The 249597-nt window shown below is 44.4% G+C and overlaps 3 protein-coding genes and 1 pseudogene across 5 annotated transcripts; 3 read left to right on the plus strand and 1 right to left on the minus strand.

The window, feature by feature from the left end:
* The first annotated feature begins 59355 nt into the window (after positions 1–59355).
* Positions 59356–194754, plus strand: Flnb (filamin B). 3 transcript variants are annotated; one of them, XM_075988532.1, is made up of 46 exons: positions 59356–59806; positions 102260–102508; positions 104280–104377; positions 105539–105686; positions 119492–119610; positions 120274–120351; positions 121875–122037; positions 122616–122813; positions 126290–126427; positions 127960–128086; positions 129725–129861; positions 131119–131312; positions 131947–132060; positions 132770–132913; positions 133165–133288; positions 133599–133759; positions 134668–134758; positions 134968–135137; positions 142315–142432; positions 145117–145379; positions 146271–146868; positions 147665–147838; positions 149236–149398; positions 150119–150279; positions 154066–154233; positions 156198–156321; positions 156736–156892; positions 157788–157977; positions 159766–160013; positions 163321–163392; positions 164110–164212; positions 164867–165007; positions 168016–168144; positions 168922–169095; positions 171371–171529; positions 172501–172704; positions 173579–173731; positions 173834–173956; positions 177107–177373; positions 177931–178068; positions 179213–179328; positions 181996–182128; positions 185464–185640; positions 189656–189874; positions 192102–192305; positions 193533–194754. In XM_075988532.1, exons 1-46 carry the CDS (start codon positions 59515–59517, stop codon positions 193718–193720), a joined length of 7809 nt encoding a protein of 2602 aa, XP_075844647.1. In that variant the 5' UTR covers positions 59356–59514; the 3' UTR covers positions 193721–194754. The 3 variants fall into 3 exon arrangements, with proteins under 3 accessions (XP_075844647.1, XP_075844648.1, XP_075844649.1); XM_075988533.1 differs by having other exon boundaries at positions 163321–163359; XM_075988534.1 differs by lacking the exon at positions 163321–163392.
* On the plus strand, positions 194549–203055 carry LOC142858133 (protein SPMIP1). Its single transcript, XM_075987342.1, has 3 exons — positions 194549–194604; positions 200215–200723; positions 202873–203055. Exons 1-3 carry the CDS (start codon positions 194549–194551, stop codon positions 202989–202991), a joined length of 684 nt encoding a protein of 227 aa, XP_075843457.1. The 3' UTR covers positions 202992–203055.
* A 7378-nt stretch (positions 203056–210433) lies between these two features.
* On the minus strand, positions 210434–236199 carry Dnase1l3 (deoxyribonuclease 1L3). The gene is made up of 8 exons (XM_075988535.1): positions 235962–236199; positions 230232–230320; positions 228806–228895; positions 227905–228017; positions 223250–223362; positions 219730–219887; positions 212706–212802; positions 210434–212442 (listed from the first exon to the last, which is right to left on the minus strand). Exons 1-8 carry the CDS (start codon positions 236115–236117, stop codon positions 212326–212328), a joined length of 933 nt encoding a protein of 310 aa, XP_075844650.1. The 5' UTR covers positions 236118–236199; the 3' UTR covers positions 210434–212325.
* A 4429-nt stretch (positions 236200–240628) lies between these two features.
* Positions 240629–240737, plus strand: LOC142859271 (5S ribosomal RNA; annotated as a pseudogene).
* The last annotated feature ends 8860 nt before the right edge of the window (positions 240738–249597 follow it).

The raw sequence follows: 249597 nt of genomic DNA on the forward strand, positions 1-249597 counted from the left end.
AGGAAGGAAGGAAGGAAGGAAGGAAGGAAGAGAAAGAAAGGGAGGGAAGAAGGGAAAGGGAGGAAAAGGGGAGGAAGGAAGAGAGGAAGGAAGGGAAAAAAGAATCAAGAGTGCTTTTTGAGTAGAAAATAACACATTTAGTTAAGGCAAAGTACATCTGAAAACAAACTTAAGATTTCTCATCAGTATCCTCTCTAAGGCAATCTTTCTGAGTCCCCCCCCCCCAACAGCAAACACAGAAAAGACACATACTAAATGCTGCTTCCTTTCATTTCTTCCCTTCTAAAGAAGTGACAGCAGAGGCTAATTTTAAGGTACTAGATTCTCAGGTTCCACTTCTGTTCTCTTCTCTGAATTCTATTACTAGAATCAGCACACAGGAAGCACAACTCTAAAAGAACAGACTCCACAAGCAGCCAAAGAGGGCCTATGTTCCAGGGCACACAATCAAATGAATAACTGGAAGATTCAACAAACCTGCAGGAAGAAGAGGGTAGAGTTTGACAAAACTTCCTTGACCATGAAGGCTTTGAAGGTTGCTAACTATGTAAGTCTGGAGGCACTTATAACACACCTGCACAGGTAGAGTACAAAAGCTTTCTCCTGTGACAATAGAGGTGTGCTCAGGACTGACATGTTAAGTCACCTAATCCTGGATCAGTTCTGTGGTCTGGAGCATTCTGGTTCTTAGCTACCCTATATCCAACCCTCTGTCTTCCCACCTCACTATCTGCCCCTGCATTCCTCTGACATGATATGCTTTAACTCGCTGTGTTTAACATTTTAATGACACAGAAAGGCTGCCTTGCCCCTTTACTATCTTCAGGGCTACTGAGCAATCCCTAAAACAGCCCTCAAGTGTCCCTGAAAGTAAAACTGTTCTCTAATCCTGAGAACCTTGTATGGATAAACCCCCAGGGCAGTAGCTTTGGTCACAGGCTCAGTACTCATAGGCTCGCTTACAGATCACATTTCAAGTTGCTGAAGGATCTGCGTTGGTGGTATAGTGGTGAGCATAGCTGCCTTCCAAGTTGCTGAAGGTTGGCTCATTTCCTGCAAAATGAGTATCTTGGATTCCTTTCCACAGGATGTCTGCGGACTTCAGACCTTAGCCTAGACCTACACTGAAAAAAACATGTTACCTGTAAGGAAAATACTATTTCTAGGATCTTTATCCAGAGGACCTGGGTTTTACATTTATTTTGTTGATAATGAAACAAGATCTTGTTCTAATTGGTGGCAATCCTATTGCCTTGGTCTTCTGGGTGTTTGGATTACAAGTGTACATATCACTATGTGTTAAATACTCTAAGGAGGTAATAAATCACTGGGAAAAGAAGAGCTCGCTTAACTAGCTCATTGGTACCTTCCTGGAGCTCCTTTCTCTTCCTTCTCCCTTCCTTCTTCCCTTCATTCCCTTCATATTTCTTTCTGCTGTTAGCTTTCCCAAGTTAGCTGGCCAAGATGGTTAAGCCATAATTGGAGTCAGTGTCAAATTCACTTTGATAATTCCCTGTGTCTGCAGGTAGGAGTCAAAGGTTACAGTTATTTAGTTCAGCCTCTTCCTCCCAGGTCTCCTATTCAGACAGTGCAAACCACTGGGGCATGTGACGAACATGGAAAAGCCATGAGAGGCAAGGAAACATTTCCAAAATGGGCCTCAAAAACAAGTTCTCCCATTTTACTGTCATCTGAATTACTTGGATAACTTGTAAAAAAGGCAGATTCCCAGGACCCCATTTCGCAGTCCCTGAGTAGTGAAAAACAGTCATGTTGGGAAGGTGGGGGAAATGAATTGCTCCTAAGACAAAAACATAGAGGACAGGAATCATGAGAAGTAAAAACCGTGTAGGAAACATGGGTGCAATGAGCAGAAAGAGGAAAGAAAAGAACCACAAATTTACAAGCATGGCTCATTGAGGGGCTTGCAGATGATAGCAGAAAGAGAGCAGCGTGTGGAGAAAGTTTTCATAAGCCCTGCTTTTCCATGAACACCAAGTTAGTCAAACAACAGCCTCATCAAGGTCCAGAACACTAGGCTAGGCAAATAGGCCATATACAAGAAAGAATATCTGCCAGGGAGATAAAACAGATGTGGTTAAGCATCACCTTTGTTGGCCTGGCTACTTTCAGAGGAAAAGTAATTTCACTTATGTGACATAGATTGGTTCTGGTACTCTAGACTAGAGGTGAACTCACTGGGCATTATTATTGTTGTTGTTGTTGTTACTAATGAACCCTGCCTAACTGCCTTTAATCTAGTCAATGTATGCTCTGACTTTTCACAATCTAGATTAGATAAAAATCTGGATAAGTTATTTGAGGGCCTCTTGTAAAGGTAGACCCAGAGGTGTGCACTGACACCTTCTCACTCACCCAATACATTATACAATAGTTGATGTAACCTCTAAGGGCACTTCCATGCAAGCTTACAACCTCAGTGCAGTCTCAAAGTCCATATAAATGTGGAAAGAGAGAATTGACCCCACAAAGGTGTCGTCCAACCTCCACGGAGCATGCATGTATATACACACAAACACACACCATCTATATACACATTAATAATAATAAACAATATTTGATTTTCACATACTTAATGGACAAAGAACTTGGAGTCTTATGTTTCCCCAAGTTGAAACCTTTTAGGCCTTGAAAGTGATTTAAAATTACCTCATGTCTTAGCATTTCGAATGTTCTGCTTTGCATATCTTCATAGAAATGTAATTCTCTATTTTCACACTCATTTAACTTTTTTCTTATTACTTTTAAGACTTCCATAAATCTATAAGAACAAAGATTAGCATATGAAATTTTAACTGTAAGCACTTAAATAATATTTAAGCAGATAAAGAAAGCAATTTATAAAGTATCTGCCTGTCTTATTTGGACAGTCTAAAATTACTGGAAAATATTCTGATGAAAATCATATATACAGGAAACCTCAAAGCCTGCTCCAACAGTGACAAACTTCCTCCAACAAGACCATACCCACTCCAACAAGGCCACACCTCCTAATAGTGCCACTCCCTTTGGAGCCCATTTTCTTTCGAACCACTCCATATATATTCTTGGAGACTTTCATACACGGCATTTTATTTTTTTATTTTTATGGCATGCCTATGGGTGTTTCTGCTTGCATGTATATATATGTACCACATGTGTGTACCTGGTGCATACAGAGGCTATAAGAGAGTGTTAGATCTCCTGGGACTGGAATTACAGGTAGTTGTGAGCTGCCATGTGGCTGCTAGGAATCAAACCCTGGTCCTCTGGAAAAGTAACAAGTGCCCTTAACACTCAGACATCTCTCTAGCCCACATATAATGTATCTTAATCATGCCCCCCCATACTCTACCCCACAACTCCTCCCAGAGCCATCTCTCTCCCCCATGGTATATTCACTTTATGAATTTATTTTAGAAGGAACTATTTTACAGCATATTTCCTGGTCCTTTGTCTCTTACAATATTTTGACCCCTCTTCCACACTGTTCCCTGAGTGCAGGGGTCATGTTATAAATGCATTAATTGGGACAGGCACCCCCCAAGATTTCTTATCTCTGCATTTGGCCAGCTGTGGCTTATGAGAAAAAATTTTATGATTAGTTTGACAGATGAACGTGTAACTACACAGAGAATTGTTTGGGGAAAACAAGTTCATTTTTAGTACTGTATTGGTTACTTTTCTCACACCATGACAAAATATCTGACAAAAGCAATGTGTGAAGGGTCATTCTGGCTTACAGTTTTAAGGTAGCACCCGCCCTTCCTAATGGGGAAGTCATGGTGATCATCGCTGCTCTCACCATCGTGACAGGCAGGTCATTTTGTGTTGAGTCAGTAGGTGGGGAAGAGATGAATGCTGGTATTCAACTGAATCTCTTTTTCACTTTTTATTTAGTCCAGAATACTAGCCCATGAGGCGATGTCACCTATATTCAGGGTAGATCTTTCCTCTTCAGTTAGACATTTCTGGAACACCTTCACAGATGCCAGAAATGTGTCTCTTAGTTTGATTTTAAATCCAGTCAAATTGAAAATTAAGATTATTATAAGTCCATCCCTTGTCAACTTGGCACCCAAATACAACTTTTTTTGGTTTTTCAAGACAGGGTTTCTCTGTGTAACAGCCCTAGTTGTCCCGGAACTCTCTTTGGAGACCAGGCTGGCCTCAAACTCGCAGAGGTCTGCCTGCCTCTGTTTTCCAAGAGCTGAAATTAAAGGCATGTGCCATCACGCCTGGCTTCACCCTACTCTAAAATCACAGCACTCTGTATCTTGTTCATGGGCATCTTTTAATGCCAAACAAAGGTATTTCATCTGTAACAATTCTCCAAAATCTTAACAGCTCTAACACTGTTCAAAAGTCAAACGTTCAAAGTCTCTTTTGAGTCTCTAGGCAATCTCTTAACTGCAGCCTCTGTAAAATCAAAACCTAAGCTACATAATTCCAATATACAATTGTACTAAATAAACATTGCTATTCCAAAAGGAAGGAATGAAGACATAACAAGGAAAGGTCAGAGCAATGTCAGGCTTGAACAGAACAAGTAAAAACCAACACGTCAGCCACCTGCCTGGCTTCTGGGGCTCATGACATAATTGTCTGAGTTCCAAGAGCCTTGGATAGACACCATAGTCCTCATTCTCTTCTGCCTATAGGACATGTAGCCTCCCTCTTAAATGTGCTCCACCATGTCCCTGTAGTTTTCATTGCTGAACATCCCATGGTTCTGATATATCCAGCATCCTATGATCTCCACTACAGCTTAGGCTTCACCATCATAGCTTCATGCAGTTACTTCTCAAAATCTCCTGTGTGGAACTTGCCTCTGCCTCATCGCCTGACCTCAGAAGCTTCCGAGGCCCCTAGTGAAAACCTTTATGACCCTGTAATTCTTAAGTTTTGCGTGCATGAAAAACCAGCACCATGGGTATGGTGTTGTCCATCTGAGATGTATTCTGACCCTTTCTGCCACAGCTGCAGTGGCTGCTGCATGCCTTGGAAGCTAAACTGAGAAAATTCCCTAGGCAATTGCTTTTAAGCAGGGAAGCCCGTCAGAGGCATTATTGGTTTCAGTCTCTCTCATTTCAAATGAATTTGCAATTTTATGAGCTTGGGCCTTGAATGAGCAAAGTCTCATCCTCAAGATCCCTTTCCTATGATGCCAATACAAAGTGTGAGGTTCCTCATTAATTTCGTTAAACTGCTTTGCAGTGACAAATGCTTTTTCTATCCTGGCCTCATCTTCAAGTTAAACTTACACTACATTCCTCATTGAAATGTACTTTTTTTTTTTCACAATGTTCTGTTCTACTGGCTATCTCACTTCTATCTATCTGTCTGTCTGTCTATCTATCTATCTATCTATCTATCTATCTATCTATCTATCTATTTATCATTGTGAACCTAGATAAGAGCAGCAAGCAGGAACCATGGCACAGCCTGAGAATGCCATAGTGTCTTTAATTTTCTGCTGCCAAATAAATGAGTCCATTACTTTCAAACTATGCCTCACTCAAGGTTTTGGGAAATGGGCAGAAGGTAGGCAAATCCTTTGCCAGACGGCAAAATGAATGGCTTCTAGTCCAATCCCCAATAAAGTCCTTGTTTTCTCTTCCTAAACTTTTCTTTTAGAATCTTTGTTATCCAACTGCTCCCAGAACGGCCTGCCACATTCTGATTACAAGCATGCTAGCCTGCAGCTCCAAATTCTTCTACATTTTCCACACAAATTGGTTCTAAGGACTTGAAAACAACATAAGTTTATCACAACAGCCCTCTTCCTTGATTCCATTTTTCGGTATTACTTTTCTTATTGCTGTGATCAAGTACCCGATAAAAAAAATGACTTCAAGAAGCAATTTGGGGTTATGTTTTCAGAGGTGAAACAGTGCGGGAAAATATCTATATTTATTGGCATGCATATAGGTAACAAGCTAAGGTTTAAGGATATATGTATGTGTGTATATATATATATATATATATATACATATGTATATAGTGAAAATGGAAAATACTAGTTCAAATGAGTTTACTCAGTCTATATATTTTATAACTGAAAATGAGAAAGAGGTTGAAAAAGTAAATACGATCAATGTAATTGTGCTGGGAAAGAACAGGCAAGACAGAACTTTAGATGTGAGCAGGTTTGAAAATTGAGGTAAGGATATTCCCCCAAAAAGGTAAATATAACTCAAAAAATGCTTCCAATACATAAATTCAAGGTAGAAAAGAAATGGTGCAGTGACGGTTACACCAAAAGTATTGTTATTACTAATGTCAAAGCCATTAAAGAATGATAATGATACTTTGGCACTCAAAAAATATTCCACATTGCCCTGAGTTTCTGAAGTACATTTAAAACATAATAATTTTGCTGTGAAATGGTAGATACACTATTAAATTCTATTTAGATAGTCAGTAAGCTAAAGTTAAATCAACTGCTGAATGACTAAAATGATCTGAAATATTAAACTCTTACCCATGTAATTCCTTTTCTGATTCTTCCGTTTTCTCCTTCTCTTGTTCCAAAGCACATGCCAGAGATTGTGTCGACTGGATAAGTTTATTTTTGTCTTTTATTTGTTTCTTTTTGTCTCCAATCTTTGACAAAATATTTATAAGTAGATATTTTAAATACCTAAGGACTCATCCTTGTTTCTTAAAATAGTATTTCTCATGAGTTTATGAGCAATATACATTAGAAACAATTTATAAAATGTTATCTAGGACAGAATTCAAACAGTGACGTCTGCTAAAATAGAATACATTGATGTACACCTTTGTCATGGAAGTTAAACTAATGGATATATTTGCTAAAACAGAGGTTTTGAGTATTTGGAAGCTGACAGGAGAAAAGGCAGGACAACGAAGTAGAATTCTTTATGCATGAACACCAGTAAACCTGTAAGCAGCATGTACAGATACCAGACCTGACAGCCATAAACTCCTGTGCTAATCCTAAGTTTTCTCTTACCATCCTTGCTAGGCATTAGATGGGGCAATAACTGATGCAGAGCTTCAAGCTACTAAAGAGACTGTAGGTTCTAAGTTTGGGGGTTGGTTTTAGACAGGCTCAGTATAACTAAGGGTGTTTCGTTCGGTGGTTTGAATGGGATTGATTAGTCCTCATAGGCTCATAAAGGCATGCTTAGTCCCCGGCTGGTGAGCTATCAGGGATAGATTAGGAGGTGTGGCCTTAATGGCGGTGTGTCACTAGAGGTGGCCTTTGAGATTCTAGGTGCTCAAGCCTGGCCAGTGAGTCACTGTCTCTTCCTGCTGCTGCCTGGGGATCAAGACGTACAATTCTCAGCTACTTCTCCAGTACCGTGTCTGCCAGTGTGCCACCATGCTCTCTGCCATGATGGTAGTGAACTAACGCTCAGAAATTGTAAACAAGTCCTGAGTTAAATGCTTTCTTTAATAAGAAAAATAAATAAATGCCAATAAAATTCTATAAAGAGTATTTAGATGGTTGAGTGATTAAGATGTTGTATGGGGCAGGAGAGATACCTGGGAGGTTAAGAACACTGAGTACTCTTCCAGAAGACCCAGGCTTGATTTCCAGCACCCACATGGTGACTCACAAGCTTCTGTTAACTATGCATGTAGTGCACCAACATATAAATACATATATATGTGTATATATATACATATATATATAAGCTAAACACACACAAAATAAATAAAATTTTTGAAAGATGCTATAGAATGTTCATTAATAGTTCTAGATATTCTAAGCTGCTTAAAATCATACCTCATGAAGATAACTTTAGAATGTACTTATTTTATTTCTATTACATTTTTCATTATCACTTGACTTTGGGATGAATAAAATTCTCATTCTTGTATGCACTAGCCCAGGAGTTCCTATTTTCTCTATTCTTCTCTAAGTCTTCTCTATCTTATCTGTTGTGGTGGTTTGAATGAGAACGACCGCTGTAGACTAATATATTTGAATGTTTGGTCCCCTGTTGGTGGAACTGTTTGGGAAGAATTGGGAGGTGCAGCCTTATGGGAGGAGCAGTGTCACTCATGGTGGGCTTTGAGGTTCCAAGCCCAGTCTTTCTGTTCTCTGCCTGCTGCTTTTGTTTAAATGCCTCAGCATCATGCCTTCCTGCCTGTTACCTTCATCCCTGCCAGAATGGTTACTGAGTAACCCTCTGAAACTCTAAGCAACCCCCTCAAATTTTATCTTTTTATAAATGCCCTTAGTCATGGTGTATTTTCAAACAATTGAAAAGTAATTTAGACACTTGTTCTGCGCCTGTTTCCTTAGGATTGAAACATTCCTTCAAGGAGAGAGTAAGAAATTGATAAGATTCAGAAAGTTAACAAAATCTTCAAGATTCATAAAGCTCCAAAATTTACAAAAGTCACAGGACCTCTTCACAATGTTATCAAGGTGTAGACAATTGTTGGGGAGAGGAGACTCTGCAGTGGATCTGATTCTAATTTATGCAGTGAGCTCCAGGAATGAAGTTTGTAAGTTATCCCTGTGCTGGCATTGGCTTCTCAATGATGCCTCTAACTTTGAGTCACCAATATTCCTGTAAATTCAGTAAGTTCATTGTTTTACCAAGCTACACTTAGAATCATTTGACTGCTATTGGAGACTTATCAGAAGTCACACAATAGCTGAATTCACTTCATCATATTCTAGTTTTTATCAGCCTGTTCAAGAAAGTTCTCATGTACAAATCTGTTTTTAATCACTCACCACCGCTTTTACACTATTGAAAATCTGATTTTCAATCATATAACTCCAATAAAAAAATTGAAGGTCATCAAGACCTTTTAAAGGTCTTTATCCTGGGGCTGAAAAGATGGCTCAGCAGTGAAGGGCCCTTGACGCTCTTGCAGAAAACCTAGGTTAATTTCCTACCACCTACATCAACAGAACATGGGTACTGAGAACTAAACTTAAATCCTCAACAAGTGTCTGAACTGCTGAATTCGCTTTCCAGCCCATTGTTATAAGAATTTCTATAAATGAATATATGAGAATTCTATTCTGATTAATAAGCATAAATATTATTTTCATTATATATCATTAAATGGCATCCTGAATTATCTCTATCTTTTCTGAGATTGCAGTGTCATGTCATTGTAAGGATAATAAGCATAAATGAATGAAAAGATTAGATCTGCACCTTCAATACGAGTGGTACCATGTTTCTCTGTAAGGCCCAATTGCACCAAGCAGCCATTTCTACAAACATTTTGTATCACCTTTCTTTTAAGTCTAGAGAAAAATAAACTTTATTGGAGGAAGTGTTTGCTTAATGAACAAGTACGTTCTTAATGAAATACAAATTAGAAGCTATTTGTTTTTTAAAGCACTCCTGAAAGGCTAGACTACAAGGGAGATTCTTAACACTACATCAAATGACTACTTAGTATCCTAAGAAAAATAAAATACTAACAGAGCTGTATTTTGTAAAATAGTAACAGAGCCTCAAGCAAAGAACAGCATAGCCATGTCCCTCTAGAGTAGTGTTCCAACAGGCAAGAGGTAGAAACAGCTCCGATGTCCCTTGGTAGAAGGATGGATAGATAAACACAGAGAGATGTGTGCAAAATGTTGGGTTTCAGCTGTCAGAATCTTCTCTAGTCAGACTGTACTGTACAAATAATTAATTCTATGAATTCAATCAAGTTCTTCTGTTAAGTCAAGATGACTTGCATCATTACACATATTATCACCACGAACACATAAATAAATGTTATCAAGTAGCACTGGGGTAAGATATGTTTTCTTCATGGTGGCAGAAATAAAAAGTACACTAACTTACCAAATCTTCTCTTAATAGTTGATTCTCAATCTCTTCAATTTCTTCTGCTTGGTTCTTTACTGAGTCTTCTAACTTGAAACACTCAACTTCTAGCCTAAAGACATTTTACATAAGAACTAATTATTCTCAATTCTTAATAATGAAATTAAAAAAAACTGAAAAGCAGAAAGATGATAGCATACAGGTTCTTGCCCATGCAAATTATGCACCATAACACTGACTTATATCCCAGCCTTAATTTAGGCATTGCATTTAAGATAAAGTGAAAAGTCTCTCTGGCATAATGCATCTGTGTTTACTACCACAGCTGACATAATCTCCTTACTATACTGCTGATCAGATTTATAAACGCTTGAGGTATTATGCTTGTGGCTTTAAGTCATACTTCCATAGCTGATATTCCACTCTTGAAGAATTCAGGATGCCTTCTCGCTGTCCATCTTCCTGCAACTGTGCTTCCTGAAACAAAAACAAAACAAAGAAGCCTTTGGTAGTCATCCTGGACACATCTGCCCATCGCCTATTTTCATCTAAAATTCTAGCCAAAACAGCTGCAACCACTCCTCATTCATCCGTTGTTAGTGGGAGCATCCATGTTGTACACACCGAGAACAGAATTGTTGGAATAAAAACCCTGTGCCTGTGAAACCTACAATGATACAACCCACTTTCCTGCTGAAAAGTTAATGACCTCTGCTCTACAACAGAATCACATGACCCTTGTTTTTAAATTAATTTGTCAGATATTCAAATGGAGAAAAATAATAAAATGGGAGGAAACCCAGAAATTACCTCTGTGAGGAATTTGCTTATATTTCAATACTACCTCAAAAATAATCATTTGCAAAATTCATATAGAGGAGTAATCAAAGTAAACGAATGATGATAAAAAAATTAACATGATATTCTGTCTGGTGATTTGAAAAAAAATGGCACCCAAAGGGAGTGGTACCATTAGGAGATGTGGCCTTGTTGGAATAGGTGTGGTCTTGTTGGAGGAACTGGGTCACTTTGGAGGCAGGCTTTGAGGTCTCATCTGTGTTCAAGTGTTCAAATCCTGTTGCCTGCATAAGATGTAGCACACTCAGCTCCCTCTCCAAGACCATGACTTCCTGCAAGCCACCATATCCCACCATGATGATAATGGACAAAATGTAGGCCACCCTAACTGAAAGTTTTTCCTTTATAGAGTTGCTGTGGTCATGGTATTTCTTCACAGCAATAGAACCCCTAACTAAAACAGAAGTTGGTACAAGGGACTAGAGTGCTTCTGTGAAAGATCTGACCATGCTTTTGTTTAGAGGAATTTCAGAGAAGTTTGGACGTTAGGAGTTTGTGTTAGGGATGCTTTAAGTGGTGCTTAATGGATAATACCAGTAGGAGCACGGTGTAAGCAGAGTTTTTCTGTGTCCCAGCAGCTGCTCCTGAATAACCACTCAGAGATTTAATATTAATTATAAATGCTCAGCCAATAGCTGAGGCTTATTATAAATTAGCTCTTACAACTTAAATTAACCCATCTATATTAGTCTACATTATGCTATGTGGCATTACCCCTCCTTTCATCTTGTTAACTCCATTTTCCTCTCCATATCTCACTGGGGATACCTCTGACTTTGCCCTTCTTCTTCCCAGAATTCTCTTTGCCCTGAAAATCCGGCCTAACTACTAGCAAATTAGCTTTTTATTAACAATGAGAGCAACATCTTCTGTGTACAGAAGGATTCTTTCACACAGCATGGAGCAGTTTGAACTGTGGGAGGCTGTCTAAAGAGGTTTCAGAGGGGAAGAATTTTAGTATATCGCCTAGAAATTATTTTTGTGATATTTTGGTGAAGAATGTGGCTGCTTTTGGCCTTGACTGAAAAGTTTGCGAGAGGTTAAAGTGATGAGTTTTGGATTAATTCCCTTAGCAAAAGAAATCTCAAAACAGCCTTGTATAGACTCTATTGTATGGTTACTAGTGTTAGCTCTAATGAAGATATATAATAAAAAGGAGCAAACTGAGCAAGAAAAAATCTTTGAGGAGAAAAGAACACCATAAAATGGAATAGAGCTAAATCTTGTGTTCAAGGAGATTAACAGATTAAGAAATGAAATAAAGGGAGTAGTGACTTCAGGGCAAGAACCCACCCAGCTAAATTTCCAACCTGTGAAAAGGAATTAAAGAAAAGCTTATAGCAAAGCAGTGGTGGTGCATGTCTTTAATAACAGCATTTCAGAGGCAGAGGCTGGTTGATCTCTGTGACTTTGAAGCCAATCTGGTCTACAGAGCAAGTTCCAGAATAGCCAAAGTAAGGCAGTGAAGGGATATATCAAAAACAGAAAGCTGGTGAAGATGTAATTGAAAGATCTCTGAGCTCAAGGCCAGCCTGGTCTACAGAGAAAGTTTTAGAACATAAGCAGTAAAGATAACAGTCAAAAACAGAAAGTTGGTGAAGATATAATTTAAAAAGAGAGCCATGTTCCAGCCCCAGTAAGCAGACAACTTGGCACATTCAGCCATGTTGTTTTGGCTTCAAGGATAGAAGGAATTATGGAATCTCCCTCTGCAACTAAGAAAAGCTGCTGAGGCCAATCATATATCAGGGGTGTCTCTAAATGGATACCTAGAGAGGCCATTGCATGAAGCTGTGATGATGAAGCCAGAATGGCCTTGGAGACCACAAAATACCAGAGCAATGGAACACCTGCCAAGGAGAGCTGCTGACAGGAAGTGAAACAAGTCCAAGAGGAAGACAGAGATTAAAGGAATTGGAGATCTGATGAGCATTTTAACATCAGACAAGAATATGCAGAGTTTAGAGTCTGCCCAGCTGATTATTAGTCCTCCTTTGGTCCATTATCTCCTCACTATGGTCCCTTCCCTATGTTTTGGAATGGCAATGTATATCCTATGCCATTATATGTTAAAAGTATGTGACCTGCTTTTTTATATTTATTTTACAGTTAAAAGATGGTGTGACGGAACCACAATTCTTAGTTAAGGGACCCACTTTAGGGTGGGCAGGAGAATTGACCCTAGAGGGGCTCCCAGGTGCCCAAGCTGAGGTCCCCAGTTAGTTCCTTGGGCAGCTGAGGATAGGGAACCTGAATTGACCCTATCCTAGCGCAATACTGACGAATATCTTGCATATCATCCTAGAACTTTCATCTGGCGATGGATGGAGATAGAGACAGAGACCCACACTGGAGCATTGGACTGAGCTCCCAAGGTCCCAATGAGGAGCAGAAGGAGGGAGAACATGAGCAAAGAAGTCGGGACCACGAGGGGTGCACCCACCCACTGAGACAGTGGAGCTGATCTACTGGGAGCTCACCGAGGCCAGCTGGACTGTTACCAAAAAAGCATGGGATAAAACTGGACTCTCTGAACATGGCGAACAATGAGGGCTGATGAGACGCCAAGGACAATGGCACGCAGTTTTGATCCTACGCAATCTGCTGGCTTGGTGGGAGCCTAGCCAGTTTGGATGTTCACCTTCCTAGATATGGACGGAGGGGGGAGGACCTAGGACTTACCACAGGGCAGGGAACCCTGACTGCTCTTTGGACTGGAAGGGGGGGGGAGAGGAGTGGGGGGAAGGGGAGAGGGATGGGAGGAGGGGGAGAAGAGTGGGAGGAGAGGGAGAAGAGTGGGAGGAGGGGGAGGGAAATGGGAGGCTGGGAGAAGGTGAAAATTTGTTTTTTTTTTTCTTTATTCTAAAAATTATAAATTTTTAAAAAAAAGCCAAAAAAAAAGATGGTGTGAATCTCAGAAGAGACTTTGAACTTTAAACTTTTAAATTAATTTACGACTATAATAAACTATGGGGACATTTGAACTTGGACTGAATGCATTTTTGCATGATGATATGGCTACAAGCCTTTGGGAGCCAGGGAGTGGAATGTGGTGGTTTGAAAGAAACTGGCCCCAGAGAGTGTGGCACTGTTAGGAGGTGTGGCCTTGTTGAAGTAGGTGTGTGGTCTTGTTGGGTCACTGTGGAGGTGGACTTTGAAGTCTCATATATGCTCAAGCAACTCCCAGTGTCTCAGTTACATCTTCTTGCCTGTGTAAGATATAGCAATCTCAACTATCTCTCCACCACCATGCTACCATGTTCCACCGTGATGATAATGGACGAAACCTCTGAAAATGTAAACCACCTCAGTTATATGGTTTTCCTTTATAAGCGTTGCCATGGTCACGGTGTCTCTTTACAGTGATAAAAACCCTAACTAAGGCACTCTGGGTGACACGTAGGATGGGTCTGTATCCCAGCTCCACAAATATAAGACCTGTGTGAACTGGAATGAATTAGCTTTCTATACCTCGGTGACTCTGATTCTAAAATGAAGAGATTCATTTATTTACAACAGTGGACTCAGAAGAGTAATTGGTACGTAGGGAGCTGTATATAATATTTGCTTCCAGTGTTAGTGTTTTGTGGTTTAATCCAGGATAAGAGCTAAAATCATACGTACTTGGCATTCCCACAGAGGTATTCTGTGCAAAGGGCACTGTGAAGTTTTTATACTGCTGAAAGCAACAGTCAATAGAAAACGTGAAGCTTATAATTTGTCCCCAACAATTCACAAAACTTCTACAACTGCACTAGTAACCAATATTTCTTCCATTTATAATAATTCATAAGTAACTTTTTCTCAGTACATAACTTTCAGCGCTATGATCGTACAATAAAATGCAAAAAGAACCTTCAACACTAAGCAGCATGTAACTGATGCATGTAACTGATGCATGTAACTGATGCATGTAACTGATGCATGTAACTGATGCATGTAAACAGCATGTAACTGATGTAACCTATAAAGACAGCCATAATACTGGACTCGCTTTTGAAATCAAGGTTCTTGAATCAATGCATTCCTAGTAATTATCTATGCTTGACTGCTGTAATGGCTATTCTTTGTTGTCAGCTTAACTATATACGAAATGAACTACCATCCAGAGATGGAGAACAAACACATGATCTGGATTTTGAGGCAGGAAGATAACATGCCTGTGATCCAGATCTTGAGGCTGGAAGACGCGGCTTTTGATCCATATCTTGAGGTGAAATGACACTAACATTTAATCCAGATCTTGAGGTGGGAAGACATACACTTTTAATCTAGATTTTGTAGTGGGAAGACACACCCTTAGCCTGGGCCACACCTTCTACTGGAGGCCTTTATAAGGAAAATGGAAGTTTCCTTCTTTGCCTGCTTGCCCTCACCTTGCCAGCACATCCACTCCATCATTGTCATTAGAGCCTACTTTTTTGAGTTTCTAGCTTATACAGAAGACCCATCTGAGACAAGCAGTCTTGTGTGACTGAGAAACTAATATGTGTGGGTATGAGTATATGATGTGGGAGTCCCCTCTGTGTGCTGTAATTACCATTAATGAATAAAGAAACTGCCTTGGCTTGTTGATAGGGCAGAACTTAGGTAGGTGGGGAAGATGGAACTGAATGCTGGGAGCAAGAAAGGCAGAGTCAGAGATGCCAGGGACCTGCCACCAGAGATAGACATGCTGAAATTTTGCTGGTAGGCCATGACCTCATGACCTCATGGTGATACACAGATTAATGGAGATGGGTTAAATTAACATGTAAGAGTTAGCTAATAAGAAGTTAGACCTAATGAGCCAAGCAGTGATTTAATTAATACAGTTTCTGTGTGATTATTTTGGGTATAAGCTAGCCGGGCAGCTGGGAAGAACAAGTGGCCCCCCTTCCTTCAATAAGTATAAGTGGATATATGCATATGTACAGATTAGATAGATTATAGATAGATAAAAGATAGATAAAACATGATAGATAGATAGATAGATAGATAGATAGATAGATAGATAGATAATAGATAGATAGATAGATAGATAGATAGATAGATAGATAGATAGATAGATAGAGATATACATAGAAAGCGATACGAATAGATGAAAGATAGATGATAGATGAATATAAATAGATATTATATAGATACACAAAATACAAATTTATATTGATGAGATAAAATTTGTAGCAATGACTAATTTACCCGTGTCACACTGTTTTTTAAAGCCTTAGAGTTCACATTTAGATTCTCCAGGAACATTTCATGTTGACTGACTTCAAATTCTTCATTGTAACATTGATGGTATAGTGATGACCATAGCTGCCTTCCAAATTCTTCATGATACTGCCTTTCCCCACCTCTGAACTCAGTTTTCAATTTTCCATAAAAACAACCATCATTTACTCTCTTCTTACTTTGTTTTAAGGGAGACCTGAAATTAAATATGCTTGTATTAATATTCACTGCGATGTTTGAATGAGCGTGGCCCCCAGGGCTACACAAAGAAACCATGTCTCAAATAATTTCACAGTATTGCTAGTTCCTTGAGATGCTATCATACAGCAGCAGTCTGCACAAGAGCAGAATCTGACTAAGCAAGAGGTCTAAAGCCTGTTATCTCTGTTTTTATGGATTGTTAGTATTTCAACCTATCCTGATAAGTATATTACATCATCAATTTAAAAAAAACCATTAAAACAGTATAGCATCTAATTAATCCAATAATAAAAAGTAATATATTCATCCATCACAAAAATGTGAATCATCAATGTGTGAGAGAAACATGTTGAATAAGCTAACCACTAATTTATTTATACTGGCTTTTAATATTATGCATTGCATGGTATATGTTCATGTGTATGTGCATTTGTGCATATGTGTATGCACGCACGTGTAGGTCAGAAGTTAGTGTAAGATATCTTTCTCAATCATTCTTCATACTATTTTTTGAGTCAGGGTCTCTCTGCACCTAGAGCTCACTAATTCACCTAGACTGAGTGGCCAATGATCTCTAGGTATCCTCCCTTCTCTATCTCCCTAGTACTGGCATTACAGATGTACGGCACAACAGCGAATATTTCAGAAGAGTTCTAGGTAACAAACTTGAGCCCTCACGCTCTCATGACAAGCACTTTTCTAATCAAACTATCCACCTAATCTTATAGAAATTTTTATTTTATTCCTCTCAAGAACAAAAGAGTTGGTGAGGTCTGGGCTGTCTAGCATACATAAGACCCATAGTTGATCCCAAGCAATGAAAATTAACCAAAAACCACTGGTTAATGCCCGCTCATCGACCAGATGACCTTAAACTCCCCTCATTCTAATACTTAAAAAGGGCAGACTTGCCGGAAGCAAAGACCTACATTTTGAGATCTGTATTTTGTTTACAGCCATCTTAAACTCACAAGTTAAGTAAATTATTTATCTCCATCCACTCTGCAGGGTAAATTCCGGGCCTAGGAGATTAATCTGGCATCTTATCTCCAGGCTCCAGGCTTTAGAAGCAATTAGCACCTCCTTTGTTAGCTAATATCTCTTTCTCTCAGCCAGAGACCTTCCAGACCTCAGTTCCAGCAGACGGGACTTTCCTGACACCCTCCCCTCCCCCTTGCCCAGTTGCTATATAACAGCTTCTGAAGAATAATAAAATTTGCAACTTGATCAAAAAAAAAATTACTTTTCTATTCTTCTGATCTATTTGCCATAGGAAAAACCATCATAAATGCAGGCAGAAGAGTAAATAATGGTAACTACAATGTTTGAACTTTCTGTATATGTTAAAATTGCTAATGTGGTGACTATAAAAGATCACCAGAATTTTTTAATGATTATAATTAGTAAATAAAAATTCTGAGAATTAATCCACAACAAAAATTTTTTAAGTGACAAGTAGTCTAAAGTTTATTTATTTATTTATTTATTTATTTATTTATTTATTTATTTTTTATTGATTTTTCGAGACAGGGTTTCTCCGTAGCTTTTGGTTCCTGTCCCGGAACTAGCTCTTGTAGACCTGGCTGGCCTTGAACTCACAAGTCTAAAGTTTAAAGCAACAGTCATGGTAAATTTCTTTTGCTCATTCCAAAAAGACACTTTGAGTCGTCATCTGCTAATCCATTGCCTAATCAATGAGGCTGCAGTGGTAAGCGGACAAAAGCCTACTGATTACTGAAGTTCATAAATGAACAGTAAGACAGACACACAGAGAGACAACAAATGTTAGAGGAGGAAAATAAACTTGTCTGCACTGTATGGGTAAGATGGAAGGAACATTAACAAGTAGGACCAGGTGAGCACATGGCTTGTAAGCAAGAGGTAAGTGAATAGAAAACATGACAGGCAGCTGTCAGGGAAGCCTGCAAGCGCAGAAAGATGCTTGAGTGTTCATTGTGACTGGGGTGCCGTGGCAAGGATAAAAAAACTCAGTTCAAGTCAGAGATTAGATAAAAGCCTGATCTACTTGACGCCTGAGACCTGTGGCAGGCACTCTGAATGGAACTGCAGGCAAGTGGGTTCTAAGAAAGGAAGGGCACTCTGATTTCTGTGTCAACGAATTCATTTAACCATGGGGAAAGGCAGTGGGCTTCCCTCATGTTTGCTAGCTATGATGATTATGTTTATATAGCACTGTTTTCTATATAACTGGAAAATGAAATCAAACTATCTAAATGTTTCTGACAGTGGGTGATGTTTCACTATTGGTAGACCACGCACATGTGACCATCACGAACCTTAGTCAAAATGAGAATTTGTTTTGTAAGTCAAAATGATTATTTTAAGCTAAAAAACATGGTCTTACTTATTGTGTTCTTCTCTTCCTGTAAGAGCAAAATCCTTTCTGCTAGTAGTACCACTGTGCCTTTGCAGAGTTGGTTCAATGCCTTTGTGGTCAGTAGTAGCAGTAACAGCAGCGACCGCAGCATTAACAGGAGCGTTGGAGGAGTCCGCAACAGCTGCAGCAGCCACGGAAGCATTAGCAGTGGAAGCAGAAACGATATTCGAAGCAGCTGGAGTGGAAGTGGAACCTGAAGCAGCGTCACCATCAGCAGAAGCAACAGCACAAGCGGTTCTGTCATTAGAGCTCTCTAGTGTGGCTTCGGGTTCCTGGAGTCCGTCATTCCCCTCCTCTTCTGCCTTCAAGGAAAGTCCAAGTTATGTTATCTGTCACTAAAAGGGAGTTTTATAGTTTCATTCATTCTATTGTTTGTCAATGCCGTGATCTTGATTTTGGTCCACAAATAGATGTGTTTGTATGTTCTCCATACAGAACACTGACGTTTTGTAACCTCTGCTTCATTGGTGCTTGAGTAAAAGACCCAAAGTTTTCAGAAATGTCAAAAGGAGACATTATCCATCTGAGTTTTTCAAATCTACTCTTCGTTACATAACACATTCACCTTCTGCATGATAGGAAGAAATATCAAGAAAGTCTGTGTGACCTGGTTTTATGGAGCAGCAGGTGGAGAGAATGTGACAGTAAAGGGCTTCTGGAGGAAAAGGAACCCCTCTCTCTCCCTTCTGTACCCCATTAATACTTTCCCCATGGCCTTTGATAATTGCCCACTGGGATCCTAGGAAAACAGTGAAAGTGACCTTTGAGATGCATGAACAAAGTGTGCCATTACAGCAGAGGGGAGCTGCTGAGCTGCAAGTTTGGTTTCTGGAGATGCCTTCTGACTCCTTAGCCATGACTGTTACACCTGGGGGCTGTCAAGTAATGGTCTGCTTCAGCAGCAGCATCTACTTACAGTAGAAGTTATAGAGAAAAACCTGGAGGATCCATTAAAAAGCTCTGAAAGGGTGCTACCCATCCACTGGTTTATGTCAGGAAGCAGTTGATGAAATTCCCTAAGGCTCCTGGGCAGTGGTGGCACGTACCTGTAATCCTAGCGCTTGGACGGAAGAGGCAGATGGATCTCTTAAAGTCAGCCTGGACTACAGGGTGAATTCCAGGACAGCCAGGGCTACACAGAGAAACCCTGTCTCAAACAAAACAAACAAACAAAACAAAATAAAATTCCATAAAGTTGACTAAGATAGGTTACCCAGAACACCCACTGAATCAGGTAAATTTAAGAAGTGTGAGTTTGGGACTTGGAGAGATGACTCGGTAGCTAGGAGCACTGGAGTTTGGTTCAAGCATCCACACAGGTGCTCACATCCATCTGAGACTCCAGTTCTACAGAATCCAATGCCTTCTTGTGACCTCAGTGGGCAACAAGCATGCATATAGTGCACAGGCACACAAGCAGGCAAAACATTCATACACAAGCATACATTTTAAAAAAGTAAAAATAAAAGGGAGTTTTACAAGCTAGCTTAATGCTAACTGGCATATGAGAAGCCTTATCTGCTTTTACTTTCAAACAATATCTCTAGATTGTTGTCAGTCTTGATAACTCAATGTGTCTCAGAATTCAGCATCCTACTTTGCCATCAACCAAATCTGCTGATTTTATATGCTAATTTTTAAAAAGACATCCAAGATTTATCCAAATGGTATAATATAAATAGATGGCAAAACAAAACTATTAAGACAGATTAATAATCTATCTTAATAGAGGGGTGAGATGGGAGGGTGTGTGGAAGGAATGGGAGGCGATGGGAGTGAGAATTTGGATTAGTATTTTTTTTAAAAAAAATCTAATAAAAAATAATAATAATATCAGGAGACAGAAAAAGGTGAAAAAAAAAGATGTGGAAGTGTATATATTTGTCAAGAGTACTTAAAGTGGTAGTGTGGATGATCTCGATTGTTCTAATAAAGGAGATAAATCCGAGCCACAACGCACACATGAGTTTGATGAGAGTATTTGTCAGCCTTAGACACACTTTCACAGTTCTTCTCACTTATTTTTTTCCTCCCATTATGCAGTTTATCCTAAGACAATAAAAAGAAACCCCTATGTTTATAACACTTTTTATCATCATCCTCTATTTTTTTTAGGCAGGAGGTCACATGGTATAAGTCCAAGTTAATTTTATGCATACACCATGTGGAAAATAGAAACAATGAAGATGGGGCTGGAGAGATGGCTCAGAGGTTAAGAGCACTGACTGCTCTTCCAGAGGTCCTGAGTTCAATTCCCAGCAACCACATGATGGCTCACAACCATCTGTAATGAGATCTGGCGCCCTCTTCTGGTGTGTGGGAAGCAGAATGTTGTACACATAATAAATAAATAAATTTAAAAAAAAAAAAAAGAAACAATGAAGATGATTGAGGAAGAAAGACCTGAAAATATTCAACTCCTATTTAGACATCAAAAAGAATCCATATCAGAGCTATGGTGGTGCAGGCCTTTAATCCCAGGACTGGGGAGGCAGAAACGAGGGGTGATCTGAGAGTTCAAGGCCAGCCTGATCTACGTAGAAAGTTCCAGACTAGCTAGGGCAATACAACAAAATGTTATCTCACAAAAGTAATCTATATATAGATACAATTTCCTTAACAAATAACCCAGTGGTATATGCAGATTTTTGTAAGCAGAATAAAGTTGACAGAGAATATCCACGAGGTGATAAAAGTGAACTTTCTTTTTATCAAAGCTAGGAATCAATCCTCTAATATGCCTGTATCATTGTCAGCTTCACCTGTCTGGCTGGGACCCTTCAGGAAGACACATTTGATGGTTTGTTATGATGTAGTGGAGAAGAACTGATTGTATTTGCCCATGCTTTTACACTTAGCACACAGCCTTTATCAGGTAAAGTTATGTTTTAGATTAATTTAATTGAAGAGAGGCTGGAGAGATGGCTCAGTGGTTAAGAGCACTGACTGTTCTTCCAGAGGTCCTGAGTTCAATTCCCAGCAACCACATGGTGGCTCACAACCATCTGTAATGAGATCTGGCGCCCTCTTCTGGGGTGCAGGTATGCATGGAGGCAAAACGCTGTATACATAATAAATAAATACATAAATTTAATGAAAGAAATATGCATCCTTTATTTCAGTCTCATGATACATTATGAGGTGTGTAAACCACTGCCCTTTGGTTTACTAGAATTACACATATGTCTAATATCTACTTTTTAATTATTATATTTTGGTTTGTAGATTTGTAATTTGTATGTCAAACATGTTGATTCCTTCATTTCAATTATAAGTGCTCTAGGAATCATTATCATCATCATCATTTTCTGTATTGTTATAAAAATTGCCCTCATTTGTGTTAAAAATTATGTTCGGGTGACTTAAGACAGGGCTCTGCAGTTAAGAGCACTGGCTGCTCTCCCAGAGGCTCCTTCTCCGAGTCCCAGCACCCACATAGCACTGTTTGCCACACAATGGTGAGGACCAGCGTTTGGACCCTCAGAACCCACTTAAAAAGCTTAGTGGCCTGCCACCTCTAATCCCACAGAAGTTCAAATTGTGATGATCTGACTGACTATAAAGGTTGTATACAATATATTAGGTTAAAAATCTTTTTCTTGTTTATAAGAAAAAATCAGGCACCAAAACTAAACAAACCAACATTTTCAGACAATATTAATTTCATATTTCAAATATTTGGAAATAGTTCCTTAGGTAGTTCTGAATTTATATTAGAAAACACATTAATAACAATATAACTGTAATTTATATCTTAATTCCTTTTAGGACTAAAATTTTCATTCATTTTTATATATGGTAAGACCACCTTGTGTGTATCTCACCTGCAGGGTTCCCTGTGGACTGTTTTCACATTGAGTTTTTCTGTTTCTTGGGTATTGATCTGCTGTGACACACACAAAAGAAGTGACATTTATTTTAATATTTATATGAAAAACATTTACCAAGTACTAGATCCTTTATATTTTTAGTTTACAATGTACTTAACATCATAAATATATGAGCAACTTTTAATTTGTTCTTCAACAACAAGTAACTGATGCTGTCTCCTTACATTTTCTCGTGTACAAGAAGTGGGAAGAATTTGGCCATTTGTTAAGATAAGAAAACTACACATGCATAACACAGACACAGACACACGAAGGAGAGCAGTGGTTTCTCCTTGTATTTTGTTCTGAGGCTCCCAATAACTTCGTATTTATGTGCTCATGGAGTTAGTGCTCCTATTTCGTTCATCTGCCACGAACCTGGAACACCACAACCCTATCCCTGTCATGACACCTTGGAGGCATGACATGGAGTGTGACGCCCTCTACAAAGAAGGTGGTTCTACAGATCATGAACTTGACTCCTGCTTCTAACCATCCCTCTGCCAGCACTCACAGTATTTCTGCATGATACTGAGTGCTGAGAATTCACAACATGTAACAGAACTCGCAGGAGAGCATCACAGTCCTGCAGCTCTCTTGTTCCTGACCACAGTCAAGATTCAGGGGTTGCTGTGGTAAACTCTGACATAAGAATTTTATTTTCCTAGATTCCACATTGGTCTTCACCACTGTCGTGGAACTCTTTTTGAGAATGTGGCCATGCTCTACGGAACCAGGTCCAAAGGCCACTGCTGAAGGGACCTCAGGAAAGCCCGGAAAATCCTTGATTGTTGCATCATTTTTCTTAAAGTCTTCTTGGAAATTAAATCACCCAAAATATAATAGTCCTAAACCTTTTTTAAAAAAAAGTTAATGTGTGTATACCGCTGGACTGTCTATTAAAGAGATGAAGCCTAGCTGCTGGAAGCAGTCTACTGTGGGTGCACCTGTAAAAGGTATGTGCTGTCTTTTAACCATCCTCTGTCTTTTTCTGTTTCCGGGCTTCCATGAGCAGAACACTCTCCTCTACCACACGGTCTCACCAGGCAAGTAGTCCAGACTGCCTTGGACTGAAACCTTCAAAACCATGCGCCAAGATAAACCTGCCCTCTTTTCGGCTGTTCCAGGCATTTGGATGAACAGACACACAACTGACAAGGACAGCACCTGGTCACACCATATAATAACCATTAGGGCAACCTGCCATATTTGACATATGCCCTGGCAACCTGACATATTCAAAGAGCAAAGTTTACAGGTGTAGAGGAATGGTCCCATGGTTAAGAGCACTGACTGTTCTTGCAGAGGACCCAGGTTTGATTCCCAGCAACCACGTGGCAGCTCACAACTGTCTGGATATCCAGTTCCAGAAGACCCAACACCCTCTTCTGGCCTGCAAGGGCACTGCATGTATGTAGTTCATGTACATACACTCAGGTGCACATATGTACACATAAAATAAAATAAATTGATAAATGTATATTAAAAGCATTGAGTGATATAAGAGACTACCTCGTTTTCAAACTCTATGTTGATTGTAACCTTTTTAAGGAAAGTATATATGCCGCAGAATAAAAATACTTGGAAAATTCTTTAAATTTCATTGTTAATCAAAAATTAAAGTAGAAAATATACTTTTAAAAATAAAAAATATTTCTGGGTGCAGTGGTACATGCTTTTAATACCAGCACTTGGGAGGCAGGAGAATCTCTGTGAATTTGAGGCCAGCCTAGTGTATAAAGTAAGTTCCAGAACAATCAGAGCTACATAGTAATACCCTGACTCAATAAACACCAAAAACCAAAAATGCAATGTCATTATGTGTACTGGTTTGAATAAGAAGGTTCCCATAGACTTATGTGCTTGAATGCTTGACACATAGGAAATAACACTATTAGTGGCCTTGTTGGAGTAGGTGTGGCCTTGTTGGAGGAAGTGTGTCACTGTGGTGTAAAAGTAACAAAAACTAAACAAAAAAGAAAGTTAAAAACACTTGCTACGGTCATAGGATAAAACCCTGACTAAGACACTATGTAACAAGATACAGTATTTAAGCATTTTCATTAATATAAAACTACCTTAGTAAACTGAGCAGTAGTGACACATGTCTTTAATCTCAGCACTTGTGAGACACAGGTAGGCAGATTTCTGGGTTCAAGGCCAGCCTGGTCTACAGAGCTAGCTCCAGGACAGCCAAGGCTACACAAAGAAATCTTAAAACTGCCTTAGCTAATGGAAGATCACATGATTGATAAAAATCAGACTACGAATAATAAAAATAGTAAATATTAAAAGGAATATGGGACTCCACCAGGCAAAACAAATAGGCTGTGTACCTGCCTATGTTCCCAAAAACCTAATCCACTGCTAGCCCTTCCTGCCCCACCACCCACCTTGCTGCTGTGCCTCCATCCCAACCTTGGGGAGATACCCTCTGCTCAGGTGCAGGTCACACCAGTCTGAATAACAGCTTCGGCCATGCCAGCCCAAAAAACAGACCACAGCAGCCAGAAGAACAGAAAGATGAACTCAGGCAAAGACTCCCTGCTGGACCAGAGACTACACTGGTCACCGGAATTCAAAATAGGCTACCCACCCGCTGACCTCCTACACTCTCTCAGTGCCCCCCACATTGTCCCCAAATCCACTACCCTCCTCATTAACATATCCCACTCCCCAGCTCAGGCAGAGAGCTGATATCAAATTCCCCTCTTTATGCTCTGATTACCATTAATGAATAAAGAAACTGCTTTGGACCTATAGCAGGGCAGAACTTACGTAGGCAGGGAAAACTAAACTGAACACTGGGAGAAAGGAGGTGGAGTCAGGGAGAAGCCATGGAGCCACTGCTGGAGACAGAGATGTTGAAACTTTGCTGGTAGGCCACAACCTCGTGATGATACACAGATTAATAGAGATGGGTTAAATTAAGATATAAGTGTTAGCCAATAAGAAGCTAAAGCTAATGGGCCAAGAAGTGTTTTAAATAATATAGTTTCTGTGTGATTATTTTGGGGCTGAGCAGCCAGGAACCAACAAGTGGCCTCTTGCAACAAATTGACGCACCAACGTGGCCAACTAAAAATCCACATAAAACCTGAGAGGACTTGGAAAGGAATTCTAGACACTAAAAAACAAAATATTCCATGACAAAATCAAATTTAAACAAGCCCAGCCTTGCAGAAGTAATAGAAGGAAAACCCCAACCCAAAGAGTAATCTAGATCCGTGAAACAAAGGAAATAAATAATCTCACACCAGCAAAACCAAAAGAAGCATGCAAGCACATGCCCCCCCTCGCATGTGCATACACACACACACTATCAACAACAAAAAATAACAGGAATTAGCAATCATTGGTTATTAATATCTATCAATATCAATGGACTCAATTCCCCAATAAAAAGACACAAACTAACAAAATGGATGCAAACAGAGGATCTGTCCTTCTGTTCCACACAAAAAACACACATCAACATCAAAGATAAAACCTCAGCCTGGTCTACATAGTAGTACATTTACACAATGAAGTATTACTCAGCTGTTAAAAAAATAAAATCATGAAATTTGCAGGCAAATGAACGGAACTAGAAAAGATCATCCTGAATGAGGTGACCCACACCCAGAGAGACAAACATGCTATGTACTCACTGACAAGTGGATATAGCTGTAAAATAAAAGATAATAATGCTACAATCAATAGACCCAGAGAAGATAAGTAACAAGGGGGGGGGGCTCAAGAAGGGAAGCATGTATTTCCCTGGTAAGAGGAAACAGAATAGATCTTATGGGTGGAACCCATGGGTGAGCAGGGATGGGAACAGGAGGGATCAGGTAGGGGAGGGATGAAGTAAGGGAGTACTGGGAGAGATAACTCGTATTGGGGACATTTCCGGGGCAAGGTAGAAACCCAGTGCGATCAAAGACTCTAAGTACTGAGGGATACAGAGCCTGAACCAACCATCTTTTGTAACCAGATAAGTCTTCAAATGCTGGGACACCAACTCAGCCACAAAACCTTTGACCTACAGTTTGTCCTTTGGTTCCAAGTGATCCAATGACTTCTTACCTCCACAGACCCCATACATGCACGTGATGCCCAAACATACATGCAGGGAAAGTACTCATGCGCATAAAAGAAATAGATTTAAAAAAATAGTACTAATACTGAAGAGTAGTATGATTATAAGTTTGAGTATTATGATTATAAGTAGATTTAAGAGTAACACTAAAGCATACCTGTCCGGGGAAACATCTTATGTATGTTTGCACCCTTCTCTATTAAAAGTTCTGCAATCTGGTCTTTGTTTTGCTGTAGAGCAAGTAAAAGTGGTGTGAAGCCATCCTGATGGGAAAAAACAATTTACAGCATATGAAATGATGTATTTCTCAACTGAATCATTTAAGAATGTTACAAACAGCCGGGCGGTGGTGGCGCACGCCTTTAATCCCAGCACTCGGGAGGCAGAGGCAGGCGGATCTCTGTGAGTTCGAGACCAGCCTGTTCTACAAGAGCTAGTTCCAGGATAGGCTCCAAAACCACAGAGAAACCCTGTCTCGGAAAAAAAAAATGAATGTTACAAACATAAATAGTACAAATCTTTTTTTGAATGTTACGAACATAAATAGCATAGCGAGGAGATAAGCTGGTGACTCTTCCTCGGCTCCTAGCTGCACCCCACAGGTTGTTCCTCCCCTTTGAAACCTCTCTAAAATTTGTTCCAGTCACTAGTGCCAAGAATCTTCACTTTAGTGTGATTGTATGGTTTTTCTCAACTAAAACAAGAGCTTCTTGAGGGCAGGGACACTCTCGTTTATCTCCATCATCCCTATTCTAAAACATGGTTGTTGCAGACTATTAGTTTAAGATGCCTTACATTCATTTCTGCTGTGGAATATTTGTTTAATGGTGCAAAGGTGTGTTGAATTCTTTTATGTTGCATTTGTTTAACTCTGTAAACTGTGTTATTTTCTCTGCCTAAAACACCTGATTGGTCTAATAAAGAGCTGAACAGCCAATAGCTAGGCAGGAGAGAGAAATAGGTGGGGCTGGCAGGCAGAGAGACTAAGTAGGAGAAATCTAGGGAAGTGAGCAAGGAGGAGAAAAGAAGAAGAGGATGCAGGGGCCATCCACCCAGTCAGCCACAGAGTAAGAAGAAAAGAAAGATATATTGAATAAAGAAAGGTATAAAGCCCAGAGGCAAAATATAGTTAAAGAGAAATGGGATAACTTACATTAGAAAAGATGGCTAGAAACAAGCCAAGCTAAGGTTGGGCATTCATAAGTAAGAATAAGTCTGGTGTATTTATTTGGGAACTGGGTGGCAGGCCCCCAAAGATTAAAAAACCCAACTACACATGGTCGTAAAGATTTTACTTCTGTTGGATGAAATGAGCTAAAATGTCATTTCCAGAGCAGGGTTTCTCAATTGGCATTTCATAAAATATTTACTTTTCCAGAAACACCACAGAGACTTAAATATTGCATTATTATCAACTATGACTATAGGTTCAATATTAAATCTCTTTGATTTAAACTCATGCTTGATAGCACTTTTGTGAAGACCATTCACACTTGAGGAAGGGCCTCAGGGATATAGTGGTCACAGTTTTCCAGTGTGAATGTTTGAACCAGGTTACAGGTGAAGGTCATTGAGTCTCTTCCATAGGTAGCAGAAACAAGGTTCACTTGTCAGGTGCTCCTGCTCCAAATGGACCCTTAAGAAAAATGCTCTGGGGCTGAAGAGATGGCTCAGTGGTTAAGAACATTGGCTGCTCTTCCAGAGGTCCTGAGTTCAATTCCCAGCAGCCACATAGCAGCTCACATCCATCTATAATGAGGTCTGATATCCTCTTCTGGCATGCAAGCATACATTTTTTAAAAAAGAAAAAAATATTCTGAATTAAAAGACAATTCAATTAAGTTTCATGGTTTATTGCAATAAGAGGCAAGATTCGTATATTAGCAGTTAAAAAACTCACTACAAAATTTTATTCTTACATATAACAACAATACAATAGCAACATGAAAATTTACAATTTAGTAACAAAAGTTATTTTTTTATTTTAGGGAAAATATAAACCAGAAATCAATATATACCAGTTAATCGATAAGAACTCTGATAGTGATCTCTGAGTGTTCAGATTAGCTGGAAGAAAGTAGGAGGCCACATGAGAAGTTACTAAAGTCCCAGTTTCCCTTGAGTCCATGGAGGAAGGAGCTGGGTTTCTAGGGCTGCAAGAGTGAGTGGTTCTCTGTTTGGATTAATATGCTGTGTTATCTCTAGGCTCCTTTGTAAGTCAATAACATTTTACCAAACTAAGAGTTCTGTCTCCCGAACTAAAGATCATTTTCATCTGCTCATATAAACCTGGAATAATTAAACACATGTCTCTTTGTATTTCCCTCCCATATTTCCCAGCGTGCCTCCATTTACAACTCGATTCCCATTTCCCCTGTGTCAGTCTCATTTCTGAGAGACAAACATGTTTGTATAATATATTAACAGCAACACAACTTCCAGCTATAGAATCCTCTTTTGCAGTTGTAAAACCCAATTATAACAAATGCTTTACTTTCGTGTGTCGTTTTACATTAATTCAAAAAAAGTCTTTGGTGAGAAGAGATAAGAAAAAATATTTTTTACCTTTAACAAATTCGGTGTTCCTTCAACTATTTGCTATGCATAGAAAAACTCCGTAGCCTCTAAAAAGCCTTTGAAAATATCCATACCTTTAATACCTTTGATGATTAACTCCTGGCAGAGCATCCATTCAGTGAATGCCTGCACTTCTGCGCTGAAAAACAGAGCCATTCGTGTCGACATTTTATAAAACACTGTATTAGAGGTGGGTGGGGAATAAAAGTGAACATTTTACCTTTGTTTTAGCTTCAACGTTTGCACCATGTTCAAGGAGCCGGGAGGCTATGGCTGTGTTCTCATTGTGCACTGCATAGTGGAGAGCAGTGTTCCCACGAGCATCCACAGCGTTTGCTTCCGCACCCTGCTGTAGCAAGAGAGCCACGCATTCCTCATGCTGGTGCTGTGAGGCCTGTGGAGGTTGCATCAATAAATAAGCCAGCTAAAGCTAAGCATGCTTTTTATCAATTACTTGCCATGAAATGAGATGCATTCACTTTTTTTTTTCCTCAGGAAAAAAAATCTTACTTTATGAGACTGAGTCACTTAATGCAGCTCAGCCTTGCCTGAATTCAGAATCCTCCTGCCTGAGTCTCCCAATTTTTAGGATTACAGGTGTGTGTCAACACACCATATAATACAAGCATTTTTAAATATTTATTAATTCTTCGAGAATTTCATACAATATATATTGATCTTATTCACCCTGACTCCTCCCAGATCCAGTCCCACCTTCCTATACTTCCCAACTTAATGTCTTCTTTAAAAGACAAGAATAAATAACTCACTGATTCTAATTTGTCCTGCCCATATAGTCCTGATGTGGGACCATCTACTGGGATGTAGTCAATACCCTTAAAGAAAGCCGACTCTCCCTCCCCCAGAAGCCACCAACTACTGTTAGCTCCCTAAGTTAGAGAGGGAGATCATGAAGCCCTTCCTTCTCTATGCTAGAGAGGTTTGATCTTGTTCCAGTCTTATGCATGGAATCCCAGCAGCTGTGGGTGCCCCCTGGTCCTCTCTGACCTCTGGCTCTCTTTCAGTGTGGGAAGTCAGACCTACTCAAGACTTCCTCAGAGACCCTGATGAAAAGACAAAGGGAACTTCTTGTTCAGAAGCAGACTTGACAAGGCAATCAAGGGAAAGAATCAGTGCTTCAAAAGAATCAAAATCTCAGCTTTGGGGACCCGACTCTTACTCCTGGGCTGTGATTATCTGTGTCTGAGGTAGGCCATGTTCTCTTTGCCAACACTGGCTTACTTCTTGCTGACCTGGGCTGTTTTCCCTTGAAGAATAGCATGTATGAGACTGTACTTAATAAACTTGCCTGGCATAAGTCATCAGCTTATGCAAGACTTCCTGGTCTCAGTTATTGGTTTTGCCATATTTATCATCCCCACTCCTCCTACTCAATACCTCTCCCTTTGGAACCCTTATCCCCATTGGTTTGCCTCGTTTCAGTTTTCTGTCTTGTAATGGTCCCTGAGCCTTCTGGGAAATGATACAATACAGAAGTTCCATTTGTGAGTGAGCACTCCACAGACATGTATGTGTTTAGACAAGTCATGAGTTCCTGTGTTGACCATTACCCAGTGTACAAGTCCAAGAATTCAAGTGCAATCCCTCTCATACTAAAATTATCTGTATATCTACCTTAATTAGAGGTGTGCAGTTGTCATCATCACAGGCGTTAATGTTACAGTTCCTTTCTATTAGAAGAGTTACCACCCCCAGCTGGCCATATGCACACGCATAGTGCAGTGCAGTTCTGTGAAAATAAGAGAACCTTTCAGAAAATAGTGGAGACCTATGTCAGAGCTCATTTATCCATATAATATTTAAAATTAAATAATGTCTAATTGATTTTTTTCCTAAAGGAAAATGATTTCTTTCTTCATTCCTTTCAATTCTGGGGACATAAGACAAGGCCCGCCCCATTCAGGGCAAATGCTCTATCATGACAACACTCATGCATGGAGTAGCCTGTTTGAATAAAAGAAGAGCGCCCAGTAGATTTAATTCAGCTTGGATTTGGATCTTTCTCTAATCTGTTGCCTGCTATGGCTTTCTGTGAGCTCCATAACTCAATTTCATCATCCACAGGATGGGTATTAAACATAGTAGATATCTTCCCTGGCACTGCTATACTGCTTCAATTTTAATTCTGGACAAAGCATGTACGAGTGTTTCCAGCACCTGACAGCTCAGTGTTTGGTGGTTACAATAAAGACTAGTATTCCTACTGCTTACAATAAAGTGAAATAATAGAATTGTACCTACTATGCAGGCATATAAAGATTACGGTGGGGGGGGGGGCGTGCGCTAATTTTACCTAGTGTGTGGAAGTCAGAGGAAAACTCGTGGAATTCTCAGGCACTATGTAGGTTCCAGGAAAGGAGCTCAATTTGTCAGGGTTGGCAGCAATCACCTCCAGCTGCTGAATCAATCTCTTGTGCTCAAAGATTATATATTTAGATAAGTGTATTTTTAGCAGCAGAAGACTCCGATATGTTGTTCAGAATGGAATGATCTTGAAGGCTCCCTTAGAGTGGTCTTTAATTCACAATTTTGTTTCTATGACATCGGAATTGCATTTACAATGTGTGATATTTATAACTAACAGCATTTTTCAATTTTTCTTAGCATACAAAACAAAAATTGAACACACCCTCCCTCACCAAACCTTATTCATTGGTATAAGGCATCATGGATTGTATGCTGACACAAAAGAGAATAAATATTCCCAGGTCTTCCCCCAGTTCTACTCATGAACGGTGGACATGATGTAACCTGGGCTATTTTCTATACTATGTCCATACCAAGAGTGCTCAGATACCTCAACTTTAAAGCTACACTTAATACATAAGACAACCTTAAGGAGTATCCAAATTCTCAAGTCTTTCCCAAAACTCTCTTCCTGGAACTTATGGATACGATTTGACCTAGCTGTTTAGGTTTGGGAGAAATGTCAGGCCTAGGAGTTGAGGGCTTTTCATTGATCGGTTCTCTACAGTTGAAGCGAAAAGGCAGGACCTCACTAGCCTTTTCTTGGTGAGCACGTTGGACAGTAGATCTACACTACTTCCTGCCTCCCTCTCACAACTACACGTTGAAAGTTGATACTTGAACACTAATCCCTCCATTGCACAGCAAAACTCTCCCAAGTTGGCCCCACCTGTCACCAAGAATCCCTTCATCTTCTGCTATTATTCACTCCCAAGTTCTCTTACCTGTTCTTCTTGTCTGTGTCATTCACACCGTTTACCCCGTTTGTGAGGAAATGCTCCACAGTAGCTACAGCGCCGACACTCGCAGCCCGATGGATCTGTCCCACCGCACAGTATCCGCTGAGGTATCTCGGCACTGACCGGCTATCACCACTAGCACATCCAAAGCCCAGGCAGGCAGCCCACAGGCGAGTAGAGGAATGGCCAGGCGCCGGGCCCCTCTTCCTAGACCATATGTTCTTCCTCATAGCGAGGCCACTAGGTTGGTGGGTCAGTGTAGGTCAGCCACCCATTCTGTGGTCAGGCAACGCGGCTAAGCCACGTGCGTGTTCACGGGTGCACATTTCAGCAAGGTTTCCAACCAAAAAGGCTTGCAGTTCTGCTTCTGCCAACTGCGTACCTAGCCGCTGAGCTCAAGTTCACTCTTCAGTGTGCGCGTGCACACCTCAACGACTGTTCCAGCAAGGAAGGGTTCAGTTTCTGCAATGCCACTAAAGGCAACTTAGAGAGGACCTACCTCAGACAGGAGCCTAGCCAGCCTTGCACCCTGCCTTGTAACGCATCTCCCCAGCGGACCTGTGTGGCCTTTGGTGACGGCTAGGGTCCTTCACAACACTACAGTTCTCTCTCCTGCCCCAAACAAGTGATTCCAAGTTAACAGTGCAGCCCTGTGGTTCAAAATGATATTTGTTATTACTACTCCAGAATAAACCAACTCTTGGGAGATGGAAACAGAAAGATCAGGAGTTGTCCTTCATGACATAGGAGTTCGAGGCCAGCCTGGGACACATGAAAAACATCCTGACCCTGACTTGACTCCAGGTCCAAGGCTTGAAATCGCACCAATCCCTGAGTTGGCTACAGAATCAGGTTGCACAATCCCTCAGCACAGAATACTACCAATCCCTGAGGTTTCTGCGTTCAAAATGCCACCAATCCTTGAACAAAAGAGATGCCACCAATCCCTGGGCTTGCCACAGAATCAGACCACCAAAATCCACCAATCCCAAACCACCCTGGAAAACTCTGCCCCCCCTCCCCGCCCCAAGAAATCCTATATAAAGTCCGTACCCTATTTAGTTTGCTGCTGTTTCTCACTGGAGGAAGCCGCCATGAAGGATTCTTCTTTCTCAATAAATCTCTTGACTGAGGTTTGTTGCGCTGTTTGACATTTTCTCTAGAGCAGAGTCCAGCTATAACAACTTTCGCCTGAGTTGAGTGGAGCAGATCAGAACCGTAATATTTTCTCAGGGGAAAAATCCCCTGACACAGCAGAGTTGTTACATTAGGGAAACGTTTTCCTGGAGCAGAAATGTAAACTGCTATGCTTACAATGACTTGGTTGTATTCCTAGGCTACCAACTGCCAGGACGTTTTTCCATTTGAGCTGCAATGCTGACAAAAATTATGTTGGGAAAGGAAATACTGGTTGGCTGGAGTGAATTCTACCTCCCGCCCCACCCAAAAGCTGGAGAAGCAAAAGAGGTGTTTGTTAAGACAAAATTTCTATGTTGTGTAATTGGTATTTTATGAATTATTATATCATTATGACATATATCATTATCATATAATAAATTCAAACTGATTTTTTCTTTTTAGCATTTCATTTTTCTGTAGGGTTTACATGGGATGTTTTGCAGAAGTAAAATGACTTAAACCAACATGCTTATTTATTTCCCTCTATAATATAGACATTTTAAAAAATGGATGACCTTTTTCTGCCTTTTGTTATTGGTTTTCTTCTGTAGGAGGGTTTTTTTCTGTCTCTCCTGTCAGCTCCCAAATCACAACATGGAGACCTGAAAGCTCAGCCAATAGCTTAGACTTGTTTCTAACTAGCTCTTATAACTTAAGTCAACCCATTTCTATGAATTTACTTTCTGTCTAATGGCTTTATTGCCTTTACTCTGTATGCCCATGCTGCTTCCTCTGAGTCCTGCCGTCTCCTCTTGACTCTGCCCTTTTTCTTCCCAGCATTCTCTCTGCCCTGAAAATCCTAACTATCGGTCATTCAGCTTTTTATTAAACTAATCCTAGTGACAAAACTTTATATACAAAAAGATTATTCTGCAACAATTTTTTGTTGTTTTCCTTGAGGTTTTGGTTATGTTTTGTTTCATTTGTTTTTGTTTTTATTTTTGAGACAAGTTCTTGAATTCAATGCGTAGCCCACGCTGGTCTGAAACTTTTGGCAGTCCTCCAGCCTCAGCCTCCCATATGCTATGTGTATAAACGTACCCCCCTATGCATGCATTTTTACCCTCTGGTACTAGGGCTGTGCCTTATACACGGTGGACAAGTACTAAGCTACTAAACCACACTTTTAATAAGTACCCTTATGAAAATTTTGCAGTCATGCACTTAGGAGGCAGAAGCAGGCAACTCTTTGAGTTCAAATCCTGTCTGGTCTATAGAGTGAGTTCCAGGCCAGTCAGGGTTACACATAGAAATCCTGCTTGCTGTTGGGGGTTGGGCTGACAAAGATCTTTACTTTTTCAGATAACTTTGAGTAAATTATATTAAAATCTGTAATCTTAGCTCTGAAGAGGCAAAGGTGAGATCAATGTAAATCTAAAATCAGCCTGGTCTTCACAGCATCTTCCCAGTGTCTCACAGTACTGAAGACAGAAAAAGAATTCAAAATACCATTGTGCTTAGGAGTTTTTGTTTGCTTGCTTGCTTTGTTTCAAGACAGTGTTTCTCTGTGTAACCTTAGCTGTCTGGAACTTGCTCTGTAGACCAAGCTGGCCTCAAACTCAGAAATGCGCCAGCCTCTGTCTCCCAAGTAGCAATTTTTATTAATGAGCCTGTTGCTCTTAACTGTAGTCTCTCTTTACCTGTATTTGAATATGTCAGTGACAGAAACAGTAGTTATTCATTTTCATCTCAAATCTCAATAAATGTTTTGGGGTTGAGTGCCGGAAAGGCAAAGTTGTAACCCACCTAAAAATATTTATAGTTTGATATGAAATTAACTTTTCGACTATGATCTAAACCCATTTCATGTTGCCCTTAAATTTTTATTTTCTTCAATTTTTACTTCCATCCTTTTGATGTGTGTGCCTGATGGCATGTGGGTACAGCATGTACGTGTGTGTATATATGTGGGTGGAGAACAGAGGACCACTGTCTTAGTTAGGTTTTCTCTTGCTGTGATGAAACACCATGACCAAAAGGCAAGTTGGGGAAAAAAGGATTTATTTGGCTTATACTTCAGCATTGCTGTTCATCACTGAAGGAAATCAGGAAAGAAACTCAAACAGGGCAGGATCCTAGAGATAAGAACTGATGCAGAGGCCATGGAGGGGAACTGCTTACTGACTTGCTTCTCATAGCTTGTTCATCCCACCTTTTTTTTTCTTTTTTTTTTTTTTTTTTTGGTTTTTAGAGACAGGGTTTCTCTGTAGCTTTGGTGCCTGTCCCGGAACTAGCTCTTGTAGACCAGGCTGGCCTCAAACTCCCAGAGATCCGCTTGCCTCTGCCTCCCGAGTGCTGGTATTAAAGGCGTGCGCCACCACCGCCCGGCTCATCCCACCTTCTTATAGAACCCAAGACCTGCAGTCCTGGGATGGCACCACCCACCATGGACTGGGACCTCCCCCAGTGATCACCAACTAAGAAAATGTCTTCCAGTTGGAATTCAAGGAGACACCTCCTCAGCTAAGGCTTCTTCCTTTCTCGTGACTTTAGCTGTGTCAGGTTGACCCAAAATCACCCAATCAGCAACATTATGTGTCATCCTCAGGAATGTCACCTCCTTTGAGAAAGGATCTCTCACTGGTCTGGAACTCCTCAATTAGGCTGGACTGGCTAGCCAGTGAGTCTTACGTATCCTGTTTCCTCCTTCCCCCGTTCTGGGATTACAAATGCACATCAGCATATCTGGCATTTTTATATGAATTCTAGGGGTTGCATTTATGTCCTCTGTTTGCAAAGTATTGACTGAGTCACCCCCTCCATCCCTACTTCTATTGTTTGAGTTAAGGGTATTGACTACTGGGTATTTGTCTACAATTTAAATCCTCTTCTGCAATGTAAGTGGTTGTGTTTAGAATCATCAGCTCCTGTGTGTGTGTGTGTGTGTGTGTGTGTGTGTGTGTGTGTGTGTGTATGTGTGTGTGTGTGTGTGTGTGTATGTGTGTGTGTGTATGTGTGTGTGTGTGTATGTGTGTGTGTGTGTGTGTGTGTGTGTGTGTGTGTGTGTGTATGTGTGTGTGTGTCTTTCTCCATCAGCCTTTCTGTATTGTGTCATCCTAATTTGTCTGCATTGTCTGCGGTCTGATATGTCACCAGAGTAATTCTTACCATTTCTGGGGATAATTTCTAAATAAGTACTTAAATATTAAAAATATAAGAAACACAAAACATGTTGGTCAACCATCAAACATTCTTTTCAGAACTATCTCAGTCAAGTGGTTTTTCACTTCTTTAGTGCAACCAAGTAGCAAACAATCTCAGACCTTGTGAGCTCCAGTAATTTCCAGTCCAGCTAGACTATAGAACCCCCAGAAAATCTAAACAAAACCCTCCAGAGCTAGGTTGAGTAAACTCAAGCACCCATTAAGATATATATCAAAACTTACTCTAGATTCAGGATGAGTAAGACCCAAGAAAGCAGAAAAAAATGTACACAGGGCACCCATTTCTGTCTTTGAATCCTTATCCACCCAACTGTTGTGTGAGTTCCTCTATTATCTACCCTCTATAGAATAAAAGTAGAAAACGCAAACATCCTTTTGTTTTGAGATATATGATCAGATTATGAACCCCAAGTTTTTGTTTGTATTAATTAAATAAAGTCAACCTTGGGTCAGGATGCTGAACCAGCAACTAGTTGACAGGAAGTAATCACAGAGTCAGAGGGAGTCTGGGAAACTGATAGAGAGACACACAGGAAGTAGTAGGGAGGGATTTTGAGAATGGTGGTCCTTTTTGGTTTGAAGTGATGGAAGAGAAGCACTCTTTCTGAAACACTGGGCAAGAGGGAAGGTCAGCTAGCTGCTCCTCAACCTCTCTGAGCTAGCCAGTTTTCACCCCGGCCTCTGACTCCCAAGTCTTTATTGGTAAATAGGACAGTAGAGATTTAGTGAAAAACTACATTTGGTGCTGGGTACTTGTGGTGCACACCTTTAATATCAGCACTTGGGAGGCAGAGGCAAGAGTATCTCAGTGAGTTCGTGGCCAGCCTGATCTACGAAGCAAGTTCTAGGACAGCCAGAACTGTTACACAGAGGAACCAAGTCCCAGGAAAAAAAATATATTTGGGGGACTGGAGAGATGGCTCAGAGGTTAAGAGCACTGCCTGCTCTTCCAAAGGTCCTGAGTTCAATTCCCAGCATCCACATGGTGGCTCACAAGCACCCTGATGAGATCTGGTGCCCTCTTCTGGCCTGCAGAGACACATACAGGCAGAACTCTATACATGATAAATAAATAAATCATTTTAAAAAATGAAATATATATATATATTTATATATATATATATTTGGTACAGAAGCAGAAGGTGAATCCAGCAGGATGTAGAAGTAACTGAGTAGCTGCAGTTACTGACTGAAACAGCAGTAGATTCGGTTCAGCCTCTGTGCCAGCAGAAAAACAACATCCACTGGCCTCGAGTTCCAGCCAGAAAGCTACAACCACTTCATATGAATCAGAGATTGAACAATATAAGGCATAAGACCATAAACACATAGTAGTGTTTTATGGTATAAACTGTAATTACTAAGAACTGTAATGTAGGAGGTCACACAAAAATTGATGCTAAAAGGATAAAGGCTCAAATAGTCCATTTGTTCAAGTATTTTCTGAGTGACCACTAACTGCCAGATGGCTTTGCAGGTCCTGAGATTGAGCTGAGAGTGGCGGAGAGGGTCACTGCTTACAGGAAGTTTCTATCGCCGTGGCATGATTTAGCTTAACAAGTACATAAGAAGGTGATGAGAAAAATACCAGAAAATTAAGTGCAATGAACAATATACATGAGCACTCACATGAAGAAAATCTAGTATGGACAGTTTTGACCAGAATGGTCCAGGATGACTTCTGGGAAGTAACCTGCATTGAAGAACCAGCTCTGCGAGCAAGGAAATGCTTTCCAAACAAACAGTAGAAATGTCCTGAGGGGAAACTGGATCTGATGCTTCTGGTATGTTTTGGATTTATTTTCTATTTGTTTGTTTTAATTTGGTTGCCGTTTGTCTTGGTTAGTGTTTTTATTGCTGTGAAGAGACACCATGACCACAGCAACTCTTATAAAGAAACATTCAATGGGGGCGGGGTGGGGCTCACAGTTTTAGAGGTTCAGTCCATTATCATCATGGTGGGGAGCATGGTGGCAGGCAGGCAGGTGTGATGCTGGAGCTGATAGTCCTTACATGTTGATAGACAGGAAACAGGAAGTCGATTGACTATCACACTGAGAAAAAGACCTCAAAGCCTGCCCCCACAGTAACACACTTCCTCCAACAAGGCCACAGCTCCTATTAGTGCACTTCCTTTGGGGGTCATTTTCTTTCAAACCACCACACTGCTATTATTATTTTTCTAAGACAAGGGCTCAGGTAGTCCAGGATGATTTTGAACTCCTGATCCACTTACCTCTACAAACCTGATTTTGTTTTTTAAGAAATAGGGTATGAGAGCCCCAGTGGCTAGAGTATAGAAGCCAGGAAGAAATGTGGTGCTAGATTATAGAGTTGGAGGAAGACCTGGGACAATCTCACAGAGTCCTGTAACTCTGATATACAACAGTTATTTGACATCTGTGACACATTTCACACTGTCACTATTCACATCACAACAGTAATTACATGGCAAGTGCCACAGAAGGCACCTATAACAGGAAATGGTATTACGTATTTAAGGCACATTAAAATATGCAGAGCTCAGAGCACAAACACACAATGAAAGGAAATTTCCTGCTATTATTCACAGTCATGGTGTTAAAACTGTACAAAGCATGACTCTTCAGGAGACTGGAGTTGTTGTAATAGGGGCGTCCCCAGCACCCCGCCCGCACGGCTAGCTTTACCCGAAATAATTACACGGAAACTGTATTCTTTTAAACACTGCTTTGGCCCATTCCTATCTAGCCTCTTCTAGGCTAATTCTCACATATTAATTTAGCCCATTTCTAATCATCTGTGTAGCGCCCCTAGGTGCGCTTACCGGGAAGATTCTAGCCTAAGTCCATCCTGGGTCAGAGCTTCATAGCGTGCGTCTTCCCTGGAGCAGGTAGCATGGCGTCTCTCTCTGAGGTGTCTGCTCCGGAGAGGAGAGCTGTGGAGTCTGAGCTCACTTCCTCTTCCTCCCGGCATTCTGTTCTGTTTACTCCACCCACCTAAGGGTGGGCCTATCCAATGGGCCTAGCAGTTTCTTTATTGCTTAGCTAATGAAATCAACAGATTGATATATGACACTCCCACATCATGGAGTGATCTTCTTGCTCAAGTGTCAACTAGAAATCAGCAAGACAAGAAGATTCCATGTAGAAGGGGGCAGCAACATTCCAGCAAGTTTCTTAGGTGTCACTGTACCAGGAATGAATCCAGAGCAATGGACCAGTGAAGACACTTGTCTGACTATGGATTAGGAGGCAAGGGAAGGACAAGCTCAAAGGTGGGCCCTATAAGTCACAGAGGTCACCTGCAGCCCCTGACGAATGTTCCACAGAGGAAGTAGCTTCTCAGGCTGCAAGGCTCATGATAATTCTAACTTTCATTTATTCTTTGAAAATTTAATATAATATATATTGATGAATTAAATTAATGACCATATTGATGGATATGTTAATATAATATTTATTGATCTTATCCCTCTCCATTTCCCAGATCCTCCCCACCACTTACCCACCCAGCTTCCTATTCTCTCTGTCTCTGTGTGTGTGTCTCTTTCTATGTGTCTCTATGACTGCCTCTCCATCAAGTTCATTTTGTATTGTCCAATTGCTCCTGTGTATAGGGCCCTTCCTAGTGTATGGTCAATATACCCTAAGCAGCCAAATGCCAAGAGTTCTTCAGTTAGGGATGAAATTTTTGTCCTCTATCCTGGAATTTTGTCTGGTCAAACTAGTATAAGTCTTGTACATACTGCCACATCTCTGTGAGTTCATATGTGTATCTGCCCTATTGTTTCTGAAAAACATTGTTTCCTTGAAGTCATCTACTACCTTTGGCTCTTCCAACCCCTCTAACCCCCTTTTCACATGAATCCCTGAGCCTTGAGGGGAGAGATATGATATAGAAACTCCATTCGAGTTAGAGCATTCTGATGTCTCTTACTTTCTGCACATTGGTTAGATATGTTTTTATGTTAATTGCCGTTTACTGCAAAATGAAGCTTCTTTCATGGGGTTGATGATGCACTGGTCTTTGGGTATAACAAAAAGTCATTAGAAATTGCCGAGTCGTGGTGGTGGTACATGCCTTTAATCCGAGCAATCAGGAGGCAGGCAGCCTGATCTCTGAGTCTGAGGCCAGCCAGGATAGCCAGAACGACACAGAAAAACTCTGTCTCAAAAAAAAAAAAAAAAATAAGAGGAAGAGGAGGAAAAAGAAGAAGAAGAAAAGAAGGAGTTGCTACCACAAAGCCATTTAGCAGTTTAAGGGTTTGCTCATGCAAACAAAAAAGACTAGAGATACACAGTATAGCAGGTTCCAATGAACAAAACCTCAAAAGAGGTTACAGTGTGTTTAACAATGTTCATAGGCATAAATAGTAATAAAAATAAATAAATAATAGTTTAAAATATAAAGTCTTTAAAAAGAGTAAAGTAAGCCGGGCGGTGGTGGCGCACGCCTTTAATCCCAGCACTCGGGAGGCAGAGGCAGGCGGATCTCTGTGAGTTCGAGACCAGCCTGGTCTACAAGAGCTAGTTCCAGGACAGGCTCCAAAACCACAAAGAAACCCTGTCTTGAAAAACCAAAAAAAATAAAAAATAAAAAAAATAAAAAGAGTAAAGTAAAAAATATTAAGTCACATAGAGAAAGGAAATACACAGAGTCTGGATCCTACATATTATTGTGTTGTCTCTAAATTTTTTGATTGCTGATAAGCAAGCAACAGCTGTTGAAAGACATTTGATTGTAGAAACCAATAAATTAAACTTATATTTTAAAAATGTCTTAATGTCAAAATGTAAGTCAAAAAAATATGTTACACTGGGGGAGAAGTTATGCTTTTGTTTCCACCGAAAACAGAAGACTATGGGATCATTCAAGGTTGATAGAGATCTGATTTCAATCCTGGCTAGAGACATAAAGAAATAAACCTTAAACAACTACAAGACAGGTGACATATATTTTACCTGCTCAAACATAAAATAAAAAATCTTCTTTGACTGGCTTGTATATAACACAAAGTCCATATTGTGTTAATGCAAATATGTATGTTACCTTTGAAAGTTTATGTGTTTTAAGAGCAAGAAAACAAGATACCATTGAAAACATGTAGCCTTTCAGAGTACCTCTCTTACAGTTTCCTCAGAGTTGTGAATCCAGAACAGTTTCAAGGCTGTTGGCTGAGATGCTCTAGATTCAAAGACTATTCTAGGTGGGACTTGACTGTTTTCCTAATTTTCTCAGGGTTTCCCAAAAATTCCAGCACTCCCAGATAACAGGAAGCAGTCTAGAGAACACAATACCCACATTCCCAAGAGGTGGGTTGGGTGATCTTTTGGTCATTCGGTGAAATATAGATGTTTATTGTTATTCAGAGGGGTTGGTTATAAATTGTTATTGATTGTGGTAAGAAAAAAAAACTGAACAAAGGAGATTATATCAAGGATCTCTTTCTGAGGAGAAAAGGGGGGATATTGTATAAAAATGATGAGATAAGACCCATTCCCCCATGACCTCAGCAGCTCCCTGAAACATAGACTACACAGAGTGGACCAAGAGGTGAGTGACCCAGCTGGACCACCCAGTCGCTAAGCCCTATGTCGCAGAGTAAAACTCCAGGCCCATCTGCCACTAGCACTAGCCGGCTAGCGGGCAAACTTCCTGCAGACAGGCTGCTCCAACACCCCTATCAGACCCCATAATCTACAAGTCCCATGCCACCCCCAAACCCACTTATGCCTGGAGACCTCAGAAGCTCCCTGAGACACAGACAGTGACTACACGGAGCAGACCAAGAGTGACTCCCTGAGACACAGACCACCCATTACAAGGATTGGACCAAGGGGCAAAGACACTGCCTACGTCCACTGGAGGAAGAGATGGGTAGGAGCCAATACAAGAATATATTCAACAACCTAAGAAGCAATAATGGCAATACCAGAACCTAGTGGTCCTACAACAGGAAGACCTGAACATCCTAACCCAGAAGAAACAGAAGAAGACGACCTTAAATATAAACTTTATGAAGACGATAGACCCTTAAAGAGAAAATTAAATTTTCCCTTTTAAAAAAATGGATGCTCAATCATACTATAAGGACATTTGCTTGACTATGTTCATAGCAACATTACTCATAATAGCCAGAACCTAGAAACAACCTAGATGCCCCTCAACAAAAGAATAGACAAGAAAATGTGGTACATTTATACAATGGAGTACTACTCAGTGGCTTAGAAAAAAATGATTCTCCACAGGATCAGGTACACGGGAGTGACTGCTGAGGGAACAGGTCTGAGCCAGAGACCTCTGTGGAAGGGGGCCCAAGCCAGGGACCTCTGTGGGAGGGGGCCCAAGCCAGGGACCTCTGTGGGAGGGGGCCCAAGCCAGGGACCTCTGTGGGAGTAGGACCAAGTCAGAGACCTCTGTGGGAGGGGGCCCAAGTCAGAGACCTCTGTGGGAGTAGGACCAAGCCAGGGACCTCTGTGGGAGGGGGCCCAAGCCAGGGACCTCTGTGGGAGGGGGCCCAAGCCAGGGACATCTACAAGAACAGGCCTGAGCCGGTGATCTCTGCCAGAGTAGGCCTGAGTCAGCAACCTCTACTGAAACAGGCCCAAGGCAGCAACCCCCACAGGAGCAGGCCTGAGCCAGTGACTTTTACTGGAACAGGCCCAAGGCAGCACCCTCTATAGAAGCAGGCCTGACCCAGAGACAAGGGAACAACCGATGAGGGAGCAGGCCCAAGTCAGAGACCTCTGTGGGTCCAGGACCAAGCCAGGAACCTCTGTGGGAGTAGGACCAAGCCAGGGACATCTATTGGAACAGGCCTGAGCCAGTGACCTCTGCCAGAGCAGGCCCAAGACAGTGACGTTCACAGGAGCAGCGACCACCAAGGGATCAGGCCTGAGCCAGAGACCTCTGCAGAACCAGGCATGAATCAGCAACCTCTGCCAAAGCAGGCCTGAGCCAGCAACCTCTGTTGGAGTAGGCCCAAGGCAGTGACCTCAGCAGGAGCCGCTTCAAGCAAGCAAACTACATGGGAGCAGGCCCAAAGAATCTCCGAGATTACAGAGCAACCTCTAGGAACACCAAGTGACCTCCAGGGTAAATGGAATTGTGGCCCTGACTGTACCATGAGGAGCAACCATCTGAGCCTTAGATCCACTGGCCCCTGGAAGATTGGTCACCAGAGACACAGCCCAACGTACGCCAATCAGAGGAAAAGTAGATAAGGTAAGAACACACTCAACTCCACAAAGAGCAATGTGACACCAATAAAAACTAGTGGCTTCACAATAGCCAGACATGAACAACTAAATATAGATGAAGCAGAAATACAAAATAACTTTAGGAGAATGTTTGAGGCCCTTAAAGAGGAAATGAAAATTTTCCCCAAAGAAATGGAGGAAAAGACAAACGAAAAATTTGAGGAAATAAACAAATTCCTTTTTTAAAAAACAAGAAAAAGCAATCAAATAGATAAAAGAAATTGTTCGAGATTTGAAATTATTGAGACTTGAAAATTGTTGGTACCGTTTGGAGTCCTGGCCTCCAGCTGCTCTCCCCTGCTAGTGACCTTTACTTGGCCTTTTGATTTGAGCTACCGAAAGCTGTGTCCAGCTCTGCTTCCTGAGCACGTGTTGCCTTGGCCTTGACTGAGAATCAGGATGAGGTTTTCACCTGCTGGCCCACCTGCCTGTGTTGGGCATATAAGCCTCCATGGTACTATTCAATAAAGGGCTTCTTTACCAGTGACTAGAGGTGTGTGTCTTTCGATCTCCAGCTCCTTGCCCAAGGCTCACAAGTGGTCCTGTAGTTTAGGCGCCGAAATACAGGAGCAGTACCGTATTGTCATGTAGTGTAGGCGGGCACTACACAAAACGGAAATAATAAAGAAAACACAAACCGAGGGAATTATAGAAATGAAAATTATGAGAAAACGATCAGGAACCACAAATGCAAGCATAAACAGCAAAATACAGAGATAGAAGAAAGAAATCTCAAGCGCTGAAGATACAATAGAGCAAATAGACTCGTGGATCAAAGAAAACATTAAATCTAACAAAAGCTTAACACAAAATATTCAGGAAATATAGGACACCATGAAAAGACCAAACTTAAGAATATTAGGTATAGAAGAAGGAAAAGAAGTCCAACTCAAAATCACAGAAAATATATTCAACAAAATCATAGAAGAAAACTTTCCCAACCTAAAGAAAGACATGCATATGAAGTTACAAGAGCTTACAGAAAACCAAACAGACTGGATCAAAAAAGGTCCGCTCACCACATAATAATCAAAACACTAAACATACAGAATTAAAAAGAATATTAAGAGCTGCAAAGGAAAAAGTCTGAGTAACAAATAAAGGCAGACCTATAGAATTACACCTGACTTCTCAATGGAAACAATGAAAGCCAGAAAGTCCTTTATACAGACATTAAGAGACCATGGATGCCCAGACCTCTATATCCAGCAAAACTTTCAATCACCATAGAAGGACAAAACAAGATATTCCTTGACAGAAGCAGATTTAACCAGTACCTAGCCACAAACCCAACCCTACACAAACTACTAGAAGGAAAACGCCAAACCAAGGAAGTTGGCTTCATCCACAAAAACAGGCAAATCCTAAAGAAAGGAAAAACATACACAATAGTATCACTAACCAGAACAACAAAAAAAAAACCCTAAAATAACAGGAGATAGCAATCACTGGTCATTAATATCCCTTAATATAAATGGACTCAAATCACCTATAAAAAGACATAGGCTAACAGATTGAGTATGAAAACAGAATCCATCTTTCTGCTGCATACAAGAAACATACTTCAACCTCAAAGACAGACATCGCCTCAGAGTAAAGGATTGGGAAAAGGTTTTCCAATCAAATAGACCTAAGAAACAAGCTGGTGTAGCTATCCTAATATCTAACAAAATAGATTTCAAACTAAAACCAAACAAAAGCAACAAAGAAGGGCATTTTATATTACTCACAGGAAAAACTATCAAGAGGAAATCTCAATACTGAAGTCTATGCCCCAAATAAAAGGGTACCCTCATATGAAAAAAAAGCACTTCTAAAGCTTAAATCACACATTAGACCCCACACACTAATAGTGGGAGACTTTAGCACCCCACTCTCACCACTGGACAGGTCTGTCAGACAGAAAATTAACAGAGAAATAAAGGAACTAACAGATGTTATGACTCAAATTGACTTAACAGACATTGAGCATTCTATCCAAACATAAAAGAATATACCTTCTCAGCACCTCATGGAACCTTCTCAAAAATTGATGACATACTAAGTAAACCTCAACAGAAACAAAAATAATTGTAATAACCCCATGTATCTTATCGGCTCACCATGGCTTAAAATTAGAATTCAACAGCACCATTAATTCCATAAAGCCCACAAACACATGGAAATTAAACAATGCTCACCTGAATCACCAATGGGTAAAGGAAGAAATAAAGGAAGAAATTAAAGACTTCCTAAAATTCAATGAAAATGACCACACAATGTACCAAAATTATGGGACACTGTGAAAGCAGTGTTAAGAGGAAAGTACACAGCACTAAACACCTCCATAAAGAAGCTGGAAAAGTCCCCACACTAGTGAGTTAACAGAACACCTGAAAACTCTAGAATAGAACAAAAAGAAGAAAACTCACACAGGAGGATTAGATGGCAGGAAATGATCAAATTGAGAGCTGAAATCAACAAAGAAAACAATACGAAGAATCATTGAAACAAAGAATCAGCTCTTCGAGAAAATCAACAAAATAGACAAACTTTTATCCAAACTAACCAAAAGGAACAGAGAGAATAACCAAATTAACAAAATTAGAAATAAAAAGATGGATATAACAACAGACAAGGAGGAAATCCAGAGAATCATCAGATCATACTTCAAAAACCTATACTCCACAAAATTGGAAAACTTAAAGGAAATAGACAACTTTTTGGATAAATATCACTTACCAAAATTAAATCAAGACCAAAAAAAGCAAACTAAATAGACATATAATGCTAAAGAAATAGAAACAGTCATTAAAAGTCTCCCAACCAAAAAAAAGGTCAGGACCAGATGGTTTCAGCACAGAATTCTAGAAGATTTTCAAAGAACTAAAACCAATACTCCTCAAATTGTTCCACACAATAGAAACAGAAGGAACATTGCCAAACTCTTTTGATGAGGCTACAATTGCCCTGATACCCAAATCACACTAAGACATTACTTAGAAAGAGAATTACAGACCGATTTCACTCATGAACATTGATGAAAAAATACTCAATAAAATACTGGCAAACCGAATCCAAGAACACATTAGAAAAGTCATCCACCACGATCAAGTTGGCTTTATCCCAGAGATTCCGAGATGGTTCAACATATGAAAATCTGTCAATATAATCCACTATATAAACAAACTGAAAAAACACATAATCACCTCATTAGATGCTGAAAAAGCCTTCAACAAAATACAACATCCCTTTATGATTAAGGTCATGGAGAGAGCAGGGATACAAGGAACATATCTAAACATAATAAAGGCAATATACAGCAAGCCAACAACCAACATTAAGCTAAATAGAAAGAAACTCAAAGTTATTCCACTGAAATCAGGAACAAGACAGGTTGACCACTATCTCCATATCTATTCAATGTAGTTCTTGAGGTTCTAGCTAGAGCAATAAGACAACAAAAAGAGATCAAGGGGATGCAAATCAGAAAAGAAGTCAAACACACACACACTCTCTCTCCATATATGTGTGTGTGTGTGTGTGTGTGTGTGTGTATTAAAATAGAGAGAAAGAGAGAGATCTAAACCTCTCAAAAATCAAATAAGTGTGAAGAGATGGTTCGGTGACTAAAAACACTTCCTACTCTTGCAGAGGACCCCAGTTGGTTCCCATAACCCACACCATGTAGTTCACAACCTCCTGTAACTCCAACTTCAGGAGTTCAATTGCCTCTCCTGGAACCTGCATACATGGAACACACATTCACACATACATACATGCTTATAAATAAAAATAAATCTTCTAAAAATTATTTTATGTATATGAGTATTTTGCTTGCATGTATATCTGCATACCATATTCAGAGGACAAAGAAGGTATAGCATCCCCTGGAACTGGTTTGGGTTGTACTTCAGGTACTGGGAACTGATCCCGGGTCTTCTGCAAGAGCACCAAATACTGTGAACCACTGAACCTGGCCCCAAAATAAACCTTTAAACACAAAAACCAAATGTCATGGTGGACAGCTTTAACCCTAACACTCCAGAGGCAGAGGCAGGTGGATCTCTATAAATTTGAGGTCATCCAGAGCTGCATAGTGAGGCCCTGTCTAAAAGCAAAACAATAACAGCAATAAAATGAACCAATCAAAAACCTAAAATAAATAAAAATCAAACAAATAAAAGGGAGAAGGAATAGAGCTAAACTAAAAACTGCCATGAACTTTGTGCAAACCGGGAAGCTTTATAAACTTTCTGGGTCTCCTGTATTCTGACTGTGATATCCCCACCCTGTTTGTGCATAAAGGATGCTTATGTCAGAAGTGTGGTTTCTATGCCTTCAGAGGAATTCAAGTTCCAGAGTTGGGAGCTGTGCAGCCTAGTTTGGGACCAGTATTATCAGTGCTTGTTTAATGGATATCTCCAGATGAGACAAAGCCCACAGGGACAGTCTCACTCAGCAAAGGCCAGTGAGCTTTGGGACAGTGCAGAATACTGATAGGACCACGTGGCCTGAATGCTCTTCTCTTTCTTAATATTGATGTTTCTCAGATATTTCCTGTCCTGGTCACCTGTTTCCAAATACCCAGCAGCTGCTTCCGAAATTACCACACAGAGGCTTATTTTATAAGTTATAAATGCTTGGCCAATAGCTCAGGCTTATTACTAACTAACTCTTAGAACTTAAAGAAACCCATTTCTATTACTCTATATATTGTCACATGACTCATGATTTTACCTGTCTTCTACCATGTTTTGCTTCCTGGGCAGCTGGCTGGCATCTCTCTTGACTCCACTCTCTTTCTTCCCATCATTCTCAATTTGGTTTTCCCACCTAACTTCCTGCCAGTTACCGGCTTGTCAGCTTTTTATTAACCAAGGAGAGTAATACATATTCAGAGTGTAGAAAAGAATTGTTCCACAGTAATTCTCTTGACAGCTTTCACGTCATTTTGTGAATCTTGCATAGGAGAGATATCCTCATTCCTAGAAATCCCATTTTTTTTCCTCGAATATTTTCTTCTAAAATTCTTTGGAAGTTGATGCTTCTCGGGGTTCTTGAGTGGGGATGCCAGCTGTCACTTCAGACTAGGGAGCTGTTCAGATTCAGTGCTGATAGGATCAGAAGCAGATCACCCCTATTTCTGCAAATATGTTTTGAATAAGATTGTTTTATTTTTTTTTCAAAGTGTGTGCCACCCTTTAGTTTTGTAAAAAAGAGAATGTACCTGGATTGATATCTGGCCAAGCTAACAAAATGATAAGTGTTGTTTTGGGTTTAAAGATGTTTTGATGTAAAAGTTGAGAAAAACATATTTGGCATATTTTTTTTTGCTGGAGGTTAACATCTGAGAATGGGAAGAACTTGTTCATTAGTATGGAAAAACATTCTTGTTTTTGATGTGTAAATAAGACAGCTGGCTATTCAGATTCAGCCATTTGTGTAAAGCTCATGGGTGGTCAGGCAATTCATTTCTTCGCCAATGCCCCTTCCCTGCTTCAGGATCTGAACCCAGGTTCTGGTGGGACCGCAGCACCATGGAAGCTCTTCTTTTTCAGGTTAGTACAAGGAATTTTCACCCTTCTGCCCACCCCAAGAACTTTACACAGCCAGGGATAATCTGGAAAACCTGGGCCAGGTTGGCTTCACTCTTTCCCAGTCGTGGCCCCTTCCTTTAATCCACACCAGGGAAGTGGCTAACTAGGAGGCTGACTGGAGATAATTCCCACTAGAGAAGAGGTGGATCGTATACCACAAGGCATTTGTATGCCAATGGACTACTTGCCTTGCAGACTGACAGGCACCCTCAGCCCATTTTATAGAGGGCGAAGTGGAGATACACACACACAAAGAAAGGGAACCTGTCCACCGCAGCACAGCCAGCACCTGGCAAGTCTCCTAGGTGACTTAACAGGAAACACCTGGCTCCCTGCTTTGCTGGTCAGAACACATGGACAACTGAAATGCTTCCTGCTCTAGGAAGTCTCCTCTCAAGCCCAGTGATCTGCACCGGTCCTCCTAGCACTTGGGAAGTAAAGACAAAAGATTAGTAGCTCAAGGTCTTGACTACAGGTAAGTTTGAGAACAGCCTGGTTTACATAAGACCCTGACTCAAATAAAACAAGGAAGCCAGGAGGAAGAGACTCTGGGGCATAAGAAGCTCTGGTCCTTTCCAGGAGCTATGGGCAGCAGCACCTGGAGTTCAGGAGAAAGGACTTAGGACTTGGGAGTCAGAAGAAATACTCATACTACAAGTCTGAATCTTCCTGTCCCCATCAGATGCATGATTGGAAACCCTAATGCCCAAGATGACAGAGGGGAGAGCACCCTGGAAGTGATGAGGCCGTGGTCACCTAAGTGAGGTTTCTGCCTGTGTAGTTGATTTTGTTTCTTTGATACACGGTCTCTCTCTGTGTCCCAGGGTAGCCAGAACTCTCTAATGCTGAGAATATAGGTGTGTACCATCACAGTGGACCCCAAAGACCTAGCTGTGTCTCCTTCCCTTTCTTCTTTTTTAAAGTAAGCATATAGGGCTGGGGATGTGGCTCAGTTGGTAGAGTCTTGCTAGGCATGTGTGACAGTCTGGATTCAGCTCCCAGAATGACAAAATTAGGCGTGATAGGATATGCCTGGAATCACAGCACATGGGATGGTAAAGGCAGGAAGAGCAAGGGTTCAAAATCATTACCTATAACACAGAGTTCATGGAGACACTGTAGCGGAAGAAAGATAAGAAAGAAAGAAAGAAAGAAAGAAAGAAAGAAAGAAAGAAAGAAAGAAAGAAAGAAAGAAAGAAAGAAAGGAAGGAAGGAAGGAAGGAAGGAAGGAAGGAAGAAAGAAAGACAGGAAGAATATAAAAGATAAAAAAAAATAGCAAGATAGCTCAGTGAGTGAAGGTATCAACCAACAAACCTCGCTGCCTTTTGATCCCAGGGACTTACATGGTGAAAAGGAGAACCAACTCTGAAAGACTGTTTGCCTCTGACTTCAACACACCCACCCTGGCACCTGCCCACCCCAGTCCCAGCCCAGCAAAAAAACAAAAAAAAGTCAGTTATCTGGTATGGTAATAACAGCACTCTGGAAATGGGGACAGAAAGATCTCTGACTTTGAAGCCATCTGGTCTACACAGTAGTAAGATGGTACCTTTAAAAAGGGGAGGGGGGCTGGAGAGATGGCTCAGAGGTTAAGAGCACTGATAGTTCTTCCAGAGGTCCTGAGTTCAATTCCCAGCAACCACATGGTGGCTCACAACCATCTGTAATGAAATCTGGTGCCCTCTCCAGAGGGAACACACTGTATACAAAATAAATAAATAAATCTTTTTTTTAAAAAGGTGGGGGAGGGGGAGGGAAAGGGGTGGCTCCAGTTGCTAGTTGGCATGTGGACAGGAGAGTTGGGGCAGGCTAGACCATGCTGGTAGGCTGGTGGACCTCGAGGAGGGTGTAGGCCAAGTTTCTCCCAGAGCAGGAGGTGGGGTGCCAACTACCTTTCACCTTTTCCCTGCCTGTCTCCTCACAGTACTCAGGGCTGCTCCACTCCCTAGGCCAGCTTAGCTGATAAAGTCCTGGGAGAGGCCATTTCACTTCCTGGCTGAATGAAAAAATAATTAATTAATTAAAAAAAGGAAAAGCCTGCTCTTAGAGATGGTGGAGGAGAAAGTTTATTATAGATACAAGAGAGAGCATAGTTAGAGACAGAGACATCCGGGCAAGTCCGGAGTGGACACAACCCTGAGCAGGCCCACATAAGGAGAAGGAGGAAGGGAGAAGGGAGAGCCAGACCAGGAGACTGGTCAAGAGAGTAAAGGGTAGATAAAAAAAAAAAAAAAAAAGGCCAGGTAACCACAGTGTCTGGATTATATAGGGAAGGACAGCTGGGGGAAGGGCAGCCCAGCCCTTGGACTGCAGTTTAGGGCAGGGGGTGGGGTATGCCAGCCACACCCTGAAACGGGTAGGGACTGAGGGATCCAGAGAGAAACTGGAGGTCAGAGTCCTTTAACCATTTGTCCCTAACTCTGGCCTGGGCAACTCCCAAGGAGTTTGAACTGATTTCTCCATTAGGTGGCGCTGAAGGACTGAGCGGTGAGAATCCGGCCGCTTGACTCCAGGATAGCTGCGGAAGGGTAGAGTCTGGGCTGCAGCCCGTGCGCAGAGGTGAATCCTTAGGCAGCTACTCCCGGCTGACTCAGACCTTAACCACTCTTGTTATCAGGCTTGGGCAGCGAGGGAGAGTCGGTTCTGATCTGGAGATTCTAGGCCTTTCTTTGGAGATGCCAGGAAGTGAACTGTGGGCTTTGTTTTACTTGACTTTAAAGAATAGAGCTGACTCACAGGAATGAGGGGCTGGGGCGCCACCGCGCGCTTGTAGGGGGCGGGGGTGGGGGGGTGATCGTCCAGCACCAACAGGTCATTGGAGGAAGGCTTCTGGGGCTGTGTCCACGGCCTAACTGTGGGGTCACTGTCTGTTACCTTCTAGTTTAAAGGAAGGCCTGAAGAGTTCTTTACATTTCAAAAAAATGTTTTCAGGGGTTATAAAATGGCTCAGTGAGTATAATAAGCACTTGCTACCAAGCCTGATGAGTTAGACCACGTGGGGGAAGATTTGCTATCTCTCTCTCTCTCTCTCTCTCTCTCTCTCTCTCTCTCTCTCTCTCTCTCTCTCTCTCTCTCTCACACACACACACACACACACACACACACACACTATAATTTTAAAAATTAAAACGGAAATATTTTTAGTATAGTGCTATTTCCTAAATGTATTGGCTGTTTGCCAAGTTCTTCATCCTTGCTATTTCCTTTAGTGACCTCAGTAACAACCTCCCTTGGGGGGTCTGGTGTCACTATTGTCTAGAGATAACTCGTGGAGGAACCTGAGGCTTAGAAGGAGGAAATGGCTCAGATTCAGAACCTCAAGCACAATTGAAAATGCATAGGCAGCTCCCTGGAGTATCCAGACTAGAGCAGGACCAGGGCAGGGTGAGCTGGGCTTCTGGAATCCTGTAAACTGCTCCGGAGCCTTCAAGAGAAAAACTACTGTCCAGTCGCAAGCGTTCCTCCAAGCTTCAGGTCTTCATTTGAGTGGTGAGTGAGGAGACTAGACAAGGTGTCCTCTGCCAGCCAGGTACCCAGGAGTAACAGGAGTCCATAGCTGGGCAGTTACATCTGCCTGCCAGCTCCCACCCAGGATCTGGAAGGGGAAGAGGGTGTGGTGCTTAAAGATGAGATAAAAGACCAGGAAATTCCCAGTCCTGTGGGACAGACCAGGCCCTATTAGTCAAGACTGAGAAAGAATTCCAAAAAAGGGAAGGTTCTGACTCATCCCACTGAGTGCTGTCACCAGGACTCTGCCTGTTCCCTATATGGCAGCCAAAGTGTCCATTTGGATGCCCCAGGCCCTAGAATAAAAGGAGTCTGGCTGAGAATTCTCTGAGAAAAAAAAAAATCTGATCGGCTTGAATCACATTCCAACCCCAAACCAACCACCATGGACTGCAGAAGGGGCTTCCTTCTTTAGACCTTTTTTTTTTAATTAAAGAAAAAAGATTAATTTCATATATGTGTAACTGTATTTACCTCATCCCCTACCTCTCTTCCCTACAACCTCCATGTTGTTTCCCCTCAAATTCTTAGTCTCTTTTTAATCATTAGTGTGTGTGTGTGTGTACGTGCGTGTGTGTGTGTGTGCGTGTGTGTGCGCGCACATGCACACATGCGTACAGGTGCCACATTGGGCATGTAGATGTTAGAGTACATGTCGTAGGAGTCAGTTTTCTTCGATCATCTGAGTTCTGGCCATCAAACTCAGATTGTCAAGCTTTGTGGCAAGTGCCTTAGACTGCTGAGCTACTCATAGCACCTCTTTTGTTTTTTTTCATTTTGAGAGAAGGTCCTGTGTATTCCAGGCTAAACTATCTATAGAGCTAAAGCTGAACTGATCTTCCTGCCCCTACCTCCCAAGTGCTAGGACTATAGTCATATACCATTGTGTAGCATGCAGTGCTGGCATTTGAACCCGGGGCTTCGTGTAAACTACGTCCTCCAGCTCTCCTTCAGTTTCTCTGAAGCAGGGTCTTGTGTAGACCTTGTTGGTATTACTGTGAATTGTATTATTGTGAATTCCTTCTGCTCCTACCGCTGCCTCTCAAGTCTTGAAATTATATGCATGTGCCACCATGCCAACCAGCTGGAACCTTCTTGAACATTCTCTCCACTGGCCCATTGTTATAGTAGCAGTGGGTGTCACTTGCAAGGGACCTCTCTTAACCTCTGTATCCGTCTTTGTGCTGGTACAGAGGGATTGATCTATTACTATCAGCAAGATTACTAACATTCCAGTTATGAAGGCACGTGCTTAATTTGTGGGTGAATATTTTATTTCCTAACAATGTGACCTCATTCAAGAAAACCAAGAAATTTAACAGACTTCTTTTCATAGGCCCTTGATAAGCTTGTAATCTGCCCACATGTCCCACCAATATGTATGATGACCAGCAAAATTATGTCCTCCTTGATTTCTTCTGGCCTCCTACTAAATCCTTCCAGACCGAGATGTGTTTTGGTTCACCACGGAGCCCATTCTTCTTTCTAACCCTCCCCCAATATTGTTTTCTTTCTCTATTTGCCTCCTGCTAAACTGACAGGGCCAACTCGTATTTTATTTCTCATGTTGAAACAGCTCCACCCAAACCCAGATGAAGGCCAGGCTAACATCAGACCCATGTCAGCAGAATTGCTGTGGAAATATCCCTATCTGATGAGTCCTTCTCTGACTCATCAAACCCCAGGATAACCTTTCTGACGCTCAGAGTCCCATTATTAGAGATGTCTGCAGGATTCTTTCTTTAGGCGGGGGAAAGACTGCAGGGTCAGTAGGTCTGGAGACCAGAGTTTGGGCACTGCATCTCCTACTGGCCAGCCAGCTCAGGCACGAGTCTCTAAATCTCAATTTTCCCACCTGTGAAATAGGATAAGGTCTCCTTCATAAAGAATATTCAAAAACAAGGTCTGGGGATGTAAACTGGTTGGTGGAGTTGCTTAGTATATATGAAGCCTGTGTTCAATCCCCCAAAGACCTTGAGCCTCTTTGTCACATCATCCTGATTTAGGGGGTGCTAAGGAGGCCAATCCAGGTCTTTTGATATGCTAGGCTGGTACTTTTGACGACTGAGCTGCACCCCCGAACATGACTTTGAACTTCTGATCTCCCAGCCTTTATCCCCGGAGGGCAGAGATTGCAGGCATATTCAGTCTGTGCAGTGCTGGATATCAAACCCATGGCTCATGCATGCTAGACAAGCACTCTGCAAACTAAGCTGCTGCTCCTCATATATTCTTTTAAATTTGGTTGTTGTTGTTTTTTTGGACAGGGTTTCTCTGTGTAGTCCTAGATGTTCTTTAACTCACTCTGAAGACTAGGCTGGCCTTAAATTTGGAGATCTGCCTACCTCTGACTCCCAAGTGCTGGGATTAAAGGTACACATCACCACCACCAAGCTTTGTTTATTTAAATCTTAAGGAGGGGCATTTTTATACAAGGTCCAAAGCTGATTATGAAGGAGGGGTAGTGTGTTCTAAGTAACCACACTCCCAGCCTGCTAAAGTCTAAGGAGCTGCCAGACAACACTGGCTACCTTACCTTCCTCTTCCATTACTCATGCCTTCTGCAATCTTCACCTCAAAATCTGTTTCTGGGACAGCCTAAACCACACCAAATAGGGGTAGTTTTGTCTCCAGAGACACTGTCATCATGAAACAGATAAGATATTTCTCCCTATTACTGGTCAAGGATGTTGCCAAACATACAATGAATGAAACAGTTCCATCAGGACAAGAACTATCTAGCTCCTGGTGCCAATAATGCCTCAGCACTATTAAAAATCAGGCCCTAAGTTAGGACACAAAGTGAGCCCCGCTGCTTGTAAACGTCTTTCAATAGAATGTCCCAGCAAAGCCCGTCTGTGAAAAAGTAGAATGGACACGGGGTAGGTCCCAAGAGAGCAGGTTTCTTCTTGCTTTTCCTCTCACACCTTCCATTTAGTACAAGTATTTTCGCAGCTATCTCTACCTCACAATACATCCAGTACAAGGATTGGTACAAAGACTGGCTTGGCCAATTAGAAAACATGAATTTGAGAAGGAGCTGGAGGGAGGAGAGTAGCAAGGCAGTGAAAACCAAAAACCAAAACCAATGACTGGGTAGTGGTGGTACCCACCTTTAATTCCAGCACTTGGGAGGCAGAGGCAGGCAGATGTCTGAGTTAGAGGCCAGCCTGGTCTACAGAGTTCCAGACAACCAGAGATGTTACACAGAGAAACCCTGTCTTGAAAAACAAACATACAGATAAACAAACAGAAAGGAAGCAAGGAAGGAAGGAAGGAAGGAAGGAAGGAAGGAAGGAAGGAAGGAAACCCATGAGATCTGGCTATAGGACATCTTATTAATTAGTGATTGATGGGGGAGGGTCCAGTCCATTGTGGGTGCAGCCTTGTTTGGACTGGAGGTCCTGTTTCTTTTGTTTTTGTTTTGTTTTTTGTTTGCTTGTTTATTTGCTTTTTAGACAGGGTCTTTCTACATAGCTCTATCTGTCCTGGAACTCACTATGTAGACCAGACTGGCCCCGAACTCACATAGATCTGCCTGCCTCTGCCTCCTGAGGGCTGAGATTAAAGTTATTTTCCATGATGCCCGGCTAAGTCTTGGGTTCTATAAGAAAGCAAGTTGAGCAAGCCATGAAGAATGAGCGGGTAAGCAGCCTCTCTATCAGGTCCTGCCTTCAGATTCCTTCCCTGTTTTGAGTTCCTGTTCTGAAGTGCTATGGGCAGTTAATGACTGTTGAGAGAGGGAGAATTCATCTTCTAGAAAAATGAGGCTCCTAATTAGCTATGCAATACTAAATGGTCACCTCTAAAAACATATACAGATAATCAATCAACACTAAACAGACTCAACAAGTTGTATTCATATATTTGATCATATGTATATATATTTATACACATGTAAACATTATTCATATATAGACACATACACACAAACTTAAAACATACAACACTTCCCCCAAATCATAGCAAGCTATTTCTTTGAATTACTTCTCACTCAACCTGTGTGTGTGTGTGTGTGTGTGTGTGTGTGTGTGTGTGTGTGTGTGTGTGTCGTGTGTGTGTGTGTTGGTTGTTACTGTTTTTGAGACAGTCTTCCTATGTAGCTAAGGCTAGCCTGGAGTTCACTATGTGGCCAAGGGAGGATCTCAACCTCTCAATCCCTTGCCTCTGCCTCCTCTGAAATTATAGGCAGACAGAGGCCTACAGTAAGAGCTATGTGTTTTTTTAAAAAAAAAACAACCCAGAGATGAAGGGCCCCTCTCATCATGTCCTGTGGAGAGGGAGGTCTGTAACACAGTCTCCCCATCACAGGTGAGGCTTACTTTGATCACAGAGTCGGGGGATATTTGTCAGCTTTTTCCACTGATAAGCAACACTGTGCTTGTTACTGAGTTCAACCTCCAATCTGAAATCTGAATTTTACAAATATTCATTTAATTGCCCTTTAAAAAAATTCTAAGGCCAGTGTGGTAGTGTATGTTTGTAATCTCAGCACTTAGGAGGTGAAGGCAGGCGGATCAAGTGTGCAAGGCCATCTTTGCTTACGTGAAGAGTTTCAGGCTTACTTGAACTACATGAGACCCTGTTGGAGACAGAAGAGGAACACACATGAGTGAGTTCGCTATAACTTAAAACGTAGAAAGGAAATGCCTCTCCCAGTCTCCAACATTCCTATTTGCTTATGAGTCATCCAAGAGGTATGTTACACACTGACAGGTAAGATATACACATATATAGCCTTTCTTTATTTAGGGCCAGCAGCCTTGCCGTATTGCTCTGACCCAACCGTATGATTGCTTGGTCTGGTGACACCCTTTAGACAGTCAAATTTTTCCACAAGGAGGAATGGGTTACATGAGCTAAGTTTTGTATAGCAATGGCCTAGCCATACCCACTATTAGGAATTCAATATTGAGAAATAATTAGATCTGGTGTTATGGAAAAGTAAGACGAGAAGTGAAAGTGAAATCAAGGGTACAGGTTGACTTCCAGGGTGTTGAAGAGCTTACAGGAAACACAGTCAGTAAGATAAGAGAAGATAAGAGGAGAAGGTTTTCTCCTGGTAGTATCATTATTTCTTCTATACAACGGGAAATAAAAGCTGGAACTCTGAGCATACCCTAGGAGCCTGAAGCCAGAATATATGAATGGCAAGAGCTTGTTACTCTTTTCCGTGTAAGGCGGGGAAGGGCTGTTTAGCCTTCTAGTATCAATCTCCTTGGATTGACATGTTTGCAGTTAATTGCTTTGTAGAAATGAGTAGAGTAAATACCCCACCCAGTGTAGGGACCGGATGTAGATTCTTCAAGGCTGAAACGTCAGGCTTTAGGTCACACAGAGAGGGTGCCCCGTACCCCAGTGATAAAGCCTACAGGATGAAAGTTGCCCACCTCCGCCTGCAACTGCTCATCCGTTCATCCTTCCATCCACGCAACCGGTCGTCTACCCACCCGCCCATTTGTTCCCTGAATGTTTCCTATGGCAACCCTACACCAGGTACACAGATACAGCAGTGACTGAGATGGACCTGGTGCTGTTTGTGGGGTGTGGAGGGAAAGGAAGTCTTAGGCAAAGGGAAGAGAAAAGGGACACAGGTCAGTAGGGGGCCCACACCCATTAATCAAGCCCTTTCCCCAGGCTGTGCCTTCCTGGAGCCTCTTGGTCATCACAGGTAGAAAATGAAACATAACAAGATCATTCTGGACTAATCAGCTCTCCCAATACAATCAAAGTGGTCTTAAGAGAGTTCTAGGAAGATGTGACTATGGAGAACTAAGGAGACGAGAGGACGAGAAAGATTTTGTGCCTCAGTTTACAGGTGTTGAGAATAAGGAAGGCATCATAAGCCGACGTGTGCACACAGCTTCTATAACCTGGAAAGGCAAAAGAACATTTTTTTTTCCAGAAATTTCAGCAAGAAATACATTGATTGGGCTAGTGACCTCAGTTTTGGCCCACTAAAACTCAGACCGGACATCTAACTTACAGAGAGGCAAAATAAGAAATTGTAGAATTCTTGACATCAGGTTTTGGTAATTTGTTACACCAGTAAGAGCCAACTGATATCCATAGAAAACAGTGTTCGTTTTCACCACTGCTACTATGGTGTGTGCACGGTATTAGACTTAAAGTTCCTTGACATAAGGAAATCAAGGTGTCTAATTTACCATTGCCTTGCAGACTCGGAGAAAAGCACCTGCCTCTCACTAAACCTACAGATGAGTGACACATTCCCTTTCCATGTGACCATTCCATCTAGTCCCCTGATTCTTAGGGTGCTCTTCTTCTGGGCGTTTCCCAGGTTTCTTCCTTCTAGCTGGCCATCACATCAGGTTCGTGAAACTGAGGCGGCAACCCGGTGTAGTGCAGGCTTTGGGCAGTAGAGAGCGAGCTCAGTTTAGGAGTTCGCTTCTTTAGAGCCTGAACGGGGCGGAGCCTCGGGGGCTGGGCTGCTTAGCGCGCAGGCGCCAGGCCAGACTACTTGGGCTCTCGGGGGCGGACGAGGGCAGAGCAGCTCTTGTTGCGGCTTGGGTAGCAGCGAGTTCGGGCCGCCTTCCCACTTGCTTCGGTTCGGTCCTTGGGGATTTTCATATCAGCCCCTGCAGCTTGTTGCCTCCGTGCACTCTCTCCGCTTCCAGGATGCCGGTGACTGAGAAGGACCTGGCGGAGGACGCGCCATGGAAGAAGATTCAGCAGAACACGTTCACGCGCTGGTGCAACGAGCACCTCAAGTGCGTGAATAAACGCATCGGGAATCTGCAGACCGACCTTAGCGACGGGTTACGGCTTATCGCGCTGCTGGAGGTACTCAGCCAAAAGCGCATGCACCACAAGTACCACCAGCGGCCCACCTTCCGACAGATGAAGCTGGAGAACGTGTCGGTGGCGCTGGAGTTCCTGGACCACGAAAGCATCAAACTTGTGTCCATTGGTGAGTGTTGTGGCCCGACCCTGAGTTTGCAGAAATCGGGGTATCGGCAGAGCGTCCCACCGCGCATCGCTTCCCCGGGCCAGGTGTGGGCGCTGAGACGAGGGGGAGGTGGCCCTGGAATGAGAATCTAGGAACCTAGGCCTTTTCCACAGTGCCATCTGTGGGCTGGGACCTGGCGTGATTGCTAAGAACTTCCAGCCTCAGCTGCAGATTTGATTGTGGGACACCTTGGGATTGCTGGGGAAATCACCCTGATGGCTGAACCCTAGAGTCAAATACCAAACCCCAACTTCACGCTAGCCAGGTGCGCCCAGTGTGAACCGCCGCGGTCGAAAGGGCGTTGGCTTGGAGTCTGTGAGACCTAGGACGCGACAGTTTTCTGGCTTGGGATCTCTTCGCCTAGGTGGAGACCAGACCTGGGACCCTCCCCTCCCCTTCCAACGCCGGAATGGGTGTGGGCTCTGAGGGTGGGAGGGGGAATCAGGAGGGAATGTCCTCACTTCTCAGCTCTGTGTCAGCGTGGTGGGTCGCCTCAGGTTGAGATCATTTAGTGGTGATAGTAATTAGTGTCTGTAGAAGTTTAACTAAGGCTGACTGTGTGGCCACAACCTTCTAAGTTATCTCAGTACTTAATGTCCTGTGGACTGAGGTGTCATTAGGCCCATTTTACAGAAGAGGAGAGAAGTTTAGAGGGCTAGTTGGGTTCCCCAAGCTACCACACGCTCCCTCCCCCCCCCCCCCCCCCCGCAAGTATGGTCTAACTAAAAACTAAAGCAGGTGACAGCTAAGGTTTTTCTCTCCCCTGTCCCACCCCGTTCCCTGGGTCTTTCTGAGAAGGCGTTTGAGACTGCCTTCTTTTCTACTGTGTCAGGGTGAGAATTAAGGTCTGTACTAGTTGGAAGTTTCTAAAGAGGTTTGTGCGTGTGGGAACAAAGGGATTGTGTATGTGAGGACTCGTTCCTTGCCGGCTAGAGCGTGTGTGTGTGTGTGTGTGTGTGTAAGGTTTTCATGTATACGGGTGCAGAGATGTGTGCACTTCACACTGAGTACATGGAGGGATTACTTAGGCTGGGCTTGTTTCCTCAGGAAACAAGGCCATTATAGTGACTCCAGTGACAGAAAGGAAGGTGGGTGTGGCATGTGGGACTTTCTCCAGGGGAAAGGGGTTCCCTCTAGACTGAACCTCCGCCCAGCCTCATGCTCCACTTTCCCCACACCTGTGCTGGCAGGTAGATCAGCTTCCTACTTCCTGGGTCCAAGAAGCTACAACACTTAGCAGGAAGCTGCCTGGGGTACTTGTCTTCTGGGGGCCCACTTCCCATACTGAGGAGGGGGGACCTCAGAATTGCACGGGAAGTTCTCTTTCCTGTAAGGAATAACTCTCAAGGCCTGCCTGCCTGAGCTCAACTTGCAACCATTCTGTTTTAAAATTCGTGCTTATTTAATTAACTCAACAAAGAAACTTAAATTAAACCAGGAGTTAAACATGGCATAGAATCGCTAACGGAGAAACCATAGCACCAGAAAAAACAACATCAAGGACTGCCTAATTCACCGGCTGTTTACTCTTGGGCAGCTGCTTCCAGCATGGCTTCACAGCTGTGCTCCAAGATTGTGGGTCTCATTCTGGACTTGTTTGGTGGTCCCTTACAGTTTTCTAGTTGGTCCTCATGATTTCCAGTCCTGAGCCTGTTGAGGCTTGAGCTCCCCACCCCCTGTTGCTTAACATCCCACAGTTAGGGATCTCCCATTCATTTGATTCATCTGATATAGGTCTGTTACCCATGGCCAGCTTGTTTCGGTAGACCATCAAAAGTTGTGCTTTTTTTTTTTTGGTTGTTCTTCTTCTTCTTTTTTGCCCTGCTAAAATATTTCTTAGATCATATTCCCTAAAGTGGTATTCCTAGATTAGAGGGTGTGACCACATACACTCCTCTCTAGTTGCTTTCCAGAAAGATCTCTTAGCAAACAGGTTTCCTCTGAAGGCCTGCCCACCTTGCTAGAGGCCTATATTGCTGAGGGATGAGATGGAGCTAAAGGCATCTTTTGGCTGCCCCTAGGGATGTTGTAGGTAATGACTCGACCATAAAAAAAATCATCTAGCTTGGACTTCCGTTTTCTTATTCACTGTTCATTTTATGTAGTCTTATGCGCACCATAGCACTTTTTATTAGGGCCACCCACTAGGTGTTACATTCTGATGACCACTGCCATTGAATATCCGGGATAACCAATTGAGAGTAATTAATTCCTTCTGATAGTGATCTTCCCAGGAGTCCCTGGAGGGTCAGTACTGGGGGCTGGGGGCTGTACTAGGATGCCACATGGTTGCTGTTATTTTCATTGTTGTTAATGTCCCTACTTAAAGATTGGAAACAGTGCGCTGGGCCCAGAATGCAGCTTTGCCAAGCTGTTGAATTTGAATTTTGAGTGAATTTCTTTCTAGTGTCAGGGATGAAAACAATACAGCTTGGGGCTGGAGAGATAGCTCAGCAATTAAGAATACTGGTTGCTCTTCCAGAGGTCCTGAGTTCAATTCCCAGCAACCACATGGTGCCTCACAATCATCTATGATGGTATCTGATGCCCTCTTCTGTCATGCAGGCATACTTGCAAGTAGAACACTCATATACATACATATTTTTTTTAAAACAAAACAAAAAGACAACCCAGCCTCCCCTGTCTGGACTAAGGGCTATTGTAGCCTACACTTTTCAGGTTCAGAGTGTCGTCGGACAACTGAATACCCAAAGTTTGAACCGTAGCCTCAGATGCAATAGGGATCATGGGGCCCTTTATAAGTGACAGGATTACTCCTCTGGGCTATGATGAGGGCTCAGGAGTTAAATGTTGTGACTGTCAGGAGGTGAGTGGAGTCAGTTTGTGTTTTGTCTTAACGATTGAGTCTGTTGAAGAATATCTGCTTTCTCCATTGGTGGCTTTTATTGTGTTTTCCTGTGCTCCAGGGGCTCATGTTTTACTCCATAACCAGGGAAGATTATTGGATGAATTCAGGGCATCATTGTATGCCTTGGCTAATTCCCAACAGTTTATTTACATTGTGGGAACCTTTAGAATCATGCCTGTAAGCCCAGCTGGAGACATAAGATGCTCAGCCACTGCCAGAGGACAGTGGCATACCTGCCAACAACTTCTGAAAGACAACCCCGGCTATTTATTTACTCACATTTGTGGTTCATCAGAAGTTGGTCCCACCCTAGGCTCTATCCCAAAATTGAAGGTTTTGTTTAGTTTCTTCTTAGGTCTGAGCAGTTTGCAGCAAAGCACAGCATGCTTAGTTATAGTTTTTGTAAGGAGTTTGGCGGTTTTATTTACTCGTTTTCTCCATAAATCTTTCGGACTTTTGGACAGCCCAGCTAACTTTGGAAAGAAAAGAAGCCTCGAAGCCCAAGAATGACAATTGAGGCTGCTAGAAATTCGGGTAATATATTGTGGCTTGATCCTTTAGAAAAGGAATGCCTCCCTGCCTTTTTACAAGATGCAGCTGACCCTGATGATTATTTAACTTACCTGCGCAGGATCAGCCTAAGTATTAGTGAGTTCCCAGGACTTTGAATCCCTGAATGGTGGGTCACCTTGCCACCCAGCATCTTTTCCTTCTTCCCCTTTGTTCTGCCATCGTTAATCTGATGTTCTACAGATAGTTCCCACTTTGTAGTTCTTCCTGAACTAGCTAGCAAAAGCCAGTGTGTTCTCTTGGACTAAGCAGTGTAAAAACCCAGAGAATACATATGTATTAAAATGTAATGTTTTTTTAGAATTGACATTCAGGGCCATTTGTAACAAGACAGCCACACATTACTGTGAGACAGAGCTTTAAGCACAAGAAGTCTTGGTTTAATTCTTACTTGCCACAAAGTAGCTGTTAAGAATTTCTATGCCTCTGTTGTCTAATTGCTGAAATAGAAATAATAAATACCGCCTTAAATGTTGTTACAAAGATTAAACAAGGTAATATTTTTAAAAGTACCTGGAACAGGGGCTGCAGAGTTGGCTCCGTAATCAGAGCACTTAATGCTTTTGCAAAAGACCTGAGTTCAATTCCCAGCACCCACATGGTGGTGCATGACCTTCTGTAAATCCAGGTCCAGGGAATATTATGCCCTCTCCTGAACGCAGTAGGCACCAGGCGTGCACATTCATGCAGGCAAAACACTCATGCACATAACATAATTAGATAAAACATTTTAGGTGGCTGGAGCAGTTCAGGGCGCATAGTAAGTGCTGTTAGTGCCTGTTAACTAAACTAGGTACTGTTGGATGGTCTCAAGTCAGGCTGGAAGGGTTGCACACTGAAAAGAAGCTCAAAGTCAGCACCACTCTGGGAGGCCAGCTCGATTGGCCAGAGTTGCTCCTACTTGCTAAAATAGTGCGGAGCTGCCTGGAGGGTGTTTGCTCCTTGGAAGGGGATGACCCTGCTGTGTTCTGGCTGCCCCCAGAGTCCATTCACACTTGCTTTGTTTCTGAGCTGGACAGGAGCTCCAGGCGCCTGTCATTCCAACCTCCCACCCAGTTCAGGAATCTCTGGGCCAAATCACTTCCAGATGGTGGCTGGGTCTCTGCTGAGCTCGAGCAGTCGTGGAGCCAGCATGCCAGCCAGCCTTCGTTCTTGGTTCTTGGAGAGTCTGTGGAAAGGAGGGCTTTTATTTGGAGCCAAGTATGTCTTTCGGCATTCCCACCCACAAGTCCAGGTTCTGCCCTGTAAGTAGGCATCAGGAAGTAGACTGCTCTTTGATTGAGGGTGACGACCTTGCATTTGGGACAGCAAAGGTTCAGAACCCAAGCTTTTAGGCAGTGGTCAGGGATTTTAGACATCCTGTTTATTTGTTTGTTTGTTTGTGATAGGGTTGCTTTCTCTGTGTAGCCTCCTCTCTCCTGGAACTCTCTCTTGTAGACCAGGGCAGCTTTAACCTCAAGAGATCCACCTACTTCTGTCTCCTGAGTGCTGGGATTAAAGCACGCACCACCATGCCTTTTCATCTTGCTTTCTGGCTACATAGGACTAGCGTGCCCTAGGCCTGCTAATCCAGGCATGAACCTAAAACTTGGATTATGATGCTCACTCTGCCCCACAATACCGTGATGTGTGTTGCTTTAATTTTTCTAAGCCTTGGCTTCTCCATCTGCAAAATGAAAATAGGGTGGCAGAGAACAATATTTTTGATTAGGCTGGGACTTGAACCCAATTGGTAGAATTCTTGCCTAGGATGTGCCAAGCCCGGAGTTTGGACCCTAGAACTGAATGAACCTATAATGGTGGCGCACATCTGTGGGAAGTAGAAGCAAGAATATCAGAAATTTGAGGTCATCTTCAGCTGTGTAGCAAATTTCAGCTTACTCTGGGCTACACAGACCCTGGCACACACACACATAAGTTGTAGCACAATGATGTTGACATGTTCATTATTAATATTGTTCTTTTTTGTTTGTTTAAAGCAGAGTCTTAATGTGGTCTTAGAATTCCAAATATTCTTGCCTCTTCTTTCCAATATTGGAATCCATCCAGGGCCTTTTGCATGCTACAGACAAGTGCTCTACCATCAAGCTACAGCCTTAGGTTTTTTTTTTTCTTCATCTACCCAAGTCCCTGTCCTTATTATTCTATTTTTAACTTTACTCTTAATTCTAAGGAACTAGGTCTGTGTTAAACCCCACCTACCATAAATTTAACTGGTTAAGCCAGATAGAATGAGCCATTTCAACCTAAATGGTTACAGTTCCTACATTAATGATAATTGCAGTTGTCATCCATGCCATGCTAGTTGATGTCAGCCTCTGCATTGTTGCTGTGGCTAGTTACTTATTGAACGTGGCAGTGAGCCCCGAGTACACTCGGGTCTATCATGGAATGAACAATAACATGTCTTCAGAGGCTTTGAGGTGGCTGCCTTGCTTTTCAAGAGAAACTCAGCCCACGTCCTACGGAGAGCTTTTCCTGGGAAAGATGATTCAAAAACCAGGTTGTTCTCCGTAGGCTATAATACCAAAATGGTGTGGATTGCTGTACTGGAGATGATAAAGAAGGGACCTGCTGACTGTTTGAATTATATTCCTTGGTGTAACAATTGGAGCTGGGGGGATTTAAAAAAAAAACCCTCCCACCTATTCAATATGTTTTGTTTGATTGTTTTTGTTTGAGATAGATGGCCCAGGATGGCCTCAGCCTTCCTAAGTGCTGAAATTACAGAGGCACAGCCGTCAGAAGCCTTGTGCTAGGAGCCTTCTTTCATTTGCCTTCAGTGTGTTTCTTTGATCAATGATAGTTACTATTATCTCTTCTACAAACTTGTCATGAAGGAATTGGATGGGATTTTTACTTCAGCTATTGTCTTGTGGCGACAGTTACCACAGAACAGTTGCCGCGATTCATCCTCTTTCAGCCAGTCCCCATACTGTAGACTTGCCATGGCCGAATGCTTTTGTACTGTAAGCAAACACATAGAGCGGCTCTTGACCTCGTCAGTACTGGTGGTGACACAGAACTGTGCTGAGGGCTGCTGACTGCTGCTCCCCTCCCATCAGAGCCTGGTTTTTCTGAGTAGTTCAGGTTGGCGGGACATCAATATCGTACTGTTTCCTTGTCTATTCTTGGTACCAGCTCTGCCTCCCGATGTTGCTGTCTGTGTGCTCAATGTTGAGGTGTGTCCCACTCGGCCTCAACTCTAACATCACGTGTTTTCATGCCTTCTGTCTGCTATGCATTGGTCTGTCCAGTTCTTACTCTAATCACCATTGCAAGCTAGTGTCCAAAGATAGGGTCTCACTTTACAGTGCAGACCATCCTCAAGTCTGTGATCAGCTTGCCTCCACCTTCTGAGTGTTTTACCTTTGCATTTTATAGGTACAAAAACTAAGGCTGAGACCCACAGCCCTTTATTACTCAGGTATGATACAGGCTGTACCTGTCTGTCATTTATGTCTGACTGGAGGCCGGAGGGCCACTTGTTCCTCAGTATGGCTATGCATGTGGCCCAGTACAAAACTTACTTAAAATATTAGGTGCATATTTTTCTTTTCTTTTGTAACTCAATCCTTTGGTTCTGGAATATATATGCAATCCAGTTTTATGGTTCTGGAGTATGTCTTTAACTCAGTTCTGTGGTTCTGGAGTATTTAGATGACTGTGTCCTGTTCTTATCTCAGAAGGCTGGACTGACCTGTGAGAGTGAAGTATTCTCTTGTCAATCAGGCTGAGCATTTGGTCAAGTAAAATGGGTCTATTGTAGAAAGAGGTTGCGGAAGAGACTTTTCTTCTTGATTGGGTGGCGGTGGTGGTTGGTTTATTTCTTGTTTTGTTTTGCTTCAGATTTTACTCATTTGTAACATTAAATTTTCTTGCTACAACCTGGGCCTGATGACACAACCCTCACCTGTTCGGGAGCTGACAAAAGAGGTTCACAAATTTAAGGCCAGCTTTGGCGGCTTAGTGGGATTCTGTCTCAAAGTGAAAGTGGTAAAAATCAAAGGAGGGGTGGTGTCCATGGGGGTATAGTTGAGTGAGAGAATGTTTATCTGGAGTGTGTGAGGCCTGGGTTCAATCCTACTATTGGAAGGAGGGAGAGAGAGAAATAAATTTCCTAATGCGCTCCAGAACTCTTGGGCCCATTTCCTTTACCTGTTTCAACACCAGGAGCATTGATTGTGTGTGGAGGGGGCTTTCTGTAGTATCTTTAGACTTTTTCGTGATTGCTTTGCCTTTGGTTCCCAGTGGGGAACAACAAAAGCTTATTTGCTTTGCGGGGTCTGCTTGGGGTCCTGTGTTGTGAGGCCTGGAAGCCAGAGGGGAAGGAAATATCCCAGGAATTCCTCGTGGCTTCCATCCACCATAAAGCAGGTGTGGACTGGGGTGTGTGTGGGGTGGGGTGGGGCGTGGGGTTGGGATGTGAGAGCTGGCCTATCATGAGAGCATTGGTGACAGTGGACATTGGCCCAGCTGTGCTGTCGGAAACGACCTGTCCTACATCGTAGCCTTTTGCTACCTTTAAACATTAACCAGGCTGTTCTGAGGAGTGCAGGGTTCCTTTCTGCTCAGGTCTGGCAATGATCCTTTGTTTGGCTCTGGCATATCTTGCCTGCAGTTCCACCAAGTGACTTTCTGTTCGTTTTTCAGCTGGCCTCAGGCTGGCCACCAGCAGGAAGGAAGCTGTGTGCTTGAAGCTGAGCTTGTGTTGCCCACGGCCTTCACACGGCCTTCGTTCCTCAGAGAGGCTGGTCTGAGGGCCCATTCAGGGCTCAGCCTCCTGAGCACTTCAGGCCTGGCTTGTTGAAAGCCCTGGGTGTTTTAACACAGCACTCCTGTTCTCTGTATCTAAGGCCCTTTATGCTGGCATGAATTCCTTTCCTCATGGAGATTTGAAGCTCTTTTGACTAACTGGCTCGGTCACCTTACTGGGTATTTTCATAAGGATTTCGCCATGCCAGACAACTTTTCTGGAATTTCCTTTCCAATAGAAAGACAACCAGTGAGGCTGCAATTATTTGGAACTTAGCTTGGAATGTTGGCAACCTCACAATATAGGGAAAACGGGAGGGGATTTGTGGCAGGGACAATGTAAATTTGCTGTGACACATAAATTGAGATTTTAAGATGAAAAAAAGCGGTTGGCTTTCCTTCCCCGAAGAAGAAACGGTCCTTGTCTCCACCTTGTGCTGACTGCGACTGAAGGACCGGCAGGCCTCCCTTGCAAGCAGGGGTAGGAAAGGTTTCTAGTGGCTAAAATCGGGTCCCTTTCTGCCCCCGAGAAGCCATCTCTCGAGGAAACAGTTTGCCTTTTATCATGTTGGTACCATAATTCATATGTGACTCATTCTCACTTCCTTGCATGTTCCTGAAGGGACGTAACAGATTCAAAGAAAACAAGAATGATTCAGCATTCCACAGTCTGTCAGGCACTCTCTGGAGTCTAAGAATAAGTGACAGACTCATTGGTTATAAGGTGGCTAGAAATGGGGCCAGATGTTGTTCCTCTGGGTGGGTACCTTAGGGACCACAACTCTGAAACCTTTATTTTATTTTATTTTATTTTATTTTATTTTATTTGAGACAGGGTTACATATATCCCCAGGCTGGCCTTAAATTTGGTGTGTAACCAAGTATGACCTTGAACTTCTGATGTGCCGTCACACCTGTTTTATTCCACACCAGGGATCAAACACAAGACTTCTTGCTTGCTGGGCAAGCACTCTACCAACTGAACTGAATTCCTAGGTCTTTGTGACTTGCTAGTTCCCTTAACTGAGCAGAGCTCTCTCTGGGTTCTGTTCACACAACTCCTTAGAAAGAGGTGGAAACTTAGTGAAAGATCTGGGCTGTTCGGGTCCTCCAGAGGCAGAACCCAGAAAGTGTCATGAGTAGAGGGGCGAAGTGGATCCTGGTTTAGAAGCAACTGTAGGTGGCTTGTCACGTTCCTCAGCAGCTGAAGATGGCTAGCTGACACCCGGGACTGTTCTGGAAGGATCTAGGTGTTAGCCTTCCGTTTCCTGCAGTTGCCTCTCTCAACACAGTCCTTTCTGTATCTCTTTTATGTGCTCTCTTTTCTTGATATTCAAAGGCAGTCACTTAGCTGGAGGTCCTTGCCCTGGCCTTAGGACCCATATCCCACCCTCACATTTGACTTGGTCTCCTCTGCTGTGGATCATAATTGTTCTAAAAGCAAGGGCTGTGTCTTGTTTACTTGTGTCCCTGAGCTTGGCACTTAGTAGGGATTTAAGAGAGAACTTACTGAATAAACAGTCTCTAGCACAGTAAATTGAATAATAAGCCCAGTGCATTGACTTGCTTGCAATGTGCTTGTTTGGGACAGATTTCAGGATATTTTTTTTTTTTTTGCATCTTGTTAAAGTGGGGATGATGGGTGTCCCCGCAAAACAACTAGTTTTTGGATATGCGATGCAGAACTCAATTCAGCCCTTCATACTTACCCTTTCAACACTGACAGTTGGTCATCAGCTACTAGAAAGCAAGGTTTCCCAAGTTGCTATGTAAAGCTCCAACAATGAATTTAATAGTAAGCCACCAAGGATCAGATCCATGAGAAGTAAAGAACGCATATTGAGTGTTAAGTACCAGAACTTGTTATAAAGGCTTCTCAACCATAGCTAAAGAAACTAAATTGCAACTTTAAGAGGTAGTTATTGTTATAATGTCCTTATACAGAAAAGGGATCTGAGGCAAACCCAGCTTGGCTAGTGAGGGTGTGGCTGTTTAAGTTTTTTGATCTTTTTTAAATTATTTATTTTCATTTTATGTGCATTGGTATTTTGCCTGCATGTGTGTTTGTGTGAGGGTGTCAGATCCCTTGCACAATTGCTAACTGCTATATGGATGCTGGGAATTGAACCTGGATTCTCTGGAAGAGTAGCCAGTGCTGTTGACCACTGAGCCACAGATCCAACCTCAAGGTTTTAATCTTTTTTTTTATATTTGTTTATTTATTATGTATACAATATTCTGTCTGTGTATATGCCTGCATGCTAGAAGAGGGCACCAGACCTCATTACAGATGGTTGTGAGCCACCATGTGGTTGCTGGGAATTGAACTCAGGACCTTTGGAAGAGCAGGCAATGCTCTTAACCTCTGAGCCATCTCTCCAGCCCCCTCAAGGTTTTAATCTTGTAAACTATGTTTTGAAATCTACTTCTAATGTATTTTTTTCCTCTTATTAAAAAAGTTATATTTGTAGGCTGGTGAGATGGCTTAGGTTAAAGTGTTTGCCACCATGCATAAATACGTGAGTTCAGTTCCTGGGACCTACATTTTGGAAGGACAGGGAAAACCTGAAAATTGCCCTCTAACTTCTTCCACATATTTGGTGCATGTGCGCGCGCGCACACACACACCCACACCAATAGATATATAAATAAATGTCATTTTTAAATTTACATTTGTAATTATTTACTTTGCCAAAAAAAGAAAAAAAAACAAGAACATTGAAAAAGCATGGATCTCATCTTTAAAAAAGAACTTCAGTGAATTTTTTTATTTCCTTTCAGGGAATTTGGCTTACTGTTTCCTTTTAGTTGTAATGGGGGAAAGAGAGATGCATTTTTTCAGAAAAGACTGTAGTCTGGAACTTCTCATGCGGTCATTTGGTCACACTGATGTTTATACCAAGATTCACCTTTGAGTTTTAACTGTGCTTGGAGCAGCATTAAAATTGAAAGTCTTATTTGCCTCTTATTATGGTTTGGAAGTCTCCATTGGTTCAGAAATATGTTTTGGTCAGGGGTGTTCCAGCTACTTCCTGTGGCTTAAAAGCTTTAGGACCAACTTGTATGGGGAGTGCCAAAGGTCTGCTAATAACAGTTATTATGTTTGGTAACTGTTGCGAATTTTGGCTCATGTTTGGCTGCCTACTAGAGAAACTCAGTTTAGTTTTTAGTTGCTCGGCTACATCGACAGTTTAAAATGTGTTTCAGAAGTCCCCTGACAGGGGAGTTGGACAGCCTGGTTTCTTCTTGCCTTTCTAGGGCCTTGTAGAGGTTTGAAAAATCACTTCATGCTCTTAGGGAGGAACTGTCTTCCTGGTACTTCACAAGGACACCAGGCCAACAGAATATCCTTTCCATTTCCTGTGAGGCAAAGGAGATGGAAAGAAAGCCACTTCTAATACAAACACTCTCCAAGTGCTTAGAACTGTGGGTCAGAAAGACCCTGTTCATTCCTTGGAAGTTGCTTCTGGAGTGTTCTGATAGGAGGAGGTACTTTGACCTGTCACCGAACTCTGTCCTGGAGTCAAGTCTTCTTGTACCCCTCCCCCCACTGGTGAGAGTCACCTCAGGCTAGAGGAAGAAGTGATCTCTTTATCAAGAGTGGGTTGAGGTGGTTTGAACCTTGGCCAGGAATTGGTCAAATCTAAGACTGGGACTTCTTGCAAGAGAAGAGGTCACTAAGTTTTTGCTCAGCCATTGGGTGGGTCCATTTAGGTTAATGGTATTTTCTGGCCTTCTCGACCACCTGGTTAGAAAGATAGCAAGCATGATGATGCTCTTTGGTTTCTCTAGACAGGGTTTCTCTGTGTAGCCTTGGCTGTCTTGGAACTTGCTCTGTAGACCAACCTGGCCTCAAACTCAAGAGATCCCCAGACAGGTGCTGGAGCAGTAGATGGGAGCTCACATTTTTTTTTTCTGTAAGTAGGAGGTAGAGAGAGGTAACTGAGAATAGTTTAGCTTTTAAAATCTCAAAGCTCTATCCAGGTCTTCTAAGGTGAGAAAGTATGAGTGGATAAAATCAAAATATATATGATGCCACAATGGAATCCATTTTTGTACGTAAACTAAAAATATTCATAAAGTTCCATAAAAGAAGGCCACTTGACTTAAAAAAAAAAAATCTCAAAGCTCAAAAGAAAAAGCAAATAAAAAAGAAAAAACAAGTTTCACCCCCAGGTCACATCACCTAACCCTTCCCAAACAGTCCCACCAACTGAGAACTAAATATTGAAATGTATGTGCCTATGTGGGTCATTCTCATTCAAACCACCACAGTTTATTATTTTCTTTTTTAAATTTATTCTCCCTACTGACTTCTTTCTTCCATAAATGTATTCTTTTTGTCATTTGCAACGTTTTTCCCTCCCATTTTTCTTTTTTTATTTAAAACATTTTATTGAGCTGGGCTGTGGTGGCTCACGCCTTTAATCCCAGCACTTGGGAGGCAAAGATGGCGGATCTCTGTGAGTTTGAGGCTAGCCTGGTCTACAAGAGCTAGCTCCAGGACAGGCCCTAAAGCCCCGAGAAACCACATCTCGAAAAACCAAAACCAAAAACATCTGTGTGTGTGTGTGTGTGTGTGTGTGTGTGTGTGTGTGTGTGTGTGTGAGAGAGAGAGAGAGAGAGAGAGAGAGAGAGAGAGAGAGAGAGAGAGAGAGAGAGAGAGAGAGAGACCTCATGTGTACAGGTCTGAAAATTACTCTGGGGAGTGGTTTTCTTCTTTCCACCATGTGGGTTTCAGAGAAGAAACTTGGGTCAACATCAGGCTTGGCAGTAAACATCTTTGGTTGCTGAGACATCTTGCCAGCCCTCTTTGATTTGTTTTTTTTTTTTTTAAGTGTATTTTTTTGGTGTGTGTGTGTGTGTGTGTGTATGTGTAAGTGCATGGTGAGGGGGTCAGGTGTACATTGCTACATCCCATGTGTAGAAATCAGAGAACAGCTTATGGGTGTTGTTCTCTCCTTCTATAATGTAGGTCCTAGGGACTGAATTCAGTTGCCAGGTTTGCACAGGCAAGTTTACCTGCTAAACGATCTCACACCTTTTTTGTTGCTGTTTTTGGTTTTCGAGACAGGGTTTCTCTATAGACCAGATTGGCCTCAAACTCACAGAGATCCGCCTGCCTCTGTCTCACAAGTGCTGGGATTAAAGGCCTGAGCCACCATACTTGATGTGCGCTCTCTCTCTCTCTCTCTCTCTCTCTCTCTCTCTCTCTCTCTCTTTTATTCTGTGTGTATGTGTTCATGTTCACGTGTGGGTGTGCTTGCTTGTCATGTTGGGTGGGTAGGGCAGTTTTTTTTTTTTCATGGGTGCTGGGGATTGAATCTGATCTTCATTTCTGAGTGGCAAGCAGTTTACTGAGCCTTTTCACCAGCTCATCTCTTTCTTTTTTGGTTTTGCCTTCTCTGTGTAAGAGATGGCCTGTGAAAGAATTGTGATAGCCTGACGCTTTTTGTTTACTCTGGCCACAGGAAGCTGTTTCTCTCTGCTCTCCAGACAGGCATGGTGATTTGTAATCCCAGCTGCTGCTGAGGCTCAGGGTTGTTTGAACACAGGAGTTTGAAACCAGCCTGGGCCAAATAGATTCTACCCAAAAAGGGGGGGAGGGGGTTGCATTTGAGAGTCTGGAGTAGGTGAATTCACAGCCAGCCTGAGCTTCAAAGGGAACAACAAAACCTGCAAATATTCTCCCTCACAGTCCTCTTGCTATGTCTGGCTCCTAGCGTGTGCTCAGGAAATGACAACTGGTGCCGTCGCGTCCTTAGCACTGGCCCCACTCAACCCGGGAAAAATAAGTCTTTCTGCTAATGTCGCAGGTACAGCCCCTGCTTATCTTTTCAGTATTTAGTGGGAATGATGATGTGTAGGAAACTGGGAAGACAAGGCGTTTTCAGGGTTAATCCTTGCTGACACCGACTACCCTGCAAACTTTCAGAAATCTGGAGCAAAAGAGCAAAGCGTGCTGGCTGCTTCCACCCATCCCCTGAAGACTAGCGGTCCCCGCCTTGGCCCTGAGCATCTTTCTCTCCCCTCTAATCCAGGCCCTTGACATCTGGAACACTGTAGGGCTGCAACACCTGCAGCACTTTCACTGTCCTGGGTATGGCCTTAATCCCAGCATGATCCAACCCTGTGTGATGAGGCTTGTGATAGTATTTTTACAGTAGTTCTTGGGAACCACACTGGACATCAACGTTGCTGAGCCAGGATGGGTTTTAGGAAGCTGCTTTCTAATGCAAGAGTAGATCTGGGAAACCATTGCAGAGTTCTCAGTTCTCAGCGACTACACCAGCCTTCCCACTCCCAGGCTAAAGGGCTATGTGTGGATCCTCCACAGCCTACCTGCTTCCTCCATTTGCTGGCTGATCTCATGATCAGGTTAGACTTCTGTCTGATAGGGCAGCGTTAATAACTGTCATTTTCTTTCCCGTGGCCAGGGAACATCCAGCCCCTTTCCCAAAGGTAGAGTTGGTGAAGGCTCTTGAGTGATGAAGGCAGAACTCCAGTTTAACCACAGGAAGGCATGAGTCAACCCAGGTGCTTTTTCCATGGGATGGGGCAAAAATTCAAACCCTTGCACAATGGCTCTTGTTTCTCCAGCTCCGGCAGTTCAGTGTTATCAATATGATCTGCAGGTGTCTAGCCCAGACTTAGTCTAGCTCTTATTTCCAGGTCTGTCTCTCTGGTCATTAGGACCTCCTTCTCTAAACTCAACTTCTGCATCTGTAAAAATGGAAGAACCAAATGAGGCCTGCATCTCCTGGTTTTACATCCTATGGCTGTCTCTAGTTCATTTTTCACTCAATTTTATTTCTCCCTCCCCCTGCAGTTGACTCACTTTTACAACAGATGTAATTGAAAAGGAGACTTTGTGTCACTATCATAATGGAAAAGCAGCATCACTAAGTAAACGGAAGGTAACCATAAATAAATCCAAAACACTGCTATAAAGTCCCTGCCGGCAGGCAGCTCGCCTGTGCTCAGCGTGAGGGGAAATGAGCGGGAGATGAGCAGCGTGGAAAGTAACCAGCACCACACTCAGGCTAAGCCTTTCTCCCGACCAGCTGATGGAGGGCAGGAACTGTGGAGAGAACCACATCCCTGTGATGCACAGGGGCTGGTAGACACCGGCTCTGATTAGTAATGTCCAGTGGGTCCCTCCTTATCTGTGGTTTGCCTTTCTGTGATTTGTGACCCGCAGAAATAAACAATGAGTAAGTTTTAAATTATACCCTGTTCTGAGTATAGTGGGAGATTCTCACACCACCCCACTTTTTCCTCCCTCAACAGACCTCCTTCAGCTGTCCGGAGGGTCTACGTCCCACGTGTTTCCCCTAAGTCAGTTTTACAAATGTAATGTGGACCCAAGAAAGCAAATTGAGGGATATTTTTACTGTGATAGTTGATTAACTTTTACTTACGTGTTGTCTTAGTTTGGGGTTTTATTGCTGTAAAGATGACCATGGCAACTGCAACTCTCCTCCTCCTCCTCCTCCTCCTCCTCCTCCTCCTCTTCCTCCTCCTCCTCCTCCTCCTCCTCCTCTTCTTTCTTCTTTCTTCTTTCTTTTCTTTTTCTTCTTTCTTCTTCTTGTTTTTCAACACAAGATTTCTCTGTGCAGCAGCCTTAGCTGTCCTGGAACTAGCTGTGTAGATCAGGCTAGCCTTGAACTCACTCACAGAGATCCACCTGCCTCTGCCTCCCAAGTGCTGGGATTAAAGGTGTGTGCCACCACCACCCAACTCTTATATGGCATGGATCATGGCAACTCTTATAAAGGAAAACATTTAATTGAGGTGGCTCACACTTTCAGAGGTTCAGTCCATTATTGTCATGGTGGGACATGGCGACATATAAGCAGACATGGTGCTGGAGGAATAGCTGAGAGTCCTACATCTTGAAGGCAACAGGAAGTCAACTGAGACACTGGGTGGTATCCTGAGCATAGGGAACCTCAAAGCCCACCCGAACAGTGACACACTTCCTCCAACAAGGTCAAACCCATCCAGCAAAGCCATACCTCCTGATAGTGCCGCTCCTATGGGATTATGGGGGACAGTTACATTCATACTACCACTCATGTGTAATACAATACATATATGTTCATGGGAATGACCACCACCAAAACTTGTGGTTGCCAGGGGTGTATGGTGTGCTTTAACTGGTGCACATAGTCCCGGGTTTATACCCGGATATGGTAGTGCATGTGGTAAATCTTAACACTGGGGAGACAGGAGCAGGTGGATCTCTGAGAGTTTTGAGGGCAGCCTGGTCTACATAGCTAGTTCTGGACTAGCCAAGGCTACACAGTGAGCTCCTGTCTCCAAAACAAACCAAAAAGGGATGTGCAGAGACTTTTGATTCTCATGTATTCTTCAGTTGAGTGGTAATTGTGTTGTGCTGTTCCTTTCCTGCTCCTTGTGTCCGTGTGTTTGTCTGGACCATTTCTCTTTCAAAAAATGGGAGTGTAGCTCAGTGGTAGAGTAGCAGCCTAGCGTGTCTGAAGTCCTAGATTTGAGCTCCAACACTAAAACAGGTAAAAGCATAACTGGCTGACACAAAGCAGCAGTTCTAGCTCTGAGATTTGGGAAACTCACTTGAGCCCCCCCCAGAAGTTTGATCCAGACCAGGCAACGTAACAAGACTCTTAAAAAGGATTGCTATAGTGCATTTCTCTATTTAACCATGGAAAGGAGAAAAATACCGTGTGTTTATTATTCTGTTTGGTTGCCTTGCATACAGGTTTGAGCCCAGCTGTAATAAGAGGAATAGATCATCCTCAAGATGTTCAGATATGATATGAAGACAAAAGACATTGATGCTTAGTAGGAGCCTTCCTCATAGATGTGTTGAAAGACCTGAGCTAATTAATTTCAAGTGTAAGGCCTTCCCATTGCTTGTGAACAACAGCAGCTTGAGATTCCCAAAGACACAGAACTCCAGAAGCTTGTCTCCAGGAGCTTCCAGTCAATAGCTCTTTTGTCTGAGAGAAGGTGTTTCTCAAGGTCATTCCAAAGAGTTGCTGAAATATTTGTACTGTGTCTAAAAGTAGGTAAAAGTCCAGAGTAGGGGATGATTTGTCGGTGGAATGAATGTTAGGGAGAATTGCACTCTGGGAAAACCTTTGCACTGGCCAGACTCATTTTGTTAGTCCCCAACTATGGGACTGCGTACTGGTCTTTCTAAGTTAAAAAGTTAAAATGAACAAAAAACCCCAGTGTTATTGCGTATAATTCAGAAATATTAAGGGTACTTTTGCGGGCATCTACACTCCCACCCTCAGATACACACACCTTCACATAGGAGAGTATCATTATCATTATGAAGACAGAATATACCTGTGTACCTGTGCCTTCAAAGTTTCTTTGAACTTTGACCTGGATCTTGACATCTCCCCATCACAGGCTTCTAAGTGCTGGGATTACGGTGGGTGCCATCATGCCCAGTTTGGTTCTTGTTTTGTTTTTAAAGATAGATAGTATTTTTTTTAGATGGTTGGTGAAAGTGATTATCACTTTAGTTAACTTTTATCTGTCCTCCATCATAAAAGTTTTAAATTTTCATTGTAAATAGTTCTCGAATCTAAGTATTATGTTTCTTAGAATATGTTACTTAGCTATGAATAGGAAATAAAATCCGACTTAACGCAAAGTGTCATATTGTCTAGGCCTTCTAAAATACCAAGTAACTTCATAGACCTGCAGACACACAGAATTTTATCCCACCTGAAGAGAGTCCCAAGTTTGGGGTTGGTGAAAAGCGTCAGGCACCCACCCCCCATTTCTTGAGAAGGAAGAGCTCAAAGAACAAATGAATGTGTGAGGAATAGGGGGGTTGGTTGATGTCCAGAATTTGTTAAAGGAAGCAAAAGCCTATCATTTTGAATGTGATTCCAGGGAGGAAGAGTATTTCGATGGGGTGGGAGCTTTGAGCCGTTATGGCTCTTCATGACACACATACACCCCTGAGCTAAAGGATGCTCCTTGTTGATGAGGCAGGAGAGGTGGCTGCACACTCATCTGGGGTGGCAATTGGGCATGATTTTTATTAGGACCAGGTTTCTGCAGGGAGGCAGCTTCACATGAAATCATCCCGTGCTTGCTGGTGAGCTCATCAGGGCCAAAATCCACAAAGCTTGATTGTTTCAGACCCATGCATGTCAAAACTTCTTAATTAATAGGACAGATTTACTTTTCTTTATAAATAAATCCACGCTCTTAAATGCTTCTGACTCGGATGAAAGAAATTGCCGGAGCACAGAGTATGGACAGGGGAGCCAGAATCTCTGGTCCGTGGCTAACTGCTGATTATAAATTCTGTTTCTCTTTTGTAGACTTGGAGAACTAGACCAGAATCTGGCCAGGAAGGCACTAGCACCCACACAGTACTTAGTCCACAACGGACAGGCATTGCTGACCAAGCATGGTGTTCTCACTAAGCCCAGGCTTGGCATTAAAGTCCTTTTCACCACGTAGCCGGGCACACCTCCATGCCTAGTTTATGCAGAGGTGGGGATTGAACCCGGGACTTCATGTATTTGAGGAAAGCATTCTGCCAACCGAGCCACGTCCCTAGCCCCTCAAGAGTTCTTTTCAGTCTGCTGCTTTTTTTTTTTTTTAATTCTTCGAGACAGGGTTTCTCTGTAGCTTTGGTGCCTGTCCTGGAACTAGCTCTTGTAGACCAGGCTGGTCTCGAACTCTCAGAGATCCGCCTGCCTCTGCCTCCCGAGTGCTGGGATTAAAGGCGTGCACCGCCACCGCCCGGCAGTCTGCTGCTTTTTGAAGTGGTTTGATCCTAGTGATGAAATAAATCCTCTGCCTCCTAATGGAAGCTGAAGCTCATGCAGGTTTGTTTTCTGGTAACTGCTGGTGTGTTTGCTTTTGCTGTTCTGAGCTCAAACCCAGAGCAAGTGTTCTGCCACTGAACTGTGCCCCCAACTCTCACCTATGGCTACTTGAATTGTCTCTCATGAAGTACCTACAAGGCAAGTTGTGTTCCATGGCTGCTGCCCCTTGCAGTGGTCTATATATTGCACCCCTTATTTTTGGTGAGTGGGGTAGCTCCCCTCCATACAAGTTGCTTTTGCCTCTCTTTAAGCACTTACGTTTTCTTGTAGCTCAAGAAATAATGCAGGTGTCTCCCCTTCTTGTGAATCCTTCTCCCAGCCCCCAAGTAGAGCTAATCCTTTCTTCCTCACGTTCCCACAATATTGTAAATTCAAATTAGAATCATAAATTTGGCTCAATCCTGACTTTTTATACTAATACTATAGTCTCTCAGGGTACTTGTATTGCTTTTTGGTTTTTTTTTTAGATTTCCTTTTATTTTAAGGGTGTGGGTGTATGTGTTGTGATGTGTGTGGGAGAGTGGGTGGGTCTGCGAATGTGAGTGGGTGGGTGTGGTGTGCTGTGATGTGATGTGGAGGGGGGACTGTACACAGGTACCTGAGGAAGCTAGAGTTATCAGATCCCCTGGAATTGGAGTTCCAGGCAGTCATGAGCCACCTGAATGTCAGTGAGAGAAAACTGAAATTCTTAGCGCTCCAGAGGCTCAAGCGTGACTGAGGTCATTGCCAGTCTGCTGTACAGAGGGTTACCTCCCTGAGAGCTACCTTGTCTCAACACTTCCTCCTCCAATGAAAGAGTTTGTTAAACCCTGAGCCTGAAGTTTGTTCTTACTGTTACAGAGAAAGATGAGCATGTGAGCTACTAGTCTTTCAATTTTTATTTTGATGTATTTTAACCCTAATCTTTCACTTTTTATTTTAATGCCTTTTATTGGGAGAGGGACGCGTAGGAGCCGGTCGGGACGTGCATGTGGAGGTCAGAGGACAACATGGGGGGAGTCAGTGCATTATTTCTAGTATGTGGATTCTGGCGGATGAAACTCATCATCATCAGCCCTGGTGCCACGTGCCTCTCCCACTGAGCCATCTCTCTTGTCTGCCGCTGGCCGTTTTAGCACCAAATTAAGGTTGACTTTCTTGGCGGCGTTACTGGTTTGCCCTCCAGTGCTGGAGATTAAGTCTGGGGACTTATGTGTTCTGGGATGAACCTAGGCTCTTCACCTGATTCTCAGCTAGTGCACTGCCTACCAGATTTCACTCTATTTCAACTTACTGAAATATCAGCTTATTTTCAGCAGGAACTGTGACTAGACAGAAAAGAATGTAGCCTCCTGGGGGAACTACAAATGCAGTGTCTGCTGGTTCTTCTCTTCTTGGGGAATCCAGAAGTGCTCTGAAGTGCTCTGGAAAAGGATACCTGTTGCTTTGTTGCCTCCTCTCCTTTGTATTTGCCAAGGATGGTACTGTGATTTATCGGTGGGTGGGAAGTTGCAGACTTAAAGACTAGTAGCTGCTTCCAGTAAGGAGCTGTGTTCTCGAACTCTGAAGAGGTGCACAGAAGCAAGTCTGCGGTGGCAGTTGTGCCCCTGTCCAGCACCCCTGTTGCTCTTAGGCTCCTTTGTAAGGTTAGCATTTTGTGAAACATTAATACCCACTGGTTCAGGGAGTAAAGGCAAGCAGACAGAAACTGGTACTGCAGGGGGAGTTTGCATAAATTGTTGTCTTTCACTCCCCAGGAGCCTGCTGCTATCTGACAAAGGGTAGTTGTTTCCGGTTTCCTCTTGTAGAAACTCTGGGCCTTCTTATTAAGTGGGAGTCATCTTGACTATGCCTGTAAGTCCTAATAGGAGCCAGGACCTTTTCGGTACCTGATTGGTAGGGACTAGTAAGTTCTTTACCAAATACTACCTTTGTGGCTGGGGCACGCCTATGACCCCACCCCTTAGAAGGCTGAGGCAAAACCAATGTGAGGAATGGCATTAATGCTAACTTTACAAATGAGGAAACTGAGGGTCCTCAGTTTACATGGCTGGTAAACATGTAACTAAGCCTGGTACAGCAGCGGAAGTGGGGAAATGCCAGAGGCCTGGACCCAGAGCTTCACTTTCAGAATCATTTTGTGTGACTATAGTCAGCTCCATGTTTTCATGTGGAAGAGAATGCATGTGAACTGGATTTGCTGCAGACAGTCACCAGGTAAATGCAGCTGTTGGCACCCATCAAGCATCTGGCAACAGATTAGTCTGTATCCAAAGGCTATTGAGGCAGGGCCCTTGGGCTCTCTGACACCTGCTGGTCTTCTGGGGTAGCAGCTGGACCCAGGTGGCTCTTAATCTCTTGAAGGCCTTGATTTTCCTGAAAGATCTGACTTCACAGCCACCACCAGCCATGAGGTCTAAACCCAATTTTTCATTCAAAAATCAGTTTCCAAATGATAGGTAACGTATTCCGCTCCTGTCGCATTGGTGTCTTGGGCACTTCCCAGGGCAGGGGCAGTTCGCATACTTACCTTGAGCCAAATTGTCTTAGGATCTGTAGTAAACAGGCTAAAACAATTACACAGATGGCTCAGGGTCATCCTGGTTTTGCTTCACGTTTCTTCCCCGAGATCCTTCTTGGTTTTTCTTCATGGACTTCCCTCTTCCTGCCCTCACTGTCAGCATCTGGGTGGCCCAGCACATGGCAAATAGCCCCGTAAAGGTTGCCAGCCAGCTGACTTACTCAAATACTTCCATCTCTGTCTTTTTTTAAAAGAGTTCTGGGTCGAGAGATTTTAGCCATCTGAAATTTTCTTTCCGTGGATGATTTGTTAAACCATTTCATTTCTTCAGTTTTTCTGGTGACCCTACTCTGCCCCATGTTCCTCACAGGACTGTCTTGGATGGCTGACACTTTGGCTGTCTCACTCGGCTACACTGTCTGTGCTTGGTGTGTGTGAATTTATTTCCTGTGCTAAAGGCTGAAAAAGTTTTCTAGAAACCTAAACCCACCTAGTCCATCCCAGCCTGGGTTCCCAAACTACCCTGGAAACACTTTGGTGGGTTTGGCCTTCAGACTTCAGATCAGCATCAGCTCTGGCTGATTACAGGTTCTTCCTGGTGGATATTGTTACTTATTTACTTTTAGGGGGCTTAATGTTTATAAGTTCATACACTGTCTTTGTTTGTGTGTGCATGTAATTGAGGATTGAGGGGCCTCGTACATGCTCTGCAAGCCCTCTGCCACGAACTACATCCCAACTCTCAGCTTACTCCTCCTCCTCCTCCTCCTCCTCCTCCTCCTCCTCCTCTTCTTTTTTGACAGTTTCTGTATCATCCTGGGTATTCTTGGCTATTAGTAGACCAGACTGGCTTCAAACTCACAGAGGTCCACCTGCCTCAGTCTCCCGAGTGCTGGGCTTGCATCACCATGCCCAGCTTCATCTTTGTATTTTGAGATAAGGTCTCAAAGTTGTCCAGGCTGATCTTGAACTAATTTATTGCTCCATACCAAGCCTAGAGTATGTAACCCTGTTGCCTCAGCCTCCCAAACCACTTGGAATTCAGGCCTGCACCAACAGGCCTGGCCCATCCCTGTTAATGATTTTTATTCTTGGAAACCTGACACTTAACAGGTCGCTGCGAGGCCTAGAACAGGGTTGACAGTAGTCATTCACCTTTCTAGATTTCAATTCTTCTGATAGACTGGGAAGCAGTTGAAGAATTTCATGGACTTTTTAATGCACTGTTTGACAGTTTTAAGAAAACAATACCTGCCAGGTGGAGGGGGGACACACCTTCTATCCCAACACTCGGAGACAGAGGCAGGCGGATCTCTGAGTTTAAGACCAGTCTTGTCTACAGAGTGAGTAGCAGGACAACTAGGCTGTTACACAAAGAAACTCTATTTTGGGGGTGGAAGGAAGAAGAAGAGGAGGAGGAAAAAGCTATGTCCAGATCCAGTCTCCAAGCTAGGAACATGTTACCCACAGTTCCAACTTGCCTTCGTGGCTTGCTTCTTCCTGCCTCAAAGCAAGGCCCAGATTAGCACCTGGGGAACTCTTGGAGCTGGCCTCTGCTCCAGTGTGGGGACTCTTCCTTCCTTCACTGTCTGCAGCATCGTCTGAGAGACAGGATGGCTTCTTCTGGAAAAACTGAATCAATGCGTGTGTTTAAAGCCAAGGATCTCCCCAAATGCTAATCAGCGTTGATTACTTCCAGTGTGTAGCCTTTGGCTTCTGGTTTTGTCCGATGTGGCTCCAGTGTCTGGCTTCATCTGCTGCAGAAGAGAGGAAAAAGTTTGTATGGACCCCAGGAGAGGCCGACAGCCTCTGATTAACAAACTCACAGGTCAGTGGCTGGCCTGATTTCCACTTCCAGTGTTCACGAGTGGTGGCGGAATCATCAGAGCATAAAATGTGGTAGGGGAAAATGTCCCTAAAAATTACCACAGTTAGTGTTGAAAGTGACCGTCCTGTGGCATCCTTTGAACTGAGCTGCAAGACTGAGCAGAAGTGGAGATGCTGCTCACTTGGGGCCCAAGTCCCAAGACCAAAGGGGGAAAAAGTCCTGCGCTGTGGACTTGAAGCCTAGGCTTCAGTAAACCTAATGAAGGTCTGCTGTTCCTTCAGGTTCACAGACGTTTGGAAACTGCTGTTTAAAACAGACTTAATTTTAATAGAATGTCTTTGAGAACCTTAAGATGCCCTCTGATGCTGCCCCAGCTTTACAGATTTGCCCAGCAGGCCAGCTCTGTTGTGTGGTATGAGGTTCTAGACTCCAGGTCCTCTCAGTCACGGGAATTCAGCTTTCAACCGAGTTCTTCTTATAATATAGTACAACCTCCTACTAGGAAGACTAAGGCAGAGGAATACATAGGCTTTTCAAACCAAGTGCTTTATGGAAATCCAGTTCATAGATTGCATACCCTTTAAGTGTGTGATTTATAGTGTATTCACAGAACTGTGTAACTTCCACCACTGTACAATTTTTTTTAAACATTTTTAGCTCATCTCCACCCAGCCATCAGCATCCATTCTCCCTGGACTCAGGCCCTGGCAGCCCCTAATGTACTTCTGTTTCCGCGAATTTGCCTGTTCTGGCATTCCTTATGGTAGAGCCACACCGCATGTATTCCATTGTAGCTGGTGTCTTTCTTTCCCCCAGCAGAATGCTTTCAAGACTCACCCGTGTTATATCTGTGTTTCATTCCTTTTTTATGACCAAGTGATGGAGTGCGTAGGATTTGGATTTGAAATAAAGCTTCAGTGCAGAGGATGTCACTCAACAATGACATAAACAGCGTATTTACCTGGTTTACTCCCTCACACTGCAAAAACAAGTCTATAGAGTTTTTGGATTTCTTCTTCTTCTTCCTGGTGAATATTTTCTTTGAATGCCAAGTGCCTCTGTGTGGAGATGAAATGGGTATAGCTTCTTTGTACCTAAGGAGTTGTTGCTTTTGTTTTGACACCTGGGAGAGAAAAAAAAAACAATGGTTCTTCCTTGTAATGCAAAGAAAATTAATACATGTTAGTTAACACAGATAGTCAACAGTCAACTGTCATCATTTTTTTCCTTGTATTTATTTTCTACATTCTTGGCTTATTTTGAAAGGGTTTTTTGTTGTTGTGGGATTTATTCATTCATTTATTTATTTTTCATGGAAAAGCCCGTCTGTGACCTTCAGTCATTAATGTACCACCATGCTTGCTTGCTTGGCCACTGTCTCATGTTCCCTCCACTTTTTGGTATGGTGGTATTAGGAATCACACCCAAAAGCCTAGCATGTGCTCCGTTCCTGCACTCCTACATACTTCTCTGAGCTACGTGGAGGTACCAAGCGTCCATTACTGTTTCAGTGGGCGTTCAAGGAGATTTCATGAGAATCACAGTGCCCCTCCATACCCAGGAGGTTAGCTGTAACACAGTAATGGTTGTTGTTGTTGTTGCTATTATTATTATTATAGCATTTATTGTGGGGTGGCTGGAACTTTCGTGTGTGTGTGTGTGTGTGTGTGTGTGTGTGTGTGTGTGTGAAACTCCCTCTATAGCCATGTCTGGCTTCCAAATCCTGATCTTCCTGTTTTCCCTCTAGGGCTGGGTTACGGGTGTGTCCCACTATGTTCAACTCCCATTTCTAGTTTTCAGATGGATTTTGAACCTATTCTGACTTAAACTTATCATTATAATTATAAAGTATATCATTTGCCAGTTTTCTTCACCCACCCATGCCGCTGATATTAAAATGTCATGGTTTATTCACCAAGTAAATGCTTTCCCTTATCATCATTGATTCTGCATATTAAACTTTGGTTTTTGAGCTAAATTAAGAATTCAATTTCAAATCCTTTGCATGCAAATGATTATGTCCTTGATATCCTTTAGCCAAGGGGTAGTAAATTTTAAAAATTAACGTTAACCACTTCAGCAACAGTATTATTCTGGAAATAAAGTTAATTGTCAAGATTCATTCCCCGAGCATCAACTCAGTTTCTCTTCTGTACCCTAGCCATTCCAGTCTGGAGTGGACATCCTTGCTGTGCAGGATTTATGTCCCTGCTCATTTCCATGTGGGGTCAAGATGTTTTCTCTAACCACCAGTGCATTGGCTAGAGGTTGGGAGGTTTTCTTTGAATAAATCATATTGGTTTCCTGGCAACATAAGACCTTTTTGTTTCACAAGTCAGAGTGGAGTAAGGACACTTGTGGACGAGTGAGGAGAGTGTAGAATCCTGGATTTTCGTGCCATACTCCCTGCCTCTAAACAAGGTCTCTGTATGAGGCTCTGGCTGGTCTGCAGCTGGCCACAATCATGCCTCTGCCTCCCAAGGAAGGAAACTGCAGGTGTAGCCACCATGCTTGGCCCCTAATTTGCTTTCTAAAGGAGATTTAGTGTGTGTGTGTGTGTGTGTGTGTGTGTGTGTGTGTGTGTGTGTGTGTATATATGTATATATATATATATATATATATATAGAGAGAGAGAGAGAGAGAGAGAGAGAGAGAGAGAGAGACGGGGGGGGGGGGGGTAATTGGAAATCAGACTCAAGACCTCATGCACACTAAGAAGGTACTCTTACTTTTCCAGCTTCTGCCATCCCTCAGCCCCTCCCCCCTTCTTCCTTGCTCTTCCTCATTCCTTTTATTTTTTGGTTCCTACCTCCAGATCCCACATGGAAGGATTACAGATATGTGCTTCTTCTACCCGATTACATAGTGCTGGGGCTTCATCTCAGGCACACTACCAGCTGAGCACCGGCCCCAGCTGTCTGGCATCCTCTCTCCTCCCACCTCACAGTGTGTGTTGTAATGTGTAACTGGCATTTTAGGAAATCGTGTAAGCCAGATGAAGGAATAAAAACTCACATTTGCATTTCAGATAAACAGAACAGATCTTTCTAATGTGGCAGGCAGTTCTTGTGTGTTAGAAGCTGTTGTATTGGGCATACTTACTAAAGAGTAAGTTTTTCTCTTAAATTCATGTTTAACTTTACAGGTTTTGTCTGCTTAGGGGTTGCTCTTTGCAGCTTCGGAAGGTCCCTGGGGCAGGGGTTAACTGTATAGGCCTCTCCTAGCCATGGTGTTGGGCTCTGGGGTGGAGGCCAGATTAACAATTAGCTAGCATGACCTCACTCTGGAGGAATGTGCTCTTGCTAGGTATTAGCAAAGGTTTAAGCTCTGGGGAGCCATTGTCAGGAGTTTGTCAGTGACGTCATTAGCTGAAGGAGCCAGCTTCAGGCCTCGGGAGAAGCCCTGAAGCTAGGACTCCGGTTTTGGTAATAAATGGGCATGGAGTTTCACAGGTGGGATGTGGAGGAATTTATTAGGAGATGAAGCCTGACAGAGCCTTCTGCTTGCATGCAGCCTCAGAAAGATTTCTTGATTCTGATGAACAACCAGAAGCTTTTACACCATTGGCCTGAGTTCCTGGAAACATTGGCTCATTGTGTGAACACTCCAGGAGCTACAAATAGTGTCAGGACTGTTTTTGCAGCTCTGAGTGGGGCCCTTAAGCTGGGAAGGCAGAGAGGCTGTTTTAAGGTAGATGTATGAAACGCCTGGGTCCTTGCCATTTCATCCAGTTCCTGTCTGTGGGAGGGCTCCTTGTGTGGGGTAGGGGCGAGTCCTCTGAATTTAGTTGCTTACAGCACGCTCTTTACCTTGGGAGGTAGGTAAACTAGAACAAAGTTTAAATCGCCCACCCCGTCCCACCTTTCCCCTCTAACTCAGCTCTGTTTACCTTTTAAAGCAGAATGTGACTGGACACTTCCTTTCCATTCACAAGCTTTGCTTGCCCAGGGAAGCACATTTTGGTCTCAGTACTTTGGAAAACACATCACGAGGGAAATTACTCTCTTTCCGTCTGTTCTTGTTTGGAGACAGGGTCTCTGTGTAGCACTGGCTGCTGTCTTGGGATTTGCTATTTAGACCAAGCTGCTCTCAAACTCAGAGATGCACTTGCTCCTGCCTCCCAAATGCTAGGACTAAAGGTGTGTGCTTTGTAACTCTGGCTGGTGAGTAACTCAATGTGTGTACCGGCTTAGTTCTTAACTTGCGGTGGTTCTCCTCTGGAGTGCTAAGATTGCGGGTGTACCCTATCTCTTCCTCTGGGGTTTTGTTGGTTGGTTTTGTTTTCCTGTGTCTGTATGCATGCACCCACATGCACTTACACATTTATTCACATATATGTGGACATACCTTGTGTGTCACAGCCACAGACCAAAGGATGATTTGTGGACCCAGTTCTCTCCTGCTTTTTACATGGGTTCCAGGGCTTGAACTCAAGTCACCAGGCTTCTGCAACAAGTATGTTTACCTACTGAGTCATCCCGTTGGCCCCCTTCCCTGCTTCTTAGAGGACTTGCTGTGCAGGAGCGAACTGTCAAGAAAGGGAATCTTATGGAGATCAAATGCTGACTGTGATGACCACAGCCAATTAATTTTATTTGAAAAATTCTCCTAAAATATTACAAAAATGTATTGGCTACTCCTGGTGGTCAACTTGACTACACCTGGAATTAGCCAAAATTCAGACATGGAGAACACACCAGTGAGGGAATTTTTTTGCTTAATTAATTCCCCTACATGGAAGCACCTCCTTGATGGAGTTTTATAGTACCAGAACGAAGACAGTCATAAATCAAGGCAGTTTTAGAATTTATTGGTGAATACATCAGAAAGGTGGTCACGGCAAGATGGGCGGGACGGGTGGGGGGCCTAAGGCTCTGGACCTGCAGTATCCCAGCCTCTCCACATCACTTTAGCATGATCATCCAGCCAGTCTTTGAGGATCCGGCTTCTTTCAGGAATTCTCATTCTCAAGCTCCTCCTCCCAAATATTGTACAACCTCCGTAACAGGGGAACCAAGGGTGTGAGTATCTGAGCCTACAGGGGAACGTTCTCATTCAAACTCCACCACTGGGCAGTTATTTAATGTGGTAACTCCAGGAAGAGGACCGCAAACCAGCTCAGTGAGCCTCCACCCCACCCCCATAGGCAGAGGTCCTGGCCAGGGTCTGGCGTTCTCTCCCCAACCCCCCACTCCTAGCATTGCCCTATCACGGTTTCAGCCCCGGTCTCTGCTCGCAGGTGGTCTGACAAGTTCCCATTCTGGTTGACACCAGGCTTTAGCCTTTTCCTTCTCCCAGCGTGAGACTCCTGGGGAAATTCCAACTCCTTGGGGACCTTTCTTTCCGGAGACTGGTGGCCAAAGGGAGGAGCACAAATAACCCCTGTAGAATGCCTTCCTTCTTGCCTGGATGGTTCCAGGTGGAGGGTTTGAACTTTTCCCTTTCCACGTGGTTTGATAATCTAGTCCCCATCTGAGGGATTCCTCTTTGTACTGACTTCAGCAGTGGCCTAGATCCATGTGGCCCCTCCCTGCTTCCTTCTCCTTGGCAGATCCACGGGGACCCTCCCTACTTCCTCCTCCTTGGCCTGGCCTGGATCCACGGGGACCCTCCCTGCTTCCTCCTTCATGCCAATATGTTACCTACTTATTTTGACATCAGAATCTCTAAAGCAAGTCCAGGAAGGAGGAGGCTGGTTTGGGCCTGAATTTCAATCATTGCTTGTTTCTTAAGAATGACAGTTTGTAGCTCAGCATCGTGGTACATACCTTTAATCACAGCTCTCAGGAGATGAAGGCAGTAGCATAGCAACCAGAACAGCCAGAGTGGCATAGTGAGAACCTGGGGAAGGGGGGCACACAACACTGTGCACTGAACAGTAAGTTGCTTCAGGAGTTGGTAATCACCAGAACCTATAAACACTGGTGAGAGTGTGCAAAGGATGTGTTTTCCTCCAAGACTTCTAGATTGGCATAACCAAGTCGGCAGGGTTATGATGTCTTAATTATTATCACAGAAACATCATAGATTTGAGAAAGTTGCTGTTCCTTGTTGCCCGGGTTCCGTCTTTAATGTTTTTTCTGCCCCTCTCCCCACTGTGTATAAAATGTCCACTTCCCAGAATCCGAGGGTGTTTGGAAGACGTGCTTGAAGGACAGGAAGAGAGTTTAAAGCAGAATTCCCCCAAATGCAGAGCGTTAGTCCCTTCAACACAAACTGTTATAAAGTTCCCAGGCCAGCAGTGGCTCAGTTGGTCAAGAGCTTGGTGAATAATCGTGCAGCTCTGAGCTCAAAGCCCAGCACCCACATTTAAAGAGCTGAGTGCAGCTAAGTGCCTCTGTAACTCCAAATCTAGGGCAATGGGGTCTGGAGTAGACTTTGTGGTCCAACTGGGTTAGTTAAATCAGTGAATGCCAGGTTCAGTGATAAACTCCATCTCAAAACATAAGATTAGAGATAGAGAACAAATGAGGGAGACACACCCAATGTCTTGTGCCCTCCATATATAAGTGCAACACACACACAAATGGTTAGGTGCCCTCTACAATATGTGCAATACACACACACACACACACACAAACTCTTAAGTGCCCCATTTGCCATGGTAAAAATAAAACGGCTCCCCAAGTGGCCCACAGGCCATGAGGGGCTGCAGATCCCAGTCAGGGAGCCCTGCTGCGCGTGAGAGACCTCAGCGGGTCAGTCAGTCCCATGAGAAGCTGGTGAGAGACAGAGACCTATTAGGCAAGACATGCAGAGTGAAGTTGGATATTTATTTAGTGGGCTGTGGAGGGGAGGGACAGGGGAGAAGACCAGAAAGAGAGAAAGAGAGTAGGGGGAAGAGAAGAAGGGAGGGAGGGAGGGGGAAGGGGAGAAGTGGGGAGAAGGGAGAGAGGAAGAAGGAAGGAAGGAGCTCAGGCCAGAAGTTGAAGGAAGATCTGCTTGTCTCAGTGGAGAGGGGTGGGATTGGGCAGGGCTTGTCTCTTAAAGGGACAGGATAGACCATTGCACCACTGGCTTCAAAGTTAGTGTGAATTACCAGAATTAGTCCAGTCTGGACTAAGGCTAGACTGTCATCTTGAGACATATTCAGTGGCACTGCCTTTTGGGGTTTAGGACCTAACACACACATACATGCGCATGCATGCGCGCACACACACAAGCACAAGCACATACACATGCACATACACTTGCACACACACCCTAAATACGCCCTAGTCCAATAACATCTAGGAATTGAGTATGACATCCTAGTCATTTCTTGGAGATCGTCAGTATGAATTTGTATGTTGAAGTTCTGAGGAGCCCAGTAGCAGCGGAATTGTTTGGAGCTGGATATTTTAGTACCTGCCTCAGGGTTTGATTGAGTTTAGAAGTATGCAATGTAACAAGACTCAAAAAACAAAAAATTAGCCAAATATGGTTATGCATGCTTGTAATTCCAGCATTAGGAGAACTAAGGCAAGACGGTCATGAGTCTAAAACTAGCTTGAACTACAGAGGGTGGCAGTTATCAACCCCTGGTTCACAGTCCCCATGGGGTCACATCAGATACTTATAGTACAATTTATAACAGTAATAAAAATTACAGTTATAAAGTAGCAACAAAAACAATGTTTGGTTGAGGGACACTACAACATGATTCTATTAAAGAACCATCATTAAGAAGGTTGAAAAACCACTAACACAGGGGAATCTATCGGAAAACAAAGAAAAAAAAGTTGTTTAGTGTGTTACCAGTGCTACTTAGCCAAAAATACTCCATCTCCCCACTACCCCCACCCAGCCCCTTTTTTTGGTCTCGACAAACTGGTGGATGGATGTCTGATGTGATCTCTTCTAAGACATGGTACTCAAGATGATACGGTTAAGCGACTAACTTTTGACAGTTAGAGCTAGTATTTTCATGAGTGTTTTAAAAATGTGACTAGTGTTTTAAATCTGTAATTTCATGGGCATCATCACTTAAGGAATGTGAAGCAGGGATGAGCTGAATTAAAGAAAATGCTGATCAGTGATCCGGGTAGTGGAAGGCTGGGACCAGGTTTAAGTGTGGTCTGGAAACACTGGGCAGTGCTCCTGGAGCCAAGTGTAGGCTGGACAGTTCCAGCCATGCTTGCTGGGCTAGAGGCAGCTTCTGATCCACACAGGCCATAGAGGAAGAACTCGCAATGAAAAAAAGATTTGGCTCAGACCGACTCTTCCTGCAGTCCAGCAGCAGCTGGTGGCTGGGCTAACGCTGTGGAGATTAATTGTATGTCACTCGCTTGCTCTGAACTTTGGACAGCGTGCCTAAGGAATGTTAGATGGAGTTCCCCCGTTTAGCAGTGAGTCTGATCTGCTGTGTTTGGTCTGTTTATCTAGTTGCCAAGATCGTTTGTCAGGAGACGGAATTCAAGGGCACAATAATAAATCTCTTTTAAGAGGGTGATGTAACCCTTAACATTTTTTTTAATCCTTTTTTAGTCTTTGAGGCATTTGTGACAACTTTGTCATACATTAGTCTCTTCCTTTGTGTGCCTGTTCGGTTCTCCAGGGAAGGATGGTCAACAGCAGACTTTGGAGTCAGTGACCTAAGTTCAAACCCCTGCTTCACCTCTGGGAGCTATACTTTGGACTGAATTTGCTCCTATTAATCTTTAAATGGCGCTTACAGTGGTATCTTACAGTGGTATCTATCTCACAGCGGTTGTGAGGACTCAAGGAGGTAATTGCACTAAGTCAGGTTGGTTTCTGAATCTTGCAAGATTGCTTGCGATGTCAGGGAAAGAGTCACGAAGTTAAATTTTGTTGCTGTTGTCCTGAAAACTACGCCCAGAGGCAGCCAGATGACTGTCTTCCTGCTGTGTGATCTCAGGCAGAGTCCCTACTCCCTCAAGCTGTTTGGAAAGGACAGAGGCTACCTCAGAGGCTTGGGTGCCTGCGGGTCCAGGAGGGATGATGAGTGTATGCTGAGACATGAGGCATCTGCCTTTTCACTGTGGGAAAGGTGAGGGAGGGAACATCTCAGAAAAACTATTGAGCAAAACTGCAAAGTTTTCTTTTTGATCTTCCGTGAAAATCCTAGGAGAAACCTACGGCACAGGGCCTCTCTCTGCCTCTCCACCCAGACTGCTCAGTTCATAAGCAGCTCTGTCTCTTCAGGACTGCGCCTGTAAGCAAATGACCTGAGCTGTTGCTCACCCAAGTGCTCCCTTCCACTAGCATACAAGCCTACCAAACCCACTGCTCTTACCACTGGATAGAGCCCCTTGCCTGTTAATTTCTCCGCACTCCTGGAATCCTACAGAACCTGCTAGAAATTTTATTTAAAAGTTTCCTTTCATTTTTCAAGACAAGGTTTCCCAGTAACGGCTCTGGCTGACCTGGAACTCACTTTGTAGATCAGTCTGGCCTGGAACTCACAGAGATTCGCCTGCTTCTCTCTACCTCCTAAGTAGAAAGCGTGTGCCACCACCACCTGGTAAAAAGTTTCTTACTATATGTTTTGGTAGTATGTGTAAGAATTTACTCTAAAAGGAATGACTGTAATTTTAAAATTAAAAAGAAATACTAGCCAGGTGATGGCGGCAGCACACACACCTTTAATCCCAGCAGAGGCTGGTGGATCTCTGAATTCAAGAGCAGCCTGGTTTACCGAGTGAGTTCCAGGACAGCCAGAGTTACACAAAGAAACTCTGTCCCAAAACAAAACAAATAAATAAATGAAAATGAAAATTAAAAATACAAGCAGTGTGTGTGTGTGTGTGTGTGTGTGTGTTATGATTCTGTGGGAGAGGGACCTTGGTGGGAGGAAGCCAAATACGCCATGCAGGCAGAGCTTGAGTGGGCTTGAGTGGGGAGATTTTTTTGAGAAAAGGGAATGGGGAGGAAAGAGAAAGGGAGAGACAGAGACAGAGAAAGAGACCTGCTTGCCTCTTCAGAAGAAGGAGGGGAGGGGGAGCAGGAATGGGCGGGGCTTGTCTCTTAAAGGGATCTTTTGCTTTTGCACCAGCCTACACACTTGTAGTGTGACATAGCAGTCATAGGACCCTGGGCTGGCCAGGCTACTGCCTGAGTGCATTCTGCCAGATGACAGGGACCATCAGAATGCCTGAGTCCTAACAATATGAAAGCATGTATCAACAATAACACACAAAAGTTCTTCTTTGCCGTCATCTTTTTAGTCTTCTTGCTAGAGTCAGAGAGGACAGTTGAGTGCAGGTTCTTGTTTCCTTCCCTTTCTTAATCCACAATCAGTGCTTGCCCCTGTAGGAGGAACAAGCAGATATCCTGTATGCTTTTTACAGCAACCTGTTACTCTTCTGTTTGTACAATTTCTTTAACTGCTTGTTGACTGTGGGGTTTAAATTGTACTGATATATTAGGCTGATTTAATGATTTTTAATACCTCCTCATCCACCTCAAATTAGACCAGAAACCAAAACAAAACAAAAATCTTGCTCAGGAACTTTCTTCAACACTTTGTGCTTCGAATTGAATTTAGGGAACCTGAATTTAATTTTCTCTCATGCATGGGACCATTCTGCAATCTGCTGGTAGGGTCAGGGTGGCCTTCAGAATTTAGCAGACCAGCAGTTCACTCAGCAGCTCACCGAGCAAAGAGCATCTTGATTCTGTCAGCTTTCATCCAAGGTCCTGATGGGTCCCACTCTGTGGTTGTTAGCAGATGGAATGTTCTGTGTGGAAGGCGGAGTTCTGGAGCCGTCAGTGGTGAGCAGTCTTTACACACTAAGCCTTTCTCACGGAGCTAGCGGCACACTATCCGTTCCTATACTTGTGTGTGTTGACATTTTTACACTGGTCATGATAGTATTCACCATAGTCTGTGGATGTGATGAAACTGTCATGGAGAGTTTGCTGCCAGCTTTATTGGGTGTCACACCGACTAGATAGGGTGAGTCCAGGTGTGAGGAAGTGGCCCCCTCTTAGCCCCATAGCTAGCAGGTTTCTGCATTTAGGGATGACTCAGGCTTTCCTGACCCCCAAGGCAGGGCATGTCAGCTTTCAGCTGTCCAGTCCCTGACCAATCCTTTTTCAGCACTAGGTTACTGATTTCATTAAATGATCCATTCTTTTTTCTTTGAGTAGACACAGACAGACAGACAGATAGACAAATACACACATACACATACACACACCCCCACCACCCTATGCTTTTTTCCCCAAGAATGTTGGAAACAGGCATTCTACCTGCAATGAGGCAGCCAATCTTTTTGTGAGATGTGTTCAGAGGCCTTCTTGTATCACTAGGGATCAAAAAGACTTAAACTACAAGTACTAGCTGTCGATTAAGCTATATCATGACTTAGTATCCCATGCTGTCCCAAATGTGTCCATGTTGGGAAACAGGAAAAAATGCTGTCATCTCTCCTGTGAATTTCTTTCCTCCGACTTCATCCTCGCTCTGATGGTGATGTTGGGAGCCAGCTGGTATAAATTTTTTCGAATTTCCCTCAGCTTTATTCCTATTCTCCACTTTAAATTGGAAGTTTTGTTCCATTTATTATTTCATAATCTTTGGGCAGCCTGCCATCTCTAATAGGCTTCTATGACTTGTAACATGAGCTGGGTTATTGGAAGGAAATGCAAACCAAAGAAGCCACCTTGATCTGATTTTGTAACTAGGTTCAATGTTTACAAGTTTGTAATTGAATACCCATCCTGTTCACCATTTTTTCTAGCTTCTATTCTGATTTATGTGTGTGTGTGTGTGTGTGTGTGATATGTATGTATGTGTATTAATCATAGTGTAGTATGGGGTCTCAAAAGCCAAAAAATGACCATCTTTCTACCTTGACTGGTTCTTCACTGTATTATCCAGTACACGCCATTCTCTTCATGGACCATTTTAGAGCAAGGTTAATCTATATTGAAATAGACCCACCTGTAACAAAAAGGCTTAGGTGGACGTGTGGTGGTGGGGTGAACTGATGGACAGATGGACAATAACATCAGGAGCACCACTGGAAAAGAATGAAAATGTGCTTGTTGTTATCGATCTTTAGGGAGACAGGGCACCTGATTCTGTTTTGCTTTTTGTTTTTTTTCCAATGGTCAGGTCACAACAGGAGGTAGGTACAAGGCTCTGGCTGGCAGTCAGGGACATATCCACCCATTAGGCAGGACTAGAGTAGTGGCATCCTTTACTTTTTCTCACTGTCTGGTAGGGACAGCTACACTGTTAAAGTCCAGAGAAGCTGAGAGAACCATTTTTCTGGAAGTCACACGCCTAGGATCAAGAAGGGGAGGAAGGATTTTAATGCCCTTTGCCACAGATACTTTCCAGCATCAGAGCCATGGTTCTAAGTCTCTGCCTTGTCTAGTGTTTTGTTGGTTTGAGGCTCTAGGAAGATGCCAAAGTATAGATAGGAGTGAAGCCACCTGGCCCCTCTTAATCCTACCTGGGGAGCCCCTGGAACAGTTCCCCTGCAGTGTGAGGAGAAGAGCTGTATATAGTATATCAGAAATATGACCCTGGCCAAGATGGATCTTCTTTCACCGAGACTCCGTGTAGATAGGCTTCATCCTGCTAAATTTTCACCGAGGGACTGAAGCAAGTTGTCGGTTGCTCCCTTTGGATTCCAGGTGCCGTGTTTGAACATCTGAAGACTCCAACTGAGGAATGGTTTGTGGGGCTTCCATGTAAGTCAGCCTCACAATACCAGTGAGCCCCAGGTCCTGCTATCTCAGGCTCCTCAGCCCAGGAGAACTGTACAGTTCAGGATGATCTGGGAGCAGTCTTGTACAGGAAATGCAGGCTCACCAGCAACTGAGGCCAACAACAGGAAGACCTCTGCTCTGAGCAAGGCATAGTAACAGCAGCAGCGCTTCATGAAAACTGGCTGTGGAGTTGTTGAGAGGCACTGCTATTTATTACAGCAGGGGTCCCCCCCCCCCCCCCCCGCAGGGGCTGGGCTTGTATGTCAGCATCATCTCTTTTTCCAGGTGAGGGAACTGAAGTGTAGGGAGAAGAGGTGATGGAGCTGAGAATATCCCTAGAACCTGTCTTTTTCTGGGCTCTCCCTGACCTTCCCTCTAGGCTTAGCCGAGGAGATGGGGAGTTCCAGGCCAGGAAAGTTGGGGACCACCAACGAGGCACCTTAATTAAAATCAGGACAGCCAAACAGGGGTGAGCACCTGGCCCAGATGGTCTGCCCGGAGTACCAAGTTCCTTTTGCAAGATTCAGTTCCTTGCTAGTTTCTGGGACGTCTGTTGGGAAAGGAGGTTCTCAGGCCATGTGGGTCTTTCACTGCTCAGCCCACTGGTGTCTTGCTTAATGGAGATCTCAACTCTGTTTTCCCCAGATTGACAGTAATGTGGTAGTCAGGAGGAGAAGCCTTGGAGGTTCTGGCCCTCCTAATGAATGGCTTGGCTCAGAGAGGTGATAGTTGGACATTTTAACTGCATTTAAATCCACCAAGCCCTTTACTTTTTTTTTCTCTGCATAGAAATGACAATTGAAATATGTTTCTGTCTCTGAGAAAGAATGTTTGTCACGGTAGGGAAAGAGTAGGTAAATTAATGCAGGCGGAGAAGGAGGTAGACTTATTAAGCACCTGCTGTGTTCCAGACAACACACTCAACTCTTGGCGTTCTCTGGTCTCACACCTCACACCATACCCTATGGAGTTGTTGAATATAATGATTCCTGTTTGTCAGATGAGGAAAATAAAGTTCAGAGAAGTGCTGCCTTATCCAGAGAGAAGAATCTAGTTGGACTGATGGTTCCACAGCTGATTCTCTGCTGTTCGCTTTTTAGCCCATATATATTTATTGTAGTAAGCAGTGGATTTTGGTGTTTTTGTTCACATGTATCGGGTGCTCTGACCGTATTCACTCCTGGTTACCTTTTCTCACCCTTTTCTCTGCTAGTTCTCCTCATGTGCTTGTGTGTGTGTGTGTACTGCGTGTTTGTACATGCTCCCGAGTTTCCATATAGGAATATGGAAATATTTTTCTTTTTACTTAATATATTTGTTGAGTTTTATCTATTATTCTTTATAACTGTGTATATATTCTACATTGTATACATGTGCGTGCACACACACACACACACACACACACACACACGCATGCGCACACCACTTTTCCATCAGTGGAGATCTAAGATGGTTTTGTAACTCCGCCATACAGCAGCACACGTGGATGGGCAGGTATCTCTGGTATGGCTGTGTATCCAGGAATGAATGGTACAGCTTAGTCATATGGTAAGTTGACTTTTAACTTTCAGTTTTTTTGGGACAGGGTTTCATTATGTAACAGCCTTGCCTGTCCTAGAACTCATTCTGTAGAGTAAGCTAGCCTCAAACTCACAGAGATCCACCTGCCTCTGCCTCCCAAGTGTTAGGATTAAAGTCACGTGCCACCACCATCCATCTGGCACAAGGAAGGCACCTTCTATAGTGGCTGCTGTAGTGTATTTTCCTACCAACCTTTTGTAAGGTGCCTTCCTCCCCTCCTCCACCTTGCCTGCGTTTGTTGTTTTTATGTGGGTGTGTTTGCCTGCACCTATGCAAGTGTACCCTGTGCGTGCAATACCCTTGGAGGTTAGAAGAGGGCACCAGATCCCGGGAGCAAGTTGGAGACAGCCATGTGGATGCTGATAATCCAAGCCCCCTTCCTCTGCAAGAGCAGCAAGTGCCTTAACCACCTTAACCATTGAGCTGTCTCTCAGACCCTTGTTTGTTTTTTGTTTTGTTTTGTTTTGTTTTTAATGTTAGCCGTTCTGACAGAAGCAGCGAATTTCAGTGCAGCTTTGTCTTGCATTTTCCCAGTGGCTAAGCACATAGAGCATACTTTCATGTATTAACTGTCTGTACTTCAGTCTCTGAGCCGCACTGGCTCTTAGCAGGTAACAGTTGCTCAGTGGACAGAGAGCAGAGAATGTGGAACTTTCTGTTCCTGTGGCCCTGTGGCCCTGGTGACATTCTTCCCTTCTTAATTTCTGGTGTCACTTCTTGCCTGTTTATGGCCCTGTAGCCAGCCAATTTGTGGCCAAAGGATGGCCTATTGTTCTCATTCAGAAGAATAAAACTATGGGATGTTCTCCACCCACGTCTGTTCTCCAGGCTCACTAACTACCCCTGCTACCTTGGTTAATCATAAGCAGCCAGGAACTCCCAAGATGTGCCAGGATAGCACTAGATGCACAAAATATGGAACATAGTTGTACGGGTCTGAGCCTCATTGATGAGAGCTGAGAGAGGTGAAAGTTACCACAGCATTGACTCTTGGAGAACTGGCCCTTCAAGGAGGTTTTCAAAGTTGCTTCTGCAGGATGCTTAAAATTTCTGGTACTCACCTCATAATTGACCCCATTCCACATACAAATGCTTCTTAACAAGGACTAGAGAACTGATATAAAAATATTCCATCTTAGAATTTATAGTAGTTTAAATTGACTTTCTAGCTATTGAAAAAAGAAAAGGGCCAATGCTGTCATTTAAAAGTAACTAGACAATTGTAGGTAGTTTGAGAAAGTGTGTGGCTTGGGGGCAGTGTTGTCTATTGCCAGGGTAGTTATGTGGGAGCTATGATTGGTCAGATTTGGGGAGGAGAAATCCATGGCCAGGTTCCAGTCCAAGCAGAGTCTGGGAGATTGGGCAGACTTGCTGGGCGCCGGCTTGTTTTGTTGGTGAAAGCTAGTGGCCCTCCAGCCTCTTACTCTGGGGATGCTTTGGTCCACTCTGGTCTTTTCCTCCTCTTGTGTGTCAGAATGAGCACTACACAGCACACCAGGCCCATAGCAATAGCCAGACATGCACACTGGGATGCCCTGTAACATTTCCTTTTCAAGGCCTAGGAAGTCTCCTGTTTCCTGTGGATGGGAACTGGGGAGGTCTTTTGGGCAAGTCTCCATCTTTTTATTGTTCTAAGAGCTGGGCTAAACATTTGAGCCTTTACCTGTCAAAACTCACTTTTGGAATGAAGCCTGTCCTCCCTCCAGCTTCTTAGACTAGCAGAATGAAGGTATCATGTATCCCAGGAAGGCCATAAAGGGGGCTTTCCTGTTAGGACACCCACCTTGAACTCATTGGAAACAGAAGTTTTGGGCATTGTATATTTTATAAGTTTGGCTCAGACTTTGACTGGATCTGCTTGAAAAAGACTTTGCTTTTCTCCTTTAAAGCAACATATGTAACCTGTATAGAAATAGAGCTATCTGACTTCAAGTTATGAGATAAATGTGCCTGTGCAGTTAGGCATACATGTGTTTTGAGACAGTGTCTTGCTTGCTATGTAACCCAGGCTGAGCATGAACTCACTGACTTTGAATTCCTGAGGATCCTCCTGCCGTGGGCTCCCTAGTGCTGAGATTACAAATGTGTACTACCACATCCAGATGAGATTTGTCCTTTTTTCTTATGCTAAAGATTGAACCCAGGAGGGCCTTGTACTTAGGCACGCATGCAAGTCTCCTTCTGAAAAGCGTTTGTTTCACACATACCTCAGGGAAGTTTGAGTTTTACAGACTTATGCCTGTGGTGGGGTGAGGCTTCTTAACCCTCACAGTGCAAGAGGTTATTGATGTCTCCAATGTGTTAAGCTGCTTCCACATTGTGTGCAGTTTGGTTTGTCTTTACTGTTCAGGTGCCTCAAGGTGGGACAATCGGCAGCTGAAGAATGCTCAGTGTCCCACTGTGGTCCTGCTGTGGGAGTAGAAGGCAGTCCTGATGTTGAAGGGAAGGATCCCGGCACACATGCAGTTGTGCGTGTAGCACCACCAGCCTTGGCGTATGTGAGAGTGTACTCCACAGGAAGACAGGGTGAAGGTTCTCGGAGGCAAAGAAACCAGAACATAAAGTCAGTGGAAGAGGCCAGCTTTGAACCTGAGTATGCCATGTGTGGTTAGGTGACAAGCCTCAGGCCAACTGACTGGTACCTGTTTAGATTTATGAGCTTAAGGAATTTGATTGGACAGCAGGCACCATCAGTTAGTTGAGACAAACAGAGGTACCCAACTAGAACTACGATGTAGAGACTGTTTAAATAGCGGTTGACCTTCACGGCTCTCAGGGATACCAGGAGAGGGAGAAGCTGCACATCTATTGGAATGTTCAAATATTTGCCAAGAGATGACACGCTGTAGAAACTGTACCAGAGGCTTGAAGGGGATCCCAAAACAGTTACGACGTCTTCAACTTGGGTCTCAGTAGGATGACGGGTGATTCTTGATGATGTGGAAGGAGGGATAAAGATCAATTCTAAAGATAGTGTTTAAATTTTGATGGGTGCAGGGGGAAGGTGGGTGAACAGAGAGCCAGGCATGGTATTATATGCCCGTAATCTAGCACCTGGGAAGCAACAGGATAACCACCAATTTGAAGCCAGCTTAGACTACAGTACAAGAGTCAGCCTCAAAAAACAAATAAAAATGAGGACACAACTGGCCAGGGTATTGACAAACTCTCTGAATCAGGAATAGGATTGAGAAAGGAGCCCCGATTTAGGCTTGTCTACAGAGACTTTTCTGGTTGCATTAGCTTAATTATCTTCTGAATGACGTGTCTGAGCAGCAGAGATGAATGTGATTTTTAAGTCAACATTGGTAAGACTGAAGGGGAAGCCAGCCTCTTAAATGTATAGATAGGAATATAAACAGAAACAAGTTTTTATAGGGAAAAGAGGACTCTGATATAATTGCTAGTAAAAAGAAACATTTAAACATTTGTGCAGAAAGATATAAAATCAGAACAGCAAACAAGGGACAGTAGTACAGATTGCACGCCATTATTACTTCTGGGACACACACGCACCTTTTATTGTGTGTATTTCTGAAGTGATTTATTTATATTTGAAGCTATAAAGGAAACATCAATTTGGGATTCATTTTTATTGTTTTAAAATAATGTAGCTGTGTCTGCACGTGAGTACAGACACCCTTTTAGCTGAGGCATGAGGTTTTGTAGCTGGAGCTGCGGGTTGTTGTGAGCCACACATGGATGCTACGAGCCAAAGTCAGGTTGTTAAAAAAGCAGTGTGTGCTCTTAATGGCTGAACATTTCTGCAGCCTTGGAAACATCCACTTTAATTGAAAGAAAAACAGCCAGAAACTTAGGTACAAAACAGTGGGGTAGGCCAACTGGGGAGAAACGGCACCATAATAGTTACATTTACTGCAGGCTTGGAAGTGTTACGTTACTTGTGAATTAATTTGCTTCAATGTGGAAGACTCCTCAGGTCATTTCTTTTATTATTTTATAACATTTATTTTTGTATGAGAGAGAGAGAGACAGAGAGAGAATGTGTGTGTGTGTGTTTATGTGTTTATGTGTTTATGTGCTTAGAGAAGAGAGGAAAACCACTTTCATCATTGAAATCGTAGGCTTGGCAGCAAGCACCTTTACCCATTAAGCCCTCAGATCATTTCTTGGTGTCCACATGTGTGCAGCCCTCTCTTTGAATGTCTTCTACATTTGAAGAGGGAATTGTATCACAATCTTGAGTCTCCTGCCCAGGATCAGTTCTTCGTTTCAGCCGTCTTTCAGTGGAGAGGCAACCAGAACACCAACTCCTGGACGAAGAGCACTGGGGAATTCCATTTAGTTAATTTATGTCTCTTCATCAGTTTCTCTAGTAGTCAGAAGTTTCTCCTACATCTCCCATCATATTTAAATGTCAGTCCCAAGTATATCTTCTGCCTCCAAGCTTTTGACCACTTGCCATCTTGCCATCCATTTGTGGATGCTGAATCAGGGGCTCATCTGTGGCACGGGTAGTTTGTTGTTGATCTATCTCATCTGCCGCACTTCAAACATGGACTTCTCTAAAATTTAATATTTCTTTGTTTGGAGAATTTTAAGCATGCGGAAAAGTAGAGACAGTAATATAATGACCCAGGGCAATAGTTAGCAAACACGCTGGATTGCTGCTGGAGTCGTTTCATTTGAAGATGCTTTCAAGCAGATCCTAGTACTACATCCTTTCACACTGAGGTATCTCAGTACGGTTCCCTGTGGACGAGGGTCCCATTAACTTTGTACAAAGAGCTGGACACACTTTTGTGTAACTCAAAGTGACCAAGCTGTTGTCTTGTCTTCCCAGATAGCAAAGCCATTGTCGACGGAAACCTGAAGCTCATCTTGGGCCTGGTATGGACTTTGATCCTTCATTACTCCATCTCCATGCCTGTATGGGAAGATGAAGGGGATGATGATGCCAAGAAGCAGACGCCAAAGCAGAGGCTGCTGGGATGGATTCAGAACAAGATCCCATACTTGCCCATCACCAACTTTAATCAGAACTGGCAAGATGGCAAAGCTCTGGGAGCCCTAGTGGACAGCTGTGCTCCAGGTAAGTGCCTGTAATTGCCGAAACCATCTCTCTAGGGTGGAGCGTGTAGGTCCCAAACCTGGATTTCTATGAGAAAGGTTGTTTGTGGTAGCTGGTGTGGGTCTCCTGGTTTTGGTCCATTGTAAGACAGAGGATGAGCCACAAATGTTGTGTGTGCTCTTTCAAAGGTCTGTCCATACACATTTGGCAGTGTATCCAGTCAGCTATTCAGATCACCAAAGAAGCCCCAGAGCCTGAATTTTGAGCAGGCTTTGGGGTTATAATCCAGATTCCAGTCCTATGTCTTCCCACATTGGTGCCTCGTTTCCTGTTGGCTTAAAGAAAACATGTGGCTCACTTCAGTGGCTTGGCATGGGAATCTAAAGTCTTCTGCTGAATGGAAAGTGACTGTTTTTATTAACTACTAGTTTGACTATATATGGCTTTCTTTGCCCCTTTCTCTCGGTATTGCTGCAGAATACTACTTGGTGTGGATCCAGTTAGAGCCTTTTCCAACCTGGATAGGCTCTTTCCTGAGTGGTTGAGTGGACACCAAGATGTAATTATCCTCACTAGAGGCTTGGATTGATGGGTAGAGTTTACTGGCTCACACACAGTAGAAAAGCTAGAACCAGTGTTTATATGCCACCCCCAAATTATTTTTATTAAAAAAACATACTTTAATAATTATATCTTCCATTTACTGAGTATTCTACGTGAGCTGGGCACATGAATACTGAGCAAAGTGACAAATCTCAGTGCACTCAAAGCAGAACTCACTGGTGTCAGGGAGAAAAGGCTGCATCAAAGCCTCATTCCTCCTTGACCGCCCACAAGCTTGAATCTTCCAAGACTAATTCAAAGAGTAGCATTAGGCCATCAAGCTGGCTCAGTGGGCAAAGGCCCTTGCCATCAAGTCTCAATGACCCATGTTCAATCCCTGATACCCACATGGTAGAAGGAGAAAACTTATTTTTGGGCACTGTGGTATGTGCATGTGTCTATACACTACACATACATAACAAATAAATAAATGCCATTTTTTAAAAGTGTCGTATTAGCTCATTTCCTAGTGCCCTCTTCCTTACTTCTTCTGCCCAAAGGCACAATTTATGCTAGCTCTTCTGAGTTTAAATCAGAGAGCTTTACTTCTTGTACTTATTAGGGCCTTTTAAATGGCTCTAGGATTGTGCATCTGGGCAACTGGAGTTTTGAATCACATAGGATGCTAGTTTAATCTTTGTTAGATATATCTAGGCATAGTATTAAAAAAATACCTTTCGGGGCTGGAGAGATGGCTCAGCGGTTAAGAGCATTGCCTGCTCTTCCAAAGGTCCTGAGTTCAATTCCCGGCAACCACATGGTGGCTTACAACCATCTGTAATGAGGTCTGGTGCCCTCTTCTGGCCTGCAGGCATACACACAGACAGAACATTGTATACATAATAAATAAATAAATATTTTTTTTAAAAAAAAGAATACCTTTCCTGTAGAATGGCACCAAGCCCAAGCAGTTTTATAGGCCTTCTTTGTTTTAGTAGACCTTGAAGCAATGGGGAGCCCCGTTCTTGCTGTCAGAACAGGTGTCCTATAAGCGTGTCTTTGCTCAGGCTGAATAGTTTCCGTGCTGACATGCTCTTAACTATCGTACTTTTTGCGCCTCAGATGTACAGTTATTAAGTTGGTGGAAATTGCTGAGTAAAAAGACTAAGTGGTTGTGTTATCAGCACATGACTTCTTTTAATCTCTTTGTCAACTAATGCTAAAAGCACCCTTCCTGTGTCGCGAACAGGTCTGTGCCCAGACTGGGAATCCTGGGACCCACAGAGGCCAGTGGATAATGCGCGAGAAGCCATGCAGCAGGCTGACGACTGGCTGGGCGTCCCACAGGTACCTACATGCACGCCGCCGTGTCCCAGGAGACAGCTCCCACCCACTAAGTTGTTGCTGGTAGTCTGGATGCCTTTCTGGGTCAGACCACAGTCTGACCTTCTTGGCATTCAAGCCTTTAAAGAACCTCGCCTCCAGCACTCTCCCACCATCCCAGTTAGTTCATAATGATAGGTTCGTGTGGATTTAGTAGCTTATAGATCATTCAGAAATCTTCACGTCACAAGCTGGTAATTCCTCCCCCCACTTCCCTCTCTACTACTCTTCTTCTCACCTCCTGCCTGATGTCTTACTCTATAATCCGGGCTGACTTTGAACTCCTGATTTTGTCTCAGCCTCTGGAGTGCTGGGATTTCAGGTGTGTCTCACTGCAAATTTTCTGTTCTCTTGGTTCCAGATATTTTGAAGGTTATCTTTAAAACCAGCCAGCAAGCATGGTCCTTAACTATTAGGATGAGTCTTAAGGAGCTACCAGTATTTGACTGTTTTTTAAACCTATATAAAAGAAATATAATTTTAATTTGTATTTAGAACTTTCTTTTATTATAAATCAAGATAATACCCATTAGTGGAAATTGCAGCAGAATTTGCATTTTTCCATAATCTATCACAGTAATCACAAGGGGACTCAAGCTTTTGGTAATTCAAAGATAACCTCTAAATTGCTGCGTATCTTACTTGAAACCAATCTTTTCCTTGTAAAAATCTCCCTGAAAGAACCATGGCTCCCAGCATCAAAGCTATGATCAAAGAGAAGTTGTAGAAAAACCAGTCGTATGGGACAGAAGATCCTTCATTGTAGACTATGCTAATGTGCTTTAAAAACATTGCCATTGCTTTATGGGTATGTTCCTTTCCCTCATGTACCTTATCCGCTTTCTGAAACATTAGACCAGGGGAGTGAACAGGAAGTCTTTTGAAGGAGATGTGGGGGAGGGGCATGTCAGGAATCTCTGGGAATTACATGTAGAATTTTGGGAGAATATCTCCCACCTTACAAAGGAACCAGCAACACATGCGTATTCAGACGCTGATCTTGGTATGGTTTTAATGTGATTTCACTAGAAATTGAGTTTCTTATTTGCAGCATGTGGTTTAAGGGAGATTTCAGTGGCTGCAAAGTGGCATGGCCGAGCAGTCACCCTCATGTTGTCCTTCTAGGTCATCACTCCTGAGGAGATTATTCACCCGGATGTAGATGAGCACTCCGTGATGACCTACCTTTCTCAGTTCCCCAAAGCCAAGCTCAAGCCAGGCGCTCCTCTTAAACCCAAACTCAACCCAAAGAAAGCCAGGGCCTATGGGAGAGGTAAGTGCTGGTCTTGTTGGATCTGAGGCTTGTTCTCCGGCAATAGCTCTGGGAGCAATTCTCTCGGGATCAGGACGCTAAGGAGATGGTATAGTCAGCAAGGGCTTCTTGTGCAAGCACGGGGACCTGAGTTGGGATCCCCAGCACTCACCTAAAAACCAGGGATGGCGGCACACTTCTGTATTTCCAGGACTAGGGAGGCAGAGATAGGGCGTCTAGGTCTTTCTGACCTTCCAGTCTAGCCATACGCGGAGCTCCAGTTTCAGTCTGTCTCAAGACACAAGGATGTAAGGGTTCAATCTCTAAAGATACCCTGCACCTTTGGAGAGAGAGCGAGAGAGCGAGAGCGAGAGCGAGAGAGAGAGAGAGAGAGAGAGAATGTGTTTAGACCTAAAATTCTGTTTATGATTACCTTATTCTTTCTTGAGAATCTGTCTTTCCTGAAGTAGTGTATACTGAATTTGCTGCTTTGTGTGCTTCATGCAGTAGCCCTGGGAAGACTGATGCTCTCATTTAAGAGCCAGAGCCTGGTCCATGGTGGCTGGGATGGGTCTTGCCCCAGGTCAGGGATGGGGGTGGGGTAAGAGCCTCTGCCTTCTAGATGCTGATTGATTTCTCCTGTCAGACAGAATCTGCTTGAGGTTTCCTAATGAGGTGGGAACTCTTGTTAATTCCTGGTGGGCGCTTCCTTGCTGAAACATCCTGTTTATGACTCTCACTGTAAGATGCCCAGCACCTGGTGGCTGGTCAGAGCCATTCCAGGCATCTGGTCAGTTGTGGTCAGCAGCTGATTTGAAGCCTACTCGTTTTTAAAGGAGGTTAATTAACAGTTGGATATGGTGGTAGGTGTTGCCTTTAAATCTCAGTGCTCTGGAAGACTGAGGCTGAGGAATGTCAAGTTTAAGGATGACCAGAGTAACAGTATGACCCTGTTTTAAAACAAAGAAACAAGCCGGGTGTGGTGGGGCACACCTCTAGTCCCAGTACTCAGGAGCAGAGGCAGGAGGATCTCTGTGAGTTTGAGGACAGCCAGGGCTACCCACAGAGAAACCCTGTCTCAAAAAAAAAAAAAAACCCCACAAAAGCTAAACGAACAAAACAAGAAATAATAAAATGACAACTACATGGCTGTGAGTTTGGTTTCTGGTAATATTAGTGCAGCAGTTCCCCCTTTTTATAAAGAAGACAAGAAGTACATTTTATTTCTTAATTTTTGTAACTAAAATTTTCTTGGTTACACGGGGGTCGTACAAAGATGGGGACAGACCACCAAAATCTCCTAAACCAGGAGCAAACTTTATTCCAGGAAAAAGAAAAACTTTCCACGGGGGCACAAAAAGCTTATGAGCAATAGCTGTGACCTTAGCCAGAAACAGGCTGTTTTAGAACTCCCCTTTTTATAGCAAGAAGCAAGCATTAGGCATGAGCAAAAGAATTTTTACAACCTCAAGGTGCAACTCAGATACAAATTGCTTTTTCTTTTACAATTTCCATTAACAGGTGGTTGTTGTTGTTGTTGTTGTTGTTGTTGTTGTTGTTGTTAAACTAGTGTTTGTATTTTGCCCATTGTTTCTCTCTGGCACTTCCTGATTGTGTTTACCAAAGCTCTGTACTCCACTGATATTGCCAGTTTTGCATAGCAGGGAAGGGTATGGGAAAATGCACAAACAAAAAGTCAGGTTAAAAGTTAACTTAGCTTACATCAGTTGTTGGTCATGAGTGGCTGGGGTGTTACCTAAAAGCTGACCCTCAGTTTGCAGAGGGACTCTCCATTTGCAGAAGAACGCTTCAGCGTTGCAGACAGAGCTATGGGTTGTGAAGCAAAGTAAACCACTGTGAACAGTTAATCTAAGCCGCTGATGGTCTGCTCTCATTCTCCTGAGTTTACAGCTGTGTATCTCTTTATTTGCACGATCCTATTCCTAGAACCTGCATTTCTATGTTCTTATTCTTGAACTCCAACACTTAGATGCTTGTTTGCACAATTCGGTGCTTCCCCTCTCTTTGGTTAATAACTGGACAACTTTGGAGGCCCTCTTCCCTCTGCCCATCATCATCTCCAAGTAGCTTTCTCTGAGTCAACCAAGGAGGTAAATGCTATGAGGACTCTTACAGATAATGTTTCCTTAATGCAAAAAAGCTAGAGATGACTCTCATGTCAACATACTGGCCAAAGGGGCTTACTTTCATCAAGGCATGAAATGCTTGTTTGTAATAACCTTATCACTGGCTGTGCAGTTTCCTCATTGTTAGTGTGAGACGGTTTCCTTTCATGGTGCTGTCTTCCAGAAAATGACTGCTCACTAGTTCAGGAATGTGGCTGGTCATTGCCCATTTCCTTCTTTGTAGGTGTTGTGAATGCTAGGAAGAAAAACAAGCTGTTTTCATCTCATGTTTATTTGTGTGTAGGTTTGTTTTTACATTTTCTTTTCATCACGATAAATTTATTGCTCGGAATATAATGTTCTGGGACATTAAACACCCTCATCCGTCATAAGGGCTATCACCATTACTGTTGATCTGCAGAGCAATTTTAACTTTCAAAGCAAAACACTGTGTTCACTAAACAAGCTCTCCGTTCTCTTTTGCCCCTTTCTCTTGGCACCCTCCATTCTGTTTTCTGTTGGTACGTTTGTTTAGGTATCTGGAAATGGAGCAACATTGTGTGTGACTGTTGTCTCCAGCTTACCTCACTTAACATATTTTCAGAATTTTTTTTTTACATTATAGCATATATCACAATTTTCTTTTTTATGGGTGATGATATTCTGTCGTATGTCCTGTATTTGGTTTATTCATTCATTTACTTATATGCGTTTGTGTTGTTCCACCTTGTAGCCATTGTGAACAATGCTGCCAAGAACATTGGTACCAGGAACTTTTGGATTTATATCTAGGCATAAAATTGCTGGACCATGTTGTGAGTCTTTGCTTAACTTTTCTTCTTTTAAAATAGGAAGGCAACATGGTCACTTTGGGTAGTGGGGGCACCACACAAAGAGTCTGTGAGACATGTCCTTCTTCCTTGGTGAGATGGAAGTCAGGCCTCTTTTGCTTCATTATGATGTTTTATGTGTTAACTTTGTTTGCTACTCAGACTAGGAATGGAGACTACTCCATGTAGTTTAGTTTCTAAAAGGGTTCAGAGGTTTGTTTCCTACTGTGGATATTTGGGTAGATTCGCATTGACTCCAGTTAACAATTGCAAAGTCATCTGTTGAACTCTGAGTTGCCTGGGGCTTAGGATCTTTTGTATGGCTCCCTTGCAGGGTTAGCATTATTGAACACACCTGTTCCTGAGCTGAGCAAACCCTTTTCCAACCCTTATTCTGTATGAAGCACTTGTGTACCCCTCTGTCTGAATAACTAGAGGGTTCCACATAGTGAGCATGACTCTGCTGGAGTTTGATGGAGTATGGAGGATGTGGTTCAGCTTCCCAACCAAACCTGGTTAGCTGGGGGACATTACAACTAATTTAACTGAGTCATTGACAAGATAAGATGCAGAATAAGTTATTTCTCAGACTGCTAAAGTCAGATGGAATAAGTGCTTGTCAATGGCGTAGGTGTGTGTTCAAATCTTATTGTTAGTGATCTGATCATTTTATAAGCAAAAGGAAAACAGAAAATAAAATCCAAAAACCCACTTTCCAATTTATAATCCCTTTCTTTCCTTTCAAGTCTGAGGCATTTATTTTAAATGGGGTGTGGGTCATGGGGGGGGTGTTCATACTGAGATATCCTTATGAAAGCTAAAACAAATATTCTATCATTGAGCCATATCCCTACCGCCCAAAGGCAGAACGCTCTTTCGGCACAGTACGTGATCTATGTTCAGCCAAACACCTTAGGAAAAAACCCTGCCCTGTTCATTTATAAGCAAAGTAAAGGTGGAGCCAAGACTCTGACTAGAGTCTAGTTTTAAGGTAGTGATGATATCCACAGAGGCTGTGTAAGGTGTTCCTCTTCTGGCTGGTAGAGGGGGAGCTAAAACTCAACCCTAACTCATTGGAAATGGGGAGCCCCTCTCAATTAAAACCTCAAGTACAGTGGGAGTTGAGTGGACATCCTGGACTTCCTCCCCTGCTGGAGGGGTGTAATAAAAAACAAGCCAACAGAGAGGTGACCTAAGACCCAAGAGTCCCATGACATAGAACCTAGCTGTCCAAGTTTCACCTTGAAAAATCACTTGCTGCACCATGAACCAAGATCTCAAATCAAATGAAAAGGACCATTGATGTCAGTTGTGAGATGACAGACATATAAGAATTATCTTTTTAAAGTGTCTATGGTGTTAATATTTTTTTTACTTGACGGGATTTAGAATCACCTAGCAGATCAACTTTTGAGCAAGTCTGTGTAGGATTTTCTAGATTGGGTTAGTTGAGGTATGAAAACTATCCTAAACTATTCCATCATCTGGGATCGCTGGTGAATTGAATAAAAAGAAACTGAGGCGAAACCTGTATCCACTATGTGAACTGTGGATATGATGTCACCCGCTGACCAGGCAGCTCCAGCTCCTGCCACCATAAGTTCCTTCCATGGTGAATTCCTGCACTAAAAACCAATTAATGCTTCCTTCTTGTCAGGTATTTGGTCACAGTAATGAGAAAAATAACTAATAGAGTGGCCATTTTTAAAAAGACTAAGACTTCAACTACAATTAAACATACTCTTAAAATAAATGGGAAAAAAAAAGAAGTCTTAGGAAATAAATAGAATGCCCAGACAGAAACCCAAACGCCCAGAAGACCTTGAGCCAAACTGAAGATCTTAGAAGTAGGGAAAAAAAATACAAAAAAAAAAAAAAAAAAAAGCCCAAAGAAAGAAAGAAGAATAACTGAGATGACTTCTTGGATGTGTTCGGTAGCAGAGTAGAAAGACAGAGAATCGGTGAACTGAACATGGAACAGGAGAAATGGCCCAATAGTCTAAATGAAAGACAGGAAAAGGAAAAAAATGAACAGAGCCCCTGAGACCGGTGGGAACCAAAACAAAAGTGTGAATGATCATGGGAGACATGGGAGGGGGTGAAAAGAAGACAGGGCTAAAAACTACTCAGAGAAATATTTGGCTAGAAACTATAAATGAACATGATTAAAAAAAAACACCCAGCAGAAGGAATATGCATAGTAGTACTCCTGGGGACAAGGGCTATCTGGAAACACTTCAGAAAACTGAAGACCACGAGAGGTGTGACTTGTGTAAGGCCAGAACTGTCTTGAACCTTTTACCATCACCTCCAAATGCTGGAATCACAGCCTCTGCCACTACACCTGCCTGAACCATGGAAGTTTATGCTTGGTGTGAGACCTTGAAAGCGTGCCCAAAGGAAATACCAGAATGGCAGGTTTTTCATCAAAACCATGGAGGTCAGAAGGAAGTAACACTGCATTTTGCAAGTGTTTTGTTTGTTTGGTTTTTTTTTTTTTTTAAAGACATCAACTAGAATCCTTTTTATCCAAGGGAAATCCCTTTACTTTCAGACAAGGGAAAAGTAAAAGAATTTGTCACCGAAAGTCTGTCCTGAAGGGATGGCCTTTTCAAGGAAACGTGTGAAAGAAGAAATCTTGAAATAACAGGAAGAAAAAATATGGAAGCAAAATTCTGTGCTAACTACAGCAGACCACCTCAATCCAACCAGATAGCCTGAATGAGTCTAGAAACATTTAGGAAATTTAATTTATAAAATTGAAAGTCTCCTGAAAACCCCCAGATGCTGTGGATGATTCCACTGGAGAATTCTACCAAACATTTAGGGAAGGATTAAAACAGATTTTATGGTCTTAAAAATAAATAAGGGATGAGAACACTTATGTTCTAGTTTGGTCCCTGCTGCTGTGATAAAATACTGACCCAGAAGCAATGTGGGGAAGAAAGGATTTATTTCAGCTTGTACCTGCAGTCTTTGAGGAAAGCCTGAAGCTCCAGCTGGAACCTGGAGGCAAGAGCTGAAGTAGACCCTGGCAGGGTGCTGCTTACTGGCTTGCTTTCCAGGGCTTGTTCAGCTTGCTTTCTTAATACAACCCAGGATCACCTGCCCAGGGTTAGCACCACCATGGTAGGCTGGGTCTTCCCACATCAATCATTAATCAACATTTCCCACAGACATGCCAGAGAGAGGTCAGTCCGAAGGAGGCAATTCTTCAATTGAGGTTCTCTCTTCCCAGGTGACCTTAGCTTATGTCAGGTCACAAAACTAGGCAACAGATTTGGCCCACTTTATGAGACTAATAGTAAAACTGAAGCCAATACCAAAACAAAGCAAAAACACAGAGATCAATGGAATGTGGATGTAAAAAGCCCATCACAAAATATTATCATATACATTTGGGTAATAATATAAAATAGGTCACACATGGTGACTGGGTAGCAATATAAGTCTGGTCACTATTAGAAAACTTGCCAACACCATCAACCAGATTAAAGTAACAAGTTGGTGGGAAAAATGCAGGGTCATACTATGTTAAAAAAAATCAACTGACAAAATTCAGCAACCATCCATAGTAAGAACTCAGCAAAGGGGAAGGACAGACAAACTTCCTCAATTTAATGTAGAGTCCCTGCCACAGAAACTCGTGGCTGACATCTGATTAATGGTGAAAAGCTGAGTGTTTTAAGATCTGGAACACCGGAGAGGGTGGCTGCTCTTACCATTTCTTTGCAACATAATATGGGGCGGGGTGGTTTGAATGGTAAGGTTAGGTAGGAAGTAGGCTTTAAATGTGGACAACAGCAAAGTCAGAAACAAAATGTCCAGTTGCAAACGATGTGCTGGTCTGTACCGACCATCTCGAAAAATAAAAGAGAAAAGCCAGGTGTAATGACATGACATACTCCATTAATCCCGGGCAAAGGCAGACAGATTCCTGTGCTTTCAAGACGAAACCCTCTCAAAAGTCCCCAAAACAGAATTAAACTTTCCTCGAGTAAGTTAAGTTCAGCAAGATGACAGGGCACCAAGTGACATGCCAGGCTGTGTGCAAGTTTTATATTGTAGAATACACACGTGGATCCTGGAATTGAAAATGGCATGTCATTTTACAGTCACATAGGAGAGAAAATAGGTGTGCATGCAGTAAAACATGGGATTTATAATCTAGAAACCATAGTGAAGAGACCCGAGTACACAGAGACTGAAACAGAGATGTGGCTTCTTCCTAACTGGTCATGTTGACACAATTGCTATTGAAATCTTTGCAATGAATTCAGCAGTGGCAACTTGCCTAGCTAGCACCTGTGTGGTCAGTTCTTAGCACCATAAAACAACACACACATACACACACACACACACACACACACACACACACACACACACACACACACACAAATGAAATTTTCTTTTTCTGTAGGCAAGAAGCCAATGTTCTCAACATAAATCAGCAGGAAGAAAACCTAGCACTAAACATACGAAGCCTGTACAAGCCAGCCGTTGCCCCCATTGGCACTTGTCTGTCTCAGCACAAAGTGCTTTTCGGCCTCTACTCCCTATATTTAGTTTCTGCCCAGCAACCTGAGTGGATTTTCCTGCTGACTGCTTTTCTAGTTCTCTGTGAATAGCAGCTGAATGGCTCACAATCAGCTGTCTTCTTAGAACCTTCTGCCTGACATTGGTTCAGGTTGAAGCCCCAGTCTCTAACCAGCCTTAGACACTGGTTACAAGGAGTGGATCCTGGAGTTATTTACAGTTTTTATCTTACTTGACTCCAAATCAGAGGTTCCTGTGACCTGTGTGACCGGTCAAACAGAGCTCAGGGAATACCTGTGTATCCTGGTATATTCTAGAATGAAAAGAGGTCCGTATCGGGAAGTTCACAGGATCTCAGAGTTAGGATGGGCCACACTCCTGGCAAGCGAATATTTTTCCCAACCCAGATGCTTCTGGATTCTCAAGCCTGGCTTTCTTCTGGTGACCAGTCCTAACTGAGATTCCCACCAAAAGCTATCAACCCAGGAAATTCCAGGGAGCTTAGGAGTTCTGTGTCAGGAACTGGTGTAGAATGGTTATTCCCATTCCAGGATCACTTGGACATTACAGGGAGTTTGTGGGCTCTATATGAGGAACCAGGTTTAGAGGAAGGAGACAGGTCCAGATATAAAACCTTATACTTGCTTTACTCTTATACTCTTACAAAACTTTTATCTGGATGTTTATACTAGCTTTGAAAATGACAGACACCTGGAGATAACCCAGATATCCTTCAGTGGGAGGATGAGTAAATAGCTACATAGCACAGAACGTTACTCATCAGTGAAAAAGTAGCAGCAGCAGCCTGAGTGGATCGACAGAGGATTTCCAGTGAGAAGGACCATAAGGTTGCGTAATATATGATTCCATTTATGCAACATTTTTGAAATGGTAAAATTACAGAGATGGAGAACAGATTAGTGGTTGTCGAGGATAAGAAGAGGGTGGACTGGAAGGGAATTGGGTGGAACTCCTAAAAGGGCACCATGAGGGATCCTTGTGGTTATAGAATGCTCTCTATCTTGTCCATATCATTTGCAGTACTCTGGTTGGGATATCATATGATCACTTTGCACCAGTGTTACCATTGAGGGCCCACTTTCTCTTCTGTCAGGTTCAGGTTATCGAGATTTATGTTGAGGTCTTTGATCTACTTGGACTTGAGTTTTCTGCAGAGTGATAGGTATAGATCTATTTGCTTTTTTCTACATGCCAGCATCCAGTTAGGCCAGCACTATTTGTTGAAGATGCTTTCTTTTTTTCCATTGTATACTTTTGGCTTCTATATCAAAAAGCAAGTATCCATAAGTGTGTGGATTTGCTTCAGTTCAATTCCATTGATCCACCTGTCTGTTTTTATGTGGTTTTTATTATTAATGCCCTGTAATAGAACTTGAAATCTGGGATGGTGATACCTCTGGAAGTTCTTTTATTGTTTTATTTTTTGGAGGTTGGTATTGTTTTAGCTATTCTGGGTTTTTGTTTGTTTGCTTGTTTTTCCATACGAAGTTGAGTATTGTTCTTTCAGGATATGTAGAGAATTGCGTTGGGAATTTAATGGAGCTTGCATTGAATCTGTAGAGTATTTTTGGTAGGATGGCCATTTTTACTATGTTAATTCCTATTGATCCATGAGCATGGGAGATGTTTCCATCTTCTGATAGCTTCTCTAATTTCTTTATTCAAAGATCTGAAATTCTTATTAAATAGGTCTTTTACTTGCATGGTTAGAGTTACACTAAGATATTTTATGTTATTTGTGGCTATTGTGAAGGTTGTTGTTTCCCTGATTTTTTTCTCAGCCCACTTATTGTTTGTATATAGGAGGGCTACTGATTTTTCTTTTTCTTTTTTTCTCTTTCTTTTTTTTTTTTAAGTTAACCTTGTATCCAACCACTTCACTAAAGGTGTTTATCAGCTGTAGGAGTTCCTTGGTAGAATTTTTGGGATCGCCTCTGTATACTATTGTATCACCTACAAACTTTGACTTCTTCCTTCCTGATTTGTACCCCCTTGTTCTCCTTTAGTTTTCTTATTGCTCTGGCTAGATTTTCAAGTATTATATGGAATGGATATGGAGTGGACAGCTTGTTTTGTTACTGATTTTAATGGAATTGCTTTGAGTTTCTCCCCATTTAATTTGATATTGACTATATATATATATATATATATATATATACTTGCTGTATATTGCTTTTGTTTAGATATGTCCTTTGTATTCATGATCTCTCCAAGACTTTTAACATGAATGGGTGTTGGATTTTGTCAAAGGCTTTTTCAGCATCATGTGGTTTTGTCTTTCAATTTGTTTATGTGGTGGATTACATAGACAGATTTTTTTGTAGAACCATCCCTGCATCTGGGATGAAGTTGACTTGATCATGGTGGATGATCTTTTTGATGTGTTCTTGGATTCAGTTTCTGAGTACTTTATTGAGTATTTTTGTATCTATATGTTCATGAGGGAGATTGGTGTGTAATTTTCTCTGTCTCTTTGTTGTTGATGATGAGTCTTTATGTAGTTTGAGTATCAGGGTGACTGTGGACTCATAAAATGAATTTGGCAATGTTTCTTCTATTTATATTTTGTAGACTATTTTAAGGAATATTGGTATTAGCTCTTCTCTGATGATCTGGTAGAATTCTGCACTAAAACTGTCTGGCCCTAGGCTTTTTTTGGTTGGGAGACTTTTAATGACTGCTTCTATTTCCTTTGGGGAGTATAGGTTTATTTAAATTGTTTATCTGATCTTGATTTAACTTTGGTAAGTGATATATCTATTGAGAAAATTGTCCATTTCTTTTAGATTTTCCAATTTTGTGGAATACAAATTTTTGACCTAAGATTCTTTGAATTTCCTTGATGTCTATTGTTACATCCCCCTTTGCAATTCTCATTTTGGATTGTTTGTTTGTTTGTTTGTTTGTTTTGTTTGTTTTTTGGATATTTTCTCTCTGCCTTTTAGTTTGGAGAAGAATTTGTCTATCTTGTTTTTTTCTCAGAGCCAACTCTCTATTTCATTGATTCCTTGTATTGTTCTCTTTGTTTCTATTTTATTGATTTCAGCCCTCAGTTTGATTATTTCCTGCCTTCTATTCCTCTTTGGTGTATCTGCTTCTTTTTCTTCTAGATCTTTCAGGTGTGCTCTAAGTCTCTGGCATGAAAATTCTCTAATTTCTTTATTCAGGCATTTAGTCCTGTGCTCTTTCCCCTCAGCACCACTCTCATTGTGCCCAATAAGTTTAGGTAGGTTCATTTTCATTGAATTCTAGGAAGTCTTTATTTCTTCTTTGACCCAGTGGTAATTCAATAGAGAGTTGTTCAGTTTCCATGAGTTTGTAGGTTTTCTGTTGTTTCTGTTGTTGAAATCCAATGTTAATCCATGGCAGTCTGATAGGGATACAGAGGGTTATTTCAATTGTCATGTATCTTTTAAGACTTGTTACTGAGTATGTGGTCAGTTTTGGAGAAGGTTCCATGAGGTGCTGTAAACAAGATATATTCTTTTGTGTTTGGGTGAAATGTTCTATAGATATCTGGTAGGTCCATTTGAGTCATAATGTCTGTTAGTTCTATTATTTCTGTGTTTAGTTTCTGTCTGGATGACCTGTCCATTAATGAGAGTGGGGTGTTAAAGTCTCCCACTATTAATGTGTGGAGTCCGATGTGTGACTTGAGCTTTAGAAATGTTTCTTTTACAAATGTGGGTGCCCTTCCATTTATGGCATGGATGTACAGAATTGAGATGTCATCGCGGTGGATTTTTCCGTTAGTGAGTATGAAATGTCTTTCTCCATCTCATTTGATTAATTTTGGTTTGAAGTCTCTTTAGATAGCTACACTCACTTGCTTGTTAAGTCCATTTGCTTAGAAAATCTTTCTCAATTCAAGGCCAACTTGGTCTATAAGAGCTAGTTCCAGGACAGGCTCCAGGCTCCAAAGCTACAGAGAAACCCTGTCTCAAACCCCCCCCCCCCAAAAAAAAGAAATCTTTTTCGAACACTTTGCTCTGAGGTAATGACAATCTTTTATGTTGAGGTATGTTTCTTGTATGCAGCAGAAGAATGAATCCTGTTTTGGATCCATTCTGTTAGCCCATGTCTTTTTATTGGCAAATTGAGCCCATTGATGTTAGGAGATGTTAATGACCACTGACTGTCTGTTCCTGGTATGTTGTTGTTGTTGTTGGTAGTGGTGGTGTGTGTTTCCCTTCTTTGGATTTTACAGGCATGAAATTATCTATTGCCTTTGTTTACATGGGTGTAGTTTTTTTAATGGTTTATTTATTTTTATTTGATGTACATTGGTTGGTGTTTTTGCTTGCATGTATGTCTGTGCGAGGGTGTTGGATCCCCCGGAACTTGAGTTACAGACAGTTGTGAACTGCTATGTTAGTGCTGGGAACTTAACCCAGGTCCTCGAGAAGAACAACCAGTACATGGGTATATAGTTAACTTCTTTGGGTTGGGATTTTCATTCTGGTATCTTCTGTAGGGCTGGATTTGTGGATGGATATTGTTTAAATTTGACTTTGTTATGAAATACCTTATTTTCTCCAAGGTGATTAAAAGTTTTGCTGGGTATATTTGTCTGGGCTGGTCTCTTAGAGTCTGCAAGACATCTTCCAGACCCTTCTGGCTTTTATAGTCTCCATTAAGAAATCAAGTGTACTTCTTTTTTTTTTTTTTTTTACTTTTTCGAGACAGGGTTTCTCTGTAGCTTTTTGGTTCCTGTCCTGGAACTAGCTCTTCTAGACCAGGCTGGCCTCGAACTCACAGACATCCACCTGCCTCTGCCTCCCAAGTTCTGGGATTAAAGGCATGCGCCACCACCGCTCTGCTCAAGTGTACTTCTTATAAGTCTGCCTTTATATGTTACTTGACCTTTTTCCCTTGCAGCTTTTAATAATCCTTCTTTGTTCTGTTTATTTAGTGTTTTGATTCTTATATGACATGAGGGCTTTCTTTTCTGATCCAATCTATTTGGCATTGTGTAAGCTTCTTGTACCTTTATAGGCATGTCCTTCTTTAGGTTAGGGAAATTTTCTTCTATGATTTTGTTAAACATATTTTCTAGGATTTGAGCTTCGATTCTTCTCCTTCTCTTCCTATTACCCTTAAGTCTGGTCTTTTCATGGTGTCCCAGATTTTCTGGATGTTTTGTGTTAATTTTTTAGCTTTAACATTTTCTTTGACTTTCTTCCACTGTATCTTTAATGCCTGAGATTTTCTCTTCCACCTCTTGAATTCTGTTGGGGATGTTTGTATCTGTAGTTCCTGTTTGCTTACCCAGATTTTCCATTTCCTGAATTTTCTCTATTTGTGCTTTCTTTATTGCTCAATTATCTATTTTTTAAATTAATTAATTAATACAGAATATTAGCTTTTTTCCTTCCTTTTTTCTTTCTTCCTTCCTTCCTTCTTTCTTTCTTTTTTTCTTTCAGTAGGGTCTCTTGTAGCCCAGGCTGGGGGTTAGACTTGCTGTGTTGCCTGGTGGCACTGGGGATCGAGCCCAGGACTTTGTACAAGCAGTGTACCAACCAAGCTTTAGCTCCAGCCTCTCTTTGTGTCATTTTCATACATGTAAATAAATCATCATTCTTTGCTCATATTCTCCCTGCATTGCCCTTCCCTTTCTCCCCTCTCCCCACTGGTCCTCCTCCCCCAAATCCTGGTGCCCAAGAAAGTCAGAAGTGATCTTCAGATCTTTTTGGAACTGGAGTTATAAGTTGTTGTTAACCACTGTGTGGGTTCTGGGAATGGAACCCAAGTCCTTTGCAACAGTAGCAAGTACTCATAACAGCTAAGCCATCTCTCTAACCCCTCAAGTAACTTTTTAATAACTAGGTATTAAAGAAAATACACAGTATTTGTCTTTCTTTACCCCCATTACCCTTTTCTTTTCTTCCGAAGACTTTTTCTCCCACAGGGTCTTATGTCTATTTTTATACCATTTATGTCTGCACCTGAAATCCACATATGACAGAAGATACGTGATATTTGTCTTTGAATCAAGCTAATTTTGCTTAGCTATCTTAAAATTGAAAATTCTAATTACAAATAATAACCAGATACAATTTTTTAAAAGTATATACAGTGTTGTTTTAAAAAAAAAAGTGTACCTTTCCTTCTTCTGTATGACTTCTTAAAGGCAGGCCCTGCTGCTAGCTACCACCTATGTATGTTTTCATTGTTGCATGTGCCGCTACCTGAAACTAAATATTTTAGAATTGGATATTGTTTAGGTAACATGAAGAAAAGACAAGACATAGTGGGTGATGGTTTGTGTGAGAGAATGGGTCAACTCAATAATTACTGTCTAATTTCATGACAGGAATCGAACCCACTGGAAACATGGTGAAGCAGCCAGCCAAGTTCACTGTAGATACCATCAGTGCCGGGCAGGGAGATGTGATGGTGTTTGTTGAGGACCCAGAAGGAAACAAAGAAGAGGTATGATGCTGAAGGATATTGGACCTTATCAAGACCAGAGACTGTATCTTCATGTCCTCATAGCTCTCCACCAAAATGTTACCAGAAAGATCCTGAGGCTTGCCATAGATAAAGTAACTTGCCCAAGAACTCTTGCAATATACATTGATTTACAAGAACACAGTGTTTAATAAAGTAAAAAATACTTTGGATGAGTCACAAGGCTTGTTAATTGAGGTGTCCTGATTTTCCTCTACTAATCATCTTTAAGTTGTAAGCCAGGGCCTGAGTGTATTATATTTTCTTAGGTCTAGATCTCACTCCTGTCACAACACAATCTGAACTTGTAAATATACCAACACATTGTCTGGCTTCCCCTCTGGGGCAGGGTCTCTGCCCAACTTACTGTTTTATTTTTGGCTCATAAAACTGGTTCTTGTATCTCCTAAGCTAATAATAATCGCCAAACTAATAGGTGATCAAGGAAATCTACGTTGTGTTTTCTCGGCCCTTGATGGCCAGTCCCTCGAGAGTCCTAGCTTTTTCTAGGTAGTTTCATCCCACCCACCCCCCTTTTGTTGTTACCTCTTTGCTGATACCTCTTGGGGGACAGAAATGGCCTCACAACACATGACTTACTCATACCTCGCTTCTTCTCTAACTGATAATCATTTTCTCTTCTAGGCACGTGTGACCCCCGACAGTGACAAGAACAAGACATACTCTGTGGAGTATCTACCCAAGGTCACTGGGCTGCACAAAGTAAGATAAGGCACAGCCATAGCATGGTCTGGTCATTGGGCTTGTATTGTTATATATTAAAAATAGAGATCGTAGAAAGAGGAATGGTCTTGTTGGCAGGTGTTTTTAACAAGTCTGGGTGTGGAATGCAGGATCTCTCACATTCTAGGCAAAAGCTGTAGGAGTGACTTAGATTAACTACTAGTTACTAGATTGTTCATGCTCATTTGGGAAAAACGGTAGAGTCTCTATGAATCAGACTTCGTATTAACAAGTACATCTCTATTTAAATTCCCCAGAAGTTATTTGTAATATCCTGATTTTTTCCTCCCTAATTCCACATGGGTACCTAAAAATTGAAGCTGTATGTCTGGACTATAGATACTATAGTGACTACCTGTGGCTTCTGTTCTGAGTGCTTCCTTACTCATCCCCCTTTGAGATTGGCTAGAGAGTATCCTGATCTTAATTCCTGTCGACACACAGCTCAGCTCACTAGCAGCAGCAAAGAATTCACTTGGCATCTGAGAATGCCTGGGATCCAGCTCCCAGACCCTTCACCTCAGCATCATCTCAAGCTATGTTTGAGACTAATTCTGGGATGATTCCATAGGGCAAGAGCTCAGAGTCTGGGCTACAACAAGTGGGTAACCTAGGAATGTGTTTTCCACTGAAAGAAAGCCTTCTGTACACAAAGCCAATCCTCCTATATCATGCCCAGACTTTAAGACTGGTTCTGCTTTCTGCCTTGAGCTTTTGTGAATTCACCAGGACTCTTCTTACTCCAGGACATCGTGAATCTGGGGAAATTAAATCTTAAAAGGGAACATTTATGATCTAATTGGTTTATCCCAACCAAGTATAGGTTCATAGGAAACTCAGTCTAGGTCCCTTGAAATATCCCAGGATGCGACATTTTTCGCTAAGGTTGTAGACAGAAGTCATTATACTTTGCCTCAAACACTGAGATCTGAGAATGATCTTAGTCTGTGAAAAATCTGACTCAGTATCTGAAATCTTGGGTTGGTACACTTTGTTCTGAGAATGCAGTAGCTCTGTCTGCACTACTAAAGGAACCCCATGCCTAGATATTTAAGTATAAATGGTTGTGCAATCCCTGTTAGAAAGGCTGAGTGCCCTGTAAGATGTGCTGAGGTCATGTGCAACATAACTTGTGGGAACAACCAACCAATGACTGGTCTAACTCGAGGCCCACACCACAAGAGGAAACCCATGTCTGACACTGCCTGGATAGCCAGGAACCAGAGAGGCTGGACAGCACAGAGATCCAGGAGATTACCAAACACAATCAGAAAAAAATAAAATAAAAGACCAAGTGTATCTGATATCATGGGCATGGGCATAGCCATATGCTTGATGGGTCCAGGAGGTAAAATCTCTGATTTGAGGACTCCTGCTTCCAGCCATCTTTGGGTGTCCAATCGTGAGAAAGCTGAAAGAAGACTGGATGGAAGCGCGAGGTTGGGTGGTGCTCTTGATGGCCAGGGAGCAGCTGTCACGTCCATCTCTCTTGTTACTTGTAGGTCACAGTCCTCTTTGCAGGACAGCACATCTCTAAGAGCCCATTTGAAGTGAACGTTGACAAAGCCCAAGGAGATGCCAGCAAAGTCATTGCAAAAGGCCCAGGGCTGGAAACTACAGGGAACATTGCCAACAAGCCCACCTATTTTGACATCTATACAGCTGGTAATGTGCTTTGACCTTTGCGTCTTCTTGATGATCTCAAACAGAATCCTCAGGAAAGCTTGGGGCACCCAAACTGTGGTCTTTCAGACTGAACAAACAACTTTTTCTCATGAATTAGTTCTATTTGTATGTATCTTCACTACGGACCCTGACTGATGACTTCTCAATTTCTGTTCAAATTCCTGTCTGTACTAGATTTTACCAGTCATGCGGAGAACAAGTTTTATGAAAGACAAGGGGAATGGGCAGCACAAATGAGCAAAATGGTTGTTGATTTGTTAGCTTTGTTTTCTTTTAGTTTTTCTAGACAGGGTTTCTCTTGTGTAGCCCTGGCTGTCCTGTAACTCGCTCTCTAGACCAGGCTGGCCTAGAACTCACAGAGATCCACCTGCCTCTGCCTCCCGAGTGCTGGGATTAAAGGCGTGTGTCACTATCACCTGGCAGCTTTCTCTCAATTAAAAAAAGGAAACAAACGGTGTGGAAAAGAGGACCGGCGGTACAGCCTTGCAGTTTGCACTGGTTGGCAGCAAGCATTTGAAAGGGGAAAATGTGCTCATGGAATGGCGGTTCTTTCCCAGGAGCTGGCGTGGGCGACATTGGTGTTGAGGTGGAGGATCCTCAGGGCAAGAACACTGTGGAGCTGCTGGTGGAAGACAGAGGAAATCAGGTGTATAGATGTGTGTACAAGCCAGTGCAACCCGGCCCCCATGTGATCAAGGTCTCCTTTGCTGGAGATGCCATTCCCAAGAGTCCCTTTGGTGTGCAGGTTGGGGAAGGTAAGTACTGGCCAAATATACCTGGCATAGAGACTAACAAACCTGGACTCACTCAATCCTCTGCCAGAATCTCTTCAACAGGAAGTGGTAATTCAGGATCAGTGTTAATACGAGTTGTGTTCCTCAACTTTCCTCCCTGCGTCAAAATATCTAAATTGATCACATTAATAGATGATAAAGCTATTTGGTTTATGGCCATGATCTCTTGGCCCAGTTTCTCGTAGGCCTATGGTTTTGCTGCATAGCTGTGATAGGCACAAGAGGCAATAGAGCTGTTACCACATGGTAGCCAGGAAGCCAAGAAAGAGATAGGAAGGGGCTAGGCCCTCACCGATCCTTTACAGCAGTGGTTCTCAAACTTGTTAACACTGCGACCCTTACTCATGTGTGACACCCAACCATGAAATTATGTCTTTGTTACTTTAAAACTGTAATTTTGCTATCGTTCATAAATCGTAATGTAAATATCTAATATGCAAACTCCAAGGGGTCATGGCCCACAGGTTGAGAACCACTGTTTTACAGAGTAAATTTCCAGTGACCTGACTTCTTTCCATTAGGTCCCACCTACTCAACACTTAACGCCACTAAGGAACACTTCAAGTCTACTTTGTACCGCAGATTGAGTATCCCAATCTGAAAACTGTATTGTTTCAAGATCCATTTTTTTTTTTGGTGTGTGTGTATACACTGACATGATTGTCAAATAATTTTAGATTTTCAGATAAAAGAAGCTCAATTAACAAAATCTGCGTAATTTGTTGTTTGTTTTTTCAAAATGGGGTTCCTCTGCATGGATAGTTGTGGAACTCACTCTGTAAGTGGATCCACTTGCCTCTCTCTCCCAAGTTCTGGGATCAAAGGCGTGCACCACCACCTCCCGCCCCGTGCAAATAGTTTTTAAAAGTGTGTCTGAAACGGGTACTGGATTTAAAGCTCAGTAGTGACGAGCTCTTCCTGTACTTCCAGAGGATTTGCTTTCACTTCCCAGCACCTACACCAGTCGACTCTTACCTATCTTCAGCTCTAGGGGTTCTGATTCACTCTTCTTGCCTCCATGGGCTCCTGCACATGTGTGGCAGGCACTTACATAGACACACATAAACATCAAAAACACAAAATCTCACTATAGCAAAATCTTTTTGTTCCAGTCATTTTTGATAAGGGATACCAAATCTGTATGCAGAGACCTAAGTCTGTTAGATGTGGTATCTAAGACCAAGCTTGACAACAGCAGGTCCTATAGTCTGGCTGTTGGGCACTCAGCTCAACTGCATTAACCCACATGTATGTCTATGCATTTCAGGTGTGATTACCACTCCAGATTGTAGGTGGGGTGACTAAGGCTTGGATCTTAGTACTGTAAAACATATGTAGGACCGTAGTGTTCATTGACCAGGCCTGTAACCACGCTGCTAAATTCCTCTGCAGCCAGTAGCGTATCTTATCTCCTGGTGTTAGAGTTTCTCCCTCTCTCTGTTTCTTTGACTTTTTGTTGTTGTTTCGCAACTATGCTGCCTTTTCTAACCAATACTTGCCTCTCCCTATTCTGTTCTCCATCTCTGCACCTGCAGACCTGGCTGCTTCTTCTGAATCCTGCCTCTGGGCCAGCCTGGACCCTGAAGCTCCTGGCTTCCTATTTGCAAGCTCTGGGCCAGAGGCTCTTGCTTTGGTAAGGGCCGGTTGAGTGGGGGCGTCTTTACCAGTTCTTCGTGCTGATTGCACGTGTCAGGGGAGTCTGTCCTGTGTGTGACTTCAGGAAATTCCTGTACAGGTGGTAGTGATTACAGTTCGTCTAGCCAGATCCCAGCCTGAACGAGGTGCTGAGGGTGGCAGCAGATCTGGCGTGTTCCCTCAAATTCTTCAGCTGAGTGTTTATGGGAGCTGAGCTGTTAGCATTTTGGTGTTGACCATGTTGTATATGTTTAATATTTCCGAGAGAGAAAGAACACATTTAGTCCCCCCACACACAGAATTCCTGTCATCGTGTGGCTTATTCCCCATGTGACCAACTTTTGTCCCTTTGACAAAGAAAATGCAACCCTCTCCCTAGGTATTTATAATCAAAATTCCTTTGCCGTCAGGAAAGCGATGGTTTAAGACAGCTTTCCTCATTCTCGTGTTTCCTAATCTCTCATTCATTTCTGGGACAGTAAGTTTTTTGTTATTGTTTTTTCTCTTCTTATTTACTGCCTTCCTCTGTGATGATTTGATATTAAAAGATGCTTTAGCCAGGCCTGGTGCTACAGGCCTATAATCTTAGTCAGTTGGGAGGCCGAGACAGAAGAATCGCAAGTTCAAAGCCAACTTGGTCACAGGAAAACAACTTAGTGAGACCCTGTCTTGAAATAAAAAGTCAAAAAGGACTCAGTGGTAGAGCATGTGCGGGCCCCTTCAGTGCACACGTACATACTTCCTTATCTTTAACAGTGGAAAACCAATGTTACTGGCCATTAAGTACCACCACCATAAACTATGTTCATCCATAACCATCTAACATGACCTCTAACTGCAAGAATGTCTGTGTGCCTCTCCGGCAAGCAATGGCTTGCCATATAACCAAGAGGAAGGATGTGTCTAATAAAGAACTTCCTTCCTTCCACTTTTGGTGCCTGTGCATAAAGGGCTGTCCTGTGCAATGTGAGATTTGGAGAGGAAAAGCCAATTCATGGACAACAGGACATTGTGCCCGTCAATTTTCCATTTCCACTGAAGGAAGAAGTTGCGTATGCTGGGCAGAGGATCCTTAGGAAGTATATGTGTCTTTATAAACATCCTCGCTGATGACCCCACACAGAAGAGTAGTTTCATGGCTCCCCCAAATGAAGAATGTTAGTCACCACCATAGTCCTTAAGTTTAGTCCTAAAATGTGTGGTTTTTAAAGGAGACCAGAAATCAAGTCAAAAATGGCACTTCCGCTGAGGCTTGCCTTTGCAGATGCCCAGAGTTTTGTCATAGCCATCTTTGAGAGCACGATTTCAGCTTTTTGCCTGACTGTTCACATACAAGACAACAGTCATGTCCAGGTCTTCAGAGATGGCTGACCCAGGCTTTAGAACCCAGACATATTTCAAGCATTGCATTTTCAGAGTAGACTTGAAAAAATATAATCTTCCCAGTTAGTGGGCCCTTGAGTGTGGCAATGGGGTTTGGACAACGCTCAGTTCTCAGTCTTAATACCTTCCTGCTCATAAAAGACCAAAAGCCAGTACCAGGAGCACGGTACTTTCCTGTTGAATGTTGCCAAAATAACTTTTGCCCAGCCCTTGTTTGGTGAGACTGCACAAAGTCATGCTGTGTGTCCTTCTTTGCTAGCTGGTGCACTTCCTGAGTGGGACCCCTGGTCTTGGGCAACTACCGGATGCTCTTTGTGCAAAGCAAACATTTTCTTGGCAGGTGGCTCCAAGTAGCCTTACTTTTCTTGTCTTTTACCAAATATTAAAAGGTTGAACTGATGTTAAAACTCTGCTTGCAGCCTGCAATCCAAATGCCTGCCGGGCCAGTGGCCGAGGCCTGCAACCCAAAGGTGTCCGGATCCGGGAGACTGCAGACTTTAAGGTGGACACCAAAGCTGCTGGAAGCGGGGAGCTTGGTGTAACTGTGAAGGGCCCTAGTAAGTACTCCTTTCTTTCCCCATGCCAGATAAAATCTTAGCTAATTTTTCAGCCACGGTGTATGAATTACGTCCCACGGCGGTCCTGATTGATCTCCCAGAGAGCTATGACAAAGATCTGAGTCCTGTCTGTGCTCTTTGGAGGAGGGAGCAGTGATTGATTAGTAACATCTGTCCTGGATATGGGTAGATACAACCAGTGGGTGGTTTGACAGCCTTCCATTCTAAAAACCTCTGGGATAGAAAGTGATGCTGTAAGGGAATTGGAGAAATGTTGCTTTGGGGATAGTACTCTAGCGCTCCTTCCCGCCCTGCCTTTCTCTCTCTCTTCTCTCTCTCTCTCTCTCTCTCTCTCTCTCTCTCTCTCTCTCTCTCTCTCTCTCTCTGGAGAGATCTAGGTGTAAAGTCCTTGCACAGAGTGACATTCTGGAATCCAATCACAGTGTTCAAAGCCATGATTTCTCCAGCCCAGGTTATGTTTTATAGACTATGAATCTATGTTAGTTACTATGTTAGTATGATCAGTGTTTATGGGAGAATAAAACACCCTAGGATGGTTTTCTGTGTAGGTAAAAGCCTTTGGCAGAGGCCACGTTTCCCCAGTGCCCTATTCTTTCTCCTTTAGTGACAGAGAGAATAGACATGGGGTCAGCACTCTTCTGTCTGGTGTCTTCTCTAGGACAGAGGGGTAGCTCAGAAGTCCTAGTAACAAGCGAAACAGCACTTCGTGCTTTTCCTTCTAAGGCTTGTAGAGTCCTGCAAGCCCCGCATCACGGTTCCTTTTGTCCTCTGTATCAGTATTAGTCCTGAGTCCAAAAAGTTCCTATATGGTCTCAGCTCAAAGCTTTGGGGAAAGATATGCCCCAAGGGCAACCAGGGTTCTAGACTGCCTAGACCTAGAGCCAAGTAGCTCTGGGGCTGTCCCTCCACCCATTCCCAGCCCCCCCACCCACCCACTCAGCTTGTTGCCACAGGAACCAAAGAGGTATTCTTTTCTGACCTTGGAGACTTTCTTGACTGCTTGACTTTCCGGCCAAACCTCAACATAAAACAAGTTTCTACCTGATGGCTGGATCTGAAATGGTGTATAGAACCTAAAACCCATCTTCTCATAGATCACTTGTAAGGACTCTCTTCCTTTGTTGGCCAGGAAACAATACACAGGTGCTTAGTCCAAGACAAGTCATCATAAAGATGGCCTCCTTTTCCAGTGTTGAAGGGATGGGATGGTGACCGGAAGGCAGCTAGAACTCTTGAGAAATGCTGAGACACAGCAAACAATGCAGCTGGTTTAGGACCTCAGCCTCTACTGAGAGCTTTTGAAGCAAGTGAGCTGGGAAGTCATCCCATTTCTTCCCCCTTGGAAGCTGAGATGAGTCTGCTTTTAGTTTTGGAACCCTCTCCCAGGTTTGGTGGGGGAGGGGGAAACCTCACATTCAGAGTTGAAGTTTTGTAGGTCACCTAGGTTTTGTGGATGGCTTCCTTTAAGCCTAGAGGTTATACTGCAAAGGCTGTGTGTTTTCTTTCTACAGAGGGACTGGAGGAGCTCGTCAAGCAGAAGGGCTTTCTGGATGGGGTCTACTCATTTGAGTACTACCCTAGCACACCGGGGAAATACAGCATTGCAATTACTTGGGGGGGACACCACATTCCGAAGAGGTGAGTCTAGGTTGGAGATGTGCCTTGCTTAGAGGTATAATCGGCCTGTGACAGGCTCACAGGAGCCTGCTGCTCTTCCCAGGCTGCCAGAGGGAAGAGAGATCTGCTTTGTTAAAAAGCTTTCCACCCCCATCCTGCCCCTCCCCTTTTCAGAGCAGCACAGACACTTGGCTTATTCTCAAAAGCAGCACAAAGTCACTGTGGTTTCAGCTGCCCTGCTTTAAATCAAATGCTGGTGGTTTGCGCCTGGTGGGAGGCAGGGAAACCAGAAAGAGCTGTAATAGAGAGCAAATGGGCTGTGTGTCTATACAGCCTTGTATAAACCGAGGCTCTCCTTTTCAATGAATGCCTCTGTTCACGAGTGCCGCAGGGGCACAGTCTGCTATGGTTTACATTAAAACCATCTACATGAATGCCATCAGAGGCAAGGGACCCTGGCCAGAGCTTTGCCTGGGGCTATAGCAGTTTCCTTTCTGGACCCTTGGGCTTTGCTGCTCTCCCGAGGGCAATTTAGACTCTGAATGCATTTTGTCTTGAGAAATACTTGAACATTATAGTAGTTCTCTCTTAATCTACAAAGATTGCCTTCTAAAACCAGGAATGTATGCCTGAAACCCACCCCAGACCGTGTCATGTGCTGGTGGTTTTTGTTTTGTTTTGTTTTGTTTTGCCTCTACACATGCACACCCGTGAAAAGGTTTAATTTATAAAATAGACACAATGCGAGACTGATAATAGTGATGGTGAAATGAAATGAAAGGCACATGAATATTGTCTTAACATAAGCATGTCATTGCTAGGCAGTGGAGATGCATGCCTTTAATACTAGCACTCAGGAGACGGGGGCAGGTGGAGTTCTGTGAGTTTGAGGCCAATCTGATTTACAGAGCAAGTTCCAGGACAGCCAGCACTACATAAAGAAACCCTGTGTCAAAACAAAATTAAATAAATCAAAATAAAAACTACCATATTGTACTGGACTTACTCTTCTTGTGTTGTTAGATGACATCATGCCTATATGATGAGACAAAGTTAAAAAAAATAATGTAGGCATCATGGCAAAGCACTATCAATCTCAAAATGATACATATTGCAAACCGCATTGAAACTTAAGAAAATAAAACTAAGGATAAGGGGAACTCTTATAGGGTTTTCAGTGTCTGGACACGCTTATTGCAAACTTCCCTGCAAACTTCCCTTGCCAAAATTAAAGCATATTTGGTCATGTATGAATGAGTTAAAACCTATTCATACTAGTTTGGTTTTTTTGTTGTTGTTTTTTTGTTTTTGGTTTGGTTTGGTTTGGTTATAGCATATGTGGGAAAAGAGAAGTGTGAATAGTCTTAATCTTTGAGGCTTACACTCTAGAGGGCCCTGCATACCTAAGGTCACACACTGATGAGCAAACTAGAACAGATGTGTTGCTTGAGTGACAGCCCAGTGCCCCCCAGCTCCTGAAGCGTCCACATTGAATTATATTGTTGACGTAACAATGGCTGTGGGGGCAACCAGTGTGGAGGCAGGAACTTGCCTAGAGTTTCAGCCTCCCTGCAGAAGATAAGGCAAGTGGAAAGAATGGTGTTGAGCAATCCCCTTTTATGCTCTTTCTCAATGCTTCTTCTGTTCCCTCCCTTCTAGCCCCTTTGAAGTTCAAGTTGGCCCTGAAGCAGGCATGCAGAAAGTCCGTGCCTGGGGCCCTGGTCTTCATGGTGGCATTGTTGGCCGATCAGCTGACTTCGTGGTAGAGTCCATTGGCTCTGAGGTTGGGACTCTGGGTAAGTGGAGGCAACTACCCAACCATTTCTGTAAGGCTAAGGACAACACAGTACCTAGTGTTGGAGCTTCGTGTGATCTCCTGGCCTCCTGACTACACAAACCCTTCTGGATGCTGTGGAATTCTAGTTCTTATTTTCATTTTTGCTTTCAGTTGCCCAATGCCTGTGACAATAGTGATTGCTTTACTGATCAGTTCCCTAAGTGGGGGTAGGTGGTATGCTAAACAATACATAAAACATCGTAGGTAAGAATTGGTGATTGACCCTTAAATAAATGACTTGGTTAATTTTGCTGAAATTTGAAAAAGTAAATATATTATTTGGAGCATAACTGAATATATTTTAAGTGGTTGCCTGACAAAACACATGATCATTATGGATTAGAAGCCAATAAGCTTTTTCTAGAAAGCGCCACATGCCCAGTATTTTTACCTTACATGCTACATGATCTCTATCACAATTATCTGACTTTGCCATTGTGGTTTTAAAGCAGTCATCAAGAAAATACATATGTGAGGAAGTATGCCTATATTCCTGTAAAACTCTTTATATAGAAATTTGGACCAGTGAGCTATAGTTTACTGGCCCCTGTTTTCGGTATAACAATAAGCAAAAGAAGAAAAAATAAGAAATTACATATAATTTCCACTAGTAGATAGAGCAATCATTTTGGTATATACTTCTAGTCTAAGGTTAAACTTTTAATCTCTTCTTGGACTTTTTTCCTAAACACACAGATGTATCTTTATATCCTCATGCCCCACATGAGTGGATGTAATTCCTTCATTTCCCATGGCTTCTATGCAATTTTGTTGTATTTCAGTCTCTTCTTGGGCTCTCAAGTTACTTCCAAGATATTATTATATCAAAACAATGTTGAGTGCAAAACCTCACTTCATTCATTCATGTGAAAATTCAGAAATGAGTTTAGACAAACAAGTATTGGTTTAAGACTTTTGGCATATGTTGCTCTATGTTCAAACAAAGGGGTTTTCTGGTATGTACCCTTGCCCTAGGTATGTCTCTTTCCTACCCTTCCTCATGTTACCTGAAAACCAGAAATATATCCAGTCTAACCCTTCTACCCCTAGTCAAGACCCAGTGACCTTGGTTTTGTGGAAAAGGGACATACTTGATTTCCATTTTCTGCTCATTACTTGGTTTCCAGGAGGCAGAGAGAAGGAGATGGTAGTAGCACATAGAATAGATAATTCTCACCAGGTGTAACCAGGAAAGCCCTTTTATTTCATCCCTCAGGGTTTGCAATTGAAGGCCCCTCCCAGGCAAAGATAGAATATGATGATCAGAATGATGGATCGTGTGATGTCAAATACTGGCCCAAGGAGCCTGGTGAATATGCCGTTCACATCATGTGTGACGATGAGGACATCAAGGACAGCCCATACATGGCTTTCATCCACCCTGCTACTGGAGACTACAACCCAGATCTAGTAAACACCCTCACCCTTCTTTTGCCCCTTCTCCCCTATGGCAGAGAGCAATGGGTTAGATCTTAGGGCAGAAGTGGCCCTCTCAGAACTTCCAGGATGTTGGGAAAGTAATGGACCTCTCTGACTCTTGACATTGTTCTTCATAAACTAGGAATGGTAGTGTCTTCTCCCAGAGCTTCTGGGAAAATTCAACGATATGCCTGTTAAGTGGAAGAGGCTCCTCTTGCCACTTACAATGGCTATTGGCCAGCTATCCATAGAGTATCATCAATGAGCTAATTTGTTGCACTCTTGGGCCCATGGTTAGTTCTTTGCTTGTGGTGACTGCAACCCTCAGTGTTTCCTCAAAGTGGGAAACTTGAAGCCAGCCACAGCTAAAGATCTGCCCCAGATACAAAAGTTCTTTCTCTCATTTCAGAGTAAACGCAGAGAGTCTGGGTTAGTTCGGATTTTGTTTTAGAGTATTTTCTCCTTCGTGAACATCTACTAGTGGTATTTATTTTTAAGTTACAGCTTTCTTTGGCATTTTACATCCTATAGCAATGCTCAATTAAGCACCAGGCATTTTGTGTACTCCCCTCTCCATCCCATCCTTTGACCCAGGGGAAGAAACATTATTTGGTTTTTACCTCAGGTCCAAGCATATGGGCCTGGTTTGGAGAAGTCTGGTTGCATTGTCAACAACCCAGCCGAGTTCATTGTGGATCCTAAGGATGCTGGAAAAGCTCCCTTAAAGATAATGGCTCAGGTAAGTTTCTAGGGGGGGGGGGGCACATGCACTTGTCAGGTGGAAGGTGTAATGTCAAGGGCTCAGTGCATCTGGTCCTCGGCTTTCTTATCCACACACTGAGAGTAATAATAGTGTCCTGCAATGCGATACGAGGACTACGTGGGACTAACATAATGTGGGACATTTTTCATACTTGTGATTCATGCTCTATAAAAAGAAAGATTGTTTGTTTAAGATTTCTCTGTAATGTCTTTCAGTTTGTCTTAGTCTACTTGATTTCTAATAGGGTTGTGAACAAAATTCAGATTATGCTTATATCTGAGTTATTTAAAATTAGCCAAAGGACTTAAACTCAAGAATTGAAATTATATGCTAAATGGCACTGGCTTTAGGCTGGGAGATTATAGCATTTACTCTTAGTAATTACAAGTAAATAAATGGAATTAGGCACAGCAATATGTACTTGATTCCTAGTAATTGGGAGGTCCATGGTAGGACATGAAAATCATCCTGAGTAAGCTAGTGAGACCTGTTTTATTTGTGGGGATATTTGGTTTTGTTTGTTGTTACCTATAGCCTGTGTATAGGGAGTATATAGCATGCTGTGGTTGCTGTATGATTATAAGTTGATGGTATTTTGGCCACCCCTAGAAGCCACGGTGGTCGCTTTTTGGTGGAGACATTGTGGGGACCACCTTTGCGCAGGTTTTGACTGGCTCTTTTGCAGGACGGGGAAGGCCAGCCCATTGACATCCAGGTGAAGAATCAGATGGACGGCACATTTGCCTGCTCATACACCCCAGTTAAAGCCATCAAGCACACCATAGCTGTGATCTGGGGAGGTGTGAACATACCACACAGCCCCTACAGGGTAGGTTGTGAAGTCTATTCTAATTGTATGGGAAAAGCCTGGCTGTATATTGAGTCTGGGCCTTGTGTAGTAGATGGCTAAGGCAGATGTATAGAAAAAACCCATTCTGGATAGGACTTGAAAAGAGACTTGGGCTGACGGGGCAAAACACTCTAGATTGACAAAACGGCCATTTCTAGTCTTAATGCTTGAACCTAAGGGAAGTAATACTTTTTATATAGATTTATTTCCTAGGTTCACATCTTTTCCAGGTCAACATTGGGCAAGGGAGCCATCCCCAGAAGGTCAAAGTGTTTGGACCAGGTGTGGAGAGAAGTGGTCTGAAGGCTAATGAGCCTACGCACTTCACGGTGGATTGTACAGAGGCTGGGGAAGGTGAGATCAGACTTCGTCGTCCCCCCCCCCCTGTCATTATCACTCCATGAGAAGAACATCCTTACAACATTTGGAGGGCAGTGAACTTTGAACTAGGAAGTAACCCCTTTTAGTATGCAGTTGTTTACCCATGAGCTTTATTCGTTGCTTGGTAATTATCTTAGTGCATTCTTTTCCAAAAAAACGCTGATTTATCACCTTCCCTTTCTTGAGTTGGCTCTTGTGGGGTGTTAACCCGGGCTGGAGGAAGTGATTGTCTAAGGCATGCTGCTGCCTGTAAGCTGGCACTCACTGAGCATGTCTGTCTTAGGTGATGTCAGTGTTGGCATTAAGTGTGATGCCCGCGTGCTAAGTGAGGATGAGGAAGATGTGGATTTCGACATTATTCACAACGTCAATGACACATTTACAGTCAAATATGTGCCCCCTGCTGCTGGACGGTACACCATCAAGGTTCTCTTTGCATCTCAGGTATGTGTTAGGGCCTGAGAGGCCCAGAGAAGGGTGAGCCCTGCCCTTTTAGGCCACCTGTGTACGTATCCCCTGAGACCCTGAGATACCAGCTGAGAGAGATGTTTTGAGAGCTGTGTTCAATTTCTCTATTTTCTTAAAACCAGAAAGGGGGTAGGAGGAGGCTAAGCTAAATTCTCACTTTTTTCTCTCTCAGTGGTTAAAAGTAGGACTCTAAGCAGAAACTTGACTTGTTAAAAACATTCACCAACCTTTTGATTGAAGAGTTAAGCAACTTCTAGATGTGCCCCACCTTGACCTTTTCGCAGTAATAACTCTGGTCTCTGCCCTTATGCTTTTATAGCAAAAGCTTTTTGAAATGATCATGGTGGTCCTGTAAGGAGCACTCTGAAACTAGGCATTTTGAAATTCTACTGCTCAAACTTAAAACTGTCTAAAAATTCTGAAGCTCGGGAGAATAGCCTGTGCCTCAAGTTAATGATCTTAAGTCGACATGGTCTAATTAATTTATTCTTTTATTCTGACAGCCTGTAAATTCTTTTTGAAGAATTGTGCTCACTCTGTTTCTGATTACTTCCTTGAAGCCCTCACATCTCCACCCACAGCTCTCCCTGGAGGACATTTTCTACCTCCTAACCCTGTATTATGTTGGCTTTTACTTTATTTTGAGTAGTATTTTTTTTTTTATCCTTAGCCCCCAACATCTGGTGTTAAAGACCCAGGGGTGTTTTTGCTATTAGGGTTCCAGATGTGCACCTGTGTGTGCAGACTTCACCTACAATAATGGAAGTTTCTCATCACTTGTTAAAGTGGGCATTAGGGCAGCCTTTGTCCATTGTGTTTGGGCAGAAGGTTAAGCTCTGAAGATTCCCTAGGGGCCTCCTTTCTCAGACGTGTCTTTGCTTCAGGAAATCCCTGCCAGCCCTTTCAGAGTCAAAGTTGACCCTTCCCACGATGCCAGCAAAGTGAAGGCAGAAGGTCCGGGGTTGAGTCAAGCAGGTAAGACTGTGATAGGTAAGGCTGCCTTGATCTCTCTGCACTGTCTAGACCTCGAGGGACTTCTCTTCAGTGAAGGGCTCTGATGTGGCAGGAACAATGTGTCCCTGGCTGCTGCTGCTGCTGAGGAGCGGTGCTGTTGAGCCTGTCAGACTGGTTCTAAAAGTGAAACCTCTCCGGCCTCTGTCTCCCCCTTCCCTGTGTCCTTCCAGGTGTGGAAAATGGGAAGCCAACCCACTTCACCGTGTATACCAAGGGGGCTGGGAAAGCACCGCTCAATGTGCAGTTCAGCAGCCTCCTTCCTGGTGATGCAGTGAAGGACTTGGACATCATCGATAACTACGACTACTCACATACTGTTAAATACACCCCAACCCAGCAGGTACGCTTCCCTCTTGTCCCTTGCTTTTCTGGCCAGGCATTTCCCTCCCGGTGCTGTGCTGTGCACAGCATGGGAATGATCAATGCATGTGGTGGTACTGCACAGTGTGTGCTCTCGGGAGGAAAGAAACCCTCCGGGTGCTATGGGCTTCCCAGAGAAGTAGGAAGGCAGCTCCACATCTCTACCTCAGTGTGGGGTTTGATCAGAGAACCTATCCAGTCTACCTTCTTATGCTCAACCCCACCCCCACCCTATTTCACTGCTTCCCGACCTGATTAATTATAAAAAAAAAAAAAATGGTCCCTCACCTGCAGTTTCCCTTGTGGGCTGTTTCACGTCGTTTAGTTTTTTAATGAGGTGTTTTAGAGGGATCTTTTCTCAATGAGCCTATTCAGCTTTTAACCCCTAAGGCCCAAAGCCCACTATTTAGGGCCACAAATTGCTCCCTATTTCAAAGTGCAGGAATTCTGAGGAATCTTGCTGTCTAGGCAGATTTATTTGTTATTTTATACATAAGGGTCTAAAAGCTACCCTTCCATACAAGTTTGTGTCTGTTATTTTTAAATTCATTCTTTTCATAACAAAATTGCCTGCTACGCTTGAGAAGCATACGTCGCATTTATGGTGCTGTACAAGCCTCACCCACCCCCTTCCATCTTTCCCACACTCCTTTCTTGCAAAACTGGAATTCTGAACCCCTTGCATTTGCTTAGAATTAAGCTTTTGCTTCGTGTTCACACCTCCAGAGTCTGGATAGCAGATATTTTGCCAGGAAAGTCTGGATTTTAATACTCATGCTTAGTGTTATATAGATAGTCATTCTAAGCTCTGAGATGCCGTCATTCTGAGAAGGAGGGAGCCCCCTTTGTTAATAAGCCATTTGCGGGACAAGAGTGTACAGTCGTCAGAAACAGTGCTCAAGCCTTTCTCTGCCGGGGCCCTCTCAGCGTGGGGCTGCCAAGAGTCAAGTGGGGAAAAGTAGGGGTACAGTAAGAATGGGGTGTGTGTGGCTAGCCTTCTTGCTTTGGGGTTACACATCCTTAGAGATAATATCTTTTCTTTGGAACTTCCCTGACAATGGGGAAAATTCTCTGGGATAAGATCTGAGTACGACATTATAGGAATGTGGCCTCTTACCTCCAGATTTTCTTCTTCCCAAGTACTTTGAAGAAATCTCACTGAAAGGTTCTTTTTTGCTAATAGTAAAATGAACACATTTAATAGGTGATGTATTCTTTTCTCTTGTTGGAAGACTCGGTAATTATTAGCCCTCAGTTTCTTCTCACTGATGGTTCTGAGAACTGGTGGGACCTTAGACTGGGAGCTTGGCAAGATCTTTGCTGCAAGTTCTCTGCATTCCTGGGGAGAAAGTACCAAAAAGCATGGTCATGAACCCAAGGTGATCATAGGTCCTCTTCTGAACACTTTGTGACTTAGCTTCATTTTCCATCTATCTGTCATATTCTTTGTCTTATGGATGAGTCTTTTAAATTGCAGGTACCAGGATGAAAGTCAGGGTTTGACTTGAACCCACTAAAAACAAAGTAGATCCCTTGCCCTATGTGTGTACCCAGCTGCCAATCAAGATGCATGTCAAGAGCCCAAGTCAAGTCTTATCAGGTTTGAAGTGACGCTAGAGTAGGAAGCACTTTACTTCAGCATGCTTCTGAGGTCAAGTTCATATAGTTCTCTGGTGGGAGCAGCTTTAAGAGCTGTTAGTATGCTAAGAGGCCTCTCAGGGCTGTGTTATGTCCAAGGAACCTAGTGGAGTCTTGATTTTAATGTTACTGTGGTAGACATTTTGTGGAGTCCTTCTCATAGGCTGTGTAGAGCAACCCTCATAGTTCCATCATTTTTCCTATGGCAAAGGAAACATGTAGCATGTCTCCTCCAGAACTGTGAGCTACCCAAGTGCCTTATTGTTCTATTGTTGTGGAAAGAAACTATCACCTAGGCAACCCACAGAGGAAGTCTTAATTGGGGGCTTGCTTACAGTTTCAGAGTGTCAATCCATGATGTCATGGTTGGGAACAAGGCTCAGGCAGGCAGGCAGACATGGCACTGGAGTAGTAGCTGAGAGCTTACATTCTGATTCCCAGGCAACAGGCATAGAGAAGGTGAGACTGGCCTGGCATGGACTTCGGGAACTTCCAGGCCCACTCCCAATGACATACCTCCTCCAAACAGGGTCATATCTCCTAATCCTTCAAAATAATCCACCAACTAGGAACCAAGCATTCCAATACATGAACCTATGAAAACTATTCTCATGCAAACCTCCACACCAAGGTAGGATAGCATGTCCTGCTTGCATCTTCCCATCCCCAGGCCCAAGGACTAGACCTAGTGCTGTAGGTGTTCCCTTAGCTCGGGCTTCTTATTAACTCTTATAACTTATATTAGCCCATAGTACTTGTCTGTGTTAGCTGTGTGGCTTGGTACCTTTTTCAGCAAGACAGTCACATCTTGCTTGATCTGTGTCTGGCTTCCTGACAACTTCAGACTGAACCTTTCTTCTTCTCAGAATTCTCCTGTTCTCGTTGCCCCACCTCTGCTTCCTGCCTGGCTGCTGGCCAATCAGCATTTTATTAAACAAATACAAGAAACAAATCTTTACAGGGTAAAACCATTGTCCCACAGTGCACCCCCCCTTTTCTTTTTTCAAAACAAGAACTCTGAATTGAATCTTGCGTGTTTAGCTTTCTTCCTGATCATTATCCATACAACTTGTAACCAACCTTCTAAACAAAGAAAAACATCCATAATCCATTTTGGGGGGGAATGTGGGCATAGTTTTCCAGGATACTTCCTGCTGATTGGGGGTGCTGATAATCTTATGGGGACCTAAAGAAAACCTTATGGTCAAGTCCTAAATGGAATATTCTTTTTTTTTTTAAATATTTATTTATTATGTATACAGTATTCTGTCCATGTGTATGTCTGCAGACCAGAAGAGGGCACCAGACCTCATTAGAGATGGTTGTGAGGCACCATGTGGTTGCTGGGAATTGAACTCAGGACCTTTGGAAGAGCAGGCAATGCTCTTAACCACTGAGCCATCTCTCCAGCCCTAAATGGAATATTCTGTGAGGCTTCAGCGTCTCCGCCAACAGTTTTGAAACTGTTCTGGATGCAGAACTCAGAGGAAACTCCAACAGAGGTCCTCTGCAATGTTGGAACGTCTGGACTCTGCTCCTATTGGAAGAGATTCTTCAGGGGGTCTTCCTTGATCAAACCTAATTTTTCTTAGCCCACAATGAATCCACAGCCTCTCATTGCCTTTGGAAACAAAAGCAAAAACCTCTTCTCCAAATTAACATACCTTTTGACTTAAATTTTTAAGTCAAAGCATTTTCAAAATATACATATGCTGGATTAACCCAGCAGCATTTATAATCAAATATCTTTTAGCAGCTTTTGCTCCTTCCTCAGCCATCAATTTAAAGACAACACAAAAACATACAGTATCCAGACCCTCTGTGTATTTTTCATCTTTACGTGGCTTTATTTTAAACTCTATTTCTTTTGTTTTTATTTTTAATTTTTGCCTTTTTGAGACAGGGTTTCTTTGTGTATCTTTGCTGTCCTGGAACTCACTCTGTAGACCAGGTTGTCCTTGAACTCACAGAGATCTGCCTGCCTCTGCCTCCTAAGTGTTGAGATTAAAGGTATGTGCCACCACACCCAACTACTCTCTTCCTTTTTTATTTTAAGGACTTGATCCTTTTTCTTTTCTCTCCCAAGCCTGCATATATTTTTAAACACACTGTAAATCATTTAGAAGTTTTCTTTATTTGAGTCTTTATTGTACATCTCTCTTTTTCTGACCACATGAGTCTTTAATTTGCTAAGCAGTATGGCTAGAATTAAAGCCGTGCTTTGATGGCTGGATCCAGCCCATTCTTTAGCGTTCTGAGAGTCTAGCCTCATGTCAGAGGTACTGACTGGAGTCATGCTTATTGCCACAACTCTGTGGAGTTTCAAGGCCCCTGACACCACGAAGAAGCAAGTTGTCGGCAATTCATAAACACCATTTAAGTGTTTGGTGGCAGGGCCTCTTTAAAAAAGCTGCAAATTTTTGCAGCTAAAGCTGAGTCAGGAAGCCTCTCTTAAGTGAGATGTACTTGTCTCTAGCAAAGAGAGCAAACCGGAGAAATTGCTGCTACCAAGAAGCCATGCTTAACACTGTTATTTTGTGTCTAGAATTACTTCCCAGCTCTCTCGGGTTTTCTGTGGATGCAGTTGTCTACACGTTGGACACCATTTGTTGACTAGGAACTCAATGAAGGGGCAAATGATAGTGTGCCTGTATTCACAAGCATAACTGGCCTAGGAACATTATAATCTGGCAGAGGAGTTGAGATACACAGCCTGTATCTCATTCCTGGGAGGAACCCAAAGCACCCCAGAGTGGGTGAAGGAAAGCTGTACGCTTTGCTGTAGGCTAAAGTTAAGACTCCTAGGCCCTTCCTAGTGCTGTTCCCTGTGTGGAGAAAGGGGCATGCTTTGGGAGCTAATGGCCACAGGCATGCCTTCTTACGATGAATTTTTCGAGCTGCCAGGCAGCTGTTGATGTATGTAAAGAGGCGTGGGTACATCCAGGACTAGATTATGTAATTCCTCCTCAGAATGCAGGTCATACTTCTGAGGAGCTAAAGTCCTATATGCCTTGACTGCTATCTTCTGTTCCGTGTTAGTCTCTGGATGACAGTTTGTAGGGACTTGCCTGCAGTGGATGATTAACACGAATGGTTGGATATGTCCGTTGTGATACAGTGGTCAAAGCAGTTTTGTCTTCAAGGAGTGGGCATGATAGGTGGAACTGCAGGATTCTCCCAGAGGTCACAGAGAGCCCCAGTCTTGCCCAGTGGCATTGCTTGTCTGCAGTCTCATAGTCTCAAGTGGCTTAGACTTCTCACTCAGACCTCCTGCTGTGTTGTGTCAGGGTTAAGCGGCAGTGATGTAGTGATGGTTTCTCTCAGGAGACTCTGAAGTGGAGGAGCCTGCTGCTCTGTCTTGTAAGCTGTCACGTCTGTGTCTTACTACTTTTTTGTTTGCTTTTGTAGAATAAAGGTCAGGTCTCAGAAGCATGTAGGGAGGAACAGAAAACTGTTTTGTAGGCAGCTACACCTTGGTATAGCACACAGGTGGTCACTGCCTTAGACTTAGACAGTCCTGGGGGGCTGGGAAGGTACTGTTTGTCCTTAGCTTGGCCTCCGAAGAAACTGAAAATGCTTAGGAATTGGAAGTGTAAGTCTCCAAGACTACCCACACCCATCCCTTAAGATTGTTTAAGGCAAAGTTCATTTCCTATCTGAGTTGTGCTTTGCTTTTGCGAGTGGAAATGAAGCATACTTTGTTTTATGAGCCGGGCGGGCTTAGCAGGAAGGGGACTTTTCTCTTACTCCAGCACTTTAAGGACGTGACCAGAAAACATACTGGGGTGTCGAGAGCTCTATTACTAAGGTCCCTAGTTAGCCTTGAGGCCTCACCCCTAAAGGAGTTCAAGGCTAATGGGAAATGGAGGCTCAGGAGAACTGACATTGTTGGGAATATTGCAGCGACTGCAATAACAAATCCGTGTTTCTTTAGCCGTTAGAGGAGGCCTTTCTTCTCCCTTGGCTGGCTCCCAGCTCTGTTGAATTTGACCTATGCACATTTTAGCATGAAATGTTAGACCCTTAAGGTAGGCCGGTTGGTTTTGTGCACCGAATTAAGACTCCTGGAAAATCGGTTATTCCCCCGTCATTGATGCAGGCGTTCCCTCCTCCCCTTGGCTCTCTTTCCCTTCTTTAGTTACAGAAAGAATGTGAGAAAATATACATCCAGCCAAAAGCTACACCCTTTTAACACTTGACTGGTGACAGCTTTTAGTAGGGCCTGTGTGCCAGAGAGCCTGGATTGTCTGGGGACTCTTCTCACTCTCCTATATACTTGGTGATTCCTGGACGTAGAGGCGCGTGTGGTGAGAGGAAGCCAGCAGTGAGTTGGCTCAGGACCTGTGGACAGAGAACAAAAACTGCATGGTTGTGCTATGTGTGCCTCTGCAGCCACCAGGGCTTCCAGCAAGGGAACCTGCCAGTCTTCCAGTACTGTATGCCTTCACACAGCTTTCCTTTCCGTCATTCTAATTCTAGTGACTTAGTAGTTAGTGTCTATGTGCTGATCTAAGAATGCTCCTATGTGTGGCCCAGTGTCCCAAAACTGATTGCCAAGTATTAAAGGAACTGGTTCTCTTGGTTTAGAGGCTCCAGGTCCAATGCTGTACATGGCTGAGGTTGGCTTGTGTCATGGTGTGAGGTGCTGTGCCAAAGCCAAGAAGTAGAGGTTTGGGTTCCATGGTGTGAATCCAGCATGCACTTTACCAAGTGTGTGTGATAGGAGCATGTTCCATCACCTCTCTGAACAAGGAAGGTCTTCTTGAAAAGAAGATGGTAATAAGAACTACTCCTTAGGACTGTTTTATGATTTCTTCCTTTCTTCCTCCCTCTCTTCCTTCTTTCCTTCTTTCTTTTTGGTTTTTTGAGACAGGGTTTCTTTGTGTAACAGTTTTGGCTATCCTGGAACTCTCTTTGTAGACCAGGCTGGCCTCAAACTCACAGAGATCCACCTGCCTGTGCCTCCCAAATGCAGGAGTTAAAGGTGTGCACCACCACCACCTGACTCTGTTTTGTGATTTTTGAATTGAGGAAAAACATGAAAGTTCATAGCACAAGCCTGGCATTAATTCCCAGCTATTGTCTCTGTTCCTAGCTGCATTCATTCATTCATTCATTCATTCATTCATTCATTCATTCATTTATTGTTCTTGCCATGTGTTTCAAAGCTTAGAGAAGTATTTAAGATGTTTTCTGAAGCCACTAAGAGTCAAACTGTACCTTTAGCTCGGTTGGTAGCATACTTGCCTGGCATACATGAAGCCATAGGTTAGATCCCCAACATTGCATTAGCTGAGTGTTGTAGCATACACTTATAATCTTGGAGGATCGAAAGTTAGAGGATCCTCTGCTGTATAGCAAGTTCAGAGCCAGCCTGGCATATATGAGAAACAAGAAAAATTAATTAAACTTAGTTAATGAACTCAAGCTCACTATGGCCCCGGGAGGAATGAAGGTTCTGGAGGGCAGTTTAGTGCAAAGTGCACTAACGTGTAATCCTTTTCTCTCTTTCATTCCAGGGTAACATGCAGGTTTTGGTGACGTACGGTGGTGATCCCATTCCTAAGAGTCCTTTCACCGTGGGTGTTGCTGCTCCACTGGATCTGAGCAAGATAAAAATCAATGGACTAGAAAGCAGTAAGTGTCTAATAAGATCACTGGCAACCAGAAGCTGTGACTGCTATTATATGGAGTTTTCAGGAAAACTAATTCTGTCTTAAAGAGATGTTGCAATGGACAGACTTAGGTTTGCATGAGAGCTGTGCTGTGAACTAGTCCTGTGACATGTGTGCCACTTACGTGTGGCGTACCAGGCTTAGACTCATGGCAGTATTGTAAAAAGAATTAAATGAGGTAATAAAGGCAGAAAATGTAGTCAGCTCTCTGTAACTACTGATGTTACCACAGGAAGTTTTCATAAAGAGAGAAGCTAAAGAATGTTATTTTTGGATGAGAGTCACACTGTGCCAACCATCTTGGGCATGTGAATTACACTAAGGTCAATGGTCATGCATGGAAATCAACTTCTTGGCATTTAGAAACCATAACCTTCCCCTTCTGTTTTCCCCCCTTTAGCTTGGTGTGTATCTTACCTCATCTTATATTATTATAAAAACATTATAACATCATTTTATTTTTGTTAAAATTGAAAAAGTTGGGTTTTGTTTGTTTTTGTGGTACTGAAGCTAAAGAGAACCCAGGTAGAGCCTTGTACACGCTAGGCAAGCACCCTGTCGTTGAGCCAGATTTCCAGCCCTTTAATGTTTTTTATCATTATTGTTGTTCTTATTGGTGTGGAAAACTTCAAACATAAAGAGAATAGTACAGTATGAGCACCAACATGCTTACTTCTGCTCACTTGGCTTCCACACACACTCTTAAAGTAATTATAATTCAAGGAATATATAAGCCCATTTTTTCATCAGGCAGTTCTTACATACATAAGTGTCCCATCTTTTGACATTGCAAAATGTTACCATTTACAAAATTCACTTTCATGACCCATACAGTTGAAGTTTTGTTGTTGTTGTTGTTGTTTTTAGTCTCAATGTTTTTTAAGTGAGGTAATGATTTTGGTGTCTGTCCTAGGCAGAATGTGGCTGCATATAACCTGCAAGTCGATGGCTGGATATGCCTGATCCTGCTTGCTACAGTTAATCAAAGTTCTGAGAGTTAGCTGATGCATTTTAAAAACGTCTTTGGGTTTTAATAAGGTCTTACAACATATTACTTTCACACCCTCCTGCATCTATCCATATAGATGTATCCAGAGAAAACACTTGGTAGTATCTATCTTGCATTGAAGTTATCCTGTCCTGCCTATAGGCTATGTCCTGTGCTACCCGTAGAGATCAGTGCTACATTTTGGAAGTCATGATAGAATTCAGTCTTTTTCATTAGTATTAACTGCTTGGAGAGTCCCAAACTGGATGTCCCTCAGCGTTGTATGCTCACCTGATTTCAGGATACATAGTCAGTGGGACAAGTCTGCATACCTGGTGTGTGTACGCCAGACTAACCTCCTCCGACAGTCCCGTAAAGTCTCAGCTGGCCTTCAATGAGAACCTTCATTGGTTGTGTCCTGCGCACACTTTTGTACTAGGCTAGCTCACATTCTGGAAGCTGTTAAGTGAGTCTCTGCTGGCTTTTGTGGCTGGGGACAAAAGGCTGTGAGCATGTGACAGCCACTACTCAGATACTTCATGTGTTCCCTTCGTTCTTCTTTTCCTGGGACATCAAGTTTTGACTGCAAAAAAGGAAAAACATGGAAAGCCTCTGCCCTGTTGGGACATAGAACTTGTGGGCTGCTGTGCTGGCCTTGGCAGGCGCCTCCATGTCTCCAGAGTTAAGATTTGCCTGATTGTGGCAGGGTCCTATATTGCCAGTGCTTTTGTTTTGGTTGAAACCCTTTCCTTGTTTCTGTCAAAACAACACCTGGGGTTCCTACAGCCTTGCCTTACAAAGACTGTTTCAAGATTTATTTTCATTATTTTAAAATTTAATTATGTGTATGGGGGGCATTACGTGCACACGAGTGCAGGTGCCTGTGGGGTCTGGAAGACGTTGTCCATCTCCTGCAGCTGTAATTACAGGCAGCTGTGAACTGCCTTGTGCGGGGGCTGGGAACTCCATTTTCTGCAAGAGCAGTCTGTGCTTCTAACCATTGAGGTTACCCTCTTTAATGTGCAAGATTTTGCTTTGTGACCTAAAGACCTGACCAGCTATGTGACTTCTGCCTTCTTGTGGGTGGGGATGGTATTAGGGTTGGACTTTCTGTCAGGAGTTAAAAATATTGGCTTATTAAGGGTGCGTTTCCATGTAAGATTATTACCATAAGAAAGTGAAGAAGCGGGCAGTGCTGGATTGTACTGTAATTATAATCTATCATCAAAGCAGACCATGGGGTTAGATAAATTTGTTTGATTCCTAGCCTTGTGATCTGCTAGATATGTTATCCTAGAAAAGTTAATTAACCTCAGAGCCTCAGTTTCCCCATCTGTAAAGGCCACTCGTTCTTAATAAACAACCCATAGAACTAGTATGTTCATAGGAGACCATGTACAGTATTTGTGACTGGCCTAGAAATTGTGTTTAGTAAATGCCTGTTATTGTCAGTGTTAGTGACGCACTGTGTTGGGCTTATGCCAGTGGTTGAGGCTTAAATGTTGTTGTATTACTCTTTCTTCTCGGCCTTACCTCATTATTTCCTGTGGCAACTGAGGTAGAAGCCCATGTCCAGTGTGTTACCTTTACCTTGTTCTCGCTTTCTCTGCTGCTGACAGGGAGCAGCTCATCGCTTTACCTTGTCTCCCTTTCCACAGGAGTTGAGGTTGGGAAGGATCAGGAATTTGCCATTGACACTAAAGGGGCAGGAGGCCAGGGCAAGCTGGATGTGACCATCCTGAGCCCTTCTCGGAAGGTTGTGCCATGCCTGGTAGCACCAGTGGCCGGCAAGGAGAGCAGTACAGCCAAATTCATCCCTCGGGAGGAGGGGCTGTTTGCTGTAGACGTCACCTATGATGGACACCCAGTGCCTGGAAGCCCCTATACTGTGGAGGCCTCGCTACCACCAGACCCCACCAAGGTCAGTTTGGGGGTTGCCCTATTGTTGCCAGAGATGATTTGGAGTACTACCTGAGAAAGATATGGGAAAGTCTCTCTGATGTATGTGAGCTCTCAATGGCTGACAGATATTCTGCAATTCGGGGTGCCTGGTTCCCTTAACAGTTGAACCATCCTCTCATGTTTCCTCTGTTTGCAAAACTCTGGTGAGAGAGTCCTTTATGTGTTGGTTAGCGTAACCGTGTACATAAGCAGTAGTCAGCCCATAGGGATAGGCAAGAATGTAGCGGCCTCAGCCCAGTGTCCATTATACAGATGGAGTTCATCCTACAGAACCTATCCTAGCAGACATAATAGTATATTATCCTTAGTCCTAGTCTCCTCCATTCAAATGATTTGGGGATATTTCCAGTGGTCCGAATGGCATGAATTCTATAGTTATCTCTTCTAAAACAAAGTTTTATTATGTAAGATTTATTGATGGATCTGCAGCAACCCAAACTGCTGTACCTTCTTGAAGCCCCAACCAAGCAAACGTGTGTGTGTGTGTGTGTGTGTGTGTGTGTGTGTGTGTGTTAGTCAAGATGTTAGGGTCTCACATCCAGCCCTGTGGTTCAGAAGAGGCAGGGCAAAGAATGAAGCATTAGGGCAGACCTACCATCTTACCACTGGTCCTGTGCTAAGGGCTCCTTCTATCCTACATGTTCTTTTGAGCAGCTGGATTGCATTCTTGGACCCTGCCTGATGCATGTATTAACGTGTGCATGCGTATGACCACCAGCCCCAGGGCTATGGGATATTTGACTGATGTGTGCTTTTGTGTGATTTGCGGTCACAAGTGTTAGAAGCATGGCTGACTGGGTAGCTATAGCAGCTATAGATAGGATTTGACTTTTATTCTTTGTTCAAACAGGTGAAGGCCCATGGTCCTGGCCTGGAAGGAGGTCTTGTAGGCAAGCCTGCTGAGTTCACCATTGACACCAAAGGAGCTGGAACTGGAGGTTTGGGTCTAACCGTGGAAGGTCCATGTGAGGCCAAAATCGAATGCTCCGACAATGGTGATGGCACCTGCTCCGTCTCTTACCTTCCCACAAAACCTGGGGAATATTTTGTCAACATTCTCTTTGAGGAAGTCCACATTCCTGGCTCTCCCTTCAAAGCTGACATTGAAATGCCATTTGACCCCTCTAAGGTTGTGGCATCAGGACCAGGTCTAGAACATGGGAAGGCGGGTGAAGCCGGACTCCTTACTGTTGACTGTTCAGAAGCAGGGCCTGGGACTCTGGGCCTGGAAGCTGTCTCAGACTCAGGGGCGAAAGCTGAAGTTTCTATCCAGAACAACAAAGATGGTACCTACGCGGTGACCTATGTACCCCTGACAGCTGGCATGTACACTCTGACCATGAAGTATGGTGGTGAGCTTGTACCACATTTTCCCACCCGGGTCAAGGTGGAGCCCGCCATAGACACTAGTGGGATCAAAGCCTTTGGACCAGGCATAGAAGGAAAAGGTGAGTCTCCAGAACAAACTCCACTACCTGCCGGGGGTCAGGTTCTCACCTATAGCCTCATGTGGTTGACTAATGGGGGGAAGGGAACAATAAAGGAAAATGGGGCTCACATTGTTTCCAGAGGTTGCACTCCACCAAGTCCCCGTTTTTTTGTTTCTCCCTGGTAGATGGGGCTAGCATTTTCAGCTTATTTCCAGTTTGTGTGGAAAAGCCAAAAATCTTTGTTAATATTTTTGTCATGTCACTGGGACTTAGTTGGAGTTAAATGATGTAAAATGTGTTAATAATATACAGAGGGCGGAGCTAGTCTGTCTTTGCCCATGTCCTGGGTCACTACCTTTGTTTTTGTTTTGGGACAGGGTCTCATTATGTAGCCTAGGCTGGTCTTGAACTCACAACTCCCTTGTTTCATGTTTTTGAGTGGCTAAAATTCCAGGCATGCACCGCTACACCTGGCCTAATCCTCATCTTTGTGTGAGCAATTTTGTTTCGCTTGGCCAAATCAACCTTGAATTTCACAATCAGCGAAACCACTCTTAGGACACCAAAATTATACCTAATGTGTTCCAGAGTGTGAATCTTCATGGGGTGGGGTGGGGTGGGGGAGTCCTGTTTGGGCCCAAGGTTACACTTTTGTTTTTGGTTTTCAAGACATGGTTTCTCTATGTAGCTCTTGTTGTCTTGGAACTAGCTCTGTTGTAGACCAGGCTGGCCTCAAACTCAGAGATCCTCCTGCCTCTGCCTTGCATGTGCCACCACTGCCCAGCAACGTTCTTACTATGTGATTGTTCAACAGATGTGTTTCGGGAGGCCACAACAGACTTCATGATTGACTCAAGGTCCTTGACCCAGGTTGGAGGTGACCACATCAAAGCTCGCATTGCCAACCCCTCAGGGGCTTCCACTGAGTGCTTTGTCAAGGACAATGCTGATGGGACCTACCAGGTAGAATATACACCGTTTGAGAAAGGTGAGCCCTCCTCTCTGTGGTAGTGACTCTTGTTCCGTCAGAGCTATGTCGGCCATTTGTTTAGCCAAGTCTACCACCTACTCATGTACCTGACCCATTTTATTCAACCTGCCTCAGCAGAGAACAATGCACGTTACTCAGAAATGGAAAAGATACCCTCCCCAGAGGGGCCAGTGGCCATTCAATGCCTGCTTTATTGGCTATGGTGGTTTGAAAGAAAATGGCCCCCAAAGGGAGTGGCACTATTAGGAGGTATGACCTTGTTGGAATAGGTGTGTCCTTGTTAGAGGAAGTGTGTCACTGTGGAGACAGGCTTTGAGGTCTCATATATGTTCAAGCCACGCCCAGTGTCTCAAACCACTTCCGGTTGCCTGTGAGTCAAGATGTAAGAACTCTTAGCTCCCTCTCAACGTGCTACCTTGCTTCCTGCTATGACGGAAGATAATGGACTGAACCTCTGAACTGTAAGTGAGCCACCACAATTAAGTGTTTTCCTTTTTAAGAGTTGTGGTCATGGTGTCTCTTGGCAGCAATGGAAACCCTAATTAAACACTAGCCGTATGTTATATGTCGCTAAGCCCCAGCTCCGCCTGAGCAGATTGTTAGCATTTAACAATGTATGATTTGTGTACTTTTTTTTTTGCAGTTTTTTTGAATCAGGAAATCATAAAGAGGAAAGGAAAGCACTTCTATCCCCTTTCTTGAATATATGATCCCATAAATATTCTGTCCAACTTTCTTCAGATATTTGTAGATGCCTGGCTTTTCTGTTTCCTGAATTTCCTGTGGTCTTTTAATGCCTGGATGGTGTTTTCTCAAATCAGGATAATCTGTCTAGGTTAACTGCATTAAATACAAATCTAGTGCTCTTTTCAAGGAATACATAGGTAGTTTGTATATTTAATGTACAAACAATCTGTGGGGAGATAGAGGCAGGTGGATTTCTGTGAGCTTAAATAAGGCCAGCCTGGTCTACAGAATGATGAGTTCCAGGACAGCCAGGGCTGTTACACAGGGGACTTCGCTCAGGTCCACAGCAGGAACAATAATACATGCTTTTTGTTTGTTTGGTTTGGTTTTGGTTTTTGGTTTTTTGGGACATGGTTTCTCTGTGTAACAGTCCTGGCTGCCTTGGAACTCTCTCTGTAGGCCAGGGTGGCCTCGAATTCCCTGCTATCCGCCTATCAACTGCTGGGGTTAAAGGCGTGCACCACCACTGCCCGGTGCAATATGTGCTCTTAACCACTGAGCCACTGGTCTCCAGCCCTATGTTGCTATGTTCTTCATCTACTCTTTTCAAATAGTAGTTGGTGTGCTATCTATAAAATATTAGATAAAAGCTCAAAGTAGTGACATTGTCTACAAGTACCATTTGTTGTTTGCTTGTGTTTGGACAGGTTCCCATGTAGTGGAGGTGACATACGATGATGTGCCGATCCCAAACAGTCCCTTCAAAGTAGCTGTAACTGAAGGCTGCCAGCCATCCCGGGTCCATGCCCAAGGTCCTGGGCTGAAAGAAGCCTTTACCAACAAATCTAATGTCTTCACAGTGGTAACCAGGTAGGCAGTGATCTGGGATCAGAGTATTGATCCCTATGTAGTTAGCCCAGAAAGGAAACAACAACAAAAAAGAGGTTTGTAAGTCTGAGACGAGAGAATTGCTCTAAGTTTGAGACCAGTCTGAGCTACAGAATGAGACCCTGTCTGTCTCGGGGGAGAAAAAAGTTGTAGCTTTGCTCTACTTATGTGTCATGGTCTTTCAACTTCTGGTAAGATGCATTTTTAAAGACGTATTAAATGTTTTCTTGTGTCGAGATTGATGTTACAGAGAATGACCAAGTATACCTAAAAGTATACCAGAAATAATAATAATAATAATCAAGATGCCAAGCACCCTAAGACTAGACAGAAGCTCCTTAACTTAATACAGGAGTATATAGCTAACCCTATATAAATGAAATATTCGAGACATTCCATTATATTAACTCCAAAGGGATATGATTGTAGATCAGTGGTAAAAACATGGGCTCAGTACTCTAACGTGCATCCCTGTGTTGTACTGGTTATTGTACCCTGTGAAATAAACAGTAAATACCGTTGAAGGCTAAGCCTGGGAAGGAGGAGTCAAGACTGTATATAGACTCTATCTGAAACTTCTGAGAAACCCTGGCCTGGGAGGTATTGCCACATTGTTTGAGTCAGGTTAAGGAAATAGAATCACTGATAAAGGTTTTTTTGGAGTGAATTCCACACTTCACCCTTTGCCTCTTGTCTTTCCAGAGGGGCAGGAATTGGTGGGCTCGGCATAACTGTCGAGGGGCCGTCAGAGTCGAAGATAAACTGCAGGGACAACAAGGACGGCAGCTGCAGCGCCGAGTATGTCCCCTTCGCTCCGGGGGATTATGACGTTAATATCACGTATGGAGGTGTCCACATCCCCGGTAAGCCACTCCTTGGGCGATGGTTCAAAGAAAAAATGATGTCGGATGAAAGCTTGTGGAAAGACTTTTCAGAGAGAATCTTTCCAGTGACCCCAGGACCAAGAGATCACAACTTAGTGGAACCCAGTAACATGGTAGAAAGCATTGGCTTGGATCTTCACTAGGAATTGTGGTTCATATGACTTAGTTTGGGTGACTTGGTTTCTGATTTAAGGGAAAGTTCATTCTTTACAAAATTTGAAAAGTCTTTATTTTTTAAATGCTATTGTTGCTACATGCATGTGCTTATAGGAGCTTATCTTTGCCACATGTATACAGCTGCCCAAAGAAGACAGAGGATTTTCAGTCCTCAGGGAGCAGGTGTGAGCCACCCGCTGTGGGTGCCAGGAATTGAACCCAGGTTCTCTATAAGAGCAATAAATGCTCTTAGTCACGGAGCCATTTCTTCAGCCCCGAGACCTTTGGAGCTTGGCTTTTACTTGCTTTGTTTATGTGTCTTGATTTTCCTTTGCATTGTCAATCCTGGCAGCTGATAAAGACATATGAATATGTCTTTATAATAAATTCTTATTTATTAATTGGTTTGCTGTTTAATGATGTTTTATGCTTTTAGTGTAAAACAGGGCTTTTCATCTCTGTCTGTGCTGGCATTCTGTGTAAAAATGGTTAAGAAGAGCTTTCTGTGCATTGTAATGTCAGCATCTCTGGCCTCTGCCTACGAGATGCATACCTGCAGCAAGCAGCCTTCATCTGTGACAGCCAAAAATGTCTGGAAATTGTCCTTTGTCTTTGTAGACAAAAATCACCCTGATGAAAACTACTGTAGTAAAAATCAAAACCATGAAGATGTGATTAAGTATGAAGGGCCTCCATTTTATTTTTATGGAGTGGTGTATCTCTAGCAAGTTCTAGTTCTGGTTGCATAACAGAATGATGAAAAATCCCATTTCATGTGCACATCCATGCCTAAGAATGTTGGAGAATGTGGACTGTGTTGGGATGCAAGTCTGAGAACTCCAGGGCTGTTACGGAGCCAGGATGTGTCCCAGGGGAACGGAAAGAGGGCAGAGCCCAGAAACTGCAAGAGCCTTCCTGGCTTGTGGGTTTCCTCCCCAATGGGATACTATGTGTCAAAGGGATTGAGGGATCCTTAAACTGCTGGCTTTCGGGGGTCTGGGCTGTCTGCTGGCCTGTGCTTTTCTGATTCTGTCTCCTCTTTGCTTTCCCCTTGCCATCTATGCACACATAATCCCAGCACTGAGGAGGTAAAGGCAGGTAGAACTCTGAGTTTGAGGCCAGCCTAGTCTACAGAGCAAGTTCCGGGACAACCAGGACTGTTACACAGAGAAACCCTATCTTAAGAAAACAAAAATAAAGATTGTATCTTATGGGGTTTTTTGCTTGTTTGTTTTAATTTTAGTACTTCATCTAGAGAATTTCAGCTAGAAACAAGACAGACAAAGCTCCCACTCCTGGAGCAACTACTATCTAGCATTTATGCAGCTAAATTCTGTGCTAATAGGAAGCAGGTGAATGGGGAGAAGGGCCAGAGGAGGGCTGTAAGGTCCTCTTTGGTGCCTTGCCTCAGGGCAGTGCCTGTGAAAGAGCTGAGCCTGAGAATGAGCAGAAGGTGGTCTCCAGGGGAAGTGACGGTGTCTTTCACCAGGCAGCTGATTCTGCTGACTTCTGTGTGCTTCTGCTATAGGGGCAGTGGTGCTGCCTTGGCTTTGGGAAAGTACTGGTGGCATGAGCTTTGAAATTCCCCTGCATTAGGGAGTAAGAGTTTGGGTCCATCAGTGAGCACTAAGCAAATGATTCTAACAAAAAAAGATGCACCTGGGCCTCTCCCGTCGGGGAGATGGTGGCTCTTTATGTGTCTGGTTCTGTGTCTTCCCAGAGCTGAATCAGTTTCCCCTGAGCTCTAAAACTGTCCCAGACAGAGGCACTTAGTGTAAGACATTGCTTGTCTTAGTGTAGCCAAGATAACTTCTGAGACCTGAAATATCCAGTGACTTACCAGCTTCTTGTTTGCTTTCCTAGGTATTTGGATGATTAAATATGGGTTGTTTTTTCTGGACTCATACAAACCTCTGGCGGATTTTTATTTTTTTGTTTTGAGACAGAACCTCAGACTTGGAATCTTCCTTCCTCTTACATGCTAGGTGGTGATACTGTTTTAAATAGACTATCCTATCTTACCTATAATAACTTACTGGTTTCTTGTGGTGAGCCAACTGTGGTCTTTTGGTGGAAGCTGCCTGGACCACTTGATTAATTGGGATTCTTGAAGGGTTGTGGTCAATTGGTGATGTTAACCTGGAACAGAGAATAGGATGTTGGCAAAGCTAATATATCTGAACATGTTAGACCATCGCATACTGCTACAAAGCTGCTCTCAAGCTGAGTTCACACAGTTTCCAGCTGAGGTTCTGACTTACTGATTGGCCACAGAGATAGTCTCTTGTTGCTTGTTAACACTGGAGTTCCCAGTTATCACTCCCAAAACAACACTCTATTGTTGCCTAACCCCAGCATGGAAGGCGTTGCTCACCTTCGCTAGGGTCTCAGTTCTTCCTGTAAGTGTATTTATAACCTCTAATTTTGCAAAGTGGAAGCTTCCTGAGATCCCCAGCAGAAACAGTTATGTCCATGGCAGGCGTCTGGCAGTTGACTTACCTTTTGAAACGCGAAGGGCACATGTTTTGCATGTGGCAAATGATACTCGGAGCTCTTTGACCATGGCCTTGACAACCTAAGGTTGCTGGGGACAGTGGTACTCCTGCTGTGTGAGATGTCCTGTGAGCAATACTGGCTCTTCTGCACTTGTTTCTTTTTAATGCTTCACTAACAAATCTTAATTTCCCTGGATTCAGCGTGTTTTACCAGTCTTTACAACGGACATTATTAAAAAGTGGAAAATCCTCAGGTTTTCCTAAAGAGTCATTTCTGCAGCATACCATAGCTTAACCTTGGAAAAATAGGCTTTACCAGAGGAGCATGGAATGGAGCAACCATGCATGCTCAGAAGGCACTGGCTTGTGTAGGAGGGAAAGAGGTTGGGGGGGGTTGTGAGGCCTACCTGCTCTGCTCTTCTGTATACACTCCTGCCGCTAAGCTGCCTGCCTCCATTCTCCAAGAGCCTTGCTTCTCCTCCTCCTCTGTGCCTCTGCCCCACTCTTCACTCCTGTGATTCAGGTTCTGTCTCCTCCCAGAGCTGATTATCAATCTCCCCTGAACCCCAGGACTGCCCCCAGCCAGCAGCACTTAGTGTATAGGATGTTGCTTGTCTTAGTATCAGGCTGTTTAGTCAAGGTAACTCCCGAGAGTTGAAACATCCAGGAGCTGAGAGTATCGTGTTTGCTTTCCTGGGAATTCCCCCCTCCCCCAAGGATAGCTTCCCCTGTGTGGTAGCTGCTTCCTCTTACATCATAGCACCGATTTTACTGGAAAGCTTTTTCTGGTCTCCTGCAGACCAAATTCATCGTCTCCTACATGTTCTGCCTTGTATGCCTGCCAACTGATGCCACACAGGGTGTTAGAAGAACGTGCTCTCATTGCCCTACTTTGGCTCCCTGAAAGGCTCACTGAGGCCCCAGATCCCGTGTCCACATGTGCTTAGTGCTGCATGGCAGATATGGGAATCGCTGTGGTCGCATAGCTGCCCCCACTGTGAAGCAGGCTGAACTGACTGAGGCGCACACAGTCGCTGTCCAGGTAGAGCAACAGTAGGACTATACAGGGTGCTCTTTTGATTGCTTCATGCTCAGAATCCTGTGACTCTTACAGGCAGCCCCTTCAAAGTTCCTGCCAAAGATGTTGTGGATCCCAGCAAGGTCAAAGTTGCTGGCCCTGGTCTGGGCTCTGGTGTTCGAGCTCGCGTCCTGCAGTCCTTCACAGTGGACAGCAGCAAGGCTGGCCTAGCTCCATTGGAAGTGAGGGTCCTGGGCCCAAGAGGTGAGTCTGTATCCTGTCTGCCACCCACATTCACCCACCGTGGGTAGAGACAACTATGACCCAGAGGAGGTGATTTCTTGGGAGATTGCTCATGAATTTTATAGTTCGAGTCTCCCCGTTAATTCATCCTTCTGCATTCTAGCTAGCCCGCAGACGGGCCTGCTTAAAAGTTGGTGTATTCTCCTAAGTCCATTTCTCCTGTTAATAATGTAGTCCTATGTTTCTTTTTATAATTTAACGTCTTCACTTCCGATGCTGAAAGCAAAACCCTGGGCCTTACCCATGCCCCACAAGTGTCCTATCAGTGAGCTACATCCTAGGCTTTGGTTTTCCAAGATTGTGGTCTAACTAAGTAACCCAGACTGGCTTTGACCTTTGCTGTCCTCCTACCTCTGCCTGCTGAGTACTGGAACTTGGGGCATGTGCGTAATAAGTTCACTTTCCCAGGTAGCTTGTCGAAGGAAGAGCTGTGTGGACTTTAACATGCACTGTTCACAGGGCTGCACCATTACCTGCTCAGCATGTATAGGGGTGTCCAGGGGTTCGTCTGGGTGTGGACAGGAGACAGGGTTTGGAGATGATCCATCCCTGTGAGGTGCTCAGTGTTGTTGTGGAATATACCAGAAACTTGGTGAAGGATATAGCTTTGTCATTTTCTCAACTTCCCGGAGAGAGGATGTCTTGGGGAATGGGTTTTGTTAGCAGTTGGCCCACACTGCTGAAAATCTGTAATTAAGGTTTCTGGGGACAACCCTGAACTACTGAAGCCTGCTGCTGTATTTCATCCAATATTTAACACATACCTTGTTTTCCATATGAGTGTGCCTGATTTCTTAATTAATGTAGGTTTCTCTTCTGTGATGAGTTTGTGGCTTCCAGAGGCAGTGAGCTGAGGTTTCTTCTTTGAAGGGAAACCTCCTTAGTGGAGTTCATCGGGAGGTTCTGCCCTTTGAAGCTCAGAGCAGAAGCGGTCTGGGAAAATGAGGTCATGGTGTGGATTCTCCTTTAGTGAAGCTGCTGAACCAACGGGAGGGAGGGGGCTATATTTCCATAATAGCCTCGAATGGAGGATTTCTCAGGTCACAGCCTTGTAATTTTAGCTGCTGCAGTGGACTCCCAGTCAAAGTACAGCCCCTTGAAAGCCATTTCAGAGCTCTTTAAAGCTGACCCGAAGGTTGCCTTTATAGAGATGGGTTTGAGGTTTGTGTTTTCCCTTAGCAGCTGCTTCCAATTATGTAACCTGAAAGCCTCTAGCTGGCCCCACCTCTAAAACTGACTTGTCCTTACTTCACCTGACTTTACTTAATGAGCACACCCTACTTTAACCTTCCCGGCTACTGACGCCTCCTCGACGTATGTTCAAGGCTGGGGGTCTAGAATCTTATCACCGTAGTGCGTGCCTTAATCAGGCTTTAATATACTCTTATCACCTGTAGCATCCTGTTGATGTCCCTCTGGTTCTTTGAGATTGGCACCCCTACCTACTCTGTAACTTTGTACCCTAGCTTGTTGGTGCCATTGTGTTCTTTGCTGAAAGGAGGCGAGAAGTCTTGATTGGCCAGCTCATTGGTTACTTTTTGCTGTTGAGGTGTCTAGACATTTTGGAACTTTCTCGGCTATAGAATTAAAATTACCACACCCAAGCATGCCTGACCAGCTTGAAAGAATATGTAGCATGTCTGTAATGCGTATCTCCAGCAACAAGCATGGATGGGCTCCTAAGTTGTACTCCAGGGCAGTATGGCAGGCTGAGTATACATTAACCCACAGAAAGCTAGAGGTGTGTCTTGATGTTAACTCGGCTACTGTGACTTATAGATCCTGTGATTATGTTCTGCTTGCCTTTATGTTACCTCAGTGGAAAGCAATAGTTTTTGGGGATGACTGTGATCCTGTCCTAAATGCAGCTGGGGTGCAATGAAGGAGGCCAGGTTGTCAATCAGCCCTCTCATTTCTGTCCTCAGGCCTCGTGGAGCCAGTGAATGTGGTGGATAACGGGGATGGCACGCACACAGTGACCTACACCCCATCTCAGGAGGGGCCCTACATTGTTTCTGTCAAATATGCTGATGAAGAGATCCCTCGAAGGTGAATATCTCAGTCTTCAGGCTTGGGTACAGTCCACCCTCAGAAGTGTCCACCCGCAGGATTGGTAACCCCTGCTCTGGTGCCACCTTGTCCCCCCCTCATTTCTCCTTTAGCACTGTTAAAGAACCTGTATAAGTTCATGTAGTGTGGCACCGTCCAGTAGACACTAGTCCCTGGTCCAGGGTCTGTCCATTCATCTGTCTTCAGTTCAAAGGGAAGCCAAGGTGGGCTGTTGTATGGTGGCTTGCACCTCACAGCTCTGTATTTTCAATGACCTTCTGGTCCTTTGATTAAGCCTGCTCTTGTATCTCTTGCAGAAATCCCCCTCTCAGCCCCAACTCTTTGTAGAAGAGAGATCAGGTAGGGCAGGACTGACCTGTATCCTTACTGACCAGGCCTTCTGTGTTTATCAAGTCCCTTTAAGGTCAAGGTCCTTCCCACATATGATGCCAGCAAAGTGACTGCCTCTGGGCCTGGCCTCAGTTCCTATGGAGTGCCTGCCAGTCTACCTGTGGAGTTTGCGATTGATGCCAGAGACGCTGGTGAAGGCCTCCTTGCGGTCCAGATCACGGTAACTATGGTTGTTTGGTTGTTTATGATGGTGGAGAGGAGAACCAAACCTCATTAGTAAGACTTAATATCCTGGAAATGGGCTAAAAACGGGAGTTTAATGACTAATTTCTGCCCCAGGACACGTGTTTTGGGGATTTTATAGCCGGTGTCTCACCTGGGTGAGTGGGTGAGCATCGGAGGTGATGGCGGGGTCACACCAGACACTCTGTCTTCTTTGTTACTACATTGCTTCTTATGCTGATTTTAATTGTTTTTAATTGCCCCTTGGTTTGGTGGGAGCTAAAATTCTACATACCACAGAGCCTCTAACAAAGAATTGTTCTTTCTTGGGAATAATGCCCGAGGTAAGCTACCTAGGTGTTCCATGGCTCACCAAGGAAGCTGCATCTGTAATCTGTAATGTGGGTCTGTTACTCATGGACCATGAGCCTACTAGTGCTCTGGATGTCAGGGTTAGAAGGTGAACCAGAGGGTAAACAGAAACAAGGGAAATGGCTCTTGTAGGTGAGAAGACCTTCCCTACCCCCGGCTATAGTCACATGGTCGTATGGTGGCAAAGCTGAAAACGGGAAGACTTGTATTCAGTGGTGCACCTAACTAAGGAGGAATGTCCTGTTTTTAACAGAAAAGGAAGGGGGAAAAGGCAGACTATGAGCCAAGCTTTTGCTATAATGTCTCTATAGTTTATGTGATGCTCAAATACTAATTGACAGGCCATCATGATGTGATCTGCGACCCTTTCCTTTCCCTACCCAAATGCAACAGAACAAGATCATGTTAAGCTTCTCTCTGCTCCCACCCGTAGAGGTGCTGATTAAAGAGCATGGTTTGCTGCGATTGGTTTCTATATGTTGATAGCAGCATCCCAGATAGCATTGCTCTGTGATTCACAGGACCAAGAGGGAAAGCCTCAAAGAGCCACTATTCACGACAGTAAAGACGGCACATACGCCGTAACCTATATCCCTGATAAGACTGGACGCTATATGATTGGGGTCACCTACGGTGGAGACAACATTCCACTTTCTCCTTACCGCATCCGGGCCACGCAAACAGGCGATGCCAGCAAGTGTCTGGCCACAGGTGAGCATCAGGGTTAGGGGTGTGTGTGTGTGTGTGTGTGTGTGTGTGTGTGTGTGTGTGTGTGTGTGTGTTCTGGCCTCATGCCACTTAATAGACGTGTGATTGGGAAAGTTGCTTAGGCTCTCTGGAGCACCAGTCATCCTTTTGAGGTGAGAACATTAAGACTCCAGAAGCATTTCCAGGTGTCCAAGATGACATCACAGTTATTACAAAGATGAGATAAGGGTGGGTGGGAAAGATGCGGAGCATGATGTCGGGGCAGGGGAGCTCTTACATGCTTTTGAAGTGAAGGGACTAGCTGATATCTCTTATGGAGACTACCATGAGAAGCAGCCTATTTTTGCCTGTGTGAGTGGTGGGCTCACTTGTTCAGAATTCACTCAAGAGCATTTTACTTAGATTGGCAATAGGGGGAGAAAAAGGTGAAAGGATTTGGGATTTTTCTCTTGAGAATTCATGAATGTTTTACCGTCCCTTGCTTCAGCTTTTTAGACATGCCTGCTTGACCATATGGAGGGGGAAATCAAAGAGCTGCAGGTACTCTTACCCGCTGAACCATCATACCAGTCCAATATGGTATTATCCATTTAACAAACCAAAACAGGTCTCATGTATCCTGGCTAGCCTCACTCAGACTTGATGTGTAGCTGAGGATGCTGCCAAAAGCTAATCCTCCCACTTCTGCCTCCGAAGAGCTGGGATTCTATGCATATATCAGCACACCTGGTTTTGTGCCTGTTTCTAAAAGCAGCTCCTACAGCTTGATGCTGCTGCTTTAGCAGATTTTAACACATGAAGCCAGGGCTGGTGATGGCTCAGTGAGTAAGGGTGCTTTCCAAGAAACCTGACAACCTAAGTTCAGTTCCCAAAACCCAGATAGCGAGAGGAAAGAATTCTCTCAGAAATTGTCTCCATGCGCATGCGCACACATACGTACACACCTTGTGCTTGCGTATGCAAACACACATGCACACTATCAACTGGTTGATTGATGGAGAAAAATCAAGACTATACGAATCATTGACTGAACTAAATCATTTGCGCCTCATAATGAAAAGAAACTGAATGTAGGTCTACCCTAGATGCGGTCTGTTCTCTGATCTCAGATTGCTCACTTGGGCCCTTTTTGTCTCACCCATGGCTAAAAAACTGAAAAACATATACCACTCTGGTCTACAGCAACAACTGGTTGAGGGCATGTTTAGTGAGAGATGGGGAGCTCCTGGCTTTACAGACCTCTTTCCTCCCCTAGCTCAGGCAGGGATCTTTTTTTTTTTTTTGACCTAGTGGTACCTGTTGATCTCACCTCTTGTTCTGCTGAGTTTTGCACCACCAGCTCCACCCCTACGTCCTACTGTGTGAAAAGCTTTCTGTGCACGCCCCATCGCCCTTTGTCATTTTGCACATTTTGACCAGTGTGGGTTTTTTCCATACTTTGTTATATATATATATATATATATATATATATATATATATATATATATATATATATATATATATATATATATATATATATATATATTTTGCAAATCAGAGACAGTAAGACAGGTGACCGCTGTTGTTTGGGGAGAGGTTGCAAAGCTAAGGACAGGCACAATCAAGAGATTCCTTTGAGCAGTACTCTTCTCATTGATCTTTGGCATGCCCCTCTGCCTGGCAGCAGGTAAAGGTTTGACCTTCACGACATAGACAGCACAACATAGTTTTACCTGTTCTGAGGTCATATGACCTGGTCTGATGCAAGTATCCACAGCCTATGATTTGATTTTCTTCTGACCTTTCCTATAGGTCCTGGGATTGCCCCCGTTGTGAAAACTGGCGAGGAAGTGGGCTTTGTAGTAGACGCCAAGACTGCTGGGAAGGGGAAAGTGACCTGCACGATTCTGACCCCAGATGGCACCGAGGCTGAGGCTGATGTCATAGAAAATGAAGATGGGACCTATGACATTTTCTACACTGCTGCCAAGCCAGGCACCTATGTGATCTATGTGCGCTTTGGTGGCGTTGATATTCCCAATAGCCCCTTCACAGTCATGGTAAGCAAGGTTCCTTCTCCTGAGCCCACTGTTGCTAGCAGATACTGTAATGGCCATCAGTTCCGTCTTTCCTCATGGCTTTGACTCTAGGTATCTCTAGAAACACCAATTTGGGGGGAAATATCTTCAGTCATGGAGGCATCTGTCATGCCAAGGGTGTTAGGCAAAGTCTTTGTCTAAACTATCTCAGAGGGAGAGCTAGCTTAGCTTTATAGGAAAAAACAAAGGAAAACAGTAAAGTGCATGTGCCTCCTCCCCCATCTCCACAATAGAGGAGAAGGGTCCTCATTTTCTCTTGTCTACACACTTGCCTCTGAGATCTCAGGGTGCATAGTACTTGCAGTTGCATTTGGGCGAAGTTCAAAAAGGGAAGGGTCTTCCCTTTTTTTTTCTTTTTTGGTTTTTTGAGACAAGGTTTCTCTGTAGCTTTGGTGTCTCGGAACTAGCTCTTGTAGACTTGTAGGCAGGCCTCGAACTCACAGAGATCCGTCTGCCTCTGCTTCCTGACTGCTGGGATTAAATGTGTACGCCACCATCGCCCAGCGTGTCTTCCCTTTAAAAGCAAGGAAGATTGGGAATAGAAGGGCACCATTGTCCAAACATTCAGGTTACCAGAAAACTGCAAACTAAAGGCTTTCAGCTCTGGGTGCCTTTCAGATCTTCTCTGATTATTAAGGTTCTTTCACAAGAGCCTGGTAGAACTGTGGCAGAATTCCCACGTAAGCCTCAGAAGCAAGCTCTGTTTGCCCTGTTAAAATAAGGATTGCCCAGTCTGGACAGATACCAGGTGCCATGTGGGCTCCCTTGTTGTATCCTTTGATGCAAAAGAACAGCCACCCAACCACAGGTCCTATGCTGCCAGCCAGTGATACTACTCCATGTCATGAAGTGTTTTCTAATTCATTCACGTTGTACAGCAATGGAGAATGGTTCAAAGAGTGTGTTTCAAACAGAAGCCCAGGGATTCCATTCCCATCCGTAATCTGTTATAGCTTCTCTCTTTTCCCTCCATGTTTGTTTAGCTATAAACATCCTGCCAGAGGTCTGAAAGCTCTTTCATATCTCAAATATGTAAACACTTGTCAACTTTGGACACTGTCCATTTGGGAGTGTTTTTCTTCTCTAGGGGAGAAAACATTGCAACGAGAACGTTGGTGTTATTTTGAAAAGTGTCCCAATTGTAGTTTTAAGACGTTGTGTTTATCCCATGGTACATATGATCTTGTTAATTAGAATTGAATGAGGTAGAAAAGCAGAAATCGCTGGGCAGACATCATGATTCTGCTGCAATGGTCTAGGGAGGAGAGACCCCAGATGCTGGGGTCTAAGTGAGAATGATCAAGGTAAAAATTCAGAGACCACATTAACAGGTGGGTCATTCCAGAAGTGGAAGCTTTCAAACGCATTAGAAATGAATAGCCCTTCAGCCCTAAGTGCTCACAGCTTGAGGATGTCTAGTGGTCACTTGCTGCACCCCTTTCATAGGGTGGATTCTCTTCCTCCCTTTATAGGCTCAAGACAGGAAGAACATGGACGCCTGACACCACATTGATAGCAAATGTCTTAGTGTGACCACAGGCTTGGTCAGCTAAGTTCGTGGATGAGCAGCTTGTTTGTTCCCACTAAGAAGTTTTAAATCACAAGGCTACATCTGTAGCCTTGAAAGGCCTTTCTGTTGGTGACATGGTTTTGAGATGGCCTCCATCAGGACTGGCCCTAAAGACAAAGCTGAGTGTCAGTAACAGCCTTTCTGCAGGTGGCACAGGCCACAGCTTCTTTGTTTCTTGTTATCCTTTGTTCCTAGGAGGATGGTGATGAGGGACCCTTCCCTGTTGGGTCAGTTGGATCAAAGGCATAAAACTGACCATTTTTAAAAATGAATATACACTAAAATCTAAAGCATTAATATTGGGACTGGAGAGATGGCTCAGTGGTTAAGAGCACTGACTGTTCTTTCGAAGGACCTAGTTTCAATTCTCAGCACCCACATGGCAGCTCACAATTTTCTGTAACTCCAGTCCTAGGAGATTTGACACCCTCGCACAGAGAAACATGCAAGCAAAACACCAATGCACAGAAAATAAGTAAATCATTTTTTTAAAAAATCTACCCAGTAAGTTAAACCCTCCACGTCAAAAGAAAGAAGAAGAAGAAGAAAAACAGCATATTAATGATTAACGACATTTCTCAGGTTAGGGAAATGACGTTGGGTAAAGCAGGTGTTGTGCAAGCATAGCCTGAGATCGGATTCCCAGCACTCAGAAAAATCAGGGCATGACAGCACATGCCTGTAACCAGAAGGCAGAAACAGGAAAACCCTGGGTGCTTGATAAACAGCTAGTCTAGTCAATCAGTGGTCTTGAATTTTAGTTCAAATCCAGTGCCCAATCACAAAAACTAGGGACTAGAGGAATGGCTCAGTGGTTAGGAGCACTGGCTGCTCTTGTGGAGGTTCTGAATTCCTAGAACCAACTATAACCTCCTCACCTCTGCTGGCACCAGGCACACATATGGAATACATAGATAGATGGAGACAAAACACTCGTGCACATTAAATAAATAAATCTAAAACTAGCAAACAAGGTGGAAAGCAACAGGAGACACCAATGTGAAGAGCCCGTGCTCCTACGCCTTGCATTTATGTGTTCCCACGAGCACAGACATATACCACACATACACAAAGTAAAGCAAAACCAGACGCCAAGTAAAAGGAAAACAAAATCCACTTCTTTCCTGACTCCATGCCAGGATGACGGCTGTCAGCTTTCTCTCCTTACACATGGACGCTTGATTTTCCTGCAAGGGATCATGATGTATAGCTTTGATGCTTGCTTGCTTCCCTCACGCTGACATGGATTCCCTTCCTTAGGATTTTGTCAGACTTCACTGAGCAGTCCCCTCACCGGTCTGACCGATAGCTACAGGGTTTACTTCAGTCTCTTGTGACACCACTGTGGCTTCTGTGCACATCACTCACTCAGGAATTGTGGGTCCGAAGGACAAGAGCCTGAGACAGTTACAAAGAGGACAGCTTTCCCCCCGAAAAGGGCAGAAAGAATGTATCAGTCATCCTGAGTGTGATGGCACATGTGGAGGCCAGAAATCAGCAGTTGAAGGCTATCCTTGGGTACGTGGAGAGTTTGAGACCAGCCTGGGCCACATGAGACTCTGTCCAAAAAAAAAAAAAAACATCTCCATAATAACAGACACCTGCTGGGCATAGGGGGTAGAGTACAAACTGTAGGATCTTGGGTAACAATATCCCTCTGGTGTGATTCCCAATTAATCTTCATTTGCCACTGACTAGGCCACGGATGGGGAAGTCACAGCCCTGGAGAAGGCACCGGTAAATGCATGTCCCCCTGGATTCAGGCCCTGGGTACACTTTGGTTTTCGTTTTCCCTTTTTTTTTTTTGCATTTCGGGGTTCACTCAACCTTCGTTTTAGAAAAGCTGCTGCCTGCTTGTGGGAATCGCTTAAGTCCTCTGGTGTCCTGGCCGTTGGTGTGTCCCCACTGATCATCCCATCGTCACAATCCCACGCTCTCTAAGATCTACCTCCATGTCACCACCCGCTCCTCACGAATCACCAGCCATCCTGTCTGTGATCACGCTGGGTGCCGTTTTTCTTCCCCGTGTTTAAATAACAAGATGGATGGCTGTTGGCAGAGCTCCTACTGACTCCAAGCTACCCCTTGTGCATCTGGTTTCTGTCTAGGGGCAAAGTGACCTGCTGCCACTTTGTGCCACTTAAAACACACCTTCTTTTCCAGGCCACAAGCAACTAAACCTTTCCAGGTGGAGCCTCTTGGGACGCAGACATTGCTCTCTCCTTTTTCCATTTGCCTTTGGGCAATACTGGGAATTCTACAAGCACACTCTTAGAGCAAGCCATTTCTAGCAAATGATCAATCAGAACTTCTCCAATCTTTCCAACTTGACCCTGACCCAGTCAGACAGAGCCCATAAGAACAGGGTCACACACCCCAAATTTAGGTCTTGTTGCCTTGTAGAATTCCCATGGTTCTGCCCCCTGTAGCCCCACGAGTCCACACTGCTGTCTGTTTTACGAAGTGACCAGTCTCTCCTGTTTTTAGGTGACCGAAGAGGCCTATGTCCCAGTGAGTGACATGAATGGCCTAGGCTTTAAGCCCTTTGACCTGGTGATTCCATTTGCTGTCAGGAAAGGAGAAATCACAGGTAAACCCTTGCAAGACTTGCCTTCTTACCCTTTGTCTGCCGCACCTGCAGCTCAGAACCGTGCTGGGGGGGGTGGGGGTGATTCTGCCATACTTTTGTCCTGGCTCCTTCCCCAGTGCCCCTGAGACTGGACAACCCGTTTCTCTGAAGAGGGGGGTTCGTTTATAACTTGCATTACGTTCTTGAGACTTGTGTTTCTCCTCGGGGTAGGAACTTTGTTTAGATCTCATCACTGCCAGGTTTCTGTTCCCCCTTTTCCCTGCTTTCTCTTATCCACTCAGTTATCCAAATACAGCCTGAAACACTGAGGTCTGTCTTATCTAAGTCCTTTCTAGAAGCCCAGCCTCTTTCATCCCTGCTCCCCTTACTCGTTTGTGGTCTTCTCAGATCCTCTTTGCACTTTGAATTTGCCTGTTGGAGACGCCCTTCATTTATTTACACGATAGTTGCCTACTGCTTCTCGTGGAAACCAAGGGGGGAAGCTATAGAAAGCAGGTCTCAGTTTTCCCACTGTGGTGCTTGGATGTTACAGCGGCATGAGTGTTCTGGGGGGGTCTGAGAACCTGTGTAGTGAAGACATTTCTGTATTACATCTGCTTCGTGGGGCGAGGTCACCAATGACCCCAGTGCCCTGTGTGTCCCTGTATTCTCCAGGAGAGGTGCATATGCCTTCTGGGAAGAAAGCTACACCTGAGATCGTGGACAACAAAGACGGCACAGTCACTGTCAGATACGCGCCCACTGAAGTCGGGCTTCACGAAATGCACATTAAGTACATGGGGAGCCACATCCCTGGTAAGTGAGGTACAGCAGCTCGCTAGCCTCCTGGACATCTGGGAAGCTAAGGTGCTCTCCAGGGCAGGCCCGGAAATGTCGTGATGGCTTCCCTGTGCAAACAGCCTGAGAGTCTGCTTCCTGAAGAGAGAATACATCTCATCATCCTGGGTCAGAGGGCAGGGCCGTGCGGCTCTGATTGTTTGTCCTTGTAACTGTGTTAAGTGTGGCCAAAGATCAAATACAAGGCAGGCACAGGAAGTGAGGCTTTCTGGCCTGGCCTGGAAACCCTGTGGGGTGTGGGACTTAGAAACAGGGTCACGTCCTAAAACACAGGAGTTAGAAGACGACAGATAGCCCCCAGTAACTCCTGATTTGGGGCTAGCTTGTGTTTTCTGGCCGTCATCCAGCACAGTGTCATCATTTTCATTGGCTCTTTGTAATTGCTTAAGTATCTTCTAATTGAATATTTTGAGTAAGTAACATGATCGTACCTGTAACCTCCATCTGCCTTCTCCTTACAACTGATTGTTGGTAAAAATTTATGTTCAAGTTTAGAAAAATTTTAAGACCACATTCAAGTAAGAATACAGATTCTAGCCAGGTGGTGGTGGCGCACGCCTTTAATCCCAGCCCTCGGGAGGCAGAGGCAGATGGATCTCTTGAGGTCGAGGCCACTCTCCTTTACAGTTTGAGTTCCAGGAAAGCCAGGGGTGCACAGACGAACCCTATCTTGAGAACAAGAATACAGGTTTTAAAATCCAGCCCTCTTTTTCTGAAAGGTAGTTATCTTCCTATCGGCTGTCCTTGCCTTTTACCTCTGACAGCATGTCCAAGGGAGCTGTGCAGGTCTGTGCAGTGGTATATCTTCACACCTTATAGCTTTCCCTCACCAGAATGAGTCGTTGTGTGTGCTTCCAGGTCCCCACTGGGGAGCATTTCAGCCTTGCCACCATCGCTGTCGCCACTCTTGTTGGCACACTTGGTGTACCTGTGGGATTTAGTCCCCTGGGCAGAAGTGCTGTGGGGCCAGACACAGGCCTTTGTAATTTGAATAGATTGTACCATATTTTCCTTCCTGGAGCTGATACATTGGGACCCCAGCAGTTAAGCAAAGTGCCTGTCACTCCACAAGTTTGCCCAATAGAGTCTACTGTGCAGTTGTTTCTTTGCCAGTCTGATGATTTAAAAGTGCATGGTATCTTGTGTGAGTGGGACAAGGCCGAGTGGGCTTTTTGGTACCCAAAGGCCACGCCCCACCTGGTCCAGTCTCTCAAAGGCCATTGACTGAAGGAGGTTCCCCAGCACTCCCCCTTTTGTCTAAATAACAGAGTTCCAAACCCAATTAAAAAAAAAACTATATTACTATTTATAATAAGAACAGATATCAAGTATAAAAATTAGAATTACAACCAACATAAACAATATTAAACAAGAAACATATGCTAAATGTTTTAATAATTATTTTATCCTAACGAGTCTAAGTCTTATATTACAAATGGCTTGGATAAATCATAAGAAGAAAATAACTATGACTGTCTAATCTTCAACCCCACCAAAGGCCTGAAAAGGGAGGTAATATTACTTGAACAGGCAGGAAGTGCAATCAAGCAGCTTCCAAAAAGTAGATGACGGAGACAACCGGCTACCTGGGCAATCACCCAAAGTCTCATTTGCAGTGTTGAAGCAACCAACTTTGGCTAAGGCCTAGAGTAACTGGCAGGCCATTTTTAGAGGTGGGAAGATTTTCAAAACCATCTTACCCTGTCTTGGCAAGATTTGGCAGTCTTTTTTCTTGTATTCTACTTGTCCATCCAGACTCCGCACATTTTGCCAGTGGTCGAGGCATGGGCAGTTCCTTTCTTAAAGGCCAGTTTTGCCAAGAAGAAAATAAGCTCCAAGTGGAGTGTCTTCAGTTCTCTGTCAATCTTCATATTCTTTGTCTGTTTTCCCAGTGGAGAATTTATGCTTTTGAGGCAGGAGTTAAAAATACGTCTCTGAGTTTGCCATTCGCTTTATGTTCATAAGTCTGCACAGCACTTGGTTAAAGCAAAAATGTTTTTCCTGTTTTAATACACTAATGGGATAGATACAGAGCTTAGAGACGAGTCATCTCTCAAGCTTCAGGCAGACGTTAGGTGTCTGTAAACTCACTCAGGAGGCTGAGGCCCCTGGGCTAAACAATAAGACTATATAAAACAGCTGCACACTTTTCCTGGTTCTCACCCTTCCTCCATCGCCACTGTGACGACCTTTTCAGAGACTTCCTGTCTGCCTACTAGCATATTTACATTTGTCTGTTAAAAGAATGGCTTAATGGTTCTTTTCTGTTATTGCGTGTGTGCATGACATGGATATGTATGGGCATCCATGCCGAGGTTTGCACACGGAAGTCAGAGGAAAACTGGAGTTAATTCTCTATACCTTTACCTTAGTTCTAGGGATCACAGGCAGGTCACTAGGTTTGCATTAACCAGCGGAGCCCGCACAGCAGCAGCCCCTCTGGATTAATAGCAATGTTGTATATAAAGACATTGTTCGCTTTGTCTCTTTGTAATGTGACACACCATGGTTAATCTCTCAAGTAAATACACATGAATTCTGTAACGTTCTGTGGTTGGGTCAACTCCGTGTTGTTAGATGCTAAGGTCTTTGCTGGTTTGCACATGAATCCTAGGAATTAAAGAGCTTTAATAGGGATGAGAGTGCAGTGGGCAGAGAGGGCTGCTGTAGGGTCATTTTTGAAGATGCTCTTCCTAGATCAGGGGGTCTTACATCTTGAATGGCATGACAGACAGCCTTTGCTCAGGTAAGCAGCTCCTACCTTCGCATGATACAGCTGCCTCTTTATTTGCCATTCTGAGATGAAATCTCCTATGTCAGCTCCCACATACCCCTCTGGTCTGGAGCAGCCTCAAAGGGTGACAGACCTGCCTGCTAAGAGGTGAACATTGAGGTACTGCCTTCTATCTGAGGTGTCCATTTACCATTAATGTCTCCTGTTTTGTTTTTGTCTTTGGCAAATGCAGAGAGCCCGCTCCAGTTCTATGTGAACTACCCCAACAGTGGGAGTGTTTCTGCATACGGTCCTGGCCTTGTGTATGGAGTAGCCAACAAAACCGCCACATTCACCATCGTCACGGAGGATGCGGGAGAAGGTACTGCGTGGTTTACATGTTTGTGCATTTGTAGCCTTCCGTTCGGAGAGGTAATGACCATGATTGACACGTGCTGGGCGTGGTGGCGCACATGGAGTCCCAGATACTCAGTAGGCTGATGTGGGAGCTCAAGCCAGGGAGCACAAAACTGGCATGAACCATATATAGTGAGACCTCATCTCCAAAGAAGAAATTCACTATGATAGAGTAGGACTTGTCTCGTTTTCCCTCATATGAAAATCCATCGTCTACCCAAAATAGAAATGTTTAAATTCTTAGGATCTGAGTGAAATCAGATTTGTATGATGAACTATTTCATGTGACCCGCTGAGAATTCAAGTGGGCTTTGGGTTGAAAATGGTTTTATTTTTGTTCGTTTTACTCATTAGTCCTCTGGACCTCCCACAAGCTATTAAGCTGTGCATTCTTGCTGACGTGTGCTCGCCAACCACAATAGTCACGGATTCCTAAGCCTGTGGTCCTGATGTGGCACCCACCCTGACCACTGGGACAGTCTGTGCAAGTCTGATGTGTAGCTGTCTGTCTCTTCGTTCTTTCTCAGATCCTGGAGAGCTGGAATTCTCTAAGCAGGGGTGCAGGTGCCGTTCCCAGTGGCGTGTTTTCCCAGTAGGCTTTCCCCTGTAGATTGTTCTGCTTTGATGCTCACGTGGAGTGTGTCAGTCTTCTGTCCCTGGGGTCAGGATCCCCATGGCTGAATTGTCCCTATGGAAACAGAGACTCTCTCTGACTGCCCTCCTCCCACGCTCGCACTCACAGGCGGTCTGGATTTGGCTATCGAAGGCCCCTCCAAAGCAGAGATCAGCTGCATCGACAACAAAGACGGGACGTGTACAGTGACCTACCTGCCCACCCTGCCGGGCGACTACAGCATTCTGGTCAAGTACAATGACAAGCACATCCCTGGCAGCCCCTTCACTGCCAAGATCACAGGTAGGGGGACATTGTCTCGCTTGCAGGAACTTCTCATGGGAGGTCGAGCTGTGCCTCACCTATATCCCGATCTCATCCGCCTGGGATGGCAAGCTTGTCCCTTGGTTTCAGGAGAAGCCAAGTCCAGGGCTCAGGCTGCCTAAATTCCTCCTTCTTTCATAATGAAGAGAAAATACGAGTTACCATCTAGACAACAAGCCCTTAGCTACATGCATCAGGATAGTACTGACAGCCGAGTGCAGGAACTAAGTGCTGAGGCCGATTAGCATTGTACTACATAAGATATCTCCTCCTTCCTACTGACCAGAAAACTGAAGTTTGGGGATGTAGCCAGTTAGCCAAGCTCACTGGTATTCAGAGGCAAGTTATCCCCTTCCATACCCTCTGTTGAGCCTGCTGGTTTGGGAACATACAGTGGTTTCTCAGGAGATGTACAAATCAAGGTTTTTTAGGCCTGTTTGAAGTGAGTAGCAACACTGTGGGGAGTGGGGTTCATGCATACCTAGGAAATTTCCAAGGGCATGGCAGCAGGTGGGAACTCTCTTGACAAAGATTCCTTTCATTTTTTTTCTTTTAATTCACAACACAAAGCAATGACTTTTATTGTGGGATTTTCGAGCATATGTCGTTACACTTTGTTCCCCCATTGCTCTCCCACTGCCTGCCCCCCTGTTTTTGTTTTGCTTGTGTTCTATTGCTTCCACGTCCCCTACCTACCCTCTCTTAAGAAGCTTCCTTCAATCTCATGGTCCCTGATCTCTCTCTCTCTCTCTCTCTCTCTCTCTCTCTCTCGCTCGCTCGCTCGCTCTCGCTCTCATACACACACACACACAAACAGCATGTGTATACATACGTGGCATGATCTTTCTGAGTCGGCCTGACTTTATTTATTAAGATGACTTATAGTCATGTGTTTTCCTGCAGATATCCTGGCCTCATTTTTTAAATATTGCTCATTCTGTCTATGCAGCACATTTTCTTTATCCTTTTCACCTGTTGATGGGCATCTAGGCTGGTTCTGTCTCCTAACTATTGTGACTAGCGCAGCAGCGAGCTTGGATGGGCAGGTATCTCTGTGGTGGGTTAGCTTAGAGTCTCGCAGGAGTGGTATGAATGGGTCAGTTGGTGAATCTACTTCAATCTCTGAGAACCTTCCACACTGATTTCTGTAGATGTCTGTATCAGTTTACAGTCTCTCCAGTAGTGAGTATGAGTTCCGCTTGCCAACGTCACTTGTCCTTTGAGTTAATGGTGATCGCCCTTCTGGGTGGTATGAGGTAGAATCTCAAAACAGACCAGGTGGTGATGGCAAACACCTTTAATCCCAGCACTCAGGAGGCAGAGGCAGGTGGATCGCTGAGTTTGAGGCCAGCCTGGTCTCTACAGAGCAAGTTCAAAAACAGGCAGGGCAATACAGAAAAACTCTGTCTCCAAGAAAAAAAAAAAAAAAAGAAGGAAGGGAAGGAGAGAGGGAGGGAGGGAGGAAAAAAACAGGCAGTGGAGGGTGGATCTCAAAACAGGTTTAATTTGCATTCTCCTACTGTCTAAAGATATTGAGCACCTTTTAAAAATATTTAATAGCCACTTATATTTCTTTTGAGAACTGTTATTAACCAATATATTTTATTTTTGATTTTTACTATTTAATTTCTTATTGTATATCTTTATATATAGTTACATAAAATATATATAAATGGATGTTTCTATATTATGCATATTAATTTCTTACCCGATATGTATTTAGACAAAGTGGTTTTTATTAATTCTACAGATTCTGTTCACTCTGGCATTTTGTTTGCTGTGAAGAAGCTGTTTAACTATGTAATCCCATTGGTCGATTTGGAGATTATTCCCCATATTATGGAACCCTTTTTAAGTGTTTTCATATTTCCTCCTGCAGTTTCCAAGTTTCTAGTCTCACCTTGAGGTCTTTGATCCATTTCGAATTGTGTTTTGAGCAGAAGGAGAGATTAGACAGAGAGATAGATACTTAGTTCCATTCTTCTGCATGTTAGAGATTCCTTTAAAAGTCAGTTCATTACTATTGCAGCTCAGGTTCCTTCCAGCTTCTTCCTTTGAACCAGTCATAACCACCCATCATCCTCCAACATTGATTATTAAATATTAATACACATTGTCGGAGGCAGATGCTTATCCTTACCTGTGGTTAATAGATTCTCGACTGCTCATCTCTAAGTATCTCGTAGACTGTCTGCTCTGAATAGCTAGAACTAAGCTAGCTCATGTGATAGAAGCTCTCTTGGCTTTTTCCCAGACGATAGCAGACGCTGCTCACAAGTGAAGCTGGGATCAGCTGCCGACTTCCTTCTGGACATCAGTGAGACTGACCTCAGCACACTGACAGCCAATATCAAGGCCCCATCTGGACGTGATGAGCCCTGTCTACTGAAGAGGCTGCCCAACAACCACATTGGTGAGCTTTGGATTGCCTGCATGGTGGGGTGAGGCCAGGGACTCCTCACTCCTCCCTTAGGAAGTGGGTGGTGCCTTGCAGTCTGTTACGTTAAACCTGTGTCACGCATGTATGCTCTGCCTTTGTGTTAGTATCCCTGGATACCGGACTGTTGCAACGTAAGGGGTCCTGTTTCTAATTTTGAGAGTAACCATCTTAATAGCTAGTTTTCTCTCTGCTGTGGCAAAACACCCAACAAAGGCCGCTTAAGAAAGGAGAGGTTTCTTTTGACTCCGTTCTGTGATACAGTCTATCGTGGTGGGGTTATAAAAGGTGACAGAGCAAAACAGTTTGTCACATGATGTCTGTTAGGGTTTCTATAACTGTGAAGAGACACCATGACCACAACTCTTATAAAAGAAAACATTTGGTTGTGGTGGCTCGCTTACAGTCAGAGGTTTAGTCCATGATCATCATGGCAGAAAGCAAGACAGCATGCAGGCAGACTTGGTGCTGGAGAAGGAGCTAGGAGTTCTTACATCTTGATTCACTGGCATTAGGAAGTGATTAGGGTTAGGGCTAGGGTGTGGCTTGAGCACGTGTGAGACCTCAAAGCCCACCTCCACAGTGGCACACTTCCTCCAACAGGGCCACACCTCCGAATAGTGCCTCTCCCTTTGGGGACCAATTCTTTCAAACCTCCACACATGAGATCTACAGTCAGAAGCAGAGACAGATGAACGCTGGTGCTCATCTTGACTTTCCTTTATACAATCCAGAGCCCCAGCCCATAGAGTGCTGCTGCCAGCATTGAGGTTAGCTCTTCCCACCTCAGTTAACCTCATCTGTAAATGCCCTCAACAGACACACGCAGGGTCTTTCTCCTAGATTATTTTAGATCCCGTCAAGTTAACTATGAACACATTCTATATCATAGCCATTCTCCTCCCTGACTTCTCCTTTATCCTTTCTCCCCCTGCGTTCCGGTCCAGGCATTTCTTTCATTCCTCGAGAGGTGGGTGAACATCTAGTCAGCATCAAGAAGAATGGCAACCACGTGGCCAACAGCCCCGTATCCATTATGGTGGTCCAGTCTGAGATTGGCGATGCACGTCGTGCCAAAGTCTATGGTCGAGGCCTGTCAGAAGGCCGGACGTTTGAGATGTCTGACTTCATCGTGGACACAAGAGATGCAGGTCTGTGGGGTAGTTTTGTGGGAAATGGCTGGGGATTGTGACTGCCAATTCTTTGTCTCTAAACCTTCAGCCGCTGAGATGGGAGATTCTACCTGAACCACAAGAGTGGAAATTTGATTTATAGAGGAAAAAAAACTGAAGATACATAGGGACTGTTATAGCCCTGTTTATAATCTGTTTCTAAGGTCCAAAGGTCACAGTACATGACTGTTACAGGACATGTACTACATCATTGCACTCTGCTCCCAGGGCCTCCTGGTCACCTCCTAAGCAGAGCATATTGGGTTAGTTGAGCAGTGCTTTGGGCAAAATAAGGCATACCACTCCCCTCATCTCTCTTTGAGATACTTTGAGTTAGATTTGCCTCTCAAGCCCTTCCACATCCCAGTGCCTTCCTCTTCTGTCTTCTTGAGTGACAGTAACGGTGGCAGCCACATTAGTGAGCTCTAGACAAAGTTAGAATCCCAGAACAAAGATTGAAAAAAATTTCTGCACCACTCAGTGCTCATTGTTGAGATTTTGTGCCATTGAACTTTTGGGTCCGTTGATATGATCAGTGAAACTGTTTGCTCTTTGAAAATTCCAATAACCCCTCAAGACAGTCCAGGCATTTATTGAGGGACATATGGTTTCTCAAGACACATGTTCAGATGGGACATTGATAGATAAACCTTCACGGGAGGAGTTGTCTTAAAGCCATGGTCAGCAGGGTTAACCTGCTAAAGCCTTTAGCTTGTTCCTTTGCCATAGGCTCCCCAAGCTGGATACTTTCTGCTCTGTGGAAATTATTTCGATATCAGTGGCTGGGTTTCTCTTCCCCATTCATCACAGTCTTCTCTCGGGAGTTGTGCTAAAACAGGCTGCTGTGTTGCAGGATATGGTGGCATATCCTTGGCGGTAGAAGGACCCAGCAAAGTGGACATCCAGACAGAGGACCTGGAGGATGGTACCTGCAAGGTGTCCTACTTCCCCACAGTGCCTGGGGTCTATATCGTCTCCACCAAATTTGCTGATGAACATGTACCTGGTATGAGGCCCCTCTGCCCTCCCTCTGTGATGCTTAAGTTTTTAATAAATGACACCCATCTGCCTATCAGGGCTGCTCACAGGGGCCTTCTCGGTCTTGCAGGCAGTCCATTCACTGTGAAGATCAGTGGTGAGGGAAGAGTCAAAGAGAGCATCACCCGGACCAGCCGGGCTCCATCTGTGGCCACAGTTGGCAGTATCTGTGACCTGAACCTGAAGATCCCAGGTGCGTATGGGGAGCTAGTGGGACAGAGCAGCAGCCAGCACCTTGGGACCAAATGCCCGCGTGACCTAGAGCACACTGTCCTCCTTGACACTGGAGACATTGTCATTGCACAATTTTCTTAGGTTTTTTTGCTTTTTAATAGGGTCTCAGCTAGGCCGTGGTGGTGCATGCCATTATCCCAGCACTCTGTAGGCAGAGACAGGTGGATCACTATGAGTTCAAGGCCAGTCTGGTCTACAGAGCAAGTTTCCAGGACAGGCTCCAAAGTTACAGAGAAACCCAGTCTCTGTATGATTCTCCTACCTCGGCCTCCCCAGTGCTAGGGCTACAAGCTAAAGATACCACAACAAGTTTTTTGTTTTCACAGAGGTTCATTTAGGAGAAATGTGCTTACCTCTTACCTTTTTTCTTCCAAATAAAAATAGTTTTGTTGCATTGCCTGGGGGGGGGGACATTGATCTGCTTTTAGATTTACTCTTTGCCAATGAAAATAATGTCAGGGGGAAACATGGCCGGCTGGTGCCAATATCTGAAAGTATTGAGGAGGTGAAACCTAGCTGCAGTTCATCTTTTTTATCATTAACATGAGAACTAGACTTTGCTCCAAAACTAGGTGGGCCCCATTGAAGTGCTTTATGGTAAATTGAGACTCCATGCACTATAAGCAGGCCAGTGGCCTATCTGAAATGTGCCTAGGGTCTTTGTGTACAGAGAATCACTGTGTCGGTGAAAGCTTCAAGATTCCTCTGCCCACAAACCGGCAAGGTCTGTGGCGTTGCTCGAACGCTACGGAGAAGGGGAAAGTAGGGGCAATAACTACATTGGTAAAGTCATTGCTGCACAGGTATGAGGACTCTGAGTTCCATCTCCAGAATTTACATTTGAAAGAAAGGAAAACCAGGTATGATGGTGCCTGTGTATAATCCCAGTACTGGGATGCAGGGACGAGGGGTCCCTAGGACTCACTGTCCAGCCAGTCTAGCTAAATTGATCCACAAGCCAATGAGAGACGCTGTCTCAAAAAACAAAGTGAATGGCTCCTAAGGAGCAAGACCTGATGCTGTCCTCTGGCCTGTGTGTATGCACACAGGCACATATCATATACATACTCAAACATGAATGTGTGCATACATTCACATGCACCTGAAGACATACATGCTCATGCAAAAGATACACATAGCTGACCTTAGGAGTAAGGAGGCTCATTCCCAAGACTTCACATTCCTTTACCCTCCCTTCTTAGCTGTAGTCAGTGGTTTCTTACACATGTACAACATCATAGTCAAGTGTGAATGCAGTTAGCATCTTATTACTATAGGCAAGACCACTTTTTTAAAACTGTTAACTGAACATGGTGGCACACGGTTCATATGCATCAAGGTGGTGGAAGATGGGTGACCAGGACAGGGGTTGCTGGCCAGTGCATTTGGACATGGCCATACTTTGGTAAACTGTCCTCCAGGGATGTATCGGATCCTGTTTCTCCCTGTGATCCACTAGCAGGAGGCACCCTGTCATTCATTTTGCTGGGAAACTGTGGTATCTCCATGTTAGTCTTGTTTCTACGATTACTTGGGACGTGGACTTTGCTTTGCTTTCCACTTTCATTTTGCAAATCACCTGGTCTCCTCTCTTTGCGGACTCTCCCTTGAATATGGGTGTCTGTGGAGTGTTGACATCTGTCTTAAGTTTCTTTTGGCCCTTGGTCATTGTTTTCAGTTACTTGATAGCAGAGGAGTCTACAGGAGACACTATCTGTCCCTCATTACCTACTCGGCCCCCTCTCATCTGGTAGAGTGGGGGGAGCCCATTAGCTCCTGGGGACCCAGGATGCATTGGGTATCTCAGTCACAAAGTAGCGTATCTTGACAACTAATAGACATTCACTTCTCCCAGCCCTAGAGGCTGTGCATCAGATCGGACTAGCATGAGTAGATCCCTTCTTCCGGGTTGTAGATACCCAACTCGTATGCTCATGTGATGAAAGGAGAAAGAAGAGGTTGCTGGGGACCCTTCTAATGGCACTAAGTCATCATGAGGACTCCACTTAGCCCATTGAATCTGTTTTCTCCCCTGTACTTTTCTAGAGCTATTATTCTGGGGGGTAGCGTTTGCCAGAGGAATGTGGCAGAGGCACAGACGTTGGGTCCATACCATGATAAGGCCACTCCTCAACCTCTCTTCCTTTCTCTGTTCGTAGGATGAATCATGAGCTGCTGCACGGTGCAGTTTTATTTGGGCTCTAGGTGATGGCAACATCCAGTGCCACCCGCTTGTCTCCTCCATGCCAGTGCAGGCACAGTTGTGTGTGTGATGTGAGCAGCTTGTAACAGACATGATTTGCTTCCTAGTGCTTGTAACCCAAGGCATTGCCTTTCTGAGAGTGGGGCCCCTTGACCTCTTTGCTGACAGCTTTGCTGGCGCATGGTTTCTCGTTTGCCGTTGAGACTGGCATGCACTCACTTTGGTCTCTGAGCGCATTTGACCTTATTGCCTGGAAGAAGCACCAAAGCTTGACAGTAAGAGGTGAAGGCTCTGTGGGCCAGTGAGATGGCTCAGTGGCCAAGGATGCCTGCTGCTAAGTCTGATGACCTAAGTTTGATTCTCCGGGCCCACATATTGGAAGGAGAGAAACAACTACAGGTTGTCCTCTGACCTCTAGCAACATATTGTGGCACAGGTGCTCATATATGCATGTATATATATAATACATACATTAATTAAAGTGTAAGGGAGGGATTCAGGAAGGCTGTTGTGTTTTCTGCTTTCTGTAGAGAAGAACTTAACTATGCATGGCAGGTGGTCACATCATTTTTTTCATAGAAACGTGGGTTTTATTACACGCCGTGGTTTCCAGCTCAGGTCCTAGTTTGAAACTGCCATGTAGAGGTAACTGGGCTCCAGCCAGGAAAGCTGTAGACATATCTAAATGGGACAGGAAGATTTAGTGCCCCTAGAAGGCCGTCAGTGCTGGCAGGGCCTGCCCCCTTCACGCTGGCCACAGGAGAGCAGGCCTCTAGCCAGAAGGGGAGTCCAGGCACCTCACACCTCTGGGCTGTACCTGCCTCACCCTTCTCTGCTTGCCCTATGTGTCCTGCCTGGCCCTAGGCTGTTGCCCTAACTTTCTTCTCCCGACCTCTCTACTCTCAGAAATCAACAGCAGTGACATGTCTGCCCATGTCACCAGCCCCTCTGGCCATGTCACCGAGGCAGAGATTGTGCCTGTTGGGAAGAACTCTCACTGTGTCCGATTTGTGCCCCAGGAGATGGGCGTTCACACAGTCAGTGTAAAGTACCATGGACAGCATGTAACAGGAAGCCCCTTCCAGTTCACCGTGGGGCCCCTTGGTGAAGGTGGTGCCCACAAGGTCCGGGCAGGAGGCCCTGGCCTGGAGAGGGGAGAAGCAGGCATCCCAGGTAAGAATTTGGGGCAAGCCTTAACTTAGAGACAAGTAAGTTTACACTGTACCCATTGCTCTAATGAAACAATTTTCCAGTGGATGGCTACAAGGGACATTCCTTATTCAAAGCTTTTAAAGCTGAGATTGGAAATCACTCACCTTTACAAAGCCAAACAGGCTTAGACAGATTTTGCTGAGTCTAACATTAGTGTGTATTAAGTGTCTTAAGAGGAAAACAGAAACTATTTCAGTACATTCTTAAGAACTGGTGTTTTGTGCAACACAGTAGAACGTTGCAAAGCCAATTGAAGGGGGTCCCTTCTTGCCGTGGCTGCTGTGGGAAGAGGTGTGGGGGAATCTGAACACTTTCATCCTCTTCTGCTTTGGTTTGGGTGTATTCCACATGAACTTCATGAGCTTCAGAAACTGCAATGATAGCCTTTGCCTGGGACCTGCTTGGGGCTAGGGCAAAAGGAAAGTGCTGGCAAGAATCTGGACTTATACTGGCTTAAGCTAAAAGAGGGGCAGGGGCTCTCGGGCTCTCTTACTAACCAGGTGTTTCTTTGCTCTCAGCTGAGTTCAGCATCTGGACCCGGGAAGCAGGTGCTGGAGGCCTCTCCATTGCTGTTGAGGGCCCTAGCAAGGCCGAGATTACATTTGATGACCATAAAAATGGGTCATGTGGTGTGTCTTATATTGCCCAAGAGCCTGGTATGTACTCAAGGGTTGGCTTAGAATGCTTTCCTTGTTCGGAGATGGTTTAGTGGCCAGGATCAGAAACTTACCAAGTTAGGTCAAGCAAACAGGCTTTTTGCATGTGGGCATACATGGGAGAGCCTTCTAGAACCTTAGATGCAGAAAACAGGCCTCCAAGAGATAAGGAACCTTGTTCTCATCGTCTCTTGTCTTTTAATGGTGGTCTCTGCTTGCTTGCTTTCAACTGCTTCGTTCTGTCTACCAGTCAGCCAGATGTTCTGTCTACACGTGATGTGTAGCTGGTTTGGCTGCTTTGAGAGTGACCTCGACATCTGAGAACCTAGAGCAGGACTTTGTCACCTTTTATACGCCTGAGCCCTTTTGGACAACTGATAAAAATCTGTCCTCAGGATAGTTTTTTTGGTATACTCAACAGAGAGTACATCAAATCATAAAAGAAATAAGTTCTATTAAAATAACTGAGAGCCACCTGGGAGCTGAGGCAAAGCGATTGCCATGATTGCGAAGCCAGCCAGAATTTATATATAGTGAGCTCCAGGCTGACCTGGGCTGCAGAGTGAACCTTGTCTCAAATAAATAAAACTATATGAAAGTATAATTATCAAATACATAGTAGTAAAATATACATGAGGTAATATATTAAACTATAATAAAATTCAGTGAAGGTACATTGATCTTAATTTCAAAGTAGTGATGAGTGTAAGCGATGATGTCAAGATAGCTGTAATTCTTCAAATAGGATGAAAATACCTTGATATAGAATGTAAATATTGGCAATCAAAGGCACAGGTACTTCTCATGTCCTGTGTTTCCTAGTTGATATTTCTAATGACAAATTCTTGCAGTTAGAGATTAGTCAAAATATATGGACACAACTGCTTTTCCTACTCAAGCCCCTGGGTGTCTGGGATCCTGTATATAGACGACCCTATAGATCCAGGTCAAGAATCTCTGACCTTACCCAGTTCATACAATCCTGCTGCGTCAGTGTTAGCCAGGTGACCCTCTATCAGCTACTCAACTGTGGCCTGCAGGAGTGCTAGTCTCTGAAGACATCTGAGCCCAGCTTATGCCAGTGGCCACGACGGATAGACCTTTCTGAGATTTCTGAAATGGTGGGGCTTTCCTATCCCAACAGGTAACTACGAGGTGTCTATCAAGTTCAACGACGAGCACATCCCCGACAGCCCCTACCTGGTGCCGATCATCGCACCCTCAGACGACGCTCGCTGCCTCACTGTTATGAGCCTTCAGGTGAGACGCAAGGAAGCATCCATCTCCTTGGCCACGGGCCGACCAGTGAGGCTCCTGGACTCCAGAGACCACTTTGACTCTCTCTTAAGTTCTAAGCCCTTATGCACAGATGTTACCAGTCATGGGGCAACCATCCTGTGACAGGGTCACCTCCTTATGTAGCCTCAGGACAAAAGACACTTTGAGCAAGCACAAGCAGACTTGGTAAACGATACACCTTACCACAAGTTTGCTTATAAATATCTATTCAAGAGAAGCAAAGGAAGCCCTGTTAACTGTTAGTTAAAGGAGCAGGGGGGCTTTCAGAACAGATGGTGCTCAGTCTAGTGATCTGTAGCTGTAATGATTGTTGGCTTCCGTTCCCCAGAGTTAGCTGCAGTTCTTTTACATTAGGGTGCTGTCTTTATGGGATTGTGTGAGGAACTATGCCGAGAACTTTCTCGGTGTTACTTCTGTAAAGCCTCGCAACACCCTAATAGGCAGCTTCTCTTGACCTAATTTTAAAGATGATCCAGAGTGGTTCTGGTGAAGAGCCACCTTGTATGAGGCGGCAGACACACACACACACACACACACACACACACGTATGCGCATACACACATAGGGTTATATTAGAACCAGAGCCAAATTGAGAGTCATTGGAGCTGAAGATACTGAACATATTTTAATTAAGAGAAGCAAGTAGGTTGTAGAGAAACATCAGAATACCCAAATTTAGTTTCTAGTTAATGGGGTTTCTAAATAGCCTTTAGTTATCCCAGTTCTTAAAAAACAAGTATTTTCTGAACTGGTTAAAATCCAATCTGGCCTTTGGAATGGGTGATGGAGCAAACTAGCTGTACTTTTGGTTAACGATCGAGATTCCAGTCTTATGCTGAGAAACTGGCACTCGGGCTAGTTAGAGGTCCAGATGGGAGCCACCCTAGAATCGCAGTCTACAGATTGACAAGGTCTCAACTGGAGAGCCCCAGAGGTCCTGACTGGTCGCTGTGGTGTAGATGTTTTTCTTGTGTTTCATTTAAAGGCTTCTTAACAGGAGTTTCTTTTGTGGCCGACTTACCTAAAACCTATAGAGGGAGATAAACACAGCATTTGTTGAGGGCAGAGAGCTGCCTTCCTGCATCTCGAAGATCTCTTTTCAGATCTTCAGAGACATTTATCTCCCTCTTGAGGATTAAGCGGCAGCCACAGACTCAGGTAACAGCCTGCTCTCAAAAGCTGGTTCTGAGCCATCCTCTCCAGCAGACTTCTGCTGAGCCCACCTCCTGCCACAGTTTACTCATAAGTATTTCAGTAAGTATGTAGTCGCTCCATGCCGAGGGATATGTAAATTATTTATCAGGGCCGTAGCGGAGGCCTGAACAACATCTGGTGCTGGTTATATGTGAGAAGTATGTTTTGTTTTATCTGGCTTTTTTGACTTCATAGAAGAGTGGAGTTGGCTGGCACTTTGTGTGGGAGGAGAGAGAGTGGGGGTGATCTGGAAACTAAAGAATCCTTGCGTTGTATTATGCCCGCCCTCCCCAGGCTGGGACCTCCTGGCATCAGAGTGCATAGAACATTCTACATCTCCACAGTATAGTTTAATAGTCACATGTGGGTGACCCATTGAGGTGCAGCTAGAGAAACTGCATTTTTGTCATACAATTTGAAGTACTTTAAGTGATATGTTTCAGCCTGAAGCTAGGGACGAATCCAGGGGACACCGTGTTGTTAGGACCTACTGTATAATTGTCCTTGGACCATTGCTCAGCCTTCTTACAGTATGTCTAGAATCTGCACTTTGTGTTCCTGGATGCTCTTTTGCATACTAAGTGTGAGTCCTGCTGCATCTGAGGAATGGCTGTCCCAGCAAGTCCAAGTCAAAACTGGAACATGCAACCCTTCCCTGGAAAGTATGGGCAATCATAATAAAGAAGGTTGCTTTATTTTAAGCACCTAGTACCTAAGCCACTCCTCCAAGAATGTATACTTTTGAAGACAGGAAGAAAGTGAAGCTGACCCAGAAAAGAACTAAGACCACACCACATGTTTTGGAATTGCTTTTTTTGTGCTGACGGTTTTTGGAGCCTTCTTATGTATGGGCCAGGCCTTTGGCTGAGTCTTTATCATAATTTCATGTGCTCTTCATAACAGTTCCCTGAAATCGGGCCAGTTAGTTTGTCCATTTTACAAGTAAGGAAATTGAGACTCAGAGTTAACAACTTTGCTTAACTACTTTTTCCTAGTAATAAAACAAAGTGCAGCCTACTTTACATGTGTAGCCCTTTAGAATTGTTTTCAAAAGTGCTGCCCATTCCTGCGCTTGACATGAAAAATAGTAACAAAAAAAGGCAGACATAGCATCTGGCTCATGTCGTGAAACCTGTTCCTAAAAAGGATTCTGATGGTGGGTGATGATGATTTAGCGGGACAGACTTGGTGGTTTTGGACTGGAATCTCTCAAGTCTCCAGTCTCAGAACCTCTCCCCACCCTGAATGTTTCTGTGTAAGAGTGCAGTGTGTGTTTCTGTGTACTATTAGAAATGTGGACGTCTAAGCAGCCCAGTTTCCTTGCCAAGTGTTGCACAGAAGAGTATTCCCGCCTGGAGCCCTACCTTGGGTCAGTGTGTGCTTCTGAGCAGGAACACCAGCTACCATAACCTGTCTAATTTATTGAATTCTCAGGAATCAGGATTAAAAGTTAACCAGCCAGCATCCTTTGCAATAAGGTTGAATGGTGCAAAAGGAAAGATTGATGCAAAGGTGCATAGCCCCTCAGGAGCCGTGGAGGAATGCCATGTGTCTGAACTAGAGCCCGGTAAGTATCAGGGCCGGCATGGGGGTCTCCGCATCAGTGTTTCTGGCAGAGCTTCCTAGGGCAGGCCTCTCCAGCTACCATACTGTCTTCAAGTTCTTTCTGCTGCCGCTAGACGTCCTTTATAACATGGGGTAGACATGTTGCCAGGCACCCAGAGACTTTTCATGTGACATTAAACAAAGTCTCCTTGATTTTGTTACCTTTACCAGTTTCCTTTTACACGATAATCACAGCTTGCAATTGTAGTTTAACAAAACCATACAGTTTTATTATATTGTTGACTTTATAACATGGGTAAGGATATTTTACCTTACTCCAAGAGAATCTAGGTCTCCAGAGCCCGATACCTCAGATTTATAGGGCTCTCTGATGTCAGTCAACTTTAAAGAGGCCATTTTGTCAATGAATGTTTATCGTACGTTAGAGATTTGGCAGGAAGGTAGAGCTAGTAAATATACAACTCTGTTCTCAAAACACTGCTCATGGTAATGCGTACCTATAATCTTAATATCCGAGAAACTGAAGCAGGAGGACTTCAAGTTCAAGGCCAGCCTGGCCTACACAGTAAAGCTCCATCTCAAAATAAATAAAAAATAATAATAAAACTAAAATATATCAGCAACTAGTTCTGGCCAGAATTAGTCAGAATGATGCAAAAACCTGCAGATTGGAGACATCCCTAAGTGATACCATAGAAGAACCAAGAAGCAGATGGTAGGGCTGAGCTGGAGTGGGACACTTTGCTTTGGCAGGGTCAGGAGAGCTTCATTCAGCATGGTTTTTGATGTCACACTCTGCTGTTGGGCATTTGCTGTGTGTTCACCTGCATCCAATGAGGGTGGAAATTCAGAGCATGAGTGACCAGCTGAAGGAGCCACCCTTACCCCCACCCTTGCATAGCAGGGGCTTCCTCCTAGACGGGGATTATGCACAAACCACACCCAAATACCTTTTTTCCGCAGAGATCCTTTATTAAGCAGGGAAGAAAAGATAAAGTGGCTGCTTTCTGACCCAGGCAGAAAAACAGCAGCAAATGACCTTACTGGTGTAATTTTTAAGAAAAGAAAAAAAGGAAGATCCGCGTTAGAATGGCCTAAGATGTGGTGGTATATTTTGATTGGGCATTTTAATTAGGTGAACCAGAGCAGGCTTTTGATTGCTGGACTTTGATACTTATCCTCAGGAAATGAGTCTGACGTAAGAAATTATTACCAAATAGGTCATAGACATATTTACCAAATAAGGTAATAGACCTTGATGGCTAGTTTTAGGGATGTAATCTGTGGTTTACAAGGGAGGAGAAGGGGAAGGGTAAGGCCTACCAGCGCCATGTTTGCCAGGCTTGCTAGGGCCCTTCAACAGCTTTTTTTTCTCTCCTGAAACAAATATTGGGAGTGGGATGCCTTGCCCATATCGTGGCTAACATTCGGCTACATCATAAAGAATCTGTTAGGATGTGTAACTGGCAAAGTGGTGAGCTGCTGCCCTTGAGAAAGCAGAATGAAGCAGCAGCCAAAGGTGATTGGTGGCTACTTGGCTTTGAGAGTGAATTCTGAACATGTAAGGACTGGGGAGATGGTTTAGTCAGTAAAGTACAAGCATAAGGACCTGAATTTGATCCAACCAAACATGCAACTGTGATGGGGTGTGAGGGAGGCTGGTCCAGCCAGGCACACAGCTGTGCTGGGACTTTGGTACAAGAGGCTTCCTAGCCAGGCGGTCTGACTACATGAGTGAGCTCCAGGTTCAGTGAGAGAGCCTGAATCAAAAACATGAGGTGGAGAGTCACTGAAGAAGTCACCAGTGTCAAACTCTAGCCTCCAGGGCCCACACACAGATGGCGTGTTCTGGATGCACGGGTACAAAGGTGCCCATGTAGTTAGCAGTACTGAGGACAGCTGGCCAGAGGGTGTGCAAGGGTTAATCAGGGTCTCTCTCTTACTTGGAGTGTCAACCAGCTGGTGGTGTTTATTTCATGTCCAGGGCATTGAGCTCAGCAGCAAGTGAAGTTTGCCCTTGGCCCAGGCAGCCTCTGAGATGCAGTGGTGTCTAAGGTCATTTTGGGCATAACACAGTTGAGGTGTTACCAATTACAATTATAGGATACCCAACTCAAGCGAACACATGTAATAATGAGGCCCAGTTACTCTTCTAACTGCCAAGTTTGGAGTCTGTGGTAGGTTTTAACAATCATTAATGGGTGTTCTCTCCAAGGCCTCAAAGACTATTTGTTGTTTTGCTTTGCTTTATTTTTTGAGTCAGCCTCTCTGTGTACCTGAGGCTGGCCTGGAGCTCATATATCCCAGAGTAACTTTGTACCCAATACCTTCCTGCCTCGGGCTCCCCAGTGCATTCTATCGGGTGGCATCAGGCCCAATGTGCCCTTACTCTTCCTTGGCTTCAAGGCTTCTTTCCCTTTTTTGTGCTGTTTCATTTTAAACCATATCAGCCAAGAGACATCTTCTCGGGACTCATTTTCAGAAGTCCCAAGATGCAAGAACTCTATAAGTCTCTAGCAGGCCTCTCCAACTGTCTCAGTGAGCTGGGACACACGCCCATTCCTGAGTCACTTCCTATGGGTCAAGAAATGAATTGATTTACCTTGGGGAAAGAATTTTCCCCATCCTGTTAAAGACCACATCTGGACATCAGGGTGGGGTTCATTTCCCCTGAAACATTTTGGCTTTAGGGGAGGACGTGGGCACCCAGCTGGGAAATGCTTGGGGAAGTGCAATACTGAGAGATAGGGGTAGGTAGCTCAGTCTAGAACATTCCTTTGTGGAGAGTACTAGAGAAACAAAAGAGGGTTTGGGGTAAAGCTTTAATGGGCCACAGGTCCTAAAGGAGATAAAATGTTTAAGGAAGCGCAGGGACTAATGAGCAGAGAAACCACAGGGTATACCATGCAAGGCCAGCCTAGGTACTCACTCATCTGTTGACAGATGACCTTGATACACGTTGTCACCCAAATCAGAAAAGTCTGGCTGTTTCTATTGCTGACAGTTGCTTGCCTTGAACGTAATTAGAGAACCTTAATATCGATTGGAACTGTATTGAGAAGTGAGCAGATTCTTTTCATAGAGAGCAGATTGTGAAGCAGGGGCCAGAGTGTTCTAGTGAATGTTGAATTGGGGATTCAGAACATCTCCCAAAGGACTGACTAGAGAGACACAAATAAGTCTAGCTGACCTTAACCTGTGAGTTAGCTGCCAGGTCCCCAGAAGAACAATGTCTTTAAATGATTCAACACTGGCCGGCTCAGGTTGTCTTGCAGTGCTGTGTCCTCACTTTTAACTCCAGGCTGCTTACCACCTACCTTGTGTCTCTTCTCCTAGATAAATATGCCGTTCGCTTCATCCCCCATGAGAACGGCATCCACACAATTGATGTCAAGTTCAATGGCAGCCACGTGGTTGGGAGCCCTTTCAAAGTGCGTGTTGGAGAGCCTGGCCAAGCAGGGAATCCTGCTCTGGTGTCAGCCTATGGTGCTGGACTCGAGGGGGGCACCACAGGTAAGAAACCCTGCTCTCCTTGTTACTCGAGAAGCTGTAGAGCAAAGCTGGGGTAGACATCTTCAGCCCCTGGAGGCCTTCTGGGTTCAGTCCTTGGGAAAATGCAGGTACACATGCTTTGGTGGACTTTGGAGACCACTGTTTGAGCCAGGATGAACCCAGAGCAAGGCCGGTATCATCACAATCATTACTGTTTGTTGTAGAGCAGATGTCTTTCTTCCACAAGTTCCTCGGCCTTGGGGGCAGGATGGTGACAACCCAGTATCATTAATGTGGAGGATTTTTTTGTACAGATTTCATGGTGCAGCTCCTAGGCCTATAGACAGACAGACAGACACTGAAGCAGCCTAAGCTCTCCCATACCCTGTGTCCTTGTATCTACTCACTGCAAATGCAGTGGAAGGGCTGACAGGGTGCAGCAGGCCTCGCTTTATGGCCCTCTCGCAGCCGCTCCCTGGACCTGTCCTCCCTCCTCCTGCAGGTGTGAACATTGCTCACTAGTCACCAGGTCACAGAGGCTCTCTCACTTGCTGCCTGTCCCTGAACTGACATGGTGCTGAGTGGCCAGTTCGGCCAGATGGTTGATTCCTTGACAAGACTCATTCCCGGTTCAGCTTTAATGAAGTTACCTCACTGCAAGGATAACTCTCTTCTTCACTGAGCATCTGAAAGATCTCTCTGTGTGATCTTGCTGATTGGCTTTCATAGCTTGAACCAAAAGCCACTTACTTACGTGGTCAGCTTGAAGTAGACCTCAGCTCTGTCCATCACATCAGCATTAGAGATAATAAGGACTCTGTCCTTGTTAGCATCTGTGAAGGAGGGTCACAGTGTGGATTCAATAGGACACCGCTTATTTTTGCTGTCACTTGGGGCTTCTTGGGAAGATCCTGGTTTTTCAATGCCCCCTTGGTTTTCCCACCCCCTGACGTGCTGTGAGTTGGGACAGAACAGAATGTTTTCCCCTTGCACTGGGGGATGGTTTGCTATAGTAACAGCACACCAGTCCTGGAGTGAGTTTCTTCGTAAGTGGTAGAGGAGCCCTGCCCGAGTTAGGAGTGGCCGATAGACGGGCGTGCTTCCAGGAAGTCTGGCCAAAGCAGTGTCCTCCATAAAAGCCACCCCCTCAGTGGCGTTGCTCCTGCCAGACGCCCTTGGCACTCCCAGCCTGACTCCCGACTTCACTCTGAGCCAGTACCTTGCCCTTGGATGAGATCTGCGTTGCAGATTGGGAGGAGAAGAGGAAGTGATCCAGCACTCTCCAGAGCCACTCAGCTGGGAGCTCATAGCACCAGGGGGGTCAGCCCCAAGTCTGTGATCTTAAAGTCTCAGCCCTGAGCTCCTGACTGTAGAGGCACATACTGCACCCCAGCCAACTTTGTGGGGTGTCCTAAACCAGAACGCCTACCCTCTAGGTAGATGCCCGGCATGGTTTCCAGGCGGTCATACCTGTGGGCCCCTCCTGGCAGTAGAGCAGACAGCAAGCCTAGGCCTTGCCCACAGCAGCCTTGGAGCCTGCCATTGCAGCCGAGGGCCATCCAATCCCTTGTTGGCTGCTGCTGTCAGAGCCTTCCACTACTTCCTCTTGGTATTTCTCACCCTTCTGGAGCTCAGATGTCAGGCTGTCCCTAGCAGTGTGACTGCCAAAGAGCTGGTCTTGCAGAAAAGCTCCCAGCCGGCCCCATGCTGATCCTCATGGCTGCTCCAAAGAGTCCCAAACAGCCAGAGTAAAGGCCCAGAGGTTATCCGCTTTCCACCCTTCATCAGTGTTAGCTCTGTTCACAGAGTGGGCATCTTGTTTTCCTGTCCTGCCTGCCCCAAGCCTTCCCCAAATATCTATCCAGAGAGGATGCAGCATGAAGAGAACTTTCAAAAAAGGATCTGCGAGGCCAGGCCATGGTGGTGCACGCCTTTAATCCCAACGCTCAGGAAGGAGAGGCAGGGTGGTATCTGAGTTTGAGCCCAACCTGGGCCACAGAGAGAAATCTTATCAAAAAAAAAAATAGGATCTGTATGGCCAGCTTTTCTCATGTCCTGACTGGAGAAAAACAAGAAGTCCTATGTTTGTGGCCAGGCTTCAGACAGAGGCCTGGAGTTGGCCCACAGTGTTTGGGACTCTTTGGAGCAGCCATGAGGATCAGCATGGGGATGGATAGAACCACCACCATGTACAAAGATGGCTTGGGTATCACATCACATATTGGTCATAGCTGGAGTAGATGTTGACATAGATCTGCATGTGAGATTTTTCTCTCCTGTCATCTCTTGGGCCAGTCCCTTAGCAATAAAATGGTTAGATTTTTATATCTAAGATATCTAGATATCTAAGCCCCAGCAGTGGATGGGCAAAATGGTGGCAGGTGGGTCACAAAGCTGCCTCATAGGCTTGCCCCTTCTGTTAGAGGAAGTAAACACCTGGTAGTTCTTGACGTTTTCTTTTCGGTTTTTTGAGACCAGGTTTCTCTGTACAACTTTGGAGCCTGTCCTGGAAATTGCTCTGTAGACCAGGCTGGCCAGCCTGCCTTTGCCTCCCGAGTGCACCACAACTGCTCAGCTTAGTTCTTGACTTTAACTCCTAGGTTCCCCCTTCTCTGCTTCATCACTGCCTTTTTGGGCTCTTGATTGACTAAAAGGGCAATGCTTCTCTCCGGGACAGTCGAGTCTTTTCAACTTCCAATGCTTTTGTTCTCACCGTCTTACAGCCACTTCCTGGACACATGCCCCTTTGTGGCTCATGGCCCGCTTCTCCACAACACCCCCCAACCTCCACAGCAGCTGCTGGAGACTGGGGGAGGGGCTTCTCCAATGCACTTATTAACTCCGAGGCAGAGTCAAGGTGGGACAGTAGGGAGACTTTGGGACAGCAGCTTCAGGAAAGTTCCAGAAACAGCTGGCTCATGTTTGGGGGTCACACCATAGCAGCTCCTTTGTCTTATTGATAGCCAGAACAATAATTCTTTCTCTGGCCCAGGAACTGTAGTTAAACCAAAATATTTCCCAGCTGGGTTGACGTCTGAGTCTCTGGCAGGGGTACAATGCTGCCGGAGGATGTTGCACTAGAGCGCCCCCTAAAGGGCTTCTAGTGCACAGGAGCTGGTGTCTGGCACCCCTGCTGCTTCCACTGCCCCTCTGGACTGGAAGGAGGCTACAGGTACAGGGGATAAAGCGGGGACCCAAGCTGCGTCATTGGTTGACCTCTTTTGTCACAGGATATCTGAGAGGTCAGATGTCTCAAGGCTGCAAATAGGGTATATGTGGCAGTTGTTCCGTGTGTCAGTCTCCCGTCCATTCTCCCATCTGCCTCTCCCCCCAAGCATATAGTGACTTCTTGGGCCTAGATACATAGTTCTACACAGGAAGCTTGGATACAGCACATCACTTTCTGGTGACGCACCTTGAGTTCCACATGGCCTGAACACCATGTGGAGTAAGAAACACTATGATAGAGTGTTAGGCTTGCAGAGTGGCATATGGCCTGGGGTCTGGTGTGGTGCTCAGTCAGTAGAATTGCTGTTTATATTAGTTCCTTCTCTTACTGCTGATATTCATGGCAAAGAAAGTGAGCTGACAGCTCTAGGCACCAGCCCCAGGATTCAGCCCAGTGTCTAGGATGAACAGAAAGGGAAGAGAGACTGGGCTTCCTCAGCCCCATCTACCCAAAGGAAAATGGTTTCCCCTAGAAGCAAAGCTAGGCTCTGTTGCCTGGGACAGCACTTCAGCCTCACAGTGACAACTCGGGTTTCCCTCTCAGCCACATTCCCAGAGACAATAGTGTTGTCCAAGCAGTCGGTGCTAGAGGACAAAATGTCAGCCACACTTTTGACCTAGCCTGGGCAAGGGGGCTGTACCTCCACAGTCTGTGTTTCTTTGTGCCAGGAACTCAGAGCTCCAGGGCCACCTGTTTCCCATGATGCCACAGCAAGCAACTAGTGTGTGTGTGTGTGTGTGTCTCACCATTGTATTACTCCCCCTTCTCCCAACAAACCGTCCGTATGTCCCACTTCCTCTCTCCCAGGTATCCAATCAGAATTCTTCATCAACACCACTCAGGCAGGCCCAGGGACACTCTCTGTCACCATCGAAGGCCCATCCAAGGTCAAAATGGATTGCCAAGAAACTCCAGAAGGGTACAAAGTCATGTACACTCCCATGGCCCCTGGAAACTACCTGATTAGTGTCAAATATGGCGGGCCCAACCACATCTTACGCAGTCCATTCAAGGCCAAGGTGACAGGTAATGACGAGCCACTTTGGATTTTGTTCTTCTGTCCTGCAGAGCGGGTCTTGTCCAATCACCAGTAGTAACAGCTGCAGGTGATTTATGTTGAGTCCACAGCTAATCCTGAATGTAAAGAGATGGTACGAGGGCAGTGGATCTACTGCCCAGCTCTGTGAGCACTGGGGCAGAAGCATTTTCCTTCCAGGTATCAATATGAGCCTTGAAGAAAAAGGAATTGCTTCCTCTGAAGCCATAACATGGTAACTGACAGAGAACTACCACTGTGGGGGACAGTGTTCACGAGAGCTGTGAGTCTCAGAATCTCAGCAGACCCTGCTCTTCCAGTCCTCCTTTCGTTTGATAGAGCTATAAATTCAGCATTGCCTCAAAGGGTCAGGAACAGAGTTGATTTCGAGGGCTCTCAAAATACATATGAATTCTGTGATAATGTGTGGACTTTTGTATTGAATACTGTTGAATTTAGAGAGGGGACGGAACTTATAAAGCAGATAAATTGAAACTAGTAGCTTGTCGTGGTAAAAATAAGAGAGAGCGAGAATACCGGCCCCAGGACTGTGGAGCAAGTAGGGCCACGGTAGGGAAGCCTGCCATCTTTTGTTATTTTTGTCGCTTTTTGGAGAATTTTTTAAGTTTGTTCTCACAGTGCAGAAGTGACAGTCCTGTGCTCTATTACCCAGGGGTTCTGCAGAGAACAGCAAGGAACTCTGTTCTTTAGTATGCAGCATGGAAAAATGGAACCTTTTTTTTTTTTGTCTATGATAAATCAAAAGCGAGAGCCTTCCTAAGAACGCTCTTCAGTGAGCTTGTTTTAAAACTCAAGAAAGAAAGGAAGGAAGGAAAGGAAATGGTGTGTGGGCTGGAGAGGTGACTCAGCGATTACAAGCATAAATTGCCCCTGACGGGCCTAGGCTGGAATCCCGTCATCCACAGCAGCTGACAACACCTGTACCTCTAGTTCAGAAAATTCAACCCTGGCCTCTGACCTGCATAGGTACTTGCACACGCATGGGTGCACATAAGCTCACACAGTCACAAACGCATTAAATCAATAAGCCTTTTTTTAAAACTTAAAAAAATATTATATCTGAATCCAGTATGTTCCACCTTGGGAAAATGCCGTTTGAGAGTGAGAGAGAAGAAGTAAAGAAACAGTGCTAGGTGGTTTTCTGTCTCTAGCAGAAAAGAAGGCGTATTTACACATTTGAATGGCGGCGTGCACTTGGCTTAGTTGGAGCCTCGTTTCTAATCTTCACCTTCCGGAGGCAGTGGCGGAGAGGAGACAGAAATCTTAAATAAATAAATAAATAAATAAATAAATAAATAAATAAATAAATAAATAAATAAATAAATAAATAAATGGAAGACTTGATCTGAAAAAAAAAGAATTCTATAACGCCTACCTTCTCCAGAAACACTAAAATAAATACCAAACAGTAAAACTCAGGGTGCTTACCATGTGCGGCCCGATTCCCTGTTACACAAGTGGCGTGGGCTCATGGTAGGATTTTAAAAACCCAGAAAGGAAAGCCATCCTCTCATGCTCAGAATCAACCTCTGTTCTCCCAGCCGTTTATACTGCAATATATGAGTATTCCACAGCAACAGCAAGAGGTGAGTGCTACTGGGTCTTTATTCTATGGAGGAATTACTCAACCATGTCAGCCTTTGCTGAACCTGATCCATTTGCCCAGCAAACCAGATTCTAGTTGTCTGAGTAAGACCCCAAGGATCTAGAGGACATAGCTTGGTGATATATACCTGTGATCCACCACGGAAAGCTGAGGCAGGCAGATTGTAAGTTTGAGGCCAGCCTGTGCTATTTAGTAAGACCCTGTGTTTTAAAAAGTAATAGTGCAAGGGCTGGGGGCCAGGCATGGTAGCATACTCCTGGAATCTCAAACCAATGGAAGATCAGGCGTTTGAGAACAGCCTTGGCTAAGTGAGAGCCTGTCAAAAAGAAAAAAAGCAACAAAATCCAAAATTTATTAGGGGTATGGATGGTGGTAGATTGCTTACCTAACATGCATGAGGACCTAGATTTGAACCCTTGCCCCATAATATATACGGATGTGAGATGCTGATGGAGTTGTTTTGTATCGAGGTACGGGAGCTTTTTAGGGCTTTTGCAAGAGATATACTTGGCTGCTGGCTGACAGGACCACACCCCACATAGACACGCATTGGTCTGACCATTCATGCCTCCCTCTTTCCCATGCTCTAGGCCAGCGTCTTGTCGGCCCAGGCTCCGCCAACGAGACCTCATCCATCTTGGTAGAGTCAGTGACCAGGTCCTCAACGGAAACCTGCTATAGCGCCATCCCCAAGTCATCCTCAGATGCCAGCAAGGTGACCTCCAAAGGGGCAGGGCTCTCAAAGGCCTTCGTGGGCCAGAAGAGTTCTTTCCTGGTGGACTGCAGCAAAGCTGGTAGGCATTACGGGTCTGCTGGGAAGGGCTACCCTGGGGGTAGTATAGACGTCCTCACTCACCTCTTCAGTGTATCCACTAGGATCTTTTGTGATCTCCCGTACTTACAAATAACCATGTTTCTTCCTCTGCCCTTCTGTACTTAATATTCTTAGCTGATTTTCCTTTCTTTCGCTTCTTGATTCTTTCACCAAGACATAATGGAAGACAGTAATGTCCCCATTTCAGACAAATGGAAGATGGTGGTGTCCCCGTTTCAGATGAGCAAACTAAACTGGCCACCTAACCCCTTTCTCTGACTCCAGTTGCTTTAATCATGACTTAAAATTGATTTGGACTGGAGAGATGACTCAGTGATTAAGAGCACTGGCTGCTCTTCTGGAGGACCTGGGTTTAATTCCCGCCATCCACATGACAGCTCATGACTGTAACTCCAGTTCCAGGGGATCTCACACCCTCACACAGACATACAGGCAGGCAAAACACCAATGCACATAAAATAAGTAAATCTTTAAAACTGAACATTTCCTTGTGTTTTGATAGGCCTGGCTCTGGCACCCAGCATACCTGGGCTGGAAATCTAGCTGTCACTTTGTTCATTCATAAAGCTCTCTAGCCACTTGCCTTGGGTAGGCTAATGGAATCCCCTAGAGGTCAGCTTCTTTTCCCAAGTGAGAATCATAATTCTATCTTTAAGGTCTTTCAAAAACAAAAGAACCCAATAGCTGGCAGCGCTGTAGCCCTATGTGCTAAGGGTTCAACTCAGTCACTTCTGTGATATCCAGAAGCTTTAAGAAGCTGCTGGTGAAGCTGGGCATGGTGGCACACACAGGTGGACCTTAGACTTTGAGGCCAGCCTGGTCTACAGAGTGAATTCCAGGACAGTCAGGGCAACAGAGAGCAATCCTGTCTGGAACGCCCCACACACACACACACAAAGAGGTAGTTAGTGGCCTTCCTGATTTGTAACTTAGGTAGAGAAAAGTTTCATGTCTAAGGTCACCAAAGCCAGGGGCAGGGTAGAGGGTGTCAGAGCTGGTGTCGGAATCCAAGTCAGGCTGTGTCTACTGGTAATGGCGATGCTTTGCCACCTGTCAGAGGACTACGGTGTCATCACCCCAGCTCAGCCAGGAATCCTAGCCTCTCTACCTTTGTGAGTCACAACCCTCCCGTACTCTCTCTGATTTGCCTGACTCATTGGTCAATAACAACTTTCTCTTCCCCTAGGGTCCAACATGCTGTTGATCGGGGTCCATGGGCCCACCACCCCCTGTGAAGAGGTCTCCATGAAACATGTGGGCAACCAACAATACAATGTCACATACGTTGTCAAAGAGAGAGGAGACTACGTTCTGGCTGTGAAGTGGGGGGAAGAACACATCCCTGGTAGCCCCTTTCACGTCACTGTACCTTAAAAGAGCTTGCATCCAATCCTGGAGGAATCCTTCCAGTTGCTTTTGTTGCTAGTTTGCAGTTCATTTTTTTACAATGTCCTCAGCCTGCTGGTGGGCCTGAAACCCCACCCCCAAACCTTCCCCCTTCATTCCAAGTGCCTTTAGTGCCCTAGACTTGACTCTTGAGGACATGTGGGACATCATAAGAAACCAAACTGGGTACAAGAAAGTGCAGAGTACTCCAAATCAAGACTCTTGAGTTCACAGGTCTACGAACAGGGCAAGACTGACTGGCTCCCCTAAGCTCCTGGTCTACTCAAGCATTTGCCAAACAAGAATGTCATTGCAGAAGGGGACCCTTGCCAAAGACCCTTACAACCCAATTCCCTCAAGACTAGATGACAATAAGACGTCTAACCCAGATCACATTCCATCTCTGCGCTCCCTCACGGGCCCTGGTCACTTTGACTTCATCCCAAAGCCAACTCAGGTGCAAGAGGCATGCAGAACAACCCTATACCCCATTTTTGGAATTCTGCCCCTGCCTTCTGCTTTATAAACAGCCTTGATGACATGTAGTCATAGCCAGATGCAAGGCCACTGCCAGCTGCCCTCAGAGTCCATGACTTCTGCTAAATGGCAGAGGCCACTGATAAGCTACTGCCGGGCCCCTCTGCAAAAGCTGGAAAAGGTGGGTACCACTGTTATGACCCATGAGAAGCCTTAAGGACCAAGACACTAAGATGTGGCCTCACCTGAGGTCTCTTTAAAGGCTGTGGGAAGCATCACCAGGCTGCCAAATGGTGGGAGCAAATGTTAACAACAAAAACAGGTGTTGTGGATGTTGTCATGGATGTGGCCGGGGTGAAGCGAGTATCCTGCACCAAGACACGGCAGCTGGAGAGGTGTGGGTGGTAAAAGCCACCTGTCAGGAACTGGAGCAGCTGAAGCCGGATGTGAAAGGACACAGGCATAATAGACAGGGAGACCAAACTGGAATCAAATGCCAACTGGAAAGTGTATCTTATAACTTATTAAATAAAGTGTTTGCTGCATATGTAGCTCCCTGTCATTCTTAGAATCTTTGCAATCAGCCTCTCCCCTCTCCTGTCAGTGCGGGCAATGTGATTTGACAATGGGCATGGCTTTTCTTGCAAGCAAAGGGCTGTCTTTTCCTTAGAAGCCAGAGCCAGAATGAGAGTCAAGGGGACTCAAGAGGGTACATGGGCCATGTTACCAACTTGACTTCTTTGGAGTCCTAGATACAAAACCCAGGTAGAGCCGGGTGGTGGTGGCGCATACCTTTAATCCCAGTACTCAGTTGGCAGAGGCAGACAGATCTCTGTGAGTGTAAAGCCAACCTAGTCTACAAGAGCTAGTTCTAGGACAAGCTCAGGAGCTAGAAAAACCCTGTCTCGAAAAGTCAGGTAAAAACTATGGATTTTTTTTTGGAGGGGGGGGTTTCGAGACAGGGTTTCTCTGTGGTTTTGGAGCCTGTCCTGGAACTAGCTCTGTAGACCAGGCTGGTCTCGAACTCACAGAGATCTGCCTGCCTCTGCCTCCCGAGTGCTGGGATTAAAGGCGTGCGCCACCATCGCCATTTTAAGAAATCTTCTTACCTAATACCCATGAATCTGCGATCTCAGAAATGTTTTTCAACCCGTCACATACCTCCACTGCCTTAGACACAGTACTGAGTGGCACCATCTGCCCCTCCCTCGTCCCTGTCCGTGCCAGGAAAAGTGATTGCTGATGACTCATGATATGCTTAGCCTTCCATCTACTGCTCATTACAGCGGTCAGTTGACATTTTACAGATGACAAAACTAACAAGGGTTCAATTTACACCTCACAGTTACAGACCGAGCTCATATGCAAACAGATTTGGGCCTATTCCTTTTGACTCCAGAATGGGAGCGCTACCCTCAAGGCACTGCAGGGAAGCAGCCCAAAGGGAAAGAGTTGCAGGAGCCCTACAAAAGCCCTTGGCAGTACCCATGGTGACCCCAAAGCCATCAGTCTGGGAATAAGGGGAGTGGGGATTCAGGCAAGGGAATCTGGATCATTTTTACTGGTATGCATGTGTACAGGACAGGGTCTTGTGTGTTCCAGGCTAGCCTGGAACGCCTATGTAACCCACAAGGAATGTGAACATCTTTTTGTATGTATGCTGTGCCGGGAGCAAACCCTGAACTTTGTATGTGACAGACAAGTGCTCTGCCAACTAAACTACATCCCCTACTCTGCTTTCTGTGTTGTATTTTTGTTGTGGTTGTTTGTTTTTCCTGCTCTACCTGGCTGCCTAGTGGAATGATTTGTTTTCCTCTGAGATTAGAGGGGAGGGGAGGGGAGGCAGAGGCACCCTTTCTCCTCTGTGCCTTGAAGTCTGTCCTAGACTCCTAGCCTCTGTAAGGCTTTGGGCCACGAAGAGTCCACGCAGATACCTGTCTAGTGTGATACTGGCTTTGCCATAGAGGCACAAGGATGCCACCATTCCTTTATTCCCCTCTAGCCTGACTAGGTTTGCTGGGAGAAGCCGAATTTGTACAATAACCGCATTGACTTTGGTGTAAGGTGTCCCAGAATCTAAACACTGTCTTGTAACTGGCCATCTGAGCATGCCTCCTTTGGCTGGTTCCCATGATCTATAGATCCCACCGGGAATCTGTGGGAACACTTCTTTACTGGTTACTTTGTGTGAACAACCCCTCCTGGCAGTGATACGCCTCATACATGGTGTGTGTGAGTGAGCTGGTTGTAGGCACCTGGTGGGTGATGATAGTTTTACCTTAGGGGTACAACCCTGCCGTTGCTGCCTGTGACATCAGGGCCTACAGGGTGGAGACCTGTTGTTCTCAGTGCCTAGAACCAGAGGGCAGCTCTTATCTGCACCTGGGCGTGGTTACTATGGAAACAGGCTATTGTTTGTGTCAATACCCTGAAAACTTTGAAACTTGGTGGGCCTGGTGCCAGGTCCTTCCTGACTTGATGTTTGCCTGTTCCCCAGCTGAAGCTGATGAGTCTAGGAAGTTACACCAGTGGCCAATGGAATTGCAGCCAGTACCCACCCTGCCCTACCCATCCTGGGAGCCCACATTGTCCTCTGCAGCTCAGGGAAGTGCTTACCAAGATGATTTCAGGGGGCAAATGTTCATTAATAGCACACTTATACATATTAGTCCTTGGCCCCTTGTTTTCGGACTTCAGAAGGGGCCTTGAGAGCCACATTTTGATTCATTTGTTATACAATTCAGTACACAGGGATTTGATTTCCTTTGAAAATTGCTCGGCCTTAAGAATCAACAGAATCAAAAACATGGGTGTTCTAGCCCTGTACCTTCAGGTTGTTTCTTACAACTTGCAAAGCCAACACTGGGCAGGTGGATTTTTCTGGGTTTTGTTTTAGATTATCTTTGTTGTTGTTGTTAATTTGTGAGCAGATCTAATACAAGTGCTCTACCTCTGAGCCGTGCCCCCAGCTCAATCCCTGAAATCTGTATTTAAGTGGGAGAATAAGAGAGTTGGGAATATAACACAGCTCAGTGGTAGAACACGTGAGTTCCGTCCCAGCACCCACATGAGGAGGCTGGGCATAATAGCATCCACCAGATGTTCCCCATGCTGTTCCGGAAGGTGTGACAGCTGGGTCCCCAGGCTCCTTGACCAGCTGGCCTAACCTAACGTGGCTAGTTCCAAACCACCTCAAAAAACAAGGTGGGCATCGCCTAATAAAATTTAATAATTTTTTCTTACAAATGTCAAAAGTAGAGGCAGGGAAGGCTCTAAGCAAGCTGGATTCAGTTTTTCTCTTTGGCCTTTCCCTAAATATCTGGCCAAATGCATGGTGGGAAGGATCGTAGCAAACAAAAGCTCCTTCTCTGCTTTGTCTGGGCCCCCAAGCCCATGGGGACCAGCTCATGTACATGGAATTTAGGAGACCCACCCCTCACACCCATTTTCTCTTCCTCAGCATTCTCCAAGGCAGCCAGGAGCCTGGAATTTACAAGTCTGACTTGTGGCACGTATCCCAGGGTGCTCTGAGCTTTGGACTTGTTTATCTCTCCAGGACAAAGAATCTTCTGGTCCTTTATTGCCCATGTTTCCCCTGTCTGACCACCCGCCCTTCTACCGCACCAGGATGCCTTGCCTCGCCCAGTCACCACTGAGGTGGGGCACATTCTTTGGGTCCAGCTAAACCTGGGCAGGGTGTGCTCAGAGAGAATAGTGTGACAGAGGCTCCGGGCAACAGAATGACCCAGCATGTGAGGATTTGCAAGCAGCGTGTCCCATGTAACAATTTCAGGTCTGGATTTCAGTCCCAGCCCTGTGGCTTGCCAGCTGAGTCATCTCAGGCAGTGGCCTCTGTGTTCTCATCTGTAAAATGGGGAGAGAGTGGGACTTTATATTCTAAGCCAAGAGAAACACCTCTCCTCTCAGCCCATTTACCACCCCCTGCCCCCAACAGACCTAGGTAAGCCAGGACTTCCAGGGCGCCTAGAAGGATGTTGCAGTAACTTGGCTCCCCAAAGTGGAGAGGAATGGGTGTTCTTTTGAGAGAAAGCTGGCCTGTGGGGAAAGACAATATGATGGTTCTAAGCCCAGGCTAGAAGAGTCACATCCTGCTCTGTCCTGACTTCCCCCAAGCCACTCGCCCTAACATAACACTTGCCTCGTGTGGGGCTTAGGAGAAGCCATGGGGCTGTGGAGCCAGAGCCTGGCTGAGGGCTGGATCTGACATTATCAGTGGGAACTTGTGAAGTCTTCGGCAAAGGGTTCAAGTTAAACAGTCCCAGCCCTGCAGCCAACCAGCCAAGACACCCCAGGGAATGGCCTCTGAACCTCAGTGCCCACATCTGTAAAATGGGAAAATACGTTGGAGATGGACATCCATGCTCTGCCGGGCACAGCCAGGAAGGCATGGGACTTCTGTTCAGATGCAATTCCGGGCAGCTAGTAGAACAATCAGGGTTTGCAGCCTGACCTAAGAGCCAAGAAGTCACCCAAAGCCCTCAGAAGGAGGTAGAGTATCTGCCCAAGCACATGTGCTAAATGCCTGTAGACCAGACCAAACTGAGGCACAACAAATTGGTTTTTTTGCCTTCTAGGTTTTTCTTTTTTCTTTCTTTTCTTTTTCTTTTTTTAAGTTTTTCTTATATATCCTGGTCACAGCCCTGAAAGTCTGACAGGTATAGGATCCTGTCCCAGTGCAAGCATTTAATGTCACTGGACACCCCCCCCCCATTTTCCACATCTGATTGGACACCTGTAAGCAGTGTGCTAAAGAAGCAAAGGGCCCAGTCTGGGGCCTTTGTGAAATAGCAGTGGTCTGGTCCATGAATAAGGAGATGGCTGAAGGCCTCAGAGCACAGCATAGTGCCCGGTCAGGCAGGTACATAGTACATCCCAGATGGCATTAATGGAGATTGCCCCACAAACCAGAATCTGCCCAAGGCTTTATACACCGCGAGACACTCTTCTCATACTAAGGTCTGCTCCCACCGTCATCGTGTGCACAGATAGGCGGGCTACTAGCTAGCAGGTGGCAGGGCTGAGCCTCTGATGGGTGAGACTACAGAACTGCCATGACACTCCCCTTAACCACATACCCAAGCTTCAAGACGGTAGGGGATGGACCTTCTGTTAGTTCATCTGGGTGCCTGATATAGCAAGTCACTTCAGGGTCCATTGTGTGGAAGAAGGCATGACTCCTGTGTGTCCCCTGGGAATACTTGGCATATGATTCCCTGGTAAAGAATGGGACACCCCCACCTGCCACTTGTCACCCTGGAAGGGTCATGGGTCCAGTCTCTGCTCTCTTTTTTAAATTTATTATTAAAAACTAAGTGTGCGGGCTGGAGACATGGCTCAGTGGTTAAGAGCACTGGCTGCTCTTCCAGAGGGCGTGAGTTCAATTCCCAGCAACCCCATGGTGGTTCACAACCATCTGTAATGAGATCTGGCACCCTCTTCTGGTGTGTGGGCATACACGGAGGCAGAATGTTGTATACATAATAAACAAACAAATAAATCTGTATACATAATAAACAAACAAATAAATAAATTTTTTAAGAAACCTAAGTGTGCTTGTGTGTGTGCGTACATGCATGTGTGTGTATGTGTGTGTATGTATGTGTGCATGCATCCTGTGACGTGTGTGAGGAGACGCCTGAAGGAGTCAGAGGACAGCTTTTGGGAGCCAGTTCTCTCCCTCTGCCCTGAGTTCCAGGACGGAACTCAGGCCATTGATTGGGCTTACATGACAGAACCCTTACCCACGGAGCCATCTTACTGGACCGTGGTTCTGCTTTCTCTTTCAACTTGACCTGGCCTGGCTTAGCAGTAGGTGACGCTAGTCCCCTCAGGATCCTACCCTGTCCTATCTAGCAGGGCTGTCTAGCAGCCCTGGCAACTTGACTCTCATTGGCTACATGTTTCCTTGGAGACAGACACCATCCATCCAAACACAGACAAGCTTCAAGAAGAAGAATCTTCCTTCCCACCTCTGGGCTCCATAGCATAAGGGAGATGTTCAACTCCTTAAACCAGGGTGCTTGGGAAGAGCGAATAAAGAAGGAGATGGTTGCTCGGGCCACCTGGAATACCCGCTATGGTCACAAGTACCTGAAAGAGGGGTCCAGAACCAGGAAGCAGGCCTGGCAGGCACCCTGTGGGTCAGTCTTGAAAGCAGGCCCAGTGCCTGCCACTGGCTCCCCTGTCAGAAAAGAGGTACAGGTGAGATGGCCAGAGAGCAAGGGGGTCCAGGACCAGCTGTTCAAAACAGGAGGTGTCCAGGGAGACAGAGCGAGGCAGCCCAGGGGATTTCCTCGATACTCAGCAGCCCAAGGCAGGCCAGAGGACTTGGAAATGAGGCACCCCACCCCAGCCACCCTGAAGCTGCTCTTCCAAGGCATCTCCCATGATGGCCAGGGCCGGACCCTGTACCTCAAGGAGCGAAATCGCCTGATACCAGAGAAGAAGTACAAGTACCCAATGGTGTCTTCCTGGGAGTATGGCTGGCATGTGGGTAAGACCGTGCACTCTTCCTCCCCAACCTCACTCTTCATCATCTCGCTCCTGACACAAAGAACCAAATGAACTCACCACCCTACATGTGGACCAGGAGACCTCCTCCTATGCACATGCACATAGTTTCTGGCTTGTTCCCTAGAACACACCCTGCCTCCCTTTCTTCTTCTTCTTCTTCTTCTTCTTCTTCTTCTTCTTCTTCTTCTTCTTCTTCTTCTTCTTCTTCTTCTTCTTCTTCTTCTTCCTCCTCCTCCTCCTCCTTCTCCTCCTCCTCCTTTTATTTTTGTTTGTTTGTTTATTTTGTTTTTGTTTTTTGAGACAGGGTTTCTCTGTGGCTTTGGAGCCTGTCCTGGAACTAGCTCTTGTAGACCAGGCTGGACTCGAACACAGAGATCTGCCCGCCTCTGCCTCCCAAGTGCTTGGATTAAAGGCATGTGCCACCACCGCCCCGCCTCCCCTTCCTTTACCAGGCTTCACTACATGCTATCTCTGCTAGGAAACCTTCCCAGGGCTTTCTAGGCAGACTCACTGAGCCCACTTGGTGCTTCTGCAGCTTGGTGAGCCTACAGAAGCTGCTAAGGCAGAAGTCCCTAGGCATGAACCAGAGAGCAAAACAAACATGGTCTCTTACTCCATGAAAGGCAGACAAGAAGTAGATATAGACTGTGGGCACAGGCAGCAGCCATGTTGTGAGGTTTTGGTTTGGTTTTGTTTGTTCCTTATAGGGTGTAGGAGTCAGTTGTTGAAAGTTGGGGATGGGATACAGGCCATTGTACACATCCTAAGCAAGTGCTCCACACTGAACCTCGGCCTGTTTCTGCACATCTAACTAGCTCCCACAGATGCAGCCGATGCTGCCTGTCTGTGAACCACACTGACCATCAAAGCTGTGAGAATAAGAGATAACTCAGGATTGGGGGACTATTCTGGCAGACAGAAAACAGGAAGGCCCCCTACAGAGTCTTGTCCTGGGTAGTGACTTTGCATAGTGTTCTTCCAAAAAGAACCTGCTGGCCTGAACTCACAGAGAGCATCTCAGGGAAGTGGCCAGCACCTCCTCTCCTGCTCTGCCTCACAGGCCCACGCTCACTGCCTGCAAACAGGCTGTGTTGGTAGATTTTGCAAATACGCACACAGGATACAAAGGCTCATTTGAATTCTAGGTAACAAATAACTTTTTGTGTGAGCATACAGTAAATATGGTATGACCGTACTCTAAAGATTACTCATAACTATCTGCAATCCAAATGTGAATGGGTAGTCTATGCTCTATCTAGCAACCTAGGCTCGAGAATGTCAGTAGCCATGCTGGTAACCTGCTTCTGAATGTTCGCTGACTGTGAGGGTCATGTTGGATTGTAGCCAGAAGGCAGACCGTCATCTGCTTAAGCTCAAAGCTCCTCCCATAATCTCTAGAACATTTCATAAACCTCTGACATCACACCCTGAACCCAAACCCAATTCAGGAGTCACTTGGGGAACAGATAAAAGACCTTCTGCTGACTGATTCTGTCCCCTACCCTAATTATAAACAGAGAGATGCAGCTCATCCAAGAGGGTGCAAAGAAGGCACAGGAAAGAGTCGGGACATTATCTGGGTCCCAGCTGGGTCGGTCAGAAATTTCCTTATGTATATATAAAACAACTGACTAATACCTCACACATAGAAAGTGCACAATAAAGTGGTAACAAGCATTGTGTTTATTAGTGTTATTATTAAATTATGACTGTTACTACTGGTTCAACAGGCAGGATCTGCAGTGGTGGGCATCTGAGGATCTCGTTTGGCCTTAGGCAGCCCCTAGAGACTTTGCTGTTCAGTGGGCTAGTGGGACAGTCTGACTGTAGTAGCAGGAAGGTGAAGCATGGCGGATGAGCTTGGAGCTGGGTGAAGGGCCCAGCTGATTAGTGGCTGGAATGACTTAAGTGCTGGCAAACACAGATCCTGATGGGGCCAGAGCAAGGTCTTGACGTTCCACGCTGTGCACGCACTAGCTGTTGGGTCACAAGTTCTGAGCATCCTCAGGAAGGGGCCAGGGACAAGGAGAGGCAGTGGCTACTCCTGCATGACAGAAGAGTTGCCTCCTGAAGGTCTAGCAGGAGGATGGTGATGACTCCTTTTCATCCGGGCCCCTGCTGTGTTCTAGGGGATGTCATGAAAAACTACAGTACTCCAGCTCATGCCAGAACTCAACCCATCGCCAAGTCGTTTTACATCAAAAGTAGCATTTTCCATGTTCCGCGGCGGACAGATGACCTCATGTGAACTTGGCCTGGGAAAGGCCTTGGTGGCTCCTTTTCCCTAACTGGACCAGCCAGGTGGGTGATGCTCCATGTTCTGCTGAGCCCCGCTTCCTTGGCTGAGAGTGACGTGAAGAAGTGACCACAGACGTACACCTCTGGCGTGTACTGTTGGCCTATGTTGTGGCTCCTGTCTACACACAGAGAATTCCACTCCTTACAAAGCTGCCCCCACCCTGCCATCACTAGCAACGCTGCTCCTTTTCCTGGGGAAGACAAGGAGATGCAAAGTTGCATCAGCAGGACTGGACAGTGGAGAAATTGGCTTAGCCCACAAGGTGTTAAGGAAAGCAACGATCTCCTAGTGTTTATTACTCTACATTGGACTGATGGGATCTCTAGGAGAGTTGCTCTGTCCCAGTGTATCCTACAGTTCAGGGAAGAATTTGCCATCTTCTCTGGTGGCTTCCCTCACCCCTGCATCAGTCAGAGATGCCCTGCTTCATGGGCTGCAACAAGCAGCCCCTACGTCCCAACTATTTAAACAAATAAAGATACGTTTCTTTTTCCTTCATTTTCAAAGACTCGTTGAAGATGTATTTGTCCCACCAGAGTCCAGTCTAATGTGGAGTGAACAGCTTCCTAGGTACTCATCTAGAGAAGACACTGCCCTCATCTGGTGGCTCTGGCAATGACACACATCAGAATCATTTTAGAGTCCTCTGTGTCCAGGGAAAGGGAAGAAAGAGAGTGTAAAGACACTGGAAATATGTGGGGGTTTTGTTCACTTGATTTTTCTGAGGCAAGGGTTCATGTAGAACTCAGGCTGACCTGGAACTCTTGCGTGAACTTCCCACGGCTTCCAGAACCATGAGTGGCCAAGCCGGCCAGCATACCCACTCTTAACCCAGGAAGGAATGAAGAGAAAGAACCTCTAAACATCTAGCCCATCTCTTCCACAACCAGTGTGTGCTATCCTGGAGCCATGGCCATAACATAAAACTCCCTGTATCCTGTTGTAGTAGTTTTCCTAGGCTATGAAAATCTAGGAGGCCTCGAACAACAGAAATTCACTGTGTTGCCGCTCTCAAGGCTGGAGGTCCAATAACCAAGGGCTCCACGGAGCCATGCTCCCTTGGATCTGGAAGAGGAGCCCCTTCCTGCCTCCTTCATGCCTCTCATGCCTTGAGGGCAGACTTGTCCTCTTCGGCTTGCCACAGCGCTGCTCTAAATTGCCTTCAGTGTCACACGGGTTAGGGTGACCTGTCCTCACACCCCTGTTGTATAAGGATCTCAGACATGTTGGACTGGGGCCCACACCACTCTAGATGATGTCACCTACTGTTTCTAAATCAGGTGACAGCAAGAGACACTGTCGGTGAGGACTTCAACATACTCCTAATTCAGGGCATTACCCCTGCCCTCTGATAGCCAGTCCTTACAGGGTCCATTATCGGAGCCATCTTACTGGGTCTTCCTCTGTTCGCTTGGAAAGCACTCCCAGGCATAATCCCATGGAAATAGTGGTCCATGAAATCCCATCACATACTGTCATTGCAGTATCTTGTTGCTTAGGAGACATCCATCTGTAGGGATCCCAAACCCTCACATAGCTCTTTGCAAAAACCAAAATGTTCACGGGTTTTCCTTAACTCAGGGCATTGTGGAGCTCTCCATCCTAGTCAAAAGGGGGCAGCCCCTCCGTCTGAACAGAGAGTGAACTGGACAAACGAGTCTCTCAAGAGCCACCACTAGGGGAATTCTCCAGGCCTTCACTAGTTGCTCATTACCCTGCAATCTCACAGACAACCAGACCACATAAAATACTAAGTACAACTAATTTTCCCTCATCAATCTTGACAACAATCTTGAGAGAGAGGAAAAGACAGACAGTGTGACCAAGGCCCATGGCACTCACACAGCAGCCTGACATGACAGAGTCGCTGGACAAACACACCTGCTGAATTTATTCAAACACCAATAACTCACTGGATTCTCTGGGGCCCTTGGATTGAAAGCGCAGGGCTTTGGCTGGGCTCCTGGGACAGAAGAGGGCATATCTTGGAACTCACAGAGTGAGGAGGGCTGTGGTGAGGAAGGTGAATAGCTCCGGAGCACAGAGAAAGCTCCCTGCAGCAGGTCACTAAACAACATCACACTTTGTAACCCTTTGGCACAGTGCCTGACTCTATCCATGTGTGTGATGAATTGTGATTTTTCTCTAGCAACAAGTACACAGGTTGCTCTGGAGAGGACAGATGAACATTCTGTATATCCACTCTTCCCTACTAAATGACCATCTTGGGTGGGAAGTGTTTCCTCAGTTATCCCAGGGGCAGTACCATGTAACTAGCGCCAAGCTAAAGGTGTGGGCTGAAATGTAGATTCATTATAAACGGGTGCTATCCCTAATTTTTATGCCTAAAATATCCCTAGAAAACAAGCCAAAAAGGACCAAGGGGTGGACACTTAGCTTGGATAGTAGACTGATTGCCTGGCTTGCATAAGGTCCTGGGTTCAACCCTTAGGCCCCCAGCACCACATACAGGAGGCCTGATGAAACATTCCCATAACCACAGCGCTTGAATGTGGAAGCAGAAGGATCAGAAGTCCAAAGTCACCTCCTTGTTTGCACAGCAAACGCAAGGCCACCTACAATACCCGAGACTCTGTACCAAAATGGAAGAAGAAAGGTAGGGAAGGAGGAGGTCTGGAGAAATGTCTCAGCAGTCAAGAATGTTTGCTGTGTAATCCTGTGAACTAGAGTTTAGATTCCTGTGTTTCTGTAACATCCTGTAGCCCCGGCAGGGCAGCTGGGAAGATCACTGGGGTTAAGTTCACACAGAGCCTGCCTCAGAGAAACAGATGAGACGTGATAGAGGATGACGCTCTCACCTCTTTTGGCTTTAGGCGTGCAGATCCGTGCACACGTGCATGCCCACATTCATATGGAAACGCACGCAGAAAAGGGGATAGAAGAAGAGAGATGGGGGGCTGGAGAGATGGCTCAGTGGTTAAGAGCATTGCCTGTTCTTCCAAAGGTCCTGAGTTCAATTCCCAGCAACCACATGGTGGCTCACAACCATCTGTAAAGAGGTCTGGTGCCCTCTTCTGGCCTGCAGACATGCACACAGGCAGAATAAATAAATAAAAAAAAATAAAAAAAAAAGAAGAAGAGAGATGGGAAAGGCGGGCAGGCGGATAGGCCGTCTATGTACTTAGCAAACACCCATGTGGAATTTGCACGCATTTTTTCTAAGCCTGCATCTCCAATTTGGTATTCGTGAGTCACACGTGTGTCACTGAGCACATTAAATGCCTTATGCACACTGATATAGTCTCTGAGGATAAAAGGCACCTGGGTGTGTGTGTCTCTGTGTTTGCTTTTTGAAGATTGAGTACGGTAGGGAATATGAACAAGCCCATCAATAAGTCTAAGACTGATATGACGGACTGTTTGAGTCAGGTTTTCCTGTGAAGGCCTGGAGTGAACGTTGTCCGGCTGGCAGTCAGCTGGCCCCACCCACACAGATGTTCAACTGTACTGCTGTAAGGCAAACACAACCAGAGAGCACTCAAAAGCGCTGGGTGTGGCGGTGAGCCTATAAACCAGCAAAGACCCAAATCAGAGTCGGACCGGCTGGATTTGACCCCCACACACTGACCCTCGGGCTTAAATTTATAAAATACGTTAGTTTATTTTTCAAAACTATGGTCGCTGGATGATTTCAAATTGTCTATTGGCTCACAGTTTGCTTGCATTACCCAAGTCTACCCTGAACAATACTGATAGAACTCGGGGTTGTCAGTGATGAGGAGTGCGGGCGGGCGCATGTGCGCGAGAACGAGCAGGGCAAGATGTATGAACTTCCATGACAGCCTAACAGGGATCCCTAGCCAGCGCCCCGCTCTAGGAGAGAGTACGGATACAAAGAGCATTGGCTGCTTCCTGGGTCATCATCCTAAACTCCGTGACTAAGCCGAAGTTTCCAGAAAAGCCACCAGGTGGCGATAGAAGAGCGTACGCACTGGCTTTGGCCCAGCATTTTACTGTTCATCCCTACTTGGATTTCCTCGCCTGTGTTAGAGGACACTCAAGAGATTGTGACCTTTGGAGGCACATACACCTGGATTTGATTCTGGCTCTGCTAGCAAGGCAAGTCAAGAGTCCTGTTAGGACTCTCCTGGTTCCTGGTTCCATTCCTGGGTTCATTCCTCTATTAACGTTGAAAATTTTTATTTTTTTATCTATGTTTTTTACAAAAGAAAACATTAACAGTATGTATTAAATTTTTCTTCAACTAGAAACTTATCATTTCTGTGACCCTTAAAATTATTGTGTTCCTCAACCCACACCCCAGAAGCTGTGCCTACCCCTGCGCAATAAATGAGTAAACCCTGGGCTCTATATTCTCTAGCTGGATGACCTTGGGGAAGTTGCTTGACTTCTCAGCTATAGAATGTGTATAACATCAGGCATCACCTCCTCACCTTGTGCTTGGAATTCCATGAGATAGCAAAGGCTACAACTTTTTACACTGATGTTCTAATTTTTATTATGGGGGTATTATAATTATTATTTATTTATGGGGGTATGTTTACATGTGGAGGTCAGAGGACAACTTGAAGGAATTGATTCTTTCCTTCCATCAAGTCTGTTCTGGATCAGGTTCAAGTTGTTGGGTTTGGCAACAAAAGTCTTTACCTTCTGAGTCATTCCACCTGCCCAGGTAACATCTTTTGAGGGCACAGCCTAGGGGCTAAAGATGTAACTCAGTGAGTAGAGTGTTTGCCTAGTGTACATAAAGTGCTAAGATTGACCTCCAGCACTGCGTAAAACCTTGCAGTGTGGTCAGTATCTATAATACCAACATTCAGAAGGTGGAGCGGGAAGATCAGAAGTTCAAGGTCACCTTCTGCTACGTAGTCAAGTTTGAGACCAACCTGAGATAGAGGGGATCTTTTCTCAGAAGAGAGAGAGAGAGAGAGAGAGAGAGAGAGAGAGAGAGAGAGAGAGAGACAGAGAGACAGAGAGACACAGAGAGAGACAGGGAGAGAGAGAAAGGAAGAGAGAGGAAGGGAGAGAGAGGAAGGGAGAGAAAGGGAGGGAGAGAAAGGGAGGGAGGGAGGGAGAAAAAAAGGAAGGGAAGGAGACAGACTGGAGTGGCTTTGCAAATGCCAGCTATTATTTGTGGTTTTGTCTTGAAGTCTACTTCTAGCTTGTAAAAAGCAGATCTGAGATCGCAAGTAAATGACCGTACAATTCAAAATATTTTGGCAAGCAAAAAGTGTTTGCTGCAAAAGGTGCACAGTCAAATCAAGCAGACAAGCACACCCTGGGTTTTTATTCCTAATGCAAACAGGCCCTGTGCCTCACTCTGAACTTGGCCTCACATTCTTACATGATTGACTAATTTATTTTTTTTAAATATAATGCTTATTTATTTATTTATTTATTTATTTAAGATTTCTGTCTCTTCCCCACCTGATTGGCTAATTTAAAGTGGTACAATTGCTAAGCAGAATACAATTTTGAGCATCAAGGGCAACCTTGAACTCATGTTTTGATTTCAAGAAGTATTGTCCCTGGAGAATTTTACACACGCATGCACACACACACACACACACACACACACACCATTAATATGACATTAATAACACATTTATATGATGTCTTGTCTTAGTTAACTCCTCCATAGACTCAATATATCTCCCACACACAGCAACCTGTTGGGATCACAGGCTCATATCACTCAGCCAGAAGCCAAGCAAGATTGGTGAACATGTGCCAAGCAAGGAGTCCTTGGGATGCAGAGGTGTGTGTGTTTATGTGTGTGTTTGTGTGTGTGCATGTGTGCATGTGTGTGCTTGTGTGTGCATGTGTTTGCTTGTGTGTGCATGCATGTGTGTGCATGTGGGGGGGGGCACAGATTCAGACCCTTATGCCCTTGCTTTCTTAGAGTTCCTTAATTTTCATAGTTTCTCTGAATCTAACAGGTTGAAGCCACAGCTGCCAAAGTCCCATGAATGTGATCCACAGATAAGTGACTTAGAAATGCTGGCTTCTTCGTGATAATAAATAGGAGTCAACTCAGCAGCTGATTCAGATGTGAGCTTCTGTCAGTGGCTCCGCTTTCCGTCCATACACCTGCCCGAACCTGGTTCCCTTTCCTTGATTTGGGAGGAACGGAATACGGCCACCAATTTGGCCACTGTGTGTGTGTACTTATACATATCCACACATGTGTGTGAGGAGGCCAGAGATCTATGCTGGGTATGATTCTCTTTACTCCACCTTCTTTTTGAGACAGGGTCTCTCACTGAACTTGGAGCTCACCAATTCAACAAGACTGCCTAGCCAACAAACCCTAGAGATGTTTCCAGCACTAGTATCACTGGCACATGCCACCATGCCCAGCGTCTTTCCTGGGTGCTGGGGATTTGAACTCAGATCCTCATGCTTGCCCTGCTAGCTCTTTACCGTAGAGTCATCTCCCCCGCCCCGGCAACTGCCCTTTATACTTGCCTTCCTCAACTCAAGGAAGAGATCTGAGTGAGGGTCTCTGTGTGGGAGAAGCCCCCTCAGGCCCCACTTCCAGGGGAACACAGTGAAGGTCACTGTGTCAGAAATGGGAATTGGAAAAGGAAGGTGCTATTACAAGGACTAGATGTAATTGTATCCCCTTTTCTTGAAGCTCACTTGCCAAAATGCTTATGCTGTAGCAATGGCAAAGCAAGGGGTTCTTGACACCATTGGTTCTAAATAGCTAAAGGGAAATAACAGGTACTTTACCATTTGGACACTGGAAAGTTTCCGGGTCTGTGAATTCAAAAGAGTGCCGACTTCTCAACAGCCTCCAAAGCCTCAGAGATTAATTGGACAATAGAAATCTCCACAAAATCTCCGAGGTGAATCAGCATTTTGGGGAAGATGTCTTTCCCAAGTTAAGCAGGGCCCTTTTGATTTTATCCCCTTGGCAAGATGCTACATAATTCTAGTTCAAGGCTGACACTTGGAACTAGAGTGGCTCCCAAAGGCTCATGTAGAAAAGATTTGGTACCCAACCTATGATGCTGTCGGGAGATGGGACTCTTGTGAGAGTTGGAGCTTGGTTAGGGGTCATGGTGAGAGAGCACGCCCTGGAAGGGAAACTGAGACTATGCCTCCCACCCTGTCTGTCTATTTTTATGTGTATGGGTGCTTTTCTTGAATGCCTGTATACTTGTGGAGACCAGAGGAGCCCCCCCCCTCTCTCTCTCTGTGTGTGTGTGTGTGTGTGTATGTGTGTGTGTGTGAAATTTCTGGAGACACAAGTCACAACACAGACCCTCCTTTAAAGGTGATCTTAGGCTTCTGTCAGGATGATGGAGCTGACTAACACAAAACTCGTGGCCTTTTTTTCTTATATCAAAGTCATGCGGTCACCAGTATATTAAGGAAAAAAAGCAACTCATAAACCCATATGGACAGTGTGATACATTTTGTATTTCTTAAGATTACACATGGTACTCATTTATGCACGAACACCTTTAGAAGACCACAGAAGCTGTGTGAAAAGGTTGCCTCTGAGACAAGACACTAGGAGTAGAGTCAGAAGTGCCATTGCTTTTCACGGCTCCTGTTCATGTACAAGTAAAGAATAAAGAAAGAATATCCTGGAAAACAAAGCAAAAATACACAAAAATGGGCACCCTAAACATAAGCAAGATGGTGCCACATTGCTGGTTTCCAGAGTGGCAAAGAGAGAACAAAGACTCAAGTCCAAGTCAGTCAATGGAACTTGCCCTTCCCGGACTTTCAGTGAGCTTCAGTGCTGGCCCCAGCACAAAGACAATGTGGTAAGTATTGCAAGGGAGACATGGGATATGAGACAGGGGTCACTTGGGAGAGGACAGAATGCAAGGTAGAACCTCTTCAGGAAGTTGGGGGAAGGAAGAAGAGAAAAGGGAAAAGGGGGTAGGAAGGGAAGACCCTTTTGGAGCATCCAGTGCAAAGTGAGGCATAACAGAAGACTCTTTTTTCAACTTAGCTCCAGGTGGACTGAACGCAGATGGACAATGAAATCATCTGGGCCATTCTTAATTCCTGAGTGTGCAGATAGTTTTGACCTATGAGAGCCATTTTATTCAGAAGCAAGGAGTGACTTTAAAATAAATGGTACCATGGTACCTAGGAGCAATTGCTCTTTTTTTTCTCTTCTTTAGAAACCTTCATGGTGTCTGAAGACTGAGCTCAGGCCATGGCAATGACTTATGGACAGGGCTGTGGGTCGAGGTAGTCTACGGGTAGGAACGGGCTGTGAATAGGGATGGGCTGTGGGTAAGGGTGGGCTTTGGATACGGGTAGTCTTGAATAGGTGTGGTCTATAGGTAGGTGTGGTCTATGGTTAGGGATGGGCTGTGGGTAGGGGTAGTCTTGGGTAGGTGTGATCTATGGGTAGGGGTGGGCTTTAGTTAGGGGTGGGCTGTGGCTAGGGATGATTTATGGGTAGATGTGGTCTATGGGTAAGGGGTGGTCTGTGGGTAGGGAAAGGATTGTGTTCTTACTTGAAAATGAAAAGGGTGATTGTTGGGAGCAGTGAGACCCCAGATCCTGAATTTCTTGTAATCCCCTGATCTGAGTGCCTACAGCTGCTCTGAGCATGAGACCTTCAGGAGTTCCTGATGGCAGGAGAGTGGTTTCTGGTGGGTTTGGCTGGGGCGTGGCTATCTCTATACAATCTGCCCCTGAACACAATAAAGGGGGCATTCTTGGGGAATTCAAGGATGACCCATGTCGCTGTCTCTCTGTCTGTGTGTCTGTGTATTTTAACCTCAAGCCCCTTGCCTGAAGATTGGTAACTAGGTGCCAGCACACAGAGTGCAGACACGGGGGTGCGGTGCACGGCAGGTGACACTGGAGGTTACTAGGTTGATTGAGTTAGGACAATGGAGCCAGGAAAACACAGTAGGAATGGCCCTCATTCTTCATTCCTGATAGATGTTACAATTGCCCAACCCCAGCAGGATGAAGCAGAGTCTGATTGAGACATCATGAGGTATGATTTGAGTCTTGACATTTCTGCTCATTTCTGGGAAACTGGAGTCTCTTGTGAGCACTGACAGCTAGGGCTGACAGCTGACATTTGACCTGCTACCTAACTAGTGGTAGGTCCCAGTGATGGTGTGGGGTCAAAGAGGCATAACAGAAGACGCTTTCCCAACTTGGCTCCAGGTGGAATGGACTCAGATAGACAATAAAATTAGCCAGGTCATTCCTAATTCCTGAGTGTGCAGAGTGTGCAGATAGTTTAGACCTATGAGAGCCATTTTATTTAGAAGCAAGGAGTGACTTTAAAAAAAAAATGGCACCATGGTACCTAGGAGCGATTGCCTTTTTTCCTCTTTTTTAGAGCAACAGATTTTCTGTTGTTGGTGAAGGCCCTTGAAGACTGGAGTTTAAATTCAACTGGAAAGTGGTCACTGACATCCAGGGCCTAAAAGGGGAAAAGAGAAATAGATTTGGGGGTTAGGGGATGCCTGGGACATATCGTGGCCTTAGCAATGACCAAATTCAGGAGTAGAGAGGGAAGATGAAATGTCTGAGGTCATCAGGTAGAATTGAGGCGTGTTGCTCTTGGTCCTGCTCCTGGGAAATTTGGCAGGCCTTCAAATCATAGAATTCTAGGTCTTTAGACTCAAGAGCACCCCTCCCAAATTTCCAGGCTGGTGGACCAGAAAGACCAGGTGGTAATCTTACCTCCTCTTCAGACAACTGATAAGTTTTCTGGAAGTCAAAGACGCCATTTGAATTGGGCACCACGGAGTTGACTATCTCTTGTCCTCGAAGCACAATCCTAGAGAGAGGACAAGGAAATAGATACATTAATTAGTCAAAGCTGTCAACTTCTGAGATCAAAGGGAGGGCTGACTTAGACTCTGGAATTGATTGGGCAGCCTATCCCTTTCGTGCAGTGGGTGTTCTGTGTCCACAACTAAGTTTAGCTTGCCACCTTGACTGGTTAGTTTTGGTAAACTTGTCACCAAGCTAGAAATATCTGGGTAGAAGGAACCTCACTCGAGAAATTTTCTTCATCAGGATGGCCTGTGGGCATGTCTGTGGGGGTATTTTTATTGTTAATTGATACAGGAAGATCTAGCCCACTGTGGGTGGTACTAGACCTAGGCAGGTGGCTCTGGGCTGAAGTTCAGTTTTGTTTATCAAAATCATTGATAAAACACTCATGAATGAGTAAAGAACTGCGGGAAGTATCACTAGCCCCACTATCAAATTATGCTGCAGAGGTTTTTTGTTTGTTTGTTTTTTTGTTTTGTTTTTCGAGACAGAATTTCTCTGTAGCTTTGGTGCCCGTCCCGGAACTAGCTCTTGTAGACCAGGCTGGCCTCGAACTCCCAGAGATCCGCCTGCCTCTGCCTCCCGAGTGCTGGGATTAAAGGCGTGCGCCACCACCGCCCGGCCTGCAGAGTTATAATAATAATACCAGCATGGTATTGGCATAAAAACAGACATGCTGATCAATAAAATAGAGATAAAGAATCAGAAATAAGTCCACACACTCATGGATACCCAATTTTTGATAGAGAAGCCAGAAATATACACTAGAAAAAGTGGTAGTGTCTTCAACAACAGCATCAGGGAAATGTAAATCAACGCTACTTTGAGATTCCATCTTATACCTGTCAGAATGACTGAGAACCATAACACAAGTGAAAGCTCATCCTGGTAAAGATGTGGAGTAAAGAAAGCACTCTTCCATTGGTGGTGAAACTGCAAACTTGTTCGCCACTATGAAAATCAGTGTGGCAGTTTAATCATAAAGATGGGAATTGAAAGGAAAATCCATCCATCAGCTATGTTTATTTCTGCTCTATTCATAAAAGCAATAAATTGGAAACAATCTAGGTATTCATTAATGGTTGAATAGATAAAGAAAATGTAGTACATTCACAGAATGGATTATTACTCAGCTATCAAAAAATGAAAATTTCTGATGGGTGGTGGTGGTGTACACTTTTAGTCCCAGCATTTGGGAGGAAGAGGCAGACCAATCACTCTGAGTTAGGGGCCATCCTGGTCTACAGAGTGAGTTCCAGGATAGCCAAGTTTACACAGAGAAACCCTGTGAAAGAGAGAGAGAGAAGGAAGGAAGGAAGGAAGGAAGGAAGGAAGGAAGGAAGGAAGGAAAAAAGGAAGGAAGGAAGGAAGGAAGGAAGGAAAGAAACTTGTAGGTAAATGAATGGAACTAAGCAAAAATCATTCTAAGTGGGGTAACTTAGACCCAGAAAGACAAACAGTATTATTCACTTCTATGTCGATGTTAGCTGTTAAGTCCCTGATAAGCAAGCTACACTCTGTAGTACCACAGAGGTTAGGTAGAGAGTAAGGTATGAAGGGAGAGATGAATTCCCCCTAGGAAAGGGAAATAGAATAGATAGTTATGGATGGATGATGTGGGGGGGATTGAAATGAGAGGATCAGACAGGGAGGGGAAGGGAAAAAAGAAAGGAAAGAGGGAGAGAATGCAGGGATGGATAGTTAAAACTAGGGTCCATTTGATGGATCTTATGGAAACCTAATAGAGCAGAAGTTTCCTGTTATATATAATTCACACACACACACACACACACACACACACACACACACACACACACGAAGGTACTAAATGAAACTGACAAATAATGGGGGCAACGGTGACCCAACTGGACATTTCTCATCACCAAATTAAGTTTCAAGTACTGAGGATGGGTTACACCCAATCAAGTTGTTACCCAAAAGGGTCTCGTGGGAACTTCCAAACAAGCCAGGCTATTGTCAAGGCTCTCCACAAATCAGCAGTTAGACCCTATTACTGCAGACAACACCAATACAACTCATTGAACACAGAGAAGTAGAGCTGGTGCCTACTTAGAGCCTTTACCTCTGTGGATTAGTGTATATGGTACTGGAAGATACTCTGCATGCTACTAGGGGAGAAAAGGAAACACCAACCCAGCTAGAAACTTTCAGTCTGTAAGAGTGACCTGCCTGCAAAATACACTGGTGCAATAGTGTCACAAAGATTGTGGAAGTAACCAACCAATGTCATATTGGAATTAAGGCCCACACCATGAGATGGAACCCATGCTCAACACTGCCTTAGTGACCAAGAACCTGAAACTGAATAGGTCAGGGACCTAGGAAAGCAACAAATACTACTGTTCCGCTAAAGGAACATAGCAATAAAATGACTACTAATGACACTCTGCTATACCCACAGATCTGTGCCTTGCTCGGCCATCACCAGAGAAGCTTCCTCTTTAAAGCAGATGGGCACAAATACACAGACCCACAGTCAGAGACACAGAGAGTGAGAGACCTTGGGAAATCCCTAAAAGGGACGTCTCCATCAAATCCCTTCTCTCTAGGTTCAGGAAACTGTGCGAAGAGGCAGAAAGAGTGTAAGAGCCCAAGGGGACAAAGGACAACAAAGACTTAAGGCCTTCTGGATACAACAGGGCAGCAGGCATGGGGCTTGCATGGCTCTGCACCAGATGGGGTCCTAGAGCGATGTGTTAACACACCCCCATCCCTACCTAACCTAGAATCTGTTTTCAATTGAGAGTCAGGTGCAATTGAAAATTTAGTTTTTTCCAAGGAGTCTCACTGAGGAAACTAACTACTCTTAAAGGAAGGTCCCATGCCCAGCAGTGGATGACTAACACAAAGCAAACTCAGCGGCATCTTTGGAGGCTCTTTGTGCCATAATATTAAGCCAGGACTTTATTTTTCTTCTATCTTACAACTCCTTTGTAGATATATTATGGCTTCTGGTTTGGGGTTTTATGGAATTCCTATGTATTTGAACATATGTGTCTCTGCGTCTATGTATGTTTCTTGTGCTTTTTCTTTGGCTCTTTTCCTTGTTTTGTCTTTTTGTCCTATTCTGATTTGTTTTATTTTATTGTATTTTATTATTGTTCCTTAGAAACCTGTTTGCTTTTCTGGAAGGAGAGGAGGTGAGGAGGAACTGGGAGGAGTAGGTAGACAGGAAACCATAATCAGAATATATTATATGAAAAAAATCTATTTTCAATAAAAGAAAATTAATAAATGGAAAAGAATAAAAAAGTAGCTGAGTAGCTAGAGGGATCAGGGCAGTCAGCAGCATCCCTTCATGGTCTCTGCTTCTGTTTCTGCCTCAAGTTCTTGGCTTGGTTTCCCTTAACAACAGACTATAACCAGCAAGAAAAACCTATCTCAAGGCAATAAGACAGACATATTGTCTCATCTCCTGGTGCTTGAACCTACATACGCACATGCAACACACACATTCACCAACACACACACACACACACACACACACATACAATAAAACAAAGCAACAACAACAAACCCTTTCCTCCCCAGATTCCCTTTGGTCACACTGTCTATCACAGCAACAGAAAAGCAAGCCAGACACTCCCCTAGAGGATGGCACCTACAGTTTCAAAGCAGAACCGGTCCCCTGTTAGCCCTGTGATCACAGGGCTGTAGCCCCAGCACAACAAACACAGCTGGTATAAGAACACACTTCACATATGAGCCACCCAGTACAGCAATGGTTTGTAGTATGAGAATGTTGTTTTACTCTGTCCCTTTTCACTTAGAGCTGATTGTTTTTTTGGCAAAAATCTCAGATCGGTGCCAGCTTGTCTTGGAAACCTTCCTAACTCCTCATTTTAACAAGAGGAGAGCAAACTGCCACCTCCAAGTGTTCTCTAGAATGACCACTTTCTCCTGGGTGTCTGTTTTGTCACCTTTGACCAATGAATGGCAAGTGATACTATGGTCTTACTTTGTACAGTATCATGATATTTCCTTTAAAATGAGCTCATTTATTTTAATGAGAAACTGATGGATTGAAAGAAAAGTACAGAGGGGGGAAATGAATGTAAAGATAATTTGCAGCTATGACACCAAATGAAAATGTGGTATTCAAATTATCAACAGACTTTAAGGACTGGGGTGAAGGCTCAGTGGGTAAGAAGGGCTTGGTCTAAAGCAAGAAAACATAGATTTGATTCTCCAGCACCTACATCAGAAGCTAGGCATGTCTGTGCCCTTCTGTATCCCCAGCACTGGGGCAGAGTCAGTCAGATCCGCAGAGCTCACTGCCAGCTTAAACAAAAGAATTGAATTTCAATTCAATAGGAAGCCTTGTATCAAGGCAATGGTTCTCTGACCTCCAGGCACATGAACCTGTACTCACTTGCTTTCACCACCATCACCACACACACACACACACACACACACACACACACACACACACACACACAAATGTAATATACAAAAAGAGGAAGTGGACTCTAGCATATGACACGGGAAGCGAAACAGGTAGGTCTATGTGATCTTAGTGTCCTGCCTAATTAGTGAAAACTGCTCTTCCATGGCTCTGCCCTGAGCTTTCCCAATTCTGAGTGGTGGTTTGGTTTCTGGGTTTGACCTGCTGAAGATCCCACAGCTGACATGGTTGGGTAAGCCAGTGCCATCTGCCCAACTTGGCTGAAACATTTGAAAATGGGAAGAGAGGCCTGGGTGCTTGGGAGGCTATAACTTCTCGCCCTGGGCTTCCATTTTTGAGGGCTGGCACAATAAAAGCCAAAAATTAATCTGCAACCTCAGAAACCCCAGGAGAAACAAAGGCAGTGAAGAGACCTTGAGGCCTGAGAAGTGAGCGCACCGGGCCGATGACCTTCTCAGACTCCTTCCTCAGTCAGCTGAGGGATGAGAACGGAAGGCACCGTGGAACTGTGTTTCCCCCACTTGCTTGTGGTTTGTGCTGCAGATAGTCTCTGATAATTCACACACTTTGGGCACCCACACTTCCCTCCTGACTGAGGGAACAAAGCTGACAGTTCTTGAAAGAAGTGAGGGCTGGAGGATGGCTCAGCAGTTAAGAACACTGACTGCTCTTCCAAAGAACCCGGGTTTAATTCCCAGCACCCACATCATGGCAGCTCACAACTGTCTGTAACTCCCTCTGACGCCCTCTCACAGACATACATGGCAGGCAAAATGCCAATGCACATACAATAAAAATTAATTAATTGATTAAAAAAGAAAAAACCCAGGGTAAGTTTAAATTACAACAATAGTCATTATTTAAACACATGTAACTGCATTTATGTGTAGTAATAATTTAAAAAGTATTCAAGTCAGGTGTAGTGGCTCGTGCCTGTACTCCCAGGCCTCAGGAGACAAAGGCAGGTGGATCTCTGTGAATTCAAGCCAGCCTGGTCTACAGAGCAAGTTCCAGGACAGTCAGAGCTGCTTCACAGAGAAAGACTATCTTGAAAAACCAAAAGAAAAAAAAAATCAAATCAAAGTACAAATATTGTTGCATTAAATGCGCTCATTTTAAAATTTAAAGTTACTTATTTACTGGGGAGCATGCTACTACAAACGTGTGCGATCAAAGGATAGCTTTGCGAGGCTGAGTCTCTCCTTCCATTTGTTCTGGGAATCAAGCTCAATTCACCATGCTTGTGTAGTAAGTTCCTTTACATACCGAGCCACCTCCCCTGCTTTGATTTATCAAACACCTAAGGATCAGAAAGATTTGGTTAAGATATACATGGAGGCTGTCTCTCTCACCAGTGATGGTGGTGCAGTGACCAGCTGTGGTATACGTTTGGGATAGAATTGGTGATAGCACAGGAATTATCTGTGGCCATACCTACCTGGATGATCTTAGGTGCCATCTAAAAACATACAAATGTATTTAGCACTTGTCATGTGCCAGGCACTGTGTTAAAAGCTTTCTATGTGTTATTTCATTTAGTCCTCATTATATCTCAACAACTGAGGTACTATTTTTGGTTTTGTTTTGTTTGTTTGCTTGCTTGCTTGAGACATGGTTTGTCTGTGTAATAGTTCTGTCTGTCCTAGAACTAGCTCTGTAGACCAGGCTGGCCTCGAACTCACAGAGATCCACTTGCCTCTGCCTCCCCAGTGTTGGGATTAAAGGCGTGCGCCACCAGACCTGGTCTAAGGTCCTATTAATACCTCAGTCTGAAGCTTACAATACAATCGACACGACGAGTGTAAGTTTTGGTCACAACATATGAAATAGTAGAGTCAGGACTTGAATTCAGGCCCATCTGACGTCAAAGTCAGTGCCGGCCACTGCTAAGCTATAGTACCCCTTCTATGTAAGGCTATGTAGATCCATGCACTGCATAAGGAACCAGAGGATCCTTGTACAGGGATATCCTCCAAGCCAAACGACCACCGCCATGGGCAGTCAGCTGTGCCCTCTTGATCATCCAGCTGGGCTTATTGACTGTCTACATCCCCACGTAGAGGGGTGGGGTGAGTTAAAAGATCCTTTCCTGTGAATCCAGCCCCTCCCAACCACATGTTGCATGCAACTCATCCCCCACTGCCCACGGCTTCTGAGAGGAATAGAGTATACAAGCCTGGGAAGACTAGGGGATCCAGGCTTTATCTATGCAACTATAAAAAAGTCATTATCTCTCCTGGGTAAAGACCCTGGTGTGGCATTTTGGCAGGGGAAACACTCACACACCTATGATATTTAAGTTAGGCCAACAAACTCATGGGTTCCCTGGGGGTGAATTCTATCCAGGTTTATAACTGGGACTGGGATAGGGGCATTTCTTACAACTCCCCCAGGGAAGAAATTGTAGTAACAGTCCTGAAATGGAACTGATTTTTTCTCTAGCTGAAGGGGTCGGGCTGCCCTGGTACGAACGGATCAAGCAGCCTCTGTAGAGGCTCCTACCTGTCGTAGGCACAGTCGGTGCTCTTCTTGACTGTGGTGTCCACCTGGTCCCCAATCAGCCAAACGAAGTTGAGGTCAGTCCTCAAACGGATGTTCTTCCAGGCCTTCTTGGGGACATAACTGCAGTCAGCGTTGAAATCACCCATGAAGATGAAATTCTGAAAGACATGTTTTAGAACCATCACTTGGCAAGCACTGGAATACATGACTTCATTGTCAGCCACCGGCAAGGGCCCCACCTTTCATGTCCAGTGAACAAAGAGGTCTTTTGTTTTGTTTAGATTGGAGACAGGGATTCTCTGTGTAGGCCTAGTTGTCCCAGAACTTGCTGTGTAGACCAGATTGGCCTTGAACTCAGAAATCCACCTGTCTCTGCCTCCTGAGTGCTGGAATTAAAGGCATGTACCACTGCCACCCAGCTACAAAGGGGTCTTTTGGGACTTGGATTGGACCCCTCCCAATATATTTTGTTTCTTTTAAACTTATTATTGTGTGTATGTGTGTAGTGTGTGTGTGTATACATATATATGTATAAATATACATATATATATACATATAAACTTGTTGATTCTCTTCTGTCCTTCTACTGTGGATTTTAGGGATATAACTTTGGTTGTCAGATTTGCACAGCAAATTCTTTTACTCACTGAACCATGTCACTGACCCATCCATTCCAATTTTAACTCCTGGTCCTGATACACTAGAATGTGACTACATACAGAGTCTCATGCAATCTAGGCGTGCCTCAAATTAGCTCTGTAGCCCAGGATGATCTTGGACCCCTGATTCTCTTGTATCCACCTCTTGATCTCTGTGTACTTCCACACCCAGCTGGAGAATGGAACTTTTAAGATATAATTAAAGTTAAAAAATGAGGCCAGGTGGGTGGCCCCTTATATAGAAACAGGACTGGGTTTGCTCAGTGGTAGAGTACAGGCAAGTAGGAGGTCCTGGCTTTGATCCCCAGCATGACAAAAATAAATAAATAAATTTAAGTAAGAGAAATAGAGATTAGAACATAGAGAGATACAGAGGAAAGACAACACAGAGACAGCAGATGAAGATGAGTATCTATAGGCCAGGGACAGAGGTCCCAGAAGGAACCACCTGGCTCTTCCCCGCTGGCATTGGCTCTGCAGCCTCCTGAACAGCGAGAAACAGCCCAGAGTTACTTCATGCACCGGGTTCTGGGGCACTGCTATGTTATTAGCAAACTTACAGTTTCCATCTGTGTTCCCTTTTTAAGAGAAGAACAAACAGGTTCCAAGTGAGTCAGAGTTTGGACAAGGATCTGGCAGTGAGAACAAGGAGTGGGAGAGAGGATGCTTGCCCCACAATGCCATCCAGATCTTAGTCACAGTATCTCTGTAACCTGCTGCGTATAGGTAGGCAAGAAATACTGGAATCCAGCTAAGATATCCCCTCACATAAATACTGCAGCAAATGTAAACGAACAAACACCTCAGTTCCCAAGAAGCCAACTTAACTGGGGCAATGCGGTGATGGCTATTTTGACATCTCTCTGTGTCCTAGTGTATGGAGGACAGAAACTAATTCCTATCGAAACTCAATCCTTTGAGAGGCAGCCTTAGAGTGACCTGCTTTTCTCCACCCTATACCACCAAGATTTGGAAGCATCCCATCCCCCACAGGCCATGGGAAGAGAATTTTAACATTCTGCAGTTACAGAGGAAATATCTTATTTCCTTGTTTGTGCTATTGTTTGGGATGATTGCTGACTTGAGAGCTTTCCTTAAGAGCATTTCATTCTGACCTCTGCAATTAGGGTTTCCCTTGAGATTAGGTGCATAAAGACAGAATGCTATCCCTAACCTATGTGCCCCAGTCAGCAGGAAGTGATTTACCAAGCTCAACTGACATGTCTTGAACCACCATGAACCACAGCAGGGACAGGCAAGAGCAATTAAGCGGGCTGCTCTAGGCCACACAACCAGAGGGATTAAGCAACATAACCCAGGGCCAAACCTCAGTCTGCCTTCCTGAAGGTCCATCAGCCACAGTCTCTTCCCCAGAAACTCGATGTATTCTAGCTGAATGTGGGGACTCATCGTTTATTTGGGAACTTACAAATAAGCAACGAAATGCACCCCTGGCCCTCTTGATGGTCACTTCTGACCAGCTGTGTCCACACTTGACTCATTTTGCACCTCGAGTGGGGGAACTGAAGAAAAAGAGGGACTCTCGGCGTCACATTCCGAAAGGAAAAAAGAGGAATTTGGCAGGAGAGCCGTCTGAGCACTTCCTCAAACCCGCAGAGCCACAGATGACAGCGTCTCTATCTTCCGAATGACAGGTGATGGCTGTCTTGAGGAGCGAACACCATCATTGCTTCTCCTTTTCGTGATCTTGCCACTTGCCTCTGAAACACTCCTGACCTCCTAGGCCTCACTGTTCTTAGTTATAAATTGGGACTGATTAATGACCTTTTGTGGTTGTGTACACTGTGCAGGTACACATATGTGTGTGCTTGTGGGGTGACTTAGTGTGTGCGGTGGGTGTGCACAGTTCAGGTGCATGTGTGTGTGCTTGTGGGATGACTTAGTGTGTGTGGTGGGTGTGCACAGTAGAGGTACATGTGTGTGTGCTTGTGGGATGACTTAGTGTATGTGGTTGTGTACACAGTGCAGGCATATGTGTGCATGCGTGTAGGATGACTTAGTGTGTGTGGTGGGTGTGCACAGTTCAGGTACACATATGTGTGCATGCGTGTGGAATGACTTAGTGTGTGTGGTGGGTGTGCACAGTAGAGGTACATGTGTGTGTGCTTGTGGGATGATTTAGTGTGTGTGGTGGGTGTTCACAGTGCAGGTACACATATGTGTGTGCTTGTGGAATGACTTAGTGTGTGCAGTGGGTGTGCATAGTGCAGGTACACGTGTGTGTGCTTGTAGAGACCAGAGTACAACCTTGGGTGCTGTCCTTAGGTACCGCTGCTTTCTTTTTTCTGTGGTTGCATCTCTCACGGGCATGGAACTTGCCAAGCATGCTAAACTAACTAACTATTGAGTCCCAGAGATTTGTCTGCCTCTGTCCTCAACACGGGAAATGTAAACTTGCACCAGCATGTCCAGTAGTGTGTGTGTGTGTGTGTGTGTGTGTGTGTGTGTGTGTGTGTGTGTGTTGTTTTGTTTTATGGTTTCTGGGGACTGAACTCAGGTCCTAATGTTTGCAGGACAAGCACTTTATCAAGTGAACCATCTCCCCAGTTCCTTGTTGGATTATTGAGAGGATTAAGTCCACTTGTTCATATGTCGTCTCAGCACAGTGCGTAGGCCTTAGGACCAAACCGTTAATAATACTGGCATCCATTATACACACAGCAGAGCATGAATTCCCAGGACCCACAGGGACAGGCCAGAGAAGTCTTAGCAAGAAGGATGTTTAGGGTTGAGGAAAAACTGTACATCAGTTGCAGCTTGCATGTACTCCGCCCCCTCCCCCTCCTATTGAATGACTGGGTGCTGCCTGATGGGAACGGGACAAGCACAGAGGCCCTCACCTGTGCTTTCCACCGCCGTTTCACATCCGTGTAGACGTCAACCAACTCATCAATCTCTTTCACGGAAGTCTCAGGCGTCGTGTGCAAGGGGACGATCACGAAGTCCTTGACAGCTGAGGAATAACAAACAGGAGGTGGCACACTACCCGTTGAGGGCCCCCTAACACTGCCTGAAGAAGGCCCCTCTAAGAGACACCGCTGCATTGTGAGGGCATCGTGACAGAGCGCCGGAGACGGTGGCTGAGATTCCGGTGCTTTAGTGTCACCAGGCTGCTTGTTGTCAGGACATGAAAGACTCCGTTCTCCAACCTGTGCTCTCTCCAGCTAAGAGGAAGCTGGTGATCGTGGTCATGCCTGGCACTGTAGGCACTGTGGGTTTTTTCTCTCTTTCTAGCTCTCCTTCCTTTCCTTTCTTTTTTAACAGTCCGTGTGTGTGTGTGTGTGTGTGTGTGTGTGTGTGTGTGTGTGTGTGTGTGTGTTTTGTGATCTCACCTGCCCTTCCTTTTTCAAATCTTTACTTTTTTTCTCTTGGTTTGCTTGGAGTATTATTTATGTTTTATGGCTATGTCGTTCTTTCTAAGAGTAACAAATCCAGTTGGATAGGGTGGCACATATCTGTAGTCCCGAACTTAGGAAACTGAGACAGAAGGAGGAGGAGTTCGAGGCCAGCCTCAGCTACAGGAGAATGCCTCAAAAAAATGAAAAAATAACCTACAACAAATAAATAAAGGTTACTTATAACCAGGACTTAGTGATTGCTTTTGTTTAAAGCCGTCTTCTGGGGCTGTAGATGTCCAAGGCCTGGCTGAGGGAAGATGAACATCTGGAATCCGTGCATTTGCTTTGCATCTGTCTCCTCTGCTACCTTAAACTCTGGCTCAGACTCTGCTGACACATTCACCATTAAAGGAGACAACAGGATGGCCAGTCTCTCATCCCCCAAGGCTGAAGACAGAGAGATGTGTTCCAGAAACAGTGAACCTTGCAGGCAGATCGATCCCTGACAGAAACCTCGGTTCTAACCCCGGGAAGCTACAGTGTCCTCCAGGGGACCTGGACATCATACCAAGACTGTTGACCAACGTCTAACTCTACCCCTCCTGGCTTTTCTTCTTTCCTCTATAATCTCAAGGTCTTACCAAGATCCCCCAGGACAAGGCTAGGACACTTGTCTGCTTCCTGTTGTTGCCATACTGACAATCAAATTCCTTCCTTATTTTACCACTACTGTCTCAGTCTGCACTTTCAGGGTAGCAGGGGGCAAATCTGGAGCCAGGCCCCTGATCAAGGACTTTGGTAACATGTTTAGCTTTTGTATTATAAGGGGAAAAAAATGGAGGCTGGCAAGTTTATAGTCCTTTTGCAAACAAGAAGAAAATAATAATAATAATAATAATAATAATAAAATTTACCTAAAAAATTAGAAAGCAGGGGGCATGGGGGTACAGGGCTTTGATGCCAGCACTTGGGAGTTGAAGGCAACTCGTGTCTATAAGTTCAAAGCCAGCCTGGTCTATATAGTAGCACCCTGTTTCAAAAAAGAACAAGAAAGGATGGAGGTGTTGGAGAGGTGGCTCAGTGGTTAAGAGCATGTACTGTTCTGGCAAAGGATTGGAGTTTGTTTTCCACCTATGTTGGGTAGCTCACAGTCAACTAGAACTCCAGTTGTAGGGGGATCCAAGACTTCCAGCCTCCTTGGGCACCTGCATGTGCATAGACACACACAGCCCTGGGTTAGATCCAAAGCATCACATAAAACAAAGCAAGGTTGCCTAGGCCTGCAGTTTCATAACTCAAGGGGTGGGGGATGCTGAAGAGTCAGGAGTTCAAGGCCAGGCGGGAGTACGTGAGACCCTATCTCAAAAACAAAACAAACAAGGAGATGATAATAATCAGGGTGCGATGGTATATTTCCCTAATTCCAGCTCTGGAAAACAGGAAGCAGGAGGATTGTAAAAATCAGGGTTAGTCTGGGCTACATAGCAAAACCTTGTATCCAGACCACAAAACAACAGAGAGAAAGAGAGAGTGAGAACCAAAAGCTCCTAAGTGTGGTTCCCCAGGTGGGCCTAGTAGCCAGGCCTTGCCCTCCTGTCTGCAGGAGCTCTGATCTGAGGCAACCTCTCATTCTCTGCCTGGATCCCACTCCTGCCTCATGTGTAGAGGCTACAAGAGGACATTGCTGGAGACCCACAGAGGGGATGTGAGGGGAAAAATTTTTTTTTCTATCAAAGGCAGCTAACCTCTAATGGGCCAGTATTCCATAAACCTCTGCCATCTTGTGAACCTCTTGTGTATGTGCGCGCCTGTTTGCCCAAGACCTGGACATTCTCAAGCCCTTACTCTACCATACTCTCCTGTACACTGACTATGAGCTAGCCAATCACACGAGACTGTGCGGTCAACCTCTCACCAATGGCACGAGACGCAATCACCACCTGCATTAAAATAAAAACTAACTGAATGTCGCTCCTCAGGATGGTTGCTCACCTGGCTCGGGCTGTGGCACACCATTTTGCAAGAGGCCAGGTTACTCTTGCTTTGATGTGTGTTTCCCTACGCAACACTGAAGATACTGTTTTCCCACAGGAAGCTGGGCCTCAGACCTGCAGGCTGTCCCTGGAGGCGGGAGACCTACTCCTTAGCCGCACCTCCAGCTCATGGCTCTGCCTTTCTGGTAATTCCCTTACACACTTCACCACATTCCCACCTCTGAGATTTGACTCTCGGTGCCTTCCTGTCTCCAGCCATCTGCATGGTAACAGACCTTGTCTGCCTCTAATGGCCATGACTAGTCACCCCTCTAAGATCCCTCTGCGCTGTTTGATATGTCCTGCTTATCACTCCTTCATCCTCTGTAAGCTTCTCTTCTCTTCTATGCTTCACCCGCAAGAGACACCTCCATGACGCCAGGCTTCTATTTTCAATTCACCTTCTTGTCTGCACTACCTAGTACAACACCGGGCACCCCGAGGTGCTCAAAACTATTTCTCGATTGAATTCATGAATGAAAGTTAGATAAATGAATGAAATTGCTAACTCATTTGTTTCCAGTCCTGATACAACAGGGTAAACTCCTGACCCAAGGGAGAGATGAAGGGTAGGAAAGACTGGGCGTAGAGGCTCGGGAAAAGCAGATCTACTTAGTAATACACAGAGTCTTGCCTCTCTTTGAGGAAAAAATAAGTACTTGGAGGTGAAGCCTCTCCCTGCTCAGCCATAAGTAAATTGGATAATAAATAAAAGGATAATTGCACTCTTTGCCCTCAATAGTCCCTCTTCTCCACTACTGAGAATTCGCACACTTATAGTTATTTTCCCAAAGTTATTTTCCCCAAGTTAATTAACCCAGGGCAGAAATAGTTAATTCTGTAGTTCTGAGAGTTTCACCAGGGTGGGATAGAGACAGGCAGGCCTGCTTTAATTCTGCATATATCTGTTCATTCACACTCTGTATTCCTTCGACAATACGATGTCATGACGGCATGGACTTTGTCAGTCTTAGGCCCTCAGAAGGTTACATAGTAGGTAGTGAAAAGCATTTGACTTTACATGCTGAAACTTATACACCAATTTTAATTCTTGACTTTTTTATTTCTGTTCCTTCAGTGCAGAAGATTGACTCCAGAACCTTGTACACGCTAGGCACCAGCGCTTTCACCAAGCTGTAGTTTTGGCACTTAGTATTTTGAGAACAGGGTCTCACAATATAGTTCAGGCTGGCCCCAGTCTGCTGGTCCTTCTTTCTCTGCCTCCTGAATGCTGAAAGCACACGCATGCGCCACCACATCTGGTGAATTTTGACATTCTATTGAGTTCAGTGGAGATTGGGAATATGGGCTTCTGGGCCTGTGTCCTGACTTAAAATTCTGGCTTGTCTGCTCTAATAGTTCGACTTCAGCAAGTGATAATGCCTTTAAAACCCCAGTCTTCTCAAATCTGAATTGGGGATAGTCCTAGTCCCTACATTGCAGTCCATGGAAGAATAACAGGAAACTGGCCATTAGACGTGGGCCAGTAGCAAGGGGTCAAAGCACACATGGTTTAGTTTTACTCCCTTCTGGCAATCTGTGGAGGGTGGAGTTATCAATGATCCTGAGAAAAGTATCCAGGCTAGAAGGTCCTACATCTTGGGATTCTCAGGGCAGCTGCTTTTCCCAAGCGTTAACTCTCACCTCAGGGATCCCATAAGACAATGCAAGCACGTCACACATGCTCAGGGCTGGGCCCCTTCCTGGGCTGCTGGAGAGGTCACCAGGAGATGGGCTGTTATGGCTTAAATATGAAATGTCTCTCAGACGTCTGTGTGTTGAATGCCTGGTCCCCAGATGGCAGCATTATTTTGGGAGGTTGTAAAAACTTTAAGACCTGGGGTTTTGATGGAGGAAGCAGGTCACTGGGGAGTGACTTCCGAGGTTGTCCCTAGGGCCTAGTGCCTTTCTCACACCTCTCTACCATGAGGTGAAGAAGCCCTGTGACCTATGTTCTCACTGACAGGATATTCCGCCTTACCACAGTCTCCGAATCCACAAAGCTGCAGCTATGGATGAATCCTCTAAAGCATAAATAAATCTCCCCTGCTCCTCTGAGCTGTCTGTGTTGTGTATTTGGTCATAGAGACCTCAAGAGCAACTCATACAGGGTCATGGTCTCACCAGTGAAGGGTGACTGGAACCAAACCACAAAGGGCTCCCTGGAAAACACGTCGGCATCTCCATCCTGGTAGTCGTGGTAGAGGTATTTGTCTTTCACAGATACCAGCTTTTCCCTACAAGAGGAGGGAGAAAGAATTTCTTCTCACTGAGTTTTTTGGTCGTGACTTAAGTAGCATCCAGAGCAGGCTCAACTTTGGGAGGGTCTTTCCCCTAAGAACAGGTAGAATCAGCTCTTCTCCGTGAGCTGAGGATCTGAGTTATACATGCTGTCTGGGACACAGCAGGTGAATGTTCAGACATTAAACAGAAGAATGGGAGGAAACCAGAGAAAGTCCTTTGTCCTGTGCTCAGATGAGCTGAGCCAGGACTTCCCCACAAAGGACAAAGAACTCCTACCCTGGCCAGTCGGTGGTTGTCATAAAGCTGCTGTGCTTTCTAGCTAATGATTGAATGATTTTCTTGTGAAAGTTTCAGGTGATTTGTTTTGAAACAATATATGGAGACCCCCTCATATAGCTCAGGCTGATTCTGAACTTGCCGTGTTGCCTGAAGTCCGATCCCTTTACCTCTACCTTCCAAGTGGGGTGAAAGCCAGGCTCTGCATGGGCTGGGTGAGCAAGCCCTCCAGCAGCTGAGCTCCAGTCCCAGTGCATGGGTTTGACAGCCAAGATCCTGACTGCTATGATAACTGCTTTGAGACCAGAATCGAATGCTTTTGTTTTATTTGAGACGGGATCTCACTTTGTAACTCTCACAAGCTTGGAACTGTGTAGACCAAAACTAGCCAAAACTCACAGAAAACTGCCTACCTCTCCTTTTCTAGGACTGGGATTAAAGGGGCATTCTGCCACACCTGATCCAACATATACATTTGAGTTCAGGTCAGACAGATGAAACTCACTTATAGAGGAAGGCATACTGTTCTTTGTATGTGTTTCTTCCAAGTCGAGAACTAATCACATAGTTGTAGGTTGTGCTTCTCCGTGAATTTCTGGAAAACAAAATTTAGTGTGTTGTGAAAAATAAACAGACCTCTAAACACATTTCTGCTACATCTGCCCCCACCCTAACCCCCACCCCTGCCCCAGTAGTAGCATTTGGTACCACAGCTGCCCCTACCTCCATCGCTGCCTTCAAATCCCCAGCACTGAAACATATAGTAACCACAGATGTCCCTACCCACATTCCTGCCGCCACACCCCGAGTGCTGGCATATAGTACCACATATAGTCCTTCCTTCCTTTCCTTCTTTCTTCTTCCTTTTGGTTCTTTAAGACAGGCTTTCTTTTTAAAAAAACAAATGTGTGTTTTGCCATGAGTGTCAAGTCCCCTGGAGCTGGAGTTATAGACAATTGTCTAAGAAGTGAACCTGGGTCTTCTGGAAGAGCAGCTACCACTGAGCTGAGTTACCTCTCCAGACTCAAGACAGAGTTTCTCTGTAGCCCTGGCTGTCCTGGAACTGCCCAGGCTAGCCTCGAACTCATGGAGATATGCCTGCCTCTTCCTCTAGAGTGCTGGGATTAAAGGTATGTGCCACCATCACCCAGCCCCTACCTACTATGTGATTTAATAATACAAGGCTAGGATTTGAGGCCAGACCTTCTCATTTCAGACCCCACAAGCTTCATCCTGCTTCTGTGGGAATCACGGAGACAAGAGATGACCCAGGCAGAATCAGAAATCCTTGGTTTTAGTCTTCAATGCAGCCTAACAGGTAAAAATGCTCCCATCAGGCCTAACAGTGTGAGTTTGGTGTCCAGCACCCAAAGCAAAAAAGGAGAGATCCGACTCCTGCCAATTGTTCTTTGACCTCTACATGTGTTATGGGATACACACACAGTGGAATAAAAATAAGAAAGAAAGCAAAGAAAGAGATCCCTGCTTTGGCCCTGAACCATTGCACTCACTCATGCTTTCTAGTTGGAGTCAAGTTTCTCAGGTTCCGTCCAAGTGCCACTTCTGAGGTCCACCAGCTCACCAGGGAATCGCTCAAATGTTCTGGGGCTGATTTTAATTTTTATTTCATTTCATTTATTTATTTTGGTTTTTTTTTGAGACAGGGTTTCTCTGTAGTTTTAGAGCCTGTCCTGGAACTAGCTCTTGTAGACCAGGCTGGCCTCGAACTCACGGAGATCCGCCTGCCTCTGCCTTCCGAGTGCTGGGACATGTGCCGCCACCACCCGGCCTGGGGCTGATTTTAAACACCCACTATTTATTCCTGGGGTAGAGCTCACCATGCAGGGAGGAGGAGGGCAGCAGACCCAGTAGGGTGGGTGCCTTTGCACTTACTTTAAGCTCTCTGGGGGCCCGTCCCTCTCCCCATTTACCCGTTCAGCTTCTCCATCAACATGGGGCAGATGTTGTTGCTGCTGTCCTTGATTTCCATCAGGAGTATAAGGTCGCAGCGTTTGATGATCTGCAGAGAGAGAATTTCCAGGACTGTTTACTGTAAATCACCAAATCTTTCATCAGGCCCTTGCTGGGTTCCAAGTACCATAGTCAGGTGCTTACTAGCATAAGTAAATTTCTTCCTGAACTGAGAACAGCTTTTTGCTGTGTCCCTTTTGTGTTTTGTTGATGTTTGCTGTAGTTTTGAGATAGGGTCGCATTGCTTAGGTTGGTCCCAAACTTCAGGTCTGAAGTGATTCCCCTGCCTCAGTTCTGAGTAACTAGGATCACATGGGGTGCAATCATGTGCCCAGTGGTTTGGTTGTTGCTGTTTACGTTATTTTCTGCCCATTTTAATTTTTTTAATTAATTTCTTTGTTTGAGGCAGGGTCTCACTATATAGCCCTGGCTGGCCTGGAACTCAGAGATGTGCCTGTCTCTACCTCCAGGGTGCTGGAATTAAAGGTGGGCACTGCCACACTCAGCTGGCATGTCCATCTTAAGGATGAGGAGACTGAAGCTCAGACAAGGTCATGTTATCCAGCCACACAGCTCAAAAATAACCACACTGGCATCTAGATGTAAACAACCAACCAGAGACACTCCTGACTGTGATACTCCTACACATCCTACAGCTTGGGTTGAGTAGTTGTAGTGGTGATAACAATAAATACATATTAAACCTTAATGGGTAAAGGTACGAGGCTGGGTGCTACAGATCTCAGAAGGCGTAATTACAGTGGTAACAACATAAGAGCTAACATTTACTGTGAACCTACTTCACAGGAACACTGAAAAGGGGACATGATGGTTAGCCCATTAGATATAGATAGTAACTAAACTCAGAGAATTTTAGCAATTATTCTAAAGTCACAGCCAATACAGGTGGGGAAGCCAAGGTTCCAGCTCAGTTCTTTAGGCTCCTCTACATTCAGCTGTTAAAATACAGTCACTCAGAGACTCAGAGTCCGATGGAAGCTAGGCAGTATAATGGAAGAAAAGTAGAATTTGTGCTAAATGAAAGTCATAAGCCATGGACATGCTGGATATGTCCGTGAATAATTAATTGCTTTTGTCAGAAAATCAGGGAAGACTCCTGGAAAGAGATAGCCTTTGGTCCCTGAAAGGGTTAGAAATAATTCAGTGGGAGGAAAAATACAAGAGACACTTTGTCAGGGTGAGCTGACATCAGGGAGCAGAAAGAGCTCACACCCCTGGATGACCACGTGGCTCTGAGAAATGGAATGCTGGCGACTTAGCTCTACAGAATGTGGCTATCGAGGGCGAAGCAAGTCATGGAGAGCCACTGGGCCTCTATGTCCAGAGCATCTCCAGTTATATCTGCAGAAGAGTGGAGTCCACGTTCCCGGGACCAGGGATGCAGACTTTAGGAAGCCGGGACTAAGGACTGACTGATCAGGAAGCCTCGATTCTAGGTGAAACCCACATCACTGGCCGTGCAGTATTCATCAGGAGCCATGTGCCAGCCTCAAGCCAGCATGCTGGTCAGTCACTGGAAACTACCAGACCTTTCCAGAAGTGACTTTAAAATGCACACATTCAGTGGGTGTAAAGCACACACCTTTAATCCCAGCGTGAAGAGGCAGAAGCAGGCAGATCTGTGTGAGTTTGAGGCTAGCCTGGGCTGCATAGTGAGACAGTTTCTCAAAAACACAAAGACAAACACACGTTCACACTCTTTGATCCCCATTTTGACCCTTTACAATGGAAGTAGGATGAAGTAGGAATTTAGGGCAGTGCCAGCTAGGTAGGTGGTCTGTAGTTGATTATTATTTCTAAGGTGCTGTGGTTGAGTACCTTTTACAGGCAAGGATCTTCACATTTCTACTAATATTACTGTGCATGCACACACAGGCGTGCACGTGTGTGTGTGTGTGTGTGTGTGTGTGTGTGTGTGTGTGTGTGTGTGTAGGGAGGTGGGCGCCTGTGTTTATGGGTGTGAATATACCCTTGTATGTGAGAACATATGGAGACCAGAAGTCAACCTCAAGAGTCTTCCATCTTTCCTTTGAGAAAAGGTCTCTCACTGGGGCCTGGCTTGAAAATCAGGCTAGGCTAGCTGCACAAGGAGCCCCAGCAATCCCACCATCTCTGCTCCTCAGACTGAGATGACAAGTGTGTACCGTTACACCTGGACTTTTCACATGGGTTCTGGGGGATCAAAGTCAGCTCCTCACGCTCAGTCAGCAAGCATCTCACTTCAAGCATCTCCCTAGCCTTGTCCTACTTTATCACCGAGAAAGCCAATGCTCTGAGGGCTGAGGTAACTCCTCAGGTTTTCATAGCTAGTTGGGAAGAGCCAGGTTCAACCCATGATTTGTCTCTCCCACTTTTCTACACCTGACAGACTGCATCGGGGACAAGCTTGTCAACATTGTGTCGTCGCCCTTCGCTAGCATGGGTAGAGCATGAGGGACGTTGCCTGGTCATCTTGTGTTTTCCTTTCCAGTCACCGGTAGTTGTCTGACACTAAGCTGGGCCTTGGTGAGTCTCCTGTGTCCTTCAGTTTACACATCCATCAGGTAGAGAACCTGTGTCAGACTGTCCAAGGCACTGGGGTTGGATGGTAGATGGGGGTGGCTTGTCACCCTTCTCAGGCCTTAGAGTACATGATAATCATTCTTTTCTGCAGTGTTATGTGCTGGGTCCAAGTTCAACCTCACGATCCGATCATCTTTGTTATCCTGTCCATGCTACAGATGGGACAACTGGAGCCAGAGAGTAAGTCACCCGGTGTGGTGAGGCACATAAGTGGTAGAGAAGTGGATTGAACCCTAGGTCTTCCCCACCATGCTATGCTGTTTATTCTTTAAAGACATTAGGTAGGATTTTGTGAGTATGTCTCCACCCAAGATCTTTCTAGACCTTTCCAGACTGTCCCTTCCCTCACCCTCAGAGCAGCAATGGCACCACTTATCCGGATCCCATCCACACTAGCCATGCTCACCCCACCACAGACTGTTGCTTTCAGAGGATTTTGGCAGCATAGTGCAGAGCAGATCTGCCCTCCAGACCGTGACTCCATCCTGTGAGCATGCAGGAATCTGGCACCGAGGAAGGCTTGAAGGGAAGGGTCCACCCAGAGCTTGGCTCTGAAAGGACCACCAGGGAGTCGCTTCCCAAGAAGCAGGAACCAGAAGAAAATATGGCTTTTCCTCAACCTCTGCCATTTTGAGAATTTGGACAACAGAATCTTGCAGATTTTTCTCTGAGAAAACTTCCCAGAGACAGCAAGGAAACTGGAAACCAGTATCAGTTGGAGATTCAGGGCTCAGAAGTGCTTGGTAAGCAAGGAACAGGGATGTCAACAGGAAATCTGGCTGTGCTCTCAGGAAAGGGAATCTGAGCCCTGGCTTACTCTTGTGCTTTGCCAATGGGTCACACAAGAGAGGAACCTTGGCCTTTGGCATGCTAATCTCCTTGGCTATTCCGTGGCGAGGAAGGGAGTCTGTAATATAGACAGGCCATTGCTCACCTTCCCTTAGCATTCAGCTTACTAACACCCACTGAGTAACCAATTATAAAGAGGGCTGTGGAGCTGTGAAGGGACCACACCAGCCGATGAGGCATGACTCAGTTGGCAGAATTCTTGTCTAGCATGCACAAAGTCCTGGGCTCAGTCTCTAGCACTGCATAAACCATGTATGATAGCAAATGCTGTTAATCCCAGCACTCAGGAAGCAGAAGCAAGGGGCTTAGAAGTTCAAGGTCATCCTTGGTTACAGAGGGAGTTTGCCCAGCATAGACCTCGTGAGAAATGATGGTGATACTCTCTTAAAGCACAACTTCTAATGGTACATAATGCCCCCCTCGTGGTACATTTACATCACTAAAATGGATGTTTTCCTACTTGGATTGTTTGCATTCTTTTGGTGGCAAATGTGTCTTTACCTTTGAGCCATACAAGCCGTACTAGCTAATCGAGCACCAGGTATTTGCAGTCAACCGCCACTGCTCTCTGATGGCTCTGGTGGTTTCCAGGGGATTGGCTTCTGTTTGCACAATGGCTTTATGAGAATGGGATAAAGCCTTGACAAAGACTTTAGGCACACTTGGTGGGACTCACAGCTCAGAGGAGATGCTGTGTAGAGGAACGGAATCACCAGAGTACAAAAACACAGCCTCCAAGAGTGTGGCAACATTTCCAGGGATGAATAAGTTAGGGCTGTAGATAGTCACTTAAGTCCCCAGGCGCCACTAGGCTACATGTGAAGAAACTGGGAAATCGTTTTCTTGCACGTCAGATGTCTCCATTCAGCCATGGTGTTAGGATTCCCAGAGGCTTGGCACAGCTGTTCTGGTAAAACCACAATGTCTAGAGCTTCTTGCTTATCATCTAAAGGACAGAGTCACCTAAGACCCAGAACTATTTTGGTAAGAGCACAGCAGGCTTTCTGCTTGTGTCCTCTCTGTCCAACCGTAGCATAACACCAGCTTCATCTCAGCTCTGCTGGGCTTCAGTCACCAGCCTTACCAGCCTTACCAGCCACTCAGTGGGAGAACCCACTCTATGGGAAGCACCGGGAAGAGAAGGACTCTTGAGTTCCTCTGGGGATAGATGGGGTCTGAGCCTAGGGCTGCTGTCATTTTCGCCACACATGGGGGCCTCTTTTGTTGGTGTGTGTGTGTGTGTGTGTGTGTGTGTTGAGATAGGGTTTCATGTAGACCAGGCTGACCTTTAATTTGCTATATTGTCATAGATAACCTTGACCCTTTGACCTTCTTACTCTTTCTACCTCCCTAGTGCTGAAGGTGGGCAGCACCATGCCTGGTTCATGCAATGCCAAGGATGGACTTCACAAATGCTAAGCAAGCGTTCTACCAACTGAAGTACATCCCTAATCTCACTGTGTTTGTTTGTTTTTAAGTAATAATCATTCCACCAGAGTCCAAGTATCAAAAATAAATCAGCCCATGGGACAGAGAGACAAATGACTCCAGAAAAATGTAGGCAGTTTCTCTGGACATTGGTCATATTACCCAAGAACAGCAATATCCACAAGCAGAGAAAGCATAGAATTTTGATTTGGGGGAAGACCAATGGGGGAGAGATATGAAGGGATGATAGGAGAGAGATAGAGAGGAAAGGAGGAAGAGAAGGAGAGAGAGAATGCACGTTTTGCCAACGATTATAAAGATGAAACAGACAAGGCTGTACCAGTTTCCTCAACGCTCCTCCCTGGAACTACCCAGCATCGCCTCACTCTGCTGAGTTCATCTTCTCCACCGGGGAACAATAGTCCTTGCTCGTGAGGTTGACAAATGGGATCATGTATTTATAGTGCCTGACACACACACACACTCAGTATGCTCAGCTAAAACCATCAGAAGCTGGAACTATCTACTGGCCAGACTCTGGCAAAAGCATCATGTTTACCTGCTCAGCAACCTTGCAACACCCCTGTGGAAGGCACAACACCTTCCTAGAATACCTTTGGAATACACAAGAAGAAATATCATCAGATAACAGGGGAGGCCTGGAATACCACCTGGTCTGAAGATGTGACAGAAAGCACCAGGCCCTGAGGCAGTCATTGCAATGGTAGTTACCGCTGTCCTTAACTCTTCTTGAGAGCAAATTTCAGGGCCCTTGAGTCTGACGCTGCAGAAAAGGTGTAAGGGGTGGCCAGGACTCGAACACAACTCACCTTCACAATGACGTCCATGGCATTGTGGTTTTCCTTCTTCCGCTCTCCAAATGATCTCACATTGAAGGAGCAGAGCTTCAGGGCCAGGGCACTATGGAGGGCAAGAGAGAAGAGCAGCAAGGAAGCCAAGCGCAAGGAAGCCTGATGCAGGGACATCTTTGATCTCCTGGGATGTCGTCTGTCTGAATGAAGAGACAGCTCCTGGCTCACTGACTTATAAAGCCTGCTGATAACAGGAATTACTGGATCCCTCTGGGCCACTTTCACTTCTCTGAGGAACTCATGATCGTGGGTTTTAATCCCCAAGGAAATGAAGACAATGGGTTGGCCTTTAGGGAGGCCTCTGTCTTCTTTGCCCTTGTAAGGAAAGTGCATGCCTAATTTAGGCACCAATCCCCTTAAAGTCGGCCGTAATCTCAGCAGGCAGGGGTGGAGGTGGGGGATCAGTTTTGATCTCTGGACATGTCTTTTTCTGACAGTTTATATACTTAGAAGTGTCCACCCAGAGGCCACTGGGCCGAAGGAGCCATCCGCTGGGGAAATAAAGATTTGGAGACTACTTGCCAGTGGACACATCTGTGCGTTGGCTCTTTAACCATCTCCAGAGGTGTTATAAGGTGAGGATCCGTTTGAATGAAATGAGGCAGAGAATGCCTTGGAATCTGAGGAAGGCAAGATGGAGGTTCTATGAAGAACAAAAGTGTCACAGGCTGAGTCCCTCAGAGGCATCAGAAAGAAGCAAGGTACCTGCAGTAAAGTCCCCATGACGGGCGGGGATGGGCCGCACAAGCCAAACAGGTGTTTCCAGTGGCTGCCGCGTGCAGGAATGAGTGAGCCGCTTGGCATGATCCTGTAATGTGCACAGATGGCTTCGTCATCCCATTCACCAGCAGCCTTGGGGGTAGGGTGAAGCGGCAGTACCACTTAAGATTGTGTAATTCTAGCAAAATCCGCCTGTCTGAACTGAAGGGCTCAGAAGAAAAAAAAAGCCACACCCGTGTCACAGATTCTATAAAGCTGATTGACTAGTAGAACTGCCGAGTCCAATGATCTCGCAGCCATCTTTAGCGCTCTGTAAAGGCCATTTATCACCATCCTTGTGACAGTCAGCTAAAACCCTTTTAAAACACACAAGACGAAATGTCATCAGATAACAGCTGAGGCCTAAAACACGGATTTTTCCCGGTTTGCTGAAGCCACCTACGCTGTACTCTCACCGATGTTTCTTTTGTTTTGTAACTATAAAAGCATACCGTGGGGCTGGAGAGATGGCTCAGCAGTTAAGAGCACTGGCTACTCTCCCAGAGGACCTGAAGGTGGCTCATAACCATCTATAGTGGGATCTGATGTCCTTTTCCAGCAGAAAAGGTGTAAATGCAGATAGAGCACTCACAAACATAAAATAAATAAATAAGCTTAAAAATTTTTTAAAAGAAAAAATTCTAAAACTGGGGGCTAGAGAGACGGCCCAGCAGTTAAGAGCACTGGATCATTTCCCCCCAAGGACCGGGTTCAACTCCCAGCACCCACATGGCCACTCACCATGATCTATAACTCCAGTTCAGGTGATCTGACACCTTCTTCTGACCTCCACAGACATCCGAGCAGACAAAACACCCATACACATAAGTACATTAAGTAATTAAAAATTTGAACAATCCTTAAAACTGGTTAGTGCTTTGGGAAACGGTATTTGGGGAAGCCCGAATCTGTGCTTCTAAGTCATCTCGCTCATATTTGGTTTTCACATTCCCTTTGCAATGAGAGTTATATTTATGCAGGTGCCTTTGTACCAGCTGGTGAAACAGGCTCTGGGTTTCAACCCCACATGACAACTTCTACATAGGGCTGTGCTTGGGCTTACAGAAAATCACCCTATGAAGGGAAAACCCAACTGTCATGCCTTCAGAATTCTTTGAACTATCTTTCGTTCTCTTTTTCTGAGACAGGGTCTCTAGCTCAGCCGGACTCCCGCCTCCAGTCTCAGATGTAATTCCACACTCTCAGAGAGTGCATTTTCTCTTTTGTGGGGCCCAGGTCCCGTGCTTTGTTCCAGATACCACAATGTATTATCATGAATGAGCTGCGTGTCTTCTCATCTAATGTCTGCCCTCTCACTAGACATCTCTTCATAGGCCCAGATATCATGGGTGTGTGCTGACCAGGAAAGGATGGGCAGGTAGCAGGGGCTTAATAGATCACTGTTGAATGCAAAATAAGGTACTCAGCTGATTCTCCAAAGCCTGGATTCTCCATGACAGTAGGGATGCTGAGTCAGGAAATTCAGTTTCCCTGGGCAACCAAAGGGACTCCCTTCCCTAGCCATACAGACAAAAGAAAACAGTAGCAACAGCCGTTGCAATAATTATATAATTATTAATTAATTAATTAATTCTCAGGGATTAACTCTGGAAGACTTTTGGGGTCTTGCTGAAGCTTGCATTTCAAGTACTCCCCACCCCCACCCGCACGGAGACTCATGTGGTAGAGCCTTAGTCCCCAGCATGGAGCTGGACACTATAAAAGTGGGCACTTAGTGGGAGGTTTTAGGTCATTGGAGGTGTGCCCTGAAGGAGACTGTGGAACAGCAACCATCTCCCTGGTCTCCTTTGGTTTTCTTTCATGCTCCAGCCCTGAGGGGAGCAACCTTGCTTTAATATCTGTTCCTGCTGTGAAGCACTTGCCCTTCATGGGCTGCACATAAACACAGCCTATGTATCGTGGGCTTGACGTCCAAGACACAGCCAGAATGAAACACTTCTCTGTATGAGTTGTTGTCACTCTCGTGTTACAGTGATGGGAAGCTAACCAACTCAGGGCCAGGTAATTCTCTGTCGTGGATCTGTCCAGTGCTGTCCAACAGCCTCCTGGCTACTTGCAGCTAGGTGCTAGTCTCCTCCACATTGGGACAGTCTCAGGGGTGCCAGGAACCGCTCTAGTTAAGAATGTTGGTTTGGAGGTCAGAGCAAATATACTTTCCAAGTCACTGGCTGTTCGACCTTGGACATATAACTTAACCTGTCTGTGCCCATTTCTTCACCTTTAAAATGGAAGATAATCGCTTCCATATCGTTAGCACAGCTGTGAAACTTTAGCTTTTAACTGAAGCGCTAACTCAGCACAGCACCTGGTCCTTCATTTGTGTAGTTAAAAAAAAATGCTATCTCTGAACTAGAGAGATGGCCCTGTGGTTAGGAACACTCGCTAGACAACCACAAGGACTTGAGTTCGGAGCTCAGTACCCATGAAATAACTTGGGTGTAGTTTCACACACACCTACAACCCCAGGGTTGTGAGGGATGGAGACAGGGACTTGTTGGCTGCCAGTCTAGCCAAAAACGGCGGGCACTCCAAGTCCAGAGAGACCCTGCCTCGAAGGAAGAAGATGAAGAGGGGGTGGAGGCAGACTCCTGACACCCTCCTTTGGTGTCCCCATCCACACACATACATGAGCATACACCATACGCACCACACTCATATGTAACATACACACGGAGAATTCGAGAAGCAGCATCTAAAAACCGTAGGGAAGGCACTGCTCTTTCCATCTTACAGATGAGGAGTTAGAAAGCAGGAGATAAAGACAGTGAGCCTCAGCCTTTGGCCATGCTGTGGCATCAAAGGCATCCATTTGGTTTCGCAAAACTAGTTCTCTTGGCTAATTCTTTGTTTACAGATACAAAAAGGCCCGCCCGTATAACTTCAGACCTTGCCTGACCGATCAGACTCTGAGCTGGTGGCGTTGCGATGCACAGACTGTTAGATCTCCCAGGCTGGGTGGAACTAGGGAGGGTCCAGTGAGATCGTGGCTTTGGACCCAAAATTCAGGGCAGTGCCAAACAAATTAATGATCAAGGCAATTTAATTCCTTATTTTGTAAAAAAAAAATCAAAATGTATTCAAAAAAATCCATCATGAACAGAGTATCGATATCTTAGATAAGGACGCTGATGGGACCTTTCATTTGTTTTGACTTCTTCACTTCGCTTTGATCCTTCCGCTGGCAACTGCCGATGTGCAAAACCACTCCGTGGAGCCCCTTGAGGGTGGACAGCAGGGAGGCAGCGCCCTCTTCTGGCAGATGGAAGCACAGTTTCTCTGCTAGGAAGCCGGTCTTGCCTTTGCGTCTGAGAACACTGTTGCTCAGATTTCCATCACAAGACAAAAGCCGCAGTCGGTCAAGCAGTGCCAACGCAGTCGCTTCGCCAATTCTTCCCACAGGCAGCGCCGGCCATGCCTTTCTTTTCCTGCTTTCTGTGCAAAAGGCAAGGCAAGCCTTTTCTAAAGCAGCTTGTTGGTATCAAGCTGCGCGCCCCAGCCTGACCGTAAGAGGTCGCTGTGAGGGACTGGCCCAAGATTCAGAAGAAGCACTTCCTTGTTTTAAGGGCTTTGTGGTGTCTTAGATTCAACGTATTTATTTACGTTTAGCATCTTTCTTTGAAATCATAGCATACAAATCTCAAAAATAACGGAAAAGCGCTCACCCACTCCACCCAATTTTTCCTTTTCACTAGTTGCTATGAATACAAGTTTTTCATTCAGGAATAGGCCTCCAAACAGTGCAACGCCTTACCCTTACACATCAGGGTGTGTTTCCCAAGAACAAGTAGGTTTCCTTGACAACCAGACGGGTATTACCAAAACCAGGTTTAACAATTATACAGAAAGTCTACGGCCATACCACTCTGAACATGCCTGATCTCAGAAGCTAAGCAGGGTCGGGCCTGCTTAGTACTTGGATGGAAGACCTCCTGGGAATACCAGGTGCTGTAGGCTTTTTAAATAAATAAATAAATAAATAAATAAATAAATAAATAAATAAATAAATAAATAAATAACAATTATACAGAAGTGTTACCTCATCTATAACATTACTCCAGTGTTGCCAGCCATTATAATAAGGCCCTTTTTGCATTTTTTCCTGGATCCAACCTAAATTACGTATTTGCTTAGCAGTCTTGTCTCAGGTCACCTTTCATCTGTTACTGGAGTTGTTAGGTCAGAAGCGAGGCCCTAGCATTCCTGACTGGCCAAGCTTGCCACCCGTCCTCCACGGGCCTTAAAGAAACAAGTGGAAAAGGAGAAAGGAGATCTCTTCAGTTGGTCACGCTGGGGAGAGGGACAAACAGGCCGGGGACCACCAAGTCTGTCCTCGGAATCTTGACAGGAGGGTTAGGTTTAGATGGAAGGCCAAAGGTCTGCACAGATGGACGATGCTGGTCAAGGGATGGCCCTGCCTGTCACTGCTCTACCATCATCTTGTCTGTACTGAAAGTTGGTCCAAAATGTTGTCAGAAGTGCATCAAATCTCTTCCTGGGAGGCAAGTTCCCTTCTGGCTGACATGAGGTTGGGATCCCTTAGAATATCTTTGATTCTTATCAGAACTGACATGACCTGGAGCTTGTGGGAGTGCAGTCCAGTTACTTAGTTAAAGTCGGAGTGTGTGTGACAATAAGGCTCTCTGTGTCTGCCTCTCTGCCTCAATGGTGCCAGAGATGGCCGCTTCTGCCTCTCGGATGTGCTTTCTTTCTCTCTCTCTCTCTCTCTCTCTCTCTCTCTCTCTCTCTCTCTCTCTCCCTCTCTCTCTTTTCCTTCCTTCTCCCTCCCTTCTTCCCCTCTCTTCCTTCCTTTTTCTTCATTCCAGATCTTTCTTTCTTTCTTTTTTCTGGATCTCAGGTAGCTGAGGCTGGCTTCAAACTTACTGTTTAGCTGTGGATGAATCAGAGTTTGAGTTTCCTGCCTCTACTTTCCAAGTTCTGGGCTAGGAGGCACGTGCTACCTTATCTATCTTGGGATCTCTTAGATGAGCATCTCCTGGCATCCCAGGACAGCTGGGTGAGTTAGACACAGGAAGCAGACCTGAATTAAAAGTACTTAGTCGCTCACACTAAATCATCGCTATTTGATACCATCCATGACAACTGAAAGATAGTTTCTTGAACCGTGCAGGGCAGGCTATTCCTATGGAAACACAATTATAAAGTAATTATAATGGCTGTGGGTACCAAGCTGTAGTGGTACCCACTCATTTCATAGCCTCCTGAGCATTAGCTCCTTATTTTACGGTTGAGGAGGTTATGCCTAAGAGTGGACAAGCACCTAACCCACATCTCTCAAGCATGAGGCACTTCCAGGAATATTTGGCTCTAAAATGTAAGCGCTGGTCAATCACCTACATGACCTCTCCTCTGCATGGAATGGTGACAAGGTCTGCCACCATTCCAGCTCAGAACACAGAGAACAATTCACGGCCTCCTCATCCCTGGATTGCCAGCGACCAAAGATTACACTCCGCAGTTTGAAACTTCCTGGCTTGGTTCAGCATCTCAGCCCAAGTCACAGTCAGAGTTACAGTTGCCGAAGACTAAAGATGTTTATTTCTGAAGAGCAGAGCACTGAGGTGGCCAAGCCTGTGCTCCTTAGAGCATGGCGGAGAGGTGGAGGTCAGGGGAGGTTTTTAAAGGAGGCTCCCACAAAATAACGTCAAACGGTAATCTTGGCGGCAATTGCAGCATCAGTCTGAGAGTAAACAGGTTCCTAGATAGAAATCCTCAGTTTTGTTTTCCAAGGGACTCTCACTGGGGGCAAGCCAGGCTAGCCTTAAACTTGTCATCCTCCCGCCTCAATCTTTCCTGTGCTGGGATTGCGGACGTGTGCCACCGTCCTTGGTTAGAAGCACTTTTTGTGTGCCATTGCGATGGCCTTTATGTGAGGTAGTGGTCCCAGGAGGCTTTATTGTGATAACCAGTACCAGAAAATAGAGTTGGGGAGCTCTCCATTCAGAAGCTCCTGGTTTTTTGTGTTAGCCTCAGTGACTTCATTCTGATCCTGATGACTTTGTCCTAGAGGCCTCCAATGGTTTGTAAGGCACGTTCCAGGGGCACATCCCCTTCCGAGTCATCAAACATTAGACCCTGATATATCAATGCACCGGAAGCCACGGCAGCTGCAAAGTCAGAGTAGGAAAGCAGGTTTGAGCAGGTGACAAACCTCAACTAGGCAGTGACTCACAGATGATTCTCAGGGTGGGCGTGACACGCCAAGTGTAGAAATTCCCTTGCAGAGCAGAGTCTCCAAAGCAGTCCCCAGACCACACCTGGCTGCAGATCGGTGTTATTAACTGCCTTCTTCCTTCAGATATCATTCCTGGAGGCCTTGACACAGTAGTTCTTGACTTGGGACTTGGAATCAGTTTGCACAGTGAATTTTTCAGAGATTTAACCAACAATCTGCCCTTGTAAGGGTGGAGGTTGCCATGACTGAATATGCTTCATCCTCTGCAAAACTCACTGTGCTAGAACTATGCAGAGAAGTGGTGAGGTCATTAAAACAAGATTAGATTACTAAGAGGGAACAATTCCCTTCTACAGGAATGGACTTGTTCTAGCAAGAGTGACTTATCAAGCCAGGTGTGGTGGCACATGCCTATATTCCCAGGACTCAAGAAGTACAGGCAGGACGCTGTCAGTGTAAAACCAGCCTAAGCTACATAATAATACTTTGCCTCAAAATTCCAGGTGATTACAAACCAAGTTCACCCACTGGGCTTTGTTTTCTCCTTATCCTGCTTCCTCCTACTGTTTTCTACCCTGGCTTGAAGCAGCATGAGGCTCCTACCCGAGGCTCCTACCTGACAGGGACTTTCAGGCCTCTTAAGCCCGAGACAAGAGGAGCCTTATCTTTTTGTTGTTGATGGTGGTTTGTTTTGTTTGTTTGTTTTTTAAAAACAGGTTCTCTTTGTGTAACAGCTCTGGCTGTCCTGGAATTTGTTATGTAGACCAGGCTGACCTCAAACTCAGAGATCCAACTGCCTCTGCTGCTGGAGCGCTAGGATTAAAAGTGTGCACCGCCACACTTGACTCCTCGTTTCTTTATAAATCAGCCCACCTCCAGGATGCCGTTATACCAGCAGAACACACAGGAAGAGAGGCATAAAAGGATGAATAAGCTGGAAGGTAGTGGCAAAGGCAGGCAGATCTCTTTGAGGCCAGCCTGGTCTACAGAGTGGATTCCAAGATAGCCACGGGTACACAAAGAAATCCTGTCTTAAAAAACAAGAAATCAAAACAAAACAAAAGGACAAATAAAATAGCTTCTTCCATGAAGGACTCAAAATTAAGTAATTAATGAGACTCATATACAGTTTCACTGACTTTTCTAAGTCTCTGAAATATCTATATCCAGTGGCCATGAAACAGACACAATTTTGAATTACCAGCCTAAATCTTAAGCTCAAATCACCTTGAGTCCCATTGGCACTATTTGATCTTGGTATTATGACTTCTGACTGTAATGCAGAGAAGGCAAGCTACCATCCCAGTTTGTCCAAGGCTGCAGACGGGTGAGTTCCTACAAAACTAGATTTTCAACACTAAATCAAAATGAGTCATGAGCAAATAAGAATTAATTGATCACTCTAGCATTAGGATCAGAATAGGAGGCAGAGGATGGGTAAGCGGAAGGAGATAGACAAAGTGTTTATTTTACTTAAGAATTTATTAACACCTGAACAAATATAAGGGGTAGGTGCTCTACTATCCCTATTGGATAAAAGGAGGTAAGATAGAGCTGAGAGAGCAGACAACTGTCAGAGTACCCACTGAGTGAACGGCAGACTAGACCTACCGGAGAACACATTTGTGTTCCCCACCCATCCCTTTGCATTGCCCTAAGGAGCTCCTGTGTCAGTGAGGTACAGATAAAGTCCAGGAACTGTATTTAAAGTTAATTCTGAGACTGAGAGCCAGCTCCTCTCTAAGAAGTCAGTGGAAGCTGTTTCCGTGGAGACCCGTTCACATCCAACCAAGCTGTGTTCAAAAGGAGCCCCAATGGTGAGGAGGCGTCATTTCTAGCAGGTCCCCCAGCTTCTCCAACACGTCTCCCACCACTTGGGATTTCAGTGGAGTCTTTATTGCAGCCTCCGGCATGAGACACACAAGGCGTCGGAGGCTCTCGGGAGTGCCAGGTTGGTTGACAGCAATAGATTCAGCAAACCATCCTGTTCCCTGCCCCTCATCACACCTGGAATGACTTTGGACGATTTATCCAACCCTAAGACACCATTTCCTCAGTGTTAAATGGTAGAAGTATCAGAGGCCGAGGAAGAAAGTAAAAGGGTTGATACACGAAATCCACAATGTTAGGTCCAGGGTAGGCAAGGTTCAGAAACGTTCCCCACTGCCAGTGACCATATGCTCACCTGCCTTTTAATGAGACCAATCTACTTGGGAAATGGCGTGAAGAACCAGGAATCACGGCACTCTGTTCACTGAAGCTGATCTCTTCCAGCTTGGACTGAAACACCTCACTCCGCTGTTTCCACATCTACTCCCATTCTCATTCCATAGTCCGAGCTAGCTTCAGATTTGCTTCCTGCCTCTGGGTGTTAGGTGTGCTTCCACATCCCGCTTAAAATTCTCTAGCTTTTGGTCTGGAGAGATGGCTCAGTGGTTAAGAGCGTTGCCTGCTCTCTTCCAAAGGTCCGAGTTCAATTCCCAACAACCACATGGTGGCTCACAACCATTTGTAATGAGGTCTGGTGCCCTCTTCTGGCCTGTAGGCATACATGCAGACAGAATATTGTATACATAATAAATAGATATTTTTAAAAAAGAATCAAAATTCTCTAGTTTTCAATATAAATACTCAAGTGTCCTGGCACACCCCCCCCCACACACTCCGCCAACTGGAAAGTGGACCTACGGGTGTCGTGTGTGCACTAGGCAAGTGCTCTACTCCTGTGCTGTGTCTGAAGCTGCCTTTCCACTATTTATTTTGAGACAGGGTCTCGAGTTGTTCAGACTGGCCTTGAACCTAGCCTATAACCCATTGAGCTTGCGATGTTCCTTCTTCAGGCTCCCTGGGCCTGTGCCACTGGGACCGACTGTCAGAGCACCTTTTTGCTGAGTTATTTCTCCTTTAGACATTTTTTTTTATGATGAAGATGTCCCTGTGTACGTGGTACCTGTAGCAACTGTGGTGTTTCATCGGTGTTTTTAAGCCACCTCTGTGTAATGCCACACTACGTGAACAACTGTGCTTTTCCGACTAAGTCCTGAGGCTTTTCATTTTTTAATTGGGTGTGTTTGGGCTTTTCTTGACTGTGTTCGTTCCTATGGATCTTAGAACAATCTCCTTATCTCCCTTGAATAGTGTTGTTGAAACTGTGACTGCATTATCCCACGCCTGGTTTCAGAGCTTTCCCGAGCGCTGCTTCTTCTGGCTGCATTTACTAACCAGATGCAGTCTGTTCATAGACATCAGTGTCACACCTCGGGGTTCCTAGATCTGTGTCTCTCTGCCCAGTTTGAAGCAAAGACCCTCAGTCATGAAGGGATGCTAGCACAGATTACTGAAGACCACGGAAACATTTCTGCTCGGTACACTGGCTGATCATTTCTCTCGATCTGGTCCCTGGAACTAAGTTGCATTACTGGGTACATTCCATTCTTTGCTGAGCTCAGTTCTCATTGGGGGCTGTTTTAACCAGAAGCTCATTTTCATGGCGAAGACATAAATTAGGAAACTGGCCCCCTGGTCTTCCCTCTCCATCTGCTGGCTTCCCATATGCTCACTTCCTTTTTTAAATTCATCTTTTAATTCAAATCTGGGCTTAATCAACTGTTTCCTGTTGCTAGCATTTGAAGCCCAGCAATTTGGGGGTTTAATCCTGTTTGCTTCTCTGTAAAGGTCCAGGATAATATTATGGAAATCTTCCGTCATTTTCCAACTCCCTCTCAGGTGCTTGCAGAGTTCAGGCTTTGGGGTGGGCTCTCTCAAAAGTCAAACTCCTATCCTCACACAAATCTCCATGACTAGTGCTGGGCTCTGCTGGCGCTTTGCACAAATGAGCTCAGTACAGTAAGAATGATTTCGGGTGCTGACAAGATGCTCAGGGAATAAAGCATTTTCTGTGCACATAGAGACCAGAGTTTGGATCCCTAGGACCCACATTAAAAACAAACCAATGAAAGAAAGGGACACAGTAGTGTCTATAATCCCATCACTCCTGTGACATGGGAAGTGGGGACTGGAGAATTCCCAGAAGCTCATGGGCCAGCTAACTTGGTCTACACAGCAGGGGACAGCAGGGGACTGCATCAGAGCAAGGTGCACAGTGAATACCAACAGTTGAGGGAGTCCTCTGACCTCCACATGGGCAGTTTGGCACATCACACATGTGCCCACAGGGACACATACAAACATGCACACGCCCACTCACACGTGTGCACATGCACACATTTTGGGCTTCAGATTGACACAGTGACTTGTCTGGTTTGGGTTTTTTTAAATTTTCTTTCTGTTTGAGACAGAATCCTGATATGTACCTCCCCAAACCCTGCAATTTAAACTCAGAGGAACATTCTCCTTGAAGGAAAGAATCAGAGTGAATCTTTCATACCTGGACTGCAATGCAGATTTGGGAGGTTAGTAATATTTTATTTACAAATAAAGGAATAAATGATATTTTGGATTAGTTTGAGAGGTTTTTTTTTTCTTTAAAATGCTAGTGTGTCATAGATTGCTGAATGTTTAGCGTTAGAATTTTCCACATGCCACATCCTTCATATTTAATCCTATAACTGGCTTCGGAAGCAGGTAGCTCAATAGTTTCCACACTAACTTTGTTTTCAGACCTGCACATCTGGTCATTATGACAATATTACTGGTTGACTGTGTGACTTTAGTGGGTTATTTAGTCTTAGAATCTCAATTTTTTTCCCTCATTTGTAAAGTGGGGCTAGTAATAAGTGCCCGCCTAACAGGCTTGTTGGAGGCTTCGATGAGATAACTCGTGACACACAGACACACTAGAATTCACTGTCGTATATGTATTCATTTAGGTGGCTTTTGACTCTCCCAGGCTGTGAGCTCCTTTCCACTTTCATGTCTCCAGGGATGAATGGCACAGAACAGGCAAATGTTAATTAGCTGTTCCTGCATGCACTCACAACCTGGGAGAGTGAGAACCACCTAAATGAATACATATACTATAGTGAATTCTAGTGTGTGTGTGTGTGTGTGTGTGTGTGTGTGTGTGTGTGTGTGAAGAGAGGGGGAGGGGGAGCATGAATGCGCATGTGAATGAAGTAACAGGGCAGGTACTGCAAGGCAGTATCATCTGAAGTGCAAATTGAGAAGAGAGTTTAGTGCCTGGCTTACAGGTGCCAAGCAGATGTACCCGGGGCCAGCTCATGCAAATGCTTTATAAGACTTGGAATTCGTCCAGCTGGCATCTGGATACATGTGGGATCTTTTGTGTTTTGTTTTTTCTTTTGCAACACTTCCATGTTGAGCATGGCTCTTGTGTGATTCTCTGGTTAAGCAATCTCCATTATTTTTTTTTTCTTATAAACAGACTGTGCATTCATTAGTTTTCTTGTTGCTGGGATCAAATACATGACCGGGACAGCTCAAGGGACAGAGAGTTTCTTTGGGCTTGCAATTCGAGGGGTCCCAGAGGATGATAGTGGATACAGGGAATTCCTTAGAGGGGAAAGATGGAAGCAGGGGTGAGAGGCAGCTGGTCACCTTGCATCTGCGGCCGTGAAACGGGGAGAGATAAAGGCCTGTGCTCAGTTCACTTTCTCCTTGATACTGGGTCTGGAACCCCAGACCACTGAATGGTGATGCTCATACTCACTTCACCTTCCTATCTAGAAAATTCTTCAAAGACATGCCCCAACGTTTGTGTCCTGTGGGATTATATAGATCCAGTCAATTGAGAACAATGTTCATCTTTACAGACCCTAAGACCTTAAGGACAACTAGTGCATCTGGGGTCCACAAGCAGTCACAGTGTTTGCTGCCAAGTCTGATGACCTGGGTTCTAATCTCAGGACTCCTACGATGAAAGAACCAACTCCTATAAGATGTCCTCTGGTTTCCACACACATGCCATAGTGGTGTGTACTTACATGCACACACACACACACACACCAATCAATAAGTACCTTTTAAAAACTTAAACCAAGCAAACAGCCTGACTTGTCACCAAGAGAGTACCTAGCATGTGGCAAATTTGTAGCAGTGTTTAATGAATTAGTAAATGAATAAACGGATGTTTTGACTCCTCGCTGGCTATACCGTGGCTCTGGGACCTATCCTGTAATCTCTCTGCAATGTGGTGTGCTCAGTGCTTGTGGGGACTACATGGTTTCATGCCCAGTGACTGCAGAACAAGCACGCATTAAGCAGAAGCCACTATAGCCACGCTCATCTCTGACTGATGTTCTTCGGAGTCTAGGACACCTCTCCAGACTTGTGATGGGACACAGCCTGAGGCGCTCTGCCAAGGGATTTTGAAACTCTTTGCTAAAGCTGGGGTGAGACCTTACAGCTGATAAGGAGCTTCTGTTCGGTCAGGAGAGAAGAAAATTCTCCAACTGCCCTAGTCACCTGCTCCTCAATGGTAGTGTCGAGAGTGTCATAGACTCAGCGGGATTGGAGGTGGGAGAGGCAAGGTGTTGGGGACTTCTTCATTTTTTTCCCTACATTCTTGGCTTCACTGTAAGACTGGTGCTAATTAAGGCTTCTTTCTTGTCAGTCATCTTGTGAAGAGTCACCAAGAATGTGATTTGCCTCTAAGGTTCAATTAAGTATGTCCAGGCAATAAAACTGTGAGAGGAAGAGACT

This window comes from Microtus pennsylvanicus, chromosome 10, assembly GCF_037038515.1.
Source record: "Microtus pennsylvanicus isolate mMicPen1 chromosome 10, mMicPen1.hap1, whole genome shotgun sequence".
Lineage (NCBI taxonomy): Eukaryota > Metazoa > Chordata > Mammalia > Rodentia > Cricetidae > Microtus > Microtus pennsylvanicus.

Excerpts from the sequence above, each read along its gene's own strand:
- Dnase1l3 (XM_075988535.1), bottom strand. The coding sequence starts at position 236,117 with ATGTCCCTGCATCAGGCTTCCTTGCGCTTGGCTTCCTTGCTGCTCTTC. Across the intron at positions 228,018-228,805 it reads CAGTATGCCTTCCTCTATAA|GGAAAAGCTGGTATCTGTGA; the intron begins GTGAGTTTCATC and ends CTCCTCTTGTAG. Across the intron at positions 212,803-219,729 it reads ACCGACTGTGCCTACGACAG|GATTGTGCTTCGAGGACAAG; the intron begins GTAGGAGCCTCT and ends TCCTCTCTCTAG.
- LOC142858133 (XM_075987342.1), top strand. The coding sequence starts at position 194,549 with ATGGATGTGGCCGGGGTGAAGCGAGTATCCTGCACCAAGACACGGCAG. Across the intron at positions 194,605-200,214 it reads AAGACACGGCAGCTGGAGAG|CATAAGGGAGATGTTCAACT; the intron begins GTGTGGGTGGTA and ends TGGGCTCCATAG. Across the intron at positions 200,724-202,872 it reads GGAGTATGGCTGGCATGTGG|GGGATGTCATGAAAAACTAC; the intron begins GTAAGACCGTGC and ends GCTGTGTTCTAG.
- Flnb (XM_075988532.1), top strand. The coding sequence starts at position 59,515 with ATGCCGGTGACTGAGAAGGACCTGGCGGAGGACGCGCCATGGAAGAAG. Across the intron at positions 126,428-127,959 it reads TGTAACTGTGAAGGGCCCTA|AGGGACTGGAGGAGCTCGTC; the intron begins GTAAGTACTCCT and ends TTCTTTCTACAG. Across the intron at positions 163,393-164,109 it reads CCCCTGGATTCAGGCCCTGG|GTGACCGAAGAGGCCTATGT; the intron begins GTACACTTTGGT and ends TCCTGTTTTTAG.